General features: G+C 45.5%; 6 protein-coding genes and 3 long non-coding RNA genes across 13 annotated transcripts in view; 4 read left to right on the top strand and 5 right to left on the bottom strand.

The window, feature by feature from the left end:
- CLBA1 (clathrin binding box of aftiphilin containing 1) overlaps window positions 1-10,848 on the bottom strand; it is a 20,577-nt gene extending 9,729 nt beyond the window's left edge. Inside the window, exons 1-4 of one of the 2 annotated variants that reach the window (XM_083439220.1) lie at window positions 10,688-10,848; window positions 4,466-5,170; window positions 2,320-2,468; window positions 499-628 (exon numbers count right to left, since the gene is read on the bottom strand). In XM_083439220.1, coding sequence (XP_083295346.1) covers window positions 499-628; window positions 2,320-2,468; window positions 4,466-4,942 — 756 coding nt within the window. In that variant the 5' untranslated portion in view covers window positions 4,943-5,170; window positions 10,688-10,848. Of the gene's footprint in view, window positions 1-498; window positions 629-2,319; window positions 2,469-4,465; window positions 5,171-10,471; window positions 10,620-10,687 lie in introns of those variants that run through there. The other variant, XM_083439221.1, reaches the window with a different exon arrangement.
- A 10,814-nt stretch (window positions 10,849-21,662) lies between these two features.
- LOC310676059 (inverted formin-2-like) lies at window positions 21,663-44,410 on the top strand. Its single transcript, XM_083437392.1, has 13 exons — window positions 21,663-22,108; window positions 22,393-22,535; window positions 23,292-23,353; window positions 25,456-25,558; window positions 27,013-27,098; window positions 28,973-29,073; window positions 31,043-31,113; window positions 33,444-33,551; window positions 35,137-35,207; window positions 36,724-36,844; window positions 39,299-39,463; window positions 40,902-41,001; window positions 43,784-44,410. The coding sequence occupies exons 1-12, from the start codon at window positions 21,673-21,675 to the stop codon at window positions 40,995-40,997; spliced, it is 1,563 nt and encodes a 520-aa protein (XP_083293518.1). The 5' UTR covers window positions 21,663-21,672; the 3' UTR covers window positions 40,998-41,001; window positions 43,784-44,410.
- Window positions 44,411-48,572: 4,162 nt separating this feature from the next.
- On the top strand, window positions 48,573-74,832 carry ADSS1 (adenylosuccinate synthase 1). Its single transcript, XM_083438072.1, has 13 exons — window positions 48,573-48,910; window positions 57,470-57,572; window positions 58,522-58,584; window positions 59,384-59,434; window positions 60,476-60,542; window positions 64,007-64,114; window positions 64,487-64,568; window positions 65,507-65,633; window positions 66,419-66,573; window positions 68,099-68,223; window positions 69,143-69,240; window positions 70,036-70,185; window positions 71,135-74,832. The coding sequence occupies exons 1-13, from the start codon at window positions 48,710-48,712 to the stop codon at window positions 71,185-71,187; spliced, it is 1,383 nt and encodes a 460-aa protein (XP_083294198.1). The 5' UTR covers window positions 48,573-48,709; the 3' UTR covers window positions 71,188-74,832.
- LOC310678017 lies at window positions 60,831-76,915 on the bottom strand. The gene is made up of 3 exons (XR_014511563.1): window positions 76,795-76,915; window positions 63,294-63,359; window positions 60,831-60,982 (listed from the first exon to the last, which is right to left on the bottom strand). It is a non-coding gene; the product is annotated as an uncharacterized lncRNA (long non-coding RNA).
- On the top strand, window positions 76,849-85,183 carry SIVA1 (SIVA1 apoptosis inducing factor). The gene is made up of 4 exons (XM_083440463.1): window positions 76,849-77,133; window positions 81,472-81,663; window positions 82,139-82,295; window positions 83,395-85,183. Exons 1-4 carry the CDS (start codon window positions 77,016-77,018, stop codon window positions 83,450-83,452), a joined length of 525 nt encoding a protein of 174 aa, XP_083296589.1. The 5' UTR covers window positions 76,849-77,015; the 3' UTR covers window positions 83,453-85,183.
- AKT1 (AKT serine/threonine kinase 1) lies at window positions 85,073-205,246 on the bottom strand. Of its 2 annotated transcripts, none has more exons than XM_083438087.1 (14): window positions 204,398-205,246; window positions 185,766-185,927; window positions 123,431-123,559; window positions 116,345-116,456; window positions 113,770-113,917; window positions 112,728-112,859; window positions 112,510-112,575; window positions 108,719-108,787; window positions 107,171-107,296; window positions 103,457-103,585; window positions 94,677-94,891; window positions 92,130-92,217; window positions 89,536-89,638; window positions 85,073-87,190 (listed from the first exon to the last, which is right to left on the bottom strand). In XM_083438087.1, exons 2-14 carry the CDS (start codon window positions 185,809-185,811, stop codon window positions 87,111-87,113), a joined length of 1,443 nt encoding a protein of 480 aa, XP_083294213.1. In that variant the 5' UTR covers window positions 185,812-185,927; window positions 204,398-205,246; the 3' UTR covers window positions 85,073-87,110. The 2 variants fall into 2 exon arrangements, with proteins under 2 accessions (XP_083294213.1, XP_083294214.1); XM_083438088.1 differs by having other exon boundaries at window positions 204,402-204,851.
- A 22,968-nt stretch (window positions 205,247-228,214) lies between these two features.
- LOC310677873 lies at window positions 228,215-235,504 on the bottom strand. The gene is made up of 3 exons (XR_014511489.1): window positions 233,542-235,504; window positions 230,118-231,946; window positions 228,215-229,784 (listed from the first exon to the last, which is right to left on the bottom strand). It is a non-coding gene; the product is annotated as an uncharacterized lncRNA (long non-coding RNA).
- Window positions 234,865-245,284, top strand: ZBTB42 (zinc finger and BTB domain containing 42). 3 transcript variants are annotated; one of them, XM_083436903.1, is made up of 2 exons: window positions 234,865-234,953; window positions 238,348-245,284. In XM_083436903.1, exon 2 carries the CDS (start codon window positions 238,362-238,364, stop codon window positions 239,790-239,792), a length of 1,431 nt encoding a protein of 476 aa, XP_083293029.1. In that variant the 5' UTR covers window positions 234,865-234,953; window positions 238,348-238,361; the 3' UTR covers window positions 239,793-245,284. The 3 variants fall into 3 exon arrangements, with proteins under 3 accessions (XP_083293029.1, XP_083293027.1, XP_083293028.1); XM_083436901.1 differs by lacking the exon at window positions 234,865-234,953 and adding an exon at window positions 235,904-236,584; XM_083436902.1 differs by lacking the exon at window positions 234,865-234,953 and adding an exon at window positions 237,144-237,682.
- Window positions 245,285-247,254: 1,970 nt separating this feature from the next.
- Window positions 247,255-250,547, bottom strand: LOC310673935. Its single transcript, XR_014509258.1, has 3 exons — window positions 250,255-250,547; window positions 248,214-249,121; window positions 247,255-247,392 (listed from the first exon to the last, which is right to left on the bottom strand). It is a non-coding gene; the product is annotated as an uncharacterized lncRNA (long non-coding RNA).
- Window positions 250,548-287,763: the final 37,216 nt, after the last annotated feature.

Here is a 287,763-nt window from a genome sequence, read left to right as displayed (position 1 = left end):
TACAATATCAAGAAGCCATTGCAAAAGGCTCATCAGGGATGCTGAGAGTTGCTGGGGGTTCTCTGATTGGTTGCAAACAAGGAGCTGGTCTTAAAGGCACAGATGTGCTTTGTTTAATGAATGTTTTACTCAGGATGGGAGGGAGCTAGGGGAGTGGCACCCTGATCCAAATCTGGGTGAGTAGCAGGGGGTGAATCTGCTGCCCCTCTCAGCTCTCCAGACCTTGCTGCCCTGAAGCAATGGACTCACCCTGCTTCATGGGTGGGCTGACCCTGAGAGACAAGATACCTTAACTTCTCCATCCACTGGTACATGTGAAGGGAGGAGAGGGAATCAGTTACAAACACAAATCATGGCAAATAAGGAAAACCAAAATTTGTAGCTTCCCAAGTTTGGGAAATGCTATTTTTGTTTTCTCTGGTAACCTTAAGACCATAATATCTGTTAATCTTAAAAACAAAATGCCATGGTATTCTAGAAAATATTTCAGAAGAGTACCTTTTGATGAGCATCTACTCCAAGCACAGCTAGAAGGTTTTCGTGGTAATGAGATTTGTTCCAAGGACGTCTTAAACTGGAAGGGTTAGTGGATTGAGTAAGAGTTTTCCATAAGTTCCCAGAGTCAGTGCTTTAAAAGGAAATGCAATTCAGATTAATCCAAGATAACAAAACACATACCTCATAGCAAACCACGTTTTCTGCTTACAATTCAAAAGCAGTTCAAGTACAGCTGAAGAGGAGAAGCTAAACCTTTGTCACCCTATCAGAAGGATGGAATAGATGGCACATATGTACATATATATATTATATATATGCATATGATTTTTATGTATACTGCTTAGACACTTGGGTAGTTAAGTGGTATATAAATATCTTAAATAAATAATATATTCCTAATCTTCCAATCACCATAGCAAGCCTTAGACACAGGTAGTTCTTTGCCCTGTACTCCATCTATAAAGTGGTAGCATTTTGTTCCAATAAAGGCAGATATTCTTTAACCTAAAGCAGATTTCACATATTTTGCTGAATAGTCTGTTCAAGGCCATTTTGATAATTATATGTCTTTTGGCGGCTTCACATACATGTTTTAAATTAATCATTATGACTGCAGCAGCAAGTGGTGACTTACATGTGTGAATGAGTTTAACATATCCTTTCAATGGAGTCAGTTTACACATTCAGCTATCAAGCATTGCTTCCCTCAGAGTGACATGAATCAAGTACAGTACTGTATATGCATGTGTTTGCCAAATCTCAACATTAACTGTCCCAAAAGCCCCAAAGGGCTCATCTTTCAGGCAGGAAAACGAAGAGTATTAGTGACTCTCTAAAGCAGAGTACACTACCAAGCTGGAATTTGAACTCAGATTTATTTATTTTTTAAATTATATCCTGCAGTTCTAGAAGTTCTGACGCTCAAGTCAGTGCAAAGCATGAATTAAAAAACAGTCTGCCAAAAAGATGAAACTATAACATCCAACCTGCAAACCCACCAAACAAATACCAAATGAGACACTCCAGACATCTTAAAATAATCTAAAGCAAATGTCAAGGCACAATATAGTTCCAAGTCCATTCCCCAATGCTCAACTCTCAGGATTTGACTGAAGGCAATTGATTCAGCTGTCCAGCTGAGCCACTGATTACAGAACCACAGGAATCTAAGCAGCTACAGTAGCACAGGAACCGTTACTCATTCTACTTTGTAGCTAAAATGCATGCAGATTAATTCAGTAAATTGAATTTCTATTCCACTTACTGATTGTCAGCTTTTTAGTCCCATGATCAGTATGGTTAGTCAAAGTATAGGAGACTTTAAGATTACTACACTTCAAGGAAAGGAGGGTGAAAGTGGTGAATGGGGTGGAGGGGACAAAACTATTGGTCTTGTCCACTCAATCCATTGCAGCCTATCTTTGCATGCATTATTCTGTATTGTGCAAATAAATGATTATGCTGAAATTATATTGATTCAATAAATGGTACATACGTAAGTTATTCTAACATTAAAATTGAAAGAATCCCACAGAAGTTGCTCTCTTGAGGCATTAGGGAGAATCAACACAGTGGGCAGGGAGCTGTTACTGCCAAAACCAAAATAAGACATGTAGGAATAGGAAGCAATGAGGCAGTCAACAGGAATCCTGTTTTATCAAATGAACTCCCACTATTCCAAGCTACCAAAGTTCTAAATTTATGGTATATTCTTGTACCATCACCACATTTTCCAGCAACTTCAGAAGCCTTTCTGCCTTCCAGATACCAGCACAGCCCAAATCCTTGCACTAGATACAAGAACAATTATTAAACAGTTACCAAAGTTGTTTCGTTGTACATTCAGGAATGTTTGTGTCTTCTGTTTTTGTATGAAGTACTTGATCCAAGCTGCTAATTTTCTCCAAGAACTGTGGTACAGCAACTTCTGGAAAACTCAGTTTAATAATATCTTCAGAGCTGAGGACAGCCTGGAGAAAGCAAGTTAATGATTGAGGCCGATGCTTTGCTGTTTTATACAATGACATACAGCATAATTTCCTGCATCCTCTGAAATATTCCTCCTTACTTCCTACCAGAGAGCTAAGTCATAAGAGGATTTCAGATATACTTGGACAACTCAACACTACACAATCCCAGGCCCAATCTATTATCCAGGATAGGGAAAATACTGTGATACTCTATTAGAGGGTAGCCAATGTAGTGCCTTCCAGATGTTGTTAGGCTCCAGTGATATGGGAGGGGTTTCCAAAAAAATGTTTTTGTTTTAGTGCTTAACTTTTTTGTGGAAAAGTTTCCATTTCATAAGTTTACTAGTGTTGGAACCCCCACACTGGCTACCCCAACTCTAATGTACTGAACAAACCCATGCAAGACTGGAGGCTCCCACCTCTGTGTAACTATTCGGGTCTTACAGTCATTCTTACAATGCTGTAGAAAAACTTAAGAAGTTTCAGTCTTATCTAGTTATCACCTCTGTGCACAACATCCTCAACTCATTGCACCATCTTGGAGGTCCCCCATCTTTTGTACAGACATCTATGGTGATTTTTTTTAATCAACATGTCTATCTACTCAATTAATCACTGCCATTTTATTGTTTTTATTCTTTAATAATAGACAATACAAAGGAGGAAAAAATGTGTTGGAATGACAATTAGAGGAGGGGAAGCTATAAATATCTCATTTGAAATGTATCGGTAATGGGTGTTAACACACTACCATTTAATTCACTGATGACTCTACATCCAATGGGATGATATAATGGTTGCCCAAACAAAAATCCCAGAGGCCACCACAATCAATAAGATTAAACAGCCAGTGGGCAAGTACCGGTAAGTTAGAGGGCTACATAGGTAATAGAGAAGCAAAAGTGCTCCAGGAAGCAGAAGCAGCTGCCACCAAGGAAACAAAACCGAACAGCAATCATAGGCAAGGAGAGAATTGGCGGGGGAGGTTGCCAAATGAACAGTAAATATTAAAACCGAGGACTTATCAACAGAAGTCTACTTATAACAGCAGTTGTAATGTCACAAGGGAAAAATGTGTGACAGCTGAAGGTATGTGCTCCTTACTCATTTGCATGACTCTTACTCATGTAAGTAAGCTCACTGGAATTCACACAGTGCCTTATTCTTCTTAAAAGGGTACCTGTGTGACTAAGGATTAGGTAATCACAAATGGGAGCTGCAACAAACAGAGTGCTGCTGTTCAGGATGCCAGCTATGTCTTATTCTAGAATTCTCCATTCCATCTCCAGTCTGTGAGCTTTTCATGGCCACTGAGCAAGCTCAGTTTTCACTGGGCCATTTTGGGGGGTTTCCCCCTGACTTAGGCCTTTCCTGCCCATACGTTTTCATTTATTGGCACTTCTGCAAACCTTTGGGCTTTCCCAAGCCTGCTGGTATATTGCACTTGTATTGTGATGGTGTTCTTTTAGCTACGTAACAGCCTCAGCATCAAAAATGGAGGGAATGATAGTTTTGTTTAATATCAAAATGGTTTCCATTATATGAAGATCTATTTAATATTTAAAAGTTCTTAACGTTTTGAGTTGCAACAAAATACTAAACAAGAGTCAATTTCACAAGTTTCATTCACAGTTAGACCAAAAATTCTATAGACCAAAACTGATTGTTGCATAGACACATAATGCTTGCACTGGGAGATGGTAGCAACAAAACAGGAAAAGGGAGCCATTTGAAGAATGCATCTGTTTAAAATATATTTCTACCTTTATCATATTCAGTTGTACTATTGTTTACCATATAGCAAAATTAAAAAAGGAAGTGAACTGATGTTGCCATCAGTTCCTTACTGCATTTAATGAAGCAATGTGTTTTAGTTCCGTGTTGCCAAATATTTAAAGGTGACACCATGGAAACTAACAAAATGTATAGCATTCTTAGACAGGAGAGAACAGGACTCTGAAGAGGAGGTGGATCATTCTGAACTTATTAAAACATACCTTCACTGAAGTGTTAGCAAATGTTTCTTTTCTGTTGTGTCCAGTTGTTTTGGAAAAGAATTGTCTGCATGAGGTAGTAAGGCAGCTGTCACTGACATCCGCATCATTTGTGTAAGTTTGTTTTCCATTTGGCTTCTCCAAAGACTCCAAGGTGTTGCTTAAATTTTCCTGCTTGACCTCACTGAAACCTTCAAAGTCACCCCAAGTACTGCTGGATTCCACCAAGCTGGTGTCAGGACTCTCCAGCGATGCTTCATAAACCCTTTTGTCACCACACTGGACAGGAAGGCTTTTCTGAATCATTTCCAGTTCTGAGCTTTCATCAAAATTTCCATTTTGGTTTAGACAACGTACATCAGTTCCACTGCTGTTTTCACTGAGAGAGGTGGCACCCGTCTCTGTTGACAGAGGTTTCAAAATTGACTGGCTTGAAACTTCCGCACCACTATGTATTTCCACTAAATTCTGGTCTTGCATTTTTCTGTTATCAAAACAATAAAATTCATGAACATCAACCAAAAAACATGGCTGATAGCAAAAGACAAAACCGTTAATGTTTCAGAAACATAATGGGTACTTCATTGTGCCTTGAATAGCTTGCAAAAATGTAGCTTAGCAAAACAGTGTGTCCTTCAAGGTCTCGCTAAGTCATCAATGCAGTGCTTGTTTTTCAGTCTTAACTTGCTTCTCAATCCAGATTTCAGGCTGCAAAAAAAGGGTTATAAATAAAGACCTTTCTGATAATGCTGTGTGTAAGGCTTACAAAAGATAAACGATTAGGCAAGAAAAACGTTCATGCTTGGACAAATACATTCCAATGCAATGCAGTGAATTCTTGCAAGTACAGAAACATAACAAAAAGATTAGCCCGGCTGAATTTTTACCTACAGCGACTGGGATTTGTGTTTCTCCAATAGCAGCCTCTTGTGTGACATGGTGAGCTGCTTTCAAAACTGCGGTCTTTCAACACACTTTGTACCATGTGATTCACTGAGCCACCTATGAACACTACAAATCCGAAGGGGCTTAATCATATTTCCATCTCTGCAGGAAACACTGGAAATGTAGTGGAGGGAGATAAGAATCTCTAACATAACTGTGAGCACCTTAAACTATAATTTGCTGGATTTTTGGGAGGAGGGGGAGAAACAATTGTTAGAACATGTCATAAAACTGATATGTTTGAATGAAAAATACACCTGTCTTCAATAATTTTTCATTATTCAAGTAAAAAACCTTTATCATATGCTCCTAAAGATATTTTAAACTAGCTTAAGAAACCTGCATAGGAAACATGCACAGGGCAAACCTATACATGTTTACTCAGAAATAAGCCCCCCCCCCCATACTCAGTGGGATTTACTTCAGATAAGTGTATACAGGATTGGGCCCCAAGCCACAGCACAATAGGCTATTTTCCTGCCTAAAGATATTCCCATATCTCACCAAATAAACCTTGTAAAACAGATTCTCTACAGCCTTACGCTCCTTAAAAGCTAGCCTTCCTCAAATAAAACCCCTCTAACAAGTTGGGAAACATTGTTGAGTAAGGTGCACCCAACAGGGGAACTGCTTGGTGTTTAAAAATATAATTCTAGGCTAGCAAGTGATAAAATAAGGTGACTGAAATCTGCAGAACTAGCAGCATACTCTTTGGCAGATGTGGTTTTTAATGTCAATGCTTTGGGGTTTTTGGTTCCTCTTTGTATTTGCACACAGTCTGCAACTACACAAACCAAAATGAAATAAATGTTGGGGAAAGACCCCCCCCCACTCCCAACCCAAGAAGCAATATGCTGGGGACCATTATGTTCTCTTTGCATGAATAAGAGCATTCAGCTATAGTGTGGAGTTAGGTTGTCTCACTGTGGAACTAGGGTTTTTTTTTTCTCTTGTTGGTGAAACTATTCTTGTTTCTGAGACCTATATTTACAACTCATAATTCAGAAAGAAGTTACCACAAGTTGCAAGTAGGTGACTTCTCCCCTTTCTCCCCTGATAGAGCAAGCAGACATTATTATTAGAAGATGATGTCACCTTTTCCCAGCCGTTCCCTGAATAATTTGTAGTGGAATCTATGGGATAATTTGATGCCAATCTGTGCAGGCTTATCACTGTATTTTTGGTCTACTGTAGATATCACTATTCTCCTGTTGCTGACAGAATGAGAAATGGAGGGAATGAGATGCTAACCTATAGAATCAGCTTAAATGGCTAACACAATTCAAGCTTCCAAGTCACCTCTGATTTCAGAAAATTGTGGGGAGGAGCTCAGTGTTGCAGCACCTATTTATAATTGGTGATGCCGGAGATCAAGGCTAACAACCTTTTGCAAGAGAAGTATTTCCAGTAGAGCTGAGCTGAAATTTTCTCTCAGAAAATCTGAGAATCTTTTATTTTTTGCCTGGGGGGCGGGGGGGGGGGGGCTGAAGAAAAAGAACAGAGGGCCATTTTGCCAAATATTCTCCACCATTTTCCTTCCAGAATGCCCTACAATGACACTTGATCTGGGGTCAGTGGAGAATGCAAAATGGTTGCCTGGCTGCCGACACAGTTGCTCCTGGCAGCAGTACCAAAAAGAACCTTAGGTAAAAAGAAAAAAAAGTCATGTCACTACCAACTGTTGGAGAAGTTCTCTTCTGCCCTTGAATATTCAGCAAAATTATTCCCCCATCCCCTCACCCCCATTTCACCACCCATGAATAGGGTACAGATTTTAGAAGGCCATTGTTGCTCAGCTCTAATTTCAGGAATCAAGCTTGTGGAAGAACTCTTTGCAAAACCGTGGAGAGCCTTTGCCAGTGAGGAGTAGACTAGCACTGTAAGGGTAGATGAACTAACTTAAAGGGAGATTTGAGGGTTCATAGAGTTTAGTGCACAAGGCTGGAAATTAAGAGGCATAGTCAACCAGCTTGTTAACAATGAATGTATGCAGACTCCTAGGAATTTGAAAGATTGTTTCCAACCTAGGTGTTAAACATTCCTGTTTGTTGCCTTTAAGTGCAGGAAGCAACACATTACATTTTGAGGCAAGACTTTTTCTGGCATTTATATTTGGAGGTGCTAACAACAGCGGATTAAATAAAATAGGGCATCCTGCATGCACAGAGCTGTATCAAAAACCACTAAAAGACAAATTCCACTGCCAGTCACAACAGCTGCATGCATTCTTGGGGCAGATTCTCACCATACATATTAAATTACATATGGGGAATTATTTTCGAGTCAAAAGATGGATTGCCTGGGGTTGTCTTTGAGTGGGGCTATCTCTCTCTCTCTGTCACCCCCATTTCCTCTCTCCCACTCCTCCCTTTTCTCTTCTTCACCAGAGTCTATCTGCACAAATTAGGCCTGAGGCTGCTCTAGGAAGGCCACCTCTAGTTTCAATTTCTAGTGAAGTTGTTACTTTGAGTTGCTTTTTTTAAAAGCTCCCACTCCCAGTCTCATTTGGCATCACACACCATCGTTGTCACCTCAGTTTTACACTAGGAGATGAACTGAGAAAATGATACATATTGATTTACCATACAGTATTTACTCAAATCTAACGCTCACCTTTTTTGGTTGCAAAAATTAAGGTGTGGATTAGATCCGATAGCACATTCACCAGCAAATACTATTTTGGTTTCAAGGTTCTGAAAACTGAGGTGTGCATTAGATTAGATGGTGCATTAGACTGAAGTAAATACAGTATCTGTACTCTTAACTTCTGTTAACTTCTTCACCATGTTGTAATGAGTTTAAAAGTTTTAAAGAAGCCAGTGGTTGAATAATTGAAGCATGTGAATGGGGTGTTAGGATAGGTAACTTTCTAAGCAAGCCATCAAATGTCAGAGAGAACATGTGGAAAGCATTTTTAAAAATTCATTTATATAATGGGGATTTATCTGTTTGAAGTACAGAAAGATCTGATACATAGCAGTTGCAAAAATGAGCTGTCCATTCCCCCCACAATGATAAGCTCTCTAAGGCAGCAACCTTCTAATTTTTGAGTATTAACATTTGCTAGAGGTTTTTAAAAACCTTTTAGAAGCTATTGTAAATAAATAAACAAGCCTGCACACTGTTTTGAGATCAGTTATTAGGACATGCAATAACTGATCACCATGACACATTTCCCTAGTGTGAAAAGGTACTTGTTAAATAGATCAAGTCTTATTAATGATCCATTTTGACACATATCCGAACAAGTTAAAAAAAGAGTAATGTTCTTTGGGCGATAAACCTGTACACATTCACTGAGGCAGAAGTCTGATGAAGAAAGTAGGACATGCCACAGAATTAGGCTGGTGCTGCTCTCCTCAGCTTCAAGCTACTGTCTGCAGTAGAGTTTAACAACACCACCATTCTACCTCACACTTTTTCGGTGAGAACTGTCAATATATGCAAAGTGACCTGAAACAGGAAAAACACTATAAATCAGGGGTGGGGAACACATGGCCCTCCAGAAGTTGTTGGACTTCAGCTCCCATAAGCCCCAAGTAGTGTAGCCAATGATCAGGAATGATGGAAGTTGGAGTCCAACAGGTTCCCTATCACTGAAAGATAGATAAGATATATTTTAATGTGATGCTACACTTTTATTTATGCCAACTGTATACTGCTCAGGCACCCACACTTTCATTAAATCATTAAAAAAAAAATACAAGAAACAATTTACATTTTCATCTGGGGTTGTTTTTTTTTAAATTAACTGCTGAGCTTTGGATTATTTTTATACATTTATTTACACCCCACCTTTCCCCCTGATGGAACTCTGGCAGATTAACTTGCTTCGTTCAGTTCAAGAAGTTTGTGTGTGTTTCTAGCTCTCCATTTTAAAACTTAATGGTTTGTACATGGGTTTACAGTGGTACCTCGGGTTACATGCACTTCAGGTTACATACGCTTCAGGTTACAGACTCCGCTAACCCAGAAATAGTACATCGGGTTAAGAACTTTACCTCAGGATGAGAACAGAAATTGCACGGTGGCAGGAGGCCCCATTAGCTAAAGTGGTGCTTCAGGTTAAGAACAGTTTCAGGTTAAGAACAGACCTCCAGAACAAATTAAGTTCTTAACCCGAGGTACCACTGTATGTATGTACACACCCTCTTCCCCCTCTCTGCAGATCGCCTTCTTTCATTCACATCTATTTTTGCACATTGCCTCCACTCTGTCCTTTTTGGAACGCACAATAGCGCTCCCAGGAAGGGGAGAAGAGGGGGAACTTGCCAGGTGGCTTTCCCTCCCCACTGCCTCACTCCCCGGGTAATGTTAGAAAATCACCCCAGCCTGCAGCAGTTTCTCCAAGCCATGGCCAACACCACCTAAGTCACCCAGGCAAGTAAATGGGGTCCTGCTAGCTGCCCTGCATTGTATGAGTAGCTGTTCTTAGCTCCATAGGTTATCACTAGTTCTCCTACTAGCTCTTACCTAAGGAGACTACAATATCAAGAAGCCATTGCAAAAGGCTCATCAGGGATTCTGAGAGTTGCTGGGGGTTCTCTGATTGGTTGCAAACAAGGAGCTGGTCTTAAAGGCCACTGTATGTTCAATTTCACAGTGGCAAACCTCCTCAGGGGCGCTTTTACATCCTGAAAGGCAGCTCAGAAGAAATATCTTATAACAAGTAGGCTCAGCTAGGTAGAGCACGAGACTCTTAATCTCAGGGCCCTGGGTTCAAGCCCGCACCGTGGGCAAGCAGGGATTGGACTAGATGACCCCCAACTCTGGCAATCCTATGAAGTATTAACAAACCATTCAGCTTTAAGGGGCACCTATGTTTTGAAACCGAAGGCTTTTGTATATGGCAATTATTTTTATTTTTTATAAAGAGAATTAAAGAATTCATAGGCACGCTTTTAAATTCTGAGAGGCAGAACAAAATAATACTTAATTTGAGGAATAACATTTTAAAAACCAGTTAAGTTTTACAAGAACAACGACAAGAACAATGCGGCGTTATCATTGGGAAGCCTTAAAATCTGCACTGCCTGCTGAACAGCGGTTATTTAGGCTGCCTACCTGCTGTCTACCCACCTCCTCCACCTTCCCTTTCGCCCCCTGCTCGGCGGAAGGGAGCTCGAGCACCTCGGCCTGAGGAGAAGGAGGCGGTGGCTGAGCCCCAGAAGGCCCGCGCGGTGAGGGAATAGGGAGCCAAGTGAGTGACCGTTAGGGAGGCCAGTGACGAAAAACGGGGAGAGAGCGCGCGCGCGCGCGTTGAGGAGGGGGGTCGCTTACCTGCTCCACCTCGCGCACCTTCCTCCCTCAACCGACAACGGCTCTCTGACAGCTCCTGGGAAAGAGGCGGGGGGGCGGGGCAGGACGCAGGTGCCGGCCTGCGCGCGTCAGAGAGGCGGACCCGATTGGCTGGGTTCGCCAGACGGGGGGCGGAGCTTGAGCCTGGCACAGCGCGTTCTTCGGGCGCGGGGGCGGGGCATAGGAAACCGACAAACACACAAACACAGCGCGCAGGCACGCGGGGGCGTGGCCTAAGGTGTTGTTGGGACGGATGGAACCCGCGGGGGGGGCGGGACGCAGGTGCCGGCCTGCGCGCGTCAGAGAGGCGGACCCGATTGGCCGGGGTTCGACTGACGGAGAGGGGGGTGGAGCTTGAGCCCGGCACAGCGCGGAGGCGGGGAATGCAAAGCGGGCCCAAACGACGCACGCACGCACGCGGGGGCGTGGCCTAAGGGTGGGAGGGTAGCCGCGCCGCGCGTGCTAAGGGTGGCCAGCATTTCAACCATAGAGATAGGAAGCCGGAAGAAGGGTAGAGTTGCACGCTGTCTAAAACTTCTATTTCTGCAGAACGAGATAAACTATAATAAGTGGGAGAAAGCAGCACTGGCCATTGGGCCAGCTTTTCCCCTGTGTCTTCCTTAATGAGGCAGGGTTTCTTCAGCCTTCAAAAGGCGTATAACGGCTGGAGCATAGGGCTCTATCTCAAAAGGTATTTCTAAAAATTAGGACGGACACTTTGGAACTCCCTGCCTCTTGATATAGAGGCAGACGCCTTCCCTGTATTCTTTTTGGCGCCTGCTGGACATATGCCTATTTCGATAAGCCCACCCGGATGTTTAGAGAGTTTGTATGAGTTTTAATTTGTTTTAGTCTGTTCGGTTGTGGTTTTAACTTCCTGTATATTTTTTAAAAATTATGGTTGCAATTATTTTCTTTTAAGTGATGATTTTATTGTCTCATCTTTTTTTGTGAACGGCTTTGAAGTTTCTTCTACAATCAAGCGGCATTTAAATTTTGTGGAACAGAATTAATAATAAATAAATAAATAGCATGTCTATATTGTGCGGAGGGAGGGGGAAGCTGTGGCTTACAACAGTCCTACAGTGTAGTCCCTGGTTCATATTTCAGATTAAAGGAGAGGTTGGCTCTGATGTACAGTGAAACAACAACCACGCACTATGCCCTTTGGATTGAAACAAAAGTCAGTCTATTCAAAGTTTCCCTTGCCCTCTCCTAGCCCAAGTACAGTGCTTGACCGCATGTAGAAACCTTGTGCCCTGTCGACTTGCATGCAGACAGATACATCACACCTTCAGTTCTGCAATTCTAGGCCTGGCTACTCAGAAGTGTGTGTAAACGACTGCAGCATATATGTGTGTGTGTATCTAAACCAGCATATTTCTTTTTACTCGAAATAAGTTCGGAGAACACCATATCCTATTTGCCTACCGCCTTTTGTTTCTGGTTGGACACACTGCCCGTGCCCAATCACAGCTATGCTGAAATTCTAGATTTCCCCGTTGTCTTCTGTGAGCAGCTGTTACTTCTGCTTCAGAGGAGCCGGAAAAAAGGAGAAACCAGGAAATTCCACCTTCAGACCACAGATTCTATGACTCATCCTCCTCAAACCCCTTGCTTGGTGCAACAGTTTCGCCTGATGAAGAGGGATGGAGATTTCAATCATTCCCTTTCTGTCTCAAGAACGTCCCGCTCTGAAGGCCTTGGCCTCAGCTTGTAGTCAGAGAGGATAGAGCTGTACCATCATGAGCCCAAGTTTGGATGACCAGCTTCGCTTCTGAAATATACTCGGAGTCAAGAGTGGATTTCATGCTCTTTATTCAGCTCATAGTGGTGAGGAGGAATGGAAGTTCCCCCAGTGTGTCTGCTTTATATACATTATTTACACAATGGGCCCCATGTGATTGGCTAATTTCGGGATTCTCCTGTAGGCCAATCAGGTTGCGGATTCACTTCCACCTAGAGCTGGATTGGGTGGCTCCTGTGGACCAATCAGACTGCTGCATTCTGGACCCTATTGTTCTAGGACCAATCAGACTGCTGCATTCTGAATCCTATTGTTCTAGGACCAATCAGACTGGTGCATTTGGGATCCTATTCAACTCAGTACATAACAGCTTCACTCAGTGTGGCCTGGGAGAGGGATAAACAGCAGCAAGTTTATCTCCAGGAAGCATAAGAGGAGCCTTCTACATAATTCTAGTCCAGCATCTTGTTCTTATGGGGGCCAACCAGATGTCTGCAGGAAATCCGAAAGCAGGACCTGAGCACAAGCGCTGTCTCCAGCAACTTGTGCTCAAAAGCATCGCTTCCTCCGACTCTGAAGTCTGAGCATAACCGTTGTTGCTAGTAGTCACTGCACATCTTATGCCTCTGACTTGTCCTCCTGCCTTGCTCTCTTATTCACAGGACAGCAGCTGAACTTATAACCATCAGAGAAGGCAGAGTCGTTGATATGCATGCCTGGGCAAAGATCTTGCCAGACCAGTTCCTGTGCTCATGCTAATTCTAGATAATTCACCATCAGGACCATTTCCAGACTGTCACTAGTTTGCAGGTGGAGTTATGTGACTCTGGAGCCATCTGGAGGCAGCCCTGTATAGGAAAGCTTTTAAAAATATTTAATGTTTTATTATGTTTTTATATATGTTGGAAGCCACCCAGAGTGGCTGGGACAACCTGGTCAGAAGGACAGGGTATAAATAATAAAATTATTATGGAATAGGATGTCCCTATTTTCATCGGAGAAATGTTGGAGGGTATGGTATGCTACCTATGACCAGCTGCCATGGGAAATTGTCCTGAAACAGGGTCAGGGAACCTATGGCCCCTGCCAGCTATTGTTGGACTACAGCTCCCATCATCCCTTGGGGCTGTTGGAAGCCCACCACAACACCTGGAGGTTTCCTAAAAGAAACAGTCGATTTGAACCTTGGCCTTCAGGACAGAATGATGTGCTAAGCCTTTTCCCAGAGAGAAAGCAGATTTTTTAAAGCTGCAATGATAACATGCTTACTAATAGGGACCAATGCTGAAGTTGTTTACATGTTGCTAGGGAGTACATCTTAGTACACAATACTACTACCTAGTACAGTGGTACCTCGGGTTAAGAACTTAATTCGTTCTGGAGGTCCGTTCTTAACCTGAAACTGTTCTTAACCTGAGGTACCACTTTAGCTAATGGGGCCTCCCGCTGCTGCCGTGCCGCCAGAGCACGATTTCTGTTCTCATCCTGAAGCAAAGTTCTTAATCTGAGGTACTATTTCTGGGTTAGCGGAGTCTGTAACCTGAAGCATCTGTAACCTAAAGCGTCTGTAACCCGAAGTACTGTACACAGCATGGGTGGCGCTTTGGTCTAAACCACAGAGCCTAGAGCTTGCCAATTAGAAGGTCGGAGTTTCGAATCCCCGCAACGGAGTGAGCTCCTGTTGCTCGGTCCCTGCTCCTGCCAACCTAGAGAATTGAAAGCACGTCAAAGTGCAAGTAGATAAATAGGTACCGCTCTGGCGGGAAGGTAACCGGCCTTTCCGTGTGCTGCTCTGGTTCGCCAGAAGCGGCTTAGTCATGCTGGCCGCATGACCAGGAAGCTGTACGCCGGCTCCCTCACCCAATAAAGCGAGATGAGCGCCGCAACCCCCGAGTCGTCCTTGACTGGAGCTAACCGTCAGGGGTCCCTTTACCTTTACATCCTATTAGATGCAGTGGGCTGACACCCAAGGAAGCATGCAAGAGTTTGTCATTGTGCTTTTTAAAAATCTGCGCTGCGGCCACAGGCTTAGGAAAGCAGGCTTCAGCTGCTTCATGTTGCTGTGAGACTAAGGTGGAGGAGGGGAGGCTCGCAGCTCCAGGCAACTTGCCAACCTACTGTGGCAGTATGCACAGAAGCAGGAACAATAGCTCTCTGCCCAGGGTCAGTCCGGGAGAGGGAGACTGCCTCTGCTGCAGCCATAGTACAAACAAAGCAAAGCCAAACTAGAGAAACAGAGGAATGATATAAACAGAAAAACACACAAACTGCCATTCATGAGTCTGTGTGCTTGTAATTTTGTGGGGTGGGCCTAGAAAAAAATGAAAAGGGCAGATTTGTGCACCAGAAGAAGCTACAGGACACTTTGTCTATTAAGTTTATCTAAAGCAGATCCGGTTGAACAAAACTGGACAGTAAAACAATTCCTCTACAGTGGTACCTCGGGTTAAGTACTTAATTCGTTCCAGAGGTCCGTTCTTAACCTGAAACTGTTCTTAACCTGAAGCACCACTTTAGCTAATGGGGCCTCCCGCTGCTGCCGCGCCGCCAGAGCACGATTTCTGTTCTCATCCTGAAGCAAAGTTCTTAACCCGAGGCAATATTTCTGGGTTAGCGGAGTCTGTAACCTGAAGCGTATGTAACCTGAAGCGTATGTAACCTGAGGTACCACTGTATTAGGATCAACTAAAGTTCACAGAGCAGTATATGTGAAGTTTCAAGTTCCGCAGAACTGTTCCCTGGATTGATTATATTTTATGAGCAACTGATGAGCAACTTTTGAACACATTATTATTATTTAGGACACTTACATCCTACCCATCATGGAACGTAAAGGAGTACATACATAAGGGCAGTGCTTTTTTTCTGGGGGGGGACACATACCCCTAACATTTTGTGAATCTCAGTTTGGCCTCATTGAGGGTCAGTATTTCAATATGAGTAGGAAAATGAGAGTACCACTAAATATATTTTTTTAGAAAAAAGCACTGCATAAGGGCCATGCCAAACAACCTTTTTCATTGTGCATTCATGATTATTTGTGCTCATGACACTATCAGGATGGTTATACTCAATGCCATTTTCAATAATGCTTGCACATGAAAAAGTTCCAAGGTGGACATACTACAATCAGTCAACGTTCTGCAGCTTCCTTCCGATATCCTATAACATTTCTTAGCACAAATGTCCAGTATTTCCCATTTTGTTCTGCCTTTGTTGTGCTATGGTGCATGTCTGCACCATGGCTGAAAATACACATTTTCCAAATCTGCTTTGTCTGCTGAAGCACTCCATGGTTCAACACCTCTCCTAAAAAGGTAAAGGTAAAGGACGCCTGACAGTTAAGTCCAGTCACAAATGACTCTGGGGTTGCGGCGCTCATCTCGCTTTACTGGCCGAGGGAGCTGGCGTTTGTCCGCAGACAGCTTTTCCAGGTCATGTGGCCAGCATGACTAGGCCGCTTGTGGTGAAACTAGAGCAGCTCACGGAAACGCCGTTTACCTTCCTGCCGGAGCGGTACCTATTTATCTACTTGCACTTTAATGTGCTTTCGAACTGCTAGGTTAGCAGTAGCTGGGATGAGCAACGGGAGCTCACCCCATCACGAGGATTCGAACCACTGACCTTCCGATCGGCAAGCCCAAGAGGCTCAGTGGTTTAGACCACAGCGCCACCCGCAACCCCCCACACCTCTCTTATTTTTGCTATTTCCAAATATTGTTGTGCAAGAACCACACTTATCTTCCTATTTGTATTAAAAGAGGTTTAAAGACTCTCTCAAGATAAATCTAAAAAAATGTAGTATAAACACAACAATTGGGAAACACTGGCCTGCAAGCGCTCCAATTGGAGAACAACCTTTACCAAAGGTGTCATGGACTTTGAAGATAATCGACCTCAAGACGGAAGTGACAAACGTGCTAGGAGGAAGGCACATTTGGCCAACCCTCACCGTGATCAACTCCTGCCCAGAAGCCTATGTCCCCACTGTGGAAGATCGTGTGGACCCGAGTGATCGCAAAAGAAGAATTTCAGATATAGAGTCATATCTGAGTGCCTGGAGGCGGTTGGAGGATGGATGGCGGCTAACAGATTGAGGTTGAATCCTGACAAGACAGAAGTACTGTTTTGGGGGGACAGGAGGCGGGCAGGTGTGGGGGATTCCCTGGTCCTGAATGGGGTAACTGTGCCCCTGAAGGACCAGGTGCGCAGCCTGGGAGTCATTTTGGACTCACAGCTGTCCATGGAGGCACAGGTCAAATCTGTATCCAGGGCAGCTGTTTACCAGCTCCATCTGGTACGTAGGCTGAGACCCTATCTGCCTGCAGACTGTCTCGCCAGAGTGGTGCATGCTCTGGTTATCTCCCGCTTGGACTACTGCAATGCGCTCTACGTGGGGTTACCTTTGAAGGTGACCCGGAAACTACAACTAATCCAGAATGCGGCAGCTAGACTGGTGACTGGGAGCGGCCGCCAAGACCATATAACACCGGTCTTGAAAGACCTACATTGGCTCCCAGTACGTTTCCGAGCACAATTCAAAGTGTTGGTGCTGACCTTTAAAGCCCTAAACGGCCTTGGTCCAGTATATCTGAAGGAGCGTCTCCACCTCCATCGTTCTGCCCGGACACTGAGGTCCAGCTCCGAGGGCTTTCTGGCGGTTCCCTCACTGCGAGAGGCCAAGTTACAGGGAACCAGGCAGAGGGCCTTCTCGGTAGTGGCGCCCACCCTGTGGAACGCACTCCCATCAGATGTCAAAGCAATAAACAACTGCCTGACATTCAGAAGACATCTGAAGTTCAGGGAAGTTTTTAATATGTGACATTTTAGTGTATTTTTCATCTTTGTTGGAAGCCGCCCAGAGTGGCTGGGGAAACCCAGCCAGATGGGCGGGGTACAAATAATAAATTATTATTATTATTATTATTATTATTATTATTATTATTATTATTCTCATTTAAAGCCCATGGACACACATGTAGGCAGGCCTACATATAACGTGTTGTGGTAATCTAACCTAGAGGTTACCAGAGCATAGACAACAATAGTTAGCCTGTCCTTGGGCACAGGAGCAGCTCTGGGACGTGGAAGGCGGCACCCCTATTTACTCCTGAAAGTAATTAAGTAATTATTCCTTGCTGTGTCCAACACAGTCAGGTGCAACAAAACTAGCATGGACCTGATTTCTTCGTGTTTTTTTTCTGAAACTCTCCTCCCTTCGCCCACCTCCCCCCTTCTCCTGGCTCAGGAAAAGCAGCCAAGCAAATATCTTTCTGGAAAGGCTCGCACATTTCTGCCTCAGACCAGTTGCATAACAAAGCCAGCTGCTGCATTGTGTGTGTCTGGTGGAATGGGTAACCCTCGAGATGCAGAGCGGCACCCTCACTGGTACCTGGGTTTCCCAGGTGACCAAGAATTGTCACCCAATAGGAAAGGACATAAGGTAGCCCAGCTTCTGAAGGAAGGACTGCCTAATGAGCATGCACCATCTAGTGGGGGAAAGATGCTCCTTCCATCTTTCTCCAGTCTGGTCTCCACAATGCGCTGCTTTGCATGAGTTATTAGCACAACGGTTCTCAAACTTCCTACATCCAGGGCCTCTTTTCCCCTCCCAGAGCTACAGTCCTCAGAGTGCTTTAACAGGCAACCCCTCTTCCCTGGGAACTGTAGCTTCACTGGGAAATATAGGGTCTAACAGCGCCCATCACACTAAACAAACTACAGCTCCCAGAATTCTTTGGGGGGAAGCAATGACTGCTTAAAGTGGTATCACAATGCTTTAAGCATAAGTATGGTGCAAATGTGACCTATCTCTCAGGTGTAAGTGTTTGAGGTAGGATTGGTTAATTAGGATGAGTTGACAAATTTACTGCTGTTTGTTAGCTGCAGAGTCATACACTTGGGGTTTTTGCTTTAAAGTACTTCTGAGTCAGTTGTCTTGAATATTTAGCCAACAAAGTAAGGTAAAGTTCTCTTTATATACAGGGATAACACAACTCGTTTTTTACAGGCAGTAGTTTTAAAGTATGTTTCAAAAAGTAATTTGTGGTGTAAATTCCTTTATCACCTAATCTACTGAAGAAAGTTTATTTTACATCTTTTATTTTACAGTTTATTTTACATCTTGGATTGCATTAAAAACACAGTCAGCATCTGTAGGAGTTTCATATTGTTATTTCTAAGTTTGGAAATATTTATTTTTTGCGATTTAATTTTAGTCTAAATGTTTTAATTACGAGGTGGGTTGTTATTTTTCTCCTGCGACATAAGTCTATTGTTTAAACATATACGGTGGGTAAAATTACTAACATAGGTACCTTTAAACTCCACAGTTGTTACCCCGTATGCTGCTTGAATCACCTTGTCTGGGTAATATGCGGTGCAATGTCTTTCAGCTTTGAAAGAGTGCAAATATCAGCATAAAGACTTTTATCAGAAACTCAAGTCAAATACCTGCATTAGGTATATATGCATCCTGAGAGTTTAATGTCTGGATAATGTAAGTGGGATCTGCAATGAAATGTTGCAGTGCGAAGCACTCTAGCTATGGGAGCCAGTGTGGTGTAGTGGTTAAGAGCGGTAGTCTCGTAATCTGGGGAACCGGGTTCGCGTCTCCGCTCCTCCACATGCAGCTGCTGGGTGACCTTGGGCCAGTCACACTTCTTTTAGGTCTCTCAGCCCCACTCACCTCACAGAGTGTTTGTTGTGGGGGAGGAAGGGAAAGGAGAATGTTAGCCGCTTTGAGACTCCTGAAGGGGAGTGAAAGGCGGGATATCAAATCCAAACTCTTCTTCTTCTTCTTCTTCTCCCATGACTCTCCATTCCATTCCATTCCATTCCTTACCCCACCTTGTTTTCTGTCCATCCTACCCATAAAAGCCAGTCACTGTTCACTGAGCATGCTCAGTCCCCACTGGGCTGGTTGACCTTTTGACTGTGCTCGTTTGGGCAGGTAGGGCATTTCAGTCATTTCAGTTCCTCAGCTCTTCTTTTCTAAAGATTTTTTTGTGCTTCTGCAAATCTTTGGGACCCCCTGAACCTGGGGCAGGGCTGTAAGTCGGCAACAGAGCTGCTGCTTTGCCCAAGCAGGGCTTCTTAGCAGGATTTGTGTGTCAAGATCCAGAGGCAGGCTTCAAGGTGGGATCAAGGCAAACACCAATTACTGCATGGGGCAATTAGGTTTTGGTATCAGAATCCAGGAATGGAAGCAGAATTTATTCTGGTGCAAACCGAATATTTCTTTAAGATCTTTCTGCTGCTGAAATGTCACTTGGCGGAGATGCTAAAGGGGCAAAGGGCTGCCCAGTCCCCTTCTTTAGTTTCTCTTCTAAAATGGAAAAGGAGTTGGGCAGAGCCATCTGTTGGCAAAACTGATTACTCTAACCCAGGGGTCAGCAAACTTTTTCAGCAGGGGGCCGGTCCACACTGTCCCTCAGACCTTGTATTTCTTACGTATTTTGTGTATTTATCCTGCATTTTATAATAATAAAAATAATAATACATAAAGTCCCAGATTCAGCCTCTGGTATCACCAGGTAGGGGCTGCGAGTGTCCCCTTTCTTGAAATACCAGAGAGCTGCTGCCAGTCAGAGTAGATACTACTGAACTAGATGGGCCCAAGGGTCTGATTCAGCATAGAGCAGCTTCCTCTGATACATCCCTCTTGTTTGCGGTTGGTGCTGTTTTGGCTACGTAAGGAACTAAGTGTACTTGGAGAACTGAGTTGGCTATCAGATTAATAATAATAATAATAATAATTAATAATTTATTATTTGTACCCCGCCCATCTGGCTGGGTTTCCCCAGCCACTCTGGGCGGCTTCTGCAGAGACAAAAAATACACAAAAATGTCACACATTAAAAACTTCCCTGAACAGGGCTGCCTTAAGATGTCTTCTGAATGTCAGGTAGTTGTTTATCGCTTTGACATCTGATGGGAGGGCGTTCCACAGGGCGGGCGCCACTACCGAGAAGGCCCTCTGCCTGGTTCCCTGCAGCTTTGCTTCTTGCAGTGAGGGAACCGCCAGAAGGCCCTCGGCGCTGGACCTCAGCTTTCATTTTTTTAAAGGGCAAAGATAGCTTGAAAGCAGTTGCATATATGTTATGTTGTTTCAGGGTATGGGTCCCTCAGCTCAATATTATCTTAAACTGGAAATGGCTCTCTCAAGATTGCAGCCATTCTCCGCCTCACCTGTAGACACCAAGGAATGAACCTGATGCCTTCTGTATGCAAGGCAGGTGGACTACCACGAAACTAGAACCCAGAACACGAGGGCTAGAACTCAACTTGAGTTTTTCTTTTGAGAAGAAAAAATGTATTTGGGGCACAAGTGTCTGTGCCAGAAGCACCGGTTTTGTAAACTACCGTATTTTTCGCTCCATAAGACGCACCTGACAATAAGACGCACCTAGCTTTTAGAGGGGGAATGCAAGGAAAAAATATTTTTAAAGGGAGCGCTGAGCAGAGCCTGTATGCATCCCAGGCTCTGCTCAGCGCTCCCTTTCACGAGCTGCGTGGAGTTCCACACGGCTCGTGAAAGGGAGCACAGCTCTTGGGAGCTTTTCCGGGAGCTGGGGAAAGGGACTGAGGGGCTGCCCTCTGTCCCTTTCCCCACCTCCCGCAAAAGCCAGCAAGAGCCGCACGCTCTTTAAAGGGAGCACAGCTCTTGCGGGCTTTTCTACGAGGTGGGAGAAGGACAGCCCGTCAGTGACAGCGGAGCGTGTGTGCGGATCTTGGGGGCTTTTCCCGCCTGCCTCCCGCCTGCATTCGCTCCATAAGATGCACACACATTTCCCCTTACTTTTTAGGAGGGAAAAAGTGTGTCTTATGGAGCGAAAAATACTGTGCCGTACAGGGTTCCATATACAGCTCTATCTGTAATTCGAGATACAACAGACACAGGCCCCAAATGTTGTGATTCCATTACTCAGTGCAAATCATAGAATTGTAGAGTTAAAATGGGCTCTGAGGATCACCTAGTCCAGGAATGTGCAGCTGTCCCATACGGGAATCAAACCCATAACCTTGATTTTTTTGGTACTGGTTTCAGTGTCCTTGCTTATGATTTCAAATATGGCAGATTCAACACAATCATCACCAATGTTTTCAGAATCACTTTTAGATACACTGTGGATGGAAATGCTCTTGCTTGATCCCAGTTTTGAAAATAAATGTCTCCATTCTCTTTTGGGGGGTTTTGGAATGAAAGGAAGAAAAAGCCATGATGGAGCAACCTCTGAGCTGCAAAGAATGTTTTGCGAAAAGCCACCTGGGTGCAAAACACCTTACCAAGAAAACAAGTAAGTGCATTCAGGTGGACATGGACTTGGAAGAAGAACCCTCAAGCAGAAAGAGAAGCTCTCAAGATATACTTGACTCAATGGAAGCCACGACAACATCTCCATCCTCTGAGAACTTGCAGACTTGCCAGCTTCCAACTGCACATGCCACGCCCAGAGAGTTCCCGTCTCTGCCTATGCTGCGGCTTCCGCTTTCACCTCTGCCACCCCCTCCTTCCCCTCCTTTGATGAAGGCCACATCTCTGTGCAACAAGGCCCTGCCGTCCTGCAGTGTTGAAGGCTCCACAAAGGCTCAGAGGCCAATGCTGAAAATGAAGCCGTTCAACTGGCAAACGCTTCCCTTAGATGCCACGAAAAGTGAGTACGGTGGCTTTGTCCTACCTCTGCTGCCCACTGCATTCAGGTTCTGGTTGTGGGCTTCCCATGGGCATCTGAGAACAAGCCAACCCAGCTTGATGGGGCTTAAATAATAAAATTATTAAGATGCTGGACTGGATGGGTCTTTGGTCTGGCTCCAACATGGCTGTTTTCAGGTGTGTTCTATAATAAACCAGGGGTGGTTAAGCTGTGGCACTGCAGATGTCCACAGAATCATAGGATTGTAGAGCTGGAAATTCTCCATCATTGTGCGTCTTTTCCAGGTGGTCGTTCTCTCTGGACTTCAGCGGTGACCAATGGTGATGAAGTTATAGAGCCTGATTATATTAGCATAGAGCGACTCTTCTGTGTCCCTCAGGCAAGCCAGCAGGAGAAAACAGAACTCAGACTGAAGAAGCCAAAGGAGGTACAATAGCTGAGTGTCATTCCCCATAATTTGATGGGTTTTAAGCACTTGTGGTCTCTTTTAGCAGGGCAGGATCTCCAGTGCTGGATTTTGGGCCGGGAGAGGGGGGTGGCTCTCTCGGAGAGGACAGCAAGCCAAGGGGGAGCAGAAATTGAGAAGATCCATAGCTGTAAAGATCCACTTGAGGGCACCAAATTTTGGCCTTGCCATGTGACGAAAGATTACCAAAGTCAGCCCCTTGGCATCTCTTAAGACCTGTCTTTGTTTGTACAAATGTGTTTTTAGGATGTGCCTTTTCTGATTGGTTTTTTTGTGTTTATACTGTGTTAGTTTGTTTTGGGTCAATTTTGTGAGGAAAGCAGATTAACACAACATATAACATAACATAACATAACATAACATAACATAACATAACAACAACATAACATAACATAACATAACATAACATAACATAACATAACATAACATAAAACATAACATAACATAACATAACACATAACATAACATAACACATAACACAACATATAACATAACATAACATAACATAAAACATAACATAACATAACAACATAACATAACATAACATAACAACATAACATATAGCACTATAAAAATGCTAGGAAGTGGGGAGATGGTGAGGAATCTGAAAACCACTGCACATTCTCTGTGTCTCAGAGCTTTGTTCAAAGAAAGTAGGCAAGCAGTATTAACTTGTTCCTGCTACTAATTTTTTTTAACCACCCCCCTCTTAAACAGATTTCCTTCGTAGATCGAAAGAAAAGTCTCCATCTGAACATAGTGCTAAAGCAATTTAAATGGTGAGAGTTACTTGGTCAATGAAATGTGTTGGGTGGGGTGAGGGGGAGCGATGACTAAACCTGGCCCCCAGCAGCACAGGCAGAACTTCAACAGGAGCAAATAGGAAGCCTTGTAGGGCATCAGATCGTTGGCGCAACTATTGTCTAGTCTGATTGGCACTGGCTCTCCAAGGTCTTAAGGCAAAGGTCTTTCCAAGATCCATTTTAGCGGGAGATGCCCCTGAGATGATCTCTCTACTTCCAGTTTGTTTCCTCTCTACCACCAGTGAGAGCATATAAGTACAGTGGTAGAAGAAGAAGAAGAGTTTGGATTTGATATCCCGCCTTTCACTCCCTTTAAGGAGTCTCAAAGCGGCTAACATTCTACTATCCCTTCCTCCCCCACAACAAACACTCTGTGAGGTGAGTGGGGCTGAGAGACTTCAAAGAAGTGTGACTAGCCCAAGGAAACCCAGCAGCTGCATGTGGAGGAGCGGAGATGCGAACCCGGTTTCCCAGATTACTACCGCTCTTAACCACTACACCACACTGGTACCTCGGGTTAAGTACAGTGGTGCCTTGCAAGACGAAAAGAATCCGTTCCGCGAGTCTCTTCGTCTTGCGGTTTTTTTTCGTCTTGTGAAGCAAGCCCATTAGCGGATTAGCACTATTAGCGCTATTAGCGGTTTAGCGGCTATTAGCGGCTATTAAAGGCTTAAGGGATTAGCAGATTAGCTGCTAAAAGGCTATTAGCGGCTATTAAAGGTTTAAGGGATTAGCGGATTAGCTGCTAAAAGGCTATTAGCGGCTTAGATCAGCTGATAAGCGGCTTAGCGATCAGCTGTTAAGCGGCTTAGCGAACAGCTGTTAAGCAGCTTAGGGGCTTGGGGAAAAGGGGGGGGGGGTCTTGCAAAGCAAGCCCATAGCAAATTCGTTTTGCGAAGCACCTCCAAAACAGAAAACCCTTTCGTCTAGCGGGTTTTCCGTCTTGTGAGGCATTCGTCTTGCGGGGCACCACTGTACTTAATTCGTTCCGGAGGTCTGTTCTTAACCTGAAACTGTTCTTAACCTGAAGCACCACTTTAGCTAATGGGGCCTCCTGCTGCCGCTCTGCGATTTCTGTTCTCATCCTGAAGCAAAGTTCGTAACCCGAGGTACTATTTCTGGGTTAGCGGAGTCTGTAACCTGAAGTTTATGTAACCTGAAGCGTATGTAAGCGTATGTAACCTGAGGTACCACTGTATGACAAAAGTTTTTAAGAGGGGCCAAGCTGGCTGAACACTGCATAGGAAACCAAAGGAGATGACTACGTAAGCCCAGAGCTTTCCAAACTTTTCATGTTGGCGACACACTTTTTAGACTTGCATAATTTCGCGACATGGTAATTCAGTTTTACTAGCAAACCAGAGGTTAAACTATCCCCTTTCCAGCTCCCGGGGGAGGAGCGCGGGGAGCGTTTTCACGACACACTTACACACTGCAGCCAACACACTAATGTGTCGCGACGCATAGTTTGGAAAGTCCTGACGCAAGCCATCTGCCAAGGGATTTGTGCTGTGATTTCACTTTGCATGGGTCCTTCAGTAATAAAGCATGTGAACTGGATCCAACCGGTCAACAACCCTGTCAACAACTCTCCCATTTACAGGCACCCTCCCCCCCCCCCCATACACTACTGACTTTTGCACAACTGCGTATAGGTGCGTCGCCAGGAAATAAGTAAATAATTCAATTAAAACCTGGAAATTGCGGGAGAGAGCTGATGAGTCCTCATGGCTTGCAAGCAGACCCTCCCTGGAGCCCAAAGAGGGTGGAGGAAGCCCTAAAGAGACATGAGGCGCAGTGGGGCTTTGTTTACACTGCTCAGCCCCCCCGCATGTCCTCCCGCCTCCTCCAGATTTTCAATTCTAGCTGTGGATATTTTTGGATCCAGTACTTTTGATTGAAGAGAGGGTGTTTAAAGGGTGTTTAGAGGGTGCTCCCCATTTGATGTGATTTCACTTATGCACGCGGGGGCCCGGAACGTAACTCCCTCGTAAGTTGGGGGGATGGGCCACCTGTGCTGAGATTTCTTCCTAGCTTTTATGTTTGTGCATCTTAACCATTCCACTCCTTTCCTGTAGCTCGAATCAGCAAATAGCCGACATGATTTGGAAAGGAGACAGGAGCATGTTTGACGAAGAGACCCTGAAAAACCTAATGAAGCTTCTGCCCAAAAACCATGAGGTATGAATACTGGCTTCCCCCCATATTAATTTTAGATGTGCTTATTAGTGCACCAAGAAAGTTCTTGCAATTTCCCTGAGCCTGTAACAGCTGAGGGTGTTATGCATGGCTTAATTACATGCAGATGGGAAGGTCGGAGGAGGGAAAGAGAAAGGGGGGGAGGGAGAGAGAAAGGGGGGAGGGAGTGGCCCTGTCCCGCCTACTTTTGCCTGTGGCCCCACCCACCACTGGCACACAGAAGAACCCCCGGGGGAATGCAACCCCCAAATTGGGAGTGAAGGTTCTCCCCTCCCCACTGTCATCACTGCACCAGACTAGCTTTCTTTCATTCATGGAACCGGAACCCGTGCCAGATGTCTTGCTGTTTCTGAAGGTTAAGTTAAGAAATAACTTGAGAGTTGTCTCAAAGCCATTAGTCATGCTCTGCAACTGTTAAGAGAGCATATTTGGAAGTTGCCAGGCAATCACAAGTGTTGCTCCTGACCTCCCTGGAGCTGGCAAGGCACGTGAGTGCGTACATACCATAAGACGAGCCTGCTTTCATCAGGCCAGTGGCTGATGCAGCTCTGTTCTCAGAGTGGCCACCCAGTCTGCAAAGCTGGGCATAAGCTCCACAGTGCTCTGCTCACCTGCGATTCCCAGCAAGTTGTATTCAGTGGCATGATGCCTCTGACATTTTAATAATAATAATAATTTATTATTTATACCCCGCCCATCTGACTGGGTCTCCCCAGCCACTCTGGGCGGCTTCCAACCAAATATCAAAAACCATACAGCGTCAGACATTAAAAACTTCCCTAAACAGGGCCGCCTTCAGGTGTCTTTTAAAAGTAAAATAGTTGTTTATTGCCTTGACATCTGCTGGGAGGGCGTTCCACAGGGCAGGTGCTGCTACCAAAAAGGCTCTCTGCCTGGTTCCCTGTAACCTCACTTGTCACAGTGAGGGAACTGCCAGAAGGCCCTCGGAGCTGGATCTCAGTGTCCGGGCTGAACAATGGGGGTGGAGACGCTCCTTCAGGTATACAGGACCGAGGCTGTTTAGGGCTTTAAAGGTCAGCACCAACACTTTGAATGCTCGGAAACATACTGGGAGCCAATGAAGGTCTTTCAGGACCGGTGTTATGTGGTCCCGGCAGCCACTCCCAGTCTAGCTGCCGTATTCTGAATTAATTGCAGTTTCCAAGTCACTTTCAAAGGTAGCCCCACGTAGAGCCCATTGCAGTAGTCCAAGCAGGAGATAACTAGAGCATGCATCCCCCAAAGGGCTCTGGGAACTGTAGTCCTCTTCTTAATATTTATTTCTTAATTTATAAAATGCTTGTTGCTTCATACAGTTAAAGGGGGTGGGAAACGCACACTTTAAGTGGTTCACAAAAAAAAGCAATGTAATATGTCTGGGTATTGCTGCTTGCAGTTCAGAGCTGGTAGTGACAAGTCTTACTCTCTTTTGTCAGATTGAGAGAATGAAAGCATTCAAGGGCGAAAAAGCCAAGCTAGGAAATGCAGATCAGTTTTATCTGTGTCTCCTTGAAGTTCCCAGGTAAGAGCTGTCTTTTACTTCCCCTTGCCTACAAGTTCTGCATGACTAGCATAGGCGTTTGCAGGGCTGGTTCTACCATTAGGTAGAGTGAGGTGGCTGCCTCAGGCAGCAGTTTCTTGTGGGGTGGCGCCGGCGGCAGAGGACTGACAGCAGGGGATTGTGAGCGAAACGTTTGTGTCACCTAAGTCTGCATCTCTATTGGAATTACTATATTTTTAACTGTTTGGCTACTTGCAATTCTTTTTTAAATGTTTGTATTGTTTTTACATTTGCAAGCCTTTCCTGCACCAACAGAATGCTGAGGAAGGATTTGCCCAGTATTTCTTTCCCCTATTTTCCATTCAGAACCATATTCTGTGAACTATCTCAATATATTATTGTCTTTTTCTTTGCCTTGATTTTGGAGCGACTTGCCTTTTGAGGGCCCAGTTTCATTGCTGTATCCTGTCCTGGTGACTTGCGATAAAGGGAAGGGAAGGGAAGAAATCTATTTTTTAAAAAGAAGAATAAAAATCTTTCAGAAAATAAAAATAAGTAAGTCTGCTACCCCCAACTGCTGTGCTAGAGGCCATTGTCCTGTCACCAGTGTGACAACTGCCAATCAAGTCAGCTTCTAGAAGTGGATTTGTTTTGGGGTTGTTGGGGTTTTTTGCGCCGGGGCACCATCTTTCAAACGCATCCATTCTTAAGGAAATCAGCCCTGAGTGCTCACTGGAAGGACAGATTGTGAAGCTGAGACTCCAATACTTTGGCCACCTCATGAGAAGAGAAGACTCCCTGGAAAAGACCCTGATGCTGGGAAAGATGGAGGGCACAAGGAGAAGGGGACGACAGAGGACGAGATGGTTAGACAGTGTTCTCGAAGCTACAAACATGAGTCTGACCAAACTCCGGATGGCAGTGGAAGACAGGAGTGCCTGGCGTGCTCTGGTCCATGGGGTCACGAAGAGTCGGACACGACTGAATGACTAAACAACAACAACAACACCATCTTTCAGCAAAGGGTCTCTTGCCCTAGCCCTGGGTGTTTGTCAGGGCAGAGCTGTAGGCAGCTCTCCAAGGTGAGCCAGGAAATGAATCAGAGCCAAGAAGCAAGGAGGAATTGGAACTGAGAAGCACACAAGGGTTAGAGAGATCCAGGAAGGAGGACCTTGGAAATGAGGGACAAACAGGAGCTGGATTGGAAAGGGAACGCGGAGCTATACTGGCGCCAATAAGGCCTTGTTACTCAGGCAACATCCCAGTTGAAACATGAAGTCTTCCATAGACCTTCCTGTCCAGGAGGGTCCAATGGCTGGCTTGGGTGTAAGCAGGACCAGTCGAGAACTTGAGAGTCCATTGCTGACGCTTGAATTGCAGCTCCAAACAAATCTTATTTACTCCTTTTCACCAGTTTATCCGTGGATGCTAGACAGGGTCAAAGTCTGTTGTCTCCTGGAAATACAGCTAGAACAAAGGCGCATGTATGGTTCATGCTAAATAAGGAATGCTCTGGCTTCTAGAGAAAGCACACATAGGTTAGAAATTACGGTACATTTTCAGCTGCTAAGGGTAAGAAAGTTCTGAAATGCGCTGGTCTTCAGAGATTGGGTGAAGCTACAGTGAAGGTTGGGGTAGTAATGCCAGTGGAAGAAGCAGATTTTCAGAAAGGTCTTTTGGAGAAGGTGGAGAACGAAATCAAATTGGGGAGCATTGCTGGGATGGAAAAGTGACACACTGTTATGTTAATATTTTTGTGAACTATTCCATACTTTGAGCTGAATGTGCTAACGAGATCCTAGTGTGGTTTTTAATTGCCTCGTCCATGGCTCCATTTACTAGGTCTGATGATGATCATTGTTTTTAAATAAAAAAATACTGATTTCTCTTCCTAGTTACCACTTGAGGATTGAAGGCATGCTGGTATGTACGGAGACCAACATTATGCTGGATCTGCTTTGGCCCAAAGCAAAATTGGTCAGAGCAGCTGCTGAAAGTAAGTGGGCTACGAAATTTAGGAACAAATGAAACAGATTCACACCATTGGTCTGTCTTACTTAGTATTGTTGTCATTGACTGGAGGCACCTTGTTGGTTATTTTGCAGACTAGTTGCGCTGCAGAGGGTGTGCTGGGGAGACCACAAATTCAAGAAACGCAAAACTAACTTTTGCTAGGTTTTAATAATAAAAACAAAAACTCCTTTTACACTAAATTACAATATATCAATAAGCATGACCCATCCATCAGGGTACTGAGAGAGCTACATGCTGCTCTTTATATACCATACCCAACAGCTTAATTACCACAACTTAACAGCATCTTAAAAAGCAGAGACATCACCTTGCCAACAAAGGTCCATATAGTTAAAGCTATGGTTTTCCCGTAGTGATGTATGGAAGTGAGAGCTGGACCATAAAGAAGGCTGATCGCCGAAGAATAGATGCTTTTGAATTATGGTGCTGGAGGAGACTCTTGAGAGTCCCATGGACCCCAAGAAGATCAAACTGATCCATTCTGAAGGAAATCAGCCCAGAGTGCTCACTGGAAGGACAGATTGTGAAGCTGAGTTTCCAATACTTTGGCCACCTCATGAGAAGAGAAGACCCCCTGGAAAAGACCCTGATGTTGGAAAGATTGAGGGCACAAGGAGAAGGGGACGACAGAGGACGAGATGGCTGGATAGTGTTCTCAAAGCTACCACCATGAGTTTGACCAAACTAAGGGGGGCAGTGGAAGACAGGAGTGCCTGGCATGCTCTGGTCCATGGGGTCACAAAGAGTCATACACGACTAAACAACAACAACAGCAGCAGCAGCAGCAGCATCTGCTATACTGCTTCACAGCTGTAAAACTAGGTCACGTTATTTGCTCTGGCCTTTAAAGAAATACACATCTTGTGGAACAATAATGAACCTTCAAATTTAAAGAGACCATTTAACACACCTCCCATCCTCATGATCTGTAAATTCCCTTTAAAAACCACAATCCCAAGCTTCCAGTTTTATTTTGAGTTTTGCATCTGGTACCAAATGCTGCTCTTGCCCAGACTAAGGGTGGAATGGCAGCATGAGAACATAAGAAGAGTTGTGCTGGATCAGACCAAAGACCCATCTAATTCAGTATCCTCTTCTCACGGTGGCCAACCAGATGCTCTCAAAAGCCCACAAACAGGAGCACAGCAGGACCCTCAGCCTGCTTGTGATTCCCAGCATACTGCCTTCAACAATGGAGGTAGAACTTAGCCATTGAGACCAGTAACCATTGACAATCCAGATTAAATAAATTAATTTGCTCAAGTTACCCAAACAGGTGAAAATAATGCTAGCCGAAAACTCTAATGTCTTTTTGGAGATGCTTTGATTTTTATTTGCATTTTTATAGGACTCACACACTTCGTAGTTCTGTGTAGCTTTATATCAGTGACTTAATTGGATACCCCCAGTTACTCATCATTTAAAGACAACTAACAATTAAGTTCTAAACCACTGAGCCTAGGGCTTGCCCCATCCCCGTGATGGGGTGAGCTCCCATTGCTCGGTCCCTGCTCCTGCCAACCTAGCAGTTCGAAAGCACGTCAAAGTGCAAGTAGATAAATAGGTACCACTGTGGCAGGAAGGTAAACGGCATTTCCATGCGCTGCTCTGGTTCACCAGAAGCGGCTTAGTCATGCTGGCCACATGACCCAGAAGCTGTCTGTGGACAAACGCTGGCTCCCTCAGCCAGTAAAGCGAGATGAGCACCACAACCCCAGAGTCGTTCGCGACTGGACTTAACGGTCGGGGTCTCTTTACCTTTAACAATTCAATACAAGAGTACTCAGAAGAACTGCCCACTGAGTTCAGTTTTCAATTGCAACCTAAATATTACTTTCTTCCTGAGTTTAAATGCAAGATATGGAGCAGCAGGGGTGGTTTTTTGTGCAAACTCCAAGTAAAAACGACATTTGCATTCTTCTCTTTTTCAGCGCTTCTTACAAACCGGCGTCTGCCATTGTTCTGCCAGTTGATTCTGAAAGTTGGAAACTTTTTAAATTATGTAAGAAGGTGGGGAGAGTGGGGCAATACCTACCTGTCTCACCTTTTTTTATCTCTTCTTTCCTAACCCTTTCCTCCTGGGAACTTTAGACTATTGTATATGGTCCCCTTCTGCCCCTGGTTTATCTTTGCAACAACCCTGCAAAGTAGGTTAGGCTGAGACAGGGGTGGGGAACCTGTTTTACCCTAAGAGGCCACGTTGCCTTCTAGGCGACCCTTGGAGGAGTCCTATGCCAGTGGTGGGTGGGGCCGGGGCAAAAGTGGGTGGAGCAATCAACGTAAACTTTTGCCTTTGTACGGTAGGCTAGTTTATACACACACGTGCTTAACCCCTTTCTGTTGTCTATCCAGACAAGGAAGAAAGAGGCATTAGGGGGAATTCAAGGATGCATCCTGGCCAGGCAAAAACACTGGGGCCACTGAAAGTTGTAGCCTGGGGTGGGTTTCCTGGGCCACATAGAGAGGCCTGGAGGACTACATTTTGTATACCCACCACGCCTCAGGCCTGATGTTCCCTATCCCTGGGGTAAAAGGTGCTGATAGTGCCAAATTTCATGGGTGAGTAGGTATACCTTTTGTTGTTGTTCATGTACAGTGGTACCTCGGGTTAAGTACTTAATTCATTCTGGAGGTCCGTTCTTAACCTGAAACTGTTCTTAACCAGAAGCACCACTTTAGCTAATGGGGCCTCCTGCTGCCACTGCGTGATTTCTGAAGCAAAGTTCTTAACCCGAGGTACTATTTCTGGGTTAGCGGAGTCTGTAACCTGAAGTGTATGTAACCTGAAGCGTATGTAACTCGAGGCACCACTGTATCTCGGGTTACATACACTTCAGGTTACAGACTCCGCTAACCCAGAAATAGTACCTCAGGTTAAGAACTTTGCTTCAGGATGAGAACAGAAATCGCAGGGCGGCAGCAGGAGGCCCCATCAGCTAAAGTGGTGCTTCAGGTTAAGAACAGTTTCAGGTTAAGAATGGACCTCCAGAATGAATTAAGTTCTTAACCCGAGCTACCACTGTACTAGACGCCTCAGCGACTATTATTATTATTAATTTATTTGTATACTGTCCTATACCCGTAGGTCTCAGGGCAGTTCATGGCATAAAATGGCCATTAAAACCACAAAATACAGTCATACCTTGGGTTACAGATGCTTCAGGTTGCGCGTTTTCGGGTTGCGCACCACACCGAACCCAGAAGTACCGGAATGGGTTACTTCCGGGTTTCGGCACTCACGCATGCGCAGAACCACTAAATTGCACTATGCGCAGATGCGCTGAAGCAGCGTTGCGAGTTCCGAACGTGCCTCCTGCATGGATCACGTTCGCAACCTGAGCGTCCACTGTACATAATACAAACGAAGACAACCCAATAACCCCCTCTCCCCAACACATTTTAAAAGTGCATTGGATTCAATCAGCCAAAGGCCTGGTTGAAGAGGAACGTTTTTTGCCCGGTGCCTTAAAGGTGTATAATGAAGGCGCCAGGCGAACTTCTCTGAGGAGAGCACTCCACAGATGGGGAGCCACTGCAGAGAAGGCCTGTTCTCATACTGCCACCCTCCAGACCTCTCGAGGAGGAGGCATAAAAAGAAGGGCCTCAGAATGTGATCTCAGGGTCCGGGTAGGTTCATATGGTAAGAGGCGGTCCTTGAGGTACAGTGGTACCTCAGGTTACAGGTGCTTCAGGTTACAGACTCTTCAGGTTACAGACTCTGCAAACCCAGAAATAGTACCTCGGGTTAAGAACTTGGCTTCAGGATGAGAACAGAAATCGTGTGGCGGCAGTGCAGTGAAAGCGGGAGGCCCCATTACCTAAAGTGGTACCTCAGGTTAAGAACGGACCTCTGCAACAAATTAAGTTCTTAACCCGAGGTGCTACTGTATTGCAGTCCTGAGCCGTTTAATTAGCCTTGGAGATTAATCCAAGGTCACCCTGTAAGCTTTGTGCATGGCTGGGTTTACATTTTTGCTGTTGCTCAAGTACGATGAGATTCCTCATTGATAGTTTATGGATCCTTTAGGGATGGAAACCTGTGGCCCTCCAGGTGCTTTTGGAACTTGTAATCCCTGAATCCTGGTTAGGCCAGCCCAGGGCTGATGGGAACTGGAGTGGTCTGGTTCTCCATACCATACATTTTTATTATTGGGCCCTTTCATCCCTTCGACTTGCATACTTGGTTTGGTGCTGGTCTGGTGGCTTCTCAATATATCTAAATGTCTGTGGGTCTATTATAGTTGCCATCCAGCTGTGATGACAAAGGGGCATGTTAGGTGTGCCTTTTTCCTGGAAGTGTGTGGTTGGCTCATATCACATCTGATCTTTCAGGGGCGTCACAGTGGGAATGCTGGAGGCTTCAGAATCAGCACGTTGCTCAAACTAACAGAGACAAGAGCAAATAAAAACAGCATTACTCTGCTCCATCACATCCTAGAGGTACAGATGCATTTTCTGCTTTTCTTGAGCTTGACTTTGATTCTGAGACTACATTAGGAGCAGTATTGTTTTAAGACAAGATAGAACTCGACCAGTGGCGTAGCGTGGGGGGTGCAGGGGGGCCCGGCCGCACCGGGCGCAACATCTGGGGGGGGGCGCGCTCGCACTCGCAGCTCTCTGAGTGCTAAAATCCACGGGTTAGGGGGCACAAATTACTTGCCTTGCTCCGGGTGCTGACAACCCACGCTACACCACTGAACTCGACCTCCCTTATGAGAACTGATTGCACTTTTTAAAACATCAATTTTATGATTATAAATATGCTAGGGGCTGCTGCCTTTCCTTGCTCTACTCACCAACCTGGCCAGGCCCTCCCTTTACACCTGAACACCCCCCCCACTGAATTGAAATTTCAGCCTTCACGACATAGGAAAATGGCCAAGTAAACAGCTATTTTCGTGGAGGAGGGTCAAGATATTAACTGATACACATGAAATTTCAGATATAGCTATATAATCCCTAGTGTTGTAAGATAAGACCTTTGGAGCAGGCATTTTTTTAAAAAAAGGTATTTTATGAACCGCCCTACTGAACACCCAATGAAGAAAAAGGAAGAAAACTCCCTGAAAGCTGTTTGGCTTCTGAAAATTGTTCGAAAACTGGATCAGTTACTTCTGGGTTTTCAGTGTTTGGGACCAAAATGTACGATAATGGAGGCTTTCGGGAACTGAGGTTTGACTGTACACACATTTTAATAAACAAATTCCCCTAATGCAGAAGGTCCCAGGTCCAATCTCTAGTATCTCCAGGTAGAGATAGCTAAAGGTAAAGGTAAAGGGACCCCTGACCACTCGGTCCAGTCGTGACCGACTCTGGGGTTGGGGCGCTCATCTCGCTTTATTGGCCGAGGAAGCCGGCATGCAGCTTCTGGGTCATGTGGCCAGCATGACTAAGCCGCTTCTGGCAAACCAGAGCAGCGCACGGAAGAAGAAGAAGAAGAGTTTGGATTTGATATCCCGCTTTATCACTACCCTAAGGAGTCTCCAAGCGGCTAACATTCTCCTTTCCCTTCCTCCCCCACAACAAACACTCTGTGAGGTGAGTGGGGATGAGAGACTTCAGAGAAGTGTGACTAGCCCAAGGTCACCCAGCAGCTGCATGTGGAGGAGCGGGGAATCGAACCCGGTTCACCAGATTACGAGTCCACAGCTCTTAACCACTACATCACACTAGCCGTTTACCTTCCCACTGGAGCGGTACCTGTTTATCTACTTGCACTTTGACGTGCTTTCGAACTGCTAGGTTGGCAGGAACAGGGACCGAGCAACGGGAGCTCACCCCGTTGCGGGGATTCGAACCGGCAACCTTCTGATGGGCAAGTCCTAGGCTCTGTGGTTTAACCCACATAACACTTCCTCAAATCCTGGAGCAGGCCATGACAATGCTGAACTATGAACCCAATGGCCTAACTTAATATAAGGCTGCTTCCTTTTTTCTAGCACTTCTAATAATTGGTTGGTGCTTTCTACAGATGCAAATACATGATTACTACTTTTTTCCTGCTTTTTGTTTTGTTTTGTTTTAGGAGGTTGAAAAAAAACACAGAGACCTTTTACAGCTTCCCAGTGACCTGGAGTGCGTTTCAAAGGCAGCTGGGTAAACTCTCCTCCCTTCTAACATTTGAAATAAAAAGGTTAATGTGTGTTTGTTAAAGCAGAATTAGAATACAGTCGTACCTCGGGTTACAGACGCTTCGGGTTGCGTGATTTTGGGTTGCACACCGCACAGAACCTGGAAGTACCGGAACGGGTTACTTCCAGGTTTTGGTGCTTGTGCGTGTGCAGAAGCACCAAATCACAACCCGCGCGTGCACAGACGTGGCGCTGCGGGTTGCGAATGCTGCGAGTTGCGAACATGCTTCCTGCACGGATCACGTTTGCAACCCGAGTGTCCACTGTATGAGCAAGTGGAGAATTCTGTGGCACGGGGACCAGGGTGCGGGGGACACACACAGAACTGGGCAAAGGCACTGCCTTCCCCTCTTCTTCCTATTACCCCAACACAATGTCTAACCAGCTGTGCGGTGGCAAATTCAGAAGTGCAGGGTCCGTTCGTGGTAGTCACAGCTGTGCCCCTCACAGCCGCACCCCTTCTAAGATTGCACAATAATATTCTACAGTTGTGTAGTAATAATAATAATAATAATAATAATAATGATACAGTAGTACCTCAGGTTACATACGCTTCAGGTTACAGACTCTGCTAACCCAGAAATAGTGCTTCAGGTTAAGAACTTTGCTTCAGGATGAGAACAGAAATCATGCTCCGGCGGCGCAGATGCAGCAGGAGGCCCCATTAGCTAAAGTGGTGCTTCAGGTTAAGAACAGTTTCAGGTTAAGTACGGACCTCCGGAATGAATTAAGTACTTAACCCGAGGTACCACTGTAATAATAATAATTATAATTATAATTATAATTATAATTATAATTATAATTATAATTATTTATTATTAATGGATGCACTGCAACCATTAATGCAGGTGTTGCCTTTCAGATAGATCTGCTGTTTTCTGTGCACATACATGAGCAAATGACTTGGAGTGCTCTGATTTTGTCTGTGTTTTCCATGAAGCTCGGCTGTACGTTGCAGAACTTGCACACCGTTCCCTTGAAACGGAAGCCCCTTGTGCAGGCATAGGCAAACTTGGCCTTCCAGATGTTTTGAGACTACAATTCCCATCATCCCTGACCACTAGTCCTGTTAGCTAGGGATGATGGGAGTTGTAGTCCCAAAACATCTGGAGGGCCGAGTTTGCCTATGCCTGCCCTTGTGTTTTCAGCATTCCTAAATGCTTAGCTTTGGAGCACCCTGTGGATGAAAAGCTCCCTTTTTCTGGATGGGGTAGCTGTAGGGCACTGGGGACAAGGACTCTGCAGAGGCACAGCTGCAGAAATGTGATTCCTGTATCCACATTCCTCTCAGTTAGAGGACCATTGATAAGGCTCCTTCTTTTGTCTTGCATGCATGATCTCTCTCATCACAAAGACTCTCCTTCTGTGTTTCCCATTGAGAGACATGTGGGGGTGGGGGTGCTGAGGAAGGGAAGATTCCAGAATGTGTTTGCCTATAGATGCTGATTGTAATTTTTTTTTTTTTACTAAACCTCTTCCAGAATCAATGTAAAAGAGATGCAAGTGGAAGTGGAAGGCCTTCTAAAGAAATTGTTGGAAATCGAGCAAAAGATATTTTCATCCAAGGATGATGTGAAAGTCCAGTTTGGGAAATCTATTAAAGTAAGTTACATGGATTTACTAATGGTACTCAAACTTCCTTTTATTCAAGAATGTTTCTTAGTTGTGTCTGCTAAATGGGTTTCACAGGTCCCTGCTCTCTTTAAGAGTCATGGGTCACATCCACACAATGCATTTATTGTACATGTCTCCCTCCCCCCCAAAAACCCCCACACAAATGGGAACTGTAGCTTACCCCTCATGGAGCTACAATTCCCAGCACCCTTAAACTACAGTTCCAAGAATTGTTTAAGGGAAGCCATGCTCTAAATGTGAACATGCAATGTGGATGTGTGACCATGGTTTTCCACAAAGAATCCTGGGAACTGTAGTTTGTTACAGGTCTCCTAAGCCAGTGATGGCCAAACTTGGCCCTCCCTCTGTTTTGGGACTACAATTCCCATCATCCCTGATTACTAGTCCTGTTAGCTAGGGATGATGGGAGCTGTAGTCCCAAAACAGCTGGAGGGCCAAGGTTGGCCATCACTGTCCTAAGCTCTCTGTACCATTAACAAACTACAGTTCCCAGGATTTTGTGGGGGAAGCCATGACTGATACAATTACTTTAAATGTATGGTGTGAATGTGAGTCAGATCAATGGTCCATCCCCGCAACGGGGTGAGCTCCCGTTGCTCGGTCCCTGCTCCTGCCCACCTAGCAGTTCAAAAGCACGTCAAAGTGCAAGTAGATAAATAGGTACCACTCTGGCAGGAAGGTAAACGGCGTTACCGTGCACTGCTCTCGTTCGCCAGAAGCGGCTTAGTCATGCTGGCCACATGACCCCGAAGCTGTACGCCAGCTCCCTCAGCCAATAAAGCGAGATGAGCGCCGCAACCCCAGAGTTGGTCACGACTGGACCTAATGGTCAGGGGTCCCTTTACCTTTACCTTTACCATGGAGGTATGACCCCTCTGAAATGAAAGAAAATGGAGTGGCACTGGAGCACCTATGGCTTTTCTTAGAATCATAGAACTGGAGAGTTGGAAGGGCCCTTGAGGATCAACTAATACCACTCCCTGCAATGCAGGAATATGCAGCTGCCCCATACAGGGATCGAACCTGCAACCTTGGCGTTAACAGCACCCTGCTCTAACCAGCTGAGCTATCCAGTGGTGCAACGTGTGGAATAACGTTTAGGAGAGACCACTGGTGCGTGATGGTGCAGGGCGAGATTAGCTGTTTGTTTTTAATTTGTCACCCTACATTTATTTATGTATTATCTTTCTTCCATCATGGAACTGGCAGCATACATATGGTTCTCAAGTGGCTCATTCTGACGCTGTCCAGACCCCGGGTGCCTTGGTTTTTGCAAAGTGGGGCCTCGTGTGCCTGGGATGCAAACCAGGCTGCTCCCCTCCACCCCATTAAGAGAAGAGATGAATGCACTTTATCTTCAGCTGGCTGAAAAGAACAAATAGACTTGCCTGGTTAATTTAGGCAGCCTGTCGAGCAAAATTCTGAAAGCAAGGCCCCTTGCTGCCAAGAGATTGCGTGCACGAGAGAGAGAGAGAGAGTGACAAGATGTTTGCCCGCATTGTGCCTTAAAGCCAGTTGGTTCTGTCTGCAGTAGAGTCGTCCTCTCCTTCAGTTGACGGGTTTGCCATTTTGCACAAGCATATTCCGGACAGTACTGCAGATTGCAGGGGTCTGGCTAGCTGGAGACAGATTCCTCGCAATAATGCGTTGTGAACTGAATGGTGCGAAACAGGAGATCCATCCAAAATAAAAAGTGCTTCCTTGAGGAAGAAGTCGAGATCCCAGGCAACAACTGAGAAAAGAAGCTTGTTTTCTCCTGCTCTGAAGGGTAGGACTTGAACCAGTGGCTTCAGGTTACAAGAAAGGAGATTCCGACTAAACATCAGGAAGATCTTTCTGATAGTAAGAGCTGTTCAGCAGTGGAACGGACTCCCTTGGGAGGTTGTGGACTCTTTTTCCTTGGAGGTTTTTAAGCAGAGGTTGGATGGCCATCTGTCATGGATGCTTTAGCTGAGATTTCTGCATTGCAGGGGGTTGGACTAGATGACCCTTCGTTCTATGATCCTACGATTTACTAGACTAAAAGATGATTGGCTAGAAAGGGCTTTATTCTATTTATTTCAGAAAGTTGCTCACAAGCTGCTAGAGAGCTTTTTGGACTATTTTCACATACTACCCCCCCCCCTTGATTCTTTTTTTTTTTTTTTTAATGTATACCTTACCTTATGGGCGGGGTACAAACAAATTATTATTATTATTATTATTATTATTATTATTATTATTATTTATTATTATTATTATTATTTATTATTTATTATTATTTTCTGTGGCTGCTTATGATAATATTACTAAGTAATGGTTAAACAGAGCATTAAGACCAACAAAATACAAACTGTAAAAAGCAGTCAAACAAACCTTCACCAGGTGCAATGTTATTTTGAACAATGTTTTCTAACATGAGCAAATTGTGTTTGCAAGTAGGATAGCATAAATGCTTCCAAGGAACTGGGTGAGGAAATGAATGCCCTGGTGGAAAAGAAAGCTGAGCTTGCTGATTATCTCTGTGAAGATCGAAACACACACTCATTAGACGATCTTTTTAACACTATGAAAACCTTCAGGGATCTCTTCATCAAAGCTCTCAAGGTTTGCAATAATAAACAAGGTTTGATAATGACAAGTGGGACCTGCAACAAAATTTTGCTATGTGGAATGTTCCCATTCAGGGTTCCTGCCAGCCATGCCCTTTCTCAACATATTCCATTCCCACATCACCCAGTTTTAATTTCCTCTACCCCAGTAGCCAGCAATTTTTTTAGGGGGGGGGGGTGTGTGAACATTTTGTTCTCATTGGGCTGTATATTGTGATTTTCCCCTCTTATCTCCCTGCCCCCGCAATCATTTTTCTGTTGCTGCAAAACTCAGGGTTCCCCTGAACTTACAGGTTCTTCCCTCATGTTTGTGGGTGAATCTGCTTTGGCTACATAAGTAAAGGCACTTACAGCCTGAAAATCAGAAATAAGGGGAATATATCAAAGCTACCAATTAACGTCAGAAATGTGTGAAACTACCATTGTGGGAATAAAAAATTATTGGACTTCACAAAACTGCATACTGGTAGAAGAAACCACCAGCTACTCTTTAGTGTTTGCTAGAACTGAATATAATTCTCAGATCTCTAGCTTGCATGCTTCTTGTGGGTATTTTGATACCAAGGAATTACGTGTGCATACAGCAGTGTGCTTGACTTTCACACACTTGTGCATGCGCAGAGGCACCAGCGCAAGCCCTCTCCCCTAGACTTGCTGATAGCAAGCCACTTCTGAAATTCGAAAGAGGGAGTTGCAAGAATAAGTTTCAGTGTTGCGTGAGGGGCTTTGGTTTGAAAGGAGGACATAAAGAACCCTGTTGAGAGAGTCTTTACATCTACCCAGAACTTTGTAGCCTTTGTCTGGTATGAGCAGCTAAAGTAGATAACATGGTTATAATAAAGCACACACTACTTCTCTACACATGGGTTAAGATGCATGGAGCATGCAGCAAGCTGCTTTGACTCTTTTTAATAACAAATGAACAGGGAGTTGTACAATTGCTGCTGAATTTAGTAACTGGTTGTATGTTGTCATTACCATATTTTTCTGTGTATAAGACTAGGGTTTTTTAACAACAAAGAAATAGTTTAAAATTGGGGCTCGTCTTATACACGGGTAGTGCTGAGAGGTGTTTTCTTAATTTGGAGTCCCCCAAAATAGGGAGCATCTTATACATGGGGGCATCTTATGCACGGAAAAATATGGTGTATCCCTGCACATTTTGTGCTCCTTGCATGTCCTGAGCCCACCGCCAGTCAAATTAATTCAAATTGCATGCCATTGACTGCCCTGATCTCATACTACAGCGTGGTTTCTGCCCCAGTGCACCGTGATTTACTGTGGTGGTTTGTAAATTAATTCAAGGAATGTGTTGTTGTTTTGTTTAAAAAGTGGGCTGCAATTTTCAAACTAGGTGGGTTTATTATCCATGTGGATTTATTTTTTTTGTCAGGCTTCTATTGAATTTTAGATTTTTGTATGTTGGAATGTAGGAAAATCAGGACAGAAGGGAACAAGTGGTAAAGGCAGAAAAGAGGAAGAATTTTCTTGAAGAGGGAGAAGCAGCTAAGCGTCGGAAACATTGTTAAAGAGGTATAACCTTTGGAAATAAGTTTTCCTCTGTTTCCCCACTTTTCATTTATTATCACAACCAGTTTGGGTATTCCTTTTTAACATTTGATTTTTTAACACTGGGTCCATGTACGGCAGTGGCGTAGCGTGGGGGGTGCAGGGGGGGCCGGCCGCACCGGGCGCAACATCTGGGGGGGGTGCGCTCGCACTCGCAGCTCTCTGCCCCTACCTGGCTCACTCACTCTATCTCACTGCAGTGCTGGCTGTGCGAATCCGATCCGAGCCGCTGGGTTGCCGCCCACTGTGGAGGGGAGGGTGCCAGGCGTGCAGTGCGGTGCGGAGAGAGAGCGAGGGACTATCTGGGGGAGGGACAGTGCAGCGGGGGGGGGCGCAAATTACTTGCCTTGCCCCGGGTTAGGGGGCGCAAATTACTTGCCTTGCCCCGGGTGCTGACAACCCATGCTATGCCACTGATGTACGGGTTTACCTAGATGGAGGGTCTAAACCACTGAGCCTCTTGAGTTTGCCGATTGGAAGGTTGGCAGTTCGAATCTGCTCAATGAGGTGAGCCCTGTTGCTCTGTCCCAGCTCCTGCCAACCTAGTAGTTCGAAAGCACGCCAGTGCAAGTAGAAAAGTAGGTACCACTGTGACAGGAAGGTAAATGGCGTTTCCACGCACTCTGGCTTCCGTCACGGTGTCCCATTGTGCCAGAAGTGATTTAGTCATGCTGGCCACATGACCCGGAAAGCTGTCTGTGGACAAACGCCGGTTCCTTCGGCCTGAAAAGCGAGATGAGTGCCGCACCCCATAGTCACCTTTGACCGAACTTTACGTTTTTACCTACCTAGATGCCGTCTTGATTTCAACAGCTAATGCCAGTTATTAATTTACTTATTTACTGCTCCTTAAGTGTGTGACGCTGTGGCCTAAAATGCCCATCATTTCCCTTTTTATAGCAAATGTAGGGCTTTTGGGGGGGAGGAGGAGGGAAACAGGGAGAGGCTGATCACAAAGGAGGAAGTTAAAAACAAATAAACCTAAAAATGGTTCCATTTTCCACATTGGGACTAGTGGTGGTTGGGTCCCGGGTTCCAAAAAGATTGAAGATTTGGTAGATGCTGAACTTATGTTAAGATGGTTAAAGTAAAGGTAAAGGGACCTCTGACCATTAGGTCCAGTCGTGGCCGACTCTGGGGTTGCGGCGCTCATCTCGTTTTATTGGCTGAGGGAGACGGCGTACAGCTTCCGGGTCATGTGGCCAGCATGACTAAGCCGCTTCTGGTGAACCAGAGCAGTGCACGGAAATGCCGTTTACCTTCCCGCTGGAGTGGTACCTATTTATCTACTTGCACTTTGACATGCTTTTGAACTGCTAGGTTGGCAGGAGCAGGGACTGAGCAACAGGAGCTCACCCCGTTGCGGGGATTTGAACCGCCGACCTTCTGATCAGCAAGTCCTAGGCTCTGTGGTTTAACCCACAGTGCCACCCGCGTCCCTCAGTTAAGATGGTTAAGACGGGTTTATTTTCCTTTATTGTCTCAATTTGGCCTCCTTTTTTTTTAGTGAACATTGCCATAGTAGGAGAAGTACGGTAGCTTGTTGAGCGGGGGGGGGGGGCAGACAAGGGGATTGTGATGGAAGAGGGGCCCTTCAAAGACCAGCTCCGGATGAGGAGCTCCTTGTACAGCCTGCTTGACCCCATAGATCGCTTAGGAACCCTGATAGAGTCTCCACACTGGGTGACAACAGCAGATACCAGTCACCTGGAAATGCCACTGTCACCTGCAGAAATCCCCCTACCTGCATGACAGCTTTTTCCTGTTCACTCAATGTTTTGCTCGCTGCTTCTTGATTTGGGGCTGTGGTTAAAGGCACCTGAGTGAGCAGCATTGAGAAGGGAGCACTTAAGAACTGCAGTCACTTGGAGACTTCATGAAGACGTTTTAGGGCTCCTTCACTGTATCATATTTATGGTCCTAATCTAGAGGCCGGGAACCTTTGGGGCCAGATCTTGATCCACCCCAGCGGACCAACTTTGAGAGATGGGCAGGATTCTTCATCTGTCAGTGCATCCTGACATCATGATGATGCCAGGTGACTTATAAGCGAGCAGTCCTACCCACATGTCAGAGTTGAATGGCAGGATGGGGTAGGCTGGTAAAATATGCTGAATAGTAAAGCAGTGCCCAGCAGGATTGAACCCTGCTGGTTCTGATGGTAAGATAAGGTTAAAATAAATTAAGATAATTGAACGATAGAAAGCAGTGAAAGATGGAAAGGATTTGCTGATTTAATTATTAACTGGAATACAAAAGTGGGAGGTGGGAGGAGGTCGAGGAAATAAGTCATTGAAAGATAAAGATATGGAAAATGGATGTGTTTTTAAATGTTTTTGGTTTTTTGTTGTTGTGTTGATGTATTTTTTTTCCTTTTATTTTTGATGTATTGTCTTTTAATTTTTTTAATGTCTTTTTCTTTTCTTCTGTAATTATAAAACCTTTAATAAATATTATTTTTTTTAAAAATGAACCCTCTGCCTGCCAGCTGATGAACAAAAGGTTTAGTGTTGCTGGCTGCAGGGGTCTGGTTAGCCAGTGTATTGTCTGCAGGGAACATGCTGCCAAAGCAGCACCCAGCAGAACTGAACCCTCTGCTGGTGTACATAGACTCGGGCTATTAGTCATTCTGTTTTTTAATTCAAAGGTGCTGGTATGTATTGGCATGATTTCACTGCATACAAATGTGAGGCATGTTCTCTCTCTCCCTCTCTCTCCCCCCCTCTCTTTCCCTCTCTCTGCATAGCTTGAAAACGAGCAGCAACAAAGGAAGCTGGCATCTTTGATGCTCTGTCGGGGAAAGGCTTTCAGTTGTGGGGAAAACCATCAATTCCTGGAAACTCTATGCAGGAGCTGTCTTTAAAAAAAGAAAGAAAGAAAAAGAATCCTGCTCTCTTTTTTTTGGGGGGGGGCTTGTACTTCAGATTACTTTCTTAACTGGAAATAATAATACTTCATGTCCAAGCAGTTATTTCCCCCTCCCCAACTTATCAAGTGAGAAAATTGAATTATTATTATTTTATATAAAAAAGAGGAACTTGATAGTGGATGCTTGTTTAGATTTCTGTGCTTTACTTAGTAACATATTTATTAATTTATTATTTCCATTGTGTCAGTTCTGGTAAGAACAATGCCTTTATTAATTACTAAGCTGAACAACCCATGGAAGAAAATAAAAAGCTATAATATGACTCCTTGTGGAAATTTTGATGTAAATTACCTGTCTATTGCACATAAAAGGAGGAAAAGGAATGGAGTTAGGTAACAGAGTACAGAAATCCCACTTCTTATTGAAATTTCTTGAATTGCATGGGCACCAATTTAAACTGGTACAAAGCTTTCCCTGTTAGGGAAAAATGCAGGATATAAATATGCAACAACAAGTTACTGGAGGAAAATGTGTTGGTGCCCCCCCCCCCATTTTTTCCTTGTAACTCTCTGCCCACCTCAAAACTTTTTTAAGTTCCTGCTTAGTGTTTAAAACATAATATTGGGTACTCCTTCATTACAGGATTGGAGCACATATCTACCGTATTTGTTTTTTATTCAAACTTTATATAAAGTACAATTTTCACCCCAGCAGCACCCACTACTGGGGAGACTGAATGTTGCACTATTCTGGCATTGGTTTCAGGCCAGCGGTGTAATATTAAGATGCAGTCAATTTTATTTAAATAACTGAAAAGCCAGAAATGAAATAACTTAATGGTTTGGGGCAAAGCAAATATTTGAGAGCCAGCATGCTGGGCTTGGAGTGGGTGGCCGAAAGGGTTCAAATCACTGCTCGGGCATAAGGCTGACCTTGGGCTGGTCATGCTTTTGGGTTAACTGCTTCCCTGACAGGTTTGTTGCACAGCAGATAAAATGGGACAAGGCCTGTGTGCATTCTGAGTGCCTTGCTGGTTGCACAATATGTCATCTGTCCCTCCACCCCACAATGGCTCTATTTCTAAAGGAAAGGGATAGCAGTGTTGTGGCAAATGTCACCACCTCCGCTTCGGGGGGGAAATGTCAGCCAGCCGCTCATTTCCCTATAAAGCATGCCTGCTCCTCCAGAGAGGGGAACATGCTCTGCTTAAGTAGCATGCCTGCCAGCTGCCTGCTGCTAAGTGAGCTTCGCCTGTCTAGCCTTTTGCTTGTTATTCCTTCTGTGCTGACATCCCTGTGCTCTGTGGAGTGGGAAGGCAGAAATGGTCGTGAATTTGACTTGAGGATTTGCCTAATTCTTTCAAGTTTTTTGAAACCGTAGAGCATGGGGAACCTGTGGCCCTCTAGGTGGGTGCCGCTGAGTGGTTGTGTATCTGCTTTCCAAGGTAACAAGGTTCAGTCCCCAGGAGATCCAGGTAGGGCTAGGAGAGCCTGTCTGGAGCTGCCAATCAGTGTAGACAGTATTAAGCTAGGTGGACCAGTGGTCTGAAGGAAGCTTTCTGTGTTCTGTGGACTACAATACCCATCGTCCCTGACCAGCCTCAGACAGCATGGCCAATGATGGGAATTGGTCAACAACAGCTGGAGGGCCACTGGATCTGATGCAGATGAAAGGACTTGCAAATTGTTGTTTCTTTAAAATCAAAAGCAACTTGTATGCATCAATGCAGGACTGTATATGCATTTATTTAAAAACATATAAAAGTGAAAAAATTATTTGCTTTCTCTCCTTAAACTCCTCTGTCTCACTACAGTTTCATGGTAAAGAAGGTATTCACAAAAGTCCCCCCTCACCACTAAACCAGGTGATCTAATGCCACTAAATATGTTCATACCTGAAAGGATTGTTCCACAATTGTGATGGAAGGTCTAAAAATACTTAAAAACGAACGACTTTAAAAAGTAGAATGATACTTGGGAGAAAATGGCAATGTAGTTCTCTGGATTTTGGAAATGAATTATTGGCAAGAAACGATTGTTTGACATTTTGCCACATTGATGGACAAAGCGACTAGTAAAAAATTGTAGATATAAGATATACTATTCCTTCCTTCCTTCCTTCCTTCCTTCCTTCCTTCCTTCCTTCCTTCCTTCTTAATTTTTTCTGCTGTCTTCCCTCCCAAAGGAGCCCAGGGTGGCAAACAGCAAAGTGGTAAACCAATACAATTGATGTGTTTATTTTAAAACAGCCACATACCATGGTATGTAACAATTTCAAGATTACCAAGCACATTATCTTTCAGCCATTAAGTACCTGGGTAAATGAATATTTCTAAATTGCTCCTGAATTATTATTTGGGGGGGGGGAGGGTCCCTTTAAGTCTGGCACCAGCCCTGCAAGCCCGTACGGTAAGATTAACCTTCTCTCAATTGCCATGTACCTCTGTCATGCTTTGTCTCCCTCAACCTTCTCAAAATTGTGCATACCACAGACCATCTCATGCATCCCTGGCTGTAAATGGGGTAGTTAAGGGAGTAGAGCTCTGGAACTTTTCTCAGGACAGAAGTGATGCAGTAGCATGTTCCAAAGTTCCAGGCTAATTGATGGACCCTCCTTGTTTTGCCCAGTGAGGTGATAATGAGGCCTTCAAGTTTGTGGCAATTAGCATAGAGGAAGTCAGGGAACGAGGAAAATAAATCAAGCAGAGGCTGGATCCTTCTTTCCTTCCTTTGATGGGAGTCCCTAAACTTTATAAACGGTAATGCTTCTTTGCAAGACTGCAATTTCCAATGAAAAGATAAAAGATTGCATTTTGGTTGACTGCTGAGCAGTGGTTGGACTCTTGCAGTCAGAAATAAACACCACTGAATTCAGTGGCGCTTACTCTGAGGGAACTGTGCATAGGAATGCAATGAAAATGATGTTAATAAACTGGGTTTTATACGATACACCTTTGCTCTTTGGGGTACGTGGCACAAAAATGCTGCTGGCATTTTTGGACTCTCCTTGGACACGTGGCTATGAAGGGCAAACCATGGTAGCTCCTGCCATTTATATGTCACCACGGCAATCTAGTTTTCCTGCGATGCAGGCCAGTGTTGCTCTCTTCATATTGACGCCGGGCAGGCCCACAGATGAGGTGACCGGCTCAAGCGCCGGAAGCCCCAAAGGCAGCACCAGTGCTGCCCACCCCACCACCTCTCCAGCTGTACTGGTTTCCAGTGCTTTGTGGGTGCTGCCATGCCACGCAGGTAAAAGAGGTGGAGTGGCATCAGGGCTTGTAGCAGGTTGCTGTTTCGAGATGTGCTGCTCCCTGGGTCAGGGAGTGTGTGCATGTGAACACGTGACGCTAACAAACTTCCCTTAGGTCACTTCCACACCATACATTCAAAGCACACAACTTTCCCCAGAGAATCCTGAGAGCCAATGGTTAGTGTTGGATAATGACCAGTGCTATTTTTCTAGAAAATGAGGTGCCGGCACTCACCAGGAACTTCTCCTTTGCTGTCTTAGAATGGCAATGGCACCCACCTGAAAAAAAGCCCCAACTGTGACCTGGGAGACCAGGGTTCGAACCCCGACTGCTCACTGGGTGACCCTGGTCCGGTCACTGCCTTGTGGCCTAACCTACCTCACAGGGTGGTTGTGAGGATGAAGTGGGGAGGAGGATAACCATGTGCCACCACCTTGAGCTCCTTGGAAGATAAAGGTGGTATTTAAATGTAATAAACAAACAGTCATTTACTCCTCACAGAACTGTGACTCCCAGCACCCTGAACATCACATCTGGGATTATTTTGGAGAATCCATGGTGTGTGGTTGTGTCCCATTGGCCTGAGGTAAAATTAAAGCCAGGACTGTCTTGACTTCAGTGTGCTATATGAACTTTCATACACATAAATTTCTTTAAAAGTTTTCATCTGGGTTTATTTAACGTTTGCAAGATACGTTTACATTCTTCAGGGGAGCGAGCTCTTAGGTAACAAAATGCTTGGTTTTAATAGTTCGTTCAAATGCGTAATGTGTTTAATTCCACATTTTGGTTTTTCGGTAGATGCACAAAGAAATATTTGCATTAACTGTTATTTGATAGGCATCCTATGCCTTTTTAAAGTACACTTGTGCGGGGTTATTGGATTGTTGTTGTTTTTATTTTTATTATGTATTTTGTGGTGTTATATTCTGATTTTATTTTGTGAACTACCCTAAGCCTGCAGGTATAGGGCAGTATATAAATTATAATTCTTACTCTAGTAATAATAATAGTAACAACAATAATAAACACATTTCTATTTATAATAAATAAATTGTCTTGATTTCAGTGTGCTATATTAACTTTCATACGCAGAGATTTATTCCTTTTTAAAGTTTTCGTCTTGGTTTATTTAACATTTGCACGATAGGGTTACATTCTAAGGGGAGCGAACTCTAAGCTGACGGAATGCTCGGTTTGAATAGTTATTTAAAATGCGTAATAAATTTGTGGTTTTTTTGGCGGGGGCTAACGGCTTCTAAACCCCGGCCGCCTGCTTCGTCTGAGGCGAACCGCCCTTTCGCCTCAGGAACACTTCGCGCGCCCTTTGGCCCGCCCCCAACTGCTTCCCTCGCCCCACCTCCAGCTCGTAGACACCCAACCCCGCTCCTCCCCTTGTCTAACGTCACTGCTCCGGCCGCCGCGATTGGCCGAGGGCTGGCATAAAAACGCGAAGAGCGGGCGAGCGGGCGGCGCGGGCACTCGAGGTGGGCTCGTGCGAGCAGAAGGAATTTCTCTCAGGCCGCCGACAGAGCCGTCCAGCCAGCGTCATGTCGGGCACCCGGGCGGCGACGGCCGCGTCCAATGACCGCGCCCCTCACCCTGCCGGCGGCGGTGGCCTGAAGCGGCTGCGGAGCGAACCGGGTGGCAACCGGGTGACGGTGGTGCTGGGCTCGCAGTGGGGAGACGAAGGCAAAGGCAAGGTGGTGGACCTGCTGGCCACGGAGGCCGACGTCGTCTGCAGGTGCCAGGTGGGTGGTGGCAACTTCAGCCCTTTTGAAGTCTTTCATGAAATAATAATAATAATAATAATAATATCCCGCCCATCTGGCTGAGTTTCCCCAGCCACTCTGGGTGGCTTCCAATCAAGTGTTAAAAACAATGCATCATTAAATATTAAAAACTTCCCTAAAGAAAAAGGCTCGCTGCCGCTTTTTCTGTTGCTCTCCTATTTGTGACCTTTCTATCCTGCCCCGCTTCCGAGGGAATCCTAAGTGGCTTATATGGTGGCGATGGTAGTTGCCGCCTTTTCAAATCCTTCTTTTCTCTCTTTCAAGACTTTAGCCTTTCCTCGGGGTTTCCACCCTCTTTTTATCCGCACAGCAACCCTGCGGTGTAGGCTAGGCTGAGAGAAGTACGACTGGCCCAAGGTCACGGCCACTGACTGAGTTCCATGGCAGCGTTGAGATTTTAACCTGGGTCATATTCCTGCTCTCATCTCCTCTTCCTTCCCACTTATTTACTGTTATTAATATTATTAGCTGCTGTAAATCTCCAGTGGTTTGACCTTACCCCAGATGGTGCATTCTTCCACTGTCTCTTGAGACAGATGGATGCCAACAAGGAATTATTATTATTATTATTATTATTATTATTTTATTTTGGAGTTGGTTAGAGCGTGGTGATGTTCATGCCGAGGTTGCAGATTTGTTCCCCGCATGGGGACAGCTGTCTATTCCTGCTTTGCAGGTGGTTGGAGGAGATGATTCTCAGCGTCCCTGCCAACTCTACAGTTCTATGATTTTGGTGCATTAACCCTTATTGTTCCCCCTCCTCTATTATTCCCTCACACACACCCTATTTTTCCTTCTTCACTTTCTTCCCACCCACCTTACTTTGTGTCCTCCCTGGCTGCTACAGCACAGAGGAGAGTGGCTTGCTGCAGACTGAATGCTGCTTGGGAAGAGGAAAGTAAACCCGCACGCCTTGAGCTACAAATAGAAATAGCTGACCCTTGGCGATAAATGACATAAGATCCCGAGATCTAGACAAGCATGGTCTCAGTGCCAGAACCTGTGTGTCTGGACAGTAGTGAATCTGCTGGGGGCGGGTATTTGCAGCAGGTGTCAGGTGACGGCCTTCTGCAAGGGAAGGTTGCTGAAGGTGACTAGTGCAGCCCAACACTCACACATAGTATGCTATCTGTGCATTATCGTGGGCTAAGCTAAATGTGACGAAGGTAGCAGCGTTTCTTTATTCTTCCGCCTGCCTTCTCCAGTCACATATTAAGACTCTAAATGAGCCGGTCGAGGGTGGCAGCGGTTGTATAGATTTAGGATTGGGGAGATAGGGGTTCATAGCCGTTATGCCAATTGGAGTAGTCACATTTTCTGCCTAGCCTACTTCACAGAGTGGTTGTGATGATAAAATGAGCTGTGTGTGTGTGCACTCACTTGAGGAATGGTGAAATAAACCAGATATATGAAATGCAGTTGTGTATTGTCCAGTTCTTTCCACTATCAGCCTTGTTGTGGGGTTTGTGAAAATGTCACTCTGAGACTTGGGAACATCTTTCAACTGCAGTTAGTAAACATCTAGTGGCTTCTCTCTGAACAAGCGCCTCATCCAGCCAGGTTCGAGGTGTTATCGTTGGCATATAAAACCCTTAACGGCTAGGAGCCAGTTTACTTGCGGGATCGCCTTACCCCATGTATGCACTCTCGACTGCTTTGGTCTGTGGAACTGTCACTGTTACAGGCACCACAAAATACATGTTTTGCAGCTGTAAGAAATCAATCTAATAAAATGTAGGCAGTGCCTGCACTTCAGAACTCCCTGCCTGTTGACATCAGGTGCCTTTGTTGGACTCTTTTCAAGGTCTGCTCAAAACCTTTTTGTTGAAGGAAACCTATCCAGCCACGTCACTGTTGAAATGTTTTACTCTCTTTTACTACTAATTTTATTTATTTTTAAATGCTTTGAATCGTTTTGAAGTGGTATTTATTTATAATTTTAACATTTCATGTGAACCACTTAGAGGTTTTATTACAGTCAAGCGGTTTTATAAATTTTGTTAAATGCAAATAGATCTGTAGACGGGTCCTCTCCATGGCACTAAAGAAATTATTCTGATAAATTCATGTTGCTATCAGTTAATTGTTTTCTGCCTGGGCATACTCTCTAACTAACCAGAGCACTTCATCAGTTTATTTAAAATATCTGTCTAGTGCTTTTCATAACATATCACATGGTGGTTCACAAAAACCATGAAGTACAAATAAAGGATAATGTCATCAACATAACTGGTCAGGGAAAAGGCCTCAGAGAACAGATGGGTCTTTAGCAGGCATTGAAATAGCAGTCTTCCTTTCTTTTGGAGGTTGTGCCATGACCTGGGAAGGCTCAGTAGAAGAACTTAGTGATTGGGCAAGTCTGTATGGATAAGACATTCTGTTAGGTAACCTAAGAACAGGGTAGTTGGGTCAGACTATTGACCCACCAAGTCTAGCACAGTGGCTGGACCTATGGGAAGCCCCACAAGCAGAAATTAGTGGAACCGCACTCTTCCCACTTGTGATTCCCAACAACTTTTATTCAAAGGCATATTTTCTGCCAACAGTGGAGCTAGTATATTGCTTTCATGGCTACTAACCATTGACAGCCTTATGCTCCATTAATTTACCTACCCCACTTTTAAAGCTGGTTTTGCCAACTGTTTCATCTCGTGGCAGTGGATTTCTCTGTGCGCTGTGTTAAGAAATACTTCCTTCTGTCTAAAACCTTCCAACATTCAGGTTCATTGAATTCTAATAGTATGAGAAAGGGAGAAAAAACATACCTGCTTTCTCCTCTTCTCCTCGCCATACGTCATTTTATACACCTCTGCCATAACTGCCCTGTTCACCTTTTTTCTGAACTAAAAAGTTCCAAATGTTGTAACCTTTCTTATGGGGAAGTTATTCCACTCCTGATAATTTTGGTTGCCTTTTTGCAACATTGTGTAGCTATAGTAACCTTTTTGACATGTGGCGACAGTTCAGACTCTGTATTATATAGGGTTTATTTTTTTGTTTCAGTGTGCATCGCTTTGCACTTGATTACAGTGAATTGCAGTTGACATTTTAGTGCCCATTCACCTAGCTTTGGGCGATCCTTTTGGAGGCGGTCCCAAGTTGTTTAGGTTTAAGGCTTTGTAGGTTAGTACCGAAACCTTAAACCTGGCCAAGAAGCTGATTGACAGCTAATGCCTTGCTTTGAAGAGCAGTGTTACAGGTTCGTGGTAAGAACCTTGGCACCTAGTGTTCACCACATCCTGTATCAGCTGGACCAAAAACAGTTCCATATAGAACACATCTGTAGCAGTTCACTCTTGAGTTTATCAACACATGTGTCACTGTGTCCAGAAAGTGTTGCAGCTGTCATACCACCTGAAGCTCTTAAAGGTGCTTCCAGCCACACAGGTGCTTGTGTCTTCAGCTACAAAGATGTATCAAGGAGCACCCCTAAACTACACGTCATCTGCTTCAGGGGAAGTGCAACTCTTTTCAAATTGCACAGCTCCCGGAATGGTGGACTGTCTAGCCACAAGATCTCCAGCTTACCAAGATTCAGCCTCAGTATGTTGGGCATCATTCTGTAGCATCCAGACACTTATCTAGAATTTGCATGGCCACGCCTGTTGCAAATGCAACTGAGAAATAATGCTGGGTATGAATACTGATTATACCGTGCTTGAAATCCCTTAGTGTCTACTCTCAGTGGCTTCATATTAAGGCTGGAGGGAAGTTGATACCACAGCAAGAACTCTCAGGTTATCTCTTTACATTTTTTAAAAGCTCAGGTTCTGCTTGCATGCTTCCTATAAACATCTGGTTGATCACTGTGAAAACAGGATGGGTCACTGGCCTGATCCAGCTTGCACTTATGATCTCACTTTTAAATCTTATGATAGTTTTTCAATAGTAAAACTGTTAGTAATGATGTGGAATTTTTAAATAGTTGGTTTTCCGTCAGTGAATTTAAATTTCTCTGTGTTTTTCATACTTATCTCCCCCACCCCATTTTATTTTTACACATTTTTCAAATTACATAAAACATATTACAGTACAGCCATTCATCACCTTATAGTAAGTAAAGACTTCCCGACTTATCTTTCATTGGCATCCTAGTCTATATTCTTTAGTTTGCTACATCTCCTTATGTTTTTATCCTGTCCCTTTCTCCATCCTTTCTAATCCCTTGTCTAGTCAACTACTGATCATAAGTTTATCCCACTCGCCAGTTAACCCTGATACCTCCTTTTAAAAAATATTCTCCCAAATATTCCCACTCCTTGTTTTCTTTTCATAGTTCTCAATTTGTTTAGAGCTTTTTTCAGTACAGTCAATGCTTTTATTGGATCATCATCTATTTAGCACACAGTATTAAATCCTCAGGAAGTTAAGGTACATTCTTAAACATTTCATCTTGAAAGAGGAAGCAGAAAATATATCTTCAGGATTCATGGAGGTTATTTAAAACCACAATAATAGAGGCTCAGATAGAATCTGTACCACAGATTATGAAATTCAAGCGGATGCCAGCTGCTTTATGAGCAAAATCAAGGAAATCATGAAAGGCAAGAATACTTCCTTTAAAAAGAGAAAGTCTTGCCCAACTGAAAACAGAAGGAGCACAAACTGGGCTAAACAAGCAAAGCAACTGAACAATGTGTTCAGCAACATGCATCTTAAATTCTTTTAAGCTGAACAATTAAAATTTCTTTGGATAAGAGGCACTTTGACAGTTAGATAGAAGGGCAGGAGAGAAAGAAGCTGAATATATGATTTGTCTTCCCTGTGGAAGATGTTGAGCACATCCTCATGTCAGAATGAGGTGTCGGGGTGGGGGGGGGGAGGTAACTGAAGAATGAAGTCAAAGAGAGATGTTAAGAAATAAAAAATGAGAGGTCTCACTAATACACCCAAGCATTTTAAGAGCACAGGCAGATTTCTGGCTTTTAATACCACAGAGTTATCTATGAAAATGAAAGCTAGTATGCTGTCATACATTTTCTTAAGTGATGGGGAAAGTTTTAAATTAAGAATGAGGGCAAGTGTCTATACTTTATGCAGTGTTAAACAAAATCTGAACTTCCAAGTCTTATGGGTTAAATTATTTATATAGCCCAACACTGGTGTTTTACTGGGGTGATCTGATACATTTTGGTGCCAGAAAATCTAAGTAACACCACCCATGGTGGTAAAAAAAATCTCTTTCTCTCTCTCTCTTTGGCGATCCCTCATAGCTGAGTAAGATTGTCTTCCATAAACACAGTTTTAACAATGAGTCCGTAAGTGACTGGAGGCCAATTCTGGACCCACATGTCCTTCCACAGTGGGGACCTTGGTTCCCAGGCAGGAGTTGATCACGGTGTGGATTTGCCAAGCATGCCTTCCTCTTAGCTCATTTCTCCCTTTTGTCCTGAGAGCGTCTTCAAAACACATGACATCTTTGATAAAGGCTGTTCTCCAACTGGAGCGCCTGCAAGCCAGTGTTTCCTAGTTCTCGGTGTTTATACAACATACTTTTTTAAAAGAAGATTTGCCTTGAGAGTCTTTGAACCTCTTTTGTTGACCACCAGCATTACGCTTACCATTTTTAAGTTCGGAGTAGAGTAGTTGCTTTGGAAGACTATAATCAGGCATCCGCACAACATGACCAGTCCAACGAAGTTGATGTTGAAGAATCATTGCTTCAACACTGGTGATCTTTGCTTCATCGAGTACACTGATACTAGTTCGCCTGTCCACTGTATGCTTGTGAAACATGGACCACTTACAAACGCCATCTCCAACTTCTTGAAAGATTCCATCAACGGTGGTAAAAAATAATAAGCCAGTGGTGGGGTAGCTGTGCTCTCCTGGCTGCAGGTCAGTCAGCCACTGCTGCTTACTGGGAATTAGATGGGGAGAAATGTCATGTCCCCTTGCTCCTCTTCTTGCATCAGCTGGTAAGCAGCAGTGATGTGACTGATCGGAGGCCAGGTGAGTGTTTCTGTCCCACTGCACTGTTCCTAAGTGAAATAAGCTAAAGCCACAATCATGCATTTACCTGGACATAACCTTTCGTGAACACAGTGAGGCTGCCTTCTGAGTATGCGTGCATCCCCTTTGATACAAATAACAACCTTTATTGACATCTTTTTAATGATATCCCAATATCGTTAAATGGTGGAACGGTCTCCCTCGGGAGGCTGTGGACTCTGCTTCCTTGGAAGATTTTAAGCAGAGTTGGATGACCGTCATGGATGCTTTAGCTGAGATTCCTGCATTGCGGCGGGGGGTGGGGGGGTGGACCAGTCTGATTCTATGAATATCTGCCACTTTAAAACTGGCCCTTTCATTACCCAGAGTGAGGCAGCCTGTCTAGTAACATAAGCAAAGAAAAACAAAGCAAAAATCCCATGAGTCCTGAGGAAGCTTGCTTCTGACAGCATGAAAGTCAGAGAAAATAAAATGAGTAGTGAGGGGAGATGCAGATATGTAGAATCATAGAAGGGACACTGAGGATCATCTAGTCCAACCCCCTGCAATGCAGGAATATGCAGCTGGCCCTTAACGGGGATTGAGCCTGCAACCTTGGTGTTATCAGCACCATGCTCTAACCAACTGGAATATGATAGTTTCATGACTGGTTTTGTTTCAGTCTCTTTCTTAGGTTTTGAATGTGGGTATCTTAATTTATTTTTACATCTCAAAAGACTAGAAAGGTTGTTCGTTAATACATTTCAGAGGCAACCTTGTTTATGCTTCTTTGTTTATTATATCTATCTCCCGGGCATCTGTTTGCATCTGAAGAAAGAGCCTCACTTATGGGAGTCCTTACATCTGTGGAGGATTTAAAACTACATGGTGACATTGCTATTTTAAACTTGGGCTTCTCCTTTGGGTACTGATAAAATCGCTCCAGGATCACCCGTATTATATGAGAAGGTCAAGTTTAAAGTTACCAAAGCTCTGAAAGAAAACAAGGCTGGCTTGCAGTGCCCTCATCAAAATCTTAGGTTTATTATCCTGGGTAACAATCACGTCAGTAACTGAAAATTAAGTTCAAATGAGACTTCTTTTATCTTCTTTGTTGTTTGAATTTATGATACTTGCAGGCAAGTTAATAGCAAAGCTCACTTCCTTGTATAACTTGCCTGGGTGAGTGGGGTGTTAATACTGTATTTCTATAATTTGAGGAAATGGAACAGAGGCAATTTTAATCTAGACTTTTAATCACTGCAGTCTTTTTTATAATTGTAGACACAGAAAATACAAAAGGCATCTTATGAAATTTGTCTACATAATCATAAAAAGACCTCTTGGGCTACTTGTGTACAAAGCTGCACAGCTCAGTAAATATGTTTTGCTCTTTTCCCTCTTAAAAGTCACATTTATTCCCACATCACCTTGATGATTGTTTGCATACGCATTGCAAGTGTTTCTAATTTGAAATGGAGAAGGCAACTTTAATTAGAATTAAGGTGTCTTGTGAAAAGGTTAACAGCTGTAAGAGAAGAGTAGGAAAAACAAACTTCGCATAGTTTTATTGTATAGTTACTGAGTAAATAAATAAGAGAGATTCAGTAATAACAGCTGGACTCACTTCTACAGTAAGTGCATTCCAGAACCTAATGGTGTCAAAATGCAAAATGTCCATGGGTATTTTTTGGAGAGGAGAATCTTACAACAAACTATATTTTGGTTACATTAATGTAATTTTGTTTTGCTTGGTAAGTAAAATGTACGTAAAGTTGTGTGTGTGTGTGTGTGTGTGTGTGTGTGTGTGTGTGTATAGCGCATTACCTGACATTTACAGAAGGTAAAATAAAAAGTCTTTGGTTTTCTAAAAGCAAGATTACGTAGACTTATCAATCTAAATGTTGCCCAGTCACGAAAATAGCAGATTTGAATTTCTCACACCCAAGCATATATTTTTAGGACCCCCTCAATGAAGAAATTTGCGAAAATTAAGTTTCAATTAGCAGCTACAGCTGAAAGATTTCAAGGAGCAGAGGAGCCAAAAGTTAGTGTTCTTGCAGTAGAGTTGATGAAGCCATGAAGTCCAGCTTTTCTCTGATGGAATGGTTGATGTGGATAACAGTTGTAGGAGGAGCCTGGCGGAGCTGGTCTTAACAACAGAGCAGATGGAAAAGTTCTGCAGTCTGTTTTATTTGACGTACCTTAGTACAGTAAAAGGCAACAAATGAATATTGAAGTACAGTAAATGAATTACAGTAAATCAATTACAGAGTAATCCTAAGTGTTAGTGGCGGAAGTAAAGTGACTTGGGGGGCAGTGGTGCTGTTTCCCCCCCTTTTTTTTGTCTTGGCAGATCTCCATCGTGTGACACCCTCCTCCCAACCCCCTCTGAAGCAGATGAGCAGTGAATAACAATAGCAGTTCAAATCCTTAATATACCAGTTAGGCTGAAATTCAGTTAACTATGAATGCAATTAAAAAACATGAACACATATTTTCAGTCCAGATCAATAGCATTCTTTGCTTATAGCAAAAACAGGTTAACATTATTTAAGTAATCATTTTTCGTATTTGTTTTGGCAGGGTGGAAATAATGCAGGCCATACCGTGGTTGTTGATGGGAAGGAATATGATTTTCACCTCTTCCCTAGTGGTATAATTAATCCCAAGGCAATTTCTCTAATTGGTAAGTATAAATGTCTTGTTTGGAGACTTGAGATTCAAGTTGGGGAAATTCAGCTATAAATGGATTCTTTATTGCGTGAGCGATAACATTTATTGTTTCTGCTACTGCGGCTTGAATCAGGTTAAGTTTAAACAGTAAGACAAGATTAAACACTCAGCTTTTTCTTCCCTCCTTTGATATCACAGGTGACCTATTGACTGTCACTAGTATGGAAAATAAGAAATTTCCAGAAGATTCAAAGAGAACCAATTGCATAGGGGGTTTTCGGGTCAGGGTGGGGGGGTGGGGAGTGTTATCGGGAACAAAAGGAACAGCTGTTACCATCCCTCCACATTTCTAATCCTCCTGTATCTTCAGCATGATTGCCATTGCTCCTGGAATTTAATTAGCAGCTTTATAAAAAGCAATAGGAATTCACGTATCAAAGCAGCTGCTTAGAGCTGAGTCTACAGAAGATCTACTAAGTTTGGACTTCTATGCTTGTTTGAAAGGTCCATTCAGTAGCATTCCAAGTTAATGCATTGAGTGGATACAGATCAGGCATAGGCAAAATCGGCCCTCTAGATGTTTTGGGACTACAACTCCCATCATCCCTAGCTAACAGGACCAGTGGTCAGGGATGACGGGAGTTGTAGTTCCGAAACAGCTGGAGAGCCGAGTTTGCCTATGCCTGGATACAGATCTTATGTTTTTATATGTGTTAAGCCATCCAGAGTGGCTGGGGCAACCCAGCTAGATGGGCAGAGTATTGTGGTGGTGGTGGTGGTGATAATGACTGATTGATTACTTCAGTTAATGGAGTTGGGAAAGCGTTTTTGACCCAGTCTATTGTCAGCTGGTCTGACTTAAGCATTAGGACAACCGCTACTACCCTGCTTTGTGCATTACTTTGAAAGATGACTGTTTAATGGTTTGCTGTCACAATTACACATTTCTATGTCTTTTTTAGGGAATGGGGTAGTCATACATTTGCCAGGCTTATTTGAAGAAGCTGAGAAAAATGAGAAAAAAGGTTTGTATGCAATGTTTTGGTTTTCTTTAAAAGCAGTGTATTTTTCCCATTGCAGGTAATTTCACATTTATCAGGGAAATTTACAGGTCATGGTTAAATAATAGTATGCCTAAGCCTACATGCATTCAAATAATATGATGCTTTAGACATACTATTATTTAAACATGACATCCAAATCACAAGTGAATAAACAGACTGTATGAAAGTTGCTGGAATGTTCACCTGGTAAGGAGCTCCTAAAATTTGTTCCACACATTGCCTGCCGCAGCAATATCCAGAGTAGGCTCCTCTTAATGTAGCATATCCTCATTTGCAAATCACAATTGAGTAAATATGCTGTCACAAAATTGAGTTCCTTGAATGCAAGGAGGAGTAATTAATGTTTCAAACAAACACAAAACTGCTTCCTATCTTTGCATTTTACAACTCCTACTATGGAAGGAGGTAAAAGTCACTCCTGGAAGCCAGAGCATGGCTGTATTTTTGTGCTTTAGTTAGCTGAATATAGCTGTGGAGGGAGTTGTGTGTAAAAAACAACAACAACCCAACAATCTTGGGGGCTCCTTACTATGTGAACTTTGCCCTTTTAACAAAAACCACTCCATAAGGAGCACATATTGATTTTGTTTTGGTTTTGCTCATAATACATTACATGTGTATTTGCTGTATTTGATGTGTCTGCGTTTCTTTTCTTTAAATAAATAATTTTAAACTGATGGGACAACTGAATAAACTTGTATCTCAGTGTTGTAGCCTCTTGGGAGCAGAAACCTAACTGGCACCGCATTTCTTCTGACAGGTTTAAGAGACTGGGAGAAAAGACTCATCATATCAGACAGGGCACACATTGGTAAGTGGCAGTCTGGTAGAGAAAGTCTTTATATACAAACAAATTATAGGCACTTTGCATTTCTAGGATCTTTGTTGGCCATCCAAACCCATTATTTGCACTGAGGAGAGTTTGCGTTTCATAACATAGTAATCTCTATTTGAATATGCTCAGTGCAATAATTAAGAGTTTAAAAAAACCCCACCTCCCCCTGCTTAATATGTACGGGGTTGGATCAATACTTCCCATGAGTTGAGTTCATTGACTGGAGGTGGGGACATGATTCTTGCCAATTACTCCTTGCTCCTGAAGCTCTCTGACATCCTGTTACGGGTTTTTGAAGCAGGGGGGAAGCCCCAGAATAGCTGCAGGGGGGAGATGGGCTCTGCAAAATTTGCCTTCTCCTTCCCATCCTCCAGCAGGCACCTCTGTTGAACTAGCCCCTTATGTGAATGCCAATATTGTGATTAAGTTCATTATACAACAAAATTAATACTAATAAATATATAAATGTATATATTTAGCATAAGTTCCTAACTGCTGGATATCAGTAGTACTATGTATTGATAATGTAACAACATCCTTTTATATGCATCAATTTCTTGTTAATAACTTTCAGTATTAAAATGCCAAGTGTGGTGCAAAAGCCTATTAATTTTAATAGAACCAGGAGGGAGCATTTTCCTGTACCTTCCAGTAGTAGAAATTATTTTTTATTAAGATACATTTAAAAGTTGCTGGCAGTTTAGTATTTAGCATTTAATACTGCTGTTTCTGGAAAATAAACCCCAGATATCGTCCAAAATATAAATAGCTTACAATGTTAACAAGGTAACAAAACAAATGTAGACACAGAGGCAGTTGGAGCAGGCACTCCATAAACATCACGGATCCAATGTCTGGATCCGATCCAGTTGCTTGACTCTCAGAAATTATGTTACTGAGAATCACAAAGGCTTATTTAACTTGGTCTCTTTGCTACTCAAATAATGTGTGCGTGTGACACTTGAAAGCCAAACTGGTTTTTTTTGTCTCCTTTGATTCTTCTCCTGTGCTGTACAGTGTTTGATTTTCACCAGGCAGTGGATGGACTTCAAGAAGTGCAGCGGCAAGCGCAAGAAGGGAAAAAGTAATTATGCATCTTGGTATACCTGAATTCTGCTACATAGATATGGCTTAAGTCTGTAAGAATAGGGTGCCCTGTTTTTGTTCTCCTCAGCATATTAATTAATAAATAAAAATGATAAATACATACTGACTTCCAAGAGAGCTCTGCATGACCAAACTCTGGATTTACAGAGACCACAGGCAACATGACAGCACCCTTTGAATTCCTGGATGGAGTAAAAATTATGCTGTGGGATGTTGAAGAGAATAATAGGGGCCCAGACATAATGGAAGCTCCTGCTCAGAAAAGTCTGATCCAGCAAACTTTTAGTTTTAATTGCCCTTAAGTAATTACCAAAATATCAAGGGTGTAGTATATGTGGTGCTGATCTCACAAGAAGTCTGGTTGTTTCTGCTCTAGGCTACTTCAGTGCTGCCAAGGCAGTGATCTTTCACAGTCACCTGGAAGCAGAATTAAAACAATAGTTCCACATGACAATATTGTGCTTTATTTCCCATAAAAATCCCACAAAACCTGTTGCTTAGTATGTTTTAATTGAAAGTAAGTCTTGCTCAACAGTGGTTCCACTTACTCACTCCTAGCCCTTTAATTGTTTTCACATCAGCCATGGTATTTCTGAATTGAACTTTCAGTTCTTGGTACCTACTGGCATATAATTGTGGTTTTTTTTATCTGGCTTAACAGAATAAATAAGTCAAGGAACAGTTCAGGAAATCATAGAATCATAGAGTTGGAAAAGACTTCAAAGGCCATCTGCCATTGCATGAAATCAGCATCAATGATAGGTGCCCCAAAAGATTGGGGATATTGCCAAAAAACACTGGAACGAGGCATTTTGACATTAGTGTCATCTAGAGTCTATAAAAAAAGAACAAATTATTTCTGTTCTGGAGAAAATAGCTGGTTTGTTAGCAATGCTCATGAGCTCGGTTAGGCTGAGGATGGTGGCTGTCCCTGGGTCAATATCCACCTCCAATATCTTCTCATTATCTCTTCCACCTCCATGCAAGATGTTCTGCTACAGGTCCTGCATCTTAGAACATGGTGGCTCTTCCTTCGTAACACTACACAGAAATGGCAACATGTTGCTTCCTAGTTATGGGAAATTTGGGCACTATTGATATCCTGTACAACTTGGACATTAAAAAGACATTAAGTTGTCCGGAGGCAGATATAATGGTGTTGGAATACCAGTCTGATTCTCTATGTGAGCTATATATTAGAGGTAACAAAACTGATGTATGGCAGTCTCTCCTTCTGCACTGCCCCTTTGTTCAAGAGGTTTCCCTTAATAATGAAGTTGACTAGATCCAAAAGATATTTGCAATCTGGTCTAGTCAAATTCAACACTCTTTGATTGATTGGTTTAGGGCTTGGAGAAGCAACTGCAATTGGGGAAAAGAGCAGCCGGGATTTCCCCCTCTCCTCCATTATATTTGTAGAGTTACTGAAGCTGCTGCTAATCCTGGATCAGATAAGGTGTAGCAGTATGTGGGAATCTGCCCTCATGGTTCTATGGAAATAATGTTGCGTACACACCCTGAGACTTGATAAAAAATGCAGCAAGTAGTCCAGCTCATAGCTAGTCTCAACCCACCCAGGCAGGCCACAGAAGGAGATGCATTCTTTTCTGTAGTTGGAATCTGATCCAACAGTGTTCCCTAGGCATATCTCCTTCATGAAGCTTTGCAGCAGTTTATCTTCCAGATAGGTTGTATGTATGCCAGAATCCCACAGTGTCTGAACAGCATGTGGTAGGGGAAATTCAGCTTCAAGTAAAAGTGAATTCTTCATTATTAGGAGCAAAACCCGTCTTCCACTCATGATGGATGGCAAAGGTTTCCAGCATTTTACCAGGCTATGCTTGCAGTCATGCTTCTCTTCCTCCCAGTCCAACCCTGTCATGCCCCCGTACTGGCTGTTATAGTAGATAGGTCAGTGAGCTGGAAAGTGATACCTTGTCGACCTATTTAGAACAGCTCTGAAAGATTTGGCAGCGCAGTAATGAAAACAAGCAAACCTACTGGAGCATAGGAAGTTGGCATATACAGTTCAGCATGAAAAGTCAGTTTTATGTACCCTGCTTTCTGGTCCTGTGCATTGTTTGTTGTGCAGTAGTGTAAACTTTGTTAATAATGCCCTTGCTGAAAGAAATCACACTTAACAGTATGTAACTGAAGCACAGACTCAAAGAAGAGTGACTGACCCCTAGTGGATGTGAAGTCCAGAGAAGGAAGATTGGGAGCAGATTGGAAATTACCGTATTTTTCGCCCTATAGGACGCACCGTCCCATAAGGCGCACCTAGTTTTTTGGAGAGGAAATAAAGGGGAAAAATTCCCCCCCCCCCAGGCGCGGGGTTGGGGAAGCTCGAGCTTCCCTCGACCCCAGCCCCCAAACAGGCAGCTCTCTGCAAGCCGTGGGAGCCCAGTGCTGGCTCCCGCTGCTTGCGGAGAGGTCCGCGAAGCCTGGACGCGCTGAGCTCAGCGCGCGCAGGCTTCAGCATGCAGGCAGCTCTCTGCAAGCAGCAGGAGCGCTCCCGCTGCTTGCGGAGAGGTCCGCGAAGCCTGCATTCGCCCCATAGGACGCACACACATTTCCCCTTCATTTTTGGAGGGGAAAAAGTGCGTCCTATAGGGCGAAAAATACGGTAACTGTGAATTAACTGGGTTTCCCCACAGCACCACAAATCTGGTTAGCAAGTATGTGACGAAATAGCAACATAGAACTAGAGGTCTTATTTATATCTTACCCATTATGCTTATCGTTTATATTTCTGTGCCAACTTTTGTCAAAAGGGCTCCAGAATAAGAGTGCCCTGTAAGAAAAAACAGACCAGTGCTTGGTCTCAGTTCATTGTGCCATTGGTCTTCAACTAGTGAGTCAGGTGCTAACTTAAGAAGTGGGGGGGGGGGGTTGCATCTGTGGTACTGCCACTATTTTCTTCATTTTAAATGGAGAAACAAGCAAGAGAGTGTGATCAGACACAAAGGACAGCATTCATTTATCTTTAGTAATTGTAAAGAAGGTTGTATTATTTTTGTGTGTGTGCGTGGCCAGCTTTGGGGAAAAATACTGTATTTTTCTGTGTATAAGACTACGTTTCTCCCCTAAAAAAATAAGGTCAAAAATTGGGGGGCGTCTTATACACGGATACATCTCCCCCCATTTTCTCAAATCTGAGTCTTATACATGGGGGCGTCTTATAGACAGAAAAAAACAGTAAATCTTAATGACTATTAAAAATACAGGAGCCCCACGTTCCTTTACATCTCAGCCAAAAGAACAGAAAGAAACAGGCAAATAAATGGAGGAGAGAGGAGGGTCTTTTTTAATGGTTTTGGTCGTCAAGCAAAAAGTATACTTTTAACCAATTTCTATTCTAATGCATCCTAAAAATGTATGTGTCTCCATAAGTCTTCTTAGTTCAAGACTTGATACCACTCATTTGTCTTCCTTCACTAGCATTGGCACAACAAAGAAAGGGATTGGACCAACCTATTCTTCCAAAGCGGCACGGACAGGACTTCGGATATGTGATCTTCTTTCAGACTTTGATGAATTTTCTTCAAGGTATCCTACTGAAACACACAGCAAGAAGTGGGCAGGGATTTTTGCTTAACGTGAAATCTTTTCCTTATTGGTTCTATGCCCCTTAAACACAGGTAGGGGGAATTGGGAAGCTATAAAGAATAGTGTTGTAAATATTGTCATTTGCGATTTCAGACAAACTGGTGCCTAGACAAGAGGTATACCAGGTCTCTAGTTGGTTTTAACAGGGTACTGTTCAGTCTGTCTTCACAGGTTGAAAATGGGTCTCCTGTATCTTTTTTTAGAGAATCCTTTCGTTTTGTGGCATTCTGTGTGACCAATAGCCAAAGGTCATTATATAATAAGACCCAACTTTAAAAATATGTGTGCTTGTAAATTGTTGATATTTTATAGATTTAAGAATCTTGCTCACCAGTACAAGTCGATGTTTCCTTCTTTAGAAGTTGACACAGAAGGACAACTAAAAAAACTAAAGGTAAACTAGTAATACTTTTAGTGTTTAAGACAATAAAGCAAGGTTATATAACTAAATTATATAACATTTTTATTTTCTATAAATAACAAAGACTATGAGATAGAAAAGAGTTTGAAATGGAAAGGGAAATTTGAAACTGATAGAGCATAGCGTATGTGGAATGCAGTATATTGCTTTCTATGGATCTCAGAGTATTTAAATATTTTACCTAGAAAAGATAGTACACTATAATGTAGTACAGTGATTGAAATCTTTCACTGTTAAAATACCCAGGACCAGCTTGCTTGTTGTACAATACCTGTGGTCACAATTCACTAGGAACCTTTCCTGTGCAACCCCACAATATGAATGGGAGTTGCACAAGAATACTTTGGAGAAACTGTGAGAGGACACTTCCTAGACATTATGGTTTGGCTGATAGTTTGGTTTGGGACCATTTGCCTCTGTGGCGATGTATGTGGCCTGAATTATCCTGCCTATACTTGGGCTTAGGGATACTTGGCAGAGGGCATAACAGTGAATAACAAGGCATAGTAGAAAGAAATATGCATCTGTTTGATGGATATGTGGGATTATGTCTGGCATGTTTAAATTTCAGAAGATGAAAGTACACTTGAGTTTCACCAGATATAATGTTGACAGTATGAGTTCCATTGAAAATGATTTGTGAATGCAGAAGACCACTTTCCATACTTGGGTTTTATCCCTTCTGTCTGTTTAGCAGTTTGGGCATTACACTGAAAATGTGTGACTGTCCTGGGTAAAGTGAAACCTACAGGAAACTACCCTGATTTTATTCTTTATAGATCCCTCCACCTAGTTAACAGTTTAGAAATGGTTACTTTCCGGTTTGGCTTTTGGTATGCTTTTATTCTTGACTTGCAGCCAGTCTTCTAAAAACATTTGATTTAACCTTGTGTACGTGTTGGATCTTGCAGGGCTATGCTGAAAAAATAAGACCAATGGTCCGAGATGGTGTTTATTTTATGTATGAAGCGCTGCACGGCTCTCCAAAGAAAATTCTTGTGGAGGGTGCCAACGCAGCACTGCTCGACATTGATTTCGGTACGTCTCCCTGTACAACATAATACTTTTCCGCCCTCGTAAGATCTGTGTGTGCAGAGGTAGGAAAGGTTATATACCTATTTCTCAGGTAAGGTATACACCTGGTGAGACGAAACTTTATATACCTTCACTGAAATCTGGCTGGCCAGTGTCAGAAACAAGATGCTGAACCCGATAGGCAGAGCTCTTCTTCCATACGCACACCTGCTTATTTGTGACACCTGCATGAATCTTCAGGCATATTAGAAGTTGTCTGAGATGTGACATAATTTTTGTGTTGGCTTGAGAGGAGTGCACCAAGTCAGAACCTACTAAAATTTGAGCGAGTTAAGATACTTTACACTGCTAAAGGTACAGCTTCTTATCAGTCAACTAAACCACCTGTTCAGCCTCTCCCATTCTGTAACAGGGTATAGTGCAAGGGCAAGGGTTACCTGTGTCTCTCCAAAAATGTTAAGAATCTACCTTTCATCACTCCCTGCCAGCCTGGGCATTGGTCCAGAATGTTTAGAGTTGTAGTCCAACAACATCTGGAGGACCACAGGTTCTCCATCCCTGGTGTATGTCCTTTTCTGCCAGCATATATATGTGGAATTTTGCTCGTGCTTCATCTTCTGTGCTGTGCATTCCTTCATCTTCCTTGATGTGACCAGGAGTCCCTTATCCCCATATTTTAAAGCACCTTGAAGTAGCTAACAATGTACATGAGAAGCCAACTTGAAATAGAATAAGCAAAAGTCATTTGTTTTCCCCCATGCATAATTCATATTTCTTTCATTTGGCAGGCACATATCCCTTTGTGACGTCCTCCAACTGCACCGTGGGCGGTGTGTGCACCGGGCTTGGTATTCCTCCCCAGTATATTGGAGAAGTGTATGGTGTAGTGAAGGCCTACACAACAAGAGTGGGAATTGGAGCCTTTCCCACTGAACAGATAAATGTAGGTTTAGTGTTACCAAAGGCAAAGACATAAGGTCAGTGGGATAAAATGTCGTAACAAGATGATGGTCTCCTACTAATGCACACATGCCTAGACTATGCCAAGGGACCGTATTTTATCTTGGGGCCGCAGTAGATTCAACACAAATCTCAAGCTTCGTTCCAAAGTAAGAAATGCACCTATGTGATAACTTTACTCTTCTGGCTGCTTTAATTTTCTTATATATACTGCTTATGTACTCTCATAATTCTGCAGTTTTAGGTATCCCTGTTGCCAGGGTCATCCTTGATCTGAATCTAAAGTGATCTGTCAGTATCCTTGCAGAATCAGTATTTCTTTCAATTTTGAATTTTTGTTCTGTGGGATTTGTCTGCTTCTGCAGCTACTAGTTGGTGGATGCAATAGCGCTGGGGGGGGGAGCCCCCTCCCCCCGAAAAACCATATTTGGAGCCAACTGTATCAAAGGCAACTGATTAAAATGAGCTGTTAAAAACAGAATCATTACACAGTGGTACCTTGGTTCTCGAAGTTAATCCGTTCTGGAAGTCTGTTCAAATCCTGAAAAGTTCAAAAACCAAGGCATGGCTTCTGATTGGCGCAGGCACCCTCGAAACAATAGCCGACAACCAGATTGGATGTTTGGCTTCCGAAAAACGTTCAAAAACTGGAACACTTCCGGGTTTTTGGCGTTCGGGAGCCAATTTGTTCGTCAACTAAGCCAGTTGAGAACCAAGGTTCCACTGTATAAGCTCAGATACTCTCAAACTGGTGATTTGGTAGATGGTGAACTAGGGTTGACCTCTTTCCCTCTCCTCTGCTCTTACATGCAGTGTTCCTCTGTTTCCTGTGATGTGCAAAATGGCAGAAACGATACTTTCAAAAGGGTTTCTGACTCTGGTTTGGAGGGCAAATGCTAACTAAGGTTTGCCAAACTGAATGTTGGGGTAAACTCTGGTTACTGCAGAAGAGGATGCTCTTTTCTGATCCTCCAGCTTTCATTTGGAGGCAAGGATTATCTGAATTGAGCATCCTTTATCCTATGACCTCTCAAAGAATTTCTGTTAATGGTGTGGAAGACATATAATAATCATAAATAAGAATAAGTGATTGATGAAAGAATATTTTTGACTCAGAAAATAATTTTACATATCAATTCTTAATGTTGGCTTTCAACGCTGTATGTAGTGTTTCTCCATCTTTTCTGTTCACATTCTTTTGAAACCCTGGTAGGCAAACATGCAGTGATGTCCATCAGATTTCTCCTTCCTGGGCCAAAATTCAGGCATCTCATACAGTCCAACATCCTAATTTGTATTGTTCAATTAAGCAGAAATTTGGCGATAAAATACACAATTTATAATTCAGATTAAAAATAAGTAATTAGCATGGAAATTAGAATTCTACTTCCGGTTTTTAGTACATCACACACCTGTTGAGTTTTAAATAAAACAAATAGGTTACATTGATTGCCTGATGCTTAGGATTAATGTTGCAGAAATCTCACCTAAATATTTGTCTCTGGCAGGAAATGGGAGATCTCTTACAGTCCCGAGGCCATGAATGGGGAGTGACCACAGGCAGAAAAAGGCGCTGTGGCTGGCTTGACCTTGTCATATTGAGATACGCCCATATGATCAACGGATTCACTGCGTAAGCATCACAGATTTTGAGCTACACTTGGAACTCATAACTTTTTATCCCGAGGAGTACAAATATGTAGGTAACATTAAGATAAGATTAGCTTAGCAAAGTGTTATGTTTTGTGCATTGATAAGAGCCAATTGCTCCAGGTGTCATAAGGATGATAATATCCGTCTATATGGAGTTGCTGACAGGATTGCAATATACACTGCTCACAATGTTTAGGAAGAGTGAAGCAGTCAATAAGGGCCAGGCAAAAGGAAACGGTGTTCATGGCCATGTGCTTTGTGGCTTGAACATGGAGTTGCTTGGCAGTTTGGCAAGATTAACGGAGGGGATACAACACTCTGCACTGCACAGTTTAGCCAAGCTGGAACACCAATTAGCATTAAAAAAGGTTCATAGGCTGCTGACCTAACCGAAAAACATGGTGATGAGAATGCTTGCTTGAGAGAGGAGGGTTTTGAAGCAAGAGGGCATGCGGTTCCATGGTCTGCCCCTAACCCCTTAGCCCAAGGGTCAAGTTGCATTTGCACTGGCCCAATGAGCATGCCCTAGAAGTGGTTTCCTAGTCCACTCTTAAGGTTCCAGATTTGGGTTGGTTCCACCAGATCAGTAAGAAATTTAAAAAATCACCCCCACATTGCATTCAGGTTTTTAAAATGCATTTGATACTTACGAATTGTACCTAATCTTTAAAATGCACGCATGTAATGCTTGACTTCACATTCTGCAAAGTTTCTGAACATGTTTATTAATGTACTTATAATATGCCTATTTATTATTTATTCCGTGATTACTTGTGTTCCTATTTATTCATTGAGTTTGGCCGAATGAATTCAGATGAAGACAGATGGAGGGGATTAAAGTAGGTGTTGAGTGAGGATTTGTTTTACATGTAATTTTACCTCATGTTTCTTTTGGGCAGCCTAGCATTAACAAAACTGGATATTCTGGATGTATTTGATGAAATCAAAATTGGTGTAGCTTACAAGCTGGGTGGCAAAAGAATTCCATATTTTCCAGGTATGTATCGATTGCTTAAATAGTTTCTTAATATCAGGCTTCCTCCCCTTCCTCCTTTTAACTGCTACATTACAAGTGTATGCACAAAGCTCTGCTGGTAGAGCATGAGATTCTTAATCTCAGGGTTGTGGGTTCGAGCCTTACCTTGGGCAAAAAGATTCCTGCATTGCAGGGGTTGGACTAGATGACCCTGGTGGACCCACCCAACTCTTCAAATCTATGATTAGTGTTGTTGCTTGTGTCAACAGGTCTCTAGAGTTGACTTAATATTTGTTTTTTAAAGTGCCAGAATTGGGTAAACAGAACCAAATGCCCTCTCCATTATTCCCTATGTACATAGGAAGTTGTCCTTATATAAAAGACAGACCATTGGTGCATCTAGCTCAGCACAGTTGACACTGACTGGCAGTTGCTCTCCAGGGTTTCATGTTGGAGTCTTTCCCAGCCCTCCTTAGAGACTTCAGAAATTGAACCTAGGAACAGTGGCGTAGCGTGGGGGGTGCAGGGGGGGCCGGCCGCACCGGGCGCAACATCTGGGGGTTAGGGTTAGGGGGCGCAAATCCACGGGTTAGGGGCGCAAATTACTTGCCTTGCCCCGGGTGCTGACAACCCACGCTACGCCACTGCCTAGGAATCTTTTTGTTTGCAAAGCACATGCTGTACCTCTGAGCTGCCAGACATGTGTCATGCAATCTAGTTTAAATTTAGCCAATTACACTTTGAATTTTGTTCATGCCAGTTGATTGCCAACCATTTAGCTCATAGAAACATCCTCACTTTGTCTCATTTTTGAAGCTAACCAGGAAATACTGCAGAAAGTGGAGGTGGAGTATGAAACGATGCCAGGGTGGAAAACCGACACAACAAATGCCAGAAAATGGGAGGAACTTCCCCCCAAGGCACAAAATTACATTCGGTTTGTGGAGAACCACGTTGGGGTGGCAGGTACATATCTTTTGGCACTCTTCCTAGGAGGCATTCCATGTGGCCACCAAACCATGCAAAATTATTTCCAGTTGGGCAGAAAAGTTGTTCCAGCTCTGGGGGGATTTGACTAGATCAGCGGTTCCCAAGCACTGTTTGCAGTACTCTAGAAAAACCTTGTAGTGATTGACCCCTCTCCTATGCTTCCCTATCCAATGTTTAGAGCCATCCATGCTGAAGGTGTGCATTGGACTGTGCCCCCCATTCCAAAAGGCACCTGCCCCACAACATGTAAAAAATAAATAAATCCCTGTGCCAGCTTTGAATATTTACAGGATCTGAACTGGCAGTCACTGACCAAGAACAATATATATTCAAGGCACAGGTGATACCTCCATGAAGATGTCAACCCATTGTCCAACTGTGAAAAACATGAATTCCATGTTAGGAGTCAGTAGGAAAAAGACTGAACAGCCAATATTGTAATGCTGTTGTGCAAATCTGTGGTATGGCCACTTTTGAAATATTGTGTGTAGTTCTGGTACTCTCTCCTCAAGAAGGATATTGTAGAATTGGTGGGGGGGGGGGAGTTCAGAAAGGTAAACCAAAATAATCAGCGGGAGGGAGCTACCAATTTGAGGAAAGGTTACAGCATTTGGGGCTTTTTAGAAAAGTGAGTAAGCTGGAAGCTGAGATGTATAACATTTACATGGTGGGGGGAAGTGGGCAGCGAGAAGCTTTTTGTGTGCCTTTTAAAAAACGAAGTAGGTCTGTGTAACTTCAGAGGCAAATCACAAGAATAGATTGTTAAATGTTAAAATGTCTATTTGCTACTACACTGCAGTTCTGAGTTCATTTGCTCTTGAAGACTCTGGTCTACACATTAGGATTACATCATAAAATAGATTCCACTATGTTGTTTACTCCCCAAGTAATTGTTCTAATAATTTTTTATTTCTCTCCTCTTCAGTGAAATGGGTTGGAGTTGGAAAATCAAGGGAATCGATGATCCAGCTCTTTTAAACACACAAAGAACATATGTGCCAAGAAGCAGTTTATTGTACATCTGTTCCTTTCTGTACCCAAACCGAGATGAAGATGCTGTTCTTCCTAGACTATGATTAGACATGCCTTGTACTTGTCATATTCTCAAGTAAATGTATCCAAAAATTAGGAACACAGAATAAGAACAGAAATTTTGGGGAGGGGAATCTTAAGGTCACATTTAAAAAGTGCCAAACCTGCACTGAATTGTTTCTTCAACTTGCTACCAGTAGTGAAGTTTATTCCAGATTGCAGAAGGTGTAAGGAGGAGGTTCCAATTCCTATGTCAGGAAGCAATAATATGGCAGTGTTCAATGTATGTGGCATTTAAAATTGTGCTGGTTATGGAGCACTGCACTTGTGTAAAAGCCAGCACAATTCAGTAATTCTCTTTCAAGCCCAGCAGTCAAAGTGACTACTTGTTTTAGAAATAAAAGCTTTTCAGATATAAAGGGAGAAGAGATGCAAAAGAAGTTATGTCATGGGAGGAAGGAAGGCAATAGCTTAAGTCCTTTTTTTTGGCAGTGGGTCAAACTGAAAATGGCCAACAGACCTAAGCGATAAAGAGCTTCCCTTGCAATATTTCCCAATAGGCACTCCACGTGAAGTCCTTCAGAGATGGTGCTCTCTTGTGCCATTGTGCAGTAGGCACAAGGACAAAGAAACCACAGCAAAGTAAGAAAATGCCCGGGGAAGCCAATCTTTGCAACATCCTGAAGTGCATCACTACATGGACAGGGCGTGGCTTCACTACATCTTTCAGTAGATCCCTGGTCTTGGACCCTATGTTGCCAAGCCATAGCATGGATTTCCTTCCACCATCATTACTTGCCACTGTGCTGCTTGATCACCAACAGAATAAATAGATAGATTTAAAAGAGGATTAGGTAGATTAATGGAGGATACTAACGTCACCTACTAACCCTCATGGCAGTGTTCTGTCTCCACATCTGAATACCAGTTCTGGAGTGGAGAGTGTCTGTTGTACTTGGGTCCTGCTTGTGTGATTCCTGTAGGGACCTGGTTGGCCACTGTAAGAACAGGATGGGTCACTTGCTTCAGCCAGGGAGCTCTTCTTATGTTCTTAAAACAAGTTAACTAGAGTGGCTCCTCATCAGCCTTTCAAATAATGAGTACAGAATGATAGTGCTTTTTTCTATGGAGCTGTGCTATTATGGACTGTGGAGCAATTCTTTTAAATACAATGAATGTCTCCAATCCCAGCAAAATAAGCAGTGTGTATGAAGGAGGAAACCTTTTGGTTCATGCAGAATAGCAGTGTGGTTTTTTTATTTATTCTGTATCCATGTGAAGAAGAGGGCTAGGGCTTGGATCTGTTGCTGCTTGCCTCCATTTTTTTAAAAAAAACAAACGATTAATTGTGCCATTACAACCACATGTTCCCCATGAATATGAGTGTGTTGTGGGGCAATGAAGTGCCAAGCTAGAATGACATAATGGTGAATGTTGGTCTGGATGCACTTTTAAGGTCACTGTGTCAGCCTCTGTCCATCCATCCGTACCCCAGAGGATACTTGGCTTACAAGGTTGTTTGAAGGATTAAAACTAGATATTGCCTGTGAAGTGCCTTGAACCCTAGAAAGGGCTATACCGATCCTAAATATTGTGATTCTGACCTTATTGAGGCCAGAAGGTCTACCATTACGCAATGAACAAGTTTAAAAATAAAGCAGCCAAGGTGTGTTGCAACTGGGTGCTCCTGAATTGTTTTTATTGTGGGGGATTGTGGCCCCTGCCCCTTGCAATACCATTGCCTTGGAAATGGAGGTTATAGTTTATTCATAACTAATAGAAACTCAGGAACAGAGAGCACTGCATTGACTCTCTCTGCCTTCTGCTTATTAGTTAATGGTTACAATTCAACACCGAACTAAGCACGCCTAAGCCCAGTGAAAACCAATGAGCTTTGGTGGTTTGGACTGTGACCAATGCCTTTCCTGGGATCCAGAGTAGTGTGTGTGCTTGCACAAAGGTTTCTCTTAATTTTTCCTTTTGGTGGCATCCTCTCACGGAGGCTGCTGCCAGGAGAGCTGGAAAACCTTGTGGACAATCTTTTACAACTCTGGATCCTAGTCCTTATCTCTGCCTTAGTTTTGCCAGTTGTAACATGGCAGGTAATACTTACTTACCTACCTCATGTCGACAAAGTAGGCTCTAGCCCGCACTCAATGATACACTTGTTAGTCTTTAAGGTGCCAAGGGGTTCTTTGTGTTTGCTGCAACAGACTGCTCTGGAATAATTTTTGTATGTTTTTATGAGAATGACGGTGGGCCTCACCCTTTTGAGAAGACTAACTTTCTGATTCACAGATTATGTTGACTTAACTTTCAGACTTAAATGTTTTGTTAAATAATTTGTAAAAGCGCTTTTAATTGACAGGAGGACCACTGCCAAGTCAGTTTTCGTTGCTGTCACAAATAGCCCAAGAATTCTTCCCTTAAGCCATGGTGCCTTGGCGTATATGCATTTGGACAAAGTCCACCAAAGTGGCCTTTTGCCTTGCAGTTATCAAGCTTTGCTCTATAATCACTTCGGAGTGACTGGCTTACTGCACCTTGTGGCTTGCTTCCTGCTTTGTAATTTGAAATGGCATTGTAATCCATTATCTTTGCCCATTTGACATATTTTTTTTTATGCTACTAACAAGATGCATACAGAATTGTAAGAGGAGGAGGGGTCCTTGTAGGCCATCTTGTCCAATCTCCTGATTGCAATAGACTATCCAGAGCTAGTGCATCCTCAATAGATGACTATTTGTTGTATGGAAAGCCGGCTGCAGAAGAAAACTGCAATATAGAATGCTTAAACTCTTTCCAAAGTCTGTGTCAGTTGAGCGGCCTAACCTGGGGCAACATGAACCACAGCCTACTGGGAAGTGTTCCCATGCAACATCCAGTGAAATTAATGTGAGCTGTGCAAGAACTTTGTTTTGATAAAAAACATTCGCTTCAATGGAGCTGGCATGGAAGAACTCACTAGCACATCATGCCCAATGACATCAGGCTTTTTAGTTTGCACTAAATCACAGTTGACCTTTTGTTCTGTAGCCTTATTCTGTTTTAACTAATTCATGAAGACTGTTATTAAGTTATTTTAATTGCAATCTGTTCTCAGTAAGTAATAGCACTGAATAAAATTCATTTTTATTTATTAGAGAATCATGTTACAGTCCACAGTGATTCAAACCAGCGTAAGAAATGTGTTTCTGTACAATGCATGCTACTCTCTTGACGGTATCCTGTTAAATATTATATTGAACATTCACTTGAAATTTGTTTATAATTAGTTTCACAGGTTACATTTAATATTCATAACCTGAAGCAAATTGGTATGGTTGAATTAATAGGGTTGAGAACAGCATGGCAAGACAGTGAAAATGTCTTAATTGTGCATCACAGCAAGGACTACAGTAAAAAGGTCAGGTTCCATGCATAACACTTTTATGATGCTCTATATCACACTTGCTGATACTAGCTGGGTGCACACAATTCAACAGATGCACTAGAAGTGTTCTCTTGATTTATTTTTGTATATGGTCAATAGGGCTGTACACCTTTATCTTACAGCTCTTTCTTTTGCTTTATAAAGCCTTACAAGAGTAAGAATTTGTCTCTTGAGTCTTCTTTTGCATTCACAGAAAATCTTGATCAATATTCCACTGCTGTTCATGAGAATCTGTGGCAAATTAGCTAATGTATGTCCAAGGGGCAGTTCTGGTTTTTACATCAACTTGGTTTGTGTAGAAGAAAGAGGTCAGTGAAACTCTTTTAACCTGGTCCCAAAAGCTCAGCTGAAACCTCTTTGGGGAAAGGGTTCTACAGCTGGGGCAAATCCACAGCAAAGGCCCTTAATCTCTGAACAAGATCTTAATGACTGGGCAGGTCCATATTTCTTCACTCAAGTTTCTTAGATCCTGGCCTTCCTCCCATCATGAGTTCAGGGTAGCTAGTAACCAATAAACAACCATGCAAAACAACACATAATATAAATCACAACATTTAAGCAGCATAAAATATCAGTAAAACCACACCTGAAAATAGTTTACCCCAGTATACAAATGCCTCACCAGTATAAAAATATATGTGCTACAGTCTGTAATGTGGAGCAGATAGTCCTTGATCTAATCTACTACCTACTGTGTTTTAAAGAAAAACTAGTATCCTGAATTGTACCTTAAACAGATGGGAGATCTTTTAAGAGTGGTTAACATTGGTAAAATGTATGTTCCATGTTTCTGGTTTCATTAAATAATCTTAGCGCCAGCCTTTTAGAACCCAAGGGCACATTTGGAAAACTAAGAATGTCATGGGTACCACCTCAAACTGTCTGCCATCAGGTTAGTAGTGATTGGCGTTTGTGGTAGACAGCCAAAATAAGACAGCAGAGGAAGAGGAGCTAGGAAGACAAAAAATAATGGGAAGGCAAGGCGGCACAATCCTCCTACAGTCATTAAAGCAGCATATCCGGGGCTTCAGTCCTCAGCTCTCCAAAGTTCCTGCCAGGGTAATTCCGCTCCTGCAAAATAAAGCCATTGAACTCCAGAAACTTCAGGAGCAGCAGGATGCCAGAGAATGTGAAGTGGCTGCCACCTGGCACACCTCCACTGCCCATCATAGGGAATGCTTTGCAGGTGAAGACCAACAACCTGCCTCAATACCTGGTTATGCTGTGCTACCCACACCCCTCACGCTCACCAGGCAATACCCTTTCCAAGAGGAAGGCAAAGTACCAGCCTCAAGTCTCTCCCTCCCCCCCCCCCGCCCCGGTTTCCTAAGAAATATGCCACTGGGCCCATGTGTTCCCTGCTGAGTTCCCCAAGATACAAGAAAAAAGCCCAACAAAATTTGTGAAATAAATGAAGATTGGGAGGGGCAAGGTGCTCCTCAGATCTGGCAGAGATTCCAGATTTAGCTACTGTGCCTTGCACCAGTTGGCGTTTCTGTATAGTTTTCAAAGGCGTACAATTTATTGGCCAGTTACCCCTGCCCTGGTATGTATGTTCAAGAAGGGGTTGCAAATGGAACCTCAATCTAGGTTCTTAATTTGAAAGAAAGGACAGGCAGTTAGAAACCACTCTGTGCCCGTGTGAGCTCACGAGCACGCAAAGAGAGAAGTGCTGGGGAAGATGGTTTAAGAAAGGAGGAAGCCGCGTTTGGGAATATTTACTTTCTTGCAACATTTTGAAGAGCAAGCTCCTTGGCGAGGTTCTTCTCAGCTGTGCGCAGCTGCGCCCTTTAATTAATTGAACATCTCACGAAATCAGCAACGCAACAAGCCAAGCCCAATGAAATATAAATTTTTATTTTATTATTTTATTATTCATTTTATTAATGAAATAGAAATTATTATTTCATAACCATTTATTCAGCGTTTGATTGTAAGAAAAGCCAGAAAACGGTTTACAAACATATATATATGGCAACAGTACGACTTAGATACACGGAAGAGCCTCGGCACCACCCCCTAGCGGTGACATCAGGTCTACGGTTCCTGTCGTGGGAGGGACCCTGCTTTCAGCCCCGCCCACACACCCTGTCAGAAACCCCGCCTACTGCCCCGCCTACCTGTGCTTTCAACGCCGCCCTGCGTCCTTCCTTACTGGCTGACACACCGCGTGACGTAGTAGTAGGCGGGGTGCGTGGCGGCGAGATCCGAAAGAAGTTTGTTTTGCGTCGCCGTAGCTGCTATTTTCCCGCGCGGGAGGGCCCAGCCAGCTACATAAAGAGCAAGGCAGCGTCTTTTGGTTCCGCTGGTTTCCTTGGGCGCGTGGCGTGAGGGGAAGGGGATGCCGAAGCGCTCCTGCCCGTTCGGGGACTCTTCCCCGGTGCAGCTGAAGACCCGCGTGAGGCTGAGGGAGCTGAGCCAGGGCGTCCAGGGCGAGCGCTACCGGCGCGAAGTCTTCGGTGAGGAGGAGGCGGCGGCGGTTGGGCGCGAGGGAGGGTCTCGGAGCCGTGTTCTCGCGAGGACGAAACTTTGGTCAAGGGCGCCGTGGCTTGACCAGTGTTTCACTCTCGCGAGAACTGAGTTCATTCTCTCGCGAGAACTGGACGCTTCAGCGGGATGGGGGAAGGAGTAGAATGGAGCAAAAGCCCCTTTTAATTTGGAAGGGGGAGTTGTGTGAAGAGAGTCCTCCGTCTCCACATCTCCCAGCCTTTGCTAAGCACGCAGCTCAAGCCTGTCTGGTGTTTGTTTCCTGTGAAGGGAAAACACTCTGCACATGCCCAGGGGCAGTGGTTCTTTCCTGGAGGGCGTTGTTTGAAGAGATTTCCTCCCTCTCCTCTGCACCTCTCAGCCTTTCCCTGCTAAGCGCACAACCTAATTAAGCCTGCCTGGTCTCTCTTTCTGCACATGTCCAGGGATCAGTGGGTTCTCTCTTGAAGCAGAGACCTCCCCCCCCCCCCGCCTCCCAGCATTTCTAAGTATAGAGGTGCTTGACCTCGAACCTTCCTGCTTTTTCTTATGAAAGGAGAGCACTCTGCACGCGCCCAGGAATTAGTGGTAATAATAATAATAATACATTTTATTTATACCCCGCCCTCCCCAGCCAAGGCTGGGCTCAGGGCGGCTAACAACCAATAATAAAAACGAGTTGAATGAATGCAGCTTAAAAACAAGATTAAAATACATCATTAAAACAATTGAAATGCAGCCTCATCACAGGAGGAGAAAGGAAAAAGAAAGAGGGGGAGGGAATCAAATTGACTCCAAGCCAAAGGCCAGGTGGAACAACTCTGTCTTACAGGCCCTGCGGAAAGAAATCAGATCCTGCAGGGCCCTGGTCTCATGAGGCAGAGCGTTCCACCAGGCCGGAGCCAGAGTTGAAAAGGCCCTGGCTCTGGTTGAGGCTAATTTTAACTTCCTTAGGGCCCAGGACCACTAGGGTGTTGCTATTTATGGACCTTAAGGTCCTCCGTGGGGCATACTAGGAGAGGCGGTCCCGTAGGTACGAGGGTCCTAGGCCGTGAAGGGCTTTAAAGGTCAAAACCAGCACCTTGAACCTGACCCTGTACTCCACCGGGAGCCAGTGCAGCTGGAAAAGCACTGGGTAAATATGCTCCCATGGCAGAGACCCTGTGAGGAGCCTCGCTGCAGCATTCTGCACCCGCTGGAGTTTCTGGGACAGCTTCAAGGGCAGCCCCGCGTAGAGCGAATTACAGTAGTCAAGCCTGGAGATGACCGTCGCATGGATCACTGTGGCCAGGTCGAGGCGGGAAAGGTAAGGGACCAACTGCTTGATGCAGCAACTGGTACAGTTCAGCGATTTTTACACTCCAGACTTCTCTTAACTGCCTTCGCCTCTTTAGGATAGGAATGGGCATCGTGTGATGAAACACATGGCAGACCAGCTCTGCTGTGTTTTGGGAGGGAGATTCCTGACTGCTACCTTGGTGCTCTGGACTTCTACCCCAAAATCCTCCCTTGGGGGCACTAGTGCTTAGGTAATGCTATTGTGCTGCTTGCCTTGCATCTTCTGTGGATGCTGAATCGGGTTCTGTAAACAGGGCCTTTTTACAAGAGGGAAATAGGATTAAAGTACTACTCAGCAAAGATATATTTTCTCTCTCTTTAACCTGTCAAGGAAGCACAAGCGGTTGCTGGGGAGGCTGTGACAGCCTAGTTCCCCTTGCTTTGGAAACCACATGCAAATTGAAATGGATAGAAATAAACATTGCCCTAAAGCTGTGGTTGCCGCTCCACTTTGAAGTTAGGCTTGAAAGCAGCACTCTATTTTAACCAATAGAATAAGTTGTGTACTTGATTGCAAGAGTGTGTGTGTGTGGTGCCCAAGGTCCCCCCAAAGTTGGTGACTCCTGCTGCAGAGCCACTCTGCTTGGCACTTTCCAACTTTAATCCTGGTTACATTCTGCAGTGTGGTTTCAAAATTTCCAGCTCCTTGCTAATTACCGTATTTTTCGCCCTATAGGACGCATTTTTCCCCTCCAAAAATGAAGGGGAAATCTGTGTGCGTCCTCTGGGGTGAATGCAGGCTTTCGCTGAAGCCTGGAGAGCAAGAGGCTTCAGTGCGCACCGACCCCTCTCGCTCTCCAGGCTTCAGGCAGCTATCCGCAAGCCTTGCGAGCCTGGCGGGAGTTCCCGCCGGGCTCTCAAGGCTTGCGGATAGCAGCCTGTTCTGGGGGCTGGGGTCGGGGAAATAATCCCCCCCCCCAAAAAAATGAGGTGCGCCCTATGGGCCAGTGCACCCTATAGGGCGAAAAATACGGTGATTTGGTTTTATCTCCATTGTACCTCACTTTCTTTTTATTTGCATGTTTATTCATGCATCTTTATCTACATCACACATTGGTGTGCTTTTGTGTGTGAAACCACACAGCTTTGCTTTTGTGCACATGAATGCATGGCCACGCATCTGGTGGAAGGTGCATATATCCTCCCGCCCTCCCTGTACACAAATATTCTGTCTCTTCCCCTCATTTTCACCCTATGTTGCATTTCCTATGCCCTAATTTTGCCACAGTGTTCTTTGTGCCACAACTAACACAGCTGCAGGGATCTGTGCAACATAAAAACCTTTAAATGTCAAAGCTGGTATATCTATTACACGTTTAAATCTAAGAATGCAGTGCATGTTGGGAAATCAGGTTCTTATTACTGTATAAACTGTTGCTTGGACATTAGAAGACCCTTGACTTTAACTAACAACTGGTGGTCGTAAGAGTTTGTGTTATAATAAGTTGATAAAATACAAAGTGCAGATGAGTTGCATATGTTTGTTTTTGTTGCTGTGTGAGAGGAATCTGGGGTCAGTGCTTTATCCTGTGAGTAATGAGCAGTGACTGAAATGTGGGCTGGTGTTCTCATATCCCCAGCCCACATGGGGGCTACTTCACATTCTCGGAACCTAGCAAGGGATCTGTAGGTAGCATAAAGAAGCAGCCTTCCTTCCTCCTGTGATGGGGTCATAGAATTTTAAAGTTAGAAGGGACCACAAGGGTCATTTAGTCCTACCCCCTGTAATGCAGGACACTTTTGCCCAGTTGAATTTACGACCCTGCAAGTGCTCCAATTGGAGAACAGCCTTTACCTAATAATAATAATAATAAATACTAATAATAATTTTTTATACCCCGGGCAGAGCCGTGTTCAGGGCGTCTAGCACCAATAAAATTTCAGTAAAAACATAATAAGAAAAAAGAAAATGAACAATTTAAAATACAGGTTAAAATACAATTTAAAATGCAGCCTCATTTTAAAAGTCAAAACCATAAGGAGAGGGAAACATAAGGGTCAGACTGAGTCCAAACCAAAGGCCAGGCGGAACAGCTCTGTCTTGCAGGCCCTGCGGAAAGATGTCAAGTCCTGCAGGGCCCTAGTCTCTTGTGACAGAGCATTTCACCAAGTTGGGGCCAGTACTGAAAATGTCCTGGCCCTAGTTAAGACCAACCTTAACCACCTTGTGACTTGGGACCTGAAAAATGTTGTTATTTGTGGACCTTAAGATCCTCTGCGGGGCATACCAGGAGAGGCGGCCCCGTAGGTCCTAGGCTGCATAGAGCTTTAAAGGTCAAAACCAAAGGTGTCATGGGCTTTGAAGACACTCAAACTCAGGAAGAAAGGGAGAAACGTGCTAAGAGGAAGGCATGCTTGGCAAATCCTTACCATGCTCAACTCCTGCCCGGAAACCTAACTCCCCACTGTGGAAGAATGTGTGGATCCAGAATTGACCTCCACAGTCACTTACAGACTCACTGCTAAAACCCTGCTTTGGAAGACAATCTTACTTGGCTGTGAGTAGTCGCCAAAGAAGAAGAATGCAGGACACTTTTGCCTAATGTTGGGCTCAAACCTACGACCCTGAGATCAAGAGTCTCAATGCTCTCCTGACAGAACTAAAAACTTGCTGAATTGCTTTGGGGGAGGGGATGGAACCATTTAATAAATTTGGGAGAAGATCCTTACTGCTGGTAGTTATTACTTGCTTGGATTGTCATCACTCATGACTGTGATATCTAAGAACATGCCAGGTTCTGGATTCAGTCCTTGGTGTCTGCAACTCCCAGTCAGCATAAGCTTTGCTGAACTAGATGGGCTCCTCTGACTCTGCAAGGCAGCTTTCTTCTTTGCTTTCCTCTGAAATGGAAGCCCTTTTCTGGGTGGGAGAGCATGTCATAATCTGATACAGCAGACTTCTTTCTTTCTTGGGGAAGGTGCTATTCAGTGGAGTGGGAAACCAGTTCGAGATAAGTTTTCCATTACCATTCCCACCTTGTCCTTTTTGGCAGAGAAAACGAAACAGCTGCTCTTCAGGGGTGCCCAGGCATACATGGATAACACATGGAACGGCAGCACGGTGGGAGCAGAGTCTCCAGAGCTGCATGCAGGCAGACCAGAAGCTTGCTCTCGGCTTAGTTGCAGCGGACAAATGTTAATTGGGCAGGATGGAAAACTTCTACAGCCCTGTGCAAGAGAAACAGGTAAGTAAATTTAGCCGGCTGTCAAGTACCTGTGCAGCGGATTCTTTTTCTGTTCACTTTTCTTCTATTGGGTTGCAGTGTTAAGTTTGGTGTAACTGTGATATGCATGTATAGAGCAATTGACTTGCTCCAGTTGGGCTTCTCTGAAGGGAGGAACTGTAAGCCTTGATATTTGTGTGGCGTAGGGAGCAAGCAGAGACTCACAGGGCATATTCAGGTGGTCTGCGGCATTTCTGTGAAGAACAGCAGGCACAATTCCTCCCTTCAGAGCAGCTGAATAGGATTCCGTATGCACCATCTAGTTTAGATTTTGACATCGCAGAGCCTTGGACTTGATGATCCTCAGGGTCCCTTACAACTCTACAATTCTACGTAGATGGCTTGAAGATTGCGATCTGCTTTCTGAAATGGGTGCTTTTTCGGACACTTGATGCTGAAATCTGTTCTAACATAGAATCTGTACATTTCTACACAGCTCTGCCGGAATGCGTTTCCACGGCCTGCTCCTCGTGCGTAAGAACAGTTGACGTCAAAGAAACTTGCTCTCAGTGCGATCGGCACATATGCCAGAACTGCAGCAGACTCTGCAGCTGTTGCCATGTAGTTGCTTGCTCCTTGTGTTCTGTTACAGAGTAAGTGTCCATGCGGACTAGGCATGAGTTAAAACTTCCTTCAGTTGATTTGGGACACACTGCATGCTGAATGTAGCAAACTGGTTGGTAACAGCATTCCTTGCAAAATTGGTTTGGAGTGGGACATATGCCAAAAGCTGTAAGGAAGCATTGGCCCATTGTGTCATAAATGCAGTGGCCTTTGAACCTTGGATTGTAATTTGAACCTAGGTAATTAAGAAAATTGAGGAGAGGGAAAGGCAGTCTAGCTTAGCAGAACTCCCTGCAAATATTGGCATCAGAAATTTTCTCATGCCCTGGAGCAAGGCTGGAGAACCACTTCCAACCACCAGCGAGCCAAGTCGCCAGCCCTTGCAGGCTATTTTAACAGTGTGGCAAATCAAACTTGCGAGCAAAGGCACAGGCCGTTGCAAGCACTGACAACCAGCTGATTAGCACTGTGTGCAAAACCCACTTCTGCCAGGCAGCAAGCCTTTACCAGGCTCACAGGAGATGGGCTTGGCTTTGGCACCAACAGCCTTGTGGGCCGAATAGGGAGGCTTCCCAGCCTGGGCTGCTTTGGGAGGTAAAGAATATACATAAATAAGCTCTCCTGCAGCCAACATGAAATTGAACCATGAGTAAGCATGAATGAGTTTGAGTGATTTCCCCCCTCCAAATACCCACACACTATCTGTTCCTACTGTTGCTGATCTCCCTGGAACTAAGCAGGGGAGAGGAGTGAAGCAGGCTTATGATGTTCCTATGAGTATCCACACACTTTGCTTAGTCATGCCTAGCCATTGTATGGCTTAGCATTGCATGAGAACTGTGCCATTGTTTAATTTGTTGCAGGAATTCACGGTTACACCTGCCCACCTACATCTCTTAAAGCAGTTTCCCACCGTAGCTAAATACATCCTGCGTGTACAGGTTATTCTGGTGTGGGCCTTGATTTAATCCAGCAAGGCGATTCTTTGGTTTTTCGGCTTCCCCCACAGCTTAATTTATTCAGCCTCACGACTTCCTTGCATGTGGTAGAGGTGGAGCTGGTGTTCTCTTCCTAAACTGTACAGAACCGAAAGATGCACTGAATTGCCTGTTACCTTCTTCCTTCTAGGTCCAATGACGTTGGCGAGCGAATACTTTGCAATGGCTGCTCCATGTTTGAGGACTAAAATGCTTGAAATGACTAAGTTTTAAGGACATAATTATCTCCAGGATCTGTAAAGGAACTTGTTTGTTTAAGTAGCCGGACAATTCCCGCCCCACCCTCCGTCTTGCTACTGTGACATTGTGGTGCCGCTTTATAAATAGTGTATATTTCTATAACTAATTTTAATAGAATAAACTTTTTATATTATCTCTCATGGAGGGTGCATTTGGGTAGCCTTGCTGGCATCTGTTCTGATAAGGCGGAAGAGTTTTATTCAATTCCTTAGAAAAGCAACGTAATAGAAGGCTGAAACTCAAGGGAGAGCTCATTCTTCAGATGCGGAGTCTGGTTCGATCCGTTGCTTCTTTAGATAGGGCTGAGACAAATGGACAACTGTTGCCACACAGTGTAGACAAAAGTGAACTACAGGGGCCAGTAATGTGACTGAATAAAGCACCTTCCCGTGCCCCTAAACTTTGATGTGGTCAGAATTTGATTCAAACTATTCACTGTAAAACCTCCTTTTTCAGTGGCTTGGATCATTTAAGCATCTCGTGTTTGCAGCATCCAATACTACTACTAAACAGACTGTCCAGAATCAGTTTTTTTGTCTCTACTCCCCAGTTCTTAAATAATGCTTTGTTAGCAGTAAGGAAATGAGCCATCTAAATTGTTTTATATATATATTTATAAACCTACTTATATGACCTATTTTAACTCCCTTCCAAGTAAGAGTGTTTGGGTATGCATGAAAAGCTGAAACAACCCTGCTGACATAACCTTCAATGAGACTCAACCACAAATGTGTAGACTTTCCTGATACAAGTCATATCATAAATGATGCCAAGTGGTTGTCCATGACACCAGTTGCATTACATAGGGGACAGGTAAGTAGGAAAGTTTAGGTACTTTTAACTTTTAAAAATCATCGTTTCGCATTGGACACCCATCAGGAAAAAAGTCAAGATAGAAAATGTTGAGGGAGAGCAAGTTATGTCCAAGTAGTAAAAATCCACTGTTGTAAAGCAGGTTTTGGATCTGAAAGCTTGCCGTGTGTGTGTGTGTTTATAAAAAACCTATATGCTGCTCTCAGCCAGATTTTATTGCACAAGTGAACCCTTTGTAGCAGCTTTTTCTTTGGAGAGACTTCAGCCCTGTTTCCCCTGACCAGCTTTCCCCCTTCCCACCCTCCTCCTTTCACACTCGCTTGTGTGAGCTCAGCAGCATGGCTTCTTGCGCATCTCTGTACCAAGTCTAATCAGTCTCCCAGTCGTGAGATCTTTATGACAAAGACCTGCTAATGAGATGCTCCTTAAACACTTCCCATTTTGTATTTGCTGGAAACGAAGTTCTCATCATTATGGTCGACCTCTCGCCTCTCTCCCCCCCCCCCCGACTTTGAGGGCAGGTATATATATTTGTACATATAATGTCAAATCAAACACACACCTCGGTCTGCTCCTTTTTCTACTGTAGCTCCTTGGCAACAGCTTGTGTGCCCCCACCTTCTTATAGCAGGCTGATAATTCAGCCTTTAGCAAGGCTGTCCCAAATCCATTGCACAGCAGACAGGGAGAAAAAGGTGCATCCAGTTTTGCTCTTTCAAAAGTCTGCATTGTTCCACCAAAGGCAAGGTCCGAGCTAACTTGTTAAAGCACATTTTATTGAAGTATTTTGAGGGAAACTTTCATATCATAAGTAAAAATACTAGAGTTGAATGTTGTAAAAAACAAACAAAAAAGAACACACAAAATGATGGGATTTCATGTAGAGGGAAAACTGAGGGTACATTCCCTTTCAAATTAAAAAAAAAAGGTGTTAAGGAACTGCAGTATATTCAATCAACTTTTTTGCACAGATAAGAGAACAGAAACAAAAGCATATCTAAAAAGAACATAAAGCCACAACTGAATAAACTCATTCGCGGCACAAGCGAGCGTTCAGAAATCCTGGCCCGTGTCAAAAGGCAAAGACACAATTTAGTTACAAACGTCCGGCAGATTCAAAATGAGGTGGCTTCTGTGAAAATGCAAAACGAAGTGATAATAAAGGGCAGGGCATGGGGGAAGAGAGAGCTCGCTTTTCGAACATGTGGAAGTTTCACCCAATTTTTCTTTTTTTACACCCATCTGCAGCTGCAAAAGGCAGAGCTTCCTCCTCACCAGGGATGGGGAACTTGCAGGCGCATGGATGTTGTTGGATCGCAATGCTCATCGGCCCCTGAGAGCGAGCACAGCAGCGTCCAAAGGGCCACACTTTCCCCACCCCTGGATCCAAGTGCTGGTGTCACCACTGAGCTTTCCTCCCCACCCCCCTAAAAATAATCATTAAAAATGTACAGTGAAGCGAGTGACGGAACAAATGGATGTAGTAATATCAACGTGCATTTCGCGTTCCCATTTTTAGAACTGCCTTTTATAAATATACGAACAAAGCTATGGCTTCGGTGCCTGAAATTTGACTTGTCAACTCGTTTGGCAAGATGTTTCGTCGCTTAAGAATATTGTGCGGTTGCTGTCGGCATATTTCCCCCCCCCCCCTTTCCTTTTGTCATTTAATATACAGGCATGCCTGCTCACCCCTCTCTCTGCTGGTCAATTCTGCAAGTAAGAAGCATTTGGGTTTTTGGGTTTTTTCCCCAGTTGAAGTTGGTAAACCTGGCTCGTTTCTCCAAGGCACAACCAGTAGGAAACTGGGATGAGAATATAGTCTGGGAAGATGAGTGCAGAAAGACCCTTGAACGACTTCTGCTGGTTTCAACGTGGCCCATGGCAAGAGAAAATGCCCGTGGATATTTGCTGGTATTCAGCAAGATTAAACCTAGATAAATACACTCAGATGGAATAATTAAAACTCACTGCCTTTAGCAGACTACCTCCCAGTGCACTGCAAAATATACAGTTCCATACAGCTCCATTTGATATGTAACTGTGTACTGTCTTTTAAGAAGGTGTGGTATATCGGTTCTGATTTTACCTCACTGAGGCTGTTAGTGCCATTCCTATAATTAGTATCTTAACTTTGCTGACATTTTTTTGTTTCGTTTCTGTCCAAATAGCGGCTGAACCTATTGTTATCTCCAGAGTTTGTCCCGGCTATTTTTGCATTGTTGCTTGTATTGCACTACCTAAATCTGTCTCTCATCCTAAATATATCTAATTATTCAGAGTGCAGGTTCACTACTTACATAATGAAATGGTATGCAATAAATTAAAAAAAAGAGGTTTTCTCAAATGGTCACTGCTGCTGCTGCTAGGTTGAAAACCTTAAACAACTTCTTTTTTAACTTTTTAATAAAGTTTTCCACAAAAAACCCCCCAAAACCAAATAATAATGGAAAATCTGAAACTGCTAGAAAGAAAACAGTTTTGGTGCATATTCTTAAAAACCAAAAAAGGTCATTTTTCAGAAGAAAAAGCCTTTTTCTTACATTTTTAATTGCGCTCTATGAGTGGATCCTTTGTCTTCCTTCCTCAAAATTGCTTCAGAGATTCCGATTCAAAAATGCATCAGGATTGTTTTAAATACACAACCTGTGAGGCTTCCTACAAATTCAACTAAACTGTAGTACAAACATAGTTTGCAAATCATGTATCGTAGAGAGATCTCTAGTGTCCGTCGAAATTATAAGGTCCCCAAAATGCAGTCTGATTGGTTCCTGTGAATGGATAAATGAAACACTAAGCCGTTCCGCTGGCCGAGTAAGAGAACTGAGGGAAGTGCGGTCGTCGCTCGCTATCGACGTAATCCATATTGTCATCTGGAAGCAGAAAGAAAGCATTCTGTTAATCTGCCGAGATACCAATGTGTGCAATGCTTTACAAGCAAGGCTTTAAAGACTTCAGGCTTGTCGGGTCTACTTTGTTTTGGTTACCCAAAACCTACTAACCAGAGCTAGATGCAAAAAGATGTGTTGTGTTACTAAAGGAATGGGTTTCCCAAACCCAAAACTGACTGTGCAGGCAGTTTGAAACTGCACCAAAATCCCTATTTTTCCTTAGCTAAAATGCTTTAACTTGAGCTCTTGAGCCGAAACCCAGCTGTATAAACAAGTGCTCAGAGCCCTCTCCTTTATCAGTTTGTGACGGCGAGTATGGCCTTGACTGTACCAGTAGAACAGGGAAGACTACATTACAATTAAAGAACAGGGTCCTCTGAGCATATTCCGAGCTGGGAATCATTAAACTAAACTGAGCTCACAGTCCTTTCACACAGGAGTTAGCTCCAGGTTAGGGGCTTTATGCAGAAAAGTCCCAGGTCCAATCTGTGCCATCCCCAGGAGAGACCCCTTGCCTGAAACCTGAGAGAGATGCTCCCATTCAGTGTACACACTGAGGAAGATGGACCAATGTTTTGACTTGGTCCAAGGCAGCTTCCTATGTTCCTAACCTTTCTTTACCTTAGCAGCCTAATAGAGTTGCAAAAAGGAGTTTTGTGGTTGCAATTGTTCCTCCCAGTGATCTCCAAGTAGCTCTCGTTCTCTCTTTTGTCCACTCCTAGTTTACCGGGTAACTTCAGAACGCACACACTGTGGCTCCCTGTCTCAAGAAGCTAAGTCTACACCGGTTGTCTAGCCAACGAAGGGGGAAGAGAGAGGCAAGAATAATGGAAGGAATGGGGAACTGGGGACCCTCCCAGGGCACTTCCATCATCCATGGCTCTTGGCCATGCTGGCTGGAGCAGATGGGAGTTGGGAACAGGAAGGTGAAGCCAAGCAAAGTCTAAAGAAGGGAGCCTGCAGAACGACTTTCAACCAGCCCAGCATTCCTGTTTGGACTTCGTAAAACCAGAGGCTCAAACAGGAGCTGGTTGAAAAACCTTTATTTTTGTAGGCGATTTCAATGCAATATCCTTCCTGAATGAGGAACAGTGTGATCCTGTCCTCTGGGGTGTTAGTCACCCCTCCCAGTTTGGTGTCATCTGCAAATTTGGCATCCTGATCACATTTGCAGATGACACCAAACTGGGAGGGGTGGGTAACACCCCAGAGGACAGGATCACACTTCAAAACGACCTTGACAGATTAGAGAACTGGGCCAAAACAAACAAGATGAATTTTAACAGGGAGAAATGTAAAGTATTGCACTTGGGCAAAAAAAATGAGAGGCACAAATACAAGATGGGTGACACCTGGCTTGAGAGCAGTACATGTGAAAAGGATCTAGGAGTCTTGGTTGACCACAAACTTGACATGAGCCAACAGTGTGACGCGGCAGCTAAAAAAGCCAATGCAATTCTGGGCTGCATCAATAGGAGTATAGCATCTAGATCAAGGGAAGTAATAGTGCCACTGTATTCTGCTCTGGTCAGACCTCACCTGGAGTACTGTGTCTAGTTCTGGGCACCACAGTTCAAGAAGGACACTGACAAACTGGAACGTGTCCAGAGGAGGGCAACCAAAATGGTCAAAGGCCTGGAAACGATGCCTTATGAGGAACGGCTAAGGGAGCTGGGCATGTTTAGCCTGGAGAAGAGGAGGTTAAGGGGTGATATGATAGCCATGTTCAAATATATAAAAGGATGTCACATAGAGGAGGGAGAAAGGTTGTTTTCTGCTGCTCCAGAGAAGCGGACACGGAGCAATGGATCCAAACTACAAGAAAGAAGATTCCACCTAAACATTAGGAAGAACTTCCTGACAGTAAGAGCTGTTTGACAGTGGAATTTGCTGCCAAGGAGTGTGGTGGAGTTGGACTCGATGGCCCTTGTGGTCTCTTCCAACTCTATGATTCTATGAGGTTTGCATGGGATCGTGCTCGGCTAAGGAGGCGAGGGTTAAATCATGGCTGACTTGGTTGGGGAAAGATGTGCATAATTTAGCATCCTCCTCCTCTCCTCCAGTTGACATCTGAACCACTCAACCACTGGGCTGACTTTGAGCCCTCATGGACCCCCTGGTGGGCTGAAATTGGCCTACAAGCCAGAGATTCCCAACCCTCGGATCTGCGGTGCTTTCGATAAAACTACAGAGAACTAGATTTAAGTCTTTGCTTTCTGGGAGATATTGGCTGAATCCCTGTCAGTGCAGGCAATCCTTTCATTAGGACAAACCTGGAGATATAGTGTGATGTAAGTCTTTATACTGACAACCGCAACAGTTTTTACCTTGATCAGGAGGGGTGATAGTGATCATCTGTGCTGTGAATTCTTCATCAAAGTAGCGCGTGTCCGTTTCAGATGTCACCTGCGGTTTAAATGGTGGTATGAGCTGGAAGAAAGGAAGAGGGGGAAAAAACCATCAAAATTTACCATCCTACCATCAGCGGGGGTGTGTGTGTGTGTGTGTGTGTGTGTGTGTGTGTGTGTGGTTTCACTCCTTTAAAAATGGCTAACTCACTCTGCTGATTTCATTTAGCATAATGTAGTTCTGGCACCTGATCTGGCTTTTCACCCACTTTCTAAATGATTGCCTGATGTACTGGACTTGAGAGAATGGGTGGGTCGTTTAGAGCTCAAGACCCAACAGAGCAGACAAATGGACCTTAAAGCATGATGCTGACCAATTTAAATACGTCTATGCTGTGATTTACCTTAGGGACGCGGGTGGCGCTGTGGGTAAAAGCCTCAGCGCCTAGGGCTTGCTGATCAAAAGGTCGGCGGTTCGAATCCCCGCGGCGGGGTGCGCTCCCGTTGTTCGGTCCCAGCGCCTGCCAACCTAGCACTTCGAAAGCACTCCCGGGTGCAAGTAGATAAATAGGGACCGCTTACTAGCGGGAAGGTAAACGGCGTTTCCGTGTGCGGTTCTGGCTCGCCAGAGCAGCGATGTCACGCTGGCCACGTGACCCGGAAGTGTCTCCGGACAGCGCTGGCCCCGGCCTCTTGAGTGAGATGGGCGCACAACCCTAGAGTCTGTCAAGACTGGCCCGTACGGGCAGGGGTACCTTTACCTTTACCTTTTATGTTGTTTTAACTTTTTTCTTTTGTTTTAATTCACAATCTGAAGCGATGGGAAACAAAGTTATGATGCACAAGATTTAGGGGCAAAAAGCCAAGTGATTATACTGTCAGTTTTAGAAAACAGCACAACTAGTTTATACATAACCACCTGCTCACATAACACTGCTATGTCCCAGCGCAGGCCACATGGGTCCATTTAAGGCATAATGCTAAGCCAAGAGTAGCCAATGTGGTGCCTTCCAGACTACAACTCCCATCATCCCTGACCACTGGCTTTGTTGGCAGGGGCTGATGGGAGTTGGAGTCAAACAACATTGTGCCTCGCCAGTGGTAGTCCCGCCTAGGGCTAGTGGGGGCTGGCAGGGATGGAGAACCTGTGGCCCTCCAACATTGCTGGGCTACAACCCCCATCCTCTCTTGAGCACTAGCCATGCTGGCTGGGGCTGATGGGAGTTGTAGTTCAGTGACGTCCGGAGGGCCACTGGTCAGCCACCCTAGGATCAAAGCAGTATTGGCATCAGATGGGCAAAAAGAGAAGAAGCCTATGCAGAAGAAGATAAAGCTGAGCCACCACTATTATGTGTTAAGAAAAGGTCAATGGGGGGGGGGTGTTCGGGGGGGGGGGGGAGAGGGAATTCTGCCATTATAATTCTGTTGATTGCGCATGCCTGCATGGAATAAGAGTACTTTCCGTACTCATAAAAATGCTGGACCACTTCCCAACGCAACCTGAGAGCCAGCAAGGCTTGATCTGAATTCATAATGACGAGGCATCAACCAGGAAGCAGAAAACAAGACAGCTGAAATTTTGGATCCACGGTACGTCGCAGGTTACCTACACGGGAGACTACTGGCACCCAGGAAGTTGAGCAAAGGCCTTTCCAAAGTGCAAGCAATGGGGACACCCCCATATCTGCTTACACAATGCAGCTGCACTCCTAGGAGTTCTTGCGTGAACGTGGAGTTGGGGGTGGCGGTAGGAGAGAGAACAGTCTGTTGCAAAACTATTCTGGTCTCCTTAATATTAAGGCTTCAACTTGAAGCATGCTATGTAAAGATGCACGAAGCTTGGCCTTTAACTCTACAGCACCGCAGTGCGAAAACTCCTACAGGGCAGCGACCAGGGACTTAAGCTATTAAAGTGTTTAAATTCCTTGTGAAACATTCAAAAAATGCAACAAGACATGGAGCCGGTTTTTTTAAGAGAGATGCAAAGCAGAAATGGAGGTAAATGATGGCATGGCTGGCACTCACTGAACCTGACTCGCCCCTTCTGTTTTTCTCTGCAAGAAGCTTGGAGACAAGGGAAGCAGGATAAGCTCTGGGAAGTTTTATGGGCTCTGAACAGGGACAGGAGGAAGATGCTGACACACAGGGGGCAAAGGCAACTGTAAACCATCTTTCCCATCTGATTGCACAAGGCCTTTTTAATTAACCTGAATGGCATGATACTTGGAAACGTCCATGCTGACAGCAACGTTCAGTGAAATGTTAATCAAGGAACCATCTTCAAGGCTGCTGAATCCAACATCCGTCACTACATCAGCCAAAAAGGCCCATTTGTGAGCCAAAAAAAGCCCATTTAGATCGGCTAACAAACAGCCACACCAGCTATAAACTTTTGTAGGTGTTGAACACTAGAGGGTGGCAGAGAGCCACACTAGCAAAGCCATGGGTTATGAGGGGGGGGGGGGGATAGACCGTCCTGCAGTTCCCAATCCCTGGTTTACTGGTTTACATTACTGCCTCCAGCTGTGAAGCACCAACAAATCACATCTTCCAACATGCAAAACTCTGAATACCTTTTTTTCATACACATCTTGCCATACGATGCCAGCAAAAAATTTGTGTTGCATAATCTCCTTGGCGTCATCCTGTCCACCACCTAACCTGTGGGGAGAAAAGCACCAGCACCACTTTAGCACAGTGCAAACGTTTTGCATTTATACGCGGTTTTATAATGGTGCTCATTTGGCCTTTGCGAAAATGACTCGTTGCTAAGTGACGATGCAGAAGTGTGTGGTGCCTCTACCAAGTAGGCCCTGCGCGACCTTGAATGCTGATTGCGCCACTTATTTATTTAGCAAAATTTATATACCACCTCTGAATAACCCTCTAGTAAACCTCTAATAAAAAATCCTGTAATAAAAACTTCTAAACAGTTTAAACAATGTTATTAAAATTATCAGTTAAAAGCAATTCAAATGCATTTAAAAAGAATTAAAATGAACAGCGAGAAAAGGATCAAACACATCAATAACTACATGCCTGGACGGGCTTGCCTAAACAAAAAAGAATCTTAAGCGTGTATTTCACAGAAAAACATTCAACAGCTTTGAAACCAGGTCAAATAATCATCCTGAACTGCAGTGTGGTCTCCAGAGTGGATATTTTTTTGTGGGTGGGTGGGGGAAGAGGAAGAAACGCTTTGTAATCTTTACTTGCTCTGGGATGTTCCATTTCCCCACATTCGGACACTGGGATGACACAGAAGGCGTTTCACTGCTCATTTTAGAGGATGCTCTAGGCACGAAGGAGAACTCTGACTTAAACAAGCCAGGAAGCTACAGAACTAGAACCAACTCACAGCAGGAGAGCACCGGAGAACAAAGAGCACAATGGCCCATCCAGTACGGCTGGGCGGTATCTGGTTTTCGGCATCACGACATAACACCAGTTAAACAGGGTGATCCACCATGGTCTGAAATAAGGGTGGAGCTATGAAGGGGCATCGGCTGGCTTCACGGTTTCCCCAGCCCTGTGATTTTTGCTGGCGCCTGCTCTTGTGATTCGCTGCCCCCTGCATGAGGCCGGGGAGAGCTGAGCTGGCGGAGTTAACAGGGAGCTGCAGGAATCGTGAGAAGCACTGGCTGGCTTCACAGTTTTCCCCACACCGTGATTTTTGCATAGCACACACACCATGTGATTCACGTCACATTGCCATGTCAGAAATTACGATGCCAATATCACAATATGGACTTCAAACTAGTTTGAGGCGATATATTGATATATCGCCCAGCCCTACTAACTAGGCGGTGAAGGTCCTGTGTGAGCGCCTGGAGGTGGTTGGAGGATGGATGGCGGCTAACAGATTGAGGTTGAATCCTGACATGACAGAAGTACTGTTTTGGGGGACAGGGGGGCGGGTGGGTGTGGGGGACTCCCTGGTCCTGAATGAGGTAACTGTGCCCCCGAAGGACCAGGTGCGCAGCCTGAGAGTCATTTTGGACTCACAGCTGTCCATGGAGGCGCAGGTTAATTCTGTGTCCATGGCGGCTGTCTACCAGCTCCACCTGGTATGCAGGCTAAGACCCTACCTGCCCGCAGACTGTCTTGCCAGAGTGGTGCATGCTCTAGTTATCTCCCGCTTGGACTACTGCAATGTGCTCTATGTGGGGCTACCTTTGAAGGTGACCCGGAAACTGCAATTAATCCAGAATGCGGCAGCTAGACTGGTGACTGGGAGTGGCCACTGGGACCACATAACACTGGTCCTGAGAGATCTGCATTGGCTCCCAGTACGTTTCCGAGCACAATTCAAAGTGTTGGTGCTGACCTTTAAATCCCTAAACGGCCTCGGTCCTGTATACCTGAAGAAGCATCTCCACCCCCATCGTTCAGCCCGGACACTGAGATCCAGCTCTGAGGGCCTTCTGGCAGTTTCCTCATTGCGAGAAGTGAGGCTGCAGGGAACCAGACAGAGGGCCTTCTCGGGAGTGGTGCCCACCCTGTGGAACACCCTCCCTTCACATGTGAAGGAAATAAGCAGCTATCCTATCTTTAAAAGACATCTGAAGGCTGTTTAGGGAAGTTTTTAATATTTAATGCTGTACTGTTTTTAACATTTGATTGGGAGCCGCCCAGAGTGGCTGGGGAATCTCAGCCAGATGGGTGGGGTATAAATAATATATTATTATTATTATTATTATTATTATTATTATTATTATTATTATTATTATTATTAACTAGTTCAGCATCCTGTTCTCTCAGTGGCCAGCCAGATGCGTATGGGAAGCCCACAAGCAGGACTTGATCACAGCAGCAAGACTCTTTCTACCTGAGATTCCTAGCCACTGGCTTTCAAAGTTGTGCAAGGCTAGTAGCCATTAGATAACCATCTCCTTCTGCTCCTCCTCTAATCTGTCCCATCCTTTTCAAAAGCCATCCAAGTTGCTGGTTATCCTTGCATCCTGTGGGGGGCAGTTTAACAATGGACTGTGCGTGTCCATCTTATTTTAACTATGCCTTCTGGGAAGAAGCACTCCCTTTGACCTATCCTGAATCTGCCTCCCGGAATACGGGGTTTAGGATCCGCCTACATCGGAAGACCAGGAATGCCAAAGCCTCACCTTTGCTTCGGATCCTTCTTCAGCAAGCCCGACAGAAGCGACTTTGCTTCGGGCGATAACGTGCGTGGGAACCGGATCTCTTCGCTGAGAATGAGCTCGAAGAGCTTCTCGTGGTCCTGGTTGTAGAAAGGGAGACGCCCGCACATCATTTCGTACATGACGACTCCCAAGCCCCACCAATCCACCGCACGGCCGTAGTCATTGTCCTCCAGCACCTGCAAGAAGGCCAGAGCTTTATGTCAATGGCAATTCTAACTCATTCATGGGTCAGAAAAGCAGAATGAAGGAACTCCTGTCCTGGCCTTTTGTTTCCTGCACAGCATCCATTCAGGCCAGGGATGAGGAACCTTCTCCCCACCTCCCATGGGGTCTTAGTAAGACACAAGCTTAACCTGAGCCCACAGGGTGAGGCAGCAGCAAAAAAGGGCTAGTGCTATTCTAGGCTGTATCAACAGAAGTCTAGTGTCCAGATCAAGGGAAGCAATCCTACCACTCTATTCTACTTTGGTCAGGTACCACACTTGGAACACTGTGTCCATTTCTGGGCACCACAATTTAAGAAGGATGTTGACAAGCAGAGGAGGGCAACCAAGATGACCTAGGGTCTGGAAACCAAGCCTTATAAGGATTGGTTGGGCATGTTTAGCCTAGAAAAAGAGGAGACGCGATAGCCATCTTCAAATATTTAAAGGGTTGTCACATGGAAGATGGAGCAGGCTTGTTTTTTCCTGCTCTGGAGGGTAGGATCCGAACCAATAGCTTCAAAAGACAAGAAAGGAGATTCTGACTAAACATCAGGAAGAACTTTCTGAGGGGAAGAGCTGTTTGACAATGAAACGGTCTCCCTTGGGAGGTGGCGGACTCTCCTTCCTTGGAGGTTTTTAAGCAGAGGTTGGATGGCCATCTGCCATGGATGCTTTAGTTGAGATTCCTGCATTGCAGGGGGTTGGACTAGATGACCCTCAGGTCTCTTCCAACTCTACGATTCTATGAGCTGCCATCATCCCTGATCTCTGGACATGCTGCCTGGGAGTAATGGGATTCTGAGGCCAACAGCATCTATAGGGGCGTAACAGAAACCTGGTACCCAAGGCAGTCTGTATGTTTACGCATATGCAAAAAGAGGTTACTCTAATGGGACAAGAAATGGATGAAAAGGTTTTATCGTGATGGGCAATGAAGCCAGTACAGTGGTACCTCGGGTTAAGAACTTAATTCATTCTGGAGGTCCGTTCTTAACCTGAAGCACCACTAGCTAATGGGGCCTCCTGCTGCCGCTGCGCGATTTCTGTTTTCATCCTGAAGCAAAGTTCTTAACCCAAGGTAATATTTCTGGGTTAGCGGAGTCTGTAACCTGAAGCGTATGTAACCCGAGGTATTTAAAATATGGGTAGATGCACAGGAATACGTATAGAAGTGGAGATAGTTTTGCATCAGATGAAGGGATTTACTGTTGCCATCATACAAAAGAATTACTTGAAGTACTTCAAAGCTTTGACAAATTCCATCGTCACAATGGCACTTGAGGGCATTTTGACTCAACTGGCCAGAGATGTGAAAGCTCTCCAAAACGCCTCCAGACCTTTAACTATTCTGTTGAGAGTTGTGCCCCCCCTTCTCTCTCTCTCACACACAACTGGGAACTCTTAACAGGTTTGTTTGTTTGTTTGTTTTTAAATGCAGGCTAAGAACCTCATTCGAAATCGTCTTGCAAATTCCACCCATCTGAAACATAAACAGAAATCTATGAGGTTTCAACACTGGGGGGGCGGGGACGACGACGACCACATATACAGTTACAACAAAGGTAAAGGTAAAGGTACCCCTGCCCGTATGGGCCAGTCTTGACAGACTCTAGGGTTGTGCGCCCATCTCACTCAAGATGTTACAGTTACACTGTTACAGTTACAATACCCAGCATAAAAAAACAACATCTCACAACAGAGTTAGGAAAAGTACCCCTCTCCCCTACCCCACATAAAGAGAGATGAGCAAAAACAAACAAACAGAAGAGATCAAGTGTTATGAAGAACAGTTTAAAAACTTTGCGTGTTTAGCTGGGGGAGGAATTACAGGGGATGGCATGAGCGCAGTGGGGTGTGTGCAGTGAAATAACAGAGGGTGCAAACTCACAACATGCTCCCAACCCCCTAAGAACGACTGCCTTATTTTTATTGCTATCGATATGCACTGGGCAATAAATTACGCAGCAGGATAGCTGCAGAGGTTTTTACAGTTCTAACACTCTTGCTGTTAAGGAGTTCTTGTTCCTCTGTTTAAAAGGCTGGCCAAGAACAACCACAATTTGGCCTCCCTCACCCAGAAGCGACTCTGCTATGAGTCTTTCCACTGAGCTGCATCTCAAAAGAGAGACAGTGAGGATCACTCCATAGACTCAGAGGAGGCTCAGCGCCACTTGGTTCGCCCTCCTCGTACCTGGACATCTTAACCATCATGTAATTTTATGGAATACCTCTTTCTTTTAAACCACCTTGAGAGCACTGGCAGAAGGTGATTTATGAATGTAAAAAGCAAGTACAAATAGTCATGTAGACTGATGGAATCAGTCATCTAGCCCAACCTCCCCACAACACGGGAACTACAAATAATACAATACAGTGGTACCTCTGGTTACTAACTTAATTTGTTCCGGAGGTCCGTTCTTAACCTGAGGTACCACTTTAGCTAATGGGGCCTCCTGTTGCCGTCGTGCTGCTGGCGCGCAATTTCTGTTCTCATCCTGAGGTAAAGTTCTTAACCCGAGGTACTACTTCTGGGTTAGTGGAGTCTGTAACCTGAAACGTCTGTAACCCGAGGTAAAAAAAGGTAAAGGTACCCCTGCCCGTACGGGCCAGTCTTGACAGACTCTAGGGTTGTGCGCTCATCTCACTCAAAGAGGCCGGGGGCCAGCGCTGTCCGAAGACACTTCCGGGTCACGTGGCCAGCGTGACATTGCTGCTCTGGCGAGCCAGAGCCGCACACGGAAACGCCGTTTACCTTCCCGCTAGTAAGCGGTCCCTATTTATCTACTTGCCCCCAGGGGTGCTTTCGAGCTGCTAGGTTGGCAGGCGCTGGGACCGAGCAACGGGAGCGCACCCCGCCGCGGGGATTCGAACCGCCGACCTTTCGATCAGCAAGCCCTAGGCACTGAGGCTTTAACCCACAGCACCACCCGCGTCCCCGTAACCCGAGGTACCACTGTATAAAAATAAAGGAAGCCTATCTTTTCAATGCCCTCTTCATATTGGCGGTAGTAGAATAGTGCCATTTTAAAATGTCTGGGGTGAGGAACCTTCGGTCCTCCAGATGTTGCCCCAGCTGGCGGCCAGTAACGATGGGAGTTGTGGTTCAGCAATTTCTGGAGGGCCTCAGGTTCACTGGGTTAGAGAGTGTCGGACCCGGACCTGCGAATTCAATTCTCAACTCGGCCGTGATGCTCACTGGGTGAGACCCTGGGTTGGCCACTTGCCTCTCAGCTCAAGGCTATCTCTCAGGGTTGTTGTAGAGATAAAATGGGAAGGACCAACCACGCTGAGCTCCTAGGAGGAAAAAGTCGGACAGGTGTGCAATAAACAAACCGACACACAGAACTAGTTAAAAGCAAGAGGGTTAGAAGCCTTAAACCTCTGCAGCAACCCAAATTATTCTGCCCTGCTTTATGGAACTAGCCTTACAACTCAGAAAGGCAAGCCTAAGGCACACTGAAGTGCCTTCCTTAAGCACAGAGATTGTGGAGACAGGTGAACAATGATGCAGAGAGAGAAAACCCGAACATTAGAGAGTTTGCTCTTCTCCCTGCTTGCCCATCTCTCTAGAATCGCAGGCATGTCCAAAGTCCATTTCGGGGGCCTAATGGGGCCCGCCAGTCGGTTCATGCCGGCCTCTGTGGCAGTTTAAATCCCCCACAAGCTCAACGATTTCAATCCTCAAAAAAGCTCAGCAACTTTGAGGTAAACTCATTAAAAAAACCTCAATCCTAAAAAAAGTCTCAACAACTATGGTTGCCCCTCAGGCATGTTCACTTCATCAAATCTGGCCCTCTTTGGAAAAAGTGTGGACACCCCTGCGAGTCTAGAGCCTGCTAACTGCTTAGTAGGAGCTGAGGAGGAGGGGTGGGACACTGGAACCTGGAAGTCAGCCTGCAGCAAAAAGCCAGAGGCTGCCAGGTATTGGATTACCCCACGCAGGTCTATTTACAGCCTGCCTCTTGCCGTATGATTCGCACCAAGCGACAGCTGGCTCTGCAGCTGCCCCCATATATGTAGAAGACCAACACAGCTGCCTCGTCTGCCAGGATTCCAGGAGCCAGCCTCATCATCCTTTACGAGCAACCGGGACAAGGGCGGGGGCACGGGGGGGGGCATTTGGGGAGGCTTCGCACGCGGGACTGTGTGACAATGCAGAGGTGCCCTTTCCTGACAGCACTTTCTGTTCCCACTTCTCAAGGCCCCCTTGGAGCAGCTGCAAACAAGAGCAGAGACTTTGCTATTGCGGGAGATTCACAGAATCGTAGAATTGTAAAGCTGGAAGGGAGCACGCGGGTCATCTGGTGTGGGAAACCTTTGAAGCTGCTGGACAGCCCCACAATCTGGTCCAGCCCAGTGCAAAGCAGGAATCTTTTGCCCAATGTGGGACTCGAACCCACACTCCTGAGATTAAGCGCCTCATGCTCTACCCACTGAGCTATCCCAGCTCATCCATGCAGGAATCATTTGCCCATTGTCGGGCTCGGACCCTTGACCCCGAGATTAAGAGTCTCATGGTCTACCAACTGAGCTATGCAGCGAGAGGAGAGGAGAGGGAGGCTGCTCTCTTTTGGTGAGGCCCGAGAAGAGCTCTTGCAAGGCCTATGCCCAGGGTTCCCGAGATGCTGCCATTGCAGCAGGGACAAAAAGAATAATTGCACTGAGTCCTCCCCTCCCATTGCTGTTGGGTTAAAAAGGTAAAGGACCATTAGGTCCAGTCGTGGCTGACTCTGGGGTTGCGGCGCTCATCTCGCTTTACTGGCCAAGAGAGCTTCCGGGTCATGTGGCCAGCATGACTAAGCCGCTTCTGGCAAACCAGAGCAGCGCACGGAAACGCCATTTACCTTCCCACCAGAGCGGTACCTATTTATCTACTTGCACTTTGATGTGCTTTCGAACTGCTAGGTTGGCAGGAGCAGGGACCGAGCAATGGGAGCTCACCCCGTCATGGGGATTTGAACCGCCGACCTTCTGATCGGCAAGTCCTAGGCTCTGTGGTTTAACCCACAGCGCCACCTGAGTCCCTGCTGTCGGGTTAGTGGGAAAGAAAAGAGAGGTTTGGAAGCGCATCTAGACCCTGCGGCACTCCCAGCGGCGACCTCAGAAGTGTGTCAGGGCCACTACTGGACTCAGAAAGGAGTGAAAAAGCAATCAAGTTGTTGTTTTTTAAAAAAATATATTCTGCTTGCTGAACCCAATTCCAGATCGAGTGAAGGGGCTCTGGGAGGAGGCCAGCAAAACTACTTTGCAGAGGCAGGCTTTTGAAAAGGAAGATAAATTCAACAAAAGCTGCCCCATCCTGGGGGGGTGGTAAATGGACTCCACGATGCCTTGGCTAGTTCAGAAAGATGCTGGTGACTTGCAGACAATGCCTCTCCAAGGCAGGCAATGCAGGCGTGTCCTGTGGTGTCTTCTTCCTGGCAAGATCTTGTTGTTCGCATTAACTTTGTTTTGGAACAATCCTTTTTATCTGTGGATACTCAGGCACTTCTTAATTGTAATTCCTGCCATGTGGGGGCTAACAGGGACGACAAAAGTGGGTCCCCCGAGCTGCTATGATTGCAAAGAGACTTCGAGTTTGGAAGGACAAACGCCCATCTTTTGCTACTCAGTGGGCCTGAAGCTCTCACAAACCTTTTCTATGTTTGAATGCACAACTTGTAGTCATCAATCACATCCGTACTTGGGACATACGGATCACCTACTTTAATATATACGTTTAAAGTTACAACTGCATTCTATTCTATTGTTAATGTGCGCTAACAATGCTGCTGTTTTCTTTTTGGCGCGTCCTCAAAATGAAGTTTTGAAAAGCACGAAGTAGATTTCATTGCCTTTATTTTTTACTTGTGCCCAAATTTTACCGGCTAGGATATTTTACGACAGCTTCTTCAGTCAGGAGGGTCAGAGTCTCTCTGGTAAAGCTGATTTACTCGTAGAGCATTACAGTAGCCGGGTACAGGGAGAGAGCTATTGTCCTGCGTTCTTAAGAGAATCTGCAGGACCTCCAGGGTGGGGAAGGAATAAAAGACACCCCCAGAACGAAAGCCAGTGTGGTGTAGTGGTTAGAGGTCCTGGGAAACCAGGGTTCAAGTTTTTCCAGCCATGGAGTTCACCGGGTGTTAGCCGCCCTGAGCCTGGTCTTGGCTGGGGAGGGTGGGGTATAAATAAAATTATTATTATTATTATTAGCCACCCTGAGCTCCTTGGAGGAAAGGTGGTATATAAATGCAATACATAACAACAGGAGGAGGAGAAGGAGGAAAGTTTCTGATCACAGAGATCATGCCATATAAAAATGCTATTCTACACATGTTAAAAAAATTGGTGTTGAACCAAAGGTGAGATGTTAGGAAGCTCTGCAAATGCCATCTTGGTAGTCAAGAGAACCCCACAATTAACTGGTAGTTGTTGCAGCAGTGGACTCTCATATGTCTACATTAATTTGCTTTGATGTAAAAAAATTGGCTTGAGTTGATGTTATACCCTTGGGTGCTGGGCTCTAAGCCCAGAAAGGGGAGCTACCTGTTAAGACTTGAGTATCTGCAACCTATGCCCTCATCTGGGCAGGTGAAGGGATGGGAAGTCTCAAGACAAATTGACGTGTGCTGCTTTGTGTATACAGGACAAGCCATCTCCTTGCTGCGGTCTCCGTCCCGGGTCTGTAAAGGTTGGGAGACCTGGCAGGCTGCTTTGCTGCAATTCTACGCCGCCTTTAATAACGAGCTAGAACTGGCCCTTCTGATGTTTTTAACATCCTTCTTTGGTATCCCTGCGGTTCAGAACGTCTGTATTTGGAGTGCACCCGCAGCAGCACCACTGGGCGCTTCCATCTGCCCCTGCTGCAACAAAACATGTCTCCCCCCTATCGGCCTCTACATCCACAGCAGGCGATGGAACCGTCCAACAGTTTTGACTTCACCTGCAAAGGTGCACTGCTTTAATGTCTCCTGAGACCAGGGCTTTTTTCCCCAGCCGGAACTCACTGAAACCGAGTTCTGGCACCTCTGAAGCATTGTGGGGCCATTCCCCGGAAGCCCTCATCTGCCCCACTGAAACGTGTCTCTCCCATAGAGAGCCACAGAAGGCGCTGCAACCCCACACCGGTTTGACTTCACCCCCCAAAGGCTCACTCCTCCACTGTCTCCGGAGACAGACGGATGCCACCACCATCAAAACCATCATTTTCTATACGTATTTAAGGAATTATTTTCCAGCCAGTAGGTGGGGTGAGCAGAAGGCTAAAAAAGGTCATTTCACTTAAAATAAGTGGCTGTTCAGATTGGGAGCCAACAGCTCTGAACAGCTGCACGGGTGGAATTTACAAGAGAAGGCACAACAGCTGTAAACACCTCGGCGACCGACGCACCAGGCACATCAAAGCCGGCCGCTGCCATCTATGTCCCAAATTCCAGCGTGACCCTAAAACAACTATGCAGCAACTGTACAAACAGGCTCCGAGGCCGGGCTCCGATTACAAACAGATGACCAGGATGCCAGCAGCGCTGCTCCTTTTCTCTTTTAAGAAAGGGCGAGCGGCTTCACGGACGCAGGGAACTCGCTCACGCACGGACGCTCTCCGGATTGCTCAAATGCTAAACTGCCCCGCTGGGTGGCAAAAAGGACCGCGCAGAACCTAACACACAGGCACACACATTGCAAACCAGAGGACAAAGACTGTCTGAGATGGAAAGCAACAACCGTCCTTAGCACTCTCAGCATAGCTCAAGGCACTTCCCGTACATCTCTGTCACTGTCTCAACATCCCCATGTTGAGATTCTGCCCTCATTGCAGGTTTAGGGTCAGGGTGTTGGGTTATGGCAGGGGTAGGCAACCTAAGGCCCGGGGGCCGGATCCAGCCCAATCGCCTTCTCAATCCGGCCCGCGGACGGTCTGGGAATCAGCATGTTTTTACACAAGTAGAATGTGTCCTTTTATTTAAAATGCATCTCTGGGTTATTTGTGGGGCATAGGAATTTGTTCCTCTATTTTTCCCCCAAAATATAGTCCGGCCCACGGCTGAAAAAGGTTGCTGACCCCTGAGTTATGGGGAACATACTGTGGGGAACATTTTTGGCTTCATGGGTCAGATCCTTATCAGGATCATTATGACACCCCATGATTGACAGGTGAGTGGCCTGCTAGTATTGGGGGGGGGGGGTGCTTCAGCAAGTGGTTTGCTAGCATTGGCCAACAGTCTCTATTATTATTATTATTATTTACATTGCTATACAGCCCGTCATCCAAAGATCACAGGGCAGCTTACCTTACAAAACCACAAAAATATGTATCATAATAGCAAACAAAAACAATACCCCCGCCCCCCGTTTAAAAGACCATAGTTTAATTAGCCAAAGACCTGGGAGAAGAGGAATGCTTTAGCCTGTTGCCCAAAGACAGGCACCAGGAGAGCCTCTTTGGGGAGAGCATCCCATAAACGAGGAGCCCCCACACGATGCCTTATGAACTGCTCTATTTTCTGTTACAGGAAGCGTTGCTTGTGATGATACAATCAAGGGCTGCATGAAGAGTACCTCTGGCGCAAGGTATTCCGGGGTGCCACAGAAAGTCTTCATCGTTGCTCCATCTTTGATCCCTTCTTTGCAGAGCCCAAAGTCTGTTATTTTTATGTGCCCGTCTTTATCCAGCATCAAGTTTTCCAACTTAAATGAAAAATCAAATTTAAAGAGAGAGAGAGAGGAACAAGTCAATTATTTGGATAGTCAGTGCAGAATCTTCGTTTTCTTTTTTTAAACAAAATTGCCCATTTTATTAAAAAGAAGTTTCTCTCTTCTCACTGCCTTCCCATTGTTGTTTATTTATTTAAAGCATGATCACCCTGCTCTTCAGCTGAAAAGGCTCCCAAAATGGCTTACACAACAAGATAGCTCCTGCCCTGAGGATTACAATCAAAAAGACACAACACAAAAGGAAAAAGGGATGGGGAGGGAGAAAGAAAACAAGCGGACCTGGGCACCTGTTATGGCTCCCTTTGAACTGAGCTGAATAGGCTTTGGAACTAATAACAGTAATACTAATAGTAATAATTTCTGAAGTTATTTTTGAGTGTTCAGTGTGGTGCACAACACATTATTGAGAAAATCCATGTAACAGCCTTGTCAGGTAGCCTGTAAAATTCCTCATTATTGTTGACAGCTGGGAGCCCAAGGCAGAGAGAATAGTGGCGGCATGCGGAAGGTCAGCTGAAGCCTGTGGGTGAGCCAGTCCGGACCAGGAGGCTCCCTAGCTTACACTTTTAGGGACAAACTTGACAGGCAAAGTAAATCCTTCAGGAGAAGACCTCTCCTCTCTCTGAATCTCTGCAAAACGCAGACACAGTTGCCCAGCTTAGTTTAGGACTAAAGCAGAAAGAGGGGAAGGACTAATGTTTTGGCCCTACATCCTTTTCTCAACACAGATCGTTCTTCAAAACTGCTCTTTGCCCCACTGCAAAAATATGTATGACATACCGTATTTTTCGCTCTATAAGACGCACCAGACCAGTTTTGGAGGAGGAAAACAAGAAAAAAAAATATTCGGAATCCCAGGAGCCAGACCAGCAAGAGGGATCGCTGCTTTCACTGCGCAGCAATCCCTCTTGCTGTTCTGGCTTCTGGGATAGCTGCGCATTTGCACCATAAGATGCACACACATTTCCCCTTACATTTCAGGAGGCAAAAGGTGCATCTTATAGAGCGAAAAATACGGCACTTGTTTTCTCTGGTGGGGAGAACGGCAGTGATTGGGAGGAAGAGGGGATTATCCACAGGAAAACAGCACAGGGAGGCAAGAATCACACACAGACACCCTGATCAGGCCACAGGCTCATCTAGTCCACAGTGGCCAACCAGAAGCCCCAACACAAAGCCCTAAAGCAGGACCGGAGTGCATCAGATGCCTGGGGTGGGTGGGTCCTGGAACCTTCTGCCTGCAGAACATATGTCCTGCCACTGAGCTATGGATGCTTCTACCTGCTTCTTGATCATTCTGCCTGCAGGACAGGAGCTGGGGGTTTTCTGTATGCAAAGCAACGAGCTTCACCACTGAGCTCTGTGTGCTCCTGTGCAGCTGGCAGAGAGACCGTGTTGTGCGTTAAACCAGGGGAACAGCCACAGGGGCTGCTTGCCCACCTCCATCCTCCTGGGCAGTCCCAGCACCTGAGAGTGGTTAGATGGCAGGGGTACGGAGAAGGAAAAGTGGGGAGAACAGCAGCAGGGCAAGCAAAGGGGCGGGTGGGCCTGCCTCCTCTTCAGCGCTTATTTCCAAAGCTGGCGAAAAGTATCCATGGCAGCCACCAATGGCAATGCATGAATAACTCAGGTGTTGTCTGTCTTCCAGGAAAAAATTTGCACAGCGTTACCAGGTGAGAAACAAACACACACACAGAAAAGGAAGGCAGCTGGGAGGGTGGGGAAGAGAAGAGAGGGACCCTTTTAATTCATTTATTTAAGTAGGATATATATATATATATATATATATACACACACACACACACACACACACACTCATGCCCCCAATTTGCACGTTATTCAGGACTGTCAAGAGCAGCGGTACTTCAGTTAAGTCACTTTTAAAATCCAACCTGAACCTTCCAATGTTCGCCCAGTGCAATTAAGTGCACCAATTCGGCGACAGCATGAATGACTAACAACCATTTTGCCACGCAGCCCTGTTTGTCCATCTAGCTCAGAACTGCCTACTCTGACTGGCAGTGGCTCCCCAGGGTCTCAGGCAAAGGAGCTCTCCATCATCACCTACTACCTGATGTTTTTAACTGGAGATGCCAGGGGCTGAACTTCCTGCCTTCTGCATGCCAAGCAGGTGCTTGGGCACTGATTTATGACCCATCCCCTTCTCTAATCCATGTGTCTGTTTTAACACACTGCAGAGCACCTGATAAAAAAATAAGGACCGCAAGCTTTGAAGCACAGGAGTGTGGAGCAAGCTACCATGGGCTCATCCAGGAGCTTTAAGAACACACCAGTTGATTTTATTCTGAGCCCAACTTTGAAACTGGTGGGTTACTGTAATACAAAGTGAAAAGGGAAAAAACACTGCCTTCTGCTACTGAATATATTTTAAAAAAATATTAAGCTATTACAACACCTTTCCTTCAAATGCATGGAAAGGCACCTCTATTTAAATATCTTTAAATCAGTTAAAGAGAGAGGCAGGTAAAAAGAAATTATATAAGAAATATGTAACTGTGCGGTATAAAGTAATGGATAGATAAAGTACAGTGAGATTAATTGGAAGTCAGTTTTAAATTTCTTCTCTGTAAGTTTTATAATTGCGTTCAGTATCAGGAGTATATATGATGATAACTATATTAATCTTCTTGTATCTTATAGTGTGGTGGTTTGTTTGATTTTTCTGTTATTTGTTTGTTTGACTGTATGTTTGTTGACTTGTATGTACGTCTGTTTTCTCATAAATGTGTTTATTTTAAATTAATAAAGATATATTTAAAAAGAGAGAGACAGGCGATTAAACAACTAAAAAAATATTTTAATTGGCGAATTGCCTGAATGAAAACCAACAGGATTCCAAAACGTCTCAGCCACCTAGCCTCTTCCTGTTTGCTCCAGTGGGTGACTCTGCCCATGCAGAGAATTAACAGGGCTGCTGCTCATTTGCATATGTTAATTTGAGGAGCTATAAATTTTAAAAGCTGCTGCTTAACTAGAGGCAAGGTGAAGAAAAGAACAAAACACGTATATCCCCAACATCTGGAGGGGTGAGGGAAGACTGCAATCAACCCCTTCGCACGCTGGACTGGATTTTACCACCGAATTGTGTTGCTGGGTGGGTTTTTACTGCTGAGCTGTTGCACCTGCCTGTTCTGATTTTGTTTAACGCCACCAACATGTGCTATCTAGAAAATGTGTCTTTTCCCCCCAGCAGGGACTCAGTTCTGCCACCTCTCCGGTGGGCTCCAATGCCATTCTAAGAGAACAAGGGAGGTGCTCACTGTGAGTTCCAGCACCTCTTTTTCTAGAGAAATAGCGCTGAATATGAGGCTGGGGGACCTCACGCCCCTGAGGGCCGAATGCTGCCTTCGATTTTTGTGTCAGGATTTTCACTTCTTGAAATATGGCACCCCTAAGCAAGACAAAGTTCAAAACAGATATACCCCCCAATACTCCAAATGAGATTTAGCACCACGAATCTGCTCCAGACACGCCCTTTTCTTGAGATAAACGAGAAAAAGGCTGGCCTCCCAAACTCGCCGGCTTCCGCTTACCTACCTTTAAATCTCTATAAACCACGTTCTTCTCTGAGTGCAGGTAGTCTAGAGCAGATACAATCTCAGCCCCATAGAACCGGGCCCGGTCTTCAGAAAAGACGCGCTCTCTCGATAGATGGAAGAACAGCTGGGAGGGAAAAGCACTTGTTAGCCTAAATTGGCACACCGCAGCGTTTACTGGAGACCTGTAATTAGGGAGGGACCCCGGCTCAGTGCTGGAGCACATGGTTTGGACGCAGGTTCAATCCCGGGTATCTCTTCATTAGGAAGGTCTGGCAGCAGATAAGGTGGAAAGGAAATACTGGACTAGGCAGGCAAACAGTCTCACTGGTACCATATTTTTCGCTCTATAAGACGCACCAGACCACAAGACGCACCTAGTTTTTGGAGGAGGAAAACAAGAAAAAAAAATTCTGAATCTCAGAAGCCAGAACAACAAGAGGAATGGCTGCGCAGTGAAAGCAGCAATCCCTCTTGCTGTTCTGGCTTCTGTGATAGCTGCGCAGCCTGCATTCGCTCCATAAGATGCACACACATTTCCCCTTACTTTTTAGGAGGGAAAAAGTGAGTCTTACAGAGCAAAAAATACGGTATACCTCCGGGTCAACAAATTTGGCCCACCAGGCCATTTTGCTTTATATATATCCCCAACATCTGGAGGACCATCTGTATCCACTTTGGCAAGCCAGGAAAGCTTCGGTTTCTATGCTGCTTTCATAGCACCGGGGGGCAAGGAAGAGGCCCAGTGGGAACCAACAGCTACTGCCCCACCCCATTCAGAAGTCAATAGGACTTTCTTCCTGGCACGGACTAACACCTCTGTGATTCTTGAGCTGCATACCCCTTTTCTCCCCTGAAGTCACTTAATACAGAGTCAAGACTATCAGTCCACTTAACCAGCATTGTCCATAATCTAGGGCAGCCTTTCTCAACCTGTGGGTCCCCAGATGTTGAACTACAACTCCCATCACCCCTAGCTAGCTCAGGGATGATGGGAGTTGTAGTCCAACAACATCTGGGGACCCACAGGTTGAGAACCGCTGATCTAGGGGATTAGGGGTCTTCCTGCACCTCAGGTCTTTCCCTGCCCCACGGCCTGAGAATTTATGAAATTATTAATACTAGGACTGGTTCTGAGAACTTCTACATGCCAACCGTGCCCTCTACCACTGAGATATGCCATGTCCTTAGGCTGCTCTTAGAAGGTTGCTGTGACGAACTTTGAAGATTCTCAAAGCACCAAATGTCAGACTCCAGGCCAAAGGTGTCTCTCCAAAGATGTCCACAACCCTCACCAAATTTACTTCGCACCCACTTTCAGCGCTTCCCCCTGGCTGAAGTTCATCACTGTAATGCTATAATGTCTGGATGGAGGATGGAGAGGTTTGTGTGAGTGCAGAACCCAGGAGCTCGTGTGCGGCTGAAATGCAGCCCAGTGAAGTCATATCTATGCATCGTCTTCCTTTTCCCTCTAAACCCAGCCGCCACTGGAATGTGGCCCTCAGAAGGCACACCATTAACATTTGACCGAGGTGGACGCGATCCTTACCTCCCCTCCGTTCGCGTACTCCATAACAAAGCACAAGCGGTCGTGCGTCTGGAAGGAATACTTCAAAGCCTACAAAAAGCGAATCACATGTGAGCAAAATGTGGTTTTATTTCACATGCAGTTCTTGAACCGCTTCCAAATTGACGTAGCAGAGCAAGTTACTAGCAGTCTTTTTCAGCTGCTATCGTTTCCACTCTACGGTTGGGATATTAAGGTGAAGCCAAGACCAATCTTTTATCACAGTGGTTTTAAAACACTCTGTCCCACCCACATTGACTTGCACTGTTTTAATCTGCTGTCAAATTGTCTTGGACACCACGTGATTTAAAGACAGCATCCACAATCTTTGAGACACACACACACACTTTGCAACCTGGAATCTGCCTTTTGAGGATAAGCCACACCCTGCTTCCATCAGTGGGAGGTGTGATATGGATAGTGCCGCAAGACGGGGCATTTTTGGTGGTGGCCCCACACATATGGAACTCCAGCTGAAATCAGGCCATGTTTAGGTGAACTCCTAAAACCTATTTGCCATTTAACAAAGTGCATGCGCTGTTCCAGACTTGGCTGTGTTACAAGGGTTGGACTAGATGACTTTTTGGGTCCCTTCCCACTCTGCAATTCTGTGATTCTATGTATTTATATCGCCTTAAGTTCTAAGCTGCTCTGTACTCCCTTGTGAGAGGGAGGGAAACAAATGTGATAAAATAATAAAAGCCATGAAATAATCTTGGGATATCTCATCTCATCCCCTACCTTTACTCCTAACTCAAGCTTCAAAAAGATATTGGGTTTCATCTACAGAGGAATACTGACACCCAATTCCTGATCCAGAAGCTGGGTGGGAAATGCCTGAGATGTAGCTGGCTGGATTTGCTACAGCGGAGGTGGGGAAATGGATCTGGCTAGAAGAGCAGAGCCTGGGTTCCCTCAATGCTGGTAGGCCACGTTTCTGGGGAACTAAACCAAGCAGGCTTGTAGTCACTGCCTAATGGTTGATGGGCAGCAACACCAAGCCTCCCTTCCCAATCCGCAATTGGGAGGACTTGTAGAACATAAGTCACTGTGGCTAGCAACCATGGACAGTCTTATCCTCCATTCATTTATCCAATGCTCTTCCGAAGCCATACAAGATGGCGGCCATTGCAAACATCTTGTGGGAGTTCTGCAGTTCCTCACTATGCGCTGTGTGAACAACTGCTTCCTTTCACCTGTCCTGAATCTTCCAAGGTTCAGATTTGTTGGGTTTCACCTCCAGAGAAGAGGAGTTAGGACCCAGGATGAGCTGAGAGATGTACCAGCCGCAACCCACCGTGAGGAAGATGGGTATTTTCAGCCTAAACGGCCAGGACAGAGAATTCCAATCTGAATGCCCAGTGCCTTAGGAGGCTGGGAGTGGTGTTGGACCACTTTGCCCCCTACCTTACGGATATTTAAAACTGATGCAGAGCCATGACTTAAGGCTGTTTTGAATCTGAACAGCCTGCAACTTAAGGGGATGAAGGACCCAGATTGAGCCGAGAGACAAAGTGCTTACAGTTCAGCCTGAGAAATGGGGGTCTTTCCACGGACAACCCTATGATGTGTGGTGGCACTTGGTCAACGCAGGAGATCCTCTGCGGCTCACTGTGAAATTTGCCGCTCTCATCCAGAAATTATCATCATTATCCAGCTCTTTGCTGCAGTTTCATGGATGGCAGCTGCCCAGCTGAGGCATTCCATCCACATAAATCCGCTCTCAAGTCACTAACTTGGAAGGTGAAAGAGGGACTGGGGAGGGGGGATCTCTCTCCCCCTCGTACGTCCTCCCCCCCCCCCACTCCACTCACAAGGGCTGGTGCCCTTCCCTCACGTCACACGCATTCCTACATCATGAGAACCGCCAGCTTGGTTTGACGTACAGTCCATTTTGTTTTGCTTGGGCTGCAGCCCAGAAGTTACAGCTGGGGTTTCAGAGCCAGAGAGGGAGTCACTGCTTTGGCTTTAGATAAAAATAAACATCTCCATAAATAATAACGGGTTTTACAGGCATCATTTTTTTGGGATACGTAACAAGACTTAAATATATCTATCATCTATCTCTCTATCATTTATCTATCTCTATCATCTATCTATCTATCTATCTATCTATCTATCATCTATCTATCTATCTATTTATCTATCTATCTAGTGGTACCTCAGGTTAAGTACTTAATTCGTTCTGGAGGTCCGTTCTTAACCTGAAGCACCATTTTAGCTAATGGGGCCTCCTGCTGCCGTTGCACCGCCGGAGCACAATTTTTGTTCTCATCCTGAAGCAAAGTTCTTAACCTGAAGCACTATTTGTGGGTTAGGGGAGTCTGTAACCTGAAGCGTATGTAACCCGAGGTACCACTGTATCTATATCTATCTATCTATCTATCTATCTATCTATCTATCTATCTATCTATATCTCTGGCCCCGAGATCTGCTAGTTCAGGGGCTGTCAGTTTGTGGATCTTAGCGCATTTCATGTGGCACTTGCCATAACTTCATGTGTGTGGCAAGGAGGAGGAACATCAAGGGGGAAAGGGGTGGCAGACAGAGAGAGGGGGTTTTTTTGCTAAGTAGGTAAGTGGTGCCCTGTTGGATCAGGCCAGCATCCTGGTCTTACATTGGCCAACTAGACACCTGTGGGAAGTAGGAATGGGCGATATCTGGTTTTCAACACTGCGATATATCACCAGCTAAACATCACAATATACTGATATATCACAATGTCTGAAATAAGGATGGAGTGATGTTGAGATACTGGCTAGCTTCACATTCTGATTTCTGCATCTCACACACAAACACACACACACACACACACGATTCACAATAAAGGAGCAATAAAATGAGAATTAAAAATCATGCAGCGTCTAGCACAGTGCACCATAACAGGCTGTCACAGTAGGCAGAAAAAAAATTCAGTGGTCCAACCAAGGCAAAATCTCAATTTTCAAGTGGTCAATGGGGGGGTGGGATGAGTTTAGAAGCCACTGTTCTACCATGTGTATGTGAAGTACAAGAGGCAGACACACACTCTTAAAAATAAACAAGAGTGGTCAAAGTGCTGGTTGGCTGTAACCAACAGGACCGTCACGGCCATCTTTGGAAGATCATATCTTGGCTTAATAAACTGAGATATAAACAAGTTTTTCGGCCAGTCATGCAACCCATCTAGTGCCACCATGAAGGAAGGCACGAGCAAGCCAGGAAATCTTACTTTAGCTCTACTTCCCTGTTTTGTACAAACTGGGAAACTACAGTAAACGAGTCTGAAACAAGCCGGAATATTTAGCTGCAATCTGAAGTCGACAATATCCTGACTTATTCTGAAGCAATCATCCATTGTTTCCCGGTTCAGATGGAACTGGAAACTGTGGTTAATAGAAGGCTTCATGGTTCGCCTGTTCTTGCTACAAAGGGAGGAACAAAGGGGCTGAACCATGGGGGTAGGGGTGGGAGGCAAGATAATAACTCAAGATTCCTATGCCAAGATTTGGTTGCCTGAATGAGGCCTGTGTGTTTAAGAGAAGGCATCTTCCCCTTCACATTTGGGCGTTTAGTAGAGGGAAATATCCATGCAGCTGTGCTATGCGCAAAGCAGCTCTGAATCCCATTACAATCAATGGGGAAATGGCTGGCATGCCATCAAGTACTTAAATCTACCATTCTCTGATTTGGAAAAACATATGGCTCCAAGGTTCCTATTAATTAAAACGACCAAGGCACGCACGCACACCCATCTCACAGATTATGGGCTGCCCTTAAGAGAGAACACATACCGTTAAGAAAGGATGTCTAGAGTTCTGCAAAACACGGTTTTCTGTCAGCGTATGAGCCACTTCATCCTGAAGAACAACCCAGTAAGTTCGTGAGTGAACAACAGCTATTGGACTGATATTACTTTGATGAATATATAGATGAAACCTGTTACTGTTATAGCCCTCCCCCAAAATCTTACAAAATTAATCTAAACATTTTAAAAAAACAAAGCGCTAACCTTTGCGACAATGACTTCCTTCTTCAGAATTTTCATGGCGTAATATCGCCCGGTTGCTTTTTCTTTTACCAGGATCACCTTTCCAAAGGTACCTTTCCCCAGAAGCTTAAGATACTCAAATTCAGTCATAGTCTGTTGAAGACACGTTTCAAAGGTGGTTAAGAGGCTTACAGGCCAACGTCCCGAAATATTTGAACAAAGCAAAATGAATGACAACATTGAGGAATCCTTTATTTATATATGTATGTGTGTATATACAGGCAAGTCCCCATTTACGCACATTTGAGCCGCTCGCAACCACGCATGTGCGCATTGCCGCAAACCTAGAAGTGGCACTTGAAGGGGCAAAAATGGCCCCCCAAAAGTATGAGAATGACAAAAATGGCATGAAAAAAGCGTCTGACAATCCCACGTGCCTTTGCTAGCGCAATCCCAGGAGAGCTGAAGGTTTTTTAAAGGGTTTATCAAGGGTTTCCCAAAGGTTTAGAAGGTGCTTGCAGGTTTTCCCAATAGTGCTCCCAATATAACCCTCATTTAAATGGGGAGTTGCCTGTATGTTTGTGTGGAGACTTAAAGGAGAGTCTTTGCCAACCACCATCGAGAAGACACAGATAAAGAATGGCCCTCTCACGAAACAGTGGGATCAGCTTGAGAAAGAACTCAATTCATTGCTGCCCCGTTGAAAGCTGTGTGTGGCGCTGTCTCTGAAGATTGTACACACACACACACACACACACACACACACACACACACACGTATTCCAGGCCCAATTCAAAGTGCTGGTTTTGACCTATAAAAATCCCTAAACAGCTCAGGACTGCAATACCTCAAGGACTACGTTCCCATATGAACTGATCTACGCCCCCTCCACAAGAGAACGGGCCTTTTCTTCAGTTGTTTCCTGACCACTAGGCCATGCTAGCCAGGGATGATGAGAGCTGGGAGTCCAGCAACATTTGGCTACCTCTGGCTCTGTAGCAACACAGGCCATAGGGAATGTTAATGCTTGGGCGAGAAAACACACCTCAACCCCAATACTTACTACTTTGTGTTTTGGCTTTGTCATAGAAATTTCCATTTCTTCGGCGCCTGAATTATCGCTGGGCGAACCGGATCGAAAATCCATTATTTCCTCTTCTTGTTTCTTAAGGCTGTCTGCTACGGTTTGGATGGCTTTTGTCCATTCATCCCTAAACAAACAAGAAGTCACGATTGAGATTCCTGCCCACCACAAGCATATTGCATCATTGCTTAAAAAGCTGCTAAAACACAGGTGGGCTCCAGGTATTTTGGGAAAGAATGCTGGCATAAACACAAACTCATGCAGCTGCAGTTTGGCAACATCTGGGGGGCCAATGGTTCCCACACCTGGCTTAGATCTACACTGGGGTCCTCCAGTTCTCCCTAGTTGGCTCATGGGGCAGTTTTCATGCCCCCATGATGTCAGGAATGAGGCAGGTAAGGATGGAACTTACAGCTCCTGGCTATTCCTTTATTTATTACATTTATATACCACCTTTTTTCTTCCAAGGATCTCAAAGTGGTGTACATGGTTCTCCCCCTTCCAATTTCATCCTCACAAGAACCCTGTGAGGTAGAGGTTGTTAGGCTAGTGATGTTCGGTTTCACCTAAACAGATGTGTGGAGCTGTTGTATGTCACATGTCTGTTTACATTCCAGCACAGCTTGCTGGGAACTTGAACTTGTGTATAGCTTTTGCTTATGCTTCTTCTCTTGGACATGACAGAGAGCAGACATGTTTTCTTTGTCCTGATCTATGCCGAATAAACTACTTGTAAATATGCTTTACATATGCCTCTGTCCGGCCTTCCGTCGCGAAGAGTTTGTTATCTCTGCTGGCTTGCGTGCTCAGCTTCTGAAAGCTCTAAGTCGCACTTTTGATGCAGAAACGAGGACTAGAGTTTGACTGGCTGCCGGCCGGTGGGCTGGAGCCAGCTGGGGGTCTGCCAATTGCCCCCGTTCCCTTGGACGCATCGCAACAGAGGTTAGGTGAAGAGATGGTGACTGGCCCAGGGTCACCCATTGAGTTGCGTGGCTGAGTGGGAATTTGAACCCTGCTCTCCCAAGTCATAGTCCGACATTCTAACCATTATGCCACACAGGGTCTCCCACCCACCTATCAGACAATGGGGGGTGGGAGCACCCCTCATTCAAGGCTTTGAAATAATTTGTGGTACTTAAGTTAAAAACAAAGCATAAGGGATAATAAAAAACTAAAAAGGAGACAGTTTACCAAAAATTGAAAAGAGAACTGTGTTGAGGATGAAGGAAGTCAATTGGAAGAAAAGAAGAGTTGAAATACAGTATATATATTTCGTAGCCAAGTTGTTTTGTAAAAGTTTCTGTACATTGTTATGTTTTATTTGTATCTTTGTTTTTTGTTCTGTCGTGTTTTTGTTTGTGTTTTTTTGATTGGACATTATTGTTTTTTGGTTAGTTTGATAAGTGTGTATGTGTTGTAAAATAAACTAAAAATGAAATGAAATGAAAGGCATCTCGCTCTCCTCTCTGCATTTCTCCTTCTAACCTCTGCAGAGCTACAGATGGGGAAAATTTGAAGATGGGGAGAGTTTGAAGAAGTGCTCCCACCTGCCTATTACTTGATAGAATCAAAGAACTGCAGAATTAGAAGGGACCCCTGTGGGTTATCTAGTCCAACCCCCTCCATGCAGGGATATCATCTATGTCTTCCTGTTTGTAGAATGCTCTCCCCAGGAAGGTTCAGCTGGTGCCTTCATTCTGTTCCTTTAGGTGCCAGGTGAAAGCGTTCCTCTTTAGCCAGACCTTTGGCTCGTGAACGTCTGATGCCCTTTTAAATGTGTTGTGGAAGAGGGGGTTATTGGTTTGCTTCTGTTCTTAATTTTAGCATGTATCCTGTGCTTTTTATATTGAAGCGTTAACGCTGTGAACCGCTCCGATATCTATGAGTATAGGGCGGTATAAAAATTTAATACAGTGGTACCTCGGGTTACAGACGCTTCAGGTTACAGACGTTTCAGGTTACAGACTCTGCTAACCCCGAAATATTACCTCGGGTTAAGAACTTTACCTCAGGATGTGAACAGAAATCGCACACCAGCAGTGCGGCAGCAGCGGGAGGCCCCGTTAGCTAAAGTAGTACTTCAGGTTAAGAACAGTTTCAGGTTAAGAATGGACCTCCAGAACGAATTAAGTTCTTAACCCGAGGTACCACTGTATATAGTAATAATAATAAATAACTCAAGTACCCATGATAGGTGGCCATCCAACCTCTGTTTAAAAAGCTTCAAGGAAGGAGAGTCCGCCACCTTCCGAGGGAGCCAAACAGATGGCCTGGGGGGGGGGGGGAGAGCATTTCTGGATTCCTTCCCCAGTTCATCTCCAAATTTGTGTGCATGTGTGTACACCCCCACCCACCCCCCAATCAGTTCCTTCTGCAAGAACCTCTAATCCACCCCCACCCAAGTGGGAAATGAGACTCTTTAAAACCCACAGCACCAGAGCTCGTAATAAACAAAGCAAAGCTCTGGAGAAGAAGGCGCGCTCTTAATAACGCTGAACGTTTACATCTGCTTTTTTGCAAGTTGCCTTTGTATTTAAGTCTGAACGAGACATACCGCTCCTCCGGAGTCTCCACATGAAACGTTCTTTCAATTACTGTAGTCCACTGCAGGCACCGGATGATGAATGTGTTTGGTTTGGGTCTCTCCGTCTTCATCAACTGGCACTCTAGCACAGATCGAGGGAGGGAAGTCATGGTACGTAAGCAGGTTTAAATAATCATTTGTCTTTATTCTTATCTAACAAACTGTTGCGATTAATCAGGCGTGGAAATCTCCGCAAGTAGCTCTTCGGGAGAGGGGCAGCCGCCGGCTGAGAAGAGCAAACAGAACAGCCGGGTGGATGGGATGCCTTCAAGATGCTGCACTTTTGACAGTGCAGAATACGGCCACTGGAAATTCTGCCTGGCCAAAGATTAAGCTCGGCTGGCGTAGGACAGAAGTTTAGCACGGCGTGGAGGAAGTGCCCCAGATTTGGCGCCTGTACGCGTGCCATGCTTTAACCTCAACACACACACCCCCCCGCAAAAAAAGAATTCTGTGCTCACAAAACTGAAATTCTGCACCAAGAAAAACTGGATTCTGCGACTTGTATAAAATGAGCTGGCACAATTTATCCTGGGTCCACCCATCAGGAGGCAGGGATACAAAAAATTACTCACTAAATAACAATAATTTTATTATTTATACCCTGCACATCTGGCTGGGTTTCCCCAGCCACTCTGGGCGGCTTCCAGCACATATAAAAACATAATAAAACATCGACCCTTAAAAATGTCTAGCTCCAAGGGACACTTTTTTCAAAGCCACCCACCCGGCGTCTGACATTTCGGCACAGGCACTGCCCAGGCACTTTCTAACATACCCTTGGCATGTGGCCTTTGGAAGGCTGTGAAAGCCGAGAATGTGGCCCTTGAGTTGATCTATACTGTCTTCTGTGCCATTCATTTTTCTTGCACCCCGCTTTGCGAGAGAGCGGCCCCCAAAAGCAGGTTTTAAAACATTTCTGAAGTTCTCTACCCTCTCTCTTGTAGTGTGCAGTGGTTTTTTTTTAAAGTGTGAGATCTCCAAGTTGTGCATTGTGCCTATGTCACTGGCCGCCAACAAGAGATTTGTTGTTGTTGTTTAAAAAAACTAAACAATTCCCCCGCCCATTTCATTTTAATACCACACACTGAATTGACTTTTGCTCCAGCAAAGCACTCTTGCTTACACAGTGTTGCTTGAAACCTCAGAGTATTCATGAAGATATGAACACAAATCCGCTATCAAGAGAATATAACTCACTCAACTTGCAAACCACTAGCTCTTTGGATATGTGCCATGCGCACACTCTGGCCAAGGTTGGCTCTATTAGTGCGGCAACTTAAAGAGCACACCTGCTTTTAAAACTAAAAGCTTTTAATTTGCACACTTACAGCTAGATTAAATATTTATTGCCATTGGCTGAGTTTCCTCCACAACCCACCCCGCCCTTTCATCCTCCTTTAGATGCTGCATTTTGGACCGTATACTTTATGCCTCATTTGCTGCTGAAATTGTGAAGCTTCTCAACGACTACTTTTTTTTAATGGCAAGATCATCTAGTTTTTCATTCATGGCACACCAAGGTTACACGGCGTCCTACTAAAGGGAGTGCAATTAGGTTTTAAAAGTGCATTAAATGAGTAATGAAGAATGAAAGGCGCGCTTTAGTGAGATCAGCACACAAATGCCCTATTTCTGCTAAATCTGGGAGTGTTAAAAACTGGAAATGCAGGAAAAGCCAGAGGCGCTGTCATCACCTGTGCTTTTTTTCAGCGTGTCAGAACCAGCACCTCTTAGGTGGGCGCCATTATAAGAGAATAAGGGAGGTGTTCCTAGTGAGTTCTGGAACCTCTTTTCCTAGAAAAATAGCACTGCATTTAACTGACCTGCACCAGAATCAGGGGCACCAGTATCTCTTCAGGGCTGCCCTGAGTTGTCCGGTGACTTACTGTAACAACCTCGTGGTGAGTTCCGGCACTTACCGTATTTTTTGCTCTATAAGACTCACTTTTCCCCTCCTAAAAAGTAAGGGGAAATGTGTGTGCGTCCTATGGAGCGAATGCAGGCTGCGCAGCTATCCCAGAAGCCAGAACAGCAAGAGGGATTGCTGCTTTCGCTGCGCAGCGATCCCTCTTGATGTTCTAGCTTCTGGGATTCATAATATTTTTTCCCTTGTTTTCCTCCTCCAAAAACTAGGTGCGTCTTATGGTCTGGTGCGTCTTATAGAGCAAAAAATACAGTATTTTTCTTGGGGAAAAGCACCGGTCATCACAAGTCTGCAGTTGTGGGTGTCACCTCACCCACTCAACAGGGGTGCATACAAATCTCCTTCCAGGGTTTTCTTGACTCTGGACCAGTGGTTTCCAACCAGAGTGCCATGCCACCCTGGGGTGCCTTGAATGATGGTCAGGGGTGCCGTGGGAAACACTGGCCCCTGTCCCTCTTTCCTTCCCTCCCTCCTGAGATGCCCTCTCGCGTCTTTGCCTCCCCAAGGCTTTGACAGCTGTTTGTTGCAGCAGCCCTGGCTATAAGCCCCGCAGGCGAATGGTGCCTCTGGCAGGCAGCTCTCTTTGGGGCGGGGGCAGGGGGGACAGCTCAGGGACCAGGGACGGCAGCAGCAGCTGCCCGGAGGACTGTCAAGGAGAGGGGAAAGGAGGGGAGGCTGTGGGAACACCCCACAAGGGTGTGTTTGAAAAGGGGTGAGAGGTTGCCAGCTCTGCAGACAAAGGGAGGCATAACTGGGCTCCTGAGCCCCACAGGGGGGGCCGCAGGAAGGATGTAGTTGGTCAAGGAAGCTCAAGGTTGAAAACCTCTGCTTAGAATGTCGGTCCATTTACAGCCAGCTTGGAGCTCTCAATGCCCCAAGTCTACTACTGACCAATCAGGGCTTGGGAGAATTCTGCCACGAACCAATCCCTTGCGTTTGTTTTCTTCCTTGGCTTGATGGAGAAATGAGGCGGCCATTTTCCCAGGTGCAAAGACAGATGGCACCTGCTAGGGCAGCGTTTGGCAACTCTGGTTTAGACTACAACTCCCATCAGCCACAGGCAGAACAGCTGTAGTCCAAAATATCTGAAGAGCACCAGAGCTAGCGAAGGCAACTGTGGAGACAAGACACTAGGCACTCCCACCCCCTGCTATTTGGCATTGGGGGGGGGTGAAGATACAAAAGCCAAGATTAATCAGCCACTGCCGATCCCAGCTTGGACTAAAACATGCATTGGCGAAAGTGTGGAGAGCAAGACAGGAGGAGGAAAATGCGGCAGCAGTCGAAATTATTCTGACCTCAAGTATGACACCCTATTATTGCTTTTTGATACATGGAAAGGAATGAGGCCATTTAGAATCGACACGTTTCCTCTAAATCAGCGCTGCCCTGTTGATATTTGCTAAGCTTGCTGATCCAGCAGTCCTTAAAAGCACACAGCAAGATGAATAATAGAGATTTGTCAGTTAATAACCACTATAATTCAAGTATGTCACGCAGAAATGTTTTGTTTAGTGAACAATATGCTGTCTAATTACCCTGCTCAATCATTACAGAACGCATCAAGAAGGGGAGAAAGCTTCATTTGAAAACTTGCACGGTACTTTAAAAGAAAAAAAAGAGAGGGGGGGTGGAATTATGCCACTTCGTTGTGCTTCCTGAACTACAGGCTCACCCCACCCAATTAAACAGCAATGGCAGTAAGGAAACTTGCAATGCATTGGGGATTCCGAAGGATGGCTGTGTTGTTTCTGGAAGTGTGAATTAGGACAGGCCTGCGTCAAGACACCAAATGAACCTTCTCCTGAGCTTCACATCGGACCAGTTGGCCACAGTGAGAACAGGATGCTGGATTAGGTGGGCCCTTGGCCTGATCCAAGAAGGACACTGACAAACTGGAACGTGTCCAGAGGAGGGCAACCAAAATGGTCAAAGGCCTGGAAACGATGCCTTATGAGGAACGGCTAAGGGAGCTGGGCATGTTTAGCCTGGAGAAGAGGAGGTTAAGGGGTGATATGATAGCCATGTTCAAATATATGAAGGGATGTCACATAGAGGAGGGAGAAAGGTTGTTTTCTGCTGCTCCAGAGAAGCGGACACGGAGCAATGGATCCAAACTACAAGAAAGAAGATTCCACCTAAACATTAGGAAGAACTTCCTGACAGTAAGAGCTGTTCGACAGTGGAATTTGCTGCCAAGGAGTGTGGTGGAGTCTCCTTCTTTGGAGGTCTTTAAGCAGAGGCTTGACAACCATATGTCAGGAGTGCTCTGATGGTGTTTCCTGCTTGGCAGGGGGTTAGACTCGATGGCCCTTGTGGTCTCTTCCAACTCTACGATTCTATGATTCTATGATCCAGCAGGGCTCTTTCCAATGTTCCTGGGATGATGCTACACTGGGCATTCTGAGACATGGCGTGATTTTGTTTTTAAATAGCTAGCAGCTTTCCAGCTGCAGTTTCCAGGTAAGGCTACAGCTTGGCACACCAGGACGAGAAGGGGAAGGTTTCAATGCACCAACTACCTGAACCCCAACAGCCGCTAAGGATGGCGTATACTGATACCAGGATGTTCCCAACAAGCTCTTTGCAATGCAGTTGTGTTACGTTTCCAAGCGCAATTCAAAGTGTTGGTGTTGACCTTTAAAGCCCTAAACGGCCTCGGCCCTGTATACCTGAAGGAGCATCTCCACCTCCATCGTTCAGCCCGGACACTGAGGTCCAGCTCCGAGGGCCTTCTGGCGGTTCCCTCACTGTGAGGAGTGAGGTTGCAGGGAGCCAGGCAGAGGGCCTTCTTAGTAGTGGCGCCCGCCCTGTGGAAAGCCTTCCTACCAGATGTCAAGGAAATAAACAACTGTCTGCCTTTTAGAAGACATGTGAAAACAGCCCTGTATAGGGTAGTTTTTAATGTTTGATGTTTTATTATGTTTTTCCTATTTGCTGGAAGCCGCACAGACTGGCTGAGGCGCCCCAGTCAGAAGGGCGGCATATACATAATTAATTATGATGATGGTGATGTTTTTTCAGTACATCGAGATGCAAACTTACGCCACTTTTCTTAAGGGACCAGTTTGGTCCCTAATTGCCTATTCGGGGGGGGGGGGCAGAAACCAAAAACAAACAAAAAAACACAAACCCAAACTTACCCCCACCCCTATTCCTCACCTGTCATTTCCCCATGGAAAGGAGTTAAATGTTAAAACTATTACTTGTTTGTGTTGGTTGGACCTTTGAAGGGTAGGTTGGACAGTGCAAAGTGTTGCTGATGTGAACAGACAACCGGGCATTCATATGCAAATTGTTGTTGTGAGGGTAACAGGCACCAGGCATTATACTAGCAACTTCCTAGAATGTCAAAATATTTACTCTGCCTCCAAACACTTAAAATGAAAGGGAGTGGGGGGGAGAGGGAAAAACTTTTCATGCAGGGGAGGTGTCAAACTGGCTCCCCCATTGATGACACTGAGATCAGAATGTATTTTAATTATTTGATTTTTATTTTATGTAAATTGTGTTACTTTTACTGTTGTTAGCCGCTCTGAGCCCGGCTTCGGCTGGGGAGAGCGGGATATAAATATATTATCATCATTATTATTGTTGCTGTTTTGTTGTTGTTGTTGTTGTTGTTATCAGCAGTGAGAAAGGATCCTTCACTCTCCTGTTTGTCACTAGAGGGTTTTCTAAGGCAACTGGGGTAGATGCAAGAGTGATGAAGAGAAGGCAGTTGGGGTATCAGGCTGCTTTCAGAAGCACAAAATAATGGGTGAAATCCCAGGACTACCAGCCACGCTGCTTTATTAATTACATTTCCTTCTGGGTTCAGGTGCAGTTTGGGTTGCCCTGATGGATGGCCTGTATCAAGAGCAGGACATCATATGGATCTTAAACAGCACCGGGGACAAGACGACACCCTTTTCTAGTAGCCTGTTTGGTTTCTATGCTGAGCACACAGCGGTCCATTTCTCCGCCACCGGCCAGTTCATACACATGCATGGAATACCTGGTCACCTATAGCTACCAGAAAAGCCCTATAGGAGACCAGGAATTCCATTTAGGAAGCTGAAATAAAAGGCAGGTTTCGTTGCAGCGAAACAAAGAGACTGATAGTCATATGATTCCTGGTCCTACGATCAATTAGTGGCCTTGTGGATTTTTTAATCAGATTTTATTTTTCAACAGGTCATCTGGAAGGAGTTTTTGTTATGTCTCTCTTGACTTTTTGGTCTGTCAGCTGGAAAGAAGCCCTTGCTGACCTGTGTGCATGTTGTGTTTTTTTTTTATAAAAAGAAATTAAAAATAATAATTCATAAAATTTATACACCACTTGATTGTGAAACAACATCAACCCTCAAAGCAGCAACTGAGAGATGGCACAGTCCCATTATGTGGGGTGACAAATACAGTGGTAGGTACCATGGAAGTCGAACATAATTCATTCCGGAAGTCCATTAGACTTCCAAAACATTCAGAAACCAAGGCGCGGCTTCTGATTGGCTGCAGGAGGCTCCTGCAGCCACTCAGAAGCCGTGTCAGACGTTCAGGTTCCAAAGAACATTTGCAAACTGGAACACTCACTTCCGAGTTTGCGGCATTTGGGAGCCAAAACGTTCAACTCACAAGGCATTCGGGATCCAAGGTACGACTATATACAGTGGTGCCTCGCAAGACGAAAAGAATCCGTTCCGTGAGTCTCTTCGTCTAGCGGTTTTTTCGTCTTGCGAAGCAAGCCCATTAGCAGATTAGCGGCTATTAGCGGCTATTAAAGGCTTAAGGGATTAGCAGATTAGCTGCTAAAAGGCTATTAGCAGCTTAGTGCCTTAGAAAAAGGGGGTGGGGAGCGGAAAAAAACCCCCAGGAATCGCAAGGCATTTTCGTCTTGCGAAGCAAGCCCATAGGGAAATTTGTCCTGCGAAGCACCTCCAAAACGGAAAACCCTTTCGTCTAGCGGGTTTTCCGTCTTGCGAGGCATTCATCTTGCGGGGCATCACTGTAACTAAATAAATTAAATATGCCCATGGAACCAAGTCTGCAACAAAGCCCACAGACCATCGAATCAGATAAGTTACGCTTGAAATAAGTTTTAGTAAGCAAGCAAGAAACAGTAAAAGGATGGTTGTTGAGAAAATACTCACGAGCCACAGAAAAGTTATTTAAGGGGGATTCTCTCTGGTCCACATCTTGCGGCCGCTCCTTGTAGCCAATGAACGTGCCATCATTTTTCAGCAGGAAATACCTTGGCCTCCATGTTTTAATGTACTCCCCTGGAAAGGTTGAGGTGAAGAAAAACAAAACAGCGCCCGGTAAATGTGGATAATTGTATTCGTTTCGTTCCAACCTTTTCTACGCCACTTGGCACAACAGTTTTTAAGCAGTGCATAAGGATGAGGTTGCAATGGAGACTCGTAAGATACAACTGGCTAAAATGAAACATGGAAATCAGATAATCTAATTTAAAATGCCCAATGAATTAAATACTTCGCTGAAGCCAAAAGGCTTGCTGCAGGTGAACAGCGTGGGTTGCACCTACCAAAGTTCAATTCTGAGTAGACTTGTGAAATGAAACCAAGCTAGCCACATGAAGAAATTTCAAATAGTCCACCCTAGACAGGGATTAACAGTGGATGCAAACCAGCTGCCCTGTGTTGAAAAGCAGAATACAAATCTACTAAGATCAATGGTGAACCCAGACTACGCCACGTAACTTAATAGTTAAATTATGCTTTAGTTCACCTATCCTGTTGTTTTGGGGCGAGAGCTATATTAAGGTTACCAGATTTTTTTCCATTGAATCCGGTGACACTTTTCAACTTCAGTAGGAATGATAGAATTTTGTATGGGGACTGATTTGTAAATCTGGGGACTGTCCCCGGGAAACGGGGACATCTGGTAACCTTAAGCTATATCCCCAAATGCAGCAGGGAATTGCAGCGAAGGCAAAAAATGTCCCCCAAGCTTACCTAGCACACTGAGTGACTCTGCTCATGCCAACAGGAAACCTGCAGTTGTGTGCAATGACACAGCGTGACCCATAGGGGGCCTCCCTCCACACAGTCACAGAGCGTTTTGCTAGAAAGCATTTTTGATGCATTACTGTATTTTAATATTTTGTTGGAAGCCGCCCAGAGTGGCTGGGGAAGCCCAGCCAGATGGGTGGGGTATAAATAATAAATTATTATTATTATTATTATTATTAATTACAAAAGCAGGTACAGGACAAGGAAGAATCTTGCGGCACATTAAAAGGCCAACCCGTTTTTATAATGGGATAAGCTTTCATGGACTTCTTCTGCAAGTTGCAAGTGCACCTGCAGTTAGCTTTTCTTCTGCAGCTGAATGACTTGATGCCTGTTTCGTTTCTTATATTAACAATTATGGGATTGGGGAGATGGAGGACTTGTAAAGCAGCGAGAAAAACCAAAGATTTGTTGACAACTCCCCAAGTTTTCGGAATGCAGACCCTTTCCAACACCCCCCTCCCTTTAATATTTATTTTTTAACTACTACAGAGAATAAATAAATAAATAAGAATAAAACCGAGTTTGGGAATCACAAATCACAGCAATCACAACTTGTCCTAAAACTGTTCAGAGCTTCTAGAGATTCACTTTCCAAGCAGAGAGGAAGGCTGCGTACGAATTTTCCCCCACTCAGCATCAAAGCCCATAATAATAAATGCAATAAGTCACCTATTTGATCCCCTAATTGCGACGCCTGACTTGAAAGAGATGGTGTTCTCCCCACGGTCCTCTCATAACACCGAAAAGTAATCTTTACTCTCAGTGTTCTTGATCACAGGCCATGCTTATTTCCCAAAACGCAGATCTCTATTTAAAGCAGCTTATTGTTTTTTTAAGTACTACTGCTACAACTACCGTGAGTTATTGCAAAAAAAAAAACCTTAAACAGTGAGGCGCCGGACAAAGAGAAAAGAAATAAAACAGCTGCTATGTTTAAAAGTGTTTTTTTAATGCAATTTCAACAAAAATAGAAAGAAACGACGTTTACTTTGTGCAATTAAAAATGAAAGTACTGTATTTTTTGCTCTGTAAGACTCATTTTTTCCCTCCTAAAAAGTAAGGGGAAATGTGTGTGCGTCTTATGTGGTGAATGCAGGCTGCGCAGCTATCACAGAAGCCAGAACAGCAAGAGGAATTGCTGCTTTCACTGCACAGTGATTCCTCTTGCTGTTTAGGCTTCTGAGATTCAGAATATTTCTTTTTCTTGTTTTCCTCCTCCAAAAACTAGGTGCGTCTTGTGGTCTGGTGCGTCTTATAGAGCGAAAAATATGGTATTTAACCACCTTGGAGTCCAGACAACTGGACTAGAAACCAGATTCCAAGAGAAATTCTACCCATACACCAATTGTTGCTGGAATCTGTCTGTCTCGAGAGACAATGGAGCGCGCCTCTTGGGGGGGGGTGTTAAATAATACTAATGATAATTTATTATTTACACCCCGCCCATCTGGCTGGGTTTCCCCAGCCACTCTGGGCGGCTTCCAACAAAACACTAAAATACAATAACCTATTAAACATTAAAAGCTTCCCTAAAGTCAAACTGCTGCATTAGCAGCACCAAAGTGACCTCCCTGGAGTGCAAGCCCAGGCAGTATGTGTGTATGGAGGGTCCTGGGCTGCCCAGCCAACAAGACCCCACTCTCGACCTTCCTGACGTGGTCCAAAGGAAAGCAGGGCAATACGTTAGGCACAAGATTGGCTGCAGGAGTTGCCAGAAGGAGACGTACAAGGCGCCATCCAACCGTCTTAGGAACTTCACTCTGGATTTGTGTAGGTTTTAGTCTTTTCTTCTCCCAAGGAGTTTTAGGACCAGGGTTTTCCTTCTCCTAGGTGGGCAACCTTCCTAGGTTGATGAGCCCCATCTGCCCCTCACTTCCCTCTGCAGCACGTGCAGAAACCGCCTTCTTGACCGCTGGACCCACTATTGGTCTCGTTCGTTCAATCCCCTGGAGCCTGTCTTTGCACGCAGAGGAAGTCAGTTTTTTTGCACTTGGGCAAAAACAACGAGAGGCACAAATACAAGATGGGTGACACCTGGCTTGAGAGCAGTACATGTGAAAAGGATCTGGGAGTCTTGGTTGACCACAAACTTGACATGAGCCAACAGTGTGACGCGGCAGCTAAAAAAGCCAATGCAATTCTGGGCTGCATCAATAGGAGTATACATCTAGATCAAGGGAAGTAATAGTGCCACTGTATTCTGCTCTGGTCAGACCTCACCTGGAGTACTGTGTCCAGTTCTGGGCACCACAGTTCAAGAAGTACACTGACAAACTGGAACATGTCCAGAGGAGGGCAACCAAAATGGTCAAAGGCCTGGAAACGATGCCTTATGAGGGACGGCTAAGGGAGCTGGGCATATTTAGCCTGGAGAAGAGGAGGTTAAGGGGTGATATGATAGCCATGTTCAAATATAGAAAAGGATGTCACATAGAGGAGAGAGAAAGGTTGTTTTCTGCTGCTCCAGAGAAGCGGACACGGAGCAATGGATCCAAACTACAAGAAAGAAGATTCCACCTAAACATGAGGAAGAACTTCCTGACAGTAAGAGCTGTTCGACAGTGGAATTTGCTGCCAAGGAGTGTGGTGGAGTCTCCTTCTTTGGAGGTCTTTAAGCAGAGGCTTGACAACCATATGTCAGGAGTGCTCTGATGGTGTTTCCTGCTTGGCAGGGGGTTGGACTCAATGGCCCTTGTGGTCTCTTCCAACTCTATGATTCTATGATTCTAAGAGGAATGGCAAGTAAAAATGCTTGAATACATGGAACTAGCATATATGACGGAAAAGATCAGAGATTATTCAACCCAAAAGTTCAAAAGGGAATGGGAAATCTATAGACAATATTTAAAAGAACAGTGTCGCCGTACAAAAACTTTAGAATGCTTTGAATAACTCTCGGAACTGATTACGGTATAATGAAGTCAAAGAAAATTTAATAAGAATAAAGTTTATTGAAAAATAGAGGCAAGTAATTAAGAAAACAAAAAACTCATATCGAGGAAGTTGGCAGAACATTTTTGTGAATTTGTGACATATTGTTCTATTGGTTTTTTGTTTGTAAGAGATGTATTGTTCTTTTGTCTCGTTTTTCTTTTCTCAAGTTTTTGTTGTGTGTGTAAGTGGTGATTTAAACCAATAAAAATTAATTTTTAAAAAAAAAAAATCTCAGTGAGAACTGAGCATGCTCAATGGTTGCAGAAAGCTCGTGACTGTTTCGGGGAAATGAAACACTTGGGGAAGAAGGGGTAATAGAACAGAGTATCATGGGAAAAAGCAGAGCTTGCTAGCTGGAATCCTGAACAGCAAGCATTCCACATTGCCAACCTTTCATTGCAAGTCCCACTAGTGTACCCCCAACCACAAGAATATAGGAATGAAAACAATGATCTCTGAACTGAAGGTGAGCAGTACCTGGAGAGCTTTTTTTGTGCCTGTATTCCTCACCTGATAGAAAATTATTTATGCAAAGTGGTGCTGCACATATATTTTCTAGGTTGACCCAACTAGTGGGGCTCTGAGTGCTTGGCCAGATAATCAGTAACAGCAATAGTGCTGAACTGTGTTTGGGGTTTGGAAGTGGGAGGAGGAACTATGGATTTTCTCCCCCTTATTCCCTTCACAAACAGGTGACCAGGACTTCCAGCAAGGATGCAACTGGCTTATGCACAATAGATATGGCCAGTACAATAGCTGCGGACTCCCCTTGAAGCGGTGGCTGATATGAACGCAGCAAACTAAAATCCAGAAATGCCAAAGGCAGAATCACTTTAGCGTTTCTTTCCAATGCTCGGGTCCCTGGCATTTGCAACCTGTGATTTTGCACAGAATGTTCACGTTGAAACTAACAAGAGATTCTTTTTTTAAAAAACTGTTCCCATATGTCAGGTGAGGTTTTAGACCTTTTACACATGGTGCTAACTACCAAAAAAGATCCCATTAAAAAAAAATGTTAAAACAGCTCCGTTTTTCTTCTTGACCAGCTTGCAATTTAACTTTTGAATTCTACCATCATTTGCCTGGAGTGCATTTTAAAACCCTGCCTTCAGAAGAAAAGAAAAGAAAAGAAAGAAAGGGGGGGGAACCACAGCAGATGTCCTACATATTATTTTTCTGCTATTGTCATTTTTCATAGTGACAAGTGGAGGGTTTTTTTTCCATTTACATTTTGCAGTGCAAGTGTTTTAAAACAATGGTTTATTTCACTAATTAGCCTGCTGTTTTCTCAAACTAACAGTCGGCTTTAAACAACACACCAACCTGACCTTCCAGGGCCTGGCTAAGACACTATACTAAGCACCCTTTTTAAAAGAACATGGTTTTAATAAGGGTCGCACACTCCTTTTTGTAGAAGGAAGGTCCTTCCACGTCCCAGAATCAGCCCCTGGCTATGTGCTCCCCAAAGGTGTTATTTACTGTAAACAGCAGAAGCAGAAAGAACAGTTGAGGAAGCAGATGTTGAGCAGGAAGCTGCTGAAGGGAGGAAAGAGGTAAATCCACTCTCCCCCATGAACCGTGCTCCAGGTCTGGATTATACTTATTTTCCTTGAAAAAGATAGTGACCAAAGTTCAGCATGATTTTTCTTAATGTAATTTGCAGTTTGCCTCCTGCCCGCCACATTTCAGAGCATCACTGTTGCTCCGTAAAGCAATGCTCCTCAAACCTGAGTGGCAGCTGTGGTTGGACTACAACTTCCATCATCCCTAGCTAGCAGGACCAGCGGTCAGGGGTGATGGGAATTGTAGTCCAACAACAGCTACAGACCCAAGTTTGAGAAACGCTGACTTGAAACAGGCATAGGCAAACGTGGCCCTCCAGATGTTTTGGGACTACAACTCCCATCATCCCTAGCTAACAGGACCAGTGGTCAGGGATGATGGGAACTGTAGTCCCAAAACATCTGGAGGGCCTATGCCTGCCTTAAATTATCTGATGGTGGAGCACAGGAGATCTGGCACTGGCAGGATGCTGCCTCTTGGTGTTCTGCCGCCTGAAGCAGCTGCCTCAGCCTGGCTCATGGTCTGGCTGGCTCTGATGCTCAGGTTCTGCTTGCAGGCTTCCCATTGTGGCATCTGACTGGCTGCTGTGAGAATGGGATGGTGGTCTTAGACGGACCCCTGGCCTGAGCCAAACCAAAGAAGCCAAGAAGAAGCAAAGCAACCAAAAAAACCCCAGAATTCTACAAATATTCAAAATACTAGGAACAGAATGAGGAAAACACACAAAATAGCAAACTTTGCATATATCTATCTATCCATATATGCATGAGAATGCAGATTATCTTTATTTAACTTATTAAAGAGTAATTACTAGGACAGGTCATGGTGCCTCGCGTGCTCTGGTCCATGGGGTCACGAAGAGTCAGACATGATAAACGACTAAACAACAACAGCACTAGGACAGGAATTGGGGTTCAGTTTCTGTACTCCTTGTATAAAACTTAGGACATTTTTAAGAAGTAAAGTCTGAGATCAGTTGTCATTTTTAGAATGCTTTCAGAATGTCCATTATTAGCTGTTGTTATTATTGCTTAAGGCAAATAATAATAATAATAATAATAATAATAATAATAATAATAATAATAATAATAATAATATTTTATTATTTAACATGGCTTTCTCTAAGGCAGCATTTCAGCCAAAATATATCGTCCACGTGCAATGCCAGCTGACACTAACCGCACAGGAACAAATGAGCAGCAACCCTGTATTCATCCATGGGCAAACGCTTCACACATGGATGAAACCAACTGACAGCAACTTTGCTTTCTCGGGAGTTAAGTTGCCAGGGACTCTTCCGAGCCGTTGGAAAGTCCCCCAAAGTTTACTTTCCCACCCAAAACTTTTTCGATTCCAATCTTGCCAACTCTGGGCGAGGTGGGTCCTTTCAGAGGGAACGCCTTGGGAGAAAGAAGATATTTAGGTGCTTTTTGAAGAGCAACTTGTAAAGGAAGAAGAGCAACTCTTCTTACAGAGCGTCGTTTTCCCAAGAGTCCGTTCCCTTTCGTGCTGGAAACAGGAAAGGGGAACACGCATGGAGAAAGGACATAAGAGCCTTGCTGGCCCATCTAAACATAGAATTGTAGATCTGGAAGGGACCCCAAGGGTCATCTAGTCCAACCCCCTGCAGTGCAGGAATAACTAGCCCAGCATCCTGTTTTCACAGTGACCAACTAGATCACAAGTGGGACCCAAGCACAAGCAAACTCTCTTCTCCGGTAGTTTCCAGCAACTGGCATTCAGAGGCATTTACTGGTACTGCCTCTGACACTGGAGGCTGAACATGGCTATCCTGGTCCAGTAACTGTTGATAAGCTTTGTCCTCTATGAATTTGCCCATTGAAAGCCATCTAAATCGGTGGCCATCGTTGCCTCCTGGGGAAGTGAGTTCCACAAAGTAACCATGCACTGTGTGAAGAAGTGCTTTCTATTATCTTCTGAACGTCCAGCATTGCTGGATATCCACAAGTCCTGGCATTAAAAGAACAGTGTTAGAAATTAGGCAGGTGTGTTTTGCGACTGGCATGGGTCCAATGGCGACCACGTGGAGACCTCTGGGTGCTAGGTTGGTGACTAACATCTCCATCTGGCTGGCCGCTCCTGCTTCTTAAGCAGGTAAGCATTAGAGATTGTTTATCGCATTTATATCCCACCCTTTTCTTCAAGGAGTACTGTACAGTGGTACCTCTGGTTAAGAACTGAATTTGTTCTGGAGATCCGTTCTTAACCTGAAACTGTTCTTAGCCTGAGGTACCACTTTAGCTAATGGGGCCTCCCGTTGCTGCCACACCACCGCCGCGCGATTTCTGTTCTCATCTTGAGGTAAAGTTCTTAATCCGAGGTACTATTTCTGGGTTAGTGGAATCTGTAACCTGAAGCGTCTGTAACCCGAGGTACCATTGTACATGATTTACCTCCCTCCTCAGGGAATCCCTATAATGGCCCTGTGAGGTAGGTGTGTCCCAAGGTCCCCCAGTGAGTTTCATGACTTAAGTGGGGAGTTGAACCCTGATCTCCCAGGTCCTAGTCCAACACTCTAACCACTACACCACACTGGCTTCCTAGATCACTTCTGCTATGGGGCAGCTCTATACATTAAGTGAGTAAATAAATAAATAGGGGGGAAGTAGAATGTCACTTCAAGAAGGATCTGAAATATTTTCTGTGAAGCTTGAATTTGTTTAATTCTGGATTGCTTTTTTATGCCTGGAAAAGACCCTGATGTTGGGAAAGATGGAGGGCACAAGGAGAAGGGGACGACAGAGGATGAGATGGTTGGACAGTGTTCTCAAAGCTACCAGCATGAGTTTGACCAAAGTGCGGGAGGCAGTGGAGGACAGAAGTGCCTGGCGTGCTCTGGTCTATGGGGTCACGAAGAGTCGGACACGACTAAACGACTAAACAACAACAAACCGCTTTGAGTTTTTTCTTTAAAATACAAAAATGAAAATAATAATAATAATAATTCCACCAATAATAAAAAGCACCTAGGCAGTCCGTTGTGGCGACCGTAATCTAGGTTTAAGGCGCCATTTGGCAATGAGCTTATATCTCTGAGTTTCTAGCACTGCAATAGAAGAACTTTCCTCTATTCCCTTTCTGCATGCCCTATGTTTATTTTATAAACTTCCGTCATGTCACTGTTCGCTTGCCTTTTCTCTATCTGCAACAATACCCACAGAAGACATATAAATCCGGGGGGGGGGGGGGAGATGAATCCCACGACACGGCCCAGGTGAGGTCTATCCTTTACTACCTTCCTTTATAAACCAATAGAAAAAAAGATGCTACAACAAAATGAAAAAGAGGGGGAGCAATGTATCTGCCATTTATTGTGTGGAACAGCTATCCATTAAAGGTATCCACACACGAATTCGAAAACGATGCCCTGTACTTAGCAGACAGAACTTCCAAAGCGCTTCTCTCCTCCCTTACGCCTTGCCCACTCCAGCTGTTCTATCCTCTTCTAAGAAATGTCTCCCCTGAGAACGTGGACCCTGCCCCGGACACTCCCCTACAGATGGTGCTCCTCCGTCCCCCCCACTTCCCACAGACCTCCCCTCCCTCTGTTGGAGCCGCCTGCCACCGATTCTCCCACCTGCCGAAAGGCTGTTTTGCTCCTCATCAGCGCTGACCCTCCTTCTCCCAGCTCAACGCACAGAACCAGCTGGCTTCCCCAGGCTCACTCGGGTATCACAACATTAGTTTTGCTTCTGAATTTTTTTTAAAAGAAGAAATAGCCACTGCAAGCGTTTCTCTTCCCTGTGTCTTTGGGGGAAAGGAGTGAACGGAGCACCAAAAAAGGGGGGGGGGGGGAGGCTGTAAACAAAAAAGAAGATACACCACATTTAGTTCTGTTTGCTTTTTATTTTTCTTAGTACTGTAAGTCCATCTTGCTGGTAAGAATATGAGAGACAGAAATCTCAAGATGTGCCAACACGCCTGTTTCAGTTCAATTCCACCACCACCAGTTTGGGAAGTGTTAGTCACAATCCAGATCTATTCTGGATCTATTCTGTCATTTCTGTCCTATAAAATATTGCTTTTTGGTGCATCCTTCCCCAAACCGGCTTTGATCCGAATTGAGAAGAACACAGCTGCATTTTAAGCTTGCAGTGTTTGTATTTGGGGTCTTCAGGGAAGCAACATAATGATTCATTGCATCTCAATTGTTGTTTTAAATTCCACGCACCTCTCTCCCTCTCTCTCACACACACACATCCCAATGACAACCATGTTTGGACAATCCCGCTTCTGCTGGGAAAAGGATGTCTTGGAAGGAAACGAAACAGAAGGCTGGGATGGGCAAATAGTAAATTTGGGCAGGGTAAGAAAGAATGAAGATAGAGGGGTGGTTCTTGCAAGGGGCAGGTGCTGCAAAGGGCATTTCCGAAAGTGCAATACAAAACACGTTCCTGTTAGTTTGCTGCAGCAAAAGCAACACAGTCTTGTGGAAGCTTTTTTTTTTTAAAAAAAAACCCCACAAAGTTATTAGGGCATAAGGCACAACAGCTTAATACCATAACAAAGCTGCTTGTTTTGAGTCCCACAAATTCTACACAGAGGTAAGTTCCACTGCATTCAATGGGGCTTGCTTCCAAGTAAGGGTGTCTAGAACTGCAGGGGAACAGATTGCAAACTTGCGTCTCTCTCAAGTAGATCCTAAGCAGTCCATGACTTTCACAGAACCCTAATTCAGAGGTTCCTAAAGTCCATAGACCACCAGTCTTCATTCAGGTGCCCTACGGCATGTCCACATTAAACATCCACTTTGATTGAAAACTGCATTTTAATTTGTACCTTAATGTACAGTACAGGCGGCAACCATTTTGTATGGGGGTTCCATTGCTGCAAATTGTAATAACAAAATGCAAATTGTAATAACAAAAAAGTACAAAGTAAGAGGTGGGGGGAAGCAATAAAAATATAGCTGAAAATCATACAGCACCTAGCACAGTGTATGACAATTGCTAGCAAAAATCAAGCAGTCCACTAAGACAATGAGCAATTTTCAAGTGGTCTGTGGGGAAAAGTTTGGGAACCACTGCCCAAGGCTTCCCCATCTGCTGCTTCTCTCCAGAGAAATAACCAGCCTTCCCAAATTTGATGCCTTCCAAATGCTTTGCACTACAATTCCCATCTGTCCCTGCCAAGACAATGGATGGCGGCGCTATTTTCTACCAATCACTTTGGAGAACAAGTTGGATGTGTAAAAGCTTCATCAAAATATCCAATGAAACCAATAGCCACACAATTCAGAGGTGCGAAATTCAAATCGAGATCGGAAACTATGACGGGGCCACAACTCAGTGGCGGAGTAACGAGTGCTGCATGTAAAAGGTCCCAGGTTCAAGTCCTGACACCTCTAACTAAAGTAGATCAGGTAGCAGGGGATACGGAACCACATTCTCCCTGAGCGTTTGTGGACAGCTGCTGCCAGTCAAGAGTAGGTAATTCTGAGCTAGGTGAACAAACAGGTGTACAGGACAGCCTCTCTATCTTTCTAGATCTGTAGAATCATGAGCATCTTAACGCAACAAATATTCAAGACCTATTTATATTGCAGCATCACTTTTAAAGAGTTTTGAAGGGGTGCACATACTAGCGATCTATAGGTCATATCCTATTGAACAGAACTGCACATGCAAGGGCTTCCACACGTGGAATGGAACTTCTCCCTCTCCTCTCCCCACCGCAGCCTCCCCAAATCTGCTCTGGGGGGTTGGGGGGAACGGCTAGAGCAGATTTAGGGGTGTGCAAGAATAGGAAAGGGAGAGGTTCCACTGCACAAGCAGGGTTATGCGTTAGTGCAGGGGTCAGCAAACTTTTTCAGCAGGGGGCCAGTCCACTGTCCCTCAGGCCTTGTGGGGGCGCTGGACTATATTGGGGGTGAACGAATTCCTATGCCCCACAAATAACCCAGAGATGCATTTTAACTAAAAGCACACATTCTACTCATGTAAAAACATGCTGGACCGTCCGCAGGCCGGATTTAGAAGGCGATTGGGCCAGATCCTATGTACCACAGGATAGTAAAAGGTAAAGGGACCCCTGACCATTAGGTCCAGTGGTGACCGACTCTGGGGTTGCGGCGCTCATCTCGCTTTATTGGCCGAGGGAGCCGGCGTACAGCTTCCGGGTCATGTGGCAAGCATGACTAAGCCGCTTCTGGTGAACCAGAGCAGCACACAGAAACGGCGTTTACCTTCCCGCTGGAGCAGTACCTATTTATCTACTTGCACTTTGACGTGCTTTCGAACTGCTAGGTTGGCAGGAGACCACAGGATAGACGTACTGGTAAATTGCCAGAGCAAAGTTTGTAAGTACACTCCAAAATATCAAACTGGGCACCCAAAACCCTCCATGGGTAAAGCATTGGGGGTCTTCTTTAAATTAAACCTAAGTTAGTTGCTTTATATTGCACTGTTCGGCTATGGAACTCAAGGCGGCACAGGAAGTCTTAAGTAAAGGTAAAATCTTGGTCAGATCATGCCCTGCTCAGCTGTTGTCAATATCGCAGGTCTTCGTACACAAGTCTGTTCTGCACCCTTTCTCCATCAGTCTGTGAATTACAATTATTATTTAAATATCTCTACAAAATGTAATATTTACATGTGTGGTGGGGGTTTTGTTTTTTACCTCAACAGACCATTTCAACTCAACGCACACATTTCCAAATGCAGATTATCCCCCCCCCCCCAAAAGTGCATCATTAACTACTGTTTGGGCAGAGCGCTGTATCGGAAAAACTGGAGCAATGCAAAATGCAAAGGGAAAATGCGTCCCCGCTCATCTAAAACTCCAGGTGGAGTGCATCAGGTTAATTCCCTTAAAAATACAAAGCAAATGAAACTATCCCTTTCGCCTACAGCTCCGTATCCCTTCAGATCATGCATGCCCAGAGACCCACCAATAATCTGTTTGGAGGGACGTGGAAAGACTTAGCGGCTAGAACTTTTTGGCTCTTTAAAAAGGTAAGACTGACTATTTAAAGCATGAAAATCTCTGTGCTAGGAAATAAATAGGCTACCAATAATGGGGGAGGGGGATGCTGCTTTTTGCTCATGCTCACTCCAGAAATCACCTTCAACCAATGCTTACATTAGTGTGCTATACAGCCAAATCAGCAGTGCCTGCCATTGTACTTACAAAAGTTGATCAGTTTAGCCAACCTTGCAAAACAGAGTGCTTCCATCCAGCCAGCGGTGGTAGATAAAGATATATCATAGAATCATAGTATAGTAGAGTTGGAAAGGACCAGGAGGGTCATCAAGTCTAACCCTCTGCAATGCAGGAACCTTTGGCCAACGTAGGGCTCGTGTTTGTGTGTGCGTGTAACACATACGCACACACACACCACACCACACACAAAGGCAGCATAAAGGATTAACCCTGCTATCACTGTGCCCAGCCACAACACATCAACCCCTAATTTTATATTGCACTGACTTGCATCATCTTTTAAATCGGTGTAGAAATTACCTACAATATTCTCTGCCCCTACCTCCACAATCTGCTGGATGAAAACAGGCAAGGCTGCTTGGGAAATCTGGCAAAAAAAAGGAGGGGGGGGGAGAAGAACAGCCCCATGAACATGACAAGATGGGGCAGCCACCCCACCCCAACCCTAAGTTCTGACTCTACTTCTGCTTAAACCACATCACATAAGAGCCTTGGGCACAGGAGATTTAGATGAGCCGGTTGCAGACAGCAGAGAAAGGGCCAGGCAGTACTGAACAAAGACTGGAAGCATCCATGAAGTTTGAGACAAAAGGGAGGACTGAGAGCTGTGCTTCCAGTTACTGGGGTGCAGTGCAGGAGAATGTGGGTGGGAGAAGAGGGGAACGAACGGAATGGGAGAGTGAAGGTGTTCACAATAAGGAAGACCTTGTGCTTATATTTTATTTGCTTCCCTGTTGCCTTGCCTTCATGAGTTGTAGAAGCTTGCACACCAGGATTGGTAAGAGCACACGAATGTGCATCCAGAACGCACATAGGCTATGATGAGCTGCAAACTGGCCACTCAAGCAAGGGCACACAGCTCCAGCATCAAAAACACAAATGCAAGGATGGTGTTCAGTTTTGGCAGTGTGGGAAGGACCAGGGCTGGACGGTACCACTGAGCAAACACGAAATGCAAACATAGCCATTAAGTTCCTCTTCTAGTTGTCAACAGGATCAGAGGGGAAACGGGAAGTGGGAAGCCCTCTTTAATAACTATCACATTCGCAAGAAAAAAAACAGGTTTTAAATTTGAATGTTAAGCAATCCACTTCTCCATCGTTTTGTAACCATGCTGCTACACTTCATGTTTTTTGATGCAATCCATCATAAAGGAAGACTTATTGAAATCAAGATTGCAATGTTACTTCCACAGCAGAAGCTGAAATTTAGCACACGCCCTGGCAGGACAAAACAAACACTAGAAGTGTCTGAAGTCAAGTCCACAGCACAAAAGTCTTTCTTTCACATGTTGCACTGAACACAGGTACAAGCCGTCTCTACACACACCCAAGTGTTTCTGTGAATGAGTATATACTTGTTGATTTGTACAGACCAGCTAATGTGCATTCAGACTGTACAGCTGTCAAATGTTATGTGTGAACAACTGTTCGAATCTATAGCTCAACTCTTTGCGTACACAAGATGGACTCGATGGCCCTTGTGGTCTCTTCCAACTCTATGATTCTGTGATTCTGTGAAGATTGTACACTTGCTGAGTGGAAATGTGTGAAGACACCTACAGTGTACTGTATCACACTCTAGCACATAACTGCCCAACCCACAGCTGTGATAAGAGACTATACAAATGTGAGAGTATCCCTTTCACAGAGGAAAGGGTCTGCAATAGGTAGGCAGAACGGGGGGCGCTGTGGGTTAAACCACAGAGCCTAGGGCTTGCTGATCAGAAGGTTGGCGGTTCGAATCCCCGCGAAGGGGTGAGCTCCCATTGCTCGGTCCCTGCTCCTGCCAACCTAGCAGTTTGAAAGCACCTCAAAGTGCAAGTAGATAAATAGGTACCGCTCCGGCAGGAAGGTAAATGGCGTTTCCGTGCACTGCTCTGGTTCGCCAGAAGCGGCTTAGTCATGCTGGCCACATGACCCGGAAGCTGTCTGCGCACAAACACTGGCTCCCTCAGCCAGTAAAGCGAGATGAGCACCGCAACCCTAGAGTCGTCCGTGAATGGACCTAATGGTCAGGGGTCCCTTTACCTTTAGCCATAAATATACCTATGTTTGTTTGAAACGTGCCACCTGAGTTTTATATCTCAAGGCCGTATTTCTCACTAGAACACATTCTACCACACTTTAAATAACAGAATCATAGAATCGTAGAGTTGGAAGGGATCCCAAGAGTCATCTAGTCCAAACCCCTGCAATGTAGGAATCTCAACCAAAGCATTGATGATAGATGGCCATCCAACCTCTGCTTAAGAACCTCCAAGGAAGGAGAGTCCGCCACTTCCTGAGAGAGACCATTCCACTGTGGAGCAGCTCTTACCATCAGAACGTTCTTCCTGATGTTTAGTCAGAATCTCCTTTCTTGTAACTTGAAGGTGTTGGTTTTGAGTCCTACCCTTCAGAGCAGGAGAGAACAAGCTTGCTCCATCTTCCATGTGACAGCCCTTGAGATATTTGAAGATGGCTATCATATCTCCTCTCTCTTTTCGAGGCTAAATATGTCCAACCAATCCTCATAAGACTTAGTTTCCAGTCCCTTGATCATCTTGGTTGCTTGTCAATATTTTCCAGGCTAAACATACCCACCTCCCTCAACCGTTCCTCATGTTCCAGCTTGTCAATATCCTTCTTAAAATGATTCAAAGCCCCCATATTTTCCCTTGGCAAAGCCTTCTCCTCTTTGCAAGTTTATCCTATTGATCTGAGACAGAATGCCTAGAAGAGTTCGTTTCCGATATAATACTATAGCTGGTATGCATGACAGGTGGGATTGATGAAAAGCTTTGTGCCTGAGAACCTTAAGAACCATCTTCTTACATATACGAATGTACGAACTACTTGCTAGACCAATCCAAAAGCTCATTTCGGCCAGCATCCTTGTCTCACAGTAGCCATCAGGGCAATGCCCACAAGCACAACCTGAGTATAACATCACGTTCCCCACTTGTGATCCCCACAACTGGTACTCAGAAGCATACTTCCTCAAGCAGTGGAGGCAGAACATAGCCACTGTGGCTAGTGGTCACCGATAATCTTTCCCTCCATAAATTTGTGAAGCATGGCAGGCACCCATAAGTAGGACTTTTTCTGTAGAGCAGGCTTCCTCAACCTTGGGCCTCCAGATGTTTTGAGACTACAGTTCCCATCATTCCTGGCCACTGGTCCTGCTAGCTAGGGATCATGGGAGTTGTAGGTCAAAAACATCTGGAGGCCCAAGGTTGAGGAAGCCTGCTGTAGAGGCCACCCACCCACCCTGTGGAACACCCTCCCAACTGAGATCCACCAGCTCCCCACTTTTTAAAGAATTTAGATACTTGGATCTTAAAAATAAAAAAGAGCTTGTGTCATAAATCTTGATTTCCTGACTTTCTGGTTTGTTTAAATGCTGTTTCTGTTTTCACTGCTGTTCCCAGAAACTGGGAGATGTGGCTGCGAAGCTTAGCTTTTAAACACTGTGGGATAGCTTCTGTTTTCCTAGTTAGCCTCAGTTCCTTTTTGGGGAAATAAGGTGGGAATTGGATAAAGTTCTGGAAATATATGAAAAAATGGCTTTTTGTGGAAACCATAAGAGTTTGAAGGGTCCAACCCTGTGAATCTACTGCGGGAGACTCTCGCCTTAAGCAGGAACAGCTCATAAAGTTGAAATTGCATAAAATGAAAACACATTGGGTGCAATGGCAAATGGGATTGCCAAAGCTCCCCCCCCCCCCGACACCATCCCACTTTCTGCTCCCCTTGTTGTTATTATTTTTTTATTTTTCCCAAGCACATTGGATGTGCCTAAGTTAAATGTGCGTCAATTGCAAGTTACCTGTACTCCAGCATTGCTGACAGGTGGTCACCCAGCCTGTTTCAACGCCTCAGCGAAGAAGACTCCACCATCTCCCAAGGCAAACAGTTCCACTTTCAAACAGTACTTAAAAGTATTAAGAATCTCCTCCTAATGCTTAGGCTGAAATCTGCTTCCCTGCAATTTCCAGCTGCGCCCACGAGAGCAGCAGAAAATGTCCGTTCCATATCCGAAGACCCCACTCCCTTTTCCTTTGTTGCTCTTCTCACCAAAGGGCCTCACAGTGACTTACAATGTAAAAACAAAAAACCAACACCAAGAATAAAAACAAATAATAATAATAATACTAAACAGAGCAAGCCTGCCATCCCTAGGCCCATTTCCCTGGGAGCAAGCCCCAGGCACTGCCCATAGCTGGAAGGGGTAGAATTTGGATTTTTGTTTCCTTCTTTTAAAATGAGCGCTGAGGTTCTGGGAATGCTGGAACATGCACAGACCTTACTCTTATGAGCTAGAACTCATAAGGGTTTCTTCCAGTTTTTATTAAGATGTATGCTGAGATGGTCAGGGTGCTGAAATCTGGGTGTCCCTTGCAAGATTGGCAATGCGACTCCTGAACCACAGAACTTCCTGGGCTCCTCCCAACACTTTTATTACATCTTCCCTTAACCTCCTTGTCAGGGAACTGCCATCGGAGCAGGAGGAGGTGAGAGGGCTCCCGGATGATGGTGGAGAGGGTCCCAGTAGGAGGAGGGATAGCCCATACGCTGGGGAAGGAAATCAGCGTAACACCAGTGGAGAAGGGGAGGAGATAGAGGAAGCGGAGAGGTGGCTCCAGGACTCTTCGCAGGAGACAAGCGGAGAGGGGACTAGTGCTCCTTTGCCCACATCCACTCTGCGCAGAAAGCTTTCGCACAGGCAACGGGGGAGGAGACTGGGCGTCAAGCAGCTTTTATGTTGGAAGCGGTTTAAGAAACGCCCACTGACGGATTCTGCCAGCGACTGAGGCAGCCACGGAATAGAGGGCTGTCTGGTCAGAAAGGGTTCAACCATGCAACCTAGCCAGGAGTAAAGGCTACTTATGCACAAGCAATCCCTAGAACCACTACACTCCTCTACTCCAAGCTAAATATACCCAACTCCTTCAACTGTTCTTCACAGGGTTTGGTTTCCTTGCTGGTCCGTTCTCCCTTCCTCCTTCATCTAATCTTCTTCCTCATCAGTTCTTGCCTTTGTATGCCAGCAAATGTCTTTATTTCCTGCCCCCCTCCCCAAATGTGCATCAGTTGCACCTATGGGAACTGCTGATTTAATGCACGCCACCAAAAGAGGCAACAACACAAACCAGAACCAGGTCATTTTGGCCGCAGCTGCACTGCAGGATAACTCAGTTCCATTTGATGCAGCACTGCGCCTGCTATAAGACTGTACTCAGAGACACGACGGCGTTGCAGCAAAAAACATACATAAGCCTTCGCACTCTGCTTGCTGTTTTCAATACAAGCAATCTCACTACTGAAGGGGGGGAGGGGAAAGACCGCAACATTACTTTTCAAGCCAACATTTTAATTGCACAAGTAATTATATGTTACTACATTTTTTTTTATCTCGTCTTTTTTCCAGGAAGTTCAAGAAGGGGTACCTGTTTCTCCTGTTCCCACCCAACCCGTTACAGCATCCAAACAAACTTGTGAGCATGGTGTCTGCACCCCATGAACCACAAACCCAATTTTTAATTCTTAAACCTCCTAGCATTAGAGATACCTGAGATATGAGACAAAATGTGCAGACACCATTGTTCCCACTAGTCAGAAACTAGCCTGCTCCTTGCTTTCAGTGTCTTCCTTTGCTGCCCCCCCCAAAAAAAAAAACCCTGGGGGAAAGTCCTGCGGATGCCCATGTTTGTGCTGTGAGATAGTGACTGGTCCAAGGTCAACTCACGAAAGAGCCATGGTTGAGTGAGGACTTGAACTCTTACCTTCCTGGTCCCAGTCCAACACTCTGAGAGCCAGTATGGTGTAGTGGTTAAGAGCAGTAGTCTCGTAATCTGGTGAACCGGGTTCGTGTCTCCGCTCCTCCACATGCAGCTGCTGGGTGACCTTGGGCCAGTCACACCTCTTTGAAGTCTCTCAGCCCCACTCACCCCACAGAGTGTTTGTTGTGGGGGAGGAAGGGAAAGGAGATTGTTAGCCGCTTTGAGACTCCTGAAGGGGAGTGAAAGGCGGGATATCAAATCCAAGCTCTTCTTCTTCTTCTTCTTCTTCTTCTAACCACAACACCATGCTGGCCTTGCATGTGCCATCTCTGGATTGTGGCCGCTGCATTGCAACTGTTCTTGTGATTGTGGCAGTTTCAGGTCTGCCCACCCTCCATCCCCTCTGATAATCTCATAAGATGACTTCCCTCTTGCAAAGTACCGTATATGAATTGCTTTGTTGAGTGAAGTGGAGTCTCAACATGGTACTTCTGACCTCTTTGAGAAATGGCTCAAAGCTGAGCTTGCATTATCAAACAAAAACACAACTCAGTACTGTAATAAGAGGAAATTTTTGCATGGAGAAGATTCTACATTGGACCCCTGGAATCTCTAGGAATATAAAAGGATCACAGAGCAAGCGATGCGGAAGACCTGCGGCTAAGATCCTGGAGAGCTGTCAGCTAGAGCAAACCAGGGTTGGGGGAACCTGTGAGAGTGCAGGTGGTGGTAAACTCCAGTTCCAATCAGCTCCAAGCTTTCTGTGGAGAAAGGCCCTGCTCTCTCGTGTACCAAGAGATCACATGTATGAACTTCCTGAATCCACAAGCGCATGATAGGTTCTGTCTGGGAGGAAGACTGAGAAAACCCCGGTTTGAATTGCCACCGCTTCCCCCTGCCTACATCTTCCCAATTCCTAGAAAGGTGTCAAACTGGCCATTTAGCAAGCTTGATCTGCATTCTGACTGTCTGGAGAAGTTCCAGCGAAGGACCAGTCACAATAGTTATGTTCTATGTCCACTATCACAGGTGGGCTGTTGCGCCGATGTCCAGCTTGCAGGCTACCGAAAAGCATTTCATGGATCTACTCTTGGCTCATTTTCAGAATTAAAACACTAACAACCATGTAAAGGAAATTAACCGCCCACCCCCCCCCAAAAAAAAACCTACAAATGAGATGAGTGATTATTTTTAGGTTGTAAAATGCTTGTTTGAAATCTACTCCACTTCCAACTTGCCTGCTTTTAAACAGAAGATTTAAAATCTCCACCAACAGCAGCAGTTGCCCCAAAGCAATTTTCGCACCGCTGTTTCCACGAATGCACACCCGTGCAAAGCACAAAAAAGAGATTTAGCTTCCACTCTTTCTCCTACCCCATATGCACACAGCACATTAAAATTCTCTGTACATACTTACTGCCAGACTTGCTATGCCAAAAAGAGAATGTGCTACCCCCGTCAAATAAGTGTATACATGCACTTAAATATTTCAGAACAGGAAACTCTTTCTGTTTCATGAAAAGTTAATTCTGCAGAGAATTGGACGATAAAATGCAGGGCTGTGTTGTGTTCCCTTCCACCCAACTTTACACCACAGTGTATTAACCAAATTGGAGAGCTGTCTACAACTGATGGAGTGCTGAACATCAGAAACAGCTGCCACTCCCTGGGAAGTAAGTAGAGAATAATGAACAGCAAAGCACCAGCAGAACAAAAGGAAATCCATCTTTATTTACCAACTGCTGCAAAGCTTGTTGCTGCATCAAGCCGATTTTCAAAGCCAAAACCGCGCCCTCCAATTCGCAGCAGAGTACATTTGAGCAAGAGTCACTTAACAATGATTTTACCATTACCTTGGATATAGGATCCTTTTTTCTTTCTTTTTTTTACTCTGCAGAAATATAGAACAACCAATAAAATCACCAATTATTCCATTACTTCCATTACTGCACTGGTTTGAGCTAGCACACTTCAGTAGAGCAAGTGGAAAATTAGTGGTGAAGAGCATGAGTTTTGTTGTTGTTGTTGTTGTTGTTGTTGTTGTTTTAAAATCAGTGGTGAAGAGCATGAGTTGTTGTTGTTGCTGCTGCTGTTTTGTCTGTTGTAATTTTAACACTGGCTGCCCTTGGTTAAAGGCATTTCTTCATTCCCAGCCTAGCCTTTTGGGTATGCTGGACAGAATGTTTCTTTCTGTAATTGTTTGACTCCCACACGATCGAGATTTAGGCTAGAATTCAATATACACAGTTACCTGGCAGGAAATGCCGCTGAACTCAACAGGATTTAACAGACTGCGCTGTTCCACCCTATTCATCTCATTACAAGTGACATTTAAAAGTTCAGCTAATGTAAAGACCTATACACAAAGCTCACAAGGTTATGCTTTAAACATTTCCCTTATTAAAAAACAACAACAACAATGTACTTTGGGGTTTCAAATTGTCTAATGCAATGGGACCTCGGTTTACGAACTTAATCCGTTCCGGAAGTCCGTTCTTAAACCGAAACTGTTCTTAAACTGAGGCGTGCTTTCCCTAATGAGGCCTCCCGCTGCCGGCACCCTTCCACCATTCGGCTTCCATTCTTAGACTGAGGTAAAGGTCGCTAACCGGAACACTACTTCCGTTTTTGCGGAGTTCGTATACCAAATAGTTCGTAAAGAGGGCTGTTCTTAAACCGAGGTACCACTATATGTCCTGCAATGTTCACTAGGTTATTCTACCAGTCTTCTTTTATCTTCTTTGGCGGTGGCTTCTTCCTCCTATAGGGATGGGCTGGTCTTGGCCTGGCGTCCACTCTCACGTGCAGGAACGAAGTCTTTCTCCCAGTACACCCATTAAGTCCTGTACCTTTCAAAATGATAGCTTCTATTTTTTTGTTTTTACAAAAGTCATTTTCAACATTCTCTTCAAATCTTTATACAGTGGACGCTCAGGTTGCAAATGTGATCCGTGCAGGATGCACATTCACAACCTGCAGCGCCGCGTCTGCGCACGCGTGGGTTGTGATTCAGTGCTTCTGCGCATGCACAACTGCCAAAACCCGGAAGTAACCTGTTCTGGTACTTCCAGGTTTCGGCAGTCCACAACCTGGAAAAACGAAACCTGAATCATCTGTAACCCGAGGTATGACTGTATGCTGCCTCCCAGGCCTTCTTAATAATTTTACAGTGGTACCTCGCAAGACGAATGCCTCGCAAGACGAAAAACTCGCAAGACGAAAGAGTTTTTCGTTTTCTGAGTTGCTTCGCAAGACGGATTTCCCTATGGGCTTGCTTCGCAAGACGAAAACGTCTTGCACCTTTTTTTAAAAACCGCCAATGCATTCTTATGGGAAACCGTCAATACACAGTGGTGCTTTGCAAGACGAAAAAATTCACAAGACGAAAAAAACTCGCAGAACGAATTAATTTTGTCTTGCGAGGCACCACTGTACATTGCTACCACATATGGTAACCTCTCATATGTCTTGCCCTCCCTTTCTGTTTCTTCTCCATCACAGTCAAGGCCTCCCAAATCGTTTCACACGGGGTACAATTTTTATCTGCCAAAGCCTCCCAGATCAGTTCACATGTAGTGCCACTTTTACCATGAATCACCTTTACTTTCGCCTGCATTTTCCTCACGCCTCCCACCTCTACCTTTCCCACCTCAATGGTTTGTATGTTCACCTCTTTGAGTTGTGCCGCAGCCACTGAAAGTAAATTAGTATTTTCCCAAATTTGAGAGGCTGCCTTATCAACATTTTCCTTTATCTCGGACAATTCTCTTTTAAATTCTGACAGCAAATCATATCGTTTATCTTTTATATTCCTTTGATTTACAGCCTTGCTGGTTTGTTTCAACAGTGGGGTTTTGTTCTTCTACCATTTCTAATTTAAATTGGAAGAGCATGAGCTTTCACAGGGAAGACCCCAGTTCAAATGTCAGTTCATCCAAGAAGTTAATCAAATGGTCTTAAGCAAGCAACCGATCATCTCTCTTTAATACAAGCATGACAATAATAGTCTACCTTACAGGGCTGCTTTTAAGAATCCTTGGGGAACATCTGCAAAGTGCTTTCAGCACTTATGAAGCTTGCTAAGTACAAATGCAGAGCTGAAAAGCTGCTCTTTGCCAGTGCCTGCTCTGCATATGCTCCCTTCTCACACTACTATTAGCAAACTACTCCCTCCCTCACAGAGATATCTCTTAATGATAGTCTAATAGTTGACTTTGGTTGCAAAATCACTGCTTTTCCCCCTTCTCCATTCCCCACCACAGTCTAGGATCTGTGGGCTGATAATTATTTAAGCTTCTTAGCACCCCACACGTATGTTTCTGCTACATGCTGGCCTAAAGTTGCATATATATCTGAATCTGGACGCCATCTTTGCTATACCGAAGTCAACAGTGTGCTACATTCTAAGCCAATCCTCGGCTTATCGAAGCTGCACAAGTTGGGGATCTCCCAAAGAGGACTTCTCAGTCACTTTGCTCCTCCCTGGTCCTTTTCCCTGCCATGCCCAATGAAACCAAAGTCTGGCTTCGCATGTCATCCAAACCATCACCCGAGGTTAGGAACAAACCTTGGTTATGTACATAACTAGTGAGGTGAGAAGGGATGCGAGTGGCACAGAGCCTAGGACTTGCCGATCAGAAGGTCGGTGGTTTGAATCCCCGCAACAGGGTGAGCTCCCGTTGCTCGGTCCCTGCTCCTGCCAACCTAGCAGTTCGAAAGCACGTCAAAGTGCAAGTAGATAAATAGGTACCGCTCCGGTGGGAAGGTAAACGGCATTTCCGTGCGCTGCTCTGGTTCACCAGAAGTCATGCTGGCCACATGACCCGGAAGCTGTATGGTGGTTCCCTCGGCCAATAAAGCGAGATGAGTGCCGCAATCCCAGAGTCAGTCATAACTGGACCTAATGATCAGGGGTCCCTTTACTTAGTGAGAAGAAAGCTTAACCATGAGCCCCACTTTGGACAGTGCACTACGCCAAACCCTGGTTTAGCCTGACACAGCAGTGAGAAAGCACCAAAGAGTGCCAAAGTAGCTATGAGCTCTTCTCCAAGACCCATGGGCAATCCTATCTTACGGTGTTGTGCAAACCAGGCAAACAGGTCTTGCTCATTTTGAGCTGTATTGGCTATGCTCTCCCTCCAATGTTGGAGGCAGCATGCCTCTGAATACCAGTTCCTAAAAACCACAAGTACGGAAAGTGCTGTTACGCTCAGGTCCTGCTTCCGGGTTTTCCATAGGCATTTTGTTGGTCAATGTGGCAAGAGGATGCTGGACTAGATGGGTCCACTGGCCTGATCCAATGGGTTGGTCTTACATTCTTATTTTTTTAAAAATGGTTCTACTAAAGAAACGTAACAGCTTAGAATCATAGAATCATAGAGTTGGAATAGACCACAAGGGCCATCGAGTCCAACCCCCTGCCAAGCAGGAAACACCATCAGAGCACTCCTGACATATCGTTGTCAAGCCTCTGCTTAAAGACCTCCAAAGAAGGAGACTCCACCACACTCCTTGGCAGCAAATTCCACTGTCGAACAGCTTTTACTGGCAGGAAGTTCTTCCTAATGTTTAGGTGGAATCTTCTTTCTTGTAGAAGAAGATTCTGAGAGAGGGTACGCAGAACTTAATTACATTTCAATTCTTGCATGTAATTTCTACCAACAGGACACCAAGAAATCTTTTTAAGACTACTGACAAACCCATATTTGTTATTATTAAAGGTTAGAAAATAGCACCAGTTTAACAAAACAACAACAAAACGTCATTTATATTGCATCCTGAACTTTCAAAATGTTTCAAACACGCTGTCACTGCAATTCCTGCAGGGTTAAGAAAGGTCTGTATTATTGTTCTCACATTGCAAATTGAAGAAAAGATGAAGTTAGAGATAGATTGCAGCTGTCCACACTCCAATACTGTCCACAGCAGCTTTCTGGGGTTTCAGGAAAAGGGCATTCCTACCCCTTCCTTGGAGATTGTACTTGGGATGCTCTGTATACACTACCACTAAGCAATGGTCCTTCCCCAAATTGACTTCCTCCCCACCTTCACATATGAAAAAGGGACAGCCCTTTTTTCAGCCTTGATGTCTAGCTTGGCCTTTCATTCAAAGCAGAGGTGGGACTTGAACGGTGGATTCCCTAGTTCCCAGCTAAAGGTTTCTTCAACCACATTAGTAGAAAGAAAACAACAACAACAAAAACTACAGGAATTCCTCCTTGCCGTCAAATTTACACTGCTACTTTGCACTTCTGGAGAACAGAAGGGCATGCTTGTGTTTCCTCCTAGGCAGTACAGGAGTATCTGGAAGGAAAGGGAGAAATTTGCAGCACTATTTTGCTCAGGCAGCTGGAAACAGGGAGGGGGACGGGGGGGGGAGTGTGGGCTGGGGGGGGGGAGGGAATGAGAAAAGCACAAAATATGCAAATGCTACTTCAAATATGCTGCCGGAAAAACGAAGAGTCCTGGGCTCACCTATTCATAGAGGCAGACACACACACACAAAAAGTGACAGTTGTATGATTCCACCTCCCCCTTTCCTCCCCCTCCCCCCACTCACGGCCCCCTTTTCGGGCCTGTTCACCCCCTCTGGATTCTCGCTGAGACTTTGCCTCCAGCGGACAGCTGCGGACGCCTGGGCTGTGCTCCGCATTTCAATGAGCCCACCGAGACTGCTGTGGAGGGCGCTCCCCAATAGAGGAGGTCAGGCTGGAGTCAGCAGACTGTCTGCACCCGGAGCCGGTCCTTGCCCAGGCTTAGACGGCCTCTTTTGCCTTTCTGGGAACCAAGCACAGAAGCCTGCTGTAATAACTTGGGGGGCAAGGCCAAATTTATACATGTGTTTGTGTCTGTGTGTGTTGCTTCCCTTTCGTTTTTATTTGATGCATTTCCCCATAATGCTGGATAAGAGTTAGAGACGAACCACCCTGACCGCGTGCGCCTCAACTCCCCCCCCCCCGATTCCAGCCCGCACAGCAATGATTGACAGGAACGGCAACAGGTTAAGAAGAATGGCCCTCCAACCTCACGGGCGGCACCGACTCTTCTTCTGAACCGACTGCTGTTTCTCACGGCCCGTGGAAAGCTAACAATATACACGGCACCTGCTTCATTATCATATCTTCAGGGAATTTGCAGGCGGGGGCGAAGGGGGAAAGAGGGATGTTAGGGGTAGGGGGTGATTAAAAGCAGGCTCATGTTCAGAGCAACGTTGTTTATAAAGGGGGCAGATGGGGGCGGGCTTTTTACACTGTATTCAGACGCAAGCTCATGAAGAAGAAGAGGAAGAAGAAGAAGAGGAGGAGGACAAAACCCATCTGGCTTCAGCACACATCTGCATCTAAGAAGATGGTAATTACCCTGGCTGGTCGGGCAAAAGAAAAGGAGTGAATGGAAGATCCATCTACTCTAGCATTCCGTTTTTCCACTGTTGATGCTAGGCATGGTCCACTTCTCTCAGTTTCTCATTTTCCAGTCTTGAGTTCGGTTCTCCACTTATACTGCAGCAATCTGCAGTATTTCTTCATGAAAATTCATTGGAGTTAAAGTGTGAATTTACGCATGCAGTTCTGGCCAATGCACAAATTTTTGCAAGCAATTCCCCCTAACACAATGTATTTTTCTACACTACATTCAGTTTCTTCCCATTTTAGAAGGGGGGGGAGGGTATAACCGTTGATGGGAGTATGGAATCACAAAATTCAGAGGTGTGCAAATTTCAAAGGGCAACTGCATTTCAGTTCTCAAATTGTTTTGGAAAGTGTGGATTAAGTAGTTTCACCTTTAAATGTGATCTTAATTAAATTTCATCCTCATTTTCAGTTGCCATTTGGATGTTTCCACAAAAGGAAAAGGTCCCCTCTACTGTTGTTGGACCCAGCAGGTGGTATTCAGATATACTCTGAAAATGGAATCTCCATTTTAACTGACAAGGACAAGGACAGCAAACCCAAATCCTCTGTGGATTGGTAGCCATCCAAATTAAGAGATCCTTGCTATACAAATCAAGAACAACCTAAATTCATCTTATGTCACCACTAACCAAACAGAAGCTTAATAGTCAAACAAAACAACAGCAAGAAGAAGTTTGGGTGGAAATTGTTTAAAAGTATGGATTAAGTTTTGAACAATTAGCAAGGGACGGATCTAATTTAATTAGCCTTTGGCTAATTAGACAATCTGTGGCCTTTTAAACTGGGGTGGGGGGAGTAATTGTTTGGTTGGTTATCACATTGTGTATTTTTTGTGTATTTATACTGTAAACCACTCTGTGATCCTCGGATGAAGGGCGGTATAGAAATTTAATAAATAAAACAAAATTAAAAATTAAAAACAAAACACGTGTATGAAAAAAGGATATTAAGCTGTGTTTCAGATAACCTGCCATGAAGTGTCGAAAATGGGGGGGGGGGGAGAACCACTTTGGGGAACATGATAATGAGGAATCCCCCTCCAAATGTACAATTTATGACTCAGGTCTGTTTTTACACATTTAGAACAGTCTTTTCCACCTTGGTACTTTCCACATATTTTGGACTGCAACTCCCATCATTTCACTGGCTGCGGAAGCCTTTCATGCAAATATATCCCACAGCAGCTCACAATAAAATTTTACAATGAAAGACAATTACTACCATTTTTTTTTTAAAAAAAGATAAAGCACTTTTCAAACTGACCACCATTTCCAAACCAATAGGCTGTGCCTATGACGTAGTGATGGTCCCATCACCTCCTGGCAAATAGAAGGGGAAGAAAGGGAGGCAGTGAGAGACTTTACTTTCTTGGGCTCCATGACCACTGCAGATGGTGACAGCAGTCACGAAATTAAAAGACGCCTGCTTCTTGGGAGAAAAGCAATGACAAACCTAGACAGCATCTTAAAAAGCAGGGACATCACCTTACCGACAAAGGTCCGTATAGTTAAAGCTATGGTTTTCCCAGTAGTGATGTATGGAAGTAAGAGCTGGACCATAAAGAAGACTGATCGCCGAAGAATTGATGCTTTTGAATTGTGGTGCTGGAGGAGACTCTTGAGAGTCCCATGGACTGCAAGAAGATCAAATCTATTCATTCTGAAGGAAATCAGCCCTGAATGCTCACTGGAATGACAGATCCTGAAGTTGAGGCTCCAATCCTTTGGCCATCTCATGAGAAGAGAAGACTCCCTGGAAAAGGCCCTGATGTTGAGAAAGATGGAGGGCACAAGGAGAAGGGGACGACAGAGGATGAGATGGTTGGACAGTGTTCCCAAAGCTACTAACATGAGTTTGACCAAACTGTGGGAGGCAGTGAAAGACAGGAGTGCCTGGCGTGCTCTGGTCCATAGAGTCACCAAGAGTCGGACACGACTAAATGACTAAAGAACAACAACAAAGTAGTACTCAAGGGAGAGAGGCTAGGTGGTTTACAGCAAATGCATGCAAAAACCACACAATAAAAGCAACCTTTTATTCCGGCTTGTTCTTATAGCATCTTGTTGTTATAATTATTGCATTTAAACTGGTGGTCCATGACTGTAATAAAATGATTGATGGGTTGGCATTAAAATCAGAGATCAGCTAACTATTACAGAAGGATGGCTGCATAGGTAATAGCAAAGTTTTCAGCAGGCATTTAAAAGTTGAAGGCACCCATTGAATCTCTACTAGCAGTGAATTCCAGACAGCTGGGCCAACAGCATTAAAGGCCCAGTTTCTTGCTGTTGCTCAAATAGGCCTCGCCAAGAGTTTTAACGCCACTCATTTCATAGTGTTTTTAACTTTGAGCATGGCTCTGTTGGATTCCGCCCTGTGCTTTTGGCAGACCGTGACTTCTTTCTGAAAATGCTAAGCCACATCCTTCACCTCAGTTATCGCCCCCAAACAATCCTTCCTGACGGGTGGAGGCAAAAACCATTTGGCCACTGTACCAAGGGCAACCCTGATGACTGGCGCTCCCTCGCCATTTCAGAAGGAAACAACCTGGCTTTCTCAACCAGAAGTTAAGCACAGGCATGGGCTCTGTCCCCCAATAAAAGTGGTTTGCCTTGCAGAGTTTATGCCAGAAATTGGCAGCTGCCCTGTTGCCCCTCACGTTTGTTGCGGGGCGGTGGCAGGCTTGCCTCCGGCTATATCATCTTGCCCAGGCATAGGCAAACTCGGCCCTCCAGATGTTTTGGGACTACAACTCCCATCACCCCTAGCTAACAGGACCGGTGGTCAGGGATGGTGGGAATTGTAGTCCCAAAACATCTGGAGGGCAGAGTTTGAGTATGCCTGCTCTTGCTTGAAGCGCCACTGAAAGGAACCGTGAACATCTACAGGAATATTTTTCGGGGTAGGGGAAAGCTGAGGGGAAGGTAAAATACACTGAAAGGGGCGAGCGAGCTGGTTTCTGACCCAAAAATTAAAACGTAAGAATAGGGACTGTATATTTTGCTGTGTTTCTAAGGTTCTACAAGGGCTAGAGAGGTGGGGTTTTAAAATAAAATAAAACAAAAGGTGTGGAGGATAGGGTTGATCAAGGGAAAGCAATTTATTGATCGATCAATGGTATTTATATGCTTTTTCCTCCAAGGTGCTCAAGGAGGCATAAGTGGTTCTTCTCCCGCCTCATTTAATCCCCACAACCACCCTGTGGAGAGGCAGCGAGTGGTTTAAGGCCGCCCAGGGAGCTTCAAGGCTGAGTGGGGATTTGAACCCTGGTCTACCTGACACTAGCTGCCCTTTAAAAGAACCCGTGGAAGAAACACCACTCAGGTGAGCTACTAATTACTGATCCAAAGTCATCTTTTGAAATCGGGCCAGCGCCTTCTGGGCCCAGAAATCAGCAGAATTGCCATTTCATTATTTAAAAACACATGTGCGTACTGCACCACCCATAAGCATGGCATCTTAAGGAGTTGCACAGGCAGCATAAGGCAGATCTCTGTCCCCAAGCCTAAGAATGCAGTTCTAAAATAGGCAGTGGTGAAGCAACAGAAAGGAAGGAACAGACAGATAAGCGAGTGGGGAGGCGTGAAGGCAAGCAAATGCCCTTACATGTTCTTAGAAGTTTTGTTACAGTTGGGAATGAGAATTAAGACAATAAACAGAATGCCAAACGCTCTGTGTGTGCGTGTGGTGCAATGCTTTTGAAGGTGGCCTATCTTCTATAAATAATAATAATAATAAATACTAGACGGCCACATATATGTGCACCGTAGTGTGATGAGCCAGCATTGATAGGCTTGTGAATGGCTGACCACTTGGTCATTTCTGGGGAGTAAGAATCGCTTCCTGGCAAGCGGAGTGAAAGTTGGTTCTTTATAACTTTGTTTAGTCCGGCCTTGCAAAAAAGCCCACGGAAGTTACTGGCCTGCTGAGGGCTGGCAGAGAACACAGTGATAGGTGGTCCCCCTGCTGAAGCAGCACACTCTCAGGCCGGGCGATATATTGAAATATCGTCCAAAATGGGTTTGAAGTCCATATCGTGATCTCGGTTTCATGATTTTTGACCTGCCATTGTATCGCGAATCATGGTGTGTGTGTGTTATGCGAGAGTCACAATGTGGGAAAAACCGTGAAGCCAGCCAATGCCTCTACGTAGCTCCATCTTTATTTCAGACATCATGATATACAGTGGTACCTCGGTTAAATAACAGCCCTGTTTACAAACTATTCAGTTTACAAATGCCACAAAACTGGGGGTAGTGTCCCGGTTTGCTAACTTTACCTCGGTCTAAGAACGGAATCTGAACGGTGGAAGGGCACCAGCAGCGGGAGGCCTCATTAGGGAAAGCATGCCTTGGTTTAGGAACGGTTTTGGTTTAAGAACTGACTTCCGGAACGGATTAAGTTTGTGAACCGAGGTACCACTGAATCAGTATCCTGTAACGTTTAGCAGGTGATACATCATGATGTTGAAAATCAGATACTGCCCAGCTCTAGCACACTGCTCCTTTCCTCTGGAGTGTATTCAGGGAGGAAACTGTGTGTGATCTAATGTCCCGTCAGAACAAACAAGTAAACTGAACAATTCAGTAGCTGCAGCAATTTCTGAGCAGGAAGAGTGGGACTGGGACATGAACCAAGAGTCTTTGGATCAATCCCTGCGCAACGAAGGCCAACAGTACATCTAGGCACTGCCATTTTAAAACATGCCATTCTACATTTTTTGTCTGTTGGTTTTGGTTCCAGTAGATCTTATGCCGACAGTCTCCCTGGACACCCTTTCGGGAGGAAGGGTGAGGTATAAATTAAATAAGTAAATATGATTCCCCACAAGTGTGTGTGTGTTCAGGAGAAGGACTGCATCAATAGGAGTATAGCATCTAGATCAAGGGAAGTAATAGTGCCACTGTATTCTGCTCTGGTCAGACCTCACCTGGAGTACTGTGTCCAGTTCTGGGCACCACAGTTCAAGAAGGACACTGACAAACTGGAACGTGTCCAGAGGAGGACAGCCAAAATGGTCAAAGGCCTGGAAACGATGCCTTATGAGGAACGGCTAAGGGAGCTGGGCATGTTTAGCCTGGAGAAGAGGAGGTTAAGGGGTGATATGATAGCCATGTTCAAATATATAAAAGGATGTCACATAGAGGAGGGAGAAAGGTTGTTTTCTGCTGCTCCAGAGAAGCGGACACGGAGCAATGGATCCAAACGACAAGAAAGAAGATTCCACCTAAACATTAGGAAGAACTTCCTGACAGTAAGAGCTGTTCGACAGTGGAATTTGCTGCCAAGGAGTGTGGTGGAGTCTCCTTCTTTGGAGGTCTTTAAGCAGAGGCTTGACAACCATATGTCAGGAGTGCTCTGATGGTGTTTCCTGCTTGGCAGGGGGTTGGACTCGATGGCCCTTGTGGTCTCTTCCAACTCTTCTATGATTCTATGATTCTAGGAGAAGGAGAAGGAGAAGGAGAAGGAGAAGGAGAAGGAGGAAACACCGCCCAAAGTTGTGCCAATTCTTGCCATTCAATCCCGAGTCACCTTGTCTTAATCGAGTCTAATCACGCTGTTTCAAAAGCAAATAAAACAGATCTGAGGGCGTGTGCATGGGTTGCTGTGTTGTGTTGCTGTTTTCTGCAGTGTTTTGGTTTAGAAGGTCAAACAAACAACAACCGCTGCCATATTGCTTACAGCAATCAATTCTCACCAATGCGAGATATTCCCAAAGGGAGTGAAAGGGAATTAAATCAGCATATAGAACTCCTGACGTTTCCCTTTGGCAGAGCTTACTCAGACTAGTCCTTAACCTACAGCTGCCTCTGGTGGGAAAAAATGCAAATGAAGAAGCCTCATTAAGCACTAAGATCTTTACAAGTTGTTCTTCCCTTTTCCTTTCCTTTTTTTTTTTTTTTTACAGGATAGCTGTAGCTCTTAAAAACAACAACAGTTTCCTCCTTTTAAAAAAGTAAGCCTGGGTGTCAGTTTCGCCTCTTAATAACATTGCGGCTGGAAGAATCACAAAAGACTACTATAATAACACAAACACACACAAGGAATCACCGCACAACCTGAGCCGCTGGGACAGACTCCACAAGTCTGTGCATAAATTAAAGTTTCCAATAAACAACAAAACTCATCCCTTTCCTATCTAGTTTTTTTAATGGGTGGAATGCCTCTGAATGTGCATTGTCTTTTAAGGTTATGCATTGTTTTTGTTGTTGCTGCTTTTACATGAAAATCACACGCGGAAGCAAGGCCCTCTTTTTTCTCTCTGCACCCACGCACACAAATGCATCACGCAGGGTTTTGCACTAAATTTAGATGCGTGTCTTGAACCTTTGGTGGACCTGCATCCAAAATAGGCAGTCAGTGTAAGTAAATGTACCCCTACCCATGATTTTCTGCACATATTTATTAAGGCAGGCGTAAGCACCCTCTTACAAAGTGTTTCGTCTTCTGTCCTTTTTTCCTTCTCGACAGACAGGGATGCCTGCTAATCTCCTTCTTGTCTCCTAGGGACTTCTAATGCTATTACTGCAGTTCTACCTGCCATCATATCTTCTTTAGAAAAAGGTGACTGAACATATTCTTCTTCACTTTAGCCTAATGGTTGCCATCAATTTGATTTGAATTAATTTTGTAATGGAATGATTTTAAAATGTTGTACTATTTTATTGTTGTTAGCCGCCCTGAGCCCGGCTTCAACTGGGGAGGGCAGGATATACCGTATTTTTTGCTCTATAAGACTCACTTTTTCCCGCCTAAAAAGTAAGGGGAAACGTGTGTGCGTCTTATGGGGCAAATGCACGCTGCACAGCTATCCCAGAAGCCAGAACAGCAAGAGGGATCACTGCTTTCATTGCGCAGTGATCCCTCTTGCTGTTCTGGCTTCTGGGATTCAGAACTCCTCCAAAAATTAGGTGCGTCTTATGGTCTGGTGCGTCTTATAGAGCGAAAAATACGGTAAATAAAATTTATTATTATTATTATTATTATTATTATTATTATTATTCAGCAGCTTCCACAGCATAAGGTAATATGGAATCTATGCAATTAGATGCGTGGTCAATCGCTTTTCAAATATATCTCTACTGCGACTGTTGATTTGCATGAATGCACATCAAGAATGCCAAAGGTTTTCTTAGGCTGAGCGAATCCATTGGTGTGCCTAAGCTCAGTACTGCCCACACTGGCTGGCAGCAGCTCTCCAGGAGTTCAACAAGGGGACATTCTTGGATACCAGGGAGCGAAACCTAGGAGCTTCTGCAATGTTTTGGCACTTCCCATCAGCGGATGCTGAAAGTGGGGAGAAGGGAGCAGAAGCAATCTGTATTATTTTGCAACTTTTTCTATGATTTTGATAAGACTCCACAGTTGTTTCTCCAAGGCCGTTTCAGTTTTGTTTTGTTTTTTTAAGGAAAGTGGGGCGCCGAAAACTATTGGCGCAGCTTGCAATAAATAACAGTAATTCCAAAAAGGGGTGCATGAGAAGCTCACACGGCTATGACAACCAAAGAGGAAAAACTATTCTCTCCTTTGCCTGAAATACATAGCATAGCTCAACCTTAGCCAACCTGGCAACCTTACAGGGGTTTCAGGCTACAAAAGAGGGACAGAGAAACACAGAATCATAGAATTGCAGAGTTGGAAGGGATCACGAGGGTCCCTGTAATGCAGGTATCTTTCACCCTTGAACTCATGACCTGAGATTTAAGAGAGCTCAGTTCTTCGGACACAAAACACCCCCCTTCTTATTGCTCTGGATCCATTTTCTCCCCATCTTTCTCTCTCCCCCCCCCCCCAACCTCCCGCTGCTGCAGATGCTCAAGGTTTTGCTGCTGGCGCTGCATGGGTCAAGCTGACAGAGGCCACCCTGAATAATTCTGCTGGTGCCAGCGACTTCGAGGGAGGGAATTAACACTCAACGAGAAAGAATAAAATTTGCTGCTGCTGCTTCCCCAGCTGCAATCGGCTGCAAAAGAATTCTTGCTTCCACTGGTGGAAAAAACAAACAGGGGGCAGCTGTAAGGAGAAAACCAACCCCCACCCTCGCAGACAAATGGCTATTTCTGCTGCTCCCCTTACAGGGATGATGCCGCAGCAAGCCATTGCTATGAGTGGAAGGTGGGAATATGTTGTCTGGCCCTCCTAAGTCATCCACTTCCAATAACATGAAAGTCTAACCCTCTAGATTGGGGGTTGAGAAGTCTTTTTCCGATTGAGGTCCACATCCTTTTCTTGGAGGCCACGTGCCAATGGTGGGGAAGGGCTAGAGGCAAAAAGCGAGCAAGGCATACAGATTTTACCTAGGCTAGCTTCTGCAAACACTAAAACAGCCTCAAGAACAAAAGGGCACAAGAACAGCCTGCTGGATCAGGCCAATGACCCATTGAGGCCAGCATCCTGCTCTCACAGTAGCCACCCAGGTGCCTGGGGGAAACACACAAGCAACACAAGCACTCTTCTCTCCTGTAAAGGTAAAGGGACCTCTGACCATTAGGTCCAGTCGCGGACAACTCTGTGGTTGCGGCGCTCATCTCGCTTTATTGGCCGAGGGAGCCAGCGTACAGCTTCCGGGTCATGTGGCCAGCATGACTAAGCCGCTTCTGGCAAAACCAGAGCAGCGCACGGAAACGCTGTTTACCTTCCCGCCGGAGTGGTACCTATTTATCTACTTGCACTTTAGGCTTTCAAACTGCTAGGTTGGTAGGAGAAGGGACCAAGCAATGGGAGCTCACCCAGTCACGGGGATTCGAACCACTGACCTTCTGATCGGCAAGCCCAAGAGGCTCAGTGGTTTAACCCACAGAACCATCCGCATCCCTTCTTCTCTCCTGTGCTTTCCAGCAACTGGCATGCAGAACCATTGCTGCTTCCGATGATGGAGACAGACCATCATGGCTGGTAGCCACTGCTAGACTTCTCCCCCAGGAATTTGTCCACCGAGCTGGTGGCCAGCGCAAGGAATTTTGGCTTTGCAACAAAACTCCCTCCCCCACCTGCACATACCCTGCACCCTTCCCCAATATTCTCCAGAGGTCATGAACCCACCCCCCACAAACAGATTTAAAGGACGCATGAGGAGAGGAGTTGGAGAAGTCCATTGCACACCCATAAATCATTGCACTGGCAGGATGAGTGCACCAAGTACTGACCGTTGTTTTTACTGTGTTAGGAGACTTTGATCAGCAATGTGGGAGGGAAGCAAAGGAGCCCCAAAGGTTCATTTCACTCAGTGACATACCTGTATTTATCCCTAAATGTTCCCTCAGCACAGGACCCCAGCCAATTGCAGCTCCCTAACAGATTTATGCACGCAGTATGCAAGTTCCTGCAAACACAAGCTTATCCACACTTGACATTTCCCAGCGTGGGCTTAAGACATCTTAGGTGCACACCTAAAAGAGAGTGATGTGTAAAGCAGCTCTTAATTAGTTTATAAACAGGCTACGCTGGTAAGCTTTCAACCAGCACAAAACTACACTGAGTCGGGAGGTGGGGAAAGAGCATTTGAAGAATGGAAGAAAATCTCCCACTGGAAGATTACCACCAGAAACGTGGTAATGCTGGCATAATTTGAATCTCAAAAGCTTCCTTATAACAGGCACAGAACAGGGCAGAAGAAATTTTTAAAAAGCAGCCAGTTAATATACTAGCAAAGCTGGTGTTTACATCTGAAGGCAGGCAGGCATGCCACAGAGCCCATTGGAAACCAGCTGGGCACTATTGCCAAGGATTTAGACAGCTTGGTGTCACGTGGTTTTGAGAATAAAATTTCCAAACTCATGCAAGGTGAATCATGCCAGTCTACCACTAGGCCATGGATGGGGAAAACTGTGGCCCTCCATATGTTGTTAGACTACGACTCCCATCATCCTTGACCAGTGGTGAGCTGGAAAGGCGACAACTCTAAAGGACGCAGGTTTCCCATCCTGGGACTAAGCCAAGACAAGGGCCACATCCGCACGAAACATTTTAAGCACGCTTGTGCCCAAAGGAACCTAGGAACTGCAGTTTGTTACAGGTGCAGTTGCTAGGAGACCCTTACTTGTCTCACAGAGCTACAACTATCAGAGTGATTTGTCGACCAATCTCTCCTCCCAGGGAGGCTCTAGGAATTGTAGCTCTGGGATCGTCCACACTTTTGCGTGTCATGTGCTTTCTAAGCACAGATCCAATGAGCTTTTCATTTGTCTCCTGCCTCCCCAGTGGTTTTCCCTTTGGTCCGCTACTTTCCCTCTGAAAATCTACTGCTTACTGCTCAATCGGAGCAGATGTCAACCTGAAGAAAACCAGATTGAAGTTAGTTCCGATTCAGGGGTAAATACCAGATTTCCCAGGGCAAAGGGGCAAAAACAAGCGGAAGCACGGACAAGTCCTCTGTGAGACCTCCTAAGCAGCGTTCAAAATTTGCAAGGCACCAGGCACATCAGACCCCTGACCATTAGGTCCAGTCGCGGACGACTCTGGGGTTGCGGTGCTCAGCTCGCTTTATTGGCCGAGGGAGCCGGCATAGAGCTTCCAGGTCATGTGGCCAGCATGACTAAGCCACCGCTTCTGGCGAACCAGAGCAGCGCACAGAAACGCCGTTTACCTTCCCGCTGAAGCGGTACCCATTTATCTACTTGCACTTTGATGTGCTTTTGAACTGCCAGGTTGGCAGGAGCAGGGACCAAGCAACGGGAGCTCACCCCGTCACGGGGATTCGAACCGCCGACCTTCTGATCGGCAAGTCCTAGGCTCTGTGGTTTAACCCACAGCGCCACCCATGTCCCATTTAAGTGTTATAGTGATGCTTTAAATGCATGGGGCAGATGTGGTCAAGGACCACTGCAGTCAATGCAGACGATGGAGGTCACTGTTCCGACCAAGTTGGAACCCAAATCACTACCGTTTGCCCACACAGGAGGATGAGAACGGGACAGCCTTCTGCTTTTTCCTGGCAAATATTACAATATTGGGACAATAAACCTGGGTGGGGAAAAGAAGAAGAGAGGAAGAGAGAAAGAGAAGGTTATGATCTGTTTGCATGAAGGTTTGGCAATAAAAGAACAGCCAAAGAGTGTGTGTGTGTGTGTGTTGTACTGCGACAAGTGTTTTTTGATGGCTCGTTTAAAAAACAGACAGGAGACACACAAATAAGCAAATAAAAAAACCAAGAAAACAGCCATTGCTCCAATCCCTCCTTCTTCCTTATGGGAAGTTTAATACACATTATCACGGAGCTACCAGTGTTAAGAAAATTGCTGGGTGAACACTTGTGCTAAACCCGGCAGAATGGCTCCGCGCCAACCGTAATGCCAAACTTCCACAGTTGCGAAATGAGCTGTTTTTACACAGCAAAGTAACCACGCAGCAGGCCTGTGGAGTCTGAAGACAGCTGACAGAGATGACTGTGGCTGTCCCCCTGTCGAACAGACATCCATCCAAATATCAACATCTGCTGCACCACAATTTACTTTCTACACAACATTTAGCAAAACAGCGCCTCTCGACTGCAGCGTCGTTAAGAAGGAAGGAACAACAAATAAATCGCTAAGATGCGGGTCCCATCAGACAACCGCAAAATTAAAGAGTAGCTCTTCTTGTGTGAGCTGAGCTTCGGTTCCAGATTTATTTGACTTCTGAAGTCATGAGCAAAGGAATCTATTTTATTATTAAAAAGGGAAGAGACCTGAATTGTTTGGGGTTTTCTTTGGGGGGGGGGGTTGAGAGAGAGCAAAGCAGGAAGGAGAAACCAGATTCCTCTCTACCATGACAAACATAATCCATCATTACAGTGAAAATTACAGTTTGGAAGAGAACAGGGTTGATGCAATAGGCAGCAAAAGCAGATGTCGCCAAGGCGCCCCAGCCGGCCCCAGCACCAAAACGATGAAAAAAAGATTACATTATGCCTTGAAGCATTTTTATTTTGGGAGGTGGGGTGAGGAGAGAGAGAGACAATAGCATTTAAATGTCTATCCTTCTTCTAAAGCAATCCAAATGTTTGTGCAGTAAGAAATCAGTATCTTAAGGCCAGGGAGAACTCTGAGCCTATGCACATCCTCCACACATGCTCCAAGAGATGCGCTCCTGTGTGCATTGGAGTCAGTTGTGTGTATATCCTTAGCATCAATGCCAAGCAGCCGCATTTTACTTTTTGCACGCATGGACTGGCTGAAACAAATCAGGCGTCCTTCCAGCACCTGAAGAGGAAAATCCAGCCAGGGGGTGTGCATGCATGTCCCTTCTTCTCCCCCATCCCCACCAAAAACAGAGATGTGGTGTGGGTCCACAAAAATTGTGGTGCGCAGAAATATTGGGGGTTTGAGCATTGCAATTCTAACTTCAGATACACCCGAAATTGAAACCAAACAAACAGTTCTGTGCAGGATGATAAATCAACTTGGTCGCCCTGTGATGCCAGGACCCCATTTTTATCAATATGTCATATCACTGGGACAATGAAAATTAAGGGCATTGAAAAGTAAACTGGTTTGGGTGAAGATGGTGTGAGTGGAGATTCAGCCAAGTCCTTCTGCTCCCATCAATTCTCCACAGGCAGCCATAGAACATGTCAGGGGGAAAGTTGAGGGTGCCTCTGAATATTGTCTTTCCATATCCAGAATCCATTCCTTTGCATTTGTCTAGATTTCTTTATTACTTTTTAAAAAATACCCAATATCAGAACTTTCTGGCTTGCAGCAAGTCACATCTAAACTAGGAAACTATCGTTGGCAGGGCAAGCCGATGTCATAGCCTGTCTGCTGGTTTGGGTGTAGTAGCAAATTACGGTTTGCTGCAAACCAGGAAACAATGGTTCAGCATTCCATGTGAACCCAGCATGTCTTGTACTGTGCCCAAAGAAAAAACTGAACAATATTATTGAGGAAGACTCTAAAGGAGTCAAGAGAAGAAAGAGAAAGGAGCAGTTGATTTTGATACTCAAACCATCTTGGAAAATTATCTTCAAGTAATTTAGAAAAAAAAAACATTAGGTTAGAAAACACATACATGATAGGAGCTCGGACGATCTTATCTTGGTTTGGTAAGCCAAGATATGAATGAGCATTTAGGGCATATGCTCATCAGCTTTTGCTTCTTCCTTTGCACAAAACAACAAACAACCCACGAAGCCCTTTATTAGCTAGAGTTTCCCAGGGAACTATGGTTAACAGTTTCAGAACAAGCAAGAGTATTAACTCAATTTCAAGCCACAACTTCTTAACTTGCTCTGAAGGCGTTAACCAAAGTTTCTTGGTATGAATAAAAACAAGAAAACTGGTTAGTGGAAGACTTCCTGGTTTCCTAGCACGCTTGAGCAAAGGGGTTGCATATACCGTCAAAAGGCACGCTCATATCTTGATTTAGTAAGACTTGACTTGGGGCTGCTCTCAGCCCCAGAGCCTATTTTCCCATAATATCTTCGGATATTACTACATGCAGGGAAGTTTGTTCTGATTTATCTGCTGCTGCAAATGGGATTATGAACCACACATTTCTGGTTTTAATACATTTTGGTGATTCACCAAGGAAGGAGAGTCCACAACCTCCCAAGGGAGTCAGTTCCACAGTCACAAAGCTCTTTAAAAAAGGTAAAGGGACCCTGACCATTAGGTCCAGTCGTGACCGACTCTGGGGTTGCAGTGCTCATCTTGCTTTATTGGCCGAGGGAGCCGGCGTTTGTCCGCAGACAGCTTCCGGGTCATGTGGCCAGCATGACTAAGCCGCTTCTGGCGAACCAGAGCAGCGCACGGAAACGCGGTTTACCTTCCCGCCGGAGCGGTACCTATTTATCTACTTGCATATGATGTGCTTTCGAACTGCTAGGTTGGCAGGAGCAGGGACAGAACAACAGGAGCTCACCCCGTCGCGGGGATTCGAACCGCCGACCTTCTGATCGGCAAGTCCTAGGCTCTGTGGTTTAACCCACAGCGCCACCCACAAAGCTCTTAAACTGTCAGAAAGTTCTTCCTGGTATTTAATTTCAGGAAACTTGAAGGTCTTTCTTCTACAACCACCACACTGCTCTCTCACCCACTCCCAATCCAAATACAACCGTTTGAAACGAAATTGTTCATCCCTGTGCCGATGGGCTCAGAAACACTTACAGACTAACAAAGTTGTTCCCAAACTTTTGCTGCCCACCCGTGGGCTGCTTGAAACTCACTGACGGTCATGGTGGACCACTTGATGATTTATTTATTTAGCCTTTTGCGCTGTGCTATGGTAGGTGCTGTGTATCTTTTAATCACATTTTAATTGCTTCTTTTATTTCTCATATATGGCATTTCAACTATTTTAATTGCTTTTTATTTATTATATATTGTACAGCTATTCAATTTTATTTGTATATGGAATTCAATTTGTAATACAACTGTCCAACATTCAGCTTACATGCATGCAAGTAGATTCCATCACAGGAATAAAAGCACTTTTTTAAAAATAATTTAAAAAGCTTCTTTCAAGGCATCGCCAGACTGCATCTCATGGCAGGAGGCAGGGGTCAGCATCCTGGGAAGAACAACAACCCCCCTCATCTGCCACTGTGACGACTCCTCTCGCCAGACAAGAGTTTGAGCCAGGAGATCAGGAGAAGCTGTGTAGATACGGTCTACTTGGGTCTCATTCCAATCAGGAAGGGTGAGATCTTCTAGGAAAAGAAGACTCTCAAACCAGTTAAAAGGGGTGTGGTGAAACCCCAAGGTCTGTTATACTATTTGGAAATAGCTCAGGAGTGGGATTGTTAAGAGGCTGGGTACCTGACAAAAAGTGCCCCTCGCTCATGAACCAAAGCTGTGAAGGAAGCTGTCCTGTGTCAAAAGTATTTTAACTGTGACACCTGTCATTAACTACGGTAAGTAAAGGAACTGAGAGCAAAGTGACAGAAACTGAGTTAAGCATTTTGCCACCTATTGTAGAAACCTGAACATCAACCTGAAGGGTAACGACCAATTTCACCTTTCCTGCTGGGTTGCAGCCCCTGGAAAGTTGGCCCCGGAGGGAATGAAGACCATGGAACCAAAATTTTTGGAGAGCCCTGGTTCAGACAACCGCTGCTTATACAGTGGTACCTCGGGTTACAAACACCTCAGGTTACAAACTCCGCTAACCCGGAAGTAGTACCTCGGGTTGAGAACTTTACCTCAGGATGCGGACAGAAATCGTGCGGCGGTGACGGGAGGCCCCATTAGCTAAAGTGGTACCTCAGGTTAAGAACTGTTTCAGGTTAAGAACGGACCTCCGGAACAAATTAAGTTCGTAACCAGAGGTACCACTGTACAGTGAATGCATGCAGTAGAGTGCAGGATCAAGGCAGAAAGCACAGCTACGTTGTGCATAGCTTACAAAGGGCAGCGCCTTCTTTGCGATGGCCCCCTATCAGTAGGATTCTCTCCCCAGACAGTCATTTAGACACCAGCTGGAAACATTTATTTATCAAAGCTTCTTGAGTTTCTAAATATAGTGTTGGGGGGGGTGTTGATGATCTTATATAGTTTCTTCCTTATTAGCTGTGATTATTATTATTATTATTATTATTATTATTATTATTATTATTATTATTAGTGGTGACAAGAGTGTGATAATCCTTGTACCGATTTAAACAAATTGCAGTAAACTGCCTTGAGGACGAACCAGTCCAAAGGGCAGGATTTAAAGGTGCTAACATTAAAACAAAACGACAAGCAGGGAAAGAATTACAGTGGTCAAAAGCGACAAGCTGCTCTGCTTCTTGCAGATGTTCGGCACAGAGGCAGCTGTCGCCGGTGGAGCAAGTTGGAGCAGACTGCCCTTGCCCGTACCCAGAGAAACTACAGAAGAGGGTTTTTTGTTCTTCAGCAAAGTTCCCCACCCAAGTTTCACAGGCCCACGCTTGCTCTGCTCTTCCAATGACAGCGGCAGCCTCGCTTTCTGAAGGCTGCAGGAAGTCCAAAGGATTTACCCTGCAGGGCAAAGACCAACAACAGTATGTTTATGTCCAAACTAGCTGCGTCATGTGAATGGCCGGTTTCGTTTTAGACATGAATGTTTGCCTTGTCCGTTGGCTGGGTACTTTCTGTTGTTTTTTTTAAAGGAAAGAAAAAGAAAAATAAGCTATTCTACTCTCGTGTGCTTTTAATGCTGGAAAAAGTTGTAACAGAGGACGGAACTGTTCCAGAAGCCAGAAAACCTACAAAATTCTTACCATAACTTTGGCACAGCGCACTTTTCTAGTGTCACAAAAGACCATTATACTGCGGGGTTACTTCATTTCTCCGCTCCCAGTAAAAGGAGCACTTTTTCCTTCTCTTCCCACCCCCCACCCCATCCCAAACCCAGTAAGTTCTGCATTTAATTATTAAGCTAGAATGTGGGGGGGGGGGAGAGACCTACTTCTCACTGAGCAATAATGCTCATTGGGTTGCCAGTGGCAGGCTGCTATCTAAACAACTTTTAAAAAGTGGAACTGAAGACATTACTAGAAGCGGTATATAGGTTGAGGTTTATTTGCAGATAAAAGCGGCAACACTTGCTTCATTCCATGAATCTGGAAAATATGAACACAATACCAATTACAGAGATAACTCCTAGGCGCTGGCAATTCAGCTTAGGAAGGTTTTGTAGAATTCAGCTCTAAATCTGTATCGGGCCTGGTTCCTTTTTTGATGTTATTGTGTCACCAAACAGCCTCTTGACCTAGTGCAAGGGGATCCCCCGGTAAAGTCCCCAAATCTCCTTTGGAGGGAAACCCAGAACAGATTTAGGGATCTGTGGAAGGAGGAGAAGGTTTCATCATGCAAGAAAAAAATCATTGCACCAACAGATCCAATGTTTAGCCTCAGCACGACCAATGTTTTAGATCACTGGTTGTGCTTCATCCAATTAAAAAATCTACATTTACTGTTTCCTTCTCCACTTTAGTTCATATTTGGATATTTTTTCATAAAAGCTTTTTATCTTGGGGTGGGCTTAAGAGCGTCTGCAGCTGGGCCAAAGAGATAGAATGCGGATGCTACTGGTCTACTGACCACCCTTGTTGCCCAGCATGGCCCACTCTCAAGAGAACAATGGATCCTGACATGTTCCTGAATGCTCTGGGGGAATTTTCTAGTTACATAGCTCTCCTCATTTTGCCCTCACAACAACCCTGTGAGGTAGGTTAGGTTGACAGGCCGCGAATGGCCCAGAGTCACCCAGTGAGGTTCATCACCAAGTGGGAATTTTCAAACAAGATGAAAACACCCACGTTGTTTAAAACATGGAAATCTGGCCAGCAAGAATGTTCAGTATTTTTGTTTTCCAATGCATTTCTCATCAATTAAAAATTCGTTATGGCACTAGCAAATTTTTGTTCTGAAAATGTAGCCCAGAGAACTGCTGCTCTAACCATGATTGACATAATTGCTCCTGAATGTCCTCTTGGTATTCTTGGGAGATTCTGACTATGGAGCAAGTCAGATGAAGACTAGAAGTAGTTTAAATCTCACGCAGAAGCCAACTGACCACGGGTTAGCACATATCTTTGTGCCTAAGATAGTTTACCCACCTCTAGCTATTTTCAAAGGTATCCATTCTTAGGGAAATCAGCCCTGAGTGCTCACTGGAAGGACAGATCGTGAAGCTGAGGCTCCAATACTTTGGCCACCTCATGAGAAGAGAAGACTCCCTGGAAAAGACCCTGATGTTGGGAAAGATGGAGGGCACAAGGAGAAGGGGATGACAGAGGACGAGATGGTTGGACAGTGTTCTCGAAGCTACCAGCATGAGTTTGACCAAACTGCGGGAGGCAGTGGAAGACAGGAGTGCCTGGCGTGCTCTGGTCCATGGGGTCACAAAGAGTCGGACACGACTAAACGACTAAACAACAACAGCTATTTTCCACTGCAATACTCAGGAAAACAAGACACTGACTTATACAGAGTCAGACCAATGGTCCTTCTAGCGCAGTATTGTCTATGGTCATTAGCAACACCACCTCTCCAGAATTTCAGAAAGAGGACAACTCCCATCCCCAAAACAAGCAGGTCTCTATCCAGGGAACATGGAAATGTAGAAAGCTACTATTATACAGAGTCCGTTGACTGGCCTATTTAGACAGGGGCCATTCCCATCTCTACCAGTGACGCTGGAGATTGAACCATGGACCTTCAAACCCATGCAAATGCTCTTTGCCGCTCAGCTACAAAACACAAAAAGGTGTTGGGAGTGTTCTATGGTGTATGCATGGCAACAGCTAGGACCAACAGGCAGAGCCAATTCCCCCAGGTGAACTGAGGGGGGTACCCCCGGGGAATGCCACAGAAGCATCAGCAAAAGCACTGAGAAGGTGGAGTGGGCGGGGGCACTCTTTGGACTCCATATGCCTAGGGGACTAGCTACCAATGGTGTAAGAGGTGGAAAACCAGGGTCTGAGTGCACACTTAGCCAAGATGCTTGCTGGACCACATTGGACTAATGAGACTAACCCACCTCACAAGGTAGTTGTGATGATAAAATGAGGAACCTAAAGGCCCCCCAAAAAGAGCTGCGGTGTGTCCTGTGATCTCTTTCTAATCTGAGAGAGAACAACTGTGCATCTTCCCTGTACAGTAGATAAGAACTTTGTAGATCCAGGACTAAGGGCAGCTCCTGAAGGTTTTTCACGTTCCTTGCTGGCTAGGAAAAGCATGAGCCAAGACCTGTATCTGACTGTACAATGATGTTTTTAGTCAGGAAAAGAGAAAGGTTGGGGTTATCCTGCTTTAAAAAAAAGAAAAGAATAGAAAGCTGTACATTTGTCCCCCAATCCAGAGCTCACCAGTACCCAAACAATGATACCATATAATCTCAAGAACTGTCCCGTTGCCTCTGGGTTAGCAGCAGCCAGAACTGAAAATCTGTACTGCAGGCCCTACTGAACCAGTATCCCTAGGGTCTACACTCCAATATATGGCCTTGTTTAGATATTTGTTCTCTCTTTTGTGAGCCAGTGTGGTGTAGTGGTTAAGAGCGGTAGTCTCGTAATCTGGGGAACCGGGTTCGCTTCCCCGCTCCTCCACATGCAGCTGCTGGGTGACCTTGGGCCAGTCACACTTCTCTGAAGTCTCTCAGCCCCACTCACCTCACAGAGTGTTTATTGTGGGGGAGGAAGGGAAAGGAGAATGTTAGCCGCTTTGAGACTCCTTAAAGGGAGTGAAAGGCGGGATATCAAATCCAAACTCCTCTTCTTCTTTTTATTTATTTAAAAACTGCATCTCTGCATTTATCAGAATTTTTTCTGCAGTGTCTATGCATAAAAACGTCTTAGTATTTTCCTTTCTGATTTTATTCAGTTGGTTATGGTCCTTTTTTTTTCTTTTTTTTTGCTTTTGTTACATTTTTGATTAGTTATATTTGATATGCAATTTAGGAAAATGATAAAAAAGTATTTTAAAAAGAAGAAGCAAATGAACCAGATTAAGCCACCCCCTGAGTTGCAGATATGAGGCAATCCTTGTGAAAACTGGAGAAGCCCAGAGTTAGCTACAAGTGATTTGAACTTTGCCTAGTCAAAATAGGAAATAGTATCTTCACCTTTACAGGCTGCTAATGATAAAATATCTGAAACGCAGAAACCCTCCTGAACGTAGGTCTTGCTTGGTCTCTGTCAGCACTAGCAGACAGATCCAGATGACAACAAGGATTTAGCAGATAAACCAGCCACAAAGACATTGTGCACTGGTGACAAGGGCCCAAAAGGCACATACGATATAATCTTATCTAGAGTTTGGTTTCGTTCACGCTGGTCCAGAAGATCAAGCTAAAACACCACAATGTGTACTTTGTTAAGAAGTGCTGGCTAAGGTTAGTAGGAAACCCTCAAAGCTGATACAACACCAGAAAACCAAGCGCAGTGAACCCAAAACAAAACCAACTAAGTTTTCCCAGCAGACATCACCTAATGAAATGGCAGCAAGTGATCGCTTTTGAAAATGGCTCCAATAAATTTTGCAGTACTGAAAGGATATTTGGAGGTAGCTCTACCTACAGGAAAGGGACGCGGGTGGCGCTGTGGGTTAAACCACAGAGCCTACGACTTGCTGATCAGAAGATTGGTGGTTCGAATCCCTGCGACGGGGTGAGCTCCTGTTGCTCCGTCCCTGCTCCTGCCAACCTAGCAGTTCGAAAGCACATCAAAGTACAAGTAGATAAATAGGTACCGCTCTAGCGGGAAGGTAAACGGCGTTTCCGTGCGCTGCTCTGGTTCGCCAGAAGCGGCGGCTTAGTCATGCTGGCCACATGACCCGGAAGCTGTACGCCGGCTCCCTCGGCCAATGAAGCGAGATGAGCGCCGCAACCCCAGAGTCGGCCACAACTGAACCTAATGGTCAGGGGTCCCTTTAACCTTTACCTTTTACAACCTACAGGAAGAGTGAAGAAGCCACACAATACAGCCAAAGAGCTTATTTTGTCATCTGTTGCAGATACTGTTGAAAACAAGTGAGAATCCTGCACTGCAGGGGGTTGGACTAAATGACCTTTGGGATCCTTTCCAATTCTACGATTCTATGATTCTAAGTCTTAGGAGAGCACATGGTGAGCGAGATGCATGCCGTTCCTCTTTTGAATAACGCCAGCAGTCATTGGAATTTCTGCAATGCCAGATACAGTCATACCTCGGGTTACAGACGCTTCAGGTTGCGTTCTTTCGGGTTGCGGACTGCCAAAACCCGTAAGTACCAGAAAGGGTTACTTCCGGGTTTCGGCAATCGCGCATGCACAGAAGCACTAAATTGCGCTTTGCGCATGCACAGAAGCACCGAATCGCAACCCACACATGCGCAGATGTGGGTTGTGAACGCTGAGGGTTGCGCACATGAGTTCCGCACGGATCACGTTCACAATCCGAGCGTCCACTGTACTGTGAGTGAACAGTTAATCGATATATGTTGAAAACTACTTTGCAATACAGTTGAGATGACTCAGCCGATGTTGCAAACTGCTCAACGCTTATGATTTAGGTACGCTTTGTTAATCCCGTCAATGCGGTTATTGAGGAAGCAAGTTTCAGAGGTGCCAACACAAACCCCGGAAGAAAAATTCTCGATTGTTAAGAGACGTTTGCGACTGAAAGTAGTTTGGACTGGTTTAATAAGTGTGTTGGTGCCACCACAGATGGAGCGGCAGTAATGGCAAGTCAACATTTACGGTTAGTATGGCAAGTTATAAATGTAGATCCCGGTGCTGTATCTTATCACTGCTTCATAAATTGCGAAGCATCGGCAGCCAAAGAGCTAGGTGCAGTACTATCATGCAGGACATAAAAAGGCGTTGGCAAATATAAACTTTATCAAAGCCAGTTCACTTCAATGCACTTTTATGTGACATCTTACGTTCAGAGATGGGTTCCGAATATGTATGCTTATTGCTTCACACAGAGAAGAAGAAGAAGAAGAAGAAGAAGAAGAAGAAGAAGAAGAAGAAGAAGAAGAAGAAGAAGAAGAGTTTGGATTTGATATCCCGCTTTATCACTACCCGAAGAAGTCTCAAAGCGGCTCACATTCTCCTTTCCCTTCCTCCCCCACAACAAACACTCTGTGAGGTGAGTGAGGCTGAGAGACTTCAGAGAAGTGTGACTGGCCCAAGGTCACCCAGCAGCTGCATGTGGAGGAGCGGAGACGCGAACCCGGTTCACCAGATTGCAAGACTACCGCTCTTAACCACTACACCACACTGGCTCTCACAGAGGTTTGCTGGCTGTCAGGGGGGTCAGAGACCCGTTCCAAGTCATTTGGTCAACACCAGTATACCTTGCCAACACGTTTGGTTAAGCTGAATCAGTTGACAAGGTAAGGACTGAAACCTCTTTACTCACGTAGCAGAAGTTGGGAGTTTTCATGATTAAAATGGAGCTCTGGGCAGTTTGGGTTTGAAAGGGAACAACAGATAACTTTCCCATGCGTGACAGAACTTCATGTTTCACGGGAAGATAAACCGTATGAGATTAAAAGCTAGCATTAAGCAAACAAGCATTAAGCAAACAACCATCAGCCACTTGGGATTTACTCCATGGGAAATTTGCCTACTGGTTTCTGAGCGAGTGCAAGCAAAACCCAATTGCAGCTGATGCCATGAAGTTGTCTTTGTCTGCAAAAAAAGAAGGAACTCATTGAATTGTTGTGCGGTAAGACCTACAAAGATAAATTTTTGGAAATGCGGTTACCAAATTTTAGCTGCTACCACTGAGTACCAGGAGCTCGCTGATGGAGCAGTATCTGTACTGCTGACATTTGGTAGTACTGTAAATAACTTTACAAAACAGGTTTTCCAGCATTGACTTTCCAGCAGCAGCAGCAGCAGCAGCAGCAGCAGCAGCAGCAGGAGGAAGAGGAGGAGAAGGAAGAAGAAGAAGAAGAAGAAGAAGAAGAAGAAGAACAACAACAACAACAACAACAACAACAACAACAACAGAGTGCATCTGACAACAATCTGCACTAAGGTAAAAAGGTAAAGGTAAAGAGACCCCTGACCATTAGGTCCAGTCGTGACCGACTCTGGGGTTGCGGTGCTCATCTCGCTCTATAGGCCGAGGGACCCGGCGTTTGTCCGCAGACAGCTTCCGGGTCATGTGGCCAGCATGACTAAGTCACTTCTTGTGAACCAGAGCAGCGCACGGAAACACAGTTTACCTTCCTGCTGGAGTGGTACCTATTTGTCTACTTGCACTTTGATGTGCTTTCGAACTGCTAGGTTGGCAGGAGCTGGGACCGGGCAATGGGAGCTCACCCCATCGTGGGGATTCGAATCACCAACCTTCTGATCGGCAAGTCCTATGCTCTGTGGTTTAACCCACAGCGCCACCTGCGTCCCTCTGCCCTAAGGTACTCGTTGGCAAAATACGATCTCAGCCATTCAACTGACACTTGCCAAAATAGACTTTATCAATAATAAAGATGTTTAAAATGTTAACAACTCATTATATTTAACACTGCCTAACTGCATGTTTCTAGAATAAACCTGTAACTTATTTATTTACTGCATTTATATCAAACCTTTTCCTCCAAGGAGCTCAAGGTTATATACATGGCTCTCCCCCTCCTCATTTATTCTCCACAACAACACAATTTATGAAGGAACATCCTGCATTCAGGTGGTTGCTGTTCTCACATTTTGAGAAATGGAACTGTGGACAATTTTGTAAGCGCATATTAACAGGGGTGCTAAGAAATTTTTTGCTTTGAAGGCTCAAGTTAACAGTTATAAAATAGGGCCAACTAGAAGTGAAAACGCACCAAACACAGCTGCCGAAGGCCTGAGGTCCACAATTCACGTGGCAATAATCTGATGAGTCATCATAACAAGCAAATTTGTTTTTGTAGGTTGCCAGACCAAAAAGGTTGAGAATGAGTACTTGCCTAGAGCAGCCTCCACCAACCTGGTGGCCTCTGGATATTTTGAACTACAACTCCCATAATCCCCAGTTCAAAACATCTGGAGAGCACCAGGTTGACAAAGAATACTCTGGAGTTTCTTCCGGAACTAGTCTATAATCCTGTCTTAAAGGAAGACTACATAGAATCACATACAGTGGTACCTCGGGTTAAGCACTTAATTCGTTCCGGAGGTCCGTTCTTAACCTGAAACTGTTCTTAACCTGAAGCATCACTTTAGCTAATGGGGCCTCCTGCTGCCACCGTGCGATTTCTGTTCTCATCCTGAAGCAAAGTTCTTAACGCGAGGTACTATTTCTGGGTTAGCGGGGTCTGTAACCTGAAGCGTATGTAACCCGAGGTACCACTGTAGTTGGAAGGGACCATGAGGATAATCTATATTATAGCCAAACCAGGTGCAATGAAGCAATCTTTCGCCCAAGGTAGGGCTTTAACTCACAACCCTGAGATTAAGAGTCTCATGCTCTTCCAGCTGAGCTATCCTCTCCTTGGCAAGGCACATTCCAATTCTGCACACCAAAAGGAGAAATTGTCAAAAGCTGGAAATTAAGTTTGGAATTCAACGTCACACACAAATGCTTTGCCTGTGCAAGCTTATCAGCTTGCCAGACAGAACAATCTCCCCTCCCCTTTCCTGTCCTGGGGATTTTATTGACTCCTAAGAGCCATATTCTGACCCCCATATTTAGTGAGCCCCAAGAACAAATTCTGTAGGGGAGGTGCATGAAGGGAGGGAAATGGGGGGGAGAGCACAGTTGCGCAAGCAGAAGCACTTGCACAGAGCTTCCACTGACAGAATTAGTTAGGTGAATCCCTCCCCAAGTATGTTTTCCCTATTAAATCTGCATTTCACTAGCTTAGCTCCCAATTACCTGCCTGCCTACCTAGTGATGTATGGAAGTGAGAGCTGGACCATAAAGAAGGCTGATCGCCGAAGAATTGATGCTTTATGGTGCTGGAGGAGACTCTTGAGAGTCCCAAGGACTGCAAGAAGATCCAACCTATCCATTCTGAAGGCAATCAGCCCTGAGTGCTCACTGGAAGGACAGATCCTGAAGCTGAGGCTCCAATACTTTGGCCACCTCATGAGAAGAGAAGACTCCCTGGAAAAGACCCTGATGTTGGGAAAGATGGAGGGCACAAGGAGAAGGGGACGACAGAGGACGAGATGGTTGGACAGTGTTCTCGAAGCTACCAGCATGAGTTTGACCAAACTGTGGGAGGCAGTGAAAGACAGGAGTGCCTGGCGTGCTCTGGTCCATGGGATCACAAAGAGTCGGACACGACTAAACGACTAAACAACAACAACCTGCCTGCCACTTTCTGACAGGGACTGTATCCTTTAACTTAAAAAGAAAACCCACGACAGTTTCACAACATTTATATTCTGCCCATCCACCATGGAGTATAGAGTCAAGTCCCAGTTGATCTGCCACCCAGATGCTAACATGACCCTGGCTTGCTTAGTTTCAGTAGGGCGGCTGCACTGTGTATCTTCAGAACATATTCTAGGGCCTTTTGACCACTGCTTTGCTCTCAAGCACAGGAAATGTTGCTCCTGCTGCCGCTGCTGCTGCTGCTGCTGCTGCTGCTGCTGCTGCTGTTGTGGTTGTTGTTACCAACCAAATGTATACAGCTAAACTCATCCTTTGGTATCCAAAACATGCTGGCCGCTCTTTATTTTCCTAGTGCAGTGATGGCCAAACTTGGCCCTCCAGCTGCTTTGGGACTACAGTTCCCATCATCCCTGACCACTGGTCCTGTTAGCTAGGGATGACGGGAGTTGTAGTTTCAAAACAGCTAGAGGGCCAAGTGACTTTCACTACCCAAACATTTACCATTAAATACATTCTACAAAAAACAAAACCCATTAGCATGTTAAAAAACAACAAATTGTTAGCGCAGCTACTACCATATTTGTAGTATAATTGTACAATAATCCTGTTTTCAGATTATACAATGCATAGATGCAAGGGGGTCCTATCACAACGTGAGGTAGAAAGTTTACCAGCAACTGCGAATAAAATATTAGGCAATATTGGCAGTTTCAAAGTTGTAATTAATGTTTCTCAGGTAATCATCCCTAGTATTGTCTTTAAACGTTCAGAAGCATTCTAATAAAATTGCCTACGCAATTTAACATTTAAACCATATTAAGCGTGCCTTTATTCCCCCCCCCCCAAAAAAAAAATTCATATGCTTTGTGCCATGTTGGTTGGTGCATATAAAAGCAAATATAAATTAACATGGTGTGCTTTATTTTTAGCTTTGTTTACCAAATAAAAGTAAAACAAACATGCTAAATTAGTTCACTCTCTAAGGCAGCAGAAAATTTTCCAATGCAAACAGAAAACCTTCCAATGCAAATTAGCCTAATTTGCACAAGAAAATATTCCAATCCCATTTTGTTTGTTTGTTTTTTTAAAAAACCAAACCTCACATGACTACACAGGCAAACAGAACTAGGCAATTTATTCCTTCTCTTCACCACCCCTGCCCCTTCCAGTTAAGGGCACGTGAGCAGGAAAGTGCTATCGTGTTCATGTCTTGTCTACAAGCTTTCTGTAAGTATCTGCTTGGCCACTGGAAACAAGATGCAGGGCTAGAAAGGCCTTGTGGTCCAGCCTTGCCATCAAGAGATTTCTCCTTGCATTCAACCAAGATCTACCCCTCCTGCAGCTTAAGCCCATCAGATGTAGTCCTGCCCTCTGCAACAGCAAAGAAGATGCCTTTGTCTTCTTCTACGTGAAAGTTCACTAGGTTGTCTCTGTGTTGCCATGTCCAACATGTCTAGATCCTTAGGAAGCTGTCAGACCGTTGGACAATCTAGTTCAGTTTTGTCTACACTGATTGGCCAGCGGCTCTCCATGATTTCAGATAGAGGTCTCTCCCAGCCCACTGAGCTACAGCTCTTCTAGACTGTTAACTATTCACACAAAGCTCTTGACATTTGCTGCATTCAGTGAAGTGCAGTGTGCTTAAGAGGAAGGCACGCTTAGCAAATCCACACCATGATCAACTCCTGCCCGGTAGCCAATGTCCCCACTGTGGAAGGATGTGTGGATCCAGAATTGGCCTCCGCAGTCATTTACGGACTCAATGTTAAAACCGTGTTTATGGAAGACAATCTTACTTGGCTACGAGTGATCGCCAAAGAAGATTACATTAGTGCATAACCCTACCAATCAGCAAAGGTTTGATCAGTGTTGGAAACTCAGATATTATATAAGCTGGGCGCCAAATGGCTCCTTAAACTAAGGTTACAGTCATCAAAACAGAACGTCTAGTTGTCATTTTGGGGCAGGACAACTTTAAAGTCCTATTTTAAGACTGAGTGTGTTTGATTCTCAGTTAACCATCTGGCTAGTTCAGGTGCCAACCTTGAGCTAGGTTAACAGCTTTGAGAACTTAAAGAAGAAAAGTCACTTGATCCAGGGACAGTCCACATACTTACTGGCCAATTCCAACCTCTTTTTTTGTAATGGTGACACAAGACAAGCGACAACTATAACGCAGCTCACCGCTCTTGTTCAGGCTGCACAGGAAAAGCATTTTGGTACCTGAAATTCATTCTGATTGTGCAGATAAAATATAACTGATAGAAATCTACAGGATGTCGTATTAGTGTGTGAAAACAGTCCTGATCCAATGATCCCCAAACATGCACCTCCAGATGGTGGAGATGTCCCAGCACCCAGGAATCTTCACTTGGTCACAAGTGGCCGATAAGCAGGTGCAAAATGCGCCTGGCTAATTTCGAACACTGGGTGAAGTGTAGTGCATTATGTTAGTGCATAACCCTACCAATCAGGTTAGGATAGGATGCGCTGGTAGATCTCTGGGTGGCTTGCATTAAATCAGCAAGGGTTTCTGACTCCAAAGCAAAATAACTTGCCCCTCTGAAAATTTGTTTATTCCAATTACTCATCTACTGCCGGTCACGCAAGCCTCCCCAGATGGTGTACAATAACAAGATACACCAAATAAAAAATACAGGACGATTAAAATCAGAGGACATCCAGCAGTCATAAGGACAAAGGAACATAGGAAGAGCCCTGCTGGATCAGACCAAAGACCCACCTATTCCAGCATCCTGTTCTCACAGGGGCCCATCAGATTCCTATGGGAAGCCTGTAAGGAAGGAGACTTGAAACCATAAACCGTTCTTAAAGACAAAAGCTAAGCTGGAACAGGCTTCTGTGAGAAAGGACAGCGAGCTGAATTCTCTTCTGACACGGAAAACAAAACCCTAAAATCAGAATGCATTCGAAGGCAACCTGTTCTTTAATTCTAACTCTGCAGCTTTTGCACCTGGGGTTGGCAAATCTTGGGGTTCTAGAAAAAGGCAGAAAAAACCCAACATGTCTGAAGTGTACCCACCCCTGCCCTTAGTGCCTCAACATTGACTCCAAACCCTTTTGTCTCAGAATTGAGCTAGACTGTGTCTATTGATGGCTGTCCTTCATCTCCCTCTGCGTCCAGTATTAAATGTTACCCTCACCATCAGATATTTCGTGACTTAACTTGCTCATTTAAGCCTTAACCTATCTGACTGTCTTTTTCTTCTTCTCCTTCTTCTTCTTCTTCTTCTTCTTCTTCGAAACTACTACTTAAATGCAGTTGCAAAACACAAATGTTTATGTGGTGTGTGTTTTTACATATGCTCTATTCACATGACTGTTTAGGAATAGTATTGTGCCTTTAAATGGTGGTCTTCTGATGTAGAGCCAGCTGTTTTTGAACTACAATTCCCATCATCTCCAGCCAACGGTCCTGCTAGCTAGGGATGATGGGAGTTGTAGTCCAAAAAACAGCAGGAAACCCAAGTTTGGGAAACCCTGATGTAGAGGGTGTATACTTTCTTTGGCCCATGAGATGACACAGTACCAGCCAACTGGAGGTGGAAGGAAGGAATTACGGCAAAAGAGATAAAAGAGAAAAATCCATTGGCTCAGGTCATAAGACAGGGATAGGGAACCAGATGTTGTTGGGAATCTAACTCCCTACATGCCTCAGCCAGCATGGCCAATAGCCAAGAGATTATGGGATTTGCAGTTCAACGTCATCTTGAGGGCCAGAGGTTCCCCATCCTTGGTGCAGATATTACTAGCACCATATGCTACTGTGGTCCTCCAGATGTTGTACAACTCTCACCACCCTGATCACTGGTTATGCTGAGCGGGGTGGGTGGGAGTTAAGAATCTGGCAACATCTGGAGGGTCAAGGGTTACCCACCCCTTCCATTAGGGGTATGCATGAAGACAGGAGTCGAGGTGTGTCCTTGCCAACATTGACTACCTCCAATGGTTAAGTATAAGTTTTTGACAAGAGTTACCCTTTACTACAAAACCTGGTGCATCAAGCCAAGCCATGACCAGAGCATTTTGTGATCTGGCCTTCAGTTGATATCTCCTAGCATCCTGCCCACCACCCAAAGGTCGATTTGAAGGTTGAAACAGAAGAGCAACAAAGCCACAAGATCAAAGTCTTCTAGTGCATTCTGCGCAACTCCTCTTCCACCCACACTGACAGGTTCTCTGCCCCACATACTGACTGAAGAATGACCTGCCCACCCCCCCAAGCGCCCCACCCACCCATGAGAGTCAGTGTTGCTGCAAAGAGATCTTGGGGTGATGAAATCAGCTTATCATGGTTTCCTTGCATTCCCCACAACCCTAACTGTTGCATTTTGTCACATAATTCCCTACGTGAGCTGTTAATTCCAGGTCTTTGTTTTGTTAAAAGATGGCATGGGCATTTTCACTTAAACTCAACTTCGACGTCTCAGTGCCAGACTAGCACATGGTCGCCAACCTTTCTGGACCAATGGGCACGTTTTGAATTTTGAGAGTGTTCTGGAAGTGCCAGTCATAAAATAGCTGCTATGCGGCTGGGAGGGCAGGGGCAATAACACAAAATAATAATAATAATAATAATAATAATAATAATAATAATAATAATAAATTTTATTTATACCCCGCCCTCCCCGGCCAGAGGCGGGCTCAGGGCGGCTAACACCAATAAAATTTCAGTAAAAACATAATAAGGAAAAAAAGAAAAAGAACAATTTAAAATACAGGTTAAAATGCAGCCTCATTTTAAGTCAAAACCACAAGGAGAGGGAAACATAAGGGTCAGACTGAGTCCAAACCAAAGGCCTGGCAGAACAGCTCTGTCTTGCAGGCCCTGTGGAAAGATGTCAAGTCCCGCAGAGCCCTAGTCTCTTATGACAGAGCGTTCCACCAAGATGAGGCCAGTACTGAAAAGGCCCTGGCCCTAGTTAAGACCAACCTCACCACCTTCTGACTTGCTATAGGAAGTGTGTCATAACACAACATGAGACACACAGCCACCCCTATCAACCTTATGCTTACCACGGTAAGTCAACTATGTCCTGCTGGTTCTGAGTGTGGAGATCACAAAATACTGATTTTGCACACTCTCACGCATAAACACATAGAGAGATGCTGTTGCTAATAGCAACAAGGAGAATTCTTCGGCATCAGGATTAGACCCAGATTCTAACCACCACTCTAATGAGGAACTCATAGGGTGACCTTGGCCCAGCCACTATCACTCAGTCTTGCCTAGCCTACCTTGCAGGGGTGTTGTCTGAACAAAAATGGCCAGAGTTCACCAGCTTGATCTCCTTGGAGTACAGGTGGGATATAATCTAATGAATGCTGCTTTTGTTTTTGTTTTGTTTGTCTTCTTACTATCACATAGTATAAAAATCTTATGAAATAAATAATGTAATTCAGCCTCCCGTTACCACCTTTATAAATTTGTCCTCAAAAACGTTCTGCACCTAACATTCCCCACCACCATCAAGCATTGGTCAGACCTCACCTGGAGTACTGTGTCCAGTTCTGGGCACCACAGTTCAAGAAGGACACTGACAAACGGGAACGTGTCCAGAGGGGGGCAACCAAAATGGTCAAAGGCCTGGAAACGATGCCTTATGAGGAACGGCTAAGGGAGCTGGGCATGTTTAGCCTGGAGAAGAGGAGGTTAAGGGGTGATATGATAGCCATGTTCAAATATATAAAAGGATGTCACATAGAGGAGGGAGAAAGGTTGTTTTCTGCTGCTCCAGAGAAGCGGACACGGAGCAATGGATCCAAACTACAAGAAAGAAGATTCCACCTAAACATTAGGAAGAACTTCCTGACAGTAAGAGCTGTTTGACAGTGGAATTTGCTGCCAAGGAGTATGGTGGAGTCTCCTTCTTTGGAGGTCTTTAAGCAGAGGCTTGACAACCATATGTCAGCAGTGCTCTGATGGTGTTTCCTGCTTGGCAGGGGGTTGGACTCGATGGCCCTTGTGGTCTCTTCCAACTCTATGATTCTATGATTTGCCTAATTTTTTACTGGACTATGTTTTTGATTTACAGAGCGTTTACATTCGAAGAGCGTGTCTTGCTCGTTAATTAAATTGTAGCCCACCTTTCGAAAAATGCTTCCAATGCGCTTTTTAAAATGCTTAAAACAAAAACCCAATGCTAATATGGAGTGAAGACTGCTGGTCAATCTAGTTCTGTACTGCTTACAGGGACTGCATTCAGCTCTCCAAAATTTTCATCCCTACTTGGCAATGCTGGGGATTGAACCAGCAGCTTCTGCCCACATAGCACCAGGGGCAGCAGGAAAAGGAAGCCGAGAACTTATCCAGGGAAGACGTTCCAACATTTTGGTGCCATCTGAAAATACGACATTTACAGAATTGTAAGATCAAACGCAGCACCTCCAACCATCGCCAGACCTCCCTCTTACCACAGGTAATATTTTAGGTAATTTGCACACAGGGACACAGAGAAATGTTTCCCCCGCAACTTGTGGTCATGACAAGGAAGAGCTATTGCCCAGTTGCAGAGCAGGCCCTTTGCACACAGAGGCTCACAGGTTTAATCCCTGGAGAGCGTCTGCCAGTCAGTGTAGGTAAATACTGAGCTAAATGGCCCTGCACAAGACAACATCCTATGCTCCTGGCAATGCTGACCCTCCCTTCCCCTTGTCACAGCTTCTGCTATGCGCTTTTCTTGCGCTCCGCGTTCCCCAAGAGAAACAGAGGAAGTTATTGGTAATAGCTGCTGCTGTATTTGCAGATGACTAAACCCCGGGCTATTGCAATTAGGGTCACAGGGCTACTCAACACCCATTGAAAGCTGAAGAGTTCATTCATGAGATCTGCAAGCTTCTGGCTTGAGGTCAGGGAGATGACTGGTCTTTCCACAAACGAAACATCTGCTGTCCTGGAAGTAGCACTTCCTTTAAGTGACTGACTCATGCCTCTGCCAGGAACTACCAAGACAGACATAGAGGAAGGAGTCTCATTTCATTTCTCCATTTAGTGCAGGGGAAAAGCACATGGGAGGCCGCAGTGGAAACCTCTTAATACGGCTGTGCTCCGAAATATAATTCTGCAATGTGCTTAGAGGTACACAGCCTCTGCATTCCTGAACTCGGATATGAAATTCACATGGCAGATCAATCTTCTGGCAGATGGGGGCAAGTCAAGTTGTCCGATGAGTTTTCAACTTACTAACTTGAACAGACGGACCAATGGGCTTAGAAAATAAAAAAGTTAGATTTTACAGCACAAACAAATATCCTTCCAGCGTACTATCCTAGATTTTTGAAGTAACTTGCACAACAATGAGAAGTAGAGACTTGATGAGACTCCAGAGAGGAGTTTGGGAAACATAGTTTGGTCCTGAAGCTTGTATGCCTTTGAGCCACATACTAAAAAGTATTTTTTTTTAAAAAAAGTGAGTTATGCACGCTAGTCCATTAAGTACCAACACTCACGTGGGGAACATCTCACCCTCCAAATGTTGCTGAACCAGAACACAGGTTGTACAATGACAATAAAGGTATTGTTATTAACTGCCACCAACCCATGCTGGCAAAGCCAATGGCCAGGGATGATGGGAGTTGTAGTTCGGCAACATCTGGAGGCCTCAAGGTTCCCCACATCTGCCCTATATACAAAAAGCTTAAGTGCCTCCCATTCACAAGAGTTCCAAAGCATTCTGCAACCTGAATTGTAAACCGTAGCAGCTCTCTAAATATAGCTGTTACTGAATGAAGAACTCAATTAAAACAGCAAATACGCTATAATGTTCAGATGAGGGCATCTTAAAAAAATGAAACACAAGTGGCTCAGTTCACTGGTTTGCTTTCCTTTCAAAGGGAGATAATTTTAACAAACACACAGAACTGCAGCCAAGTAAGTTCTACCCATTAATTCTAATGGAACCGAGTTAGCCTTGTCCATTCATTTCAAGCGGTCTACTCTAAGCATGACTAACACTGAATTACAACCCACAGTTCATAATCTGTATTTTCTTTCTGTAAGCTTTCCTTGTTGTAATTATAGCCTGAGCATGTTTCACAAGCTCAAAATATCAGACACTGGTTTTGGAAACATCCTGTGGTTGGTGCACTTGAAAACCTTGATGCTCTTTTCAAAAGCCAGCCAGGTTCTTGTTTTTGTTTCTTTGCACTCCAAGTATATTTTTACACAGCCATTGTTGTGAACGGAAAGCCGCTATTAAAAAGGCGCACTCAGAAAAACAGCCAGAAAACAAAACAAAAGGTAAACACAGGCCACAACTCCTGACGGTGTGAGCACAAAATTTAAAAACCGTATTGCAAGACAAGTTGTTGCTGAAACCAGGAACAAGAGTTAAGCGAGCATGTGCAGTCTCTGAGGCAAAGTTTGGGAAAAAGCAGAAGAGCATAATACTGAGAGTGCGCTAGATCAGGACCTGGAAAAACTGGGTTCAAACCCCACCTTAAAGTTCATTAATTCTCAGAATAAGAGCTCACCACGGGGGTTGATAGCCTATCTATGACTTAATGCTGGGTTTTCCATAAACATGCGGTGTTAGAAACTCAGATATATAAGCTAGGTGCCAAACAGAGTTACGGTGACCACAACGGAATGCCTGTTCGCCAGAGGGTTAGACTAGATGACCACTGGGGTCCTTTTTCCAACACTACGATTCTACGATTCCATGATCTCAACTACATTGCTTGACTGTAGCTTGCTCCTACAACAATTCAGTATGCAAGGAGAAACACAGTGGAAATGGAAATGGTATTAACTACGGACTAAGGCAGAGGTTTTTAAACTGTGGCCACCAACCTGGTGCTCAGAAATCTCCACGTAGCCGCAGGTGGGGAATTTCGAACACTGGGTGTTTTGTGGGCAAGAGGTGGGCTCCTTTCTGAGACAGACGATGCTCCATAGGGCTAGTCAACCCAGCTATCTGAGGCCAACCAAGGCTCCTTGACACCCAAAACCAGATTAAAGCACACATCAACATTCTACATGTCTGGGTGGGCTTGCCTAAAACAAAAATGTTTTAACAGGCACCATAAAGTGCACAGGGGGTGGTGTCTGCCTGATTTCAATAGGCATGGATCTCCAAAACATAGGCTCTACCACACTAAAAGATTTCCTACAAGTTCGGAATGAGTATTATGTGGCTTCTGTTTACAGTGCCGGTTCTGCAGATCAAAGTGGTCACTCTTCCCCATGCTACTCATTTGTAAGTCCCTGACTACTGCTTGCTCTGTGTCTTGGGGCCATCCAAACTGTTCCCCTTCTGAACTTTCTTGTTCACCAATGGTTTCACACTAGATAACTGACAGGGAGCTAGTGGATTCTGATGGGACTACAATTCCCATCATCTGTGACCATTGGCCATGCTGGCTGCGACTGATGGGATTTGTAGTCTAGCAACATATGGAGGGCCTCAGGTTCTCCACTCCTACTCTAGGAGTCAATTGTCAAATTACAATTAACACCCCTAGTGTTTGTTCTCCCGGATCAGAAAGGCCAGGCTGAGACTTTAAAAACAGCAGTAAGAGAGAAATATAGACACGAGGCACAAACCTCCTGTTATTCATCTGCGGTTGCCAGTACTTATAAATGTGCCTGATTTACTGAAGGAAAAGTAATAGAGATTCTCCAACATGTAAGAGGAAGCTTTCTTTCCCTTTTCTTTCATTCCAGCTGCTTTTAGCTACCTAAAGGTGTCATTCAGCAATAAACTATTCAGGCTAGTAATGACTTTTTGCTGGGTTTACTGGGTTAGTAGAATGTAGTTTGGCAATTTGATTTAATAGATTTCAGATAAAAACTTAAAAGATTTTACTCGTTTACTGATTCAAGACCCTACACATTCTGTAAAGTGCCTTGGGTATCGTGTGATGGGAGACGCAGGTTAAGAATTAACATTTTCATAAGAGATAAAATCGCTCACTTCCCTTAATCATCAGCACAAATTGTATCAGGAGTCAACCAATCGACAAAACTCATTTACAAACCTGAATTTTTAAAGCGTTTTCTCCTGTTAGAACATTCCTCATCAACTCAACAAAACTGTCTATTTTTCTTTCATCATCACAGGTATTATTTTGTACAATCTGGGCTTTGAAGTGACCAAGACCCCCCCCCCCAACTGCACCTGCAAATGCTGGCAAACATCCTGTGTTTTTCCTATAGCTTGTGGTCATTCTTAATCAAGGACCTTTACATGACTGCTTTTTCTCCCAGGAAGAACTTTGCAAAATGTGCTGCTGAAATATGCCCTCAACACTTCCAGCACTAGATATGAGCTTCCTTCAAAAGAATACACTAAGTCCTCATATTGGGTTATCGGCTGCAGCACGGAAATAGGTATGTAACAGAGAAAAGCATCTCTCCCGGTGCACAGTCTGTCAGATACGTTTACCAATGTTCCCCCACAATGCTTTGCGCCAAAGGAGACATGTTACAACGCATGAACGATTAGAGCCGTTCAAAGGAAGGTGCTATTCAAACTCACAAATGCACAGCCTAAAATTCTGGGTGTGATGCATTTCACATATGTCAGTTTATAAAAAAAACCAACAACAACCTGTAACCATTACATACAGAACCAGAAACATCCAATTTTTGGTGAGCTCCCTTCACACAAACTTTTGGAAGCCTCAAAGGCAGAGCTGCCATATGTTCAGAATTCCCCAGACATAGCCGGAATACTGCAATCACAAGCAGAGTCCGGGCAGAAATCGCCAAAATGTCCGGGAAACTACGGATGCACGGCAACCCATGTCAGAAGTCTAGAGCTCAATGAATGTTTATAAAAATAGCTCAAAAAGCTGCATTATTTTTTTTGCGCTTTTGCAGAAAACGCCCAACAACTCTGTCCCCCAAAAAGCTGCTAAATAACTTTTGTTGCCTGTTCCCCTTTTCTACTGTCTATTTCAGATTTAAACTTTTTGAAATATGGCAACCCATTTATGGCCCCATCCACATTGTACATTTAAAGTAATATCATACCCCTTTAAACAGCCCCAAAGGATATTGGGAACCGCAGTTGGTTAAGGGAGTTACTAGGGGAGTGCTCACACAGCTACAATTCTCAGAGTGGTTTAACAATCGATCCTTCTTCCCAGGGAACTCTGGGAAATGGGTTCCCCATACAACTCACAGCACCCATAACAAGCAACAGTACAACCAGAATTCTCTGGGGGAAGCTATACTGTTTTAAATGCATAGTGGGGCCTACACTGGGTGGCTCAGATATACCATGTTTCTCCCGATTTTATTAATTTACCGTATTTTTCGCTTTATAAGACGCATTTTTCCCCTCCTAAAAAATAAGGGGGAATGTGTGTGCGTCTTATGGAGCAAATGCAGGCTGCACAGCTATCCCAGAAGTCAGAAAAGCAAGAGGGATCGCTGCGCAGCGCTCCCTCTCGCTGTTCTAGCTTCTGGCTTAGCCCCTCAGTCCCTTCCCCCACCTCCCGGAAAAGCCCCCAAGAGCAGCGCTCCCTTTAAAGAGCCGTGCGGATTGTGTGTACGGCTCTTGGGGGCTTTTCCCTCCTCAAGGAAAAGCCTGCAAGCACAGCACACATGCTCCACGCGGCTCGTGAAAGGGAGCGCTGAGCAGAGCCTGGGATGCATACAGGCTCTGCTCAGCGCTCCCTTTAAAGAATTTTTTTCCCTTGCATTCCCCCTCTAAAAACTAGGTGCGTTTTATGGTCAGGTGCGTCTTATGGAGCGAAAAATACGGGATTTTCTTACACTGATGTCTCACTTTCCTATCATCACACACCTCAACCAAAGAACCCAAGGCAGCTTACTTGCAACTTGCATAAGTTATTCCACATCCAGGCACTGATCCCGAACTACTCAGCTTCAGCAAAGGTGGAGAAGGGGAGGGGGACAGTACTTACCTCGTTTGTGGAGCCAGCCCTCTTTCACTATTGCAACTTCATTCATAATGGCAAGTTCCCCCTCGACCTAGCGATGGAAGCCAGACAGACGTTTGCCCACAGCGGTGCACAGAAATTGAGCTCTTTCTCCCCGTCTTCCTCTTTCCCCTTCCTCAGCTATTCCTGAAAGATAAGGTGGGGGGGTGGGTGAAAAACAAGGCAACCTCGATTAACCCAAACAGGTTATAAAAGATGCAAAGACCATTATAAATACAGAGCCAGGACCAAAGCTCTTTTGGTTAAACAAACACACACACGATGCAATGGAAAATACACATGAAAACAGAGAAGAAGAACCGCCCCAATGCAAACAGGGGAAGCTGACATAATTGTTTGGGGATTCCTGCGTGTTCAAGCGGTCAGGCAAAATACAGAAGCAGCCTCGATACGAGCACAGACCGTATCAGCCAGAGAAAGGAGAGACCTCTGGAATTAAGACCTTGTACTGGAAAAAGTGCAGATTTACCTAGGAACGAATTTTAACATTGGCCCAGCATTTAAACTTTGCCAAAGCAAAGGAAAAGTGGTCAGTAATGCTTGCTCAAGGCTAGACTCCTCACTCACTCAACAGGGCCATCGACCATCAACTGCCCTGCTGGAAGGATCCCAGTGTATTTTAAATCACAGAACCTTAAGAGTTGGAAGGGACCATCTAGTCCAACCCCCTGCAATGCAGGAATCTCAACTATTTGCAGATGCCAACAAAGTGCCCTTTAGGCAGCACACTGGAGACCCATAGATTACAGAGTGGGGCAAATCAGTCAGAAGGACACTTGCCTAACCTTGCACCCACCAATTCTAGTCTTTCACAAAACAAGGATTTGCAGGGAGAAGCATTCAGACCTGAAGCATTTCCTCTCCCCTCTCCACCCCTGTGGGTTAAACCACAGAGTCTAGGACTTGCTGATCAGAAGGTTGGCGGTTTGAATCCCTGTGACGGGATGAGCTCCCGTTGCTCGGTCCCTGCTCCTGCCAACCTAGCAGTTCGAAAGCACGTCAAAGTGCAAGTAGATCAATAGGTACTGCTCCAGCGGGAAGGTAAACGGCGTTTCCGTGCGCTGCTCTGGTTCGCCAGAAGCGGCTTAGTCATGCTGGCCACATGACCTGGAAGCTGTACCCTCGGCAAATAAAGCGAGATGAGTGCCGCAACCCCAGAGTCGGTCACGACTGGACCTAATAGTCAGGGGTCCCTTTACCTTTACCCCCCCCCCCCAAAAAGAAAACACAACACGTAAGTCTCTTTGGAGAAATGAATGCTACCCTGTGGGCAAAAACGTTAGGTTAGAATCCATCTCCCTGATGTGTTTCAGCTGCCAGGTCCCTTTCAGTAATCTACCGGGAAGTGGCCCAGTCCCAATATGACTACGATGCAACTTTATTCATTCTGTACTTGGAAATAGGGAGGTAAAACAATGCCACTGAAGTTTCAGCATCCGTTGTCAGCTTGTGATCTTATCCATTAGATGCTGCAAAGCTGTCAACAGTCACGAAAAAATTGTTTTCAGAAATCGGCTTAAGAAACAAAACAAAACAAAACCCAGAACCCTCACCTGCCATTCAAAGCCACACAAAAACCAAGCAATGAGTCACTTGCCACATTAGATAGCATATGTTTAAGCACAGCAGGACTGCTTGGACTCTGTACCAATAGAGCCCAGAAACATGAAGATTAAACTAGCGTATGTTTACTTTCGGCACATTTGCAAGTGAAACACACACATACACACACACACACACACACCCCAATGAGATTCCAAAGTCAAATGATTTGTCTTTTTTCCCCCTGGGATGGAAAGGGGCCAGGGTGGGGAGGAAGGTGTGGACAGTGGAGACTTTGAAGAACACCCAGATTTGTGTACAAACGTGCACTGCACATCGTTAAAAATACACTAGGAAAGCTGGGACTCTGCAACCTGTTTGACTGTGCAATAATTCCCATATGCTTGCTTACTTTGCACAAATTTAATATGCTATTATGACTAATTTAATATTTTATCCACTGAGGGTTTTTCTAATTTTTACCTAACCCACTTAGAAATTTGGTTGATAACCACTTAGAAAAATGATAAAGCAGTATAAATTTTGTGTGTGTGTGTGTGTGTAGGTGTGTGTGTGTGTGCGCGCACACACACACACACACACAGCATGTCCCTTGCAAGCAGAAGATCCAGGGTCCAACTCTGGCATCTCCAGAGAGAACCTGGATGGTGGTCTGCCTTAAATTCTGAAGAGCTGCTGCCAGTTGGTGTAGACAGTACTAAGCTGGGATGGACCAAAGGTCTGACTCAATGTTAAGGTAGTTTCCTACGTTCCTATAAATAGTTGAAATAAATAATAAATATATATATATATATTCTACTGTGATTCATGGGGAAGGGCAGGAAGCTCTGGTAGCTCCCAAAACACCACGCCCTGACCACCAGAGTCCCTGCTCAGCTGTTTCCCACCCCACTCTTTTTGGTTTCTGAGATTCCACCAGGAACTGTCCCCGTAATTTTAAGTCTAAGTACAAAGGCTTAAAGCAGGCAAAGCCACATCCATCTCCTCTGATTTGTGAGAAAATCATTACTGTACTGAGAGAGTTGTTTTCTAAAACTGCTTAAGGCTATGCTCTTCTCCCATATATAAAAATGTGTGACATTTTAGTGTATTTTTGGGCTTTGTTGGAAGCTGCCCAGAGTGGCTGGGGAAACCAGCCAGATGGGAGGGTACAAATAATAATAAATTATTATTATTATTATTATTATTATTATTAACCTTCGCATTCACGGTTATCCAACACAGAAGTGTTATGGGCACTAAATGCATCCTAGCTAGGATTGTCTTCAACATCTAACAGAGCCTTGCCAGTGGTGGCACCCTTATTCCCATACTGCCGATGGAGATCAGAGGAAAAGTGGTGCTGGTTTGCCCTGGACAGAGATAGGGAGCATGTGGCACTCTGGATACTACAACTTCCCTAAGCCCCAGTCTGCATGGTCAGTGGTCAACTGCCAGAGATGATGGGAGCTGGACTTCAACAACACCTGGAGGGCCACAGCTGACCATCACTAGTCTACGGTCACTGATAAATTCAGAAGATTCAAACCCTGAGAGGCTGGATTCAGCCTTGTCAATTTAGGCTGGTATCCAATCAGTTCAATTATACATTTTCATTTTCTGAATTGTGTACATTCAGAACATTTTCTGAAACAGAAACTTTTCTAGTGGTGCTTTATTTTTCCACTGGCAATTTTCCCATTTCGTAAGTTCATTGGTGACAATGCATAGATGCCACCCGCAAAAAAATATTAAGAGAGTTTAAGCTAAGTAAGATAGACATGCTAAATTACATCATTGTATGCCACCAGAAAGCTATCCAATACACACAAAATACCGGTAACTGTTTCTGCAGCAAACAGCTCTAATTCACACAGGAAAATTTCCCAACTCAAAATTTCCTAGGAAATCCCCATCACTGCTTAACAACCAGAAATGTGAAGAATCTTGCGTCTACACATGCAGCCCCTTCCCCTCCCCAAGTGTGCTGCAATTAACCTAGAAAATTTACAATCAACCAGAGTTTCCCATTGTGTTAGAACTGAGAAACTGTGGTTACCAGATTCAGAAGCAAGCCAGATTTTTAACCAAATTTAAACACTGGTTTAAGATGTTCTGGGAAACTACAGTTAAGACTTCCCAACTTTTTGCGGCACTCCAAAAAAGGGAAGGAGGAAATGGGTTGGAGGCAGATGAAGCACATGACAGATGAAGCACCATGCCAAGGTACGATAATCAGAAACGGCCACAGTCTATAAAAGGTACTGGATTTTGCAGATGGTACTGGACTGGTTGCTTTCATTTTCTGTTGCAGGCGATTATGAACTGCTTGTTGTTATTACAGTGCTACCTCTAGTTGCGGACTTAATCCGTTTCGGGGTGCCGTTCGCACCCCGAAAAGTCCGCAACTAGAGCGCCTCTTCTGCGCATGTGCATAGCGTGATCAAGCACTTCTGCGCATGCGCAAAGCATGCAAATCACTTCCGCACACACGCAGTCAGCGAACCCGGAAGTAAACATTTCCAGGTGTGCCACATTCATAAGTTGAAAGTCCGTAACAAGAGCGGAACGCAACATGAGGTATGACTGTACTGGTGTTTTTAACGTTTGGTTCCAATTCGTATGCAACATTTACTATTAAAAGTGAGTACAGTTTAGAACACAGCCAGAACAGAGACAGAGGATCCTTTCCCCATAGTTACTAAGTCAAGATGACAATTCAAAACAAAACAAAGCACACATAACAGCACCTTAGCAACTCCCAATTCCTGGCTCTAGCTGTAGCTGTAGCTAATTTTCCTATAAGGAAAGTTGGCACAAGTGAATGCAAATGTATGCAAATTGATTGAGGAAGAAAAACAAAGTCTGTTAGGAAGGCAGAAAATGCACGCACACCCCTACAGAGAATTTCAAACTGCTTTTCACTCTTTCCAAGCTTATTCTAAGTACCATTCCCCCCACATTTTTTCATTGCACTGGTTCACCCACATGGCGATGTGTTCACCGTCTGAAGACCACAACAACAGGTCCCATTTGCAAAAACAAGCAGTGACTTTCACGCAAGCTATTATCAACCAAATCCACTTGGATACAAGTAAATTCAAGTGATGCATTCAAACACTAGGGCTGGTAAAGGTAAAGGTACCCCTGCCCCTACGGGCCAGTCTTGACAGACTCTAGGGTTGTGCGCCCATCTCACTCAAAGAGGCCGGGGGCCAGCGCTGTCCGAAGACACTTCCGGGTCACGTGGCGAGCCAGAGCCGCACACGGAAATGCCATTTACTTTCCCGGTAGTAAGCGGTCCCTATTTATCTACTTGCACCCGAGAGTGCTTTCGAACTGCTAGGTTGGCAGGCGCTGGGACCGAACAACGGGAGCGCACCCCGCTGCAGGGATTCGAACCGCCAACCTTTCGATCGGCAAGCCCTAGGCGCTGAGGCTTTTACCCACAGCGCCACCCGCGTCCCAGGGCTGGTAGCCATAGGCAAAAAGGAATTCCATGCAGGCCACTTAGCAAGTAAACTCTCCGTCCCGAGCCACTGAGGCTACCTGACCAAGATGGATTCAGGCACCCCAAAACCTGTTCTTTCAGAGGGAGACCAGCCCCATCCAGAACAGGCAACTGGCCAATCTCCCAGGTGCAGGCACCCCAAACCCATAGTGCCTTCCCCTTTCCAAGGTTCAAGCTCAAGTTTATTGGTCCTCATCTAGCCCAACACTGTGCCCTAGTCAAAACCCACAGCATTTTCATGCCAGTCACAGTCCTTCTTAAAAGCTAGAACCAGCAACCTGTCTCTCCTGTGCAAGTGGCCATTCAAGCTACTCAGACCAGGGATGGGGGAACATGGGGCCCTCCAGATGTTGCTGAACTACAGTCCATGCTGATAGGAAGGTGGAGTCCAGCAACATCAGGAGGGTGGCAGGTTGGAGGAAGCTGTTCCTAGTCGCTTTTAAAAGCCATCAGTGGTCACCACCACATTCCAAGAGCCTGCGGGGCCAGAGCAAAGGTCCGCAAACCAAGTCCAACATCCTGTTCTCACATTGGCCAACTGGACTAAACACACCAGCAGGGTCAGCTCAGACACAAATGGCAGAGGTGTGGGGTACAAAAAGTTCCAGGGCTTTTACTTGGTGGGGGGTGATATTCCCCACACACAAATGTCATGAGCTAATTAGTAACTGTGAACCTATTGCCAATGCAATATTAGGAAATCATTGCCATTTCAAAGCTTTTGGCTTTACTAAATATAAGCAAAATAAACATGCTAAAATAGATTTCTTGCAAGGGCAGTAGTCCACCTTTATAGACCCACCTTCAACCAAAACATACCGTATTTTCTCGTGTATAAGTCACCCACATGTATAAGACGACCCCTATTTTTTTGAAGCCGAAAATAATATTTTTGCTGAACTTTTTTGGGGGGAGATATCCCTTGAGTTGTTGCGCTTTGGGGGGGGGGGTCGCCTCCGCCAATTGCTCACTCACCCCCCTCTGCATTCACTATCCATGTATAAGACAACCCCTAATTTCTACCTACATTTTAAAAGCAAAAAACATGGAAAAATACAGTTACTTTGGGGGATCCACTTCTCTCTTCTTTTTTTATCCCATATTTGTATGCTGGTAGTGCTGCTGTTGCGACCCACCTCAAATCCTAACCCACCAGCCAAAGGCCAATCAAGGACATCAGAAGAATTTCCAATGAAAGTTACTCTGATATGCGTGGGAATTTTTTTCCCTCCAGGAAATGTTTCAATTCAACATTTTCTGAGAAGCCCACATCACAGGGTTGGACGGACACAGCGGTTGAGAGGTGGCGAGATTTGGAAAGCAAGTAGAGATAGAAAGCAGGAATGAGATGATAATAACCATCTGTTTCGAAGAAGCCAGGGCAAAGAGAAACCATCTCTTGAGTTCCACCCGACCTGTGAGTCCATGTCATGGCTGCAATTCGGAAGGGGGTGGGTGATCTGCTCAGAGAGGCAATTTAGTAGGACGGCTCTCTACCACCAAGGGACCATCTGACTCAGTCAAAGACGAGGCAGCCAATGAGGTATCCCTTGAGCCAAGACTGACTCTCATCCTGGGTTCTCCAAGAACCCTCGCAATGACGTTACCCCAAAAAATCAAAGAAAATATTTACTTTGAGATAACATTGGCTTGTGTCTCCCGCAAAGATTCTGACTGTTCCCAATAGAAAACAATGTGGTTTGAAAAGCAAGGAGGCAGGAAGAGGCAGGAAGGGTAAGTGGTCTAGCTAGGCTACAGAGCAGGCATAGGCAAACTCGGCCCTCCAGATGTTTTGGGACTACAACTCCCATCATCTCTAGCTAACGGGACCAGTGGTCAGGGATGATGGGAATTGTAGTCTCAAAACATCTGGAGGACTGAGTTTGCCTATGCCTGCTACAGAGGAAATCTTGGCCCCCACATCACATCCATGGGGCTTGATGAACAAGGGACATGGGGTATTCTAGAGAGTCAAATAATAACCAAATGCCTGAACCAACTGGTGCCCAATTATAGGAAGCAGACTTTCTGATGGGCTTTAGTTTTAATTCCAAAAGGTGACCTCGTTAAGGGCAGGGCTGGGCAGAAGAGACATTGAATGTTAGTTCAAAGGCTGAGTCGTCACAAGTTTCAAGACTAGCTTCATACAGCATTCAGTGGGCCTTGGGCCATTCAGAACTTACAGCCTGAGATGTCCTTTGTGCAGGGGGAAGAAAAGGAAGGCGTTTCACAGGAATTGTAGATTCAGCCTTAGTCCAATTACTGCCTTGTTGTTACAGCCCAGTTAGTCAATGCTAACCAAGAATTAATTAGGCTGCACTTGCAGGATCCATCATTGCAGGGAAATCCCCCTATACAACAGGTAGTATGGAAGGGCTACAGTAGTACCTCGGGTTACATATGCTTCAGGTTACACACGCTTCAGGTTACAGACTCTGCTAACCCAGAAATAGTGCTTCAGGTTAAGAACTTTGCTTCAGGATAAGAACAGAAATCGTGCTCCAGCGGCGCTGCGGCAGCAGGAGGCCCCATTAGCTAAAGTGGTGCTAATGTTTCAGGTTAAGTACGGACCTCCGGAACGAATTAAGTACTTAACCTGAGGTACCACTGTATTTGGCAAGAGCTTCCCAATGGGATAAAGCGAAAGTAAGCTCCCAGTCTGCAGAGTCCCATTTGCACCAGGCTTTTTGGTGGCAAATGGTTAACTAGAATTTTACTTCTATGGGACAGATTCTCTGGATGCCGAGTTCTGTGGCCACTGTCGAGTTTTACACTACCACAGGATTCACGCAGCCTAAACCAACCTTAAGGCTGCAATCTTGTACACACAACAAGTTTAACTGGGTGCAGCAGGTCTCAGTTCAGAGTACCACTGCTAATCTCTTTGTATCAGAAATCACGGTTCTAGGCTAGAAAGAGAAAACACATTTCTAAGAACCCCTGCTCCCAATAAAATAGTTTACGAGGGTCAAAGCAGTTCACGGTTGAGAATGAACAGTTTCAGAGCAACAATGCTGCGGAATCAAAGCAGCGTGCCAGCCAAGAGCCATTCCTTATCCTGAAAAGACCGCATAAAAGGACAGTATGTTAATGCGCTGCTATGCAAAATCTAAGCCTGGCCTTGCAGCGCACGATGCGTTTCCCACACTGCTTGGAAAAAAAAGTTCCCACCCCTACAGTCATTTATGTAGAAAGAAAGGCGAGCGCTCTTGCCGGACGAATGGAGGGGCAAATTATAAAAATAAAATGAACAAATAAAACCGGGCTGGAGAGTGACCTCACTTGGGAGCAGTTCCTAGAGTTACAGTGAATAGGGGTCACCCGAGGTGGCTGTGGCCTGCTTGTCTAGCCACTGACCACGTGACTGAGCTGTGCCAAAGATATAGAAGTAAATCAAAATCAAAACGCGCAGATATAAAACTCCTCCTAGTTTACTCAGCACCAAAAAAATGCAACCACTGTCTCCTCTAGTCTCGCAGCTCAATAAAGAACAGTCAAGAAACTAAGCGGTGCTTATGCCTCACTGCAGTTTATACTGTGCTAATTTATTCATGCGCTGACCAAAGCATTCAAGCTGCGAATACACCACGGAGTGTTATTTTGAAGAGACAATCCGGGACTGCAGAATCTCAGTCTAACCATTTCAATGCAGAGAGAGAGAGAGAGAGAGAGAGAGAGAGAGAGAGAGTTTGCTTTACCACCACCAATCTGTTTACTCAAGCAGGGGTGCAGCCAGTTGCACTTCTGACACTAAAAGGTAGCAGTTTTTGTTTTTAAAGCTCTTTTTTGGGGGGTTCTCTCCAATATGCTGATATGCTCAGCAGCACACTTTCCCAACCTTTAGCAGAAATGCATGGCAGAGACACGGGAGGTGTAACAGGAAGAGAAAGGCCAGAAAATGCACTTGGCAAACTGCATCTGTAGGTGGAATTGTTCTTACGCAGTGGTCAGCAACCTAAGGCCCATGGGGCACAAGCGGCCCGTGGGGGTCGTTTAACCAGCCCACGAGCCGCCCCCGCCCACTTGCCAAGTCCCCGCACGCTGCGCTAAACCAGCGCAGCGCGGGGACTCGCTTCTGCGGCACCAGGAATCGCGTCTGTGCAGACACAGACGCCGAAAATTGCATGTGCGAGATCCGGCCCACAGAGGGCTCTCCGCTGGAGTGAACTGGCGCAGGCAAGATAAACCTTGCTGACCCCTGTTCTTACGGTTTTGTTCAATTTTGTCACCTTTTATTTTTGACACCCTGGTCTCCTTTGGGACAAAGCGCAGGATGCAAATTTAATAAACAAACACACACACAACGCATTTTGAAAGGGTATGTGGAGCCCTTGCTATGTACATGCCAGGAATATTCATATACTGTATTGTGTGAATGCGAGAGTGAGTGCAACCAGGGGATGCGTTGGGAGGAGACTTGACTCTCACTGCTCAGCTTAGCAAATAATTAATAATAAGAATAATACTCCACCCATCTGACTAGGTTGCCCCAGCCACCCTAGGTTTCCAGGGTAGTACATTATGAAAGGAAAGGAAGCCCTTTCCTCTCCCCTCCTCAGCACTGTGGAATTTGGTTCCACGGCTGAGTAGGTATTAATCAACAGGCGCAGTAGCTCCTGTTCATGCATCATATATGAGCCTCAAGGGGCCTGCTTTCGAGAGAAAAAACCATGCTTAATTGAAACCACCGGATTGTTCCTAGGCTCATTCCAGCTATCAAAATCCCATCAATTAAAACGTGGCAATTAATGTAATTTCCTAGCTGCCTAGCCACCACTGCCAAAATAAAGCCCACAGCCACCGCTCTTTGCACCTATGCCACTCTTGCTTCTGGTCTGGCAATGGATGAGGCCAGCTCCTGCTTGCCCTATGGCCAGGTTTGGCTTCGGGGCATCCAGTTGCTAATCAAGGACGGTAACCCAGCTCCCTCTTCTCATCAGCTCAAGGGTTTTTCGCCTGCACAACAAAACGTGCTCCCTCTCCTCTCCCCAGGCTTGCCCTGCACCCTCTCAAAATATGCTCCAGAGAATTGGGAAAACCCCCTACCCCAAGAACAGATTTTTTTTTTGGGGGGGGTGTTTCACTGTGCAAGCAGAAAACCACATGCTGACAGCACAAGAAAGTTAGCAATACACTGGATTCCACCCTTTGTGATCTGGGAAGACTTCAATAATTGAATTTGGGGAGGGTGGACCTTAATGAAGCCCGTTCCCTGAACTTCAATACAGTTTTATTTTTTATTTTTATTATTGGTTTTCACATATTACATTACAATACCGATGCACCAAAGCCAACACCATTTCCTCCCCATCCCCCCCCCATACATTTAATATGCCTAGATTAAAATGTGAAGTACTGGATGGAATAAAAATTAGTAAGGAAAGATAATAAGAATATATAGATGATTGTAGAATGCAAAGATTATTGTATAATGCGGAGGAAATCAAGTGAGGGCGGAGGGAAGTGGGAGGAAAAGGGAAAAGAATAATATAATGGACTGAACTTCAGTACTGTTGACTTTATTTCCCAAATTGTGCAGACTTCTACGAACGGTGGCTATCCGACAGTTCATGAAGGTAGAGGGAGAGTGGATCCTTTGGTCACCTGTAAACTGAGCACTGGAAGACATTGGATGCTTTCAAGGAGAAATCAAGCTCCCCAGATAGAGCAAGAAGGAAGTTTGCATGTGGATGTGACACAAGTTCGGAATAGAAGACTCAGGTATGTATCAAAAGCTCCTGTTCGTCTCCTCTCCTCTCCCTGCAGTCCCATATGCACTCTCAAGGCTGAGGGACCCTCCAGAGCAGATCTGGGGGAGGGAAGGTGCGCAGAGCAAGGAGAGGATGCCCCATGGCACAAGCGAAGCTCTGCTGATCTGGACGCAACCCTATGAAATGGAGCTGTTTCCGAAAACCAGAGATACTTTGCAGGGTTAGGAGGTTCCTGTACTGTGCAAGCCTGCCAAGCCAGCAAAAGCTAGACTCCTCTGCATATTTTTTGCTGCTGCTGCTTAAGAGCCAATTCACAAGACCTGGTTTAAATACCACGTTGGACCAAACAAAGAAAGTCTCATCCATATGGGGCACCACACCTGCCAGCATGATCAATCAGACAGGGAATTGCCTCAGCTCAGAGGCAGAGCGTTCGCTTTGCTTGCAAAAGGTCCCGGGTTGTGCAATTTGCAGCATTTCCAGGTAAGGCTGAAACCCTGGAGAGTGTCCGCCATTCAGCACAGACAGTTCTGAGGCAGATGGACCAAGAGCCTGACTCTGCGTTCAAGGGAGCTTCCTGTGTTCTTCCTAACATGTTTTAATGTTAACAAACTCGGAGATGGGCAGCCAAGGACGATGGTACATACACAGGCTTCTACACCCTGGCTGAAACAACCAGAACACTTATTTATTTGCATTTATCCAGCATCTGGTTAATTAAAGAGCTCGCAAAAAAGGGGATGGAATAGGATGGAGAAAGCAAGCTAAAATCCAAACAACTGTCAATGAGACACAGATACAAAATCAATACACCTCTAAAAATGAATCCAGGTAATTCCAATAAATGGTGAATAAGGGGCCCAAGAAGAGAAAGGCCACATTTAGGGCTGGGAGTGTCGAAACCCTGGAAAGCCACTGCCAAACAGTGCAGGCAATACAACTAGAGGGACCTAATGGTTTGACTCAGTATAAGTCAGCTTCCTATCAGTGTTAGAAACTCCCCAGGCTCCAGGTGTGTCTTGCGACTGGCACAGGTCCAATTGCGACCATGTGGAGATACCTGGATGCCAGGTTGACCGACATCTCCACCTGGCTGGCACCGCCAGCTTTCTTAAGCAGATAAGTGGAAGAGCTAATTTATTGCATTTATATCCCACCTTTTTCTCCCAAGGAGTCCATGGTTTAGCTGCCTCCCTACAACAATCCTGTGAGGCAGGTTAAGGGACTGCGACTGGCCCAAGGTTACCCAGTGAACGTCATGACTGAGTGGGGATTTGAACCCTGATCTCCCAGGCCTTAGTCCAGCACTCTAACCACTACACCACATGGGTTTCCTAGAATACGTCTGCTATGGGGCAGCTATATAAATTAAGTAAATAAATAAATAGGGGGAAAGCAAAATGTCCCTTAGAGAAGGATGTGAAATATTTTCTCGAATTTGTTTTATTCTGGATTGCTTTATTTGATGTTTTAATGCATTGCAAACTGCTTTGAGATTTGTTCTTTAAAATATAAAGCAGTACAGAAATGAAATGGATAATAATGAACTTCACTGGAAAATAAAAAAGGCGCCTAGACAATCCGTTGTGACGACTGCAATCTAGGTTTAAGGCACCATTGGCGATTAGTTTGTACCGTATTTTTCGCTCTATAGGACGCAGTTTTTCCCCTCCAAAAATGAAGGGGAAATGTGTGTGCTTCCTATGGAGCGAATCCAGGCTTCAGGCAGCTATCCCTGGGTTTCAGGCAGCTATCCGCAAGCCTTCTGAGCGCGGCGGGAACTCCCGCCGGGCTCCGAAGGCTTGTGGATAGCAGCCTGTTCTGGGGTCTGGGGTCTGGGGAAGCTTGAGCTTCCCCCGTCCCCATCCCCGCAAACTCTGGGAGCGGCGGCGAGGTTGTGCACAATCTTGCCGCCACTCCTGGACCTGTTTTGGGGGCTGGGGGGAATAATTTTTTTTCTTTATTCCCCCCCCCCCTAAAAACTAGGTGCACCCTATGGTCCGGTGAGATCCTATGGAGCGAAAAATACGGTATATCCGAGTTTCTAACACTGCTTCCTATGTTCCTAGTAAAATATGATGATTAGTAAGAACGTAGGAGGATTCTGGACTTGCCATCAGGATTTATTCCAAATGCTTCTGCTGGTAAGGAAAAATCTCCCCGCATACAGAAAAGTAGCACATCAGGAAGGAAGTTTGAGCACTGGTCTCTCCCCTATATGCTAGGTTACCACAAGCAGGTGGCTTTTTTATATGGATTGTGTTTGTATTTACAGACAGGACGGCCCTCTATGCCTGTTGTTCAATAGAACAGCCTCCGCTGTATAAACAGTCTTTCCGCTGCCTGCACAGGTTGCGCCTCGCAGAACAAGCCTTCACACGGCCCCAGATAGCCAAGGATGAAGAAAAGGTTACAGACCAACAATGAACAGTAAAGACAGCAACAGACAAGTTAGAAGATCAGAGATAGTGCAAGGGTAAACCCAGAACGGCCTAGGAATAAGAAGAGGGCCTTGGATGCGAAAAACTGTTCCGACAATAATAAAAGGGAGAACGGGTCCCAGACACAGAAGGCAAAATAGGCAGCGCATGCATCCATGGGCAAGAATATTCTGTTGACTTCGCTGGTGCTATCTTGTGCCGTCAGGATTCCCCCTGCATCCACAGCATGCGCACGCAAAGCACTGAGCATAGCAAGTGCTGCTCTAGCACATCACAAATCACGGCACCATGCCAGCACTGCAGTGGCCCAGTGGAGGTGTCGCAGATACACACCAGGGCAGATTTTCAGAAAACCGCTGTTGTGGGTCTGCTCTCTCAAAAACACACACATTTGAGCGGCGGAAGTTAAGCCTAAAGGGGCTTCCGGGAAATTGTGTTGAGTGGGACCACTGGCCTGCCTAGCTCAATACTGGCTACACGGACTGGCAGCAGCTCTCCTGGGTCTCAGGTGGAAGGAGCCTTTCCCAGCCCCCTACCTGGAATCGCAGGGAACTAAGATCTTGTGCATGCACAGAAGGTACAGTGGGACTCACATCTGGTGCTCCAGGTTAGGGCTCTAAGATTTTTCCAGCCTGAGAGCCACATTCTGCTTCTGGGCAAGCTTTTGGGGGCCACATGCCAGTGCTGGGCTGGTCCAAGGGCAAAGGTGGATGGAGTAAAAAGTGAATTTTACAAATGTGCATTTTCTGCACATACCTCTCTACGCTCCACCCAGGCAAGCAAAGAGGCACTGTGAGAATTTAAGGGCACATTCCAGCCAGACCAAAAACACACAGAATGCAAAGCAGAGTCCAGTGAGGGTGTGTGGCTTAGGGACAAGAAAGGAGATTCCGACTACACATTAGGAAGACCTTTCTGGTGGTAAGAGCTGTTCGACAGTGGAACAGTCTCCCTAGGGAGGTGGTGGACTCTCCTTCCTTGGAAGTTTTGAAGCAGAGGTTAGATGGCCCCCTGTCCTGGATGCTTTAGCTGAGATTCCCGACTACATAACCCTTGGAGTCCCTTCCAACTCTATGATTTTCTTAAAGTCCCAAGGACCAGGTAGAAAGGCTTGGAGGGCTATATTTGGTGGCCAGTTCCCCATGCTTGCTCTAAGTTGTGGGGCTTCATTTTTTTTTGAAAAAGACAAGTGATGCTGGAATAGCAAAGAGGTGTTTTTGCTCAATTTTCCAGCTGGAAGGAAGGGAAGATAACTTTCCTAAACTCTGCAAAACTTCTTGTATAGATGAGTTGCAGTAATACAAACATAGGGATTCCACTACACATAGTGAGGCCATTCAGAGCCCAATAACAGCTACTCCCACCAGCTGTAGCTCTCAAGACAGTGATGGCCAAACTTGGCCCTCCAGCTGTTTTGGGACTACAATTCCCATCATCGCTGACCACTGGTTCTGTTAGCTAGGAATGATGGGAGTTGTGGTCCCTTAACAGCTGAAGGGCCAGGTTTGGCCACCACTGTCCTAAGAGGTCCCAGGCAAAAGTCTTGATCTATGCTAGAAGGTAATCTTTTAACTGAAGGTGCAAGAGATTTAACCTGGCATCTTCTACAGAGCGAGCATGTGCTTTACCACCAAGTTGTGGTGCCTTTCCTAGGAAGTATACAATGTGCAACTGAGAACTTCCTAAGTACAGTATCTGTGTGCTGTTTGTGGGCATCGGTACTTCCCTAATTCTCCTCCATGTGTTGGGGAAGACTCCTCGCTCACCTAATGCGAAATCCCCACACGGTCTTCCTTGGCCATTCTCCTTCACCGAGGAGGGTAGGCTAGCCTATGTGTATATGGGGCTTTTGAGTCACACAGGCGGCATGCAGAACTATTTAATTAAAATCATATGCTTTTTATTTACTCGGGCAGGATGAAAGACAAATCTTTTTAATCCCAAAATTACTCCTAGAGAAAGTAATTAGTCCTAGTAAAACCATATTCTCCCTAGCCTGAGAAGAAAACGTAGAGGGCTGGGTTCGCACTTTTAATTTTTTGAACTCATGTTAAGTATGCAACTTTTAAACAACAAGGCAGGTTGCAAAAGGCACAACATTGCACTGCTGGTTCTCCCCAGCACGTTTTGTAGCTTCCATGCATATGGCTCTTAAAGCGTCCCGTTCACAAGTGACGGTGCCATGCTTCTATTTTACCACTTAAAGCACACCAGCTGAATATGTATGCTATAAAATAAACCAACACTTGAAGAGATTTAGCTGCCTCAACCTGGGTAAGTGAGGTGGCTCATTCAGATCAGCGTGGAGGTTTTTTGTACATTCCCAAACAAATAAAGGGAGAAAGCTTAATCATGCCAGGTAAACCATCTGCATGTGAGACAGCAATGTGGTACAATGGATAACGCACTGGACTTGGACTATGGGAAAACTCAGGATCAAGCCCCTGCTTGGATATGAAGCTCACTTTGGGACCTTGAGCCAATTACACTGTTTCTTCCTGCCCAAAATCACATCTAGATAGATCAGACAGACTTGACCTCCTTAGAGTTAATATGCCTTTGCCCCCACCTTACACCTAACTCCTTATACAGTGGTATAATTCGTTCCGGAGGTCCGTTCTTAACCTGAAACTGTTCTTAACCTGAAGCACCACTTTAGAGAATGGGGCCTCCCGCTGCCCCCACGCCGCCGGAGCATGATTTCTGTTCTCATCCTGAAGCAAAGTTCTTAACCCGAGATACTATATCTGGGTTAGTGGAGTCTGTAACCTGAAGCGTATGTAACCTGAGGTACCACTGTATTGCCGCTGCAGCAATTCACCTACTCCAAAAGCAGTAATTCCTGGCACAAAGGTTTTTATACATTCAAAGGCCTGAGATAATGAAATCAAACTATTGTGGGTTTGAAGATGGAAGTTAAAACAGCTACATTATACTGGCAACACAGCCTATTGAGCACATTTACCTGTAAACAAATGCAATGGTTATAATTAACCTGGCCAGCCCTTTAAAAAAAAAATAGAAGGGAAAAGATCCTGATTTTTAAATACTATATGCTTACGCAAACACGCAGAATGCAATAAGGGATCCATCCTTTTGTTTTCTCATGCCAGAGAAAAGACAAAGGGGGGGGGGGGACTACCTAAAAGTATTAACAATGCTACCCTAGACAAAACGACCTAAAAGTGTTAACAGTGCTACCCTACCCTCACTGGGAAGCGGGTCCCATCGAGTTCTGAAGGGCTTACTCTCCTAAGTAAGTGCGTACAGGATTGCCACTTACAAAAAATCTAGAAACAATCATAGTCTGCTCACACAGCAAGGTTTTTCTCCAAATAAGTAGAGGCCTGTCCCTGGCCTTTCTTTGGAGTATGCATTCGCATGGGAAAATGTAACTTTATTACTTATTTTTTTCATTCGGCCCTTCCTCCAAGAAACTTGGGGCAGAACTGACAGCCCATTACACCACCGCCACCTGCATATGGCAAACAAGATCAGGCCAGTGGCCCACAAGCCCGGCCTCAAAGCCAGCAAGCAGGACCTGAACACAACCAACGCTCTCCCTTCCTTGCAGTTTCCAGCAACTGGTACTCAAGAGGCATTGATCTCTGTCTAATTCTCCTTAAAAAGCCATCCAGGTTAGCGGGCATCCCTGCCTCTTTGGGGAGCAATTTCCAATTTATCCTCATTAACAACCCTGTGAAGGAAGTTAGCTTGAGAGAGGCACCCAGCATTGCTGTCCCATGCCGCGTGAGAATTTGAACCCGTGTCTCTCTGCGGCTACTCCAACACCACTCTATCCCACAACACTTCAGGTTTTCTCATGTCCAACAGGCAGCTCCATGGAAATGGAGCAGTATTCCCTGCTACGACTGTTGCGCTTCAGGCACATTCATGCAGGACCGCCAAGTTTGCACATTACGTTTGTCCGCACAAAGTAGTATCTAGAAGCTGTCAGGACTGCCTGAGTGGACAGAAGAACACAAGACTATGAACAAGCTCTAGAAACAAAACCACAGATCTTACAGAGTTACACCCAAGTGGATTCTGTGAAACTCACTTAGGCCTATTAGTACCTCGGGTATAACGTGCCCAGGGCAGATATTATGAAGCTTCTAGATATTGCAGAAAGATAGTAAACAAAACCTATATAGCATCCGCTGCAAGCAATCCAGCTTAAGCGAAACTCCATTTAGAACAAGTTAGCCAAAAATCTAAAGTCCTTCATACTTTTTGTTTTGTTTTAAGAGAGAAAGCCAGCTATTTTCATTACCTCCAAAAGCGAATTAGGAGGCTACAGTGGTCCAAAGACCTGGGGATCTGCAACCGAATTGCGCACCTCACGAGGAGCCACAGCCAACGTGGGGGCGCGGATGGGGTTCTTCTGTCAAGCGTTTCCCCCCCCCCAAGTGATTCGCCGTTTTGACTCATCCGCTCGTTACTTTTTTTAGGTGTACAGTAAAAATAAAATAATGTGTAAATCAGCCCTGCCTGTCTCACATCAAAGATTCGGTTGGCGAATGAGAAGGTGGGGGTGGCAAAGGCCTGGTTTTTATGGCACTGGGTTTGTGAGGATGGGGGGTGTTATAAGAAATATAAAATAATCCAACGCCTGGAAAGCGTATAAATTGCTGGTGGGTAGGGCACGAGACCCAGTTATCTCAGAAGTGGAAGGAGGAGGGACCTGAAAACCTCCTTCCTCCTCCAACAGCTGTGGGCAGCAATGGAGAAGCCTGAGGTAAACAAACACCGCATAGAGGAAAGAAGGGGGGGCGGGTTAGAGAGAGTAAAGCAAATGGAGGGTGCAAACCCAGGACCCACCACAAGACCCCTCACCCACCTGACACCCCACAACGCAGCGGTCCCAAAAGGAAAAAAGAGGGTTGGAAAGGTGCAAGTTTTTTCCACAGGAGGAGAAGCCCCCCCCCCCAGCGCGCACCCCACCCCAAAGGCACGCACAAAGAGCCCATTCCCCTCCTTCCTCTCTTCTCCCACCCCTCTCGCTTTTGGGGAGCAGGCGTTTCCAAAGCCCAGGCGCATCTGCAGGCAGGAGCAAAGGGAGACGCCGCCGCCGCCACTGCAATGCACAAAAAAAAGGATATTTCAAGGTATTATTTAGAGAAAACACACACACACACATCTCATCTAAGGCCTGCAAAGGAGGGTCACTTTTGCAGCGGGAGGTTTGCAAGCAAACAAGCCGCCTCGGAGAAAGGGCGAGAGCGCCGCGCCGCTCCGAACAGGCGCTCCAGACAATGCACCAAAAAAAGGGGGCGCCCCCCCAAAAAAACCCCACACGCGCGCGCACACACACAAGCCAAAGGGGGCTGAGCAAGGCCCCGCGGCTGCTCCCTCCCCATCCGAGGCCCGGGGACGCCGGCGGCCACTTACATGCCTGGGAGGGTGCAAGCGGAGCGGCTGGCCGGAGCCGAGGCCTAGGCGGGCTGCTGTTGCTGCTGCTGCTGCCGGGCGCCGCCGCCTCCTTGCTGGTCTCGCAGGGAATCAGCCCATTGAGCTCCCGCCTGCGAGGGCTATGAATGGGGAGGCGGCCGGCGGCTCCTGGTCTCTCCTGCGGGGCTTCCTCGGAGCAGTGCGGCTGCCCGGGGGTCGCGAGCTCGACGCGTTGCCCTTGCGGCCGCCGCTGCTGCTGCTGCTGCTTTTGCTGCTGCTCCCAGTTCCTCCAGCCTCCCTTCCTTTCCCCTCTTTGAGTCACTCGCGCGCGCACTCACACGCTCACGCGCACAAACACACACACGCCGGCTCTCGCCCGCGGGGTCCTACTGCCCGGCATGCTCCACTCCCAGTTTCCATGCAATGTTTTTTTTTTCTTCCCCAGGACGCTGGAAAGACAACCGCGCGTTGCATGCATGCTCTTCCTCGGGCAATTCAGCGCACGCGACACAACAGCGCGCGCACCCGCTCAGCACTCTCTCAACCCACCCACCCCCAACAAGCACGCGCGGCACACGCATGCACTTAGCACACTGCCGCATCCAGCACGCGCTGAACACTTCACACGTGCCTCCAAACTCAGACGCTTGCTCAGCAAAACCAGCTCTCGAAACGTGCACTCTCTCGCACGCAACACGCCCAAAGCACACGCGTGCACCTATTCAGTACACTGACACATTCCACACACACGCATGCGCTTACTCAGCATTCTCATGCACTCAAAACAGGCGCAGCGCTCGCACACTCAAAACATACATAGGCTTTACTCAGCAGCTTCACACACAGCACACTCAAGACACATGCGCTTGCTCTGAGCTCTCACATACACAGAGCACTCGATACACTCGCATGCATTTACTCAGAGCATACACACACAATCCTCCTTCACTCAAAAGCGAATTGTGCTTCTCTCTCCACCTCTGGCCAGAGGGGAGAAGAGTCTGGAGTTCATCTTAAGAGGCGCCCAGGACTTGGTTAGAGATGTAAAGTGTTGCTGGCCTCACTGGGGACACTGAGCACAGCCGTAAATTGTAATTCAACATACATGTTAAAAAGTTCCCCAAAATGAGCAGGGCTGGTGAAAAGGAAGCTGAAAGATGGGAAAGTCAAGGGCAGCAGGATGAGGGAACTGGACCAAGTTTGACAGATGGGAGGGGCTGCCCGCCTGTCAATCATTTCATGTCAACAATGATGTCAGCAGACCTTTCTCGCCCAGCAGTGTGAAATCGGGTGATGATCAGTATTTGCATAACCCATTGCATAACCCAGTGCACACGATAACACCATTAGGCCCAGCATTTACCTGCTGCATAAATGAGGTCCGGTGTAGTAGTAGTAGTAGTAGTAATTTATTTATACCCCGCCCATGTGGCTGGGTTTCCCCAGTCGCTCTGGGCAGCTTACAACATATAGAAAAACAATAAAAACATCAGTCCTTAAAAACTTTCCTAAACAGGGCTGCTTTCAGATGTCTTCTAAAAGTCAAATAGTCGTTTTTTCCTTGACATCTGAAGAGAGGGTGTTCCACAAGGAGGACACCACTACCAAGAAGACCCTCTGCCTGGTTCCCTGTAATTTTGCTTCTCACAGTGAGGGAACCAGCAGAGGACCCTTGGAACTGGACCTCAGTGTCTGGGCTGAACGATGGGGGTGGAGATGCTCCTTCAGGTATACAGGACCGAGGCCATTTAGGGCTTTAAAGGTCAGCACCAACACTTTGAATTGTGCTCGGAAACGTACTGGGAGCCAATGTAGGTCTTTCAAGACCGGTGTTATATGGTCCCAGCAGCCACTCCCAGTCACCAGTCTAGCTGCCGCATTCTGGATTAGTTGTAGTTTCCAAGTCACCTTCAAAGGTAGCAGTAGTCCAAGCGGAAGATAACTAGGGCATGCACCACTATGGCGAGACAGTCTGCGGGCAGATAGGGTCTCAGCCTACGTACCAGATGGAGCTGGTAAACAGCTGCCCTGGACATAGAATTGACCTGTGTCTCCATGGACAGCTGTAAGTCAAAAATGGTCTAGGTGGGCACAGTTTGACTTGACTGAAACAGCCTTTTGGCCTAATTAGGCCCACCAGCCAGAGCTTCCCCTTACTGATCAAAATGGGCAAATCTTTCTTAAATGCTTGGGGAAGCTGTTCAAAATTACACTAACAAAAGCCCAGTGAGAATGTATAATACTACAGGCCAGGGAAGTTACTGCCAAGAGGATGCTGGCGTGGTTAACAAGTAGAGTCAAGGAAGTTTATCGCAGAACGGTTTTCTTCAGAAAACAGAAGTCTTGCCCATACAAGGAGAACGAAAAGAAACACACACCTTTGCAAAAGAAATGAGGCAAATAGAAAGGTTTCAGGAAGCACACTACAAAAATCAAGAAGACCACCAGCAACAACAGCTTTAAATATATTAGAAATTGACTAGGGAAGTGACTAGATGTTTGGATGACAAGGGGGGGTATTGGTTTGCTTTTGCTTTCTTGTTTATTTTGTGTTCTAATTTTGTATTTTAATGTTGTGAACCACCCTGTGATCTGCGGATGACGGGTGCTATACAAATTCAATAAATAATAATAATAATGACAACGAGCCAAAAGAGAAATAGGAGACTGAAGAAAAGCTGAATGATCAGGGAAAGATCCGTGTGCCTAAACTGATTTTCCCAGGAAAGGAATTTGAGGAACTGAGGCAAATAGTGGTGACAAGGCACAAAGTTCTAGGCCTTAGTGACAAATTAAAAATGAGCAACTCACAGGGTCTGGATGGCACCCGCCAAGAGCTTTTAAAGAACTCAGATATGAAATTGAACTTCTTCTAACAAAACTATGTACTGTAAACCTCAAGCTCAGCATCCATACCTGAGGACCAGCAAGTTGCCAAGGAAACACCAGTTTTTAAAAACATTGAGAGGAAGGGAAAGGCAGGCCTGTTTACGGAAGCTTTTAATGTTTTATGTATTACGGTATTTTAATATTTTATTGGAAGCCACCCAGAGTGGCTGGGGAAGCCCAGCCAGATGGGCGGGGTATAAATAAATTATTATTAGTATTATTATTATTATTATTATTATTAATAAGGAAATTGCAGATTGGTTAGCTTTATGTCTTTCCTGGGAAACCTGGTAGCAATAATTATTCAAATTAGAATTGTCAAGCATCTAAAAGAACAACTGTTGCTGAAGCATAGCCAACATGGCTTCTACAATAGTAAGTCGGGTCTAACTTACTGTTTTAGAGTTCTTTTAGAGTACCAATGAGCATAGGAAATGGGGTGGTCCTGTAGAGGATTATAGCATTATGCAGAATGTACATAAGCTGCAATCTGTATGGAGAGAAAGAGCTGATGTCAATGGAATATTGGTGACACCGCACTGCATATCTCCAAATGATCTCCCCCACTGGCTTCATATATATCAGTGGTTCTCAAACTTTTTCCCTGGGCCACACTTTCAGAAATTTTATCATGCTACGCCGTACATATTATTGATAAGAAATACATTGGAAAACAAAAAGAAGCAATTCCTAGCAGTGCTTGGTTTATAACACAGAACACATCTACCTTATAATATGATCATGGGACATTCAGGAAGTGTACAACAATGCAGCTTCATAAGCACATTAATCATTCCCAAAATATAAACGAGCCTCTTATAGGTATCTTAAGTATGTCTACAAAATCAATGGGAGGTATGAGCTTGCCTTTGCCAGGGAATTTCACTTATATTAGTTGAATTTGAGACAAACCCTCATCTCCTCATCAACACAAAGAAGCCTTTATCTTTTCCGATCTTTCACGTTTGTCAGAGTTGAAAATCCCTGTTCCATATCTATCCATATTCTGCAAAAAACAACAACTTTAATACTCTACTATACTACACTGAAATGTTCAAATGTTTCATTGCCCTTGAACCTTCCTGCCATGCTTGCCATCTTCTCCTGCCACACCTGTGTGGAGCGCCACACCCTTTGAGAACCACTGAACAGATGTTAACAAGCATGGGCAACAAGGTGAGACCATGGGGGACCCCACAGCACAAATACTGTGGGGAAAAGCAGAACTCCCCAAATGCTACTCTATGCAAACGGTCTTGAGTGTTGCCATCTCCCACTTTCCAAAGCTACACTAGGAGGTTGATGGTATCCAAAGCCATCAAGACATGTAGGAGAATCTAGATTCTCTCGGTGTAGGTGATCGACCAGGATGACAAAGGTTGCTTCAGCGCTGAACTTAGGCCTATCGCCCAATTGAAACCGGTCTAGATAATTCATTTCTTCCAAGCATGACCGAAGCTGTCCAAGCCACCACAGTTTTCACTACTTTAGGCAAAAAGTGACATTTGCCGCTGGGCTGCAGTTGTCATTAGGGAAGGGTAACTGTGTCAATTCTTATTTTTTTCAGTTCCTCGTTTTTCCAATCGGAAGTTGAGTTCTCCACATCGACGTGTGGCTATTTCCCCCATGAAAGTTTACAGACATTTTAATGTTTAATGTTAGTTGTCATTTATCTCAGGCAACCTCTCAAGGTCCTAGCCACCTCCTAGACTATAGAATATTTTCCCACAATGCTGGGGGGAGGGAGTGAATCTTCTCCATTGCTTCTCTGTGAAAATATTCCTTGTTGCGAATGTTCAAGGATGCAGTGCCCCAGTTTTCCTTCCTTCCTTCCCTCCTTCCTTCTTTCTTTGTATTCCCTTTTACAGTTTTGTAGCTGCCTCACTGCTGTTTCCTTCATTACTTTATTGCTGCAGTATTGTCTTGTTGCTGGGCCCTTTCTAGACCCTATCATGAGATGTTTATTTATTTGATTTATTGTCCCCAAGGAGCTCAAGATGGCATACATAGTTCTCCTCCCCACAACAACAACCCTATGAGGTAGGATAGCCTGAGAGTTAGTGACTAGCCCAAGGAGTGTGGATTTGAACCCTGGTCTCCCAGGTCCTAGTCTGACACTTTAATCACTACACCACACTGATATATATTTCCCTACAGTAGTACGGTTATACCAAGCCCAGATGATCCCTAGATGCCCAATTGCTGTTCCTTGCATAATGAATAGCAGAGGACAGACAAGCAACTTTTGTTTTCTTTCCTCGTATGGCTCCAATGATTTTAAAAGCCGAGCAAACAGCAGAAATTTATCAAATGGCACTTTTCTCTTGACTGCATTGGCAAAACGCTGACAAAAGCATCACCTGATGAAAAGAACAGTAGTCCTACTGGCAAAAAATGTCTGGTAGTTCTAGGTAACCTGCCTGTAGCAGAAGGAGAGAGTATATTCTGCTCCTTTTCAAAAGGTCAGGCTAAAATGTGTACACCTGTGTAGGGCAGAGGGAGCACACATTGCTCAAAGAGCAGAAGTAAACAAAAAAAAGTTATGCAAAAGATTAATAACCAATCTTATTGGTGTTTGCCATTCGTTCACCAAGTGTGCAGTTCAATGTATCTCTATTCAGAAGCGAGCACCACTGAGTTCAGTATTCAGCTAAATAATTGAACAAGCAGAACGGCTTTCACTTGCACAATGGGACTTTCCCTTCCCTTCCTTGCATTCCACACTGTCCCCAGATCTGCTCCAGAGTTGGGGGGACCCCTGGAACAGATTTAGGGAGCTGCAGGGGAAAGAGATGAGGAGGGAAAGTCCCTTTGTGCAAGCAGAAGCCATTATGTTTGTGCAAGTTGCTGCTTTACGCTACTTGGAATGCAACCAATAAGATGCATTTGAGATGACCTGCTGACTGAGCATTCATCCTGATTAGTTTGCAGGGAGATTATATGATGGTGGTTAATTAAGGAGTGTTTGTCATTAATCCCATGGAGGTGTCCTGAAGGAGATGATCAGAAGCTCGGGGAAGGGATGGAGGGAGGAGCTCAGAGAGTTGGAGCTGGAGGACTCTGAGAAGGGCCCTAGGCAGGGTGTGGGAGGTGGAATCAGTACCCCTAAAAGTGTCTGGTTCCAAGGAGGGGTCAGTGGCCTGTAGGGGATGGAGATCTGGTTCCAGGAAAGGAACCAAGACGGTTATCAGAAGAGTGCCTCACTCCTACGACATCGGACACTCCTTACGTCAACAAGGAACCGCCCCATTCCAAGAAGGTGACTGAGAATACGTCAGATGCTTAGCAGATTCCGACTCCACCTCTGTCTCTTAAAAATATATATATATATTTGATTTTTTAAAATATAAACATACAACAAAAACATTTCAAAATCCAAATATCGAGATTGCTCTGACTCTCCTGATTTCCCGCCACCATCCCTTCCATTGGTCCTAATGGTAATGTTTACAACTGCGTGTCATTACCTATCCAAATTTTTATCTTTCTAAATTGTCCATAGTTTCTGTTACTTTACAAGTGTGATTAAAATCCTGCCAATGTTTTAACCTGCTTACAGTGGGTCTCATATATAAATTATAAACTTTCCCCATTCTTTTTTAAAGTTCTTGTCTTCTTGATTTGGCACGCATCAAAGCACACGTGAGGGATCATGGCTGAGTCAAGCGTCCTTACACTCTTCTCTCTTAATAATCTTTTGGATGTCCAAAGCTGTACCCTGGCATCCGCTGGAGGTTCATGTCTGTGGAGATAATGAATGCCTCTATGGTGTGTTCGCTCCCTTTCATCATTGAAAGATTTATTTCCCTGCAACTTTTTTTAAAAAAAACAACCCTTGATTTGTTTGCCAGAGATGGATCTGAAGCTTGCACCTGTGTTCAAGGTCAACTGCATTTGGCAGGGCCTTCTCTGCCGCAACAAGCCCAGGAGAAAAGTTCAGTGCACTTTCCCCTATTAAAATAAGCTTTCCCTGTATGCAGCCCAGCTTCTCCGGTCCAAAGCTCTGTATGACTTCCAGCCTGTTGGCAGAGGTCGGCTCCGCTCTTCATTTAAGCTGGCTTTACGCAGCGGGATTAGCCTTTAACGCACACTTTAAAGTAAATACAGGTAACTGGCCAGCGGAAAGATGGAAGACTATATGACAGAGGTGGCAAACTCCCAGATCGAGCAGGGAGCTTAACCCACCAGCGTCCCCCAAGATACGGCTCCCATGCCCCTCCACGTCACTGTAAATCAAGGAGCAAACTGCAGCATGTTCCTTCCCCTCCACCAAAGTAAAAGCTTAGCTGCTGCCTTTGGTCAAAGCACAAGCCCTTGCTAAGTAATACAAGGTTTCTTTAACTCTCCCCTGACTCATCTTTCACTCCCAACATTTTTTCTACATGCACAAACGCAGACCTTATACATTGCTCTTGGAAATAATAACCGTGTGGTTCTGGGAATCTAGCGGCTGTCATCAAACTGCAGAGTCAGGCCAGGAGGGGGGGGGGAGTTGCGAGGGGGGGGAGTTGCGGGGGGGGGGGAGAGATACCAAAGATCTTAGATCACTGTGCTGAGTCACTGCTTAGCTAAAACTTTCAAATTTCTCCAGTGATTGTGCAAAATGGCCAGTCACTACAGCTCTGCAATAATGGAAAACGCTGAAGTTTTCTTTCTTTGTTTAAAAACAACAATTTTTACAGGCAGGCATGCACACAACCCCCCCCCTCCCCTTCTTTCTCTTTCTTGTGGGATTCCAACTGCATCTCTTCCATCATTGCGGAATCATTTCACTGAATTAGCCTCCCTGAATTATGGGATGCCTGGGAATTCCCCACCCCCCACCCCACTTCATACATTGCCTTGGAAAGCTCATCAACATTCTGGCCCTGCTCTTCCAAGTGCTGAGAAAGGCAGATTTCACAACACCACAACTCCCTAGCAAGGCTATATCTAACTGTCAGTAATGAATGGAAGCAGCCCACTCTAAAGGCATGCAGAGAAAATGGCAGGCATTGGAGCTGGCTAGATTTTGAAACACAAAGCGCAGAATAACTACTGAAATTCAACAGGTCAGTCCTTCCCTGCCATGCTGGTTAAAGCTGCACAGCTTCGGGTTTCTGCATGTCCAGCAGCTGTCAAAAGCAATGGAGTGTAGTCGGATATTATTTTTCTTCACAGAGAAGAATTTTGGGATTAAGATGCGTGAATGCAGAATCAGGCGGGGCTCTGGCATTTTTTTAAGTAGTAGTTGTTGTTTAGTCATTTAGTCGTGTCCGACTCTTCATGACCCCATGGACCAGAGCACGCCAGGCACTCCTGTCTTCCACTGCCTCCCGCAGTTTGGTCAAACTCATGTTGGTAGCTTCGAGAACACTGTCCAACCATCTCGTCCTCTGTCGTCCCCTTCTCCTTGTGCCCTCCATCTTTCCCAACATCAGGGTCTTTTCCAGGGAGTCTTCTCTTCTCATGAGGTGGCCAAAGTATTGGAGCCTCAGCTTCAGGATCTGTCCTTCCAGTGAGCACTCAGGGCTGATTTCCTTCAGAATGGATCAGTTTGATCTTCTTGCAGTCCGTGGGACTCTCAAGAGTCTCCTCCAGCACCATAATTCAAAAGCATCAATTCTTCGAGTAGTTGTGCGGAAGGGGAAATTTTGTGTTCATTAAAAAGCCAAAGGCAGACCCTACAATTGTCTCTGTTTTCCAGGGACATCCCTGATTTAGAGAACCTATCCTGCTTTCTTGATCCTGGAATGTCCCACTTTTCCTTAGGATGTCCCTATTTTCATTGGAGAAATGATGGAGGGTATGGAGTTATCCGACCCACAAGCCGCCTGAAGGCAATCCTGTACTGTATAGGGAAGTGGTTGTTGTTTTTTAATGTTTAATGTTTTCTTATGTTTTTTATATATGTTGGAAGCTGCCCAGAGTGGCTGGGGCAACCCAGTAAGATGTGTGTGGGATAAATAAGTGGTCTGAATTATCAATGACTGACCAGGAAAATAAATCTTGGTGCTGAGGTGAATAGCTCAGTGAAGATGTTGCCTCAGCCTGTGCAAGCTGTGAAAAAAAAAGGCAAATTGCTTGTTAGGAATCATTAGGATATGGGACTGCTAGCCTCATAAATTCACATCTATGGTGTGTGGCCAAACATGAGAGTACTGTATTTAGTACCTCAAAACAGATATTGTTAGAGCTGGAAAAGAGAAACTAAAATGAACATGGGGATGGAATAACTCCCTTATGTAGGATTAGGAACGTTTTCGTAACTTGCTTTAGAGAAAGTGGGGGGACATGATAGAGGCATATAAAATGTTGCATTCTACGAAGAAAGTCGACAGAGAGAAGATGTGTTCTTCTTGTCATACTAGAACTCAGAATCATGTGAGAAAGCTAAATGTTCAGGACAGGCAGAAAGAAGCATTTCTCCACAAAGTGTGTGTAGTTAAAACTATGAGATTCACTGCTGCAATATGCAGTCATGGCCCCTGAGGAAAAACCAAAATTTTATGAGGTAAACTTTAAGTAAGAACACTGTTGTCAGGTAAACAGTGTTTAGTATGTAAATATAGCAAACTGTGGAAAGCAGGAAATCCTTGTCTTTTACTCTTGCCTAGAGCCAGAGAAGAGATACATGGCATATGAGTTCTGCTGGCATTCTGCCACACGACTGTCTAAACTGCCCCAGTTGCTCACAGTAGCTTAGTTGATGGTGAGGCACATATGAGATTTGAGCTTTTATGTTCAGGGCATATAAAATGGTTGGTTTATTCAGTGGTCATTTAGTAGACATTACATTGAAACCTACTGGTCCATAATAATTACTAGTCTCCCTCAGTGCTATTTTTTTTCTAGAAAAAGAGGTTCCGGAGATAACAACTCCCACGTTCTCTTACAATGGCAATGGCGCCCACCTGAGAGGTTCCGGCAAGTTCCGGTTGGGGGCTAAAAAGCCCTGGTCTGCCTCATGATTAATTTTTAATATAAATTTTAAAACATTCGCAACTGGCAAACATTGCCCTGTTGTCATGGGCAGATACTCTGTGGTGAGGTTTGGATTGGCTAGGACTGATTCCCCCCTCCCCCTGTACTGCAGGGGTGGGGGACCAACTAGATCAGTTGTTGTCCCCCGCCCCCCGCCGAGGCTGATGGATTCTGAGGGATTTCCAAACACTCTGGGGGAAATCAGTCCTGAGTGCTCACTGGAAGGACAGATCCTGAAGCTGAGGCTCCAATACTTTGGCCACCTCATGAGAAGAGAAGACTCCCTGGAAAAGACCCTGATATTGGGAAAGATGGAGGGCACAAGGAGAAGGGGACGGCAGAGGACAAGATGGCTGGACAGTGTTCTCGAAGCTACCAGCATGAGTCTGACCAAATTGCGGGAGGCAGTGGAAGACAGACATGCCTGGCGTGCTCTGGTCCACGGGGTCACAAAGAGTCAGACACAACTAAACGACTAAACAACAACAACATCTATCTATCATCTATCATCTATCTATCTATCTATCTATCTATCAATCATCTATCTAAAATAAAAGTGTAACGTACTTCTGCGTAATCCAGCATAGGCTTGTACTGCCAATCACTTTTAGTGTGCAATGTTTTGTATTTTAATGGGTTTCTTCCTTTCAGTTTTTAGCAATTCACTGTCATGAAGTGTTGCTCCCTGTTCAGGATGGAAACAGTTAAAAAAATACTACATTAATAACGATATATTAACTATAAATAAAGGGTTACAACTTCCCCCAAGCCCTCCCCTTTTATTACTGACAGATGTTTCGATTCTGCTGGAGCTGGAACTGCATCCATCAGATGTTTCGCCAGATGTTTGTATGGAGTCTGAAAACATAAACGAAGCTACTCTGAATGCGGTCAGACCTTCTCGATCCATGGGTGATCGTAGCAAAGGTCTATTCCTTCCTCGTTGCTGATGAGCCAGAGAGCGTTTTAAATCACTGCGTTATACCCCTGGCTGCGAACACTATTTTCAGAACAAAAAATGGCAACTGGAGCCACTCGGTTCACAGCAGAGGCCGTGGAATGACCCCATGGCGGTTACAGGATGGATGGAGAGCGATATTCCCACAGGCAGTCACAGGACTCCGTCCATCTGGCAATTGCACTCGCTGGAATATTGCCCTGCTTCTGCAACAAGGTCACAACTTGTGTCTGTTTCTGACATTAATTTTAACGTCAGATAAATCATTCAGTGACCCGAAGATATCTCCCTGGGGGTGACCAGATGAGAACACCTCTAGTACTTATATTGAGGAAAGCAGCTGGGCGAAAACATCTGGGCAGGTACATCTTGCCACACAGCGCTGGAAAAAAGAAGCACCTAGATAATAAAAAAGTTTTCGGAAGAAGAAGCAGCAGCAGCAGCATCTATAAAAATTTGTTCTACTGTTACAGGTACCACTGCCCCTGCCTTGTACACTTCCAGCACTTAACATTTGAAGATGGGGTTTCATTCTTTGATGGTACATTTCCTCCAACTGCTAGGCAAAACTACCCAATACGGCTTTGCTCTTTCTTTCTTTCTTTTTTTGTCAATTTTTTTTTTTTTACTGAATTTGTGATTTTATACAGCTTGCAATAATAACTAATAGAACAATACAAAGAAAATTTGCAGCAGTCACAACTGGGGAACAATTAACAAATTAAAATAAATGTGAAACTTGCTGAGTCAACGTCCGTACGTATTGTTAGGAGTTTTAGAGGGGAGGAATCAGGCTGTGTGCAAGATCCTTCTATATAAGGCAGGCTAGCTTCCCGTGTTGAGGTGATCGCATGGGTGATGGGCCATTAAGAGAGCAAATGAAAGGGGGTTCTGTGCCAGATGACAAATGGGTAGGGCTCCTCCTCCAACTCAGAAATGGTTAGAAGGACTAAGCCTAAGTTTAGAGTTGAGTTGCAGTGATATGGCCTTAGAAGCAAAGCAGGAAGCTGGAGAGTCCGAGCAAAGTTTGAGAGCATTGTTCAATTTCTATGGGAGAAACAAGATGTGAACCCCTCCATTGTAGGCTCAGGTTGTATATATGTCTGAATAAACCATATATTATAAAGACACCACAATCTCCGCTGTGCATCATTCCCAAAGGAAACACGAACCCCGGGTAAGCTCCCGGAAACCCACGTGCCACCCAGAGATTTGGCCTAGTGTGCAACAATATCATCAATGGGAAGTTTTGTGGCCTGTGGCTGCATATTAATGGGCAGTCCATTATAAGGTCAGTCTGGAAGCAAGAGGTCCAAACAAAACAAATGAATTCTTTGTAGTGTGGTACGATTTTATTCAGTATGGAAAAGATGGCTCACACAACCTGGTTGATTTGACAAAGTACAAGCAACATCCCTGTACTCCTCCTCTCTCTCTCCCCATCCCCCAATATGCTCTCCATATACACCAATGTATAAGCTCAAAACATGACTCTTTATCTTCCTTCTTACTATTACGAAACATAAAAAAACATGCCCCCAATGCTACCCTCCCTGCCCCCATTCCTTGTTTTACTGTTTCTGCTTTTATCCTATTGCATATCTTTGTATCTTACATTCGGGAACAAAGTGCCTTTTCAGAACATGTAAAACTGTATCAAACATTTATTTTCTACTTTTATATTCCCTTAAAAACCAATAATTTTTCTGTTTTGTTTTGTTTTAAAGGTCAGCCTGAAATCGCCCTCCAAAACAAACTACAACTTAGAACAGGCACAGGCAAACTCAGCCCTCCAGATGTTTTGAGACTACAATTCCCATCATCCCTGACCACTGGTCCTCTTAGCTTAGATGGGAGTTGTAGTCCCAAAACATCTGGCAGGCCGAGTTTGCCTATGCCTGACTTAGAACCTTAAATTTCACAGAATCCAAACATTTGCAATACCTGGCGAGATTTGTTGTCCGTGAGTGTGTCTACATTTGTATAAGAAACAAAGTTAGACCAAATTGGGGGGTGGGGGAACCCCCGGGAAAAAATAACCCGCCTCTTGTGTGTTGGCCTCCAGACACCCAATCCCCTCTCCCAGTAAAAAAGGTAAAGGTACCCCTGCCCGTACAGGCCAGTCTTGACAGACTCTAGGGTTGTGTGCCCATCTCACTCAAGAGGCCGAGGGCCTGCGCTGTCCGGAGACACTTCCGGGTCACGTGGCCAGCGTGACATCGCTGCTCTGGCAAGCCAGAGCCGCACACGGAAACGCCGTTTACCTTCCCGCTAGTAAGCGGTCCCTATTTATCTACTTGCACCCGGGAGTGCTTTCGAACTGCTAGGTTGGCAGGCGCTGGGACCAAACAACGGGAGCGCACCCCACCGCAGGGATTCGAACCGCCGACCTTTCGATCGGCAAGCCCTAGGTGCTGAGGCTTTTACCCACAGCACCACCCGCGTCTCCCAGTACACAACCAAAAATTTCAGCTCCAGCTGTGTTCATATAAAAACTGCTCTCTCCCACTGTGGTTTCCAGGAGCTTGTACAGTGGTACCTTAGGTTAAGAACTTAATTCGTTCTGGAGGTATGTTCTTAACCTGAAACTGTTCTTAACCTGAAGCACCACTTTAGCTAATGGGGCCTCCCGCTGCCACCGTGCGATTTCTGTTCTTATCCTGAAGCAAAGTTCTTAACCCGAGGTACTATTTCTGGGTTAGCGGAGTCTGTAACTGGAAGCGTATGTAACCTGAAGCGTATGTAACCTGAGGTACCACTGTATTCGGTAGCATTCCTGGCTCTGTAGAAGTGTTCCTAGGGTCCCCACAGCCAAGGAGCTGTATCAGCAGTGGTGCCCCCACAGCTGAAAGAAAAACCACTTTACCGCAATAGCCACATTATAAATTACTACATTTTATGCCACCCAAGTACTCAAAGTGTCTGGAGAAAGGGCAAGGTGAATAGCAAGGGTGAAAAAAATCGCATGCCTTTGTGCCATGGTGTGAGAAGGACAGGAATCTTCTCCTGCCTTGGATCTCACTGTGACAGTGGCAGCATGTCCCCCCACCACAAACACATATATGTCATGCGCTCCACAGCCTGATAGATTATTTTTGCACCCCTCCTGGGCCTGCACCCCCAATGGAAGCTCGTTTTGCCAACCCCTTTGTACCGTCTAATAAAATTTGTTTATTGTGCATAGCAAATCTTAATAGTTTGGTCCTGCACATGCCCACTTGTAGTGATTTCCTTTGAATTCGGTGGGGTTTACTTCTAGATTGTTATCACATTTGCCTGGGTGTCAGTCCCTCTGACCTCAGTGGAATTTACTTCAGATTAGGCCTGAAGTGAGCCTGCTCTGTGAATGGTCTGTTTTGAAGCGTTCTTATTTCTTGAAGGTAAGCTCCTTTGATTGTCATGAAAACCAAACCCTGAAAAGAGATGGCTGATTTGTTCAGCCCTTGGCAACGTATTCCAATTTTTGCCTGTGATGGTCAAAGTACAAAAATGGTCCATGTCGTTTGCAGAGATCAGCCTTCTGCTGAGCTATCTTTTCTATATCGTCTGAAATAATTGCTCCTGAAGCCTTCTGAATAATTACAGTCCAAAGGCGTCCCTCCTGGTTGGTCTTCGCTCTCCTTCGTTTTGTTTCTTTACAATGCCATGGGAAAGGTTAATGGGTCTCCGATGTTTCCCATCTCCTTGAGTCCTGTTTTAAACTACGGCATTAATTTCTAGCTCATCAGCCATCCTCTGGTCGATTTAGCAAGACACTTGGACTCTTTGTCTTTAACCCTAATAAAGAAGATTGAAAATAAGGTCAAATGGTCTCCAACCGCTTGACTTTAGGGTTCGGTTCTCAGAGCTCATTATCTTCATTTAACTTAATTTCAGGAATGTCTTGTATGGCATCTGTCATTTAGGAAGTCAAACGGCATGCTTCAGCAAAATAATATCCAGCGGTTTTACACTCACCTAATGAACTCTACTCAGCCAATTATGCCATTCTAACCTTTATTTGCCTTTCTCTTAATTAATCCATCATATGTGTTTAAAGGCCTCTTCCTTTCATATTTTTTCAAATAATATTATTATAAGCAAGCCAACCCCTCTTCAGACAGAGGTTTTTCCAAACATTGCGGCCATCTTTTGGGTGGAATTTTAGGAGGATATTTGTACACTCAGGGTTTTGAAAACCAGAAAGGGGATTTCCTTGGAGACTCAGTGGGCTTGAAACTTCAAATGCAAATTTTGGTGAAAGACCAGTTAATCATAATTTTCCGGGTTGTTGATACAACTTTTGTTTTCCATATTTGCCCAATTGATACATTTAGGTATTTGAAGGCACAAGCCTATATTCAATATCCACTGGATGAGGGCCTCTAAATAGCCAGCATGGTATAGTGGTTAAGAGCGGTGGACTCGTAATCTGGTGAACCGGGTTCGCTTCCCCGCTCCTCCACATGCAGCTGCTGGGTGACCTTGGGCTAGTCACACTTCTCTGAAGTCTCTCAGCCTCACTCACCTCACAGAGTGTTTGTTGTGGGGAAGGAAGGGAAAGGAGAATGTTAGCCACTTTGAGACTCCTTCGGGTAGTGATAAAGCAGGATATCAAATCCAAACTCTTCTAGGAAGTGGAGGAAGTCCTGCGTTAATTCACAGAAATTTATACATGAATTATACATGTCATATTATAATGGCCATTGATCAACAACAACAGCAACTACTACAGCAATCTTTGCAATGTTAAGCTGATTGTTTTTTAAATGGCTGTATAAAACTGTAACCTCAAAAGGTAAACAAAGGAAGAGTGGCTTTCGAAATGACACGGAAATGGCAAAGCTGATAGCGAAATTAAGAGATAAAAATTATGGACTTTTCATAGAAGAATAGAAGCCTTTAAAAAAAATAATACTATAGCCAAATGATGAAATAACTGTAATAGATAAACCTTTTTGTAATAGATAAAGATACAATGCAGTAGAAAAGGTTTGAGTCAAAACACTATGAAAGTGGAGGTGAGAAGTCAATTTATGAAACAATGTAATTATTTGATATTAAGATTATTGTAAACATGAACCCCTAGCTGAAATTAAGATTGCTGGAAGAAATATCAACAACCTCAGATATGCAGATGACACAACCTTGATGGCAGAAAGTGAGCAGGAATTAAAAAACCTTTTATTGAGGGTGAAAGAGGAGAGCACAAAATATGGTCTGAAGCTCAACATCAAAAAAACGAAGATCATGGCCACTGGTCCCATCACCTCCTGGCAAATAGAAGGGGAGGAAATGGAGGCAGTGAGAGATTTTACTTTCTTGGGCTCCATGATCACTACAGATGGTGACAGCAGCCACAAAATTAAGAGACGCCTGCTTCTTGGGAGGAAAGCAATGGCAAACCTAGACAGCATTTTAAAAAGTAGAGACATCACCTTGCCAACAAAGGTCCGTATAGTAAAAGCTATGGTTTTCCCAGTAGTGATGTATGGAAGTGAGAGCTGGACCATAAAGAAGGCTGATCGCCGAAGAATTGACGCTTTTGAATTATGGTGCTGGAGGAGACTCTTGAGAGTCCCATGGACTGCAAGAAGATCAAACGCATCCATTCTTAAGGAAATCAGCCCTGAGTGCTCACTGGAAGGACAGATCGTGAAGCTGAGGCTCCAATACTTTGGCCACCTCATGAGAAGAGAAGACTCACTGGAAAAGACCCTGATGTTGGGAAAGATGGAGGGCACAAGGAGAAGAGGACGACAGAGGACGAGATGGTTAGACAGTGTTCTCGAAGCTACAAACATGAATCTGACCAAACTGCGGGAGGCAGTGGAAGACAGAAGTGCCTGGCGTGCTCTGGTCCATGGGGTCACGAAGAGTCGGACACGACTGAACGACTAAACAACAACAAACATGTTTGGAAAATGTAATAAACAATTTATGCTATAAAAAGGTGCAATATTTCTGGTGGAAATTATCATTCAATAATGATCAAAAATTCCAGTTTGATGCCATTAACCTCTTCCCAGCTTTCTCAAACCTAGCAGTCGTTTTCCATACCTGTCCAGGATTAAAAGGCATGGACTCAGTGCAGATTTGAGCATCAGAACATCTCATCTGACATCTACTCTCTCTCTGTGTGTGTGTATTTGGTGGTTTCTAAATATTATCATAAATAAAATAAATAAATGAAGCATTGTAAAACAGTTCCACATTTTCTGGGAGGGAAGCCACATTAGGTCTGTCATACGATTTCCAAAACAACCTAAATTAGGGAATTAAGCTTGGTTTAATTATCATCCCTTCTCTTTTGAGATCCTAAAATGGTCATGTGGGATTGGAGGCAAAGGCAAAGAATCCCTAACAGGATTCTCTGCATCCTCACCAAACCACAATTTCCCAAGATTCTTTTGGGAGAAATCATGAATGCTAAATTCATGGCTTTTTTTCAGCCAGAGCTCACCAGAACTCAGTTCTGGCACCTTATAATGAACTGATTTTAGAATGCTGTATTATTTTACTGTTGTTAGCCGCTCTGAGCCCGGCTTCGGCTGGGGAGGGCGGGATATAAATAAAATTTTACTATTATTTATTGTTATATCTCAGGTGGGTGTCATTAGGAGGCATTCATGGCAAGTTCTGGCACCTCTTTTTCTAGACAAATAGCACTAGCTAAACTGTTGTCAGACTATTATAAGTGTTTAGTGCAGACACAACCTTAGCATTAGTGATCGTTTCTGGGAAAACCTCCGCACTTCTCACGCACACAGACTTTGTTGCTCCCTCTGTTAAGTTGTGGGTGAACATATCAGACGACACAGCGATTCTTCAAGCAGCTCTTGTTTATTCACAGGCCAGAAAAGAACTGAACTGAAGGGTTCAGCCAGCCTGCTTATTTAGAGCTCCACTACAACGCAACAGCAACAGCTTTCTGTAACTATCCAATCACTGAACGTCACTTTCAATTCCTTATTTGCATATGTGGACCTAAGTGAAAACTATCTACAGTATCCCCCTGCTGGCCCAGGGTGAGAACTTCAGTACATAACACCCTCCATCATTCACACCTTGGCATGTGCAACTGGTTCTTGCATCCTTCGAAGGAGACCTGTGGAGAAAAACACTTTTGCTCAGCTCTGTTTTAAAACTGCTCTCTTGATGGCTTCCTCCTTTTGCTAATTTCCATTATTGGTGCTCAGTTCTCCTCACAGCTGCCTCCTGTGCCCTTTTCATGAAGTGTCCTGCCAATTATTATTTTTTTTGGGGGGGGGATCTAAGTAGTTTTAAAATATTTGCCAGAGTAGCTATTTTGGATAACACCAATGGAAGGACAAGCAGGAAGGTGGCGACATAATCATTGAATTTTTTTGTTCTTTTCCATGTATAAAAGTGAAAACCTCACTTTCTCCTGAGCTTAGCTCAGTCAGGGAAATGATGGCCCAGTGCCCTAGGCCCTAGGCTAGTCGCCAAAACAACTCATAGGAGTTTGCCATGGTAATTGTTTACTTAGGAAAAGAGGCTTCCCTCTGCTGAGAGAGAAAATACATTTCGCTCCTGGCCCAAACAGTTATTTATTAATAGTCTTCATGAATTGACTTTCTGCTCATGAGGCAATATAAATTTTAAAATAATAAAAATTTATTTTAAAAAATAAAAATATAAAAATATAAAAATATAAAAATAAGCACCAACTGTCTCCAAGCTTGACGGCAAAAGGTGGTTCCGTGATCTCAGGAACCTTCAAGGAAAATTTGGTTAAGTGGTGTCCAAATGCATTGCAAACGATTTGTATATACTGTTTAACTATAGGGCTGCCATATGCCCAGAATTTCCCAGACATAGCCGGGATTTGTCCGTCGAAAATGGAGTCTGGGCGGAATTTTCTAAAATCTGGTAAAATGTCCTGGAAAATCTGGGTGTATGGCAGCCCATATCAGAAGTGTTGGTTTTTTTTTATGAATTTCCTAATAAATAGCATTAAAAGTTCATTTTAGGGGGGAAATTTTGCAAGAAAAAGCTCAACATCTTTGCCCCCCCCAAAAAAACTTTTGTGTCCAGATTTTCACTTTTTGAAATATGGCAACCCTATTTAACTATAAGAAGAAAACTTCTATGCGATTTACAAAATATATAACAGATACAGGTAGGGACTATGTCTTCTTTCACATCCAATTTTATATATATATATAAATTATTTATACACACACATGTTTATATTTATTATTTTGTATTTTATAATCAAGTTTTTTTTAATATAAATGTTGTAAGCTGTATTGAATCTTGGGAGAAAGGAGGGATATACATCAATTTTAATAATAATAATAATAATAATAATAATAATAATAATAAGGATGTAGTAAGATCAACTACATCCACAAGTTGTCCATGAAAGACAACAATTGTGAATTAGTAACTGATGCCACGTTCTCAATTATGGCATGATTCCCCAACAGGCTCCTTTGGGCAATCTCAAAGAGGATCCAGTCCAAGTTATGCTCTGAATCAGCATATCTAGTCCCCTAAAATATTTGCTTCTGTACTGCAGCCTTCTTCACTCTGATCTCCCCAAGAAACTGTTGGACTCCAACTCCCATCAACCCCTTCCAATATGGCCAATGGCCAGGGATTATGGAAGTTATAGTCCAACAACTTCTGGAGGATGCCAAGTTGGGCAAGGCAGATGCAATGGACTCATAGAACTGACCCTCCAAGCGTCCCTATTTTCCAGGGACATCCCTGAATTAGAGAAGCTGTCCGGTTTCTGATTTGATCCGGGGATGACCCACTTTTCCTTAAAGGTGGGTCCAGTCGCAGACAACTTAACCGTTAAGTCCAGTCGCAGACAACTCTAGGGTTGTGTGCTCATCTCGCTCTATAGGCTGAAGGAGCTGGCGTTTGTTCACAGACAGCTTCCGGGTCATGTGGCCAGCATGACAAAGCTGCTTCTGGCGAACCAGAGCAGCGCACGGAAATGCCGTTTACCTTCCCGCCGGAGCTGTACCTATTTATTTACTTGCACTTTGACGTGCTTTCGAACTGCTAGGTGGGCAGGAGCTGAGACTGACCAATGGGAGCTCACCCCGTTGCAGGGATTCGAACCGCCGACCTTCTGATTGGCAAGCCCTAGGCTCTGTGGTTTAGACCACAGTGCCACCCGCGTCCCCACTTTTAGGATGTCTCTATTTTCATTGGAGAAATGTTGGAGGGTATGGAGTTATCCGTCCCCCGAGCCATCTGAAGGCAATCCTGTATAGGGGAGGTTTTTTTTTAAAAAAATGCTTAATGTTTTATTATGTTTTTATATACTTTGGAAGCTGCCCAGAGTGCTGGGGCAACTCAGAAAGACATGTGGGGTATAAATAGTAAAATTAGCGTTTTGGAATGGGGCGTCCCTATTTTCACCGGATAAATGTTGGAGGGGGTGATAGAACTGGGGGAACCTTGGGAAAATCTTGCTTTGTTTTGTTTTGAAAAGTGTTTATACTAGCTTTATTGTCAGCTACTTTGCAGAGCCTGTTTGCCTTGAAAAGTAAATAGCCAAATAAACAAACAACAGTTAAAGTCACAGTGACATTGCAGGTCATTTCTATCTGGGCCAGTCACTTGACTACCTTGCCCTCTGCTTTGTCTTCATGCCAGGAAAAACTTCCCCCGATAAATAACTGCAGCTGCTGTTTGAAAAGCACAGAAACAGGGTGGTTTTTAAAAAAAAAATAAAAAATGAAAGGAATAACAAGCAGGAGACCTCTAATTGGTTCCTTGGTGTCATTTTTGACCTTGGAAAATCTGACACCTGCCCTTGTAACTACTGTTTACGTCTCTGTTGTAGCCGGTGCTTTTTAATCTTTGAAACCCAAATGACTAAATAACGAAAACAGAGGTCTCATTTTGCAAACTGGGGTGGGCCGGAGGAAGACGCAACACCCAATGAAAGCACAGCATAGAATAAATCAATAAGCAAAGAGAAAGAAAAACAAGGAAGAAAGCTTTCTCTCTTGGCAGGTGGCTCCCAAGTGAAAAAAGTTATAAGGAGCCCTGCTTTCATTTTCAGAACTTTGAATGCATGGTGCCTGGGTGGGTTTACCTGAACAGCAAGGGAGCATACATGCAGAAAGTCCCATGTTCAGTTCCTGGCACCTGCAGTTAAAAGGATCAGGAAGATTTGAGACAATTATATTATATTAATACAGTGGTACCTCGGGTTAAGTACTTAATTCGTTCCGGAGGTCCGTTCTTAAACTGAAACTGTTCTTAACCTGAAGCACCACTTTAGCTAATGGGGTCTCCTGCTGCCACCGCACCGCTGGAGCACGATTTCTGTTCTCATCCTGAAGCAAAATTCTTAACCTGAAGCACTATTTCTGGGTTAGCGGAGTCTGTAACCTGAAGTGAATGTAACCCGAAGCATATGTAACCTGAGGTACCACTGTAGTTATATTTCCAAAGACTGGATATTATATATTTGAACTTTTCAATCTTGGGTGTGGGGGTGGGACTATTCAAAGGTTTCCAAAAGAACAGAGAACCCAAAAACATTTTATGCTACACGATAGGGCTTTATACGCTACAATTCTGCACCTTATCCGTGCCAGCGTATGAAATTTGGTTGTCTTAATGGTTCCTTCTGAGAAAAGTCTATTATACTGTATAGCCTTTGTATTGTGATGTAACTCCTGTGGTCTTTAATTGAAATGTTTTGTTTGATGGTTCAATTCTTTTGTTGCAATCCAAATTCTAAAAAATAAGTTTGTTCAAAGTAGGTGTTGGGGAAAATGTCTGCCTGAGACCCTAGAGAACTGCTGCCAGTCAGAGTAGACATTATTGGCACAGATGGACAGATAGTCTGTGGGTTCATGGCAGCTTCCTATACTGAAGGTCCGTAGCTCAGTGGGTAGAGCACATGCTCTGAAGGTCCCATGATCAAGCCTTGGCCAACACTTTAAAAATCAAATCAAAGATGATGGGAGGTGTTTCTGTGGAGAGCTGCTGCCAGACATGACTGGAGATGAATAATAATAATAATAATAATAATAATAATTTATTTATACCTCGTCCATCTGGCTGGGTTTCCCCAGCCACTCTGGGCGGCTTCCAACAAAGTATTAAAATACAGTGGTCTGTTAAACATTAAAAGCTTCCCTAAACAGGGCTGCCTTCAGATGTCTTCTAAATGTCAGGTAGTTGTTCTTCTCTTTGACATCTGGTGGGAGGGCTTTCCACAGCGCGGGTGCCACTACTGAGAAGGCCTTCTGCCTGGTTCCCTGTAACTTGGCTTCTCGCAGTAAGGGAACTACCAGAATGCCCTCAGCGCTGGACCTCAGTGTCAGGGCAGAACGATGGGGTGGAAACGCTCCTTCAGGTATACTGGACCGAGGCTGTTTAGGGCTTTAAAGGTCAGCACCAACACTTTGAATTGTGCTCGGAAACGTACTGGGAGCCAATGTAGGTCTTACAAGACGGGTGTTATGTGGTCTCGGCAACCGCTCCCAGTCACCAATCTAGCTGCCGCATTCTGGATTAGTTGTAGTTTCTGGGTCACCTTCAAAGGTAGCCCCACGTAGAGCACATTGCAGTCGTCCAAGCGAGAGATAACCAGAGCATGCACCACTCTGGAGAGACAGTCCATGGGCAGATAGGGTCTCAGCCTGAGTACCGGATGGAGCTGGTAAACAGCTGCCCTGGACACAGAATTGACCTGCGCCTCCATGGACAGCTGTGAGTCCAAAATGACTCACAGGCTGCACACCAGGTCCTTCAGGGGCACAGTTACCCCATTCAGGACCAGGGAGTCCTCCACACCTGCCCGCCTTCTGTCCCCCCAAAACAGTACTTCTGTCTTGTCAAGATTCAACCTCAATCTGTTAGCTGCCATCCATCCTCCAGCTGCCTCCAGACACTCACACAGGACCTTCACTGGTTCTGATTTGAAAGAGAGGTAGAGCGGGGTATCTTCTGCATATTGATGAGCACCCAATCCAAACCCCCTGATGATCTCTCTGCACTAAGGGCTTGATGCAGTGGAAGGCCACTTCCTATGCTCCTGTACTGTGAAGACGAAAACAGGGATTGGTAGATATCATTGTGTAAGTTGCACCACCATTAACCCCCCCCCCATTACATTTACTGATCCTTAGCAGGTTTTAACTCCGGGAAGCATTTTAAAAAATGGGATTCTGCCCTTGCAGTTTAAATGTCACAGTCCATTTGACCACATCAGGACTCTGCTGCCTTATGTATAATAGATCCAGGCCGAGCCTATGAGAGGGTTTTCAAAGGGCATTGCGGTCTCAGCATCTGCACCAGGCGACTTCAAAGCATGCACCTATCAAAAGATCATGTCATTCTCCAACGGCAAAATACTTACTGACAGCTGAACTGCTTTGCGTACACCTTCACGTATTCCATCCAGCCTGATTCTTAAAGAACGCCTCCCGGGAATTGTTAACTTGGTGCATTATGCAATTCTTTTAAATATAGCAACACCGGTTTAAGAGCTTGTCTTTCAACAGAATGTGCTCCTCGTGTCTGTTTTTATTACATAGCTGATCCGCACATGTTATGGCTGTATAACGTAAAGAGGCCTTTGATTGCAATGTGTCTGGCTTGAGATGGCAATCGTTACTGGAAGCTCCAGCCGCTGCAGAATGTGGCCGCCTGCTTGGTAGCAGCTACTGCTGCGTTGTGGCTAATAGCACAATCTTATTGTTATGTACCACCCCAATATATGCATGGTAAAGGGACTACAGGGGTTCCTGGAGCTTATCCAGAGTTTGGTTTCCTTGGAATGAAGGTCAGAGAGGACCATGGTGTCTTCAGGATATATGGTTTTATTTACACAGATATACAACCTGAGCAAAGGGACGCGGGTGGCGCTGTGGGTTAAACCACAGAGCGTAGGACTTGCCGATTAGAAGGTCGGCGGTTCGAATCCCCGCAATGGGGTGAGCTCCTGTTGTTCGGTCCCAGCTCCTGCCAACTTACCAGTTCGAAAGCACAAAGTGCAAGTAGATAAATAGGTACGGCTTCAGCGGGAAGGTAAATGGCGTTTCCGTGCACTGCTCTGGTTCACCAGAAGCGGCTTAGTCATGCTGGCCACATGACCCGGAAGCTGTCTGTGGACAAACGCCGGCTCCCTCGGCCAATAAAGCGAGATAAGCGCCCAGGGTCGGTCACAACTAGACCTAATGGTCAGGGGTCCCTTTACCTTTACAACCTGAGCATAAGATGTAGACACTCACAGCATTCACACCCTGGCAGATATTGCTTCTTCTTTTGCCATGGTTTTAGATCCAACACAGGACAAACATGTCCGTCTCCAGCTTCCAGGCTGCTTTCAGCTCAGCTCTCACATACTACCCTGGCTATTGTTCTCCTACCTACCAAGAGGGAGGCATGGAGAGGCTTGGGGGAGCCCCAGTGGTTGCAAAAGTAAAAACAACAACACACAGTACAGGGGATCCTCAGGCAGGAACAGCCCAATGCGATCTGAACGTGCAAAGCTATACAGTGGTACCTTGGTACTCAAAGGCCTTGGTACTCAAAACGACTTGGAACCCAAACACTGCAAACCTGGAAATATGTATTCCGGTTTGCGAACTTTTTTTGGAAGCTGAACATGCTCCATTTTGAGTGTGACGCTTCCGATGTGAGTGCCACACTTCCGTTTTGAGTGTTACGCTGAGGTCTGTTTTTGCTATTTATTTTGAGTTTTTGTGGCTCTTTTTGTTTTGTTTTTGTGACTTTGTGGAGCCCGGTTCAGTTACTGATTGATTGATTGACTGTGTGACTGCAGTACATTGTTTATTGCTTTAATTTTATGGCTCAATGGTGTCGTTAAATAGTAAAATTCATGTGAAATCAATGTTTTAGGGGTTGTTGTTTTTTAAAAGTCTGGAACAGATTAATGCATTTTGCATTACTTTCTATGGGAAAGCGCGCCTTGGTTTTGGAATGCTTTGGTTTTGGAACGGAGTTCAGGAACGGATTAAGTTTGAGAACCAAGGTACCACTGTATGGGGGGGGGGAGAATGTAATCCTGAGTGACTGCAGTCCATGCTGCAACTTTTTACTGCAGATATCCCTTGCCAACAGTAAAGACCTAAGCAGCCCTGGGTCCTGTAGATGTTCACTCTGCCATTGCCTGCTTCATGAAATAACGCTGGGAGAGCAGCCTGCACTGGGTCCCAGCCAGGGCTGGTGTTGGGGGTCGGTTTCACTGAGCATCTGCTGCCAAACCCCCAAATGCTGCTCCCGCCTACTCCCCTCCCCTCCCTAAGTGAGCGAGCCACGAAAACAGCAAGGGGGAGCAGCAGCCTCTGCTTTGCCGTGCCCTTCCCCTCTCGACAGTGGAGCAGACCAGGACCCAGAGGAACAGGACAGTTGTATGAGCAGCAGGAACAGAAACGAGGTGGGGTTACTCAGTGAGGACTTGGGAAAAAAAAATTTTGCTCCTTGGTTGAATGGTGCCCTAAGATTATTTTACCCTGCTATGAATCACTTCTTTACATTTAATTGCATTTCTCATTTGGCTGCCCATTCACTTGGTTTGGAGATATCCCTTGTGGAGCTCTTCAAAATCTCTACATTTGTGCTCTGAGGCTATTGGCCAATGAAATATACTCGGAGTCGAGAGTGGATTTCATGCTCTTTATTCAGCTCATAGTGGTGAGGAGGAATGGAAATTCCCCCAGAATCTCTGCTTTATATACATTATTTACACAATGGGCCCCACATGATTGGCTAATTCTGGGATTCACCTGTAGGCCAATCAGGTTGCAGACCTGGAGCTGGACTGGGTGGCTCCTGTGGACCAATCAGACTGCTGCATTCAAGATCCTATTGTTCTAGGACCAATCAGACTGCTGCATTCTGAATCCTATTGTTCTACGGCCAATCAGACTGCTGCATTTTGGATCCTATTCAACTCAGTACATAACAGCCAGAAATGCAATTACCATAATAAATAAAAATGAGGGAAGGAAGCAACCCTCTTTAGTTCCTCGATATAACGTGAGATGCGTGGAAATTTAGATTTTTTTCTTATGTTGGATGTAGAAGGGGAATAACGGTAAAGGTAAAGCACCCCTGGACGGTTACGTCCAGTCAAAGGCGACTATGGGGTTGTGGTGCTCATCTCACACTCAGGCCAAGGGAGCTGGCATTGTCCGCAGACAGCTTTCCGGGTCAAGTGGCCAGCATGACTAAACTGCTTCTGGCGCAATGGAACACTATGACGGAAACCACAGCACACGAAAACGCCATTTACCTTCCTGCTGCAGTGGTACCTATTTATCTACTTGCACTGGCGTGCTTTCGAACTGCTTTGTAGGCAGGAGCTGGGACAGAGCAACAGGAGCTCTTCCTGTCGTGCAGATTTGAACCGCCAACCTTCTGATCGGCAAGCCCAAGAGGCTCAGTGGTTTAGACCACAGCGCCACCCACATCCCTTAGAAGGGGAATACGCAGCTCTCAAGGCGTTTATAAATTTAGGGTCAAATTCACAGAGTGAATGAGTTTTAGTAAAAACTGCCAGCTGGCATAATCAAAAGCCTTAAATAAATCTGGAGAAAGTCAGGGGAGACCTTGTCACTCTGCTGCCTTTCTGTGTAACATAGCTGTGTGTGTATTACAACAGTGTAATACGTTCTTGTTTACTTCCACTTTTGCTTTCTATTTATACGCACCCATGAAGCGGTTCCACAGAAGGGCGGAGCGGGTCCCCAGGCAACAACATGTTTATGTATTTAGTACTAATTAACAGGGTTGCAATGCATTAAGGAAGACAACTGTTTTCTTTTAAGTAATATCTGTGGTTTGACCAGTAAATTATGTTCAGTGTAGCAATTTCTTGCTTAGTTCCACTTCAGTATTCTCTTTATATACTCATGTAGTTATACAGAAATGAGTGGAATAGAGCCTCAGACAAAAACATGTTTATGGATTTCAGATTCTGGAAGTTATCAATATTATTTTTCTACCGAAACGTCAGGTGCGGCCATATTATTTTTTGTTCTAATTTAGAAATTTTTTCTAGTTTATATTTTTTTTCCCCTAGTTTAGAAATATTTCCCCCCCTAGTTTAGAAATCCAGTAGAAATTTGTCCAGAATTCTCATTTTTGACCAAAAATAAAAATTTTAAAAATAGGATTCCCCCCCCCCCCAAACAATAACACTTCCTCTTTTGGGTGTCTAAAGGAAGTCTTATATGAAATGCACATTTAAAACAGCATAATTAGCAGGACAATAAAATATTTTCATAAGTACAGAACATATCAGCTGCTGTTGCTGCCAATATTGCCAGCCGTGGTTCATTGTGAACAGTGGCTGTGGAACACTCCAGGACCTAGCACTGAACGAAGAGGCAGCAAAGAAGGTCTCTGAACTCTTCAGCAGTTTTCATTTTTGTAGCTGGAGTCAGTCATGATCCAGCCCTCCCTGGCTGGGTGGGGAAAGGCCTGCAAGGCAGGGAGCAGGTCTTCCAGGTTATCATAGCCAAGATCGGGATTATCAAATTTTTACGTCAGGGATAGTAATAGAATCATTGAATTCTAGAGTTAGAAGGGACCCCCAGTCATCTAGTCCAACCCCTTACAATGCAGGAATCGTAACTAGAGCACTCAGGACAGATGGCCATCCAAACTGTGCTTGACAGCCTTCAAGGAAGGAGAGTCCACCACCTTCGGAGGGAGTCCGTTCCACTGTCAAAACAGCTCTTTGCCTTCAGAAAATTCTTCCAGATGTTTAGTAGGAATCTCTGTTCCTAAAAAATAAAATATTTTTTACACAAACCTATAGCCCCAGACCCATTTTCTTTACCATACAGTGGTACCTCAGGTTACATACGCTTCAGGTTACAGACTCCGCTAACCCAGAAATAGTGCTTCAGGTTAAGAACTTTGCTTCAGGGTAAGAACAGAAATCGGGGTCCGGCGGCGCGGCAGCAGCAGGAGGCCCCATTAGCTAAAGTGGGGCTTCAGGTTAAGAACAGTTTCAGGTTAAGAACAGACCTCCGGAACGAATTAAGTACTTAACCTGAGGTACCACTGTACTTACCTGTAAACTGAAGCTCCAGAGAGACCTCCCCAGAACAATCCTGAAATGCATTTTAATTTTATAAAAAATTGGTTTTGCAACTTTCTGGATTTTCAGCTCAAATTGGATGGAGGCCCAGCCTTGTATGTTTGTTTGCTTCCCTCCTCTCTCCAGCTCTAAGAAACAGATGTTTATTATTCACTTATTGGTTCATTATTGCTGTTTGTTCATGTTATCTATGCACTACATTAGCTATTCACTTGAGCCGTTCCCTGGTGTTAAATCAGCAAAATGTTGGTTGCTTAATCTGAGTTGCATGGTGAAGGGTAAATAAGCCAAAAGCCCAGGTCTCAACAGGTGGAGTTTTAAAAGCCCCACTCCTTTTAATACTTAATCATTCTGCTTAAAAAAAACAAACTTAAAAGTAAAGGCTGTTCATCGGACTTTCAGTTTTGTATGCTAACTTTACCAAAAGAGACAGCAGCCTTTATCTTCATTTCAGCCCTCCCATTCACTGGAGCTGCCCTAATTTTATAGTCTCTTGGGAATTTCACTGCAGGATTAGCTGAAACTTGATGCTTGGAAACACGGAGGAGTTTCCCCAACTTTCTGATTCAAGGAAGTTATCAGCTGATAAATGCCAGGTGCCTAGGGAATTTGTGCAGACAACATGACCTTTTTGAAGATAATTTGACTTTCAGATCCACTGTAGTCCTATGAAAAGGATGGACTCATTCACACATTCATTTGGGGTTTTTTTGAGTTCTCATTATGCATATAAGTGAATGTGTGAAACACTATTTTTTTTACTGTGCTTCCAACTTCATGCAACAAGTACGGCAGTCTACAGGGGGTCTGCATGGAAGGTACTCAACCTGCATTTCTCCAGGTGTAGCATTTGCCATAAGGTGCAGTGTGGTTCTCCTCCAAACGGTCAGAATTTTGTCAAGAGGATTCAATTGAATACCAGACATTCAGTGCAATTAATGTGCTCTGTGGCCAGGGCACAATACAGCCACTTTTTTTTTTGGGGGGGGGGAGAAATCCTAACTTTTTGCAGTTAGGAAAGTGATGGAGAAAATATGGGATGAACAGGAGGTTAACGGGGAGGTATCTAACCACTTTGCAAGCCAATCAGGATGACTGTTCCATATAACCTCTTTGCAAGCCCAACAGAACACACCAGCTACACCTGTTGAATTTCCAGTTTTAAAAACACTCTTAAAAGGGGTGTCTGTCCAGCTGCCTTACAGGCATACGATCAAATGCACCTAGCTTTATTATGCGGGAAATGCATAAAATACGCAGGCAAAGGAAACCCACCGCGATGATCTCATCCTTGCGTCATGCTTATTCTCGGGCGCACATGCAGGCGAGCTGGCCCTAGTCCCAGCCACGTGGCCCGTTACAGATTTGAGGGACGGCTGGGGCGCGTCTTCGTTCCCAGCCGAGGCGCCTGCACGGTTTAGCCTCGCCGGGGCCAAAAAAAGCACGGCTCTCCTGGGTCCTGACGAACATCCACGAGGGAGACGAAGGAGGGGAAATGCGAGCAGGGCTGGGGGGGCGAATGGCGCTTGCTTGGCAGTCTCGCTCCTGTTTCCTCGGCAGGAGGACACAATGGAAGTGGCCCAACTTGGCACGTTGCAAAGTTGTTGCGTCTCGCAGATCTGCGCGCTCCCGATGGAGAGACCCTTGCAAAGCTCTCGCTATCCGGCTGCATAACGTGCGGGCGCGTGTGTATGTGACACTTTAACACTCTGCAGCGGGATCCGAAGAATTGCTTACTCGAGAGTAAGCCCCGATGAAGGGAGTGGGGATGACTTTTGAGCAAATGAGCAGTAGGATTGCCGTGGGCGCATCAAGACGCAACGCGTGTTTCGTTGAGAAGCAAATCGTGCCCCACTGAAGCGGCAAGCACACCTAACCTAACTATTTTGGGGTGGGGAGAGTCTCGTGGGTGTTTACTCCCGAGTAAATGTTCCTAGGATCGTGCTGTACGCGTAAGGATTGCAGTCTAACACACGTTTCCTAGGAAACAATAGTCAAACCCCTGAAAAAATAATCACCGAATAGGAGTGCCACAACTGGGTGTCCCGTGGCCATGGGTGCCATGTAGCGAAATTTGTGGGTGCCCACAAATTTGTGGGTGCCTTCATGGGGGATTTTGTGAGTGTTGGGGCACCAAGGAAGTTGGCACCTAAGCCACCAAGTGAACGGGCGATTCAAATTCAGACGAGTTGTCGGAAGTATTTACAAATAATTATTTTTGTGGGAAATTATTGAACCATAAAGCTAATCTCTTATTAACTAACATTCTCTCTATTAACAAGCAATAAAGCCCGTAAACTGGTTTATCTCTTATTGCTAGTTTTCGCAGTTTGTCTACTCGGAAGTAAACCCCATTTTCAGTGGAACTTACTCCCAAGAAAGCGCATTCCAGGTCGCAGCTTAACGCAACTTTTCACCAACGCAAACCGGATCGGGCATTACACAAGGCTTTTATATACGTATTCCGGAATACTTCCAAGCAGGCACGCATCGGATCGGGTCCCACGGGTCCCCGCCTCACATAAGCTCCCATCGTTGCAGCGCGACCCGATGTATGTTTACTCGGAAGTAAGACCCATTGTGTCGGATGGGGGCGGGGCTTCTTAGCTAAGTGTGCACAGAATCGGGACCTCGTAGTGCAACCGTAGCAAGCAGCTCCCACCGTGGTCAACGAGGCGTGTTTCCAGGTAAGTATACACAGGGTTGTAGTCATAAAAAAACCTTAATTTTGCGGCATGCCTGATTTCGGTAAAGTTTACTTGTCCAAGCAAGCAAAGTCCGTCCCCGGACTCGTTGGCAAAGACCATCCTTCTCGTTTGTTTAGTAGCCACTTGAAAAGGAGAAAAACCAACTGAAACCAGAAAAGTGCATTTCTGGGCAAGGCGACCCCTCGAGAATCTTTTCCCAGAGGCAAGCCCCCCACTGACTTCCCGGAGACTGCCTGCAGGATCACAGCCCTGGAGCCAGTAGGCACCTCCCTTGCATGAGAAGCCGACTCGCGAGTAAGCGCACTCAGCGCCTTGCAAAAACAAAACACAGCCTCCCGCGCGCAACGGCTCCGCAACTGGTTCCCCAAGAAGCGAAAAACCGATGGAAAGCAACGCGCCCAAGGAGAATCCCAATGCTCAAATTCATATCGCCGGCCTGTGTTATTTCGCCGCACGTTTTCTTGCGGTTGCTTGCTAACGCGGGAGCGTGTAAGAGTCGTCTTAGCAGTTGTTCCCCTTCATTCGCGCTTGCAGGCTGCGCCCGCTTTCCTTCCAAAGTCTGCAAACGGAGTCCAGTCCCGCCCCACTTTTTTTTAAGTCCGGACAGTGTTGCAAAAACAAATAATTTGCATACTGCAAAAAAATCTTTTTTTGCATGCTTAAAAAGGCCTCCACTGTGTTTTTTCTTTCCAAAACATTGCCGAGGGACTCCTCGCTGTATTTTCTTTCCAACCCTCCCCACCTCCTTTTCTTCAAACTCCCCCCCCCTTTTTTTTTTGCTAAGCTATAGCAGAGAGTTTGCATTAAGAGAGAGCGCCACTGGATTTCTGGACGCGCCGTAGCCGCAAGGACACAGCAAGCACTTTCCTCCTCCAAGCCTCTGCTGCAGCAGCTGGAGAGTTGGGATCGGGACGCGGGGGGGGGGGTAAAGGGAAGGAAAAACAAGGGAGGGGGGAAGAGAGCGAGCGAGGAGGATTTACAAATGCAAAGTAGCAGCTGAGGACGCAACAGCAGCTGCTGTTGCCGCTGCCCAGAACAGAAGCCCTGGCAGTCTGGCGACTAAGGCGGGGGGAGGGAGGGAGTGGAGTGGCTGGGTGGGGGTTGGATTTTTTTTTTAATGTGTTTTTTTCCGGGTTGCGAGCAGCAGACAGCGGCGTCCACGGGGCGCGGAGGCGTCAGTTGTTGCAGCCGCCGCCGCCAGAGTGCTATTGTGTGTGAACTGGGGGGAAGACAGAGAGAGAGAAAAAGAAAGCGCGCACAGAGCTAAAGGGAAAAAGAGAGACATATGCACACACCAGCATGCACACAGACACACACACTCCCCCATATGCAGGGAAAGTATCGCGAGAGCGCTCTGGCTAACAACCTGCTTCGCAACACACGCAGGAGCGCTGCACCGCTGCTGGGTTGCCAGCAACAAGAAACAGCGCGCGGAGCAACCCGGACGGTGGGGAGGCGAGGCGCGCGCACACATACACGCACGCGCGCGCATACACACACATCTGGGGGGAGAGGCTCGGAGTTTGGGGAGCGGAGTTGTCGGGGTGGGGAAGAGCAAGAGGGAGAGAGCGGCGCACATGCAGATCTCCAGCGGCACCCCAGCCAGGCTGGTGAGTAAAACGCTTGCTCTGCTCTGCGCGTGTGTTGTGTTGTGGTTGCTGCACGTTCTCCATTGCTTTTAAAGGCCGGGGGGGGGGGGGAGCCTGCGGCGGTGCTGGTGGGTGGCTCGAGATTTCTCTCTCCCCCCCCCCTTCCTCCGCGTATTCCACCTTTTCAAAGCTAAGCAGCCCCCTCCCAGCTCTTCCTGGCAGCTTGGATTGCACGCGGATCCTTGCGCTTTGGGGCTGCGCTTAGGAGCACAAAGGGGGCCGAGAGCTCAGCGGGTTGGCTTTAAAAAGTTGCAAAGAAGTCTAGTAGCGGCGGCGGCTATGGGGAGAGCAGCCGAAGGAATTCCGGATCTAAGATATATGTGTGTGTGTGTGTGGTTTGCCCCCCCCTTTGCCCCCCCGAAAAAGTTTTCAAACTGCAAGTGCCGAACTTTCAGCTCCTCCGGCTGCTGCGCCCCGCACCTCTCCAAAGGTCAAGCGGTTATGTCCTCCATTTCGAGTAATACGATTTGTTATTTAAGTAACTTTTCCCGGGGTGGTGGAGGAGGAGGAGGGTAGTGGCGGCGGCAGGATTTTGAAGGAGGGAAGGACTCGCTCAGTTTAAGTTTGAGATTTAATAGATGGCTATAATTGGGGGGGGGGGCGGTTGTTGGAACTTTAAAAGGCAGCAAGCTGTGGTTGGCTGGTAGTTAGATTTGAAGTAACATATGGCATTAAAAGGGGCACAGCTGGAGGTTGCATTTCCATCGCAGTGAAGTCAGAGCAGCTGACTTTCCAGCTTGCGGTGTAATTAGCAAACGGAGCACTCCCTCCCATTCGCTCCTCGCTCCTCTCTTCTCTCCCCCCCCCCACTCTTTTTTCACACACATACAAGCTTTCTTCCGTTACTGGCTAGCAGAAAACCCCTGCTCTTCCCAGTCCCTTGGGTGATCACCCACTTGAAAAGGCAAAGAGGGGAAAAAACAAAACAGAAAGCCAAACGAGCTTGAGTTCTTCCATAACTCTTTTTGGGGGGACGTGGGGGGGGGGGGAGAGAGAAAGGAGACTGCATTTTCTTTCTCCAAATGAGCCCTTCAACCCCCTGCTCAGCAGCTGTTCAAGGTAAGGTGTCTTAAGAAACTATCTACCAACTTAAAGGAGTCTTACTGCAGTTTGTTTGGGTTGTGTGTAGGTGCTTTTTGCTTTTAATAACTTCCAGTGCAATCTATAGATAGATATGAAATGCTGGTGTGTGGTGTGTTTTTTAAAGTGGGAAGATCGGCTTTTTGTTAAAAAAAAAGACAGTATGTGTAGTATTTGCGGGGGGGGGGTGTGTGTGTGGAGGGTGCAAAATGCATTTGTTTTTGTAAAACTGTGTGTGTGTGTGTGCAATACACACTTTTAATATATAAAATAGCTACGGGGGGGGGGGGTGTCCCAGAGTTAAGATTTCCAGGAATGCACAAGAAAGCAAAGTCTTCTCTCCCTAACTCTAAAGCTGATTGCTGTTAAGACAAAGGTTGGGGGCGTTACTTCCTTTAGAAGCTTTGGTTTACTTAAGAGTCAAGTTTTTCCTGTTTTCGAAGCAGGTGTTCTGGTGTGGGAGGCATCTTTCTCTCTTTTTAAGCAATTCAAACAGAAATGATAGACGATGAACAGTTGAACTGTTATCTCCAAGGCTCCAATTTAACCCCCCCCCCCAGCCACTCTTGTTTGTTTGTTAACAGCTGCTTCAGGAGGCCTGTGGCTTTTATAGTAGCATTCAAGTTTTTCCTGTTTTTGAACAGGTTATGAAGGAAGAATGGAGTTTCCAGACCATAGCCGGCAGTTGCTGCAGTGTCTGAGTCAGCAGCGTCACCAGGGCTTCCTGTGTGACTGCACTGTTTTAGTTGGAGACGCTCAGTTCCGAGCCCACAGAGCGGTCCTCGCCTCTTGCAGCATGTACTTCCATCTTTTCTACAGGGACCAGCTAGACAAAAGGGACATTGTGCATCTGAACAGTGACATCGTCACCGCCCCGGCCTTCGGCTTGCTCCTCGAATTCATGTACCAAGGCAAGCTGGAGTTCAGCAGCCTCCCGGTCGAGGATGTGCTCGCCGCAGCCAGCTATCTACACATGTACGACATTGTGAAAGTCTGCAAGGGCAAGCTGAAAGATAAGGAATTGTGCGTGGACGAGAAGACGAACGGCAGCGGCGGGGCCCATTCGGAGAAGGACGCCCGGGTCCTGGATGACGGAGTACCCTTGGGGCACGGCGAGTTCAGCCCCGGAGAGAAATACAAAATGATTGCTGCAGAATACGAACGTTCTGCTGGAAAGGATAAGGCCAGCAGTTACACAGGCTGGTCTCCCGATCTCTCCGGCTCCGTGTTAGGCGAGGCAGAATTGGACACCGTGGCAGCTGAAAAAACAAGGGCGAACGTCAGCAGTTCGGCGGGACCTGTGTCCCAAAGACCTCCTCGCCACCCCTTGGCTTTGAGGGAGGCCGAGTGTGCTTTAGACCTGTCTTTCAAGCCCCTGGCAGGGCGAGATGGCTTCCAGCCTTCCTACATCTTTGGGCAGCTGGCTGCCGACGGGCCACCGCGGCAGGGGAGCGAGCCTTTTGTCAAAGACGAAGAAGAGTCTCTGTCGGACGGCGAGGAGAGGGGCCTAGAAAGCCAGGGCTTTGGGAATTCTGGCCAGAGCCTGGCCCTAGGGCTGGGGACCATGTTTGTTGCCAGCAATGGGGACGCTCCCGTGACCCCGGAGGAAGACGTCGACCAGGAGCGGGAGGCGAGCGAGGACGACATGGCCTCTTCCGACGTCTCGTCCTCGGGGGTTGTGGTGCCAACCGGGCACATTTGCATCTGCCCGCTCTGCAGCAAAGTCTTCCCCAGCCCACACGTCCTGCAGCTCCACCTCAGCTCCCACTTCCGAGACAAGGACGGCTCTCGGACCAGGCTCTCTCCGGACGGGTCGGTGCCCACCTGTACTCTGTGCGGCAAGACCTTCTCCTGCATGTACACCCTGAAGAGGCACGAGAGGACTCACTCCGGGGAGAAGCCGTACACCTGCGGCCAGTGCGGCAAGAGCTTCCAGTACTCCCATAACCTCAGCCGCCATGCAGTGGTGCACACGAGAGAGAAGCCGCACGGGTGCAAGTGGTGCGAGAGACGCTTCACGCAGTCCGGGGATTTGTACAGACACATCCGCAAATTTCATTGTGGCCTTGTAAAGTCGCTGGTGGTTTGAGGGAAGTTGTTGTCGTTTCAAAAGACACCCGTCTGCTCTTCATGCCGGTTCGCTTTGGGTAAATGATACGGGGAAGGAGGGTGGAGAATAATGTAGGTCTACATTTCATTGCCGGGGGGGGGGGGGGGAGAGAGGCGACATTGGTTCTACCCCTCCCACCCTGGCCCTCCTTTAGGCCGGTGGCGACACTTAACGTTCTGTTGTTGTTTTTCTGTGTGTGGCAGGTAAAACGAATCTTAATCTGTAGATAGCTTAATCCAGAATCCTTTGGATAGAAGCTGATTTAATCCAGTTGATTGGCCTAATTGGTCTGTGCCAAGTGGGTTGTTCTGATGCTACAGGTATGTTTTGCCCTGCTGGTTTTGAGGGTGTGCTCTTGCACCCTCTGCAAGTTTAAAAGGAATTGGAGAGAGAATGAGAGAGATGTGAACCTTGATCCCAAACGGCAGTTTAGGTAGGACAGAGTGTGCTGCCTATATAGGAGCAGCCTTCTCTCCCCCCCCCCCCCAATTATTCATCTCTCTGTTGCAGGTGCATCAAGTAGGCAGTTTTGGAACGCAATCGCCTGAGTTTCTCTCCCACTCTGGATGTGCCTTTTTTGATTCAACCGTTTTAATGTGCTCCAGACAAATAGAACTTCAGGCAGTGTGAAAGTGATAGCTGGGACAAAGGCTTGTTCTTCATGGGGACTATCTAGAATCCTTAGACTAACTTGGGTTTGGAATAATAATAAGAATAATAACAATAACAACAATTTTATTACTTACATGCCACCTATCCAACTGGGTAGCAGAAGCCACTCTGGGCGGCTCCCAACGTACTAAAAACACAGTAGAACAACAGTGGAAATCAATGTAGGGCCGTCCTGCAAAATCTCTTGACTATTTACAGCAAAAGTGTTCTGTATTTGGAAACTGGTCTGGCAAGACTGGCCCGTATGGGCAGGGGTACCTTTACCTTTACCTACTAACTTAAACTCTCACCTTGCTGCTCTTTCCCCCCTTCCATTTTTTTTAGGGGGGAGGTTTGCAATTCTAGTGAATGGTGCTAAAATATTTCAACCTGTGGGGCGTCATCTCTCAGGCCTGGTTCACAAATGACCCCAGCATGGAGTGGGTGCGCCCTATGGCTAGGTGGTCGGGGGGGGGAGGATTTGGAGCTCTTGTGCCTTTAATAGTTGCATGCCTCTGGAATTCCCCCTTCTACCCAACTATTAAAGGTGCCGGAGACCCTCTCCTCCTTTGCATCGTGTTAACCCTACCTGTTGCTCACCTTGTGCAGAACTGTGAATGTAAACCTGGCCTCCCTGCAGAGAAGCCATTTTTGTGCTACAAAAAAGGAACAGCCAGGTGTTTGTCTGGGGCCTGCCTGCAAAGGCATCGTTTCATGAAGTTTTGATGTGCCGTGGGAGAAGATACTTCCTGAGGTGCAGACATCCTAACCGCATCCCTCTATTAATAAGAGCTCTCCAGTTTTTGCTTCTAACGAAAGCTGCTTTCATGCAAGTAAATGCCCTCTTGGATCAGGCCTTGAGAAATAGGCTGTTGTTCCCCTTCCTGGGTGCCCAGTGGTCAGAGGCACCAGTCCACCAAAAGACTCCATCTTCTCCATTCCTTGGTGAATAGCAGGCATGGTTTGTGTAAGGGAGAAAGATGGGGAGCTGAACAGCCAAGGTGCTATTGAGCTTTCCCCATTCTGCGATGGTGGCATCTTCTTTTGAAAGTAGGTAGGGATACCTGAATCTCCACCCATTTCTGCTTGCAGTTGCACCTGCCTTCCCTTGGGGCATAAGTTGGAGGTGCCACCTGTGAACCATGCCTCCCCATGTAGCTGCCTCATACACCTGTAGTTTCTCCTACAGCTGTTAGCACATCCTTGGCCAACCTGGCACCCTCCAGATGTTTTGGCCTGCGGTTTCCATCAGTCCCAGACAGGAGTGGTGGTCCGAAACATTGGTGTGCCAGTTTAGCCAAGAGTGCATTATGAGCTGGTACCATTTAACTCCTGCCACGAAGGATGAATTAGCAGTTGCTAATGTTTAGCCCATGCATTTCAGACTTACGGTTAAAGGCATAGGAACAGAACCGGTTGTTCTGTTTTTAATTATTATTATTATTTTGGTGCCTCACTTGCCCCTTTTCCAGTTTTGAGCAGCAAGCTAAGCCGGTGAATGTACTGCCCTGCACACTGAATTGTTTGCCTGTGTGCATGCAAATGCTCCTGTTGAATGCACAGAGGCATGTATATTGCGTGCGCGCTCTCTCTCTCTCTCGCTGCTTTCTCCCTCTCTCTTAGCATGGGGGGCTGGCTCCTTTAAGAGCATCTGCAAGTCAGAAATAGGACACTAATCAGGAAACAGAGCTCCGCTTTTTATTTCTTGGTTTTCTTTTCATCCCTCCACCCTGCGCCCTTGAACTCACCGGGCCTCGCTTGACCCTTGTAGAGAACACATCTGGTCAGAACAGCTGGTGGGGGGAAGCGTGGGGAGAAAGGGTGGGCTCAGATGGGGCCCGGAGGAAGTTGGAATCAGGGGGTCAGAGTAAGGGAAGGTGCCATCACTATCATTTCTTCAAGGGGGGTGGGAATGCTATTTAAGGGTGGTTGGGTTTTTTTTTGCAGTGTGCAGGCAGTTTGAAGGACTGTTTCTTGAAAAAGAAACGTTCAGCATTTCAAAACTACTAGGATGTCTGCTGCGTTCTGGAGAAGTCTTTTTGTGTGATGCACGTTCTTACACTCAATTAAGGATTTACACTATGTTAAAAGTTTTAAATCTCCCCAATGTTTTTTCTTAACATTGCTTTTTGTTTTGCTCCTGGTGATATTAACTATGGGTCTCCGTAGGGTCAGATTTAGCCAAGTTCCACTTGGCCATTCACATGGTTCACTCCAGACAAGCAAAGCTTTGTCGCATTGTTTTGGGAGTGCGGGTTCCTTTTTCCTTTAGTTAAGAGAGATTGAAACACTGTAGAGTTGGAACAAATCTGGGGTGTTACTTCAACATATTTCTGCCTAATTCCAGAATGTCTTTCTAGCAGCGTCATTGCGTATCAGGTTATGCCTTCTTAAATCCATTCAATGTATATTTTTGCCTACGCGAAACTTTGAAAAAAGAAAGAAAAATGATTGCACTTGAATGTAATTCTGTGGCATTGGCATCTAGTGAATGGGACTGTAGAAGGATTGCCAAGTCAAATTTACGGATGTTTTCGGATTCTCTTAAAGTGAAAACCATCTCATTTGGAATTTTCATGGGTTTTCTTTAATATTATGGAAGCACTGAAATAATTTGCCCTAAAGGGCATGTTATGTTATCCTGCAGAATAAGACAACATAGTCCTGCATTTCTGATTACTGGGATACCACCAGCCCTGCCCAGAGGGGGCATGACGCCACAGGAGGGGATGAGGTGCTCACCCAAAGCCGCCTTTGATTTTTGCCACAAAAGTTCTCACTACTGAAGAGACAACCCTCTGAGATTTAAAAAGAGACTTGCCTCTTCAACTACCAGAACAGATGCATAGCTCTGTGCATGTGGTTTTCTTTCTCCTGTACACATGTCTTCCCTGTTAGTTCCTATCCAATGTATTTAGGAAGTTATGCTATGAAGGAGCAATATCATTATAGAAACACTATTTGAGGTAGTGTGGTGGTGGAATTGTGAGGGAAGCAACTCCCTTTTCTTCAGATAAAAACTGACGGGTTGCAGTTCCTTTCCTATTCCTCTCTTAAATTACGAGCGCACATAAAATGTGAATTTTTACTTCTATTTATAAAACGTCTAAATGGAATTCATTTGTTACTGTACAAATATTCTTGCTAACGTATGTGAGGCATGTCAGAGCAGTACATGCCTGAGATATGTGACTATGGTACTGTGGTCTTACTTCATGTTCCCCCTTTCCCCCCTCCCCCCAAAAAAACTTGGATTGGAAATAGCACTGAACAAAACTTTCAAAAATTAAGTTATTTCTTTTCTGTTTTAAACTTTTAAGTTATATAAATATATTTTTCTTCCTCCTGATGATACTTGATACGGTATTTATTAGATTTTTTTTAATGGAATGCTTACTTTGAGCTTTTTTTTTTTTTCAGAATAACAGGCTTGAAATCTCTGTAAATTTAATTTTATTTCTTTACATGTTTAAGAAGCGAGAACGTGTGAATCGGTGTGTAGAATGTAGGGCTGTTCATTTCCTCATCCCAGTGGGAATTCCAGCGTGCACACGGAATCTTTGTTAACTGCAATAGCCAGCCTGGTGCTCTGCAAAAGTTTTGGACTAGTTGCAGTCCTAAACATCTATCGGCCGAGGTGAGATGCTTCTTCCAAGTGGATCTCCACCTCCTGTTGTAATGAACAGAGCAGCAGTGAATGTGCCTAGGTCTCTGGATTGGGGTACATGTTTGCTTCTTCCTCCTCCTGGTATTTTTGTAGAAGGATTTTAATTTTATTTTTTTTAGAAGTGCCATATGACAATTGGAGTCTGCTGGTGTATTAGAGGGTTGAAAAGAATTTGCATCTGAGTGTTGTCTAGGAATCTTGAACTTTTTAGCAAGGGGCATACATTGGGCTGCAGCGGGGAGGGGGATGAAGGTGACAGGTGTGCCCACCTTAAATGAATTGTCAAAGCATTGTCTTTTTTATTGTTCTCTCTCCCAACTTTTCTGGGTTGGTGTTTTATTTGTTTTGTTTTTTAAAAAAGAAGTTTGCACTTTTGAGATTACTTCTGTTTGTTCTTTGGGTTGTTTTTTTTTAAGGTTGCAATAGTTCTGAGCATGTATGTTTGTTTGTTTGAAAAAAAGGTTCCTTACTCTACAGGAAAGTACTAAAACCTTGCACATTGAGGTGTCTTCATAATTATGCAGCAGCTGTTCTGCCTTGCAAAGAGCATAATTGGAAAGTCCTTTTCGACTCCCATTCTCGGTTTTGATTTCATCCCGAGTCAGGATTTTACCACGATAAACTGCTTTACTTAAACAAAACACTGGATTTGTCTTATGCTCCAAACCGATACTGTGAAGAAAAAAAAACGTTTTGAAAGAAGGAAAAGAGAGAAAGATAAATCAGTTATTTTTAATTGCTTTTAATTTTGATGCAGTTCAGAGTCAAATATGTATATTTAAAGACACTAATTTTTTGTGGGAGAGTTTTTTATAGTATACAGTATGTAGAAAAGCTATTGGAATGAGCTATATTTTATATAAAAAAAAGTTCTTTCACTGTTTTATAGTGAACTATTTCCCCCGACCCTACCCCCAGTGTTAGGTCTATGCTGTGTTTAGCTTAGGTTCGACAATCGCATATATATACAAAAAAAGGCGTTGACAGTTTTCCCTTCATGTTTAGTTTCCGTGTGGAGTTTTTCTCTCAAGTTTTTTTTTGCAATTGTGTGTTGATATGTGCTGTTTTAAGAAAAGGAAAAAAAGAAACTGTGACAATCGTGATTAGAACTGCTGTCTTTATTAAATAAAACATGTTAGAGTTACAAAAGAAATCCTTTTCTTCTTGTTCTAAAAATTCATGGCGGAGAAGAAATTATGTTGGAAGGCACTTGGGATTTAACCATTATTCCCCCCCCCCCTTACTTTCCCCACTGAGGATCTATTTCAACTTTGGGTCCCCAGATACTGTCGGACTACAACTCCCACCATCCCTGACCACTGATCCTCCTAGCAAGGGATGATGGGAGTTGTAGTCCAACAATATCTGGGTACCCTAAGGTTGAAAGAGGCTAATCTATGTGTTTAACCTCCCCTCAAACAATATGTAAAGATGGAGCATTTCACGTATTATGCAGAGGCAAGGCTAGGTTTGTTCCTGAGTATGCACTTTCAAGAACTGAGATGGCTCAGTCTGTAGAGCATGAGACTCTTGAATTGCAGGGTTGTGGATTCGAGTCCCATGTTGGGCAAAAGATTCTTGCACTGCAGGGGGTTGAACTAAATGACCCTCATGGTCCCTTCCAACTCTGATTCTAAGAAGATAGAGCCACCTGTAGCTCCCTGAATGACACATGTGATTGCAAAATTGCCTCCCTCTCTCATTCTTGATGTATGTGTACAGCTAAAGAGATGGGTGAAGCGATGCCCTTTATCTTGTTCCTGTCTGCAAACAAAACAAACCTTGAACCTTTTGAGTCTGCCTTATTCCTCCATTAAAAAAATTTCACAGTGGTATGAAATCCATCCTGGGTCACATCTGGGGTTGTAATAACCATTTGAAGGCCAATGGGCTTTTGTGTCTCATGGCAGACTTTCCCTTTGTTTACCTGTCTGGTTCAATAGAATGATGCCCTAAATTCCTCCCCTTTGTCAAACGAAATTCCAGCCACAAGTTACATAGCTTCAGTTTCGTTACCTTCAGCGAGTGATTTAATACTGTGGTTAGTTTCCTCGGGGTCAGAAGTTTTCACAATAATAAAATTAATATGCAAAGTACAGTGGTACCTCTGGTTACGTACTTAATTCGTTCCGGAGGTCTGTTCTTAACCTGAAACTTTTCTTAACCTGAGGTACCACTTTAGCTAATGGGGCCTCCCGCTGCTGCTGCGCCGCCGGAGCACAATTTCTGTTCTCATCCTGAAGCAAAGTTCTTTACCTGAGGTACTATTTCTGGGTTAGTGAGTCTGTAACCTGAAGCGTATGTAACCTGAAGCGTATGTAACCCGAGGTACCACTGTAAAATAGAAACAGTTCATAAAATCAATTACAGTTTTAAAGCAAGTAAAAGAAAAAAAGGTAAAGGACCCCTGGATGGTTAAGTCCAGACAAAGGCAACGGGCGTTGCGGTGCTCCATCTTGCTTTCAGGCCAATGGAGCCGGAGTTTGTCCACAGACAGCTTTCCAGGTCATGCGGCCAGCATGACTAAACCACTACTGACGCAACAGGACACCGTGATGGAAACCAGAGCGCACAAAAACACCATTTTCCTTCCCGCCACAGTGGTGCCTATTTATCTGCTTGCACTGGCGTGCTTTCGAACTGCGAGGTTGGCAGGAGCTGGGACAGAGCAACCAGGAGCTCACCCCATCGCGGAGATTCGAACCGCCGGCCTTCCGATCGGCAAGCCCAAGAGGCTCAGTGGTTTAGATCCCAGCGCCACCCGCGTCCCTGCACGTAACACCCCATGCACACACAAACAGGGGTGTCCCAATGCCAAACCCACAGCTGGTGATGCTGCAAAGATGTGCAACTGTTGGAGTTATACCCTGCTATAATAGTTCCATATTGTTTGTACTGCTGCACATTGAGTGGCCTTTGGATACAGTTTGTTAGACGCTACCATTAACATAAAACACAAGGGCGAGGCTCCTAATTTGGCAGTGACCTATAAAGCCCTACCCAACATAGAAGCAGGCTACTTTTCTCCGGTTGAGCCTGTTCATGCACTTGAGATAGTCTTCTAAGGCCCCTCTGGCAACACTTTCTGCAGTAGGGAGTTACAGGTAGGTTGCCGTGTTGGTCTGCCGTAGTTGAAACAAAATTAAAAAATTCCTTCCAGTAGCACTTTGGAGACCTACTAAGTTTGTTATTGGTATGAGCTCTTGTGTGCATGCACACTTCTTCTGAAGTCGTTTGCTTTTATTTCCTGCTTTGACACCCCTCCCTTTCCATGGAGGCGCAAGTTACAGCAACAGCCAAGGCGACATTTTTCCACCTTCGCCGCATCAAGCAGTTGGTCCCTTACCTTTCCCGCCCCGACCTGGCCACAGTGATCCATGCGACGGTCACCTCCAGGCTTGACTACTGTAATTCGCTCTATGCAGGGCTGTCCTTGAAGCTGTCCCAGAAACTCCAGCGGGTACAGAATGCTGCAGCGAGGCTCCTCACGGGGTCTCTGCCATGGGAGCGTATTCACCCAGTGCTTTTCCAGCTGCACTGGCTCCCGGTGGAATACAGGGTCAGATTTAAGGTGCTGCTTTTGACCTTTAAAGCTCTTCACGGCCTAGGACCCTCGTACCTACGGGACCGCCTGTCCCGGGATGCCCCGCGGAGGACCTTAAGGTCCATAAATAGCAACACCCTAGAGGTCCTGGGGCCTAAGGAAGTTAGATTGGCTTCAACCAGAGCCAGGGCCTTTTCAACTCTGGCTCCGGCCTGGTGGAACGCTCTGCCTCATGAGACCAGGGCCCTGCAGGATCTGATTTCTTTCCGCAGGGCCTGTAAGACAGAGTTGTTCCGCCTGGCCTTTGGCTTGGAGCCAATTTGATTCCCTCCCTCCCTCTCTTTCTTTTTTCTTTTCCTTCTCCTCCTGCGATGAGGCTACATTTTAATATTTTAATGTTCCATTATTTTAATGTTGTATTTTACTTTTGTTTTTAAGTTGTAATCATTCATCTTGTTTTTATTATTGCTTGTAAGCCGCTCTGAGCCCGGCCTTTGCTGGGGAGGGCGGGGTATAAATAAAAAAATATTATTATTACTATTGTTGGGGTCCTATTGGGAGTGTGTGTTGGCCACAAACTTCATCTTGGACCCGGGTTTGCCACCTCAGAAAACAACCTGATTCGCTTTGGGCAGCTTGGGGGAGCGGGCTGCCCGGTCCAGGGAAAAGCAAAGCTTTGTGCTTCCCTGTTCACTATCGTGGAAATCAAGTGGCTATAACATTGTTTTAAATAACGGCCTCTGTAATGTTTCTTCTTCTTGGCAGGATTGGATGAAATTTGCAGGCATGGTATCACTTCGAAGAGGAAGAATACTGCCAAAACTCAAAAAGGCAGCTACAGTGGTTCTCCTGAAAGGAACCCCTTTTCCATTTGGGGGTGATTTAAAAAAGTATTCATTTTATCTGCCATGTTTTGTGTGCAACATGTATGAAAAAACATACGGCACGTGGGTGACCCTTGATAAGAAAGTTGCCAAATTTCAGAAGATGCAAGCTGTATGTTTGCTGCACATTTTGGAAGTTTATTGCAGGGGGTGAGTCTGAAAAGGATTGGGTTCTCTCCCTGTAATTTTGTGGGCAATAATTTCAGTAAAATTAAAAGTATATGTACGTTGTAGAGTTTCTTCTAGCGAAGGAACTTGCAGAATTTCAGGAGTATAGTTGCAAGGGCTACGGAGTTACAATGAATGGGGTGGGGGCTGCTTCAGGCTTACGTCCTGCTGAATTGGTGCCAAAAGTCACAGAAACCTGAGTGCAAAGCTGACTTGACAAAGAGTAGATGTTTGGGCACGTGGTACGGAGACAGAAGGAAGTGGATGTCCTGCATTTTCTAAGCAAGCCTCACTAACTGAACTAGCACAAAATCAGACAAGAACAAGGGGATAAATTACTTCAGTGTCCCTCCTCCAAAACACTGATTGGAGAGCCCTGATGCTCTTGTTTCTTCTGCAAAAGAAAAGAAAAGAGACAGCTATTGGTTACAAAACGAAATATGCACACAAAACCCAGCTACCCTCCCCTCTCCTCCAACCTTGGTATTTTCCTCACAACCTTGGGGAGAAATGTTATAATATTTTGCAGCCGAACTCTGCAGTGATTTATTTGTTTTGGTCCCCACCGCACCCCCTGCCATTCCAAACAGCTCACAATGTTTTGAGAAGCCCCAGGCTCAGAGGGAAGCCAGTTTGGCTCGGACAAGTCCTAAACCTCTCTGAATCGGTCAGGGATTCATTTGTATCTAATTTTGTTGTTGTTTAGTCGTGTCCGACTCTTTGTGACCCCATGGACCAGAGCACGCCATGCACTCCTGTCTTCCACTGCCTCCCACAGTAATCTTCACTGCTTCTGTCCTTGTAAGCTGCCCCTGGGGAAGCCACTCTGAGGGGCAGGGATAAATGTTTAAAATAAACGATGCCTTCGTTCACCCAATTCCTTCTTTTTATTCTCACACAGGTTTTTCCTGCACATTGTCTTTCCCCTCAGCATTTTTGGCTTCCCCTCAGCTGTCACCACAATTTCCCTCCCACCCTCCCTCCGTTGATCTTTCCCGCCATTTTGTGCATCTTCCTTTCTGAGCCACGTTGTCACAGACTTATGCCCAGGGATGGGCAGATCAAGATCTACTGACAATCTGGAATAGATCAGCAAGGGTTTCCAACTCCCATTTCTTTCTTTTTTTTATCAAGGAAAATAGCAAAATGCCCCTGAGAGTTGTTAAGACACCCAATTGTTTCCCACAGAGAGCCACAATTCCCACAGTTCATTGGGAAAGGAATTAATTGTTCAACCACTCTGAAAACTAGCCCTGTGAGGGGAATCTCCTAACATTTCTCAGCACCCTTAAACTACAGATTCTTTGGAGGAAGCACTATTCACAGTGCTTCAAGCATATAACAAGGCCTAAGTCTTTCTCTAGCTGGTGGATTGTGGGGTTTTATTAAATAAACCCAAAACTAAAGCAGACCCCACGATCCTGACGTCTCCTCATCCCTGTCAGAGGCACTAGGAATAATTAAATATGGTTTGACTGGGGTCCATTTATAGGGAGATGGGGAAAGGTAGCCAGTAGCTTCCTCCACCTGTTCATCCCTCATTCCCTTGGCTTAATGATGAAAACATGAAGTTAAGAACTGTGCCTTTTCCTTGCAGTAGTGAAGGCAGATGGGGCACACAGACCTCTAAAGAAAATACATAAAAGGGAACTGGGCAATGTGCAAATGGCTTCTTGCCACCGCCGTGAGGCAAGCGCCACTTATGTGGTCGGTTGGTTGAGTCTGAGAAACCAGCAGGAAGCTGTGATTCAGTAGTGAGAAAAGAAGCACTCTGTACATGTTCAGAGTACCCCTGTCCCCTGCTTTCACTGCGTCTTCCAGAACTTACCCTTGCCTTTACAAATGGGCTCAGAGCTAAACCCCAGAGAAACTTTGCCTGGATCTGTCTAAGCCCCAGAGGCCTAAAAACTCCTTTTATTATCTCGGAATATCAGGGTGGTTCGGCACTGCCCCCCAAATCCAGAGCACTCCACTGCTCACCGCCCTGCAGCCAGACAAAGGTCTCCTCAAGCGACTGACTGGCTTCTTTCATCCCACATTAAAAATATTTGCTAACCCGGTTTTAATTGAGGCAGCCAAAACAATTTGCTTATTGTAATCTATTCTCCTCCCTGTTTGGCTCTTCCACCCCTCCTGTAGCACAGCTGCACACTTCTGCACACACAGCTGGCGCTTGTGTCCTTTCAGAGTGATTTGCCCTAGAAAATTAAGACTTGCCAACCTGGTTTGAACAAAACAACAACAAAGAAACCCATTAATATTCTCCGGGCCTTTTGTGTGCTTGCATGTGACAGCTTCTGCAATATCTCCATAAGAGGAGGCTGGCACAGTCCAGAGGAGGAGGAGGAGGAGGAAAATCTGAGGCCGGGCCAGATTCCAGCCAAAAACAATTTCTGCTCGCCAGAGCTGACAACACTTGCAAAAGGGTAAGGGGGTCACTTGCGACAAAGTTAACATTCAGCCACCTGCTTGAATTCACAGTGGGCCTCTTCTCCTCTTGCCCGGCGCTGTGTGGCTACTTTTTTCTTCTTTCACTGCTCGATTGTTCTCGTTCCTCCGCGGTCTCCGGTTTGTGAAGCAAAGTTTGAGCAGCGTTCCTCCCCTTATTTCTTCCTCCTTTCCATTTCAGACTTTCCACTTTTCTTTGCACTTGGGTTGTTAGCACGGTAATGAAATTTAAACAAACATCGTGCAAACCATATGTATCGGAAGGCCCGGGAGACATCAGAAATGGCTCGTCGCGGATGCGAAGTCGCTTTCTCTTTTTTTCTCTCCAAATTTTTAAATTTATTTAAAAAAAAATTAAACAAACAAACATAAATCTCAACTGCATTTAAACCAATCTTAGTAACATTGTTAAGTGGCTTCCTCGAATCCTCCTAGTTGAATTTCAGTGTATATCATTATAACAGTTTTCCAAAACCATTTTTCTCATAAAATTAACTTAATCACTTAACATCTTTCTTTCTTTCTATTTTAACTTTAAACATATTAATCTCTAACCCTATCTGGAATTTGCAAGTTTTTCCAATTAAATTATCTTAACATATTTAACTAAATAGTCCTTGAATTTCATCCATTCCTCCTCCTGGTTGCGGACTCTTCCAGTCAGGTCGGCTAGTTCCGAAAAATCCATCATCTTCATCTGCCATTCCTCCACTGTAGGGACTTCTTGTGTTTTACAATTCTTCGCCAACAAAAATTTTGCTGCAGTTGTGGCATACAAAACAGTTTAACATCGTTCTTGGGCAATTCCAAACCTGTTATTCCAAGAAGAAAGGCCTCTGGTTTCTTAATAAATGTATATTTCAACATTTTTTTTCATTTCATTATAAATCTTCTCCCAGAAGTCTTTCACCTTGGGGCAGGTCCACCACATATGAAAAAGGTACCCTCCTTTTCTTTACATTTCCAGCATAGATTATCACCATTATGATAAATCTTTGCTAATTTTACAGGAGCTAAGTACCATCTATACATCATTTTCATAATATTTTCCTTTAACACCGTACATGCAGTGAACTTAACCCCTTTCCTCCACAATCTTTCCCAGTCTTCAAACATTATATTGTGTTCCACATCTCTTGCCCAATCTATCATCACTGATTTAATTTGCTCATCTTTTCTATGCCATTCCAACAATAAATTATACATTTTGGACAGATTTTTAACTTTAGAGCCCAACAACTCCCGTTTCCAACTTAGTTTTTTCTGAAGCAAAACCATTTTTCTTATCTAATTTATACAATTCATTGATCTGCCAAGTCGCTTTCTCTTGGAAGGATCCCGTTGCCATGTTGGAGACATCTTGTGGGGCTTCCTGCAAGCTTTAAGATTTATTTTGGTTTGTGTCACCTCTGTTTTTGGAAAGCTGGAGATTGTGCACTGGCGATTGTGCGGGAGTGTCACCAAAATGGTGCCCCTGATCGGAAAGCATTATTATTGTTGATAGCATGAGTGACCAACATAATGTTTGCTGCAACAAGGACATTTTCATAATTGCATTTGAGGCAAATGTGGACATAAGATTCCTTCAAGCACCCTGGTTGTCCTGCCAAATACTGTTGAGCAAGTAAGCGGAATCCCTAGTCCTCCCCAGTGTCAGAAACTCAGATATATAAGCTGATCGCCCAATAGCACCTTCAACCTAGATTATGGTCACTACAATAGAATGTCTAGGCGCCTTTTTATTTTCAATGGAAGGGAAATTCTCAAAGTGGTTTGCAACACATTAAAACCACCAAAACAAAATCCAGAATAAAACAAAATTCAAGCTTGAAGATAAATATTTCAGATTCTTCTCTAAGTGACTCCCCCCCCCCCATATTTATTTACTTACTTGATTTATCTAGCTGCCCCATAACAGAAATGCTCTAGGAAACCCATGTGGTGTTGTAGTTAAGAGTGTGGGACTAGGACCTGGGAGATCAGGGTTCAAATTCCCACTCAGTCATGACGTTCACTGGGTAACCATGGGGGCCCAGTCGCAACCTCTTAACCTACCTCACAGGTTCATTGTAGAGATTAACTGAGGATGGAGTTAAACCATGTACACCTTGAAGACATAAGTGCAATAAATAAGCTCTTAATGCTTACCTGTTTAAGCAAGCTGGAAAGGTCAGCCAGATGGAGATGTCAGTTGCCACTTGGCACCCAGAGATCTCCATGTGGTCGCAATTGGACCCATGCCAGTAGCAAAATGCGCCTGGCTAGTTTTGAACACTGGTTGGACTCTCATCAGCCACAGCCACAGCCAAATGGCCTGGTCTGATGGGAATTGTACTCCAACAGCATCTGAATGGCCACCAGATTCTTGGAGATATCTGGAAACTGCAGGAGAGGAGAATGGCATTGTACTCATCTGCATCTGGTTGGCCACTGTGAGAACAGGATGTTAGACTAGTTGGATCTTTGCCTGATGAGTCAATAGATTCTTCTTAAGTTTTTTATGTTCCCATCCTGCTGGGGAGGCAAGATATACTACTGAGGGAGGGAGAATCTCCTCTGCAGTGGGAAGCAAGAATATTTGTATTTTCAACCTCATGGGCATACCAACAGAAAGTTCCCATCTTAGGCATACCTGTCAACATTTGGTATATAATTTCTGGAGCAGGGGCCAGCAAACTTTTTCAGCAGGGCCCCGGTCCACTGTAGCTCAGACCTTGTGGGGGGCTGGACTATTTCTTTGGGGGGGGGGGGAATGAACAAATTCCTATGCCCCACAAATAACCCAGAGATGCATTTGAAATACAGTGGTACATCAGGTTACAGACGCTTCAGGTTACAGACTCCGTTAACCCAGAAATAGTACCTCGGGTTAAGAACTTTGCTTCAGGATGAGAACAGAAATCGCGTGGCAGCGGTGCGGCGGCAGCGGGAGGCCCCATTAGCTAAAGTGGTACCTCAGGTTAAGAACAGTTTCAGGTTATGAACGGACCTCCAGAACGAATTAAGTTCTTAACCCGAGGTACCACTTTAAAAGCACACATTCTACTCATGTGAAAACACCAGGCAGGCCCCACAAATAACCCAGAGATGCATTTTAAATAAAAGGACACATTCTACTCATGAAAAAACACGCTGATTCCCGGACTTAGAAGGCGATTGGGCCGGATCTGGCCCCCAAGCCTTAGTTTGCCTACCTATGTTCTAGAGCATATATTTATCGATTCCCTGCTTTTTCCATGCTCGCCCGACCACCAAAGCAGTAAGAGAAAACAGGCACTGCTACCCCATTCCCTGAAAATAATCCGATCGGAAGAGGAATCACGAAACGTGAAAAATCCAGTAAAACAAAGTTTTCTGAAGGTTGAAAAGGGCGGAGATCAGATACAGATACCCCCTCCTCCAAGGTGGATTTCGGGCAATGTGACCTGTTCTGCCACACTGGGCGCTACAGGGGAGCCCAACTATGAGGTAGCAAGTTGAGCAGAACAAAAGGCAAGAGGTTGGGGGCAGGTGATGAATTTTGGCCTCTGAAATTTGAAAGACCAAAATCTGCTCCTGCACCCGCCCCCCTTTCAGGGAAGAAAGGAAGTTTCAGAGCTTAAGCCCTGTCCAATGAACCCACCAATCTAGCCTAATATGTTTGTGGGAAACAAAGGATAGCTGCCTCAGGTGTCTTCCTATCCCTTGACCACCTTCCCTTTAAAACTTCCACAGAAAGCAGAACCTGAAGCCCTCTCCATTTTGTTGAACTACCACCCTCCCATCGTCCCCAAGAGTCCTGCCATTGGCCAGGTGGGAGCTGGGAGTCCCAACAACAGCAAAAAAAGAACCCTAGGTTCTTTGTCCCTGTGGTGGGAGTGAGTTCCCCGTCCCTGGTGTAGGCAGTAGCCTTGAGGCAAAGGACTGCTGTTCTTAAGAGTCCTTGCTTCTCCTGAAGACGTCTGCAGGTTTGATTGCCATTTTGTTTATAAACCGCATGTTCCACAAGTAAATCTGTGCTCAAGGTGGTTTACAGAAAAATCAAAAGCAGGATGCAATAACAATGCACAATCCATGTATATAAATGAAAAAAGTAAATAAAAAATCAGCAATTAACAATGCGTTAATACCTGGTGCTTATAATTAAATGGTTTGGGGAGCAGGTGATGGCAGACCCTTCCAAATCCACAATACTATGATTCTTTGAGCTCTTGGTCTGTCTGATGATGCTACAAATCGGAGAAGCCAATGTTGAGCTACATACGCTCACAAACCGGCCTGGTGGAGGGCAGCTTCCCACTTCTCTCTCCCCCTGTGATCCTGTTGACTACTAAACTGGCCGTAAGGATGTACTGTGTGTTTCCTTGGCCTTCCCTGGTTCTCCTTTATGAATAAGCCCTTTAAACCACAGAGCTGCTCTATTCCAGTTCCCTAAGAAGTGCTGGCATCTGGACAGATTGCATTCCTTTGGACCCTGTGATGGAAAGAATGAGGCTCAGGAACAAAGAGTCAAATGCTTAGATCTGTACCCAGAAATCGGATATTCAAGAAAGGGTTAGCCGGGTACTTGGGTCTGCTTTGAATAGGCAGGCCTTAACTTTTAAAAGCCAAGGATGACATATATGACACCAACATCCTTCTCCAAACAGTCTGTGTGGTGCCCAGATCCTTTGGACAGTATCGGACAAGCCAGTTTGTTGATTCTGTTATTTTCCTTTAAATGAGAAAAGGGCTGAATATTCTCCAGTTTTGATTTTAGGGTAGAGGTTGTTAAATCACACTATGAATTCTAGCTTAGTGTGGGCAAGAGGGGTTCCCTAATAACAACACTCTATACCATTAACGAACAACAGCTCCCAGGATTCTTAAAGTGGTATGATGCAGATTTAAATGTTTAGTGCCAATGATCCCCAAGCTTTGTTACTGCATCATATATATATATATATATATATATATATATATATATATGAAAAAGTGCAGCTTTTACATTTCCTTAGGCTCTGGAATCCCTTTTGTCATCACAGATTCTGATCTGCCTTGTATTTATGCAGGTGGAGGATTAAGGAGTCACCTGTAACACTTGTTTGTCCTTAAACAAAGCCATGCCTGGGAATGGCAGCCTGCCATTGATTTCCTTTGCACAGCCATCCCTTTATGTTCCAGCTGGGCTCTTAATTTTTGTTTCCCCGCCCAGTGGCTGGAGTTACTATCATGGCAGTTTAATGGGTTCAAACACCAGAGAAAGTCTCGTGAGATAGCATGTCTTTTTTATACTTTCCTGGGTTAACAGATGCAGTGTGCGAGTTTTGCAACGTGCATGTGATGTCGAAAACAAAGTGGACTTCTTCGACTCCAGCTCAGTTCTAACAACTGCAGAGAAGCCTAATTGGAAGATAGAAAGGGCTTGCTTGGGCAGCACAGTTTTCCTCTTTACTCCCCATTCCCTTTTCCTTTTGTGTTGTGTCTTCTTGGATTGTAAGCCTGAGGGCAGGGGCTGTCATTTTAATTGATTTGTAAGCCACTTGGGGAACTTTTGCAGCTGATGAGTGGGGCTTAAATCTTTGAATAATAAAGAAAAACACAATGATGGCTATGAATAGGCCCATATCTAGCTATCTGTCATCCATCCATCCATTTATTTATCCATCCTTTGTATTAGTCGCATTCTTTATACAGTGGAACCTTGGTTGCCGAACATAATCTGTTCTGGAAGACCGTTCGACTTCCGAAACATTCAACAACTGAGGCGCAAAGGGAGAACCTCAATTTTGATGGTGAAAATAAAAAACATGCAGTGGAAGCCGTTTGACTTCTGAGGCGCATTCGAAAACCAGAAGCATTTACTTCCGGGTTTTCGGCATTTGGATTCTGAAACGTTTGTCAATGGAGACATTCAAGAACCGAATTCTGTATACAGAATTCCTGAAGTGATGCAAAACCTATAACACTGAAACCATAACATCATTCTTCAATAAATCATTCAACTGGAAAATAAGATCAGAATTCAGCGAATGTAACGAAAGATCCATCTCTGCACAAACCCCTTTCCCTCTCCTCTTAAACTTTCAGTGCCCAGAAGCACATCATAATCTAGGAGAGAACAAGTTCGTATCCAGCGCTTGGCATCAAACCATGAAAAGGAATGTTTTCTTCCTGTTTGGCCAAGCAAAATAAAAGCAGGTGTTTTGTTTTGGGTTCTTTTAAAAAAACAACTAGCTTTTTTAACATTAAGAACATATGAAGAGCCTGCCAGATCAGACTGAAGACCTATCTAGTTCACTGCCCTGTTCTTACACAGGTCAACTAGATGTCGCTGGCCAGCTCACCTGAGCGCAATAGCCTTGTCTTCATGAATGCTGAAACTGATGAGCTATACTGCCTATGAAAGTGGACACAACACACAGGCATCATGGGTAGTAGGTAGTAGAAGAGTGGTTGATAAAGATGATGGACTATGGTGGCCGAAATGATGAAAGTGACCGGGAAGATTAGAAATCAAGGAGACAGAAACTTTAATTGGGAAAAAAATTTGTAAGTTACCTTGGAGAACACTGTAAACTACTAAAAACTTTGGCAGGAATGTAAAAAACACTTGTAACAAGAACTATGGTAAAAATGGGAATTTTAAGAAAGAATAGAGAATATTATAAGATGCAGTTGAAAAACAGATTAACAGCTGAACCTGTGGATGGGTGGAGGGAAGTTTAAGGATTCAGAGAATCCTATATGTGCATGATTATGATTTGAATACAAATGTAAACTGGAAAACTGAATAGTTGGGGTTTTTTTTTAAAGAAAGGGGTAACGATAACAAGCCCCCCTCCCAATCCACATTGTGTGATCCCAATCCAAACTGCCTTCCCATAGCTGTTGCTCTTACGGAAAGGGGGGGGGGGAGGCCTGGGGAAATCCAGGCATGCGTGTCTGATGACATTATGTGTTTTGGTTCTCGTGTCCACATCTGCTCCTGCCCCACGATGTTCTTTTTATTGATGATTTGTGCTCATGGCGGTATGGAAGCATAGTATCGAGAGTGTGCTGCCTTAGGACCCAGAAAACATGGGTTCAAATCATTCCTCAGCCATGAAGTTTGTCAACTCTCAGCATAGCCAGATGCCATGGATTGGAAGTGGGGGGAGGCACCACTAGGGGGAAAAGGCTCTGAGCCAGGGGATTGGTGGTGGGACAACAATGAGTCCTTGGAGGGAGAAGAGGGAGCAGACTGGGGGGAGGAGGTGTCGTAAGCTGAAGAGGCAACAGGGTTTAGTGAGCTGGAAGAGGCTGTGGCAGAGGGCAGTCCAGAATCAGAGGCAGGAGAGGAGGGGAGCCAGGAGTCAGAGAAGTGGCAGGCTGTAGAAGAACCCAGGGAGTCTCCCCCTCCTGTTGCATCCAGCTCCCCTTCCCCTGGTCCCACCACCAATCCCCAAAAAGAGGAATGAAAAAGGCAGAGCAAAGAGAGACAAGGCAAAGGAGCCTCAGCTTACTGGGGAAGGAAGTGGGCAAGGAGCCTTAGAGAGTGGTGGAAAGGTGCTTGGAACAGCCTCATTGGCCTGCGAAGAATTGCGGTGTCTGCTATGCTTTGATTTCCTTGAATAAATAGTTAACTTCACTGACGCTGGATGTTTTATAGCCGACTCCAACTCCTGACACTTAGCCCATGGGGTGGATGGGAAAGATAAAAGGAGATAAGTCCATGAGCACCACCAGTTTGAGCAACTTAGAGGAGGAACAGGAAATGTATTACAAAGAGCCTCCAAGCTTCTTTGTTAATGTGCGTTGGTGATGCTTTGTGCTCACGATGGTATCAGGGCGGTTATACAAATCCCACAGTTTGCACCTGTGAAAGGTTTGGGGCAAACGTACCATACTCCTTTGCTTCCAGCCAGTGCTTGTCCCGTAACTTCCTGCTGGAAGCCTGTAACGTCTCAAACCACACAGGTTCCGGGAAGGGGTATGCGTGTCCATGGCTTGCTTTTATTGCGCTGTACCTCCAGAGTGCCCCTCCAGATGGCAATAAGGCAGCAATATTTGGGAAGCATCTCATAACAAACTAAAGCAGGACGGTGTGTGGATGGTCCAGTATAAATCTACCTTGCCAACAAAGGTCCGTATAGTTAAAGCCATGGTTTACCCAGTAGTGATGTATGGAAGTGAGAGCTGGACCAGAAAGAAGGCTGATCGCCGAAGAATTGATGCTTTTGAATTATGGTGCTGGAGGAGACTCTTGAGAGTCCCATGGACTGCAAGAAGATCAAACCTATCCATTCTTAAGGAAATCAGCCCTGAGTGCTCACTAGAAGGACAAATAGTGAAGCTGAGGCTCCAATACTTTGGTCACCTCATGAGAAGAGAAGACTCCCTGGAAAAGACCCTGATGTTGGGAAAGATGGAGGGCACAAGGAGAAGGGGGCAACAGAGGGTGAGATGGTTGGACAGTGCTACGAACATGAGTTTGACCAAACTGTGGGAGGCAGTGAAAGACAGGAGTGCCTGGCGTGCTCTGGTCCATGGAGTCACGAAGAGTCGGACACGACTAAACGACTAAACAACAACAACAGTGCGCTATGACTGCATCAATGTCATGCTGCAAATTTCACCTGCGAAAAACCGCAACCACCCACCAGTCTGCTGGGGGCCCTCCATCGCTTGGTGTCTTTATCCTGGCTGGCTGACATAAGACAAGATCTGAAGTCATTTAACCTTGAGTATAACCATTAGTTAAAGCAATTAAAAGAAGCAAAAGGTGAGTTAATGGGCAGTGTCAAGCATCCTGAGAAACATCTGGCATAATAAAAGTCTGCATTTTCACTTAATGAATAATTGATTCCCCCTTTCTTTGAAGAGAGGTGAGTGCACAAGTGGAGACAGGTGGACACGGAGTGGGTCCCCCCCCCCTTGCTCTCTCTGCTGTCGTTGTTCTCCTAAGGGATGTAAATTCTGCTTGAATCAGGCAGAAAACGTAACTTACTGAGCTTGAGGCCATGTGATGGCCTGGGATTCCGATTCGGAGGATGAAACAGAGGAATCCCGGCCTGCACAGGAGTCCCCGCCTCCAGGGCCGGCTGAACTGGGGCCAGGCCTAGATGCTGAAGAGCCTGCACCTGTGGCAGTGCATCAGGAGCTGGCCCCAGGTGAAGCCCTTCTGGCCCCAGAGAGGCTTGACGACTCAGTGGCCACAGGTGAGCCTCCTCCAGGGCCCAGTAACCCTTCGGCCTCTCCTGATCTGCAGAGGTTTAGAGCAGAGAGGCGAAGGGAACTGGTTGCCCCCAGGAGGAGTGCTCGCCTTAAGGCCAGAGGAGGCGGGGCTCCTGGGGGCCGGGACCGCCCCTGGCCTTAGAAGAGGATAAAAGCCCAGTCAGCCCGGCCCCAGGTTGCGGGAGCAACGTCGTTGTTGGCTTCGGACCTTCCTGCGTTCTTGATCCCTGCTCGGCCTCCTGTTCCTGACTATCCGGTACTCCTGTTCCCTGCTCGGCCTCCTGTTCCCGACCATCCGGTGTACCTGTTCCCTGCACAGCCTCCTGTTCCAGCGTTCCTGTTCACCGCCCGGCACTCTGCCTCGGACCTTGCCCCTCTTCGTGTGGACTTTGCTACACCCAAGGTACCTTACCCCCGGGACCAGCACAGTTTGCTCCCGCCAGCTCCCGCACTCCCCCTTCGTCGGGGTGCGTTCGGGAAGAGCCAGAGGCCATGGCTGAACAGGCGGCTGCACTGGTGGCTTTGGCCCAGGAGAACCAGGCCTTGTCTCACACCGTGCAGCAGCTCAGTGACGCGGTTGAGGCACTTCAGCAACGCTTGGAAGCCCTACCGGCTTCTGGGGCCGACGCCCCGGCTCCGGGCAAGTACCCAGTGGCTTTGCCTGAGAAATTTGATGGAGCCCCGGCCAGCTTTCCCATGTTCCTGGCCCAGGCCAAACTGTATATTCAGGGGCGAGCCCGGAACTTTCCTGACGACCGTACCAAGGTGCACTTTTTGATTAGCTTGTTAAAGGACCAGGCGGCCAAGTGGGCGTTGCCGCTACTCAGGCAAGACTCCCCCTTGCTGGCAGACTATACGGGGTTTTGCAATCGTTTGGAGGCCGCGTTCGGCAACCCCCAGAAAGAGAGTCAAGCCAACCGGGCGATTCGGCATTTGAAACAGGGCAAGTCCACGGTGGCCACATATACCACGGAGTTCCGGCTGTTGGCACAGGACTTGACCTGGAATGACTCGGCACTGCGGGACCAGTATCTCGAAGGGCTTTCGGACGAGGTACTGGACCAGTTGGCCACAATGGAACGCCCCACCACGCTGGACACTCTCATTCAACGGAGTCTACAAATAGGCGACCGGTTGGAGGATCGTCGTCAGGCCCGGGGTCGCCGACACTTCCAGTTCACGGCACCAGCTTTTTCCGGCAGCCCCACGGTCACAACTGATTTAACGGAGGAGCCTATGCAGCTCGGGGCAGTGCGGCCACGCCTTTCCCCCGCAGAGAAGGCGCGGCGTCGGGATGGAAATCTCTGTCTTTACTGTGGCGGAAGTGGACACTTCGCTCGGTCCTGCCCTGAGAAACGCCAGCCGCAGGGAAACCGCCAACCCCAGTAGCTGATGGCCCTAGCTACCGGGGGTCCCAAACCGTACAGAATGGGCCCGCACCAATGGACTTGCAACATCTTATGGTTTCGGTACGTTTATACCCTCCAGGTGGGCCCTGGATCCTCACCCATGCTTTGGTAGATTCAGGGGCAACCCGCTCCTATATGGACGCTGCTTTTGCCGCCCATCATCAGGTGCCACTTCGGAACAAGCCAGTACCGGTCCAGGTGGAAGCGATTGACGGACGACTTCTGCGTTCAGGTGCCGTTACTCAGGAGACCCAGCCTCTGGTCCTGTGTCTCCAGCAGCACCGGGAGTTGCGAACTTTGGACATTGCCTCTATGCCCCGCTTCCCCCTGGTGCTCGGGATGGACTGGCTGGAGGCCCACAACGTTCAGATTGACTGGGTCAAACGGACCGTGCACTTCCCAGACCCATGTTCCCATGCTCAATCCGGAACGCTGGCGGCCGCGCCCTCAGAGGAGGCAGCACCCACGCTCCCAGCCGTGTACCAGGACTACCAGGACGTGTTCGAGGAACGGGGGGCAGACCAGCTGCCGCCGCATCGGCCTTTTGACTGCGGCATAGACCTCCAACCCGGAGCGCCTTTACCAGTGAGTCGCTTATATTCCCTAACAGAGCCAGAGCGCGAGGCTTTGCAGGACTTCTTGCGCAAGAACCTGGAGCGTGGGTTCATTAGGCCTTCCACCTCGCCCACCGCGGCGCCGGTGCTTTTTGTTAAGAAGAAATGTGGGGAACTCCGCCCTTGCCATGATTACCGAGCCCTGAACAAAATTACCGTCCCAGACCGGTACCCCTTGCCCCTTATCTCGGAGCTGCTGGAGCGGGTGCAAGGGGCACAGGTGTTCACCAAGCTGGACCTCCGGGGGGCCTACAACTTGATTCGGATCCGAGCCGGGGATGAGTGGAAGACAGCGTTTGGGACCCGGTACGGGCAGTTCGAATATTTGGTTATGCCTTTCGGTTTGTGCAACGCGCCTGCTGTGTTTCAACGCTACATCAACCACGTGTTTCAGGACCTGTTAGACAAGTACGTGGTGGTGTATTTGGATGACATACTGATTTACTCCCGTGACCCGGCTCGCCATGAGGGGCATGTCCGGACCGTGCTGCAGCGCTTGCGTGAGCACCGTTTGTACGCAAAGCTCAGCAAGTGCGAGTTCCATCAGCGGACTGTGGACTTCCTTGGTCACCGGCTCTCTCCAGATGGGGTGCAAATGGACCCGGGGAAGGTGACAGCGGTTCAAGAATGGGCGGCACCCCGGAACCGCAAGGACCTACAGCGTTTCCTGGGGTTCGCCAATTACTACCGGACCTTCATCGCTGATTATGCTCATCGCACCACCCCGTTGACCCGGCTACTGCGCCCAAAGACGCCGTTTTCCTGGGACAAGGAGGCAGAGGAGGCGTTTCAGGGGTTGAAGGCCTGTTTCCAGAGGGCACCAATCTTACAACATCCTGACCCCTCTCGACCCTTTGTGGTGGAGACCGACGCTTCCAGTACGGCTCTCGGTGCCGTCTTGTCTCAACAGATTGGTCCTGAAGCGCCACTCTTACCCTGTGCCTTCTATTCCCGCCAGCTCCTACCAGCGGAGCGTAACTATACTGTGTGGGAGCGGGAACTACTGGCCATCAAGGTAGCCTTTGAGGTCTGGCGCCACCATCTTGAGGGGGCACGACATCCGGTGGAGGTGAGAACCGACCACCGGAACCTGGAGTACCTCCAGACCACCCGCAAGCTGAACCAAAGACAGATCCGGTGGGCGTTGTTCTTTTCCCGGTTCCAGTTCCGGATCCGCTACATCCCTAGCTCTCAGAATCAGAAGGCGGATGCCCTGTCCCGGAAACCTGACGACAACGCAGACACGGTACAGCAAGCAGAACCCACCACGATCCTACCTCCGGCTGCATTCCTGGCCACCCAGGAGGCGCAGCCACTGCAGGTTCGGGTGCGGGAACAGCAGCGGGTCGACGCTTGGGCCCAGGAACGACTCCGGGAGCTGGCTGAAGGGTCCAGCCCACAGTATCCGGGGCTGGTCCTGCATCAGGGCCTTCTGCTGCACCACGGTCGTTTGTACATCCCGCCAGGGCCACTACGGCTGGAGGTTCTCCGGATGGCCCATGATGCCCCAGCAGCGGGGCACTTTGGACGGTATCGGACCACCCATCTGGTCAGTCGAGAGTTTTGGTGGCCCCGCCTGAAGGCTGACGTGGCTCGCTACGTTGCTGGTTGTGATGTCTGCCGGCGCGCCAAGGGACCTACCGGGCGACCCCCCGGCCTACTTCAGCCATTGCCAGTTCCACCGCACCCTTGGCACACGGTTTCGTTGGACTTTGTAGTGGACTTACCCTCGTCTCGTGGCTGTACCTGCCTTCTGGTTTTCTCCGACCATTTCACCAAGATGGTGCACTGCGCTCCCTGTCCATCTGTACCCACAGCCAAGGAAACTGCTCAGCTGTACCTTCAGCATGTCTTCCGCCTGCATGGCCTACCTGAGCGCGTGGTGTCCGACCGGGGCGTTCAGTTCACATCCCGGTTCTGGCAAGCACTACACCGGACCCTCGGGACGGAGGTCTGCCTCTCGTCAGCCTACCACCCACAGACCGATGGCCAGACGGAACGGGCGAACGCGGTGCTGGAGCAGTACCTCCGGTGTTACTGCAGCTACCAGCAGGATGACTGGGTCGACCACCTGGCATTGGCGGAGTTCGCCTACAATAACGCGGTGAATGCGTCCACCCAGCAGACCCCGTTCCAGGCCAGTTATGGTTATCATCCACGGCTGTTTCCAGAGGTGCTGCCGACATCCGCAGTCCCGGCGGTGACGGAGTGGCTTCAAGAGCTCCAGTCCCAGCAACAGCTTTTGGTGGAGCAACTGCACCAGGCCAAGGAAGCGTACAAGGCCCAGGCCGACCGCCACCGCCAGGTGGGGCCGGAACTTCGCGTCGGTGACCTGGTTTGGCTCTCCACTCGCCACCTCCACCCCTCTCGACCTTCGCGGAAGTTGGACGCCCGCTTCACCGGCCCGTTCCCTATCGTAGACCAAGTCTCTCCTGTGGCATTTCGTCTCCGGTTACCCGCAACCCTGAAGGTTCACCCGGTCTTCCACAGGTCCCTTTTGAGTCCGGTGGCCCCACCCGACGAGTTCCACCCGAACCGTCCCCGACCGCAGCCAGTGTTGGTTCGGGGAGAGCCTGAGTACGAGGTGGAACGCATCCTGGACTCCCGATACCGCAGGGGGAAGCTGCAGTATCTCATTGACTGGAAGGGGTACGGACCGGAGGACCGTTCCTGGGAACCAGCGGCCAACGTCCACGCACCTGCCTGCCTCCGAGAGTTCCATGCGACGTACCCCGGCAAGCCGGGTCCGGACCCTCGGTTGAGGGGGGGGCCTGGGAGGGGGGATGGTGTGATGGCCTGGGATTCCGATTCGGAGGATGAAACAGAGGAATCCCGGCCTGCACAGGAGTCCCCGCCTCCAGGGCCGGCTGAACTGGGGCCAGGCCTAGATGCTGAAGAGCCTGCACCTGTGGCAGTGCATCAGGAGCTGGCCCCAGGTGAAGCCCTTCTGGCCCCAGAGAGGCTTGACGACTCAGTGGCCACAGGTGAGCCTCCTCCAGGGCCCAGTAACCCTTCGGCCTCTCCTGATCTGCAGAGGTTTAGAGCAGAGAGGCGAAGGGAACTGGTTGCCCCCAGGAGGAGTGCTCGCCTTAAGGCCAGAGGAGGCGGGGCTCCTGGGGGCCGGGACCGCCCCTGGCCTTAGAAGAGGATAAAAGCCCAGTCAGCCCGGCCCCAGGTTGCGGGAGCAACGTCGTTGTTGGCTTCGGACCTTCCTGCGTTCTTGATCCCTGCTCGGCCTCCTGTTCCTGACTATCCGGTACTCCTGTTCCCTGCTCGGCCTCCTGTTCCCGACCATCCGGTGTACCTGTTCCCTGCACAGCCTCCTGTTCCAGCGTTCCTGTTCACCGCCCGGCACTCTGCCTCGGACCTTGCCCCTCTTCGTGTGGACTTTGCTACACCCAAGGTACCTTACCCCCGGGACCAGCACAGGCCAGCTACATACTCCCAGTGCTATTCTTCTAGAAAAAGAGGTGCCTGAGTTCATCATGAACACCTCCCTTATTCTCTTAGAATGGCAATGGTGCCGACCCAAGTGGTGCCAGAACTGAGTTCCCAAAAACTTCTCGCTGGGAAAAAAAGCCCTGGTTGCTCCTGTTTCTTCTGTTTCCAGTGTCCTCCTGGTTTGCGAAGCTGTGTACATGCAATGGCTTCATCCGCAGTCATTTAATGCAGATTGTATGCTTCTTGTATCTCCATCAATTCTCCGCTGCCCGTATGATGTCCTCATCTACATCACCGCATTCCCACACTCTCCCCTTCCTCCATTCCGATTTTCTGTCGAGTTTTTTCTTTTCTTTTCTGGTCTCCTCACTTCCAGCAACAGGAAAGGGAATTCAAAGAAGAGCAGGCAAAAGGACTGTGCGTCTTGGAAAGGTGAAATGGTAATGGTAAGGTTAAGGATCCCCCTGGACAGTTAAGTCCAGTCAAAGGCAACAATGGGACTGTGGTGCTCATTGCGCTTTCAGGCCAAGGGAGCCGGCGTTTGTCCACAGACAGCCAGGGCTGGATTTAGGTTTGATGAGGCCCTAAGCTACTGAAGGTAATGGGGCCCTTTATATGTCTGGCTGTCCTTCGTCAACAACAAATTGTCGCTGTTTTTTGTGTTGAATATATGCTGTATGGTAATTTATGGACCTAATAGGTATCTAAAGCCATTTGCACATAACAAATAGGAGCCAACACAACACAAAACACTGTTTTTATTTTATTTGTTTTTTCTCTTATATTTTGGAAATATACATCCAGGTTTTTTCCTTTAAAAAATTTTGGGGGGCACCCAAGAGAGTGGGGCCCTAAGCTATAGCTTGTTTAGCTTATACATAAATCCGGCACTGCAGACAGCTTTCTGGGTCATGTGGCCAGCATGACTAAACCGCTTCTGGCACAACGGAACACCATGACGGAAACCAGAGTGCATGGAAACGCCGTTTATCTTCCTGCTGCAGCGGTACCTATTTATCTACTCACACTGGTATGCTTTTGAACTGCTAGGTTGGCAGGAGCCGGGACAGAGCAACGGGAGCTCACTCCATCATGGGGATTCGAACCGCTGACCTTCTGCTCAGCAAGCCCAAGAGGCTCAGTGGTTTAGACTACCGTCCTACAATCAGAGGCCAAGGGCCAAGCCTGACGTGCGCATATTACCAAGCCCACATTCATTGGATATAAAGTGTGGGTTGTGCTGTATGGAATCAAAGAACTGTAGAGTTGGAAGGGACCCCAAAAGTCATCCAAGACCCTGTGGAACGCCCTCCCACCAGATGTCAAAGAGAAAAACAACTATCAGACTTTTAGAAGACATCTGAAGGCAGCCTTGTTTAGGGAGGCTTTTAATGTTTATTAGGTTATTGTATTTTAATATTCTGTTGGAAGCCACCCAGTGTGGCTGGAAAAACCTAGCCAGATGGGCGGGGTATACATTATTATTATTATTATTTAGTCCAACCCCCTGCAATGCAATGTAGCTCAGTGGTAGAGCATTTCCCCCTTGCTTGCAGGTAAAACCCCCAGCATCACCAGGTGGGGCTGAGACCTCTGTCTGAAAGCCCAGAGAGCCTCTGCCAGTCTAATAATAATAATAATAATAATAATAATAATAAATTATTTGTACCCCACCCATCTGGTTGGGTTTCCCCAGCCACTCTGGGCGGCTTCCGCAAAGACCAAAAATACACTAAGATGTCACACATTGAAAACTTCCCTGAACAGGGCTGCCTTAAGATGTCTTCTGAATGTCAGGTAGTTGCTTATCTCTTTGACATCTGATGGGAGGGCGTTCCACAGGGCAGGCGCCACTACCGAGAAGTCCCTCTGCCTGGTTCCCTGTAGCTTTGCTTCTTGCAATGAGGGAACCGCCAGAAGGCCCTTGGCGCTGGACCTCAGCGTCCAGTCAGAGTAGACAGTGCTGAACTAGATGGACCAATACATTTGACTCGGTATGCAGCGCTGGATTTAGGGTGGTGGGGGCGGTTTCCCGCGCACCAGGCGCCGAGGCGAAGGGCTGCAAATCTGAGAAGATCCCTTTGGGGACACCCAGTTTTGGCCTCATGCAGGGCACCATATTACGACAGATTACCGAAGTTTGCCCCTGCAGTATGAGGCAGCTTGCTAAAAAGCTTTCATCACGGGAAGGAGGGGAGCCATGCTCTCATTGCCTTTAGTTCCCTTTGTTCCGCAGCTATAAGATGCATAGCTGTCAACTTACAGTTTCGAAAATAAGCAACCAGCAGCCTCGAAAATAAGGGATCAGCAGCCAAAATAAGGGATCAGCTTGCATTAACTAGCCACACACACACAGCCTCCCCCCCTCCCATGAGATCGCCGCCCGCCATTCCGAGCACAGGTATGTTCAACTTCTGAGCCCCTCCGAGCCAAAGGCAGAAAGCCCAGCCAGTAGCCAAACGAAGCCTCAAGCAGTGGTTCCCACAGCGCAGCAACCCGGCAAAGGGGATGCAGCAAGGAAAACCACCGTCACCTCTCCGCTGGGAAGCGCTGAGCAAAGGTGAGTCACCAGGCAACGCGGCCGATTTGATCGGCACAAGGCATGCAAGCTCCACCCCCCAGTCATTCTTAGACTCCTTATTGGGTGAGCAACGCGGCCAAGCACCACAGTTGGAGTCTCCCTCCTCCCTGGCCGGCAGGGTGGGAGGGAGAGGAGCGGTTTCCTTTGAAACCCGGGAAATTTAAGGGACATCATCAATAAGGGACAGCAGCGGGACATGGAGCTGGGATAAGGGACTTTCCCGTCAAATAAGGGACGGTTGACAGCTATGATAAGATGTTTTTCTTTCAGCACTGGAAACAGGCTGAAACATCTGAAAAGCCACAGGGAGGTAAAGCAGAGAAGAGAGCTTTCGCTCCCTCCCACATGCTCCTTTTGCTATTAAAAGATCTCTCTCTCTCTCTCTCTCTCTCTCTCTCACACACACACACACACACACCTTCACCTTCATACACACAGCAGTCCTGTGTCTATTGAGAAGCAAGTCCTATTCAGCCATCGGAAACAGTGTCCAGGTGGAAACTGCTTTATTTCTTTGAGATTTTTCAACCCTACCCAAAATGGGATGTAGCCCTTGGTTTCCCTTGTAATGGAGAATACTAAATCCCAGGGAGGGGTTGGGTTGTTTATGAACTCCATGTGGGCAAGTCCTGTTAACTCTTTTTATTTGCATAGCATTAGGAACTGGTTTTTCTTTCTTTTTTGCTTAAAAAAAGAATAGAAAAGCTGAGTCACTCTCCTGGCTGCTGCGCATTATAACGTATTGGAGTGCCGAATGCCAAATCATGCTCATGACTCAAATTAAATCACTGAGCAGAATGAACTGAGTGGAAAGTTTGGCTGCCAGTACGTGATGCCGACAAGCAGCTTCCGTAATGCATTGAAAGGAACTCTGTAAATATCGACAGGAAGTGAGTCACGGAGATGATTTGAGAGACCATTTGTCCGAGGACTGCAAAACTCAGTAAGAGTCAAGCTTACACAGTCTGCTTTCTTTCTTTCTTTCTTTCTTTCTTTCTTTCTTTCTTCAAAATTTCTGCATCAGTAGTAGTGCAGAAGCAGGTTGATTATACAACCTTCTAAGAATGTACAATAATTTTATAATTATGCAATAATAATTAGGGATGCAATGATCAATGCAGATCTCTGCGTGTTGCCTTTCAGCTAGATCTACTATTTTCTGTGCACGTGATTGGATCAAGTTGAATATTCACAGTGTCAAACTGGGGACTTGAGCATCTCACACATGGAAAGTTCAGACACTCATATCGTGGCAGAATAAACAGCTCCCTGACTGTAAGAGGTGAGGTTACAGGGAACCAGGCAGAGGGCCTTCCCATCAGATGTCAAGGAGATAAGCAACTATACAACCTTAAGAAGACATATGAGGACAGCCCTGTATAGGGAAGTTTTTTTGAATGTTTAATGTTTTATTATGCTTTTGTTTATGCTGGAAGCCTTCCGGAGTGGCTGGGGCAACCCAGTCAGATGAGTGGGGTATTATTATTATTATTATTATGAATGAGCTTGTTGGACATTTCTTCATTAAGTTCCTCCCTGCACAAAGAACAATAGCAAAATGCTCCAAGACCTCTCATCAGAGCCAACTTTCCCATAGGGCTTAGTGGTGCGATGCGCCAGGGCGCCGGCCTCTCAGGAGCGCCCCAGCGAGTGGGGGAGCTGCACGGCTTTGCCAGCGGCCTCCCCTTTCCCTGCACGCCCGCCAGCTGCGCCCCGCCAACCATATGGCTGGCGGGCATGCAGCTTGCCTCCCAAGCCTCCGCAGGAGGAGAGCGATCCCTGCAGAGGTTGGTGTATATCACCCGTGCTGAGAGATCTGCTCTGTTTGCCAGTTTGCTACTAGGGCCATATTCAAGGTATTAGTATATAAAGCTCTTAACAACTTGGGGCCAGTTTACCCATGAGATAATAATCCTATATGCACCCACACAACCGCAGCGATCAGCAGAACCGGCACTCCTACGTGTGCCACTTAATACCCATTCTGCATTTGTAAGAATTTGATTGTTTAATTTGGCTGTGACACCCGCTGGGACACGGGTGGCACTGTGGTCCAAACCACTGAGCCTCTTTGGGCTTGCCGATTGGAAGGTCAGTGGTTCAAATCCCTATGACGGGGTGAGCTCCCTAACCCTAACGCTGTCAGTAGATCCCCCCCCCCCATTAGATGCAAGGATTTCACATTTTGAGGAAAGTGAAGAGAAGGAACAGGGAGAATGCAGGAGAAGCAGCACACGAGGCTGAAATCTTACATCTGCTTACTTGGGAGTAAGTCCAGTGGTTCCACCCCTAAGAAAAGGTTGACAACTATGGGAAATGGGGGGAGGGGGGCTGGAGGGATCTTTGCACCACAGCACCGGATATGCTTAAGACGGCCCTGCCTCTTCTCATGTATAAGCAGCAGCAATCGACATTTACAAGCATGGCCCATGGAAGTTAGTTACCACTATATTTAATATGTTCATAGCCTTCTTTTCTCCCAAGCTGGAATTTGAGGTGGCTTGCAACATTAAAAAAATAATAATGATAAAATGCAAAGTAATAAAAACAAACTAGTGAAAAACAATAATTAAAATGCATCAGAACACCTTTAGAGGTAAGGTAAAGGTAAAGCGTGACCTTTCGATCGGCAAGTCCTAGGTGCTGAGGCTTTTACCCACAGCGCCACCCGCATCCCCTTTAGAACATCTTTAGAACCGGCCATTAAAATACAGTTTGCCTTGACAGGAAGCTAGTGGTCACCACTGTCTGCTCCTTCGTTTTCAAAGGCCTGTCTGAACAGGAAGCTTTGGACCTGCTGGCAGAAGAATAACAAAAAAGCAGCCCGCCTAACTTCTCTTGGGAGGGAATTCCACAATATAAGCAAGAACTGGAAAAGAAATGTCTTTAAGGTCCTTTTGAAGACTTAGCAATGATGGAGCCGTGTAGATCTTCCTACATGGTGTGTCTGTGTTTTTGTTAATTTATATTTTTATTGCATTTATTTATTGTGCTCTGGTATTTGTATTTACGGGACGCAGGTGGCGCTGTGGGTAAAACCACAGTGCCTAGGACTTGCCAATCGTATGGTCGGCGGTTCGAATCCCCGCGGCGGGGTGAGCTCCCGTCTTTCGGTCCCAGCTCCTGCCCACCTAGCGGTTCGAAAGCACCCCTAAGTGCAAGTAGGTAAATAGGTACCGCTTTCTAGCGGGAAGGTAAACGGCGTTTCCGTGTGCTGCGCTGGTGCCGGCTCGCCAGAGCAGCGATGTCACGCTGGCCACGTGACCCGGAAGTGTCTCCGGACAGCGCTGGCCCCCGGCCTCTTAAGTGAGATGGGCTCACAACCCTAGAGTCTGTCAAGACTGGCCCGTACGGGCAGGGGTACCTTTATTTGTATTTACTGTATGGTAGGTTTTTTGTATTTTCTTTTGCCTTAATCCAGTGGTTCTCAAACTTTCCCCCCCGGGCACCTCAAACATGTGGTCACCAATGCTGGACTACAAGACCTGGACTGCAGCTTTTTTCAATTACAACTACCATTTATTATGGTGTGGACAGACAATTCTCTTATGTGAAGGAATGGGGCAACAAATTGCACAGTCAAGAGAAGATGGCGGGTTCTGAAAACGTCCTCGGAGCCAAAGGCCGAAGAGATAAAGCAGAGCCTCTTCAGCCCAAGAGGGAATGTATATAATGAAGTTGTCAGAGGTACCCATGTGGGGCAGGAATTCTACAGCTCACTCCCAGACTGCCATTGCCCCAAACCTCTGAGGGCAATAGACCACCAAGAGGGCCCTCTCTGCCAATCTTAACAACCGAGAAGGCTTGCAGGCAAGAAGATGGTATTTCTCAGACCTAAGTCATTGAGCGCAGTTGGTGCTGTGGGTTAAACCACAGAGCCTAGGGCTTGCCGATCAGAAGGTCGGTGGTTCGAATCCCCGCAACGGGGTGAGCTCCCATTGCTCGGTCCCTGCTCCTGCCAACCTAGCAGTTCAAAAGCATGTCAAAGTGCAAGTAGATATTCCTATTCGGAATATCTTCCTATTCGGAATAAGGGAATTCCGCTTAAAAAAACGGAAATGTTGACAGCTATGGTCCTATAACCTTCTGCCAACCTAGCAGTTCGAAAGCACGTCAAAGTGCAAGTAGATAAATAGGTACTGCTCCGGCAGGAAGGTAAACGGTGTTTCCGTGCGCTGCTCTGGTTCGCCAGAAGTGGCTTAGTCATACTGGCCACATGACCCGGAAGCTGTACGCCGGCTCCCTCGGCCAATAAAGCGAGATGAGGGCCACAACCCCAGAGTCATCCGCGACTGGACCTAATGGTCAGGGGTCCCTTTACCTTTAAGTTATTGGGGGCTTTAGACATTAGAATTGAACCCAGAATATACACCAGTGTTGCTGGTTTGGCGCAACCCTGCCCAAGTTTAATATCAAAGCAATGCGCAACAGTACATCCAGAAATAATATTTTGTTCAATTCTTTTTGTATAATCCAAATCAACCGTAAGCCTAGGCCTTTGCAAAGGAATATCCCACAAGGACCAAAGCTTCCCTCATCTCATATTTACATCAGATTTGATACGAAGTTTGATCCCGTGTGCAGGTAACTGCAACCCAAGCCATCTCTGGCTTCACCGTCCAGCCCCTGCAGTGTTAACATTTTAAAGGCAGACTCTAGAGCAGCTTCCCTGAGTTAACCTGGTGACCCCCAGATGTTTTGGATTCCAAATCCCGTCAGTCCCAGCCAGGCTGGGGTTTATGGGGGTTAGAATTCAAAACATCTGGAAGGCACCAGAATGGGGGAAGACTGCAAAAACGTAGCTGGATTTTGTTGGCAAACATCAAACTAATAGCGTTTAAGCTGCAAGGATGTGCTTGTCGGAACCCTTCATTATTTTCACATTATGCATTTGCTTGACTGTAAATGCATCTGATTCTATTAATCTCTCTCTTGGAAGCTTGTTAAAGGCACGTGCAATTTGAGCAGCCTGAACAGGAACTTTGTGGCTTAATGGCGACTCAAGAGCACCCTCTTGTGTCTTTTTGTTGCCATTAAAAAAGATCCTCAACCTTGTCAAAACTGATCACATTTTGCACCGCAATATACGCTAAAAAAACCTCTCGATATGTCAGAGAAAACGTACAGGAAATCAGACCATTCCGTCTGGTTTGGTCTGGTTTTCTCCAGATGTTGTTGGAGCAGCAACATCTGAAGGTAACTGTTGGTTATTCCTGGATAGCTGCAATCTCTCCAGGGTCTTGGGCAGAGCAGGGCTCCTGCTTTTACCTGATCCTGTTGACTGGAGGTGCCAGCAGGAACCAAACTGGTGTCCTTCTGTATACATAGTATACACATGGCTAGTCTTGCCCCCCATGAATTTCTCTAATCGTTTTTTAAAACCACCCAAGTTGGTGGCCATCACTGTGTCCTGTGGAAGTGAGTTCCATCGTGGGTGGCGCTGTGGGTTAAACCACAGAGCCTAGGACTTGCCGATCAGAAGGTCAGCGGTTCGAATCCCCGCGATGGGGTGAGCTCCCGTTGCTCCGTCCCTGCTCCTGCAAACCTAGCAGTTCAAAAGCACCTCAAAGTGCAAGTAGATAAATAGGTACCGCTCCGGCGGGAAGGTAAACGGCGTTTCCGTGCGCTGCTCTGGTTCGCCAGAAGCGGCTTTGTCATGCTGGCCACATGACCCGGAAGCAGTACGCCGGCTCCCTCGGCCAATAAAGCGAGATGAGCGCTGCAACCCCAGAGTCGGCCACGACTGGACCTAATGGTCAGGGGTCCCTTTACCCTTTACCTTTTTACATGAAGAAGGACGTTATTTCATCTCTCCCGAATCTTCCAGTATTCAGCTTCAGTGGATGTTCATGAGTTCTAGTCTTGCGTTAAAAGGCTGCATCTAAACATTACAGCATGGATAGCTCAGTTGGTTAGAGCATGGTGTTATACAGGAATGTTATACAGCTGCCAGTCCCCACCTTTATATAACCTCAAGAGAAGACAGACACAAAATGTCCTTTAATGCGTTATTCTCAATTTCGCTGAATAATGCAGTTCTTGTAAGCGAGGCTTTGTGTTGGTGCGTACAGTGTGAACAGCATTTTTTAAAAAAATCTGTTTTGTTTTTCTTCTTAAAGGTTAAGCAGCTCATATACAACAAAAGAAACCCTCTCCTCTTCGTAACTATGATGCACCACTTACGTTACACATAAAAGAGAAGAGAATGCAGATTATGAAACGCAATGAAAGGAAAACAGCATTCTTCTTCGGCGATCACTCGTAGTCATGTAAAATTGTCTTTCATTAACATGATTTTAACAGTGAGTCCATAGGTGACTGTGGAGGCCAATTCTGGATTCACACATCCTTCCACAGTGGGGACATTGGTTTCCTGGCAGGAGTTGGTCACGGTGAGGGTTTGCCAAACGTGCCTTCCTCTTAGCACATTTCTCCTTTTCACTCTGATTTTGTGCTTTTTCAAAGTCCATGACACCTTTGGTAAAGGCTGTTCTCCAATTGGAGCACTTGCAGGCCAGTGTTTCCCAGTTGTCAGTGTTTATACAGTGGTACCTCGCAAGACGAATGCCTCGGAAGACGAAAAACTCGCAAGACGAAAGAGTTTTTCGTTTTCTGAGTTGCTTCGCAAGACGGATTTCCCTATGGGCTTGCTTCGCAAGACGAAAACGTCTTGTGCCTTTTTTTAAAAACCGCCAATGCATTCCTATGGGAAACTATCAATACGCAGTGGTGCTTCGCAAGACGAAAAAACTCGCATAACAAAAAAACTCGCAGAATGAATTAATTTCGTCTTGCGAGGCACCACTGTACTACATTTTTTATTTATTTATCTTGAGAGAGTCTGTAAACTTCTTTTGTTGACCACCAGCCTTATACTTTCCATTATTAAGTTCGGAGTAGAGTAGTTGCTTTGGAAGACGATAATCAGGCATCCAAACAACATGACCAGCCCAGCGAGGTTGATGTTGAAGAATCATTGCTTTAACATTGGTGATCTTTGCTTTTTCCAGTACACTGGCATTAGTTCGCCTGTCTTCCCAAGTGAAATGCAAAATTTTTTGTAGACACCGTTGATTCAATCTTTCGAGGAGTTGGAGGTGGCATTTATAAATGACCCATGTTTCACAAGCCTTCAATAAAGTTAGTAGTACAATAGCTTTGTAAACGAGCATTTTGGTTTCCCTGTGTATGTCTTGGTCCTCAAACACTCTGCACTTCAATCGAGAGAAAGCTGCACTCGCAGAGCTCAGGCAATGCTGGATTTTGGCATCAATGTTGGCTGCTATGGAAAGATAACTGCCCAGGTAGGAGAAATGATCAACACTTTCCAATATTACACCATTGAGTTGGATTTGTGGCACTGCAGAGGGGTTGTTTTGTGCTTGTTGGTGCAGCACTTTGGTTTTTGGGCTGTTGAGCAATAGGCCAAGCTTTTCGTAAGCTTCTGCAAAGATATTTAGGATGGTTTGGAGGTCATCCTCTGAGGGTGCACAACACTACCTTGTCATCAGCATACTGAAGCTCTCAAACCAGCCAGAAGGTTTTAAATGCTAGGAGGACCCCTGTTGTCTGTCTTCATATTTATATTAAAACAGTACCAGTTTTTAAGCAGAGGTTGGATGGCCATCCGCTATGGATGCTTTAGCTGAGATTCCTGCATTGCAGGGGGTTGGACTAGATGGCCCTTGGGGTCCCTTCCAACTCTACAATTCTATGATTCAATTACTCATTCTGCCATAAACTTGTCTGTGATTTTTTTCTTTCCCCTCCCTTGCCATTTTTAGCTTATTTGTAAGTTGTCCATTTAAATAAATCTGCCACGTCATTTGCTGTCACCATGTTGTGAGAGTTGCCCCTTCCAAAAACTGCCAACCACCAACCTGGCCATAACCAGCAAATATCCAATTAATGGTTTAAAGTGAACATGCAGGTTTTCACCTTGAAATAAATTCAACAGGGCTAGTTCATTGGTTTTCTGTAGGTGTTGGGCTTTGATTTCACAAATCTCTACAAAGATGAAATCCCCAGGAGACTTTGTCGCATTGCCACCACATGTGGAGGGAAGTTCCCTTAATTTTGCTCCCGCTGCAACACAGTGGGGCATTGGATTAATATGCTGCAGGCATAAGATGCCATTTCTGAATAGTTTTCAGTGCAATTTCTTTGCATGAAACTGAGATTGCTTTGTAGGCGGGGTTTTGTCCACATGCACACACAGCATTATTCTAATAATCTAACGGTGCTTTGACTTGGGCAGGGGGCAGGAGAAATGTTGGTTGCTGCTCTGCTTCAGGCAGCAAAATGTCTTGGGCTGTTCCTAGCTACTGGCCTATTCATCCAGTGTCTACTCTACCTCTCTGGCTGCTTGACACCCATGTTTAAACTGGAGGATGCCAAGAATCAAACCTAGGGTCTTTTACATGCCGAATGCGCACTCCTCGTCCTCTCAATGACTGCCTTTCCCCCATTACATTGCAAATGGTAAATTATAAGCAGTGACTTCAGGCTGCATTTGCATCCATCTTTCCAAGCTATCTTTTCGTTCTAGGCACTAAATAAGCAACTAAATTGCATACCGATGGCTTTTTCAGCGGAATGGATTCTGCTTTTGCTGGCTTCAGCAGCAATCAAAAGTGCTTCGGCTTCCTGAGCTGTCTGCATGGCTGCATAAGTAACTTGTCTTATACAAGGTCAGGCAAGTTGCCCCCACCCCCAAGCAAATTGCTGGGGAATCTGTGTCCCTCCACGGCCAGCTCCCAAGACCCCCAGCAGCCAGCATGGCCAAAGGTGATGGGTGTGGCAGGGCACATTCAAATCATACATTCAAAGCACTATGATATACTCTAAGCAGTCAAGGTTTTCCCCAAAGAATTCTGGGAGTTGTAGTTTGTTAAGGATGCCAAAAGTTGGCCAGAGACTCCTATTCCTTACTCAGAGTCAGAATTTCCTGAGCAGCTTAACAATCCCTCTCTCTTCCCAGGGAACTCTGGGAATTGTAGTTCTGTGAGAGGAAGAGGGACCTTTTAAAAAGCCATTTACATTGGTAGCCATCACTCCTTCCAGTGGCCGCGAGTTCCATAGTTTAACTATGTGTTGTGTAGGTCTGAGCGATTTCTGATTTTCAACATTGCAATATACTGTATCACCAGTTAAACATCACAATATACTGATAAAGTATATCACGATGTCTGAAATAAGATTGGAGCTCTGTAGAGGCATTGGCTGGCTTCACGGTTTTTCCTGCATCATGATTTTTTGCCGGTGCTCTTGTGATTCACTGCCCCCCGCGGGAGGTAGGGGAGAGCTGAGCTGGCAGAGTTAACAGGGAGCTGCAGGAATCGAGAGGAGCACTGGCTGGCTTCACAGTTTTCCCTACATTGTGTTTTTTGCATAGCATACCCACCCACCCACTGTCACGGTCCAGTTCACAGGCGAGTGAAGTCCCAGCAGGGGACATCAGGACCGGGGGCAAGATGGCGGGGTGGGAGCAGGAACAGGGGTCCGGAAGCCAAGAGTCTGAGGGTCAGAGAGCCAGGAGTCAAGAAGCCAAGGGTCAGGAAGCAAGGAGTCATGAGGTCAAGGGTCCGAGGATCAAGAAGCAAGGAGTCAAGAAGCCGAGGTTTAAGAATCAGGAAGCAAGAAGCCAAATTCAGCAAGGTAGAAACCGTGTTGCTGTGGCAAAGAGACGAAGGGAAATGCTGACCTTATATCCCTTCATGGCTCTTGCCACCAGGTGCTGTGAGTTACCAATCGGCCTCACCTATTGCCTTGCCTCTTCAGAACAAACTTAGGAAGGCCCCAGTCCTGCAAAGTCCTATTGGTCACAGGGCCTGGCTCCTGCATGCACTCCTGACACCCACCATGATTCGTGATAAATCGCCAGGTCAAAAATTATGAAACCAATATCACTATATGGACTGCAAACCGGTTTTGGATGTTATATCAGTATATTGCCCAGCCCCAGGGCTCTGTGTAGAAGTACTTTAGCTGCCCTGAATCTTCCAACATTCCTCGTTGTTGGATGTTCATGAGTTCTAGTGTAATGAGACAGGGAGAAAAATGTCTCTCTATACACTTTCTGCATGCCACGCATAATTATATATACTTCTAGCACGTCACCTTTTACCTGCCTTCTCTCCCAAAAACTGCAACCTTTCCCTATAGGAAAGTTTAAAGCTCGTCTGGGGGTTCCACTTGTCTTTGGCTCTGGCGCCACCTACTGTTGGCCTCCTTGATTTTTGTTCCACTATCTCCAAAGAGGGACGCTGATGGCGCTGTGGGTTAAACCACAGAGCCTAGGACTTGCCGATCAGAAGGTTGGCGGTTTAAATCCCCGCGACAGGGTGAACTCCCGTTGCTCGGTCCCAGCTCCAGCCAATCTAGCAGTTCGAAAGCACGTCAAAGTGCAAGTAGGTACCTTCTGGCAGGAAGGTGAATGGTGTTTCCATGCGCTTCTCTGGTTCGCCAGAAGTGGCTTAGTCATGCTGGCCACATGACCTGGAAGCTGTCTGTGGACAAATGCCAGGTCCCTCGGCTAATAAAGCGAGATAAGCGCCGCAACCCCAGAGTCGGCCACGACTGGACCTAATGATCAGGGGTCCCTTTACCTCTACCTTTAGCTCCAAAGAGACCAGCCGTCGTCACCTACAGGTTGGGCAAGATGCGCCCTGGATTTGAAACAGGCTTGGACTTACGACCAAGGGTGCCCCGAATGCTCAACGTCTTTGCAAGGCAGCTTGGGAGAGGCGGATGGGTCCTGACAGATAGCAGAAGAGTGTATGTCGAGCATGACCCATTTTCCAAAGACGCCTGCGCCGGGTATCTATGGTACGATGAGCGACTGATGGAACAGAGAGTGACACGGACCTTTAGCAGCTAGGAGCTCAAGCTCTCACTCGAGGGCAGAGCGTATGCAAAATGAAACACTGTCAGAAAGAGTAGCAGAAGAAGGGAGAGAGAAAAAGATTCACGGAGCAGGATTTAGAGAGGAAAGCCTTGCCTGCCTGTCTGCCTGCCTGCCTGCTACTCCGGCAAAAGTGCTTAGCTCTTTATGGTGTCACCCTAGAAAAGTCTGTATGAGACTCTTCATCTCAGGGTTGTGGGTTCGAGACCCACGTTGGGCAAAAGGTTCCTGCATTGCAGGGGGTTGGACTAGATGACCCTCGTGGTCCCTTTCAGCTCTACAATTCTTAACTGCTATCTCAAGGCAATTGATTTATTCATTCATTTCATAAAACTATATACCGTATTGCTTGATTGTAAGAAACCTCAAATGCCGTCATTCTAGATATCTGAGTAGGATAAGGCAATCTCTCTCTCTCTCTCTCTCTCTCTCTCTCTCTCTCTTAAGGCAATCTCATGTAAAAGAATAAAAAACTTAAAAGCAACTCTGTGCCACAGAAAACTAATAGGTTCCTTACTGACCGTGGTGCCATTAGTGATCTCTCAGCAATGGAAGAACCGGACTGAAATGCCCCTGAACATACGTATGGGAAAATGATATTTGGGATACAGCAATGTCTGAGCATCTCACCAGACACAGAAGAGCCATTAAAGGCATAATGAATACAGACACCTTTCTGAGAAACGTGGACCCCTTTCTTTAACTATGTTAATGGCCAAAATCAAGACCTCACTATTCCAACCGCTCAGTATTCTCAGTGGAGTGGTTACATTAAGCAATATGTTTGAATGTTGACTGTGTAAGTGTATGTCTAGAGACAATGGATAAAACAAACACCATTATTGGTGCTGCTGGATAAGTGTTTAATGGGCTTCTGAGATCTTTGGATGACGGCCACCACGTTGTGGGGTTCTCCTATGCCCCAACATGACTTCATTTGGGGGAACCCTTTTTGTGCTAAAGTGCCAAAGTTGTGGTTAAAGCCTTCCTGAGAACTTCTGAGCCACAGGGAAGAAATATCAGCCGATTTTCTTTCTGGGCTTGACTACCTGGTGCCCTGCAGCCCAGTGGGTGGACCAGGACTGCATGATTCTCCCAGCTGTGTTTTTCCATGACACAAACCAGCCTGCTTGCTTCTGTTATGTAAATGAAGCTGTTGTACTTACAGAGGCCTGGTCTTTGGTCTCCTCCCAGCTTCTCACAAAGTATGAGTCATCTTCCAGCTGAGGACACTCTTACTTGTTCCCAGCCAAAGTTTAAGGTGCTCTTTTTGATCTTCATGAAGTTAGGGGTGGGGAATCTTTTTCAGACTGAGGGCCGCATTTTCTTCTGGGCAGCTTCTGAGGGCCACATACCAGTGGTGGACAGGGCCAAAGTGGGATTACATTTTACCTTTTGTACAGTGAGCTACTTGGTACTAGCACTGAAATTTTTTACACATCACTTGGGAAGATAGGCGAACTAATGCCAGTGTACTGGAAGAAGCAAAGATCACCAGTGTTGAAGCACTGATTCTTCAACATCAACTTCGTTGGACTGGTCATGTTGTTCGGATGGCTGATTATCATCTTCCAAAGTAGTAGTAGTAATAATATTTTATTATTTATACCCTGCCCATCTGGCTGGGTTTCCCCAGCCACTCTGGACGGCTTCCAGCAGAATATTAAAATACAATGATTCATCCAGTATTAAAAGCTTCACTAAACAGGGCTGCCTTCAAATGTCTTCTAAAAGTCCGATAGTTGAAGAGGGAAAGGATTTGTTGAACTAGCAAATTTGAACTAGAATACAAAAAAGGGAGGTGCGAGGAAGTCGAAGAAATAAGCAAATGAAAGATATAGATATGAAATTTGGATGTGTGTTTAAATGTTTTTGTTTTGTTTTTGTTGTATTGTTGTACTGTATTTTTTATTGTTGATGTATTGTTTGTTGAATCTATGTATTGTTTTTCTTTATTTTCTTTCTTCTCATAACTATAAAATATCTAATAAATATTATTTTTTAAAAAAAAGAAAAGAAAAAGCAACTATGATAAACCCTCAGCATCCTCCAGCTGCCTCCAAAATGATGCATGCAAAGCAGAATGCATTTTTAAAATCAGGCTGTCCCATGCATGAACTTTTGATATTGTAAATCCCACTCATTATCCTCAAGAAAAGTAAGTAAATAAATAAAAAAGTATGTGTGTGTTGGGGTGGAGCCGTTGTTTCTTGGGTGTGTGTGTGTGTGGAATTGCCCTAGGGAAGGGAGGAGATACCTGTATTGAAGGGCTAGACAATAAATAATGAATGTTACTCAGTAGCCTCATCCTGGTTTGCACAGACTGCCTTGTCCTGAGTGATTATGACCTTCGGATGTACATGCATGATTAATGATCTCGTTCCCTACAGGCAACCATAACAGGAGGAGGACTATGTCAAACCTGTTTTAAACAAAAGCCAGGCGTCACTCTGCAGCAGATTCTAGGATTACCGCCCACAAAATGACTATCCTTCCAGCTGGGTTTTTACACGGCAAGTGGGATCTGCAACAAAATGCTGCAGCGTGGAGTGTTCCCCAATCAGAATTGCTGTCTCTCCATCCCATCCCCTGCTTTTTAATTTCCTTTTCCTTGCTGACATTCCATGCCCACTGAAGCTGGTCCAAAGGCTCAGGACCTGGTGACTTTAACTTCAGGAATAGCTCAGTTGGTAGAGCACGAGACTCTTAATCTCAGGGTGTTGGGTTCGAATCCCACATTTGGCAGACGAATCCTGCACTGCAGGGGGCAGGGCTAGATGACCCTCGTGGTCCCTTCCAACTCTACAATTCTATGATTCTGGCAGCATCTTCACCTCCTTTGCTTCAGAGGAACACCACCAAATAGCCCTCGTTGTTCAGGTTGCACCTGAAGCAGATACACACTTCCTGCTAAAAATATTTATTGGTGCTGAAACTTCTACACTGGCCAGAGTTGTATTATTACACTTATTGTAATAATGCAAAGTTATTCTTGGAAATTTTATTTTATGGGGGGGGGGGCGGGTATGAAGAAACGTAAACCATAAATAGATCAAAATAAACAAACCCCTCTGGTGCTTTTCCAGTTTCTATTCCATCCGTCAATTCCAATTTGAAACTGAGTGAGAAGACTAAATTAATCTCAGCTGGGTGGCAAAGTCTGTTTAAATCCAGTTACCGTATTTTTTGCTCTATAAGATTCACTTTTTCCCTCCTAAAAAGTAAGGGGAAATGTGTGTGCGTCTTATGGAGTGAATGCAGGCTGCGCAGCTATCCCAGAAGCCAGAACAGCAAGAGGGATGGCTGCTTTCTCTGCGCAGCCATCCCTCTTGCTGTTCTGGCTTCTGAGATTCAGAATATTTTTTTTCTTGTTTTCCTTCACCAAAACTAGGTGCGTCTTGTGGTCTGGTGCGTCTTACAGAGTGAAAAATACGGTAAGTTTCAAGCGAAGTGGCTCCAACGTTGGATAAAGGGAAACTGCAATGGACGTCCATAGAAAATGATGTAGTTCATGGTGTGCTAATGTAATAGCGAGTTACTACAACATCATCATCATGGCTCACAGGGAACTGGGTGGTTAATGAAAGGTCTGAGAAATGGAGAGTGTGACAGGCAGGTCAGTGACTCAGGACAGAGGTGGTAGTCAGCGGTATCTTGGGAGATCTGGAGGAAACAAATGAAAGATGTCTGGGAGGCGGGAGCAGCAAAAAGCAGGGCAGGCTCTATTAGGCCGAGTGAGGTTGGTGCCACAGGTCTTGGGCACCTGGCAGGGACGGCACTGCTGAGTCTACAAACTTAGCCTTCTCTCCCTAGAGAGACTTGCCTGGCTCCCACACTGCAATCCTTCAATGCCAGGTGAAAACATTTTTGTCCTTCACATTCAAAGCACATTTCTCCTCTCAAATAATTCCAGGCACTGTAGTGTGTTAAGGTTTGCGGGGAAGTATAACTGCAAGTCAACTGCAATGCCCAGAATTCTTTGAGGGGAAGAGGAATGTGTTTTGAATGTGCTGTAAAAGTATAGTGTGCGCACTGCCTTAGCTTGTCAGCCAGGTATCTCTTTTCTGAATGTAGAGGAATTTTTTAGGCTGGAAAAAAACAAAACCTTGGTTCATGAATGTTAGGAGCAAGCCAGCAATAAATCACACAGAGTATAAAAAGTACATTCTTTATTAGAAGAAACAAGGTCTGTTCAGGAGTGCCTAATGAGCAACTTTTCTCTGGTAGGTCCCGCCCCTGTGAGGCAGTTGTGGAGGCTGAAGGTCCCCACCTTCACACAGGTGCCTAAATCTGCCCCCCCAGGTCCTTCCCAAGTAATCTGAGACTATGCTGGCACACCTGCCTTTGCTCCTCCCACTTCCTACCTCTCCTTGTTATGGAAGACCAGGCGTGAGGGTAGCTGGTCGCCAGTGGCGTAGCGTGGGGGGTGCAGGGGGGGCCGGCCGCACCGGGCGCAACATCTGGGGGGGGGCGCTCACACTCGCAGTGCTAAAATCAGTGCTAAAGTCCACGGGTTAGGGGGTGCAAATTACTTGCCTTGCCCCGGGTGCTGACAACCCACGCTACGCCACTGCTGGTTGCAGCAGGAGGGGGACACCCATCCTTCTTCACCAGCCTGACTCATCTCTGCCTTTTGGCTTCCCTCCCTCAGCTTCTGCCTCTGATTCTTGACTTCTCTCTGCCACAGGGGCGTAGGAAGGGGGGGTGGGGGGCATTCAGCCCCGATGCCATCATGGTTGTTTTTTTGTGACAAATTATCAACGAACAATTACTGGCCTACTAGGGCAGTTCATAAAAAACGTTTTTTTGAAACTACCCGCTCCAAAGGTCTCATCTTACTACACTAGGGATTATATAGCTATATCTGAAATCTCATGCATATCAGTTAATATCTTGACCCTCCTCCACGAAAATAACGGTTTACTTGGCCGTTTTTATAATAAATAATAATAATAATAATAATAATAATAATAATAATAATAATAATAATAATTTATTATTTATACCCCGCCCATCTGGCTGGGTTTCCCCAGCCACTCTGGGCGGCTTCCAAAAGAATATTAAAATACTGTGATACATCAAACATTAAAAGCTTCCCTAAACATTTATATGTCTCGAAGGCTGAAATTTCAAATCAGTGGAGCCAAAACACAATCCATCCTATAGATTTAAGTATCTGTCCACAGTCGCATACTTGTTATCAGGGACCCAGAATCCACATCCCTTTGTAAGAAAATATGAAGTGACGTAAAACCATTTTTTGCAGGCCAAAAACCCCCACAATGTGTGTGTGTGTGGGGGGGGTGACAAGAAATTTTCCACACTGGGTACCACCTGACCTTCCTACCCCCCCCCCCCCCGGCTCTGCCATAGACTCTTCTGGCTCACTAAACCCTGTTACCTCTTCAGCTTTCAACACCTCCTTCCTGGGTTCTGAGCCTTTCCCCCCTCTGTATCCAGCCAGTCCATGACAATGAAGCAGAATTTCTTTTCAAATGTATGCCACCCCAAGGACAGAAAATTACAACTCTTGTTTATGTAGTGGTGTTAATGAACGCCAGTGATGCTGTCATGCATATCATAGGGAATGAATAGAAGAGGTGGTCCTTTTTTTGGGGGGGGGGGAGACCAGATTTCAGTCGCCTTTAGCACTTCTCTGAACTTCCCTGAGAAACTGCACTACGTGACAATGAGAGATTTGGTAGGTCAATTTTACCATCAACAGACCTGAGATCTTCTGGTATCAAATGACCATCTTCTCTATCCTCCACCTCCCATCAGCCAACACAATCTCCTCAACATGCAATCTCCTCAACAAAGGATTTATTGACTAGCCACTTAAACAGCATTAAGGAAGCAATAATTTGATGATACGCCTTGATGTTCAATGGGGTTTGGCAAACCAGAAAACTGCAGAAGACTGCTCTAGTGACTGCCTGTTCATTCTTAAAGCAGGGGTGCTAAACCCAGACCCTGAGAGACATTCTCTAGTATGAAGGGTGCTTCCAGACAGGTATTTATTATGGGATTATTAGGATGCGGGTGGCGCTGTGATCTAAACCACCAAGCCTCTTGTGCTTGCCAATCGGAAGGTCAGCAGTTCAAGTCCGTGCGACGGGGTCTTGCTCTGTCCCAGCTCCTGCCAATCTAGCAGTTCGAAAGCACACCAGTGCAAGTAGATAAACAGGTACTGCTGAGGCAGGAATTTAAAACGGTGCTTCTATACACTCTGGCTTCCATCATGGTGTTCCGTTGCGCCAGAAGTGGTTTAGTCATGCTGACCACATGATCCGGAAAGCTGTTTGTGGACAAACGCTGGCTCCCTTGGCCTGAAAGCAAGATGAGTGTTGCACCCCATAGTTGCCTTTGACTGAACTTAACTGTCCAGAGGTCCTTTACTTTTACCTTTTACCTATGGCATCAGTGCTCATCATGACTGCATGGTTTGCAGCATTTATATGACCGTGTTGTCTTCAAAATGGCAGCACATATTTTCCTCCCATTTAATCCAGATTTACCCTGGGGGCGGGAATCATATATATATATGACCTAACAACGGTTGCTAAGAACCCACTTGTGATATCTCAGCGACCCCTCGGCAAATTAAGCCCCTGTCTAGAAACTCCCTAAGGGAGAAGGACAGTGCAAGCCAATGCGTGTTTATGAGGAAATGAGTCCCACTGTGTTTAAATGAGGTTTACTCCCAGGAAAGTCTGCAGAGAGTCACTGTTGTAAAGAACTCTTGACTGTGTTGGCTTCATCTTTACCACTAGGAAGCAGGATACAAACAGCCATCTCAAGGAGGACCACCAAAGGAGGACATTTGCCAACACTGCAGTTCATTTTAGGGCTTACTGAGTGACCTTGGCAGAGTCCCTGCCCCTCAACCTCGCCTACCTCACAGGATTGTTGTGGGGATCAAATGAGGAGGAGGACAACCACGTGTGCCACTTTGAGCTCCTTGGAGAAAACAGTGGGATATAATTGCAATCAACACATTTTCAACAAACGCCATCAGAGACTAAAAATAATAATAATACACACAAACATATGAGTTACTTACAACTATTCCCTTTGTTATAAACATGGCATCTTTTGTTAACAAAGTGTTTGCATAGATTTGCAAACCCCAAAGATTAGCCCAATCCCTCCTTGATCGCTGTTAAATACATTCCGTCAAGGAGTATCATTCCAAGTGATTCTGTCACAGGGCTCGGCTAAGTAACTTGATTTGAGAGGAATTCCAACCTGCTCAGCTAATCCCGGCACCAGATCACTGGGCCCAAAAATATTCTCCTAATTAGCTGGATGGCAGCAACATCAAGGCTGCCTACCTGGTAGCACTATGGCACTAAAGGAGATCAAGGCGCTGCGATAGTCAGGAAAGCCCCTCTGAATGGAAAGGTGATGGGAAAGCAAAGTGCACAAGCCCCAATAGAAAAGTCAATTATCTAAGCTATCTGATTTGGCTGTGGCTCATATGAAGCTGGAACTGAAGATGCCAGGGTGTTAAAGGTAAAGGTAAAGGTACCCCTGCCCGTACGAGCCAGTCTTGACAGACTCTAGGGTTGTGCGCTCATCTCACTCTAGAGGCCGGGAGCCAGCGCTGTCCGAAGACACTTCCGGGTCACGTGGCCAGCGTGACAAGCTGCATCTGGCGAGCCAGCGCAGCACACGGAACGGCGTTTACCTTCCCGCTGGTAAGCGGTCCCTATTTATCTACTTGCACCCGGAGGTGCTTTCGAACTGCTAGGTTGTCAGGCGCTGGGACTGAACGACGGGAGCGCACCCCGCTGCGGGGATTCGAACCACCGACCATGCGATCGGCAAGTCCTAGGCGCTGAGGTTTTACCCACAGCGCCACCCGCGTCCCCTGCCAGGGTGTTAGGCGCATGGAAATGCTTGAAACCACTTTTCTTCGATTTCTTCAGAGACCCTAAAAAGCTCACTGGGTAACCTTGGGCTGTTCACTACCTCTCAGCCTCAACTACCTCACACGGTTGTTGCAGAGTTCCAATGAGGAAGAGGAAAGCCGTCTACGCCACCTTGAGCTTCTTGGGTCTCCCTCGGGAGGTGGTGGACTCTCCTTCATTGGAGGTTTCTAAGCAGAGGTGGGATGGCTGCATGGATGCTTTAGCTGTGATACCTGCATTGCAGGGGGCTGGACTAGATGACCCTCAGGGTCCCTTCCAACTCTGTGATTCCACGTGGATGGATGCCAAGCATGCATTTTAAGGAATGATTAACCACCCCAGCTGATCCATAGATCTTTTGGCGCCAACTTTTTCTAGGTCACAATACCAACTGCAACGGTACGGAGCAGGTGGCGCTGTGGTCTAAACCACCAAGCCTCTTGGGTTTGCTGATCAGAAGGTCGGCAGTTCGAATCCCTGCGACGGGGTGAGCTCCTGTTGCTCTGTCCCAGCTTCTGCCAATCTAGCAGTTTGAAAGCACACCAGTGCAAGC

This window comes from Podarcis tiliguerta, assembly GCF_965153285.1.
Source record: "Podarcis tiliguerta genome assembly, chromosome: 1".
Classification (NCBI taxonomy): Eukaryota; Metazoa; Chordata; class Lepidosauria; order Squamata; family Lacertidae; genus Podarcis; species Podarcis tiliguerta.
Note: the sequence above shows the minus strand (reverse complement) of the source record. Positions and strands in the feature narration are given on the sequence as shown.

Coding starts and splice junctions, on each gene's coding strand:
- SIVA1 (XM_083440463.1), top strand. CDS start 77,016: ATGCCGAAGCGCTCCTGCCCGTTCGGGGACTCTTCCCCGGTGCAGCTG. Junction 81,664..82,138: donor GCCCTGTGCAAGAGAAACAG/GTAAGTAAATTT, acceptor ATTTCTACACAG/CTCTGCCGGAATGCGTTTCC. Junction 82,296..83,394: donor TCCTTGTGTTCTGTTACAGA/GTAAGTGTCCAT, acceptor TCTTCCTTCTAG/GTCCAATGACGTTGGCGAGC.
- ZBTB42 (XM_083436901.1), top strand. CDS start 236,260: ATGCACACACCAGCATGCACACAGACACACACACTCCCCCATATGCAG. Junction 236,585..238,347: donor GCGGCACCCCAGCCAGGCTG/GTGAGTAAAACG, acceptor GTTTTTGAACAG/GTTATGAAGGAAGAATGGAG.
- LOC310676059 (XM_083437392.1), top strand. CDS start 21,673: ATGATGGAGCAACCTCTGAGCTGCAAAGAATGTTTTGCGAAAAGCCAC. Junction 23,354..25,455: donor GTGCTAAAGCAATTTAAATG/GTGAGAGTTACT, acceptor CCTTTCCTGTAG/CTCGAATCAGCAAATAGCCG. Junction 35,208..36,723: donor TGCGTTTCAAAGGCAGCTGG/GTAAACTCTCCT, acceptor AACCTCTTCCAG/AATCAATGTAAAAGAGATGC.
- AKT1 (XM_083438087.1), bottom strand. CDS start 185,811: ATGAATGAAGTTGCAATAGTGAAAGAGGGCTGGCTCCACAAACGAG. Junction 107,297..108,718: donor AGTACGCGAACGGAGGGGAG/GTAAGGATCGCG, acceptor TTTCCCTCCCAG/CTGTTCTTCCATCTATCGAG. Junction 94,892..103,456: donor CGGAATACCTTGCGCCAGAG/GTACTCTTCATG, acceptor GCCTTCTTGCAG/GTGCTGGAGGACAATGACTA.
- ADSS1 (XM_083438072.1), top strand. CDS start 48,710: ATGTCGGGCACCCGGGCGGCGACGGCCGCGTCCAATGACCGCGCCCCT. Junction 57,573..58,521: donor CAAGGCAATTTCTCTAATTG/GTAAGTATAAAT, acceptor TGTCTTTTTTAG/GGAATGGGGTAGTCATACAT. Junction 68,224..69,142: donor ATGATCAACGGATTCACTGC/GTAAGCATCACA, acceptor TCTTTTGGGCAG/CCTAGCATTAACAAAACTGG.